At 48.1% G+C, this 267,419-nt stretch overlaps 12 protein-coding genes and 1 long non-coding RNA gene across 15 annotated transcripts; 8 read left to right on the top strand and 5 right to left on the bottom strand.

Annotated features, from left to right (window-relative positions):
• The first annotated feature begins 58,698 nt into the window (after positions 1–58,698).
• On the top strand, positions 58,699–60,395 carry LOC122368972. The gene is made up of 3 exons (XM_043343314.1): positions 58,699–58,787; positions 59,045–59,494; positions 59,878–60,395. The coding sequence occupies exons 1-3, from the start codon at positions 58,779–58,781 to the stop codon at positions 60,166–60,168; spliced, it is 750 nt and encodes a 249-aa protein (XP_043199249.1). The 5' UTR covers positions 58,699–58,778; the 3' UTR covers positions 60,169–60,395.
• A 3,082-nt stretch (positions 60,396–63,477) lies between these two features.
• LOC122368970 (cytochrome c oxidase assembly protein COX11, mitochondrial-like) lies at positions 63,478–69,932 on the bottom strand. The gene is made up of 5 exons (XM_043343312.1): positions 69,712–69,932; positions 66,178–66,453; positions 65,562–65,714; positions 65,116–65,283; positions 63,478–63,941 (listed from the first exon to the last, which is right to left on the bottom strand). Exons 1-5 carry the CDS (start codon positions 69,715–69,717, stop codon positions 63,795–63,797), a joined length of 750 nt encoding a protein of 249 aa, XP_043199247.1. The 5' UTR covers positions 69,718–69,932; the 3' UTR covers positions 63,478–63,794.
• LOC122368971 (mitochondrial import inner membrane translocase subunit TIM14-like) lies at positions 67,004–68,113 on the bottom strand. The gene has a single exon (XM_043343313.1). It carries the CDS (start codon positions 67,973–67,975, stop codon positions 67,628–67,630), a length of 348 nt encoding a protein of 115 aa, XP_043199248.1. The 5' UTR covers positions 67,976–68,113; the 3' UTR covers positions 67,004–67,627.
• Positions 69,933–70,183: 251 nt separating the features above from the next.
• Positions 70,184–73,410, top strand: LOC122368975 (translation initiation factor eIF-2B subunit gamma-like). Of its 2 annotated transcripts, XM_043343316.1 has the most exons (4): positions 70,184–70,265; positions 70,682–71,484; positions 71,830–72,168; positions 72,492–73,410. In XM_043343316.1, the coding sequence occupies exons 2-4, from the start codon at positions 70,750–70,752 to the stop codon at positions 72,804–72,806; spliced, it is 1,389 nt and encodes a 462-aa protein (XP_043199251.1). In that variant the 5' UTR covers positions 70,184–70,265; positions 70,682–70,749; the 3' UTR covers positions 72,807–73,410. The 2 variants fall into 2 exon arrangements, with proteins under 2 accessions (XP_043199251.1, XP_043199252.1); XM_043343317.1 differs by having other exon boundaries at positions 70,203–71,484.
• Positions 73,411–79,782: 6,372 nt separating this feature from the next.
• Positions 79,783–97,025, top strand: LOC122368973 (uncharacterized MFS-type transporter YhjX-like). Of its 2 annotated transcripts, XR_006254328.1 has the most exons (11): positions 79,783–80,239; positions 83,086–83,272; positions 86,184–86,310; positions 86,660–86,787; positions 87,115–87,277; positions 88,713–88,935; positions 93,318–93,418; positions 94,027–94,173; positions 95,004–95,166; positions 95,710–96,238; positions 96,358–97,025. XR_006254328.1 is itself a non-coding variant. In XM_043343315.1 (10 exons), exons 1-10 carry the CDS (start codon positions 80,116–80,118, stop codon positions 95,796–95,798), a joined length of 1,452 nt encoding a protein of 483 aa, XP_043199250.1. In that variant the 5' UTR covers positions 79,783–80,115; the 3' UTR covers positions 95,799–97,025. The 2 variants fall into 2 exon arrangements, 1 of the variants encoding a protein (XP_043199250.1); XM_043343315.1 differs by having other exon boundaries at positions 95,710–97,025.
• A 1,988-nt stretch (positions 97,026–99,013) lies between these two features.
• Positions 99,014–104,633, top strand: LOC122368967 (acid-sensing ion channel 4-A-like). Its single transcript, XM_043343309.1, has 10 exons — positions 99,014–99,269; positions 99,528–99,674; positions 99,988–100,106; positions 100,386–100,515; positions 101,212–101,302; positions 101,790–101,972; positions 102,249–102,411; positions 103,209–103,299; positions 103,700–103,840; positions 104,162–104,633. Exons 1-10 carry the CDS (start codon positions 99,207–99,209, stop codon positions 104,423–104,425), a joined length of 1,392 nt encoding a protein of 463 aa, XP_043199244.1. The 5' UTR covers positions 99,014–99,206; the 3' UTR covers positions 104,426–104,633.
• A 122-nt stretch (positions 104,634–104,755) lies between these two features.
• Positions 104,756–258,591, bottom strand: LOC122368964 (dynein axonemal heavy chain 3-like). Its single transcript, XM_043343304.1, has 86 exons — positions 258,453–258,591; positions 257,819–258,065; positions 257,226–257,450; positions 256,746–256,858; positions 256,379–256,504; positions 255,758–255,871; positions 255,190–255,333; positions 254,600–254,725; positions 254,315–254,440; positions 253,816–254,011; positions 253,313–253,544; positions 251,414–251,549; positions 244,825–244,897; positions 244,335–244,412; positions 243,658–243,770; positions 243,193–243,377; positions 242,728–242,872; positions 242,147–242,285; positions 237,662–237,806; positions 237,086–237,297; positions 236,427–236,626; positions 235,939–236,092; positions 234,370–234,453; positions 233,844–234,046; positions 233,464–233,558; positions 233,186–233,292; positions 230,680–230,779; positions 230,193–230,299; positions 229,678–229,792; positions 228,990–229,093; positions 228,620–228,714; positions 227,985–228,153; positions 227,555–227,748; positions 227,047–227,175; positions 226,544–226,617; positions 225,913–226,040; positions 225,414–225,552; positions 224,973–225,064; positions 224,441–224,597; positions 223,549–223,709; positions 222,834–222,956; positions 222,222–222,374; positions 221,802–221,903; positions 221,287–221,432; positions 220,823–220,946; positions 220,151–220,389; positions 219,364–219,547; positions 217,598–217,783; positions 217,038–217,264; positions 194,887–195,061; positions 194,270–194,417; positions 192,513–192,601; positions 170,754–170,867; positions 170,399–170,524; positions 169,894–170,054; positions 169,293–169,436; positions 146,362–146,524; positions 145,531–145,653; positions 126,326–126,517; positions 124,353–124,540; positions 123,756–123,857; positions 123,381–123,486; positions 122,918–123,038; positions 122,489–122,628; positions 121,920–122,121; positions 121,341–121,499; positions 120,932–121,080; positions 115,828–116,064; positions 115,245–115,436; positions 114,809–114,970; positions 114,290–114,426; positions 113,749–113,923; positions 113,197–113,400; positions 112,653–112,860; positions 112,193–112,305; positions 111,777–111,914; positions 110,938–111,095; positions 110,448–110,607; positions 109,612–109,803; positions 109,242–109,314; positions 108,771–108,906; positions 108,414–108,560; positions 107,922–107,985; positions 107,498–107,524; positions 106,584–106,697; positions 104,756–105,557 (listed from the first exon to the last, which is right to left on the bottom strand). The coding sequence occupies exons 2-86, from the start codon at positions 258,056–258,058 to the stop codon at positions 105,375–105,377; spliced, it is 12,381 nt and encodes a 4,126-aa protein (XP_043199239.1). The 5' UTR covers positions 258,059–258,065; positions 258,453–258,591; the 3' UTR covers positions 104,756–105,374.
• LOC122368969 (cytochrome c oxidase assembly factor 4 homolog, mitochondrial-like) lies at positions 119,350–120,297 on the top strand. The gene has a single exon (XM_043343311.1). The coding sequence runs from the start codon at positions 119,370–119,372 to the stop codon at positions 119,610–119,612; it is 243 nt and encodes an 80-aa protein (XP_043199246.1). The 5' UTR covers positions 119,350–119,369; the 3' UTR covers positions 119,613–120,297.
• Positions 133,160–136,128, bottom strand: LOC122368966 (organic cation transporter protein-like). The gene has a single exon (XM_043343306.1). It carries the CDS (start codon positions 135,662–135,664, stop codon positions 133,973–133,975), a length of 1,692 nt encoding a protein of 563 aa, XP_043199241.1. The 5' UTR covers positions 135,665–136,128; the 3' UTR covers positions 133,160–133,972.
• LOC122368968 (gamma-glutamyl hydrolase-like) lies at positions 172,333–173,772 on the bottom strand. Its single transcript, XM_043343310.1, has one exon. The coding sequence runs from the start codon at positions 173,577–173,579 to the stop codon at positions 172,638–172,640; it is 942 nt and encodes a 313-aa protein (XP_043199245.1). The 5' UTR covers positions 173,580–173,772; the 3' UTR covers positions 172,333–172,637.
• Positions 195,567–216,731, top strand: LOC122368965. The gene is made up of 2 exons (XM_043343305.1): positions 195,567–195,684; positions 209,410–216,731. Exon 2 carries the CDS (start codon positions 209,623–209,625, stop codon positions 216,481–216,483), a length of 6,861 nt encoding a protein of 2,286 aa, XP_043199240.1. The 5' UTR covers positions 195,567–195,684; positions 209,410–209,622; the 3' UTR covers positions 216,484–216,731.
• A 151-nt stretch (positions 258,592–258,742) lies between the features above and the next one.
• Positions 258,743–262,191, top strand: LOC122368976. The gene is made up of 2 exons (XR_006254329.1): positions 258,743–258,864; positions 261,013–262,191. It is a non-coding gene; the product is annotated as an uncharacterized LOC122368976 (long non-coding RNA).
• Positions 262,192–263,068: 877 nt separating this feature from the next.
• Positions 263,069–267,055, top strand: LOC122368962 (the record flags this gene model as incomplete). The annotated part of the gene is made up of 3 exons (XM_043343303.1): positions 263,069–263,256; positions 263,859–263,992; positions 266,953–267,055. Coding segments are annotated over exons 1-3 (307 nt in total), but the record flags the coding sequence as incomplete, so codon positions are not given.
• Positions 267,056–267,419: the final 364 nt, after the last annotated feature.

The following is a 267,419-nucleotide window of genomic DNA, read 5'->3' as shown; positions in this document are numbered from 1 at the left end:
ATCGGAGAGATACGATGTTAAGAAAAAAAAAAACGAGAGAGACACGGACTACCAAGGGATAATTCATGCTACAGGGCTGGCCGCTGGGCCATATGGGATGCACGGAAAGATGATCAAGGGAAGTAACATGCTAGACCTATATGTAGGTGAGGTTGGACATAAACACGAGCAATGGAAAAACACTGTTATTCCCACTTTTGCTAGGGATTTCTTTCAGCTCAACGCTTGCGAGATGCACTTTGGCAATACTATATGAGAACATGCCACATGAGAAATTGGGACTGGTCGGTTGTTGGCTGACGAATTATATTGACATGCCGGGAAAGTTTATCAAATACCTTGCTTTCGCTATAAATCATGCCAGTTCGGCCGCTATGTACACCGAACCGAAGATTTAACCTAAAACGGACCAGCCTGGGTATAAGTTGTGATTTACGATTGAACTATAAGCTGATTGACTTTCTCAGTGTGAATGTACTCGGAAGTGCAAGCTCAAAAGTTATAAGAGGATTAAGAAAAACCCTGAAGTGAAAAGGAGTCGAAACTGACGCTTATATGCTTTGTGGTTGTCATTGTTACAGCCATACTGTTTCCGTTCTTCGTGGTCTTGTCAAATTGTGGGAGCCATCTGTTTCTACCAATAAAACTGATATCTTGCTCAGTGGCGGATCCAGGATTTCGTCAAGGGGGGGGGGGGGGCATCCGGTATTGTGGTGCCCCCTGGAATTTGGTGCTTCCCCCTAAAAAATCTACGGATTTAGGCCACTTACTTTTCGGGATGGTGCCCCCTCAGACCCGGGGAGAGTGCTCCTTCAGACCTCGGATTTCGGAATGGTGCCCCTTGGAACTTGAAATGGTGCCCTCGGACACCTCGGAATGGTGCCCCCGGAGACAGACTTCGGGATGGTGCCCCCGGAGACTTCGGGATTGTACCCCTGTGCCCTCAGACCTCGGGATGGTGCCTCCAGACCTCGCGATGGTGCCACCGGAGACCTCGGGACGGTGCCCCCGGACCCTCGAGATGGCGCCCCCTACGACCTTAGGATGGTGCCCACGGAGAGCTGGGGATTGTGCCCCCGGAGAACTCGAAATGGTGCCCCCGCGGACCTCGGGATGGAAATAGCCCCATCCGAGGCGTAAATGGGCCTCCGGGAGACCCCGAAGGCGAAAACGGTACCCTATTCCAATAGACCTTCTGGATGGTGCCCCCTTAGGAAACCTCTGGGTTGAACCTCCCGTCGGTGACCTCCGTGATGAATTAAAAAAAACCTCCGTGATGGTGCCCCCGAGAGGCCCAAGGGAGAAGGCATGGCCCCCATGCCCCCCCCCCTGTATCCGCCACTGATCCGCCACTGATTCTAACCTCCTGCAGTAACTTACAAATGCACCCCTGTTTAAGATGTTTGATTTTGGTGCACACAAAAAAATATTAACACCGAGCTGGTTTATTTTACACCAAAGTATTTCATGAATATTGTACAGAGACTACAATTGCGCCGAATGCACTATTTAACGTCAGTGGTATTTTCAAAAGAATGATCGTACACTTCCATAACACATCCCTTCTTTTTTTTATCAAAGTAGAAATGAAGGTGGTTAGTTTCTCAAACACCGTTGAGGTACAAAAAGTATATCTAGACTATAAAAAGATGGGATCAGTTTATGTACACCGAAGAAGGTATTAAAACGACAGCAAAGCGGTACGTTTACACCTTGAGGCCTATAATTACCTTGTAAATACTTTTAAAAGACGCCCGTTACTTTTTAAAGGTGTAAAATATCCGTGAAGGTGTTCTCAAAGTAGCTTACGGGGGTTTCCTTTCGCGCATGCGCAAAAGGACGAATGCGCGTCCGCGTTCGCCGCCATTTTTTTCTCAGTCTGGTCGGCTGAGGCGTGGAGCGCATTGGGAGTGCTCAGACCATGAAGAATCAGTGGTGTTTATCGAATTGTGCGGTACATATTGTGGAAATGAAGTGGAGAACAGAAGTGGAATGGTGGCTGCAGACTGCAGATACAGCAGTAACAGGATGACTGAGGCGGAAACGTGGAGGAGGCTAAACTGTTTCGAAGCGTCCGGTTGCGGGAGCTTTTCCTGCGTGCGCCTGTCGCGAAGGTAAGTTATAACCCTACTCCGGACGGGCTCTGGAAGGTTCGGAATCGGGCGGGGGCTTTTTCGACCCCCTTCAGATCTCGAAAACCACTAATCGGAGTGACAAATGGGGCATTCCACGATAGATCGTACCAGGCCCGTCACCCTCATCTCTCAGATTTGAATGAAAATTGGTACCAGGGGCAATCATAGGCTCCAAAAACACCTGCCAAAATATCAGACTTCTCAGATGAAAACTTTTTGAGTTACATTGCATAATATTTTCTCAACTTCAGATTGTAAGGGTGAGTTTGATGAGCTATAACTCAAAAACGAGCTAAGCAAGCAACAAACGGTTAACAGTTTTGAACTAACGATGAAACAAAGATTAATACAGTATTTTTAAAATTGGAAAGAAAAGCTTTACATATTGAAAAAAGTCCTAATATTTTTTTAAATTGTCTATAATGGCCCTTGGGACCAAAATTTTTGCCATTTTTATTTCTTCAAAATAAACCTCAGGCCCTTCAAAATCGACATGCAAAAAATTAGAAAGGTGTTCTTTCTATAAGTTCCTCATTTAAATGTACAAAAATGGGTTTCCGGGGGATTGGTACGACCCCAGCTCGCCGTTTCGCCTCTAATGGAGCTAGAACCTTGCGGAAAAAAACGAGCATATGCGCAGTTACAAGATGTATCGAATGATAACACATTTTAAGGTCTCCGGTTCATTGGTGACCCCTGAGGTCATTTCAAGTGACCCAAATTACGAGTCCGGTTTATGATGAATAACTTCGCAACAAATGGTCGCAGAGCCGCGATTTTAGCATCTTTGTGTTTGCCTAGCTCCGGCGCGTCGAATGGTATACTGTTTGTTCTGGTGAGGTCAGCTTAAGTCGCTGACCTCGGGTCAGCACACTGCCGTGTATTTGGCTCCGCGCCCCGACCGGGCGGCCCAGCCGGCAGCCAGCCCCCGGGCATCACGTGACCGCCCGAGTCCGCGGCAAAGCCAACCAGCGCGGCGCTGGACAGCAGCGCCGCCACAGAGATGGTTAACAGTCGGGTCAGGCCACGAAGCTGGGTGAATGAGATCATATTGCACATCATTCGATTCGCAAGGTCTTCCCGAGTCCATTGGCAGCTTTCCCGTCTCTCTAGCTCAATTTCAGAATCAGAATCAGAATCAGAATGTTTATTAACGAATGATCCACTTCACGCTGTGGCTTTTCACATCCGCACGTCAAACACAAGCTAAAATAAATGACAGATGGGCTACCATTTCTACACAGTTCACACACTCACACGCGCTCACGTACGAGGCTCAAACACTCGTGTGGACGGCTGTCGCTCGAGTTTGGGCGTCACCGCTTACAAATTTCTTCACATTCGCTTTCGTTACGATGCCATTCGAATGTTGCAGTGCGCTATCGTAATCTATTACTCCACTGTAGTTCAGTCGACTGCGACCAGCCTCGGTTCGAATCTGAGGCAGCAGCCGCCGCTCAGCGCCTCGCGTGTGGTGCTGGTGCCGCTGATTGGCGGTAGGACCGATAGTGCGGGCCAGGGATACGGGCAGTTGGTACGCGATCAGACGGTGCACAGCCATCACTCTATGATACTGAATGAGATGATCTGCTCTCAGCCACCCAGCACGACATATCACGTCAGCAATATGCTCGTGTCTACGACGGCCGCTCAGCACACGTGCGGCAAAATTGATCAGCTTTTGAATGCGGTGTTTTTGAGTTTGTCCACAAATGCCATAAACCGACAAACAGTATCGGATCGTTGAGAAAACAAGAGCAGTGATGAGATATTTGAGAGTGGCGAGGGGAATGACATGCTTTGCGTGATTGAGGGCAATGAGCATACCGGTACATTTTGGCACAAGCTTGTTGACATGGCACTGAAAGGTCAGGTTTTTGTCCAGCGTCACTCCTAAATTACGCACTTGATCAGCACAGCTGATCGTAGCATCGGCAAACTTGACTTGCACGCTGGGAATGTCACGGAGCATTTGCTTCGTGCCAAACAGCATAAGCTCGGTTTTCGCAGCGTTCACTACCATTCCGTGGTCACAGAACCAATTTAATAGGCACTGGAGTGCGGTCTCGATTGTGCTGATTAAGTTAGGTAGTTCACACTTTTTGCCGGTCGTCCAGATCTGCGTGTCGTCAGCGAATTGGACAATGCGGACATTGTCTGGCACGTACAAACATAGGTCATTGGCGAAAATAGACCACAAAATGCAACTCATAGATCCTCCCTGATACACTCCTACAGAGTTTTCTCTTACATCCGATCTGGTTTCGCATCCGGAAGTACTCGCGAGTTGTACATGTTGGGTGTGACCGCTTAAGTAATCCAAAAACCAAAATGGTTCTATGCCGTAGAGACTGAGTTTGTCGATAAGTTTTTCGTGAGACACCATATCAAAACATTTCGACAGATCGACCATAGCCCAAAGTGTCACCTCACCAGCGTCCATAGCACGAAGTATATCGTCGGTAACGACGTGAAGCGCTGTTTCACACGAATGGTGTTTCCGATACCCGTGCTGTGACTCGCTGAACAGATGATGCGACTCCATGAACTCAGTTAACTGGAGCTGGACCGCGCGCTCTGTTATTTTAGTGATGGCTGGTAGCATCGATATCGGTCGTGTACTGGACGGATCACAAACAGCTGTTTTCACTTTTGGAATTGGCGTGATAACGGCATGCTTCCATGATGAAGGAACACGGCCTGTCTCTAGGCTGGCGTTGATTAAATCCAGTAGTATGTGTCCAAAACCTGTGAAAAAAGTCTGCACCATCCTGACGCTTAATCCGTCTGGTCCCTCAAATGATGACGTTTTCATGCCTTGCACAATGGTCCACAGCGTCCCCATGGTGATCGGCTGTACCTTGAGGCCGCCAGTGTTCACCCTCAGTAGGCGCGTGTAGACGGGCTCGGTCGGCGCTGGAACCGTGGCTGCCAGGCTGGGGGCTACAGAGACATAGTAGTTGTTTAGTGCGTCGGCGGTGAGGCTGATAAGTGACTGGGTCTTCTTCGAGCCGATCACGGGCCGCAAGACTCTCCACATGCTGCTTGGACCCGCTCTGGCCAGCTGCTCTTGAAGATGACGACGGCAATCGGCACGGATGGACGCTCGCGCCAGCCGGTTCAAGTCTTTGTAATCCTGGCGGCGACCGGTCAAAAGTGCAGTTCGTCGGAGTCCCTGAAGGTGGCGGGTGTGGTGTGAGGCAGGTGGGTTTCCTGGCGGCCTCTGGATGATTTTCCTGGATGGGGCTGCAGAGTCCAGGAGTGGCTTGAAGGCTTGACGGAAAGCTGCCCACTTCTGTTCCGGGCCCTCCGCTAAGTAGAAGGACGTCCAGTCAGTGTTGAGTAGGTTGATGTTGAACTGGCCGGTGTCGACACGAGCCAGCGATCGGCGCACGATCGCGGGCCCTGATCGACGTTTTGAATTCGTTAGTCGTAGGGCAACACGGGAGAAGTCGTGAGGTGTACCGTAGTGACACCGTGTCACCCCTGCTCGCGTGACGAGGTCGCTCCGGTTGGTGGCAAGAACATCCAACAGGCTCCCGGCTGGCCTGTACGTCGGCTGACGGTTGTTACGGATCTGCACTAGATCGTGTTGCGCGAGGAGGGCTCTGAGGCGGTCTCCTGGTGTGTTGTTGCCCGGTTTCAGAAGGCAGCAGTTGAAGTCACCTCCGACCAAAATTGTGAGGTCAGGGTGGGTGACAATCATGTGCTGTAGCTGAGCCTCGAAGTCGTCCAAGTCGGCGGTAACTTGTTGAATGGTATTCTTTGGTACCCGATACGCGGACCCCAGCAACAGGCGACGATGTTTACCAACACGAATTGTAATCCACAGGATTTCTAGGTTAGAATCGCGTACGCCAGTCACTGGTGTGGGTTGAACTTCAGCCTCATATGAATCGCGGACATAAATGGCGACACCTCCATGACGGCTAGCGGTACGCCCGTTAGTTGGGCGGTCCTTTCGGAAGATTTTGTAGCCAGTAATGGTTAAAAGTCTGTCTGGAATACTGGCGGACAGCCAGGTTTCACTGAGTAGCAAAACATCGAATGAATAAGTGTCATCGATGTCGGCACGGATGTCTGGAAGTTTCGGTATGAGGCTCTGAACGTTGAGTTGACCAACGATGAGATTTCGGTCACCAATGTCGCCGTGCCTCCGCCACTGCACACCGCCCCTTCTACCACGGCGCCTGGGTGCGCCCCTGCCACCGCCGGCAGACCGGCTGCGCGACCTGTCAGTCGCACGCGCGGTGTCAGTGATCGCTGGAGGCGGGGCAGCCGGTCCTCTTGCAGGCGAGGGCGGCGCCGATTGCACAGCAGCCAGCGCGCCGGGCCCGCTCCGCCATGGATCGGGAGCTGGGGCGGCCACTCGAAGCAGAAGCACAGTGTTTAGCAGTAACAGCACGGCGACCAGTAAGTCGAACATCCTCAGCCAGACACGATTCCGGATACCTCGCACATGAGCGTCTCGCGATCGACTAAGACGGTTCGTTCGGTTTATGGCACGTATCGATTAAATTAGATTGGCACTCCACAGTCATTCAATGGTTCACACACCCACACACACTCCGCAGGTAAAAGCTGATGGTTTCGGGCGAAGGAGAGCCGCAGCGCTGCGCACCGTGGCGCTGCGCGGAGCGAACTGATCGAGAGTTATTGACGAAAAACTCTTATGACCCTAGTGACGTACGAATGACGTCACGTAAGGTCAACAATGCAAAAGTGAGGCAAAAATGACTTCAATTGAACTTTCAGTAACCAGTGATGTCACTAGGCAGTTTTACCACACCATTTGTAGGCTCTCTTCCGAAATCACAATTCGAGACCATTACGGTGACGCAAAATAAGTACATTTATAGAAAGAACACCTTCCTAATTTTTTGCATACTATTTAAAAATGATCCAAAAATGTTTTTAAGTAAATAAAAATTCAAAAAAATTTGGTCCCAAAGGCATAAAAATGCAAATGAAAGGAAACTCGAGGTGTTATATATCAAAAATAGTATATATTTCAAAATTTAAAAAATGCATATTATTCTTTGTTTCAATGCAAGTTCAATGCCGTATAGCATTTGGCATTTAGATTATCCGTCTTAGAGTTACAGCCAGCCAAACTTGGGGCTGCAACGCAAGATCCAAAACATGTTATACACTATAACTCAAAAACCACTCATCTGATAAGCCTGAAATTGTTACAGGAGGATTCAGAGCCCCTGATTACCCCTTAGACCAATTATCGTTAAAATCCGAGAGATGAGGGTGTCAAATTGGAAGAAAGTGGTACGATCTATCGTGGAATGCCCCAAATGCTAAACGGCGTTTCGCGGCGGTGGCCGGCGGGTGGTCCACCGGCCGGCCGACCGGTGAGCCTGAGGCCGCCCACTGGTCACGTGACCGGGCGGTCGGGCGGACGCGTATTTACAAATTGCAACCGAGCTCCGCCGTGGGGTAAGGTGGGCAGGGGTTTTTGCACTACGGCTGCGGTTGAACTACCGTCTGTGGTAGAAACTTCAGGATGATGGCGCGTTTCATACGAAATCTGGCGCAATGTTTGTTTGCTTCTGAACTTGTATTGTTATTGCTGTGAGCTCTTGAAGTGGGAGTGTTTCAATAACAATTTGTGGATTATTTGAGTTTCTTGATATAAAAATCGAATAATATTATGAATCATTGTGTGGAAACTGCAAATACTGATATAATCAATTGCTTAGTTTGGGAATTGATACACATTTTGTAGAGGTTTGTCTGGCAAATGGTGTAACAAACTGAACCTTCAAGCCTATCATGATCTGAAGCTGTTGTAAGTTGTAACAAATCAAAATTGCTTTGATGTTCCATAGTACCTTGTTGGAAAGATTGGAGCATGGTTCAAGATGATGTGTAAAAATTCAAGATTTGTGCAAAAGCTTATGACTGAAGAGCGAAAACAGTTCTATATTATGATGGCTCAATCAAACTTGGAAATGGACGACAAAAGTAGTTTCAACATTCCAGCATGTGAGATTGTGAGAATAACTTCAGAACTTCATAGTTCTTGTAGTATTGCATTTTTCTTATGTACAGTTCTAGGTTTTGTTAGGGTATTTCAATTTCAATGTGTCAGTTGATTGAGATATAGGTGGATTGCGGACAAAATTTAGAATCATTGCATGGTAGATAGGTACTTGTTCGGTAAAAAGGTGTGTGAACTGATGAATGCCACGAGAAGGTTCTTTTATGATTTAATATATGGTCATTTACAAGCTTACTAGCACCTAATTATTGAATCAAATCGAAAGTATTTGTTATGAATGTAAATACGTACCTGCAAAATATGTCAATAAATTTGTGTGATGTTGACCAGAGAGCTGTATCATCTGGGTATTTATGTTGCTTCTTACATTAGGTGTTAAGCATAGTAATTATGGATGAACTTTGTGCCAATATCTTCAATGCACAGTGTATGTAGCATGTCTACAATCCTCACTGAACCTGCTATAGCTATAGGCATTTGGCATCAGCAAGACCAAGGGCATGAACTTCACAGTTGCAAAACCCTTTGTCATGTACCACCAGTCACTTTTTTCCCTTAAGGTGCACATGGCAGTGTACACAATACCTAATGCGCAGAGGGCCTACGCAAAAACAACAAAACAAAAACAACAAAAACAATTATGGTAATATTCCAATAAGTTGGACACCTCCCTGGGCGTAATTTTCCAGGAAGATACCTCTGGAGGTGTTGTGGTAGCTTAGGTTGAATTGGGTTAAGTTAGGTGAAGTAAGGCGGTTAGGACCAGGTCAGACCGTAAGGCCTGGTCAGGTTGATTTTAATTTAATCTTTCATTCTAATTTGACATAGATACCTATTACCTATGTTTTTGCTCCAGACTGAACTTCATTAGGTATTGAGTTAATTTTGTTTTGTTTTTTATCTGTCTTGTTTTGTGTTTTTGTCCCTTATGTTTTGCCCCATATGCAAGGGTGGAGCTTTTCCAGGGAAGGTGGTGGGGCAAAAAGCCGTCAAACCTGCAATGCTCGGTTGTTAAGTTAGATTATGTGCAACACTGAATCAATTCTTATAATTACAGAACTAACATTTTGAATTACACAGACATTTCAAAGCTCCTCAATGCGAACAACATAGTGGTTTGCTAAGCAACGAAGTTCTACAAATCAGCAAAAGTTGGAGGGGCAGAACGCTATTTTTTCTCGTGACAGCTTCGTAACATGTTACGAAGGCACCAAAATAGAGTTGCAAAATTTCCCTACCGCACTACCGGCATGCCGGTAATTTTTCACTACCGCAGGTTTTTTCGTGGTATTTGGCATATCCTGCCGGTAGCATGCCGGTATTTTTGATTTTGCACAAAAAAAATTATCAGCATATGATTCAAACTTTGGACACTAAGAGGCTATTGAATTGTAATAACTAATAACAGCAATCTTAGCCACTGCAAAATACATTTTGTGGTAGAAGTTCCATTGGTAAGGGTAATTGTACACAACACATGAACCTCAGCATTTCACAGGTTTGGCTCTAATAAGAATTGTCAAGAATCTACTTTGGTCTATCAAAGGAAGAATACTCATTCATGTTGCAAAAGCACAACCAATTAGTAAGTCTAATGGTAGGTAATAGGTATAATACAATAAAATAAATTAATGTTAATGGCAACATTCTCTAGGCAAAAGGCAGAATCAAAACAACACAAAACACATTGTTTGGAAACTGGCCTTGAGTCCTGAGATGTGGTCTGAGATACTCTACAAGGAATTTGACACTGAAAATCCAGCTGAAAAGGCAGGTGTTAGGAAGCCCTGATCCTAACTTCAGTCCCAAAATGAAATGAAAATGAATTAAACTGGCATTTTGTCTTATCTTTACAAGAAAACACAACATGCAAACCAAATGAATACAAAGTGGCGCAATATGATCAGCTGATCAAGCAACCAAGGATTGACTTTTAAGATCCTCTGTCCCCTAAAAAAAAGATGTAAGCTGATGACGTAATATTTATTCATATGCCCTTTCGGTTGAATTACTCAAGAGAAGTGGATTTTCTTGTAGTGAATAACTTTCACAGTGTTGATTTTATTGGATTTTCATATCGTGTTGGATGATTTTTATCAAAAAAATCATTCACGAGGCAGTAGTTTGCAGTCCTAAAACTTTTTTTGCAGTGTTTTAATCAGCTGGTTAAAAACTGTGTTATGGCGCATCTGTTTCGATCCTTTATAACCTTGTGTTTGTTCCCGCGTTTGAGATGGGAGAGGATATTATATCGTTTTTATACATATTATTTGGTGAGTTCTCAGGACAAGTGAGTTATTAACACATATTTTTACATGATTCGTATCTTACTCACGAGCCAAGCCATGGCGGATAGGAAAAAGCAGATGTTGATCTCGCTTCCTCAGTTAGGAACATGGCCAAATCTGTAGTTTTTTTATATTGCGATTTATGACCAGCTATAGTTCATTTTAGGGTAATGTGGAAAATAAGAACGCTTGTGGTAAATGTGATTGCTGCTCACTGTGCAGTCTTCAGGAACACATTTCAGTAATTCAAGTTCTTTTTGACCTTGCTTTTTTGATGAATGTCAGTTGGTGACATACCAGGGAAATAAGCTAAAATTAGAGCGCTCTATTTATTGCTCCTGCACCATGTTGAAGAGATACCCCTAAAAGCGTGATCTTTTATCGGCCCTTACGCAGCAAGGCAGTAATTCTCAGACCGGTGGATGGTATCAATAGAAAGAGAATGCGTCAAAGATTAACATGAATTAATTAAAATAACATTAAAATGTTAATTAAGCGTGGAAATTAGTCCCAAACATAAGCTAATTATTGCTCCTACCTCGGCGACGGCGCTCCCCGCAGTCGGCGGAGAAGCTAAAATAAAAGCCACCATCCTCCTCCGTAAGTCAATTTTAGAGCGGCCGAGTGGGCCGATGCGGGGCCACCAAACTGAGGTGAGACGTGGCTAGTAATTGCAAACCGCCATAGAAATCAATATCTTAAGACGTACAATATGGGATGATTACTCTGAAGCTGGAGTGAAAGCATGAGTAGATTGCAAGAAACGAAATGCATAGATTGGTTGAATTATGTACAATAGGCACAGCTCAGATGAAGCCATTTCTATGATGTTGACATATGACATAACCCTTCCTCTCCTCACCTATGACCTAAGTGCATTGGCAGTTACCGGCATAGTTTTTGAGCACGAGTGTAATTCGCCATCGGACCGCAATACATGTTGCTAGGCTGCTGCAATTACAACGAGCATACGAATACTGCCTTCATTTGTAGACGTTTGTTTTTTAGGCGGTCTTTGACGTGCAAGGGGGCATACCTGTCGACAACTTGAGTTTCTCCGAATTTCAAAAACTCCCAGAATTTCAATTCCTTATGCACTGTTGTAGGTACAGCTATGTTCACAAGTTTTCGTTTCTTCCTGTTCTAAAAAGGATGATATTTGTCGATTTCGTGCGTCGCTGATAGGAGGGTGCGTTTAATAATTAGGCCCAACGCTTTCTGCATCCGCGAGTACCTTCAAAAGGGAACAACAGTTTCCATTTATTACACTATGGGACATGTGACAAAATGACCACTGGAACACGCATGAAACGGAGCTCATATTCCTAAAAATGTCTACAATCACTTCTTTTCTGACACTATTAGCAAATACCATCTCAAGTTAGGTGGTTGACAGACAGTCAATGGAGATCTGGGGAGACTGAGTGATGCCAATTCACCACTTAACTGATAATGAGGGCCGAGGGAAGAGAAACATGCAACATGCACAACTGACAACTAGACAAGTGACAAAACACTACCACTATTGCGCAGTGCACAACAAATTACAGCAGCCAGCCCAAAAATGCTTTTGGTGGCTAATTGCAAAACAAGTCACTAATAAATGTCTTAGTTGCAGCTGAACACTGCACAATAATCACACTGTTCACACATTGAGTGAGATGCCACAGGTGGTTTGAATCACACTTTGGTTCAACTGCAAATCTGAAGTGTTGTCATGAGGTTCATGCCTCCATGATCACAGCACTTTGGTTGTGGTTGGCATAACACTTGTAGTCTGCAGAGTTCCACATGAACGGCAGACACCTCATCTGGTGGTCTTCATGTTGCTCAACTTCTTCAGGAGGCAAATGTCGACCACCCAGCGGAAGCATGGTCCTGCAGAAAAGAAAGGTAATGCATAAGGTACAAACATTATCTGCTGAAACAGCTCCTTCTGTTGGCTGTTATTAAACTTTTAACATAGGTAACATAACAACATGTATTCCATGTATATTACATTTGTTGAAGTAAAATACTGCCGGCTATTTCAAAACCAGAAAATGAAATTATATTGTGGCATAATTCACCTGCTCAGCTATCAGTATCAAATAATAATTAATTTAATATTTGGCATATTCTATATAACACATTCATAGTATATTCTACTTCACGTCACAAGGACTCACAATCTTTCTGTTGGGTGTTTGATTGACGCATTAACTAAGTTTGTCTTAGGTTTTATTATTGCAAAAAATTCATATTGCATTATTGTATCAAAATACTGCCAGCAATAACAAAACAAGAACATGAAATGCCAATGAGCAAGCCGCCTTTCCTTAAAAGTTAAAATGGATTACTTTGAAAGGAATTTTAGTTTCTTTTAAGGAAAAGGAGAAATGATTATCAGGTAATTATCAGAAAACCACTCAACCAGCAAGTGGCTGGGTGGTTTCACAGCAAACATCAAGCCAAAACATATGCTTACATCTATCTAACAATTGAGCCATTTGACTACTGCAAGGATATGTGAGCAAAATAAGAATCCAATTATCCAATGTTGACTTCCTTGCAAAGTTTATGCCTTATTTTATGAAAATGTGTCACTAGAATATGATACTAATCATCGAATATTATTTAATTTACGATTTATTTCGATCGGAATGCACATGGAGTCCCGCGCCATTTTCGTCGACGATGAATATGATCGTGTTTCATGAAGAGATAAGGGGTTTCAATGGTCTTTCAAAGCAATAATTTGATGCAAAAATTTGTAGGAAATAATATGAAGCTGGTTCAAATGGCCATCAACCATTTAAAACACCGAAAATACTCACAACTCCGTCCCGACGACCACGCAGCACCGCGCACGCCACACTACTGGCACAATGCCAAAACTGCTGTCACAGCGTAAATGTTTTTTTTCTCGATTGCAATTGTGGAATTATTTATTAAACAGAAGATGATCTTTCCGAAAAACCGACTGATTTCATACACAGATGCATGGAAAATAAAAAAATCCCGGTAAGTTTATTTGTATTGTTTTGTCGATTTTGACATGCTCCTAGTTTGCAGCCATATTTCGATATGTTCTACAGGGAGTTCAGAATTATTTCAGGACCAATCTTTTCCTCATTCATTTTCCCGTCGATCATGAAATTTTTAGAGCGGAACAATTGGTTTCCAGGCGGTCCGAGCGGTTTTTGTGAGAATGGTGCAAAAATCGGCCTCATTTTTAGAGCCTCGACACCAGCTCAACACAGGACCCTATGGGAGACGGTGAAGTAGCGGGAGCAATAAATAGAGTGCTCTAATTTTAGCTTATTTCCCTGGTGTGTCACCGACTGATGTGTGTAGGCTTTTTGTAGGCAATACCTCTTTGATTACAGGTGATATTTTAACAGCTGTAAACTGGAATTGAGTTTCAAAATTGTGGTATTTGTGGGGGCAACTCAGCCAAAACCGGGCTGCTGGAGTTTTGGTTGGACAATGGGTGGCTGCTGGGTGGGGCGGTAACTGAAATTGCCAAAATGTGGCATCTCATGTAGGGGTAAGCCAGAATCAAGAATGCAGGTTTTTTAGTATGCCGGTAATTTGGCGGTGTTTTTGCTTGGGGCGTGGTAGCATGCCGGTATCCCAGAAAAATTTTGTGGGGCGGGGCGGTGCCGGTAGCAGCCCATAGGGAAAACTTTGCAACTCTACACCAAAACTACTTCAGTACAGGGTGTAACGAAATTATCCGGGCATCTATTTTTTCGCCATATCTGTTTCTGCAGTTTCCTAATCCTTTCTGATGTTAGAAGTGGGAATATTGGATGAATACATGACTGCTATTGGTTTTTCAACTCAGCAGTGACCTGACCTTGTCATGTGACTGTTGCTCTGAGTAGGAGTCGATTCACAGACGGGTTCACATGGTAGTTTTCGTCCAAGGCAGTTGCGAGAAAGGGATACAATCTCTCCTTTCGTGGTAAAATTGCATGGCGGCATCCACGGCGTCATGAGCCAGGAGCTGGTCTGGCAGCAGCTGGACATCAGCAGCAGCCAATTGCACATCTGCCTGAGGCGTAATAAGCTGGGACTTCGATGGCAGAGCCAGACTCAGCCCGGTCGCGACCACAAAAGCCGCCCTTTGTCAAGTGGTGAGGAGAGTCATCAAGATAGCGGCAAGAAAACGGCACCAATCAATCCGCATATTGACTCGAATTCTTACCAAGTCAGATAATAGGAGATCCCATATCATGGTTTACTGCTACCCGCCCTTTAACTTGGTTCTAGTGCCCTTCAAACTGAAAAAATACAACGAAACTGACGGGAAAATAACCAGTTCACCACCTTTCGCCTCACGCCAGATCGCGTCCAAGTGGTTGAAGAATGATAAGGGTGAGGTGGTCTGGTTGGATGGGTAGCCGTTCGAGCTGTATTATCCTTTGAACCGTCAAATCGGCCATGTATGGGCGGCCAGCCGCTCGAACTTGCTGGCCTTCGCCGCCGTCAAACATCCGGACAATATTCAGAATTGGAGCATGATCAGCTGCCTAGCGATGCTCCAATAGGACATGGTGTCATAAAATACCGCCACCAACGTCAAGTATTACCGGAGCCACATACTGGCCAATGAATAGTTGGAGACGCTCAACCAGACGGTATAGGAGGACTCTGTTTCTGAAGTCTGAACGCGCGCTGGTGCCTGATTCAAGCCACGCTGTCTTCATGCGGGGCGGCGCGCTACTTAAAAGTCCCTAAAAGAACGGGAAGTGATGCCGATAGAACCTTCAATCATCCTGGGCTAACGCTTATGACTTGGAAAAAGTCGCGATCCCAATTCAATCGAAAACCTGTGGGCTCTTGTTCAGCAGGTGACTGAAGAGACGCCCGTCACAAGCACCGCCCAACCGCAGGCACAGGTTTAGAGGGCGTTGGTCCGCATCAAAGCCAATGTGCTGGAGAATCCAGTGGCTAAAATGCTCCAGAACATTCGCCACTGTGTTTTTATGAAAGGTGGCTACATGCTCAGTTAAAAGAAAAAGTACCAGAATGTTTTGCTTTTTAATTACAGCGGGAAGAAAGGTGTCCGGATAATTTCGTTACACCCCCTGCCCCTGTAATGTTCAAATGGTTGCTAAATTCGAAATCAGCTCCAAAAACTAGCCTAGAAACATGTAAAACTCGAAAAAGTGAACCGAGGTCATCAAAGGTCATTGAGCTGACCTGACCTTCAGGTGACCTTGATACCCACCCTAATGCATGGGACCAGCATCATATCACATGTTTCAACGCTTGAAACCACGTAAAGACTGCAAACGCGCGGCTAATGCGAGCCGACATACGCCGAATCGCGATTCGGGCCAAACATGGTCTCGAGAAATAGGTCACAGGTCAAAGGTGATTTGGGTCAGGGTCATGAAATTTTCAGGGTAGATGTAAAATCGATAAAATTAGGGGTATTGAAAGTTTCGTCGCGATCGGACTGTTTTTACGCGAGTTACTCACGAAAAACCGATGGGGTCCGTTCAACCCCTCCCCCTATACGAGCGAGGGAAAAGCGCAACCAAAAGGCAAAAATATGCACATGCAATTTGCAATAACCTATACTGCGAAAAAAGGTGCATCATTTTTTAACGTCGCCGACAAATTGCAATTACCCCAAGCTCAGGCAGATGTATGGTAGAAAACACCCCAAGTGAAATACACTACGGCGGAAATAAAATACCCTACGGCGGAGCTCGGTTGCAATTTGTAAATACGCCGGGCGGACGGGGTGCGCCGCGCGGCGGCGAATTATAGAATGAGCGGGAGCGCGGAGTCGGACGGACGCGGTCTGCGGCCGGATCGCTGCGTTAGGGCTCTTGGTTCTCTGTTTAGGGACTGTCTATTTGCTTTCGCTAAATCTCATTCTCGTTATTGTACATATATCTTGGTCTGGGTTCTTGCTTTCTTTCCCGGTGAGCACACGCTACACTTGCATGACCTTAAAGGGACTATCCCACCTTCTAAAATGTTGTTAAAACCAGTTAAATTGTGCCCGACTTTATAGATTGGATGACCAGGAACACGGTTCTGGCATTTATTTTTCATTAAACATCTTAGGCTTCCCATATTCCAAACACAAACTTTCAAATATGTGACGTCATAGGCTATGACGCTATGACTCATAGCCCAAAATTACCTCCTTCCCCAGGCCACATTACTGTCATAAAGCTGATTCTTTTTACTCTGTAGGCACCACAACAAAGTTCAGACCAAGTTTTAAGCGATTTTTCAACGAACAAACCCATTTAAATCAGAATGACTAAACGAGGTGACGTCACACTAACGGTCGCTCCATGTTGAAGATAGGGCCTTGTACAAGGCCCATTTTCAAATGAAGGGAACGAATTTCTTCAACACCTAGAGGCCGCGGGGGTTGCAACCTAGATAGATAGTGGTTTCTGAACCTCGCCGCAAACTTGGCTATCTCAACTCAAACCCCATGTTAAAGGTGGGATAGTCCCTTTAATATCAACTTCAAAATGTGTCCTAAGAAGGTCACGCTGATCGCTGGATACCAATCAACGCGTCATAACCAGGCAAACAGTTTGGTACATTTACAAGTCTTTAGCACCATTCATATCGTGATTTATTAGCTAAAAACCATTGATGACGTCACATGACCTCGGATGACCCTTCCCAATACCCTTGTCAGTAAATGGCATCTGAGTCATTACAGATCAGATAAGCTGTCATAATCCTGAAATAATCGGATGGTTTTGACTCGTTTACTCAAAGCAGGACGCATTTCAATATTTTCACATGGACTTGTAACGTAAAGATCACGACTCTGACCTTACCTCAGGTCACAGATATGCAATTTCTTATATATACCTACAAATTACACATACTGGTACTGTGATGATGACCTGAAAAGGGGGAATCGCTCCGTGAAAAACTCTAGCTCTGACGTGATTGCAAACGTTTCTGAGGTGGGGTAAAAAAAAAACGCTCTGGTTACCTGACCTGACCTGAAACGGCATTTTTTGCTGAAATTTGCGTAATGAATATTTAGGAAAAGTCACCAAGTATGAGCTGAATACCCACGCCCGGAATAGGCTTAATACCTGTCAAGACCGTGTTTTTATTTTCGGAGGGTATGAAAGTAAATTGCGAATCAAGTATCGAATAACCGATCAAAGTACCTAAATAGGCATTACATGAAGGATCGTTAAATGAGCGCGGGTCTTCTGGCTTGTTTCAGAGTCAGCCAAAGATGTGGGACAGCTTCGTGGACTTATGGGCTGTTGTGATCACGGCCAGCCAAACAGTGGCGAACTCGCAACGAGACGGCGTCGAAGTGATTGATGCAGGGCAATAATCCCATAAGGGACAATAATACGGACGCACTTGGTTAGAGTTGTGTGTGTGTGTTTTTTTTTTTTTTTTTTGCTGTTGAAAAAGCAAACCTGAATTTTCAGAAAACTTTCAAAAGATGTGCCGCACTTCTTAAAGGCCTTTGTCATGATAACAAAATCGTTGTTTACGGTAGCACCATGATGATTTCCTGTTTCGCAAAGGTTGACTACACCATGGTGCCGCAGTGCCAGTCATTATGCGCAGGAAATTACTGCATGGGATTAGCGAGTTAGGGGATCACTGAGTCAGTAGCATTTGATTTGATTATGTATCGGGTGTTGGATGTTTCCACGTCATTGTATGTGTTTCACGCGTTGCTGCTGCCTAAGTTTTTGGTGTACCCTTTGTTTAACATTCGAATACATGCATGTTCTGGGCCACTTGTCCTACGTTTTGTTCCAACTCCTACAATAGGTGACAAATTGTTTTGTGTTTATTAGCGGATGTCTTATTTGGCGAAATAATCAAACCTTGAGGTTGTGCATCGTCATCGCGAGATGCGAAAGTGCTAACTTAGCCGTAAATGGTGATTTTCGGTTTCGTTATACTTGGTTTACGACACCAGTGTTTGAAACATGCGAATATAAAACATGTTTTGTATTCGTTGAGGCACTTTGTTTGGACATTTGCAGGAATCTACGAATGTTATGTACCCTGAAATATTAAGATTAGTCAACGGTATTATTATAATATGCACGTGTTTTAATACCTATAATGTGGTTTATAAAAGTAAAAACGTTGTATTAATAGAATCGTAGAACTATATTTTTAGTAGATTAAGAGTGTTTTCGTAGATATACCATGGGTGTAAGAAAACCTTTAACTGCTCAGATATGTACTATTTGTTGAAAAGGTCTTCCAGGGTGTTTTTAACCGCGCAAATGGGGTAACTTAAGGATAATGGCATACTTTTAAAAAGAGCTTCAGGGTTTTAACACCGTTAATGTTATATCATGGTGTAGTAAAACACCCAACCCTCCTAACAATGTTCTACTACCTTCTTCTTGGTGTTCATTTAGAAGCTAATGCGTGTAATTTAAGCGGGAAAGGGACTAAATTAACCTTCCTCAAGTGCTCAGATATGTACTGTGCAATTACACCGCTAACGGTGTTAATATTTTTTTGTGTGTGCACTATTATTGGTGGCAGCCTCAGCCAAATGATCCACGATATACAAGCCTTTCGCCTTCCGTGTGCAGACATTTGCAAAAAGTTGGCAGCATTCATTGATTTGGCAGCTGGGCTGTCGCACCTCAGTGGACGAAATGATTAATGTCGGCGGCTATCTGATGGCCGGTCACATAGCGCACAGTGGGTGATTGATGCATTTAGTAACTGCTTGCCATCGGTAGCGCTTCGATTTAACTTTTTTTCTGGACACTGCAGCGCTGCAACCATGCAGAGGTTGGCCTCAAGAAGCAGTGATGCCTAAATGGACCCAATTAGAAAGAAAGCTTACGTTGGTTAAGCCGCAATGGTAGGCATAACTATCAGGTTCTTGAATTAAGTTACACCACATCGATTTTCTTCTCAAATTAACTTCAGCTGTCATATTGTATGTGCAATAAACGTTTTCCCCAGGTCGGCAGGCTGGCGCATATCTTGCACAAATTTTGTGTCGTCACTCTTCATGCTTTTTTGTTATTTTATCGCAATTTTAGTACCTAGAACAAACACCGCAAACATTTTCCACAGGTCACATTTTTCGCATGTAAGCTCATTTTTCAATGCATAAAGAGCAACGCAGAAAATATCTATTTGTTGCCTGGACATGAACAAACTGCCTGCACGCAAATAATCATTCTTCAATATGTAAATTTCACTGAAGCCTTGACGCTTTTTTTTGTCGTCTTCGCGCATCTTTTAACACCCTTCGCCCAGGTCTTCTCGGGTTTCTTGCGGTTTTCTAATTCACCAGAAGACCTTCATGCGCGTCTCCAGTTTCAGCCATCTCCTCATTGAATATTCTGCGGACATTTCTAAAAGCTGCTCACCGCCTTCTCTCAGCAATGCGGTTTTCGTTCCCGCGAAACGCAGAGTGCCTCAGGCCAGGCGGCCTCAGACCATCGATTACTGAAGTCGCGTGGGACCGCTTCCCGGAAATGTTTGTGAACGATCCGGCCCTGGGTCCGCTCGAGCCTCACACACCAGGTGTAGGGGGGAAGAGATGTAATTTTGTGTCCCGGCCAGACCCACCCAAATGTGACGCGACACGTGATTTTCATTCAAATTGCCATGCGACAGGAAATGCTTACTGACCGTTTGCTGACGCTGTTGCATTCAAGATCATAGCATTTATCACTACGAGGTGATCATGGACTTTGAATTTAATCGCACGAGTAACTTCCGTCGCATCTGCACACCTCTCTTGACCGAACCGCGGCAGGGTCGATTGAGACCCAGCTCGGGTCCAAGCACGTCCCCCGGCACCAACTGCGTCGCACGCAAACATTTCCAGGAAAGCGGAAGTGCGTAGAAAGCGGAAGCTGCGTATGGCCTCCGGAGTAGCGTAAAATCGATGGCGAGGTCTAGACTAGCGTGGAATATTCGGCTGTTTGGGCTGAGACGAGCGAAAAACAAGTCTGAAAAATATTGTATAGTGGCCCTCGGATACGGTCAACTATCGTGAGGTGTGTAACTTGTAAGCAAAAGTTAAAACTGTAGCGGTGAGGTGTTCGGGCCAAAGCGCGTATGTACTGACGTGCACATGTTTCTTGCGTGTAAAATGGAATGTTTTGGAGACGTTGGACGTACATACGTGGGTCGTTATCAGACTATCCATGGGTGTGTAGTGTACTGTGTGGATGTAACCCCATATTTACTAAAAAAAATAATGAGCGCACCACATGCCTAGCTTGATAGCAATTGTCCATTAGGTACTGACCCGAGTCTTAGTCAAATGCCATGCATGCAAGAACGGAGACATGAAAATTTTTTAAAATATTTTTCTTCCCAAATGAGCTTTTTAACCCGCGACCGCCTGGGGGGGGGTCGGATCCGACCCCCCCCCCCCCCCCTCCGTTTTTCTTGAATAACTCATGAACCGCTTACGCTATCAACTTGAAACTTGGCATACCTTTTTCCCCATCAATTTGACGTCTCCTGTGTAATTTTTGAGAAAAAATTCCAATAGTTTTTTAGATATATTGATTTTAGTGATGTAACTACATGGCGTTTTCAGTCAAAAAGTGGTAAATGTTTTTAAAAATCGCCAAAAATCAAGATTTTAAGCAAATTGCAAATTATGGACATGAATAGACGCAGCTCAACGAGTTCTTTAGAATGGCTATCTCAGATTTTCCATAAAATGCGTTTTTCACCCCTAAAAATTCAAAAAACTATATTTTTGGAAAATAGCTAATAAAATCCAAAATTTTGAGAATTTCCAAAAAAAAACGGAATATATGTTATAGAGCTCTATTAGAACATAACATGTCCCAAATTTCAACTTTTTATCTTGATTTTTGACCCCCAAATTGTAAAAAGATAGCTCCAGCATGCATAGCGCATGGTGACGTCATAAGCATTTTAATACATAAGCAATTAGAGGCACTTCTGAACATCGCATGTAAAAACAAATGGCACCACTAGATTCCTGGGACAATGCTCGTCTAAAAAAGGGCATTTTATGTCAAAAATAAAAAGTTGAAAAATTGATTTTTTTCTTAGCCCTCGTTTAGTTATGTATGGTATAAACGATTTTTTATGCTTTCAATGCACACTTATCACCAGCACAGTAACTTAGGGTCACATATAACCATTACCTTCGCAATCGGCGTGAAAAATAAGCCATAAAACATGTGTCGCACGCCCATGTAGCAGAAAGTGAAAACCGTGACCTTTCGTGACCTGACCTGACCTTGACCCGTACTTGGTATGACCCCTATACTTACATGGTACCTTCACTAGGTCTTTGAGGTCATTTTTGGTGAGTTTCGAGCAGCAGCTATCGATTCCGCTGTCCGTAAGCCTAATCATCCAAACCCCAGAATTTGACCTTTGACCTGACCTTGACCCGAAAGTTGACCTCAATCTTAAAATCTAAGAGTGCTTTGGGACCTTTCGAACGCCGCCTCGCGGGGCTCGATACGACCATTGGTTCTCGAGATAACGGGGGGAGGGGGTCGGATCCGACCCCCCCCCCTCCAGGCTGTCGTGGGTACGGAAATAGCCCAGGCGGTGCCGGGTTAACCACCAGTCATATGCCGCATTATGGGGCGATAAACGAGCGAGCGAGAGGACGACACCTGCACGTGCAGAAGTGTGAAGCAAGACACCCATCTGACTAAAGCGGGACACCCTACCAGCCCGCCCCTCATTCTCAGAAATACTTTAAAGGAAGGTTAAACGGAAATCGAACGTAAAATGAACAGAGGAAATGGTAACGAGTTACCTCATTGAAGAAATGCGCTCGCCTACTTCAAAAGGTTTGGCACCAGGGATGCGGAGCCGGAGCCGGAGCCGGAGCCGGAGCCGCCGGAGCCGGCATATTTTGCCCGGAGCCGGAGCCGGAGCCGTGAAACAATATAGCCCGGAGCCGGAGCCGGAGCCGGAGCCGTCAAAAAAGGGGCGACTCCGGCTCCTTTTCATAAGAGGAAACAATTATTTACCTAGTTCGGTTTGACAGCACAAGGCGTAAAACAATCTGGTATTCAAAATAGCCTTGTTATACAAATACAGAAGCAACGTGTACCAATCCCATCGCCTTTTTTCTTCCACCCGTATTTAATTGATCGCATAGGGAATGTACTGAGTAGAAGCCGGAGCCGAAGCCGCCGGAGCCGGAGCCGCCGGAGCCGGATCATTTAACTCGGAGCCGGAGCCGGAGCCGGAGCCGCCATGACATTTCACCCGGAGCCGGAGCCGGAGCCGGAGCCGATTTTTTTCTCCGGAGCCGGAGCCGGAGCCGGAGCCGTCAGAAATTTCCACGGCTCCGCATCCCTGTTTGGCACCGTTCTTCAACATATGATATGCGATCGGGTTATGGCACAGTTTTTCCCATTGGAGCTTTTTTCTAATACAGCAATACGAAAATCGTTACATCTTCCACTGGCGGATCCAGGGAGCGGGCATTTAAAGCAAATATTCACTCCCCCTCCCCCTGCATCGTCCGAAATAGACAAAACGTACCTTATGTTTCCTAATAATTAAAACTTTTATCAGGAATGTTTTTGCTTTATACTGTTCAGCAATATAAAGGAATCGAAATCCGAGGAGTTTTTTGATTTTAGACAGTTTTTTTTTGGGGTATGTCCCCTACAGCGTCGAAAACGCCTTTCTGGATCCGTCTATGACATCATCTCGACTGGGATCTTGCCCCCCCCCCCACGCCAAAATCGAATCCGCCGCCACTGCTTGGGGGGTTGACATCAGGTCAAAGTCAGGTAAAAGCCACTCAGGTAGTTAAATTGATCCAAGGAGGTCTTGCTACATATCATTCGATCCGACAGGTCTTTTTGAGTCCATAGTTGGCTTTCCCAACTCGCTAGCTCAATTTCACTTGGAGTTTTTGACGGAAAAACGTACATTGGGCGTATCAATGGCAACCAAATCGTTTTTTCTTGATTAAAGCTTTGCCAACACATGCGAATTTCACGGGTGGCGTCCACGATAAATGAGAAAGCAGATTATTGAGTGAGTAACGCCAGGTCGTTTGCCAATTTGAAGCCCAGGACGTTGCAGGTCGCCTTGACTAAATACCAATCCTCAGCTTTTTCGCTTTCTGGCACACGAATAGACACAGCAAACAGACACTCCAGATAAGCATCGTAGACTTGATTTTGAACACAGTCAGACTTACATTGTAGTAGATCGCATACACTCTCAGCCCATGGCACACTGCAAATACTGCGTAGTGCGGACACTCCTGTCGAGAGTTGGAACTCACGAGCGGTGACACTCCACCTCGGTATTGCCACAGTGTGATGACTTCACTCGTGAACCGTTGTTTTCAGATGATCTTCCGATCTGCCTACCTCAAACCAGGGTACCGTGAGACCAACAACACGATCTCCTTGGGCTAGTCCACTTGGGAAAGAGTTGAGATCAGACAATCGCAAGGCTTGGCGCTGCTTCACGCACACTGTACCCATGCCATCAGATTCACCGATAGGAGGCTATCATTTTTCGTCGAATTTCAGCTGGAAGTTCAAGGAGAGCATGTCCACTTTTGGTGGCAGGTCGTGGCCCCAGAATGGACAAGAAGAGCACTGTTTATGACTCTGGATTCAGGGAATCACCGCTCGGGCCATGTGGCCAATCAGAGGAAGGAGTTCCGGACGAATCCGAACCCCGGCTGTGGTCCTGGAATCAGCTGTGGAGTGGCACTCGGAAGGTCGAAGTGGCAGTCATCCGTCTATTTCCCACAAATGTTTGTCAGAGCGACGCCCGACGATTCGCGCTAAACGATCGGTGATCAAAGCTGGGACTGTGGTGAGGACAGTGACATATGGAGCTTAAAGTCGTTCGAGTTAAATTTAATGCAACACTCATGATATATAACAGGTATCACATCTAGCAAGAAATGAAGAGCATTGTGGTTAAGTTGTACCAAAGGTATAGGTAAGGGAAGAAAGTACAATTTACTTTTTCCTGACTTTGTTGCCAATTTTCGGTTTTCTTTTCATTAACTAGTCGAATACCTTCACTTGTCAAAAGGTATGGACAGAACCTGGATAATTATACGGGCAGCTAAAATCACACAAACATTTTCACTTGGCGAAATCCTCACAGCTAAGGCTCATATTCGCGGCATTTCACGGAAACTTTCTACTGCCTCCCGCGTTCCATCATTGTCTCCAAAAGTGAAGGGCACCACGTCAATGACAGGGTTCCCGGTAATTTGTAGGCACCGGTCACTAGGAGAGAGAGAGAGAGAGAGAGAGAGAGAGAGAGAGAGAGAGAGAGAGAGAGAGAGAGAGAGAGAGAGAGAGAGAGAGAGGGAGAGAGAGAGAGACCGATCGCTCTCCCCTCCTTGGACAGAGTTCGGTGACATTTGTGGTTGATCCGGGCAGCTGCGGTGCCAGTTTAATCTCCAGAGTCCGTGATGACTTCCCGGCACGGCGCGGGATGATGTCAGCACGACGGAGCGCCGCCCGTGCTCTCACTCTTTCCCTCCCTCTCTTTGTCTGTCTCACTATCACTCTCTCTGATCTCTCTCTCTCTCTCTCTCTATCTCTCTCTCTCTCTCTCTCTCTCTCTCTCTCTCTCTCTCTCTCTCTCTCTCTCTCTCTCTCTCTCTCTCTCTCTCTCTCTCTCTCTCTCTCTCTCTCTCTCTCTCTCCGACCAAATAAACCGCAAATCGAATGCTGTGGCTCAAACTTCAGTCAAAGATCAGTCGACAGTCTTGCGCAAAATTAACTTAAAATATTGTTGCTCCTTCAAGTAAATGAATCTTCAGGTAGTATACGAAGACTACTTAACCGAAGCGTGGAAATTTTATCATGCAATCGGTCTAAATTACTTTTATAACTTGTTTTGTCACGCCCCACGAGACACCGCGTCTCTGATAATGGTTAACACTAGGGTAAGCTCGGTGCCCACAGTGAGGCAGGTGTACTGTGTACTCAGAATAAGTCCAATCTAGCACGCCATCAAGCCATAATTAAGGTAACTATGCCACAAGGCAACTACTGCGAATTTGAGTGGGATACAAAGCCACCGTGACCTGCAAAACCACCGCTCCATCTCTTCAAATCATTAAAAATGTCATCAGTTTTTAAATTCATTGCATTTCGACCCAGAAATGCTTTCAGTGCGTCATGGTTAGTTGCGTGAAAGAAGTCTCTAGCTCGCGCTCATTTTTATCCACGCCGACTCGTATACGATGCACATGATCCACTGGGTGTCAAACTGCAGCACACGGTCCCTCCGCGGCCGGTAATTGTTATTTTCGTCACGCGATGCCAACTACTTACTGGGCACAGCGACACGCGAGCTGGATTTGGCCAATGAGCGTGCGGTCGGCCCTGGAAGGCTGCAAAGACACGGCGACACACTAACGATGACTTGAAACCTAGCCCATGGGATTTTGGGCATATGTGTCCTCAAGACTCAAGAGGGTGTGGTATATAGGGAGAGGAATTGTGGAAATATCGTTCGGAAAAGGAGATTGTTATAATTCTTATTTGTATAGTAAGAAAACATGCTTAGGAAACGTGTTTGACGTTTGTTGATAAGCGATAATAGTTCTAAGTTCACACACAAATAGTTCAATAACTACCATTTTTCACACATAATAAAAGGGCCACATAAACTAACCTCCGGCCACCTCCCAAAACCCCCCGTCATACCCATTACCCAGTCTTCATGATTTAGTCACTACCTCCCACCCCCTACCAGAGCAATCACTCACGGCGGGCGCCCAGTTTTCAGAAGCTCGGGCCACACGGGCGCGGCGCGGCGCGGCGATTTTTGCGCGGCGGTGGCGAGCGCGGCGCGGGCTGTCGTTTTCCGTTACCGACCGCCGCGGCGGTCAGCGACCGGTCGACGCTCAGTGGCGCTTTCACTGTCGCTTCTCGGTAGGGACCCGGTGGTAATGGCACGGGCGACAAAGCCTTTCTCGGTATCTGGTACTGTATATTGCACAGTGTTGAGTGCGCAGTGCAGTACCAGATACTGCACACCGCACCGATCCGTTGCAGGACGTTTGGGGAACTGGTGGGGAGGGGGGGGGGGGACAGCGCTGCGTGCCACATGCGTGTGTGCTCTTTTCCGAACCTGGGTGTGACCCATGTGTTCGACTCGGGCTGATTGCCACATGTGCGATGTTCGCTGATGAATGGTACATAGAACATCGGGCCGCAACGCTGAAGCGGTAGATATCCTGGTCCATTGTCGTAGGTACTGTGAGTTTCCTAATTCCGTTGCAAGCTTGCATAATGCATACCTTACCCAACAAACGATTCAGCGAAATGCTCTAGCTGTTTTCGGATATTGCATAATGACCCATGCGTGGCGCGGCCTGTATTGCGGATGTACGAAAGCCGTGTCCGACTTTGAGGGGCACGTTAAAGTTTGACTTCTAAATTATCCCGTTACCTGGTAAATATTGCGCGATCGGACGGTAGGGGTTGGGGTCCACGCAACAAGTTCTGCTTAGCGTAGACTCCGGCTCTGTCAATCCGTCCATTCAAATATTCCAGCTAAATTCATCAAAAAGAAAAAGGACCCATACCCATGTGGGAGGGCATGAGTGATTAAAACAAAAGAGCAAATAACAGAGTGAAATGCATGATTCTCACTATCAGCAACGTCTTCCCGAACGAGCTAGCTCGCGCCATCCGGGGGCAGCCCCACCAGCATGCGCGGTACTACCCCGCATGTTACTTAAAATACAAGTAACGCGCGACAAGGAAACAGGTAACGTCACTTGTCATGAAACAAATAGATAACTCCGGTCGCCTGAGTAGTTTGAAATACGCTATGAAATGCTTATCAAGTTTTAGAATTCGGTTTGATTTGAATGTATTGATCTATTCAGAATGCAAAGTGCAAATGACAGTACCTGAAATAATACAACTGAAATGCAATAAACGAAAATCATTTTTAGGCGCAAAACGTGTGTTTTCATAGTGGGAGAGCTGGAACGGAACAAATGGAAGAGATCATCAAGTCAGCCTGCATTATTTGAGATAAGTGGGTGAGGGTTCTGCGAGGCGCGATGTTCTCCCCGGTATTCTACAGAGCAAATCGATGAACGACACCCTTAACAAATGCACACAAACGGACTGGCCCGGTAACTTCATTCGCTGGTAATACTTGTATCATTCTATTCTATTGATAGCTTTTTATTATAAACAGATAAAAAGTGGATGAACCACATTTTGTCCATAACTGTGTGACATATTTCAACGATTTCTATAAACTTTCTCACGTCTATTTCCAGTAAAATCCTTTTCAGGTTGGAAATACAGACGAACCTAAGGGTATAGGCGACAAACATGAAACGGCGAATGGTCAGTTTCTGGTAACGAATGAGCAGGAAACATGGAGTACGTTAGAATTGCTGCTTTCAGACGTGGTTTGCTGCTTTATGAGCATGATTTTTACTGTTGGGCCAGCCTTTCTGGCAATGTTCAACGTTGTAGCTGCTTTTTGTAGACATGCTTTCTGGGTAATTCAGTATAAGTGATTAACCGCTGCTGGACTCCTATTATACTTACGGTAAATTCTACATTTATTGCTGCGGAATAACTATGGTACAAAGAGAAACTGATATTGATGACCGTGTCTGGATCTGGGAATATGATGTAAAATACTACAGACAGCGAAAAAACGAACACATGATCGCCGTATGCACCAAAAAAAGATCATTATGCAACATGCAATAAGCAATATACGCTTAACAAAGCAGGCGACATGGCCGTGAAATTTTACACCGAGGCTCTGGGGAAAGGAAAACTTCCATTTGCTTTGGGGTATTCCAGATTCCACGTTCGAACATTTTACGTTTATGGGAAATAAAGTTTCGGTTCATTAACGTTCGGCAATGTGCAAAAGATTGCTTCAATGTTACGTATTTTTAAAAAGCACATAGCAAATTTGCATTGTTTTTTTTTTGTGCGATCAAATGATCGGAGTGTAGCATGCCATTTACACGGAGCGGCGGTAGCACTTTTTTCTAATTTAGTCCGAACCTTTTGAATGGAAGGATTTACAAGGACAGAGCCCGCGCTAAGCAAAGCTTGTTGCGTTGACCCTGCCCTCTACCCTCCGATCGCGCAATTCCGGTTCTATGGTAGAATTTGGAGTCCAAAATTTAACGTGCGCACATAGCCGCGCACGGCCAGAGGCAGTGCAACGGCAATTCTTTCATCCGCTCGCAATAAAATGGCTTTTTGCATGCCTCCTGAGTAAAATGGACGCACTTTGTTGTATCTTTCGTGGGACCCACTCGCAAAGAAATATCCCAAGAAAAACTAAGTGTCACTGCGCTGTGACAACCTCCACCCTTTCTGCATCTGTATTGTATTGTATTGTATTGTATTACCTTCATGGACAATCTGCGTCTGCCGTCACATGCTTTGCAGCCAATATATTGACTTTGGTGCGTAATCAGCGTCGCACGACGGCACATGTTTCAGATCGGCTCGATGCACTGCCATACGTAAAATAAAATCCCAGCTCTGCCCACGCAGCATCTGTCACTTGATCCGATCAATACACACAGCTGTGCTGTCGACAACTTAATTGAGTTCTTTGTTTACCGCAACTGTGCGTTTCTAGAAAATGTTATTGGCGGCGATAAAGAGACGTTCTTCTTGGTAATGAGCTCATTTAGTTTCCCTCGCCGGCCGAGGTGTGTGTGTGTGGGGGGGGGGGGGGTCGGCCACCCACCTCAAGTTTTTTTTTTCTCCAATTACCCAGAACGCAAAGGCGATAGAGAGCAAAAAGTTGGCACACCTGACCTCTGTATCAAACAGGATCTTGCGACACCGACCGCATTTTCAGGTCAGGTGAAGCTATTGACCTATGACGTCATTAGTGAACCACTGCACAATAAAAATCGCAATATTACAACGCCCTCAATGCCAGCAGATCATTCACTGGGAGACGACACTTACAGTACTTGTTACTTCCCGAGGTCTCAGGACTTGAAGATTTTCCTAAGGGCCAACTGAGACCAGATCAATCACGTGAAGGTGTTATTTTGGCACCAAAATAATGTAGTATCTCAGGTTCATGGAATCGTGATTTCGTACACTGCTTGCAATGCTCCACGCTTAATTTTTGCATTGTTGACCTTGGGTGACGTCACTAAAGCCATCGTATTTTTCGTCAATAACTCCTAATTTAGATAAGCTAGCGAGCCTGATAGGCCACAATTGAGTCACGAAGACCTAACTAATCGAGCGTTATGTGACATGACCCCCTCCAACTAACTTCATGGCCCGAGTGACTTTAATCTGACCTTGGTCTGAAATCAACACCCAAGGTGACCACCCAAACCAAAAAGGATGTATACAGCATTTGACATGCCTGTGCATGGCGAACACGATGCTGCAGCAATTGCAGCTCCTGGACCATCTTTTGCAAAGATCTTCACCAAATACCGAGCCCCTATCTTCGGGTACTTGATCTGATCGCAGAGGTCACCGGTTGACCTGAGACCTTAAAATGGGTACCAGTCACTGGGTCTTGTAAGGGCGCACACGCTCATTTTTTCTTCGACGTTCTAGCCAAATTAGGAGCGAAAAGGCGAGGGCTTCACCCCCCTCGGCCTGGGTCCTATGTGGAAACCGATAAGTCCGGCAAGGGAAGCCAGTCAGAAGCGATGTTATTATGCATTATTCAATACATTATAACATTATAGTGCCAATGCGATTAATCAGCTGATGATATGTCATTGCGAATATGCTGTGCTGCGCTCGATGGCTGTTTTTGTGACGATGCTTACATAAACATGGAATGGCAAGATCAATAACATAGCCGTTAGCGTGGCTCCCGTTGGGCTCTCGGTCTGCCAGTCGGTTCATCTTTCGGTCTGACTGACCTTTGTGCGTACGCTTGCTGTTCTGCTCATTGTTTTCCCTCTTTCTCTCCAATACACCTCTCTCCCTAGCACGTACGATGTCGTCAGCAAGGTTTTCGGAGCTGGGAGGATCGGGTCGGGACTCCGATCCTGCTCCTCAGCAATCAGCATACATACAATCCTGTGGCCACGCGCCGCGGCTCGGAAAGACCCGATTATCCTTTCTGGATAGTGTTTCTTTAGGCTTCTTTGTCCGTTCTGCTTTTTCTACTGTCTGCATTATCGGGAAGCGGGCTGATAGGGTGGGATTTTCCGGGAAGAAAAATGCTGGTGGTGCGTTCTTGTGAAACGGTTAGTTACGTTTCCTCGCCACCCAGAAGAATAAAGTGCATTTTCGCTGCCAGGTAGGCAGGCAGCAGTATCAACATTATCGAACTTCAATGAGTTGGTTGCATCCATTAACTGGACAAAGATGCGAAATCAATTGGTGAACATGAATAGAAACTGAGGAATAAGCAATTCACTCAATGCCTTTCCATTGACCACGCACGCTCAAAACAATGCAAAAATAAATGTTTTATGAACTGTGCAATTATTTTCCACAGCAAGCTACGAAGTGACAAACGATAGTGAAGAACACATAGGTAATTAGTACGTGAATACCGCATGTAATAGGTAGCGGTCAATGAGAGAGGCATTACCCGATGCGCGGTCATCACTGAAACAAGAGCGTAAAGAGAACGTAAACGTGTGTCGAAAGCTAGGGCATTTGGTGGCTTCTACAGAGAGAAGAGTAAAACGAAGTAGCAGCGCAAGAATGTAGCAGTGAGCAGTGCAGAGATCTTGCCAACAAGCAAACTTCATACATTTCTACGTATGAGTCATTCAAAATGCATAATAAGAACTGCAAAAGAGTCATTCAAAAGCTCAAGGAAGGACTTAATAGAAGCTGCTACTGTTTAACTTCTCTAAAAACTATTTCAAAGTAGGTACACGCGAAGTTGTATACGAAACAAACACCTGGCAAAGCAACAACAACAACATAACGCATGGTCGGTCAATAAACCAATCATTTGCCCCAATTCCGGGGGCCGATCAGTCTGCCGGGTCAGTGTCAGGACAGCCACGCGAGCCCCCGAGGCGGCTGGCAGCCCAACCGGCGGTCGTGGGGCCACGCCGTGTCCTTCTGGGAAGGCTGCGGCCCGCCGTCCGCGGCCACATTCCCAGAAAGGCCGGCTGGCAGTGATTCGGGCTAGACCTGGACCGTCTGGTCGGCCCTCGTCGTCAGCGGTCATCGTTATGAAGGATAAAGGTCCAAAATTTGGGAGTTCTACCACGGCCACTGGTGGAGTCAGTAAAGGCTCTTGAGACACTTTGAAGAGGGTGGCCATACTCTCCAAAACGTTGCTCAGATCATAAAAACTCATCCGATGTACCAATCCTTATACCTAGCTGTGCATTTTAAAGCAAGTTTTTCTTGTGGGTGTTTTATGCTTTCTTCTCTCTATGCGAGAAAAACTGCGACATTTCGTTAACTATGGACCATGCAAGAGAGGAAATGTCCCAAATGTCCCCGCGCCTCGGATCCGTCAGTGACCACGGCCGGTATTGCAGGTAACTACTGTGGCCGAGCGCCTGTATTCTTACTTGAGAAGCAGGCTCTCCCCCGACCGGACTGTACGCTGTCCGATCAGCTGTCCGAACTGGCTGTTCGGTCAGCTGCCCATGGTCAGAACGTGGAGCCTGTAGGCTGTCCGGTCAGCTGTCCGAACTGGCTGTCCGGTTAGCTGCCCATGGTCAGAACGTTAGCCTGTAGGCTGTCCGGTCAGCTGTCCGAACTGGCTGTCCGGTCAGCTGCCCATGGTCAGAACGTGGAGCCTGTCGGTTGTCCGGTCAGCTGTCCGAACTGGCTGTCCGGTCAGCTGCCCATGGTCAGAACGCGGAGCCGCGCTGGTGACAAACTTGTGAAGGTCGCCTGAGCTGAGGAACCATGCATGTGAGGCGTCAACACGCCAGTTACTTAAAACGGATTTTTAAGCGAGGGACATGTTTTGCATGTGTGAAAGCATTCGCATTTTTAGGAGGTGTGTCGTGAAGGTCGTCTTAGCTTGAGGTCTGGCCAATCATACTGCGCAAGTGATGCACATGGGGACGGATGGTTTATCGATAATCTAAGGTTCAAGAATCAAGACAAATTAACCATGTCCTAATAGCACGCTGTTTTTTAAATAACATTTTCAAGTGTCTGCCGTCGCTGAAGAAAACAAAATATGAATCATGCATTGCAAATTCATTATCCAAGTAGTTATTCTTAATTATCCCTTGGCAAAAGTGTGTGTTATTCATTGAATGACGTGTCATATATCTAATGCTGCTCGTAGTTGAATAATTATTGAAAATGTATTAAAAAGTAGGGCTTTTAGGTACGGCCTATTCATTACGAGTTAAAAAAGGACACTTCTTCGACTGCCTTACAGCAAAGCGCTCACATGTTTTTTTTTTTGTATTTGAACTGTGCGAGACGCAAGTGAGTCTTTTTAATATAACGGGAAAATCTTAGAATTAACCCATTTCCACGAGGATGTAGCCAGTGGCGGATCCAGGGGGGCAAAATGGGCATTTGCCCCCCCAAACGGCATGATTTTAACATTACGCCTATGGACGATGCATGGAAAGAATCGATAAATTTTTATGGTTTGCCCCCCCCCCAAACCTCTGAGCTGGATCCGCCTCTGGATGTAGCTCTATCAATTCCCGATTTATGCGCCACTTTGTAACACAAGTGAAAAAAAGTAATTTGAGCTTTGATGACATTTTTTATGACATCTTGACATTTTGGTAACGTTTTGAGACATCGTGAAACAAACATGAAGAAATGTTTCCGTCACTGCGTGCGTTGATAAGTTCAGCACTGTTGGGCCAAAAATTCATCATCGTTTGCTTCCCGACGCGGCAGTTCTTTGGAACTGTGCAACGTAAATAATGCAACGATGCCAGCAAAAACGGATCCGGTCTCATTCTGCTGTTGCCTGGTCATCTGTGAAACACTGCAGCGCTCATATTTCCATTGTTAATATTTGACGTGCAAAGTCCGAGGTGTATTGATTCTGGCTTCTGGGAAAACCACAACGGAAGTTATTATTATAATGTGTCCTTTTATTTTGTAGCACACCGGCTATGCTATTCTCAATACTGACATCAAATGCAGCGTTAAAAACTGTATTCACGCTACCGTAATGATATCGAATTATGCACTTCACTTGGCGTGACCTGGTGACCTGACCTAAGGCGACCTGGGTCTGAAATTTTCACAACATGTGCGGAAATGATGCACGAACAGGTGCGCCAAAAACCGCAGGGGGGGGGGTGTTCAAACACCCCGGGCCCGGCGCGGGTTAATCGAGAGAATTCCTCCTACTTCTCTTATATAACCGTTACATACCTATTAGTTCTCTCATGTCATATAATCTTTTTCAAAAACAAATTATGGTTTGTGACTAACGTTTGAACTAAAAAAAAGCAATCGGGTGATCTTGTTTGTCATTTTTCTTCACAGCAAATAGAGATTCAAATGGTTTTGTCGCTGGTTATTGGATCATGATGGTGCCGTGGATTTGCACAATCCAGAAGTTGTAAGTTGTGTATGTGCATATACTGTCTATGAAGCCCCGTAGATTTGCATAAAACAGGTTCTGGTGTAAAGTGAACCAGCATCGTGCAACATGATTAAATAAGATATGAACATGACGATAACGTCAAAGCGTTTCACCACCGACTCAGTGAGGTAGCACCGCAGCACTGTATTCGGATGGACGGAGAGATGATGATATATGTAAAGACGCAGGTTTATGGACGCTCTCAACACGCAGGCAGCCGCCATAATGATCTATAAATACTTTGGCACATAATGTTTAGTATTGGGTTGATCATGGATACCTGTCCAGTGCCCAATGTACATGGAAGCAAAACATTTATCAAGTCAGTTCTGCTGGAATCGATTTGCTTCCCTAAAGTGTTGGAAGATCATTCATTAGTGCTTTATAAAGTTTTATGGTCTTAAAAATGTGTGTCGGGTGCCTACTCAGTACTTATATTTAGGAAAGTGATTGGATGAATACATTTTGTAACACCACAAATGCCTTTTGTCAATAGTTGGCCAAAGGTCACACTTATGTGTTATGCCGTTTGTAACACTTTGATACCGTCTAGAAAAGCTTTACATCAATGAGACTCGGAACAATCTAGCATATAATCCTGTCTTTAACTGCACAACTGCTAACGATTTACTACTTATTGATCTCAATAAACCCAAGGGTTCAGGCTCCACGTACCCTGCATTCATACACATCAATTACAGCTATGCATCATTAATCAAGCATCACATCAGCTGGCACCCTTATCGCGAGTAAATGTGACGCCGTCTTCATAATACACATAAATGAGTTTATTCTTGTTCGTTTAGAACACCTCATCCCTCTCTCATACGTAGGGACTTGCAGTCATGACTGAGTTGAATTCTGCTGCATCACTTGCTAAATTCAGCACTCAGCAGATTCCGCTCACCGTCTCCGTACGGATTAAGTGAAAGCTCTCACCTGGCCACAGTGGCATTATGACATCAACTGCCGGCGAGGCTCCGCAAAGTGATAAATACCACTGCTAAATCTCTAACACGGCGGCTGGAAGCGCCTCTCCATCATAAATCATGACAAGTTTGCATTTCACAGGAAAGTCGCCGCGCGACGGTCGTGACAAATTTACGGCGCCACCGCTCCAACCAACAGCACCGAGAGATAATTAAATTTTATAGATCATTCGATCGGATTACTTGGTGAGGTTTCGTGCCTTGCCGAGCATGCAATGGTATTCACTTGAAGACATCGATCCAGTATTAACACATCACAGAGCGGGTGTTCTCGGATGATAGTCACTATTTTGAAATGGGAGAAAGCATTTGAGCTTTCCAAGCCGTGGCAACGACCATACCATACTGAAGCCGGAGATCACGACTCGGCTGGAAAAGTAGGTAAATCTAGTCTCATAGCGAGCAAATACTTACAAGCGATAGATTTAAAAAGATAACTGTAGTCAAAACGTATCTGTGATAAATGAAAGACGACGCGATGGAAGCTCACTGCTCGCGTGTTTTGGCCTACCTATCGGATATGTCATGTCGTTTCAAATAGCTAATGTCGGATACCTTAAAGGGACCCTCCCACCTTAACATTAGTTTTGAGTTGAGATAGCCAAATTGGTGGCCATGGCCTGCAAATACCGGTTTGGGCACTCACAACATCGAGAAATGCTTTAATTCGAAGATATGGAATTTCAAACTTGCAGTTTTCGGATTCTAAGGGGCTAATGCATTGGTATGCCCCCTTAGAATTTGTGACGTCAGCGGAGTTCTAACGATTTTTAAATCTTAGACTAAAACCATCGTTAACACGTGGTGGTATACGCTGCTTTGCGCGCAACGTCTGCCGCACTTTAAGGCTGCCAAATTATTGCTTCCAAATAAAGTCGCTAGTAACAGGGAGATCCCAAAAAGTAAACAAAAGTAAAAGCCTAATATCTTGAAAACCAGTGAATATTTTTCGGTGAAATTTGGTAGATATTCGTTTTCGCTCTTTCTGAACCAAGGGACATCACTTTCATGCCAATTCATTAACTTTTTTGAAGGTGGGAGGGTCCCTTTAAGTACCTTATACACTTATGTTGGATATGTAGGTATATAAGTGCTAAATTGGAAAAGTCAGATAACACTGAAAAAGGCAGCGGACGTGGACCCGAAGGCAGAGAGGAATAGGAAGACATATCTGACCTGCCCCTATACCTACACCTTATGTAGACGCCATGACTTACTTGTGCGTGTGTTCATATTTCATTGGGAAGGATCCATTTCTAAATGGTCCATTTCTGGGGGAGGGAAGGGTCTAAAGGTCCATTTTTGGGAAAGAGACGCTAAACATCCCCAAAAAGCTCCCGGAAGTCACCCGAGGCCTGCCGTGGCTCCACGTGGGACCTGCAGCCGCCCTTCTGCGTCGCTGGTGCACTCCCGGCAGCCGGCGGCGCCTCGGCTGATGAGTCTCAGACAGGCGTGGCCAAACACTGCACAGTCTGGAGTGGATCATTGCCTCGTGAGGCAAGCGCTCGTGGCACAGACCCTGATATGACAGCGATGGGTTCACTTGCTCAGCCACAGCTGGGTGTAAACGAATCGTTCACTGTGACGCAGTTTTCAAAGCATAGAGAGGTTTCATTTAGTAGTGGCTTTATAAGTGGTTTCATTTAGAAGTTCATTTAGAGGGACTCGATTCAGATTGGATATCCCAGTCGCCAGTTCCATCTAATTCGATTTTTGTGGCAGAGATATCCCTCCACTCATTCCAATTTAGGCAAGATGAAGCATGCAACGAGAAGTCGTTGCGTCAATGACAAGTGCATATAGGTATATTTCTGGCAGTATTGAAAGTCCTAGCTTTCGTACCTTGTACTTACCAAAGTTGAATGGCGTTGCACGTGTCAAATAAGGTAAATATTTACACCGAACTGGTAAAAAATGAGCACTTATCCCGAACAGTCGCCCCATCAATCCACCGAAACCCAGCTCATTGATCTAAGCTAATTCCGGTTCATCTGAATAGGATAGGCTGACTGATCAATGTGATTGATCAAAACGTTCACAGAACGCAGTCCCGGGGACTGATGTTTAATGTTCGTGAGCAGAAAATCCCGCGCATATCATAGCAGGCTATGGAGGACAGCAGGCTCCAATCGGTAGCTGCTAAAGAAAAGAAAACATTGCCTCGCAACTCCCCCGATTTCGACATAAACTCTCATTGATCCAGGCATCGGGTTTTGGCATCGACCTCGTCAAACTGAGAAGTTTCAGCGATTTATGTCTCCTGCATTTGAGCAAGGAAACGTATCACCGGCATTAGCTACTGATCTTATTAGAACTCAAATTATATAAAAGAAAGCTTACATTAAAAAAAAAATCAAAGCCTCCGCTCGCACCAGATTCCGATGAAAGGTAGTTGAAAGTGGCAGTTCCAGAGAGCCGCAGAGTATGAAGGCTCTTATATCTCAGGCAGCTTTTGCAAAATTGTCCCGGAACTCAGATTTGTTTTTTAATAGAAAAACACACTTCTAACGAACAGTGGTTTATCTATTGAACACAAACTTCGGCTATTCAGCGGAAATTCGCCTAACGCGCAGCCAACATAAGGTTAACATAGTCATGTTTATGCAATAGCGCTGCATCGTACGAATTGTAAGCACTGTAACATACATTTCGCAAAGGATTGCCACGTGTTATCAAATAAGGTAGAACAGTTTATATTTTGGGCACATTGCATTATTCAATGAAGTACATCTGGCAAGCTCTCGTTCGTCTGAAGGCAGGTATACGACATTTTAGTTGCTGTAAATAAATACCTACGGCTCACTTTATTTCACAGACGATAAACTCCCTTCCACCCCACATACTCCCAACAAATCAATCCCTATCCTTAGCAATCCACATCAGTCCACCACCTCCCCTCCAAATCAAACCCTTCCCACTGGTCACTCCAACTCATCCCTTCCCCACCACCAGGGATTGATTATCCCTTCCCCACCACCAGGGATTGATTATCCATTGCCACCACCAGAGATTGATTATCCCTTCCCCACCACCAGGGATTGATTATCCCTTCCCCACCACCAGGGGTCGATTATCCCTTCCCCACCACCAGGGATTGATTATCCCTCCCCCACCACCAGGGATTGATTATCCCTTGCCACCGGTCACCCCAGCACCGCCGACCGACCATCACACAGCATCGGCTGCTGCCTGCTTCATTACCGACTTCAAAGAATGCCACGGCTCGTATTGACCGCTGACATATCCGCTCGACTCGGGTTTCGACGAACCCCCCCCCCCCCTCCCTGCGTCGTCGGCGACACGTCGAGCCGCCTGCGTCGGTCGGCAGGCCTCAGGTGATGTCTAATTCAGCCCGCGTAGCCGCCGGCGACCGGCGAGATATGTGCAGCGTTTTGTCAAAAGGGAGGAGCGGGGAAGAAAGCAAACGACAGGGATGTTCGATTCATCATTGAGTGATTGTTTGGTAGGGTGGGATCGGTTAGGGAATAACGGCTGTGCTAGTCGCAGCAGTATGTGCTGCTTTCATTTTCTCAGCGCCCATTGATCATATAACGTTAGCTTCTGATGCACATACACCAGATTGATGAGCAAGGTGAATGCGCATTACAAACGCGCTACAGTACAATATATAACACGAAATCTGTTGTAGTACGCATTAATAAATTTGCTCGGTAAATGTACATACAAATACTTCTGGTGAATGTCATTTACATATGAATCGGCTAAGAAAGGGCAAAACCAAATTAATTCTATTTCTATTCAAGGTACCTACGTTTTGGCCCGGCTACGTTTCGAATTTTCGACCTTCACATCGAGACCGTTGTCAAGAAACATAGCAACAATAGCAATATAATGCATCGTAAACACGTTTGAAAAACAAAACGATCATCAGACATCACCAACTAATAGCCAAACAAATTTTATCACTTTTGTGCCACAGGTAGGGTGCGCGTGCGCACGTGCACGGGTTGATTCCAGATCTCGAGAACGGCTGAACCAATTGCGCTGAAATTTGGTACATGGTTAGGGACCCGTTAGTACATAGGGTGCCGTGCAAAGTTAATTGGAACCCATCTTGCACGTGCGCACGTGCAGGGTGCCACCTCCAGATCTCGAGAACGGCTAGGCCGATTGCGCTCAAATTTGGCACATCGCTAGAGACTGGTTAGTAGGGTGCAGTGCACAAGTTAGTTTGAGATACCCCCTCGCAATTTCGCACGTGCAAAGCCCACCCTCTCGCTCGCTCCGTTGGTCGCCCCAAAAGGCGCTTTACTGGTTCATGGCTCCTTGTGCCGGGACACATGAGAGACCTAACCAGTTTCTCCGAAATTATTACTGTATAGCTCGCACATTGCGAGTAGAACTGTAATTGGTGCATCAAATGATTACAAAGCCTTCCGACGAAGTATATCAGATTGCTCGATCCTGAACTGCGAGCATTTAATTCATATGTGCACCATGTACCAGAATGCTTTGATTGGCAACAGCACTAAAAATATCCATGTCATGATGTCCAAATATGAAGTGACGTCAAGCACAAAGATAAAATTCATCAACAAAAAGTAGCCCATCGAAGCGATCCGCTTCAGTTATACGCACGAACCATGTCCTCGGAAAAAGGACGATGGACTTCCGAAAGTGGTCACACCGGCCGCGATACATACTTTCCTTGTCGGACGACACTTAAGGAATTCAACGCCTGCCGGATGTGGGACGAAAAATACGGAGGTAAGAATGCTTTATTAGAATGCATTCTGTGCAAAGTACCGGCTCCAAAGTGCATCCCGACCTCAATGGCGTCAATGACCGATATATTTTGCGTCCTTGCGCATCAACCAACATTCCGTCTCAATTCACAGAAAATCTTATGTTGCCTTCGGCGTGCTTATGGTAGGTATAACTCAGTCGGGGACACTTCAGAGAACAAATCAACATAGTTATAGCACACGCAAGAAGTTAAGTATGAAGTCAGGGGCGCGCAATAAGCTGAGTATGTGACGTCACACCCTTCCATAGGCTCCCATGTTGGGGATTACGGTTCGGTAGGTACATATTTACAAAAACAACGAAGAGCGCTTTTGTGGAAGAGCTGAACGCATGAGGAATAGCCCAAACGGTGTAAAAATGGTCAAAAATGAAATTTTCACGGTAAAGTAGCTAGTTTTTTTTTTTACAGATGCTCATAAACATGGTATCGCGGTAGGAGCATCTGCACTACGTATGAAATCAGGCACATACATACATAAAAAAGAATTAATGATAAACAGCTATCTGATTTCATTGTTACGCCCGCCAACACCCGTGCGGTGAAATTCTTTGCCTTCTGTCTCAAAATGTCGTTCGTATAATGCAATGCATAACATTTTCGCGTTGCGAACGGCATTTTGAAGCCGGATGGCAAACATTATTCGTTTCCCGGGTGTCGGGAAGCATAGAAATGAAACAAACTAAAGGTTTACCATTATAAAAATAGAATGTGTTATTTTTGCCAGTATCTATTTGCCTGATTTCACGCATGGCACAGCTTGCACCGCGAAACAATTTTCATAGTACCTATGCATTTGTAAAAAAAAAACTAAATGACATACAACGAACACTTTTTATTCTTGGTAATTTTTACACCGCTTGTGTTCTTCGCCAGGCGTCCAGCTCTATCAAAAAACATTTGGCGTTGTTTTTGTAAAACATGTACCAAACCGCAATCCCAAACCTGAATGACTAGGGGAGGCTCTGACGTATGGAGCTTGCTTGTATCCCCGCAGAACCTAAGACTATGGTGACATCGCCCACACCTAGTGACGCCATCGGCAGGTGACGGCAACCTCTGCTGGTATACAAGATTTGTACTCTGAGACTGGAGGAAAGGTGCCACCGCCAGACAGGGCTGATATGACCTCGGGACAGTGACAGAGATCGCGTTCCCACGTCTGGAAAAATGGCCTTGACAGTGGCCTCAGACAAATGTGTGAAAAGCCAAATACGATGGCGCTTAGCTCGGCAACACGATGGAATGAAACGGCCTGCTGTTGATGATTGTAAATGCCAAAGCTTTGCCAATACCGCACTTTGCAACACGATGGTAATCTTTGAAATAACTGACAAAAAACAGTTGCCGTTATTGCAGTGACAATTGACATACTTGATGCACTGAAATGAGAAATTACTTTGCCAACAAGAACAGTAGATACAGGCTTTCGTGTTGCGTGGTGGGTATTCCTATTTCGACAAAACCCAAAATAGTTCGAAGATCACGTTATCTGTCACTCGGAAATTATAAGCTGCGCGATATTCCACGCCCTTTATCGGATCATTGCTTGAATTCTCCGTACAGTGAAACAACAAAAAAGCATGCATGAATATGGCCAAAGGCAAATCATTGCCTGTACATATTACGGGGCGGGGAGGTAGGACAGTGACGTACTCAATCATACCTACGAAGCGTTGCATGTCTTACAGGTCATGATTTGCACGGGCTGTACATTGAGTGCACAATGTGCACATAATATGCCACATTTAGTGATCATCACTTCCCTGGCGGGGATGGAAGCCAAGATAGAAATCACTCTGGCTGAACTCCAATACCCGTCGTGTTCGGTTTCGGATTTGCCGCCGCCACGCCGCTCCAAGCCCTCGGTTCACACACGATAACCAGCGCGTGTTTCAGTGAGGACAGGGCCGCCGTCCATGCCGAGTTGACACTGTCATCGAAAACGTGTCTATGGGTGTGTCACGACAGTAAATATTCGCTTTTTACCGGTCAGCATATAGAGCTCGCTAGCCATGTCGCTAAAGGACTGTCGGGAAAACAGCACATTTTTCACGAGCGTGACGATCGGAGCAACTTTGATGGGATTAAAAGGTGTAGGAATTTCACGGGTGGGAGCCGATGTACACGAGCTTTGACACGACAGCATGGGTGCCAACATAGCTGATGCGCTGTTCCGACCGAGCAGCACGGCATGAGGGGCTGGCGACAAACGGTGACAAAACGGAATGCTGAGGCCAAAAAATGCACGGTATTTAATACAGCGCACGGTTGACAGAGCATGCTCTCTCTCTCTCTCTCTCTCTCTCTCTCTCTCTCTCTCTCTCTCTCTCTCTCTCTCTCTCTCTCTCTCTCTCTCTCTCTCTCTACCTCTACCTCTACCTCTACCTCTACCTCTACCTCTACCTCTACCTCTACCTCTACCTCTACCTCTACCTCTACCTCTACCTCCACCTCCACCTCCACCTCCACCTCCACCTCCACCTCCACCTCCACCTCCACCTCCACCTCCACCTCCACCTCCACCTCCACCTCCACCTCCACCTCCACCTCCACCTCCACCTCCACCTCCACCTCTACCTCCACCTCTACCTCTACCTCTCCCTCTCCCTCTCCCTCTCCCTCTCCCTCTCCCTCTCCCTCTCCCTCTCCCTCTCCCTCTCCCTCTCCCTCTCCCTCTCCCTCACCCTCTCTCTCTCTCTCTCTATCTGCAGATATCTTTCGTTAAAAGCATTGCTGTAATGTGTATAAGCTTTCAAGGATTTCCCCTGATATCATTTCCGCTGATATACATACACATTACACACAGGCAACTTTTCATAATGTATACGGTGAATGCCCGCTGTTCCTGACTCCGGCTGAAATGTAGGTGGGTGCTGAAGGTAAATGCCCTATAGTTATATAGGCCACCGGCGGCGAATTAACCCGGCAGTTGCTGGGGTATTTCGCCACCCACCGTTTGCTGGGGGGGGGGGGGGCGTTAACCCGCGCCCTGCTGGGGGGGGGGGTGTTTGAACACCCCCCCCCCCTTGTGGTTTTTCGCGAATATCTAAAAAACGGCGGCGCGGAGCGCCGCCGTTTTTGGTACACCTTATCATACATCAATTCTACACATGTTGTGAAAATTTCACACCAAGGTCATTCAAGGTCAGGTCACCAGGTCACTTGAAGTGACCTCACCTCATAAAAACTTTCAATGTCTGTCATAGCTACACCGAGTGACCGATCGCTTTGAAACTTTCAGCGATTCCTAAGAGCAATAGCATGTACAAAATGTATATCTCAGAATTTTGATATCGATGACCTAAGGTCAGGTCAATTTTGCGACCTCCCTATTATAAGTCAATGGGAGAAAATTGAAATGCGCCTCTTTTGGATGAAAGACATTATAAACACTCCCAAACACCGAATTACAGGTGGTTTAGACACACCGAACTTGAAAATGGTGTCCGTGACCCTTGTTTATGCCCTGAGGTCATCTTAGGTCACGAATGGTATCTAACAGTTTTTCGCAAATAACTTTTGATAGAGGCATGCTAGAGCGCTGAAAACGCCTTAGATGTGTTCAGCTCGACGATACGGATCGACTGATATGCAACATGACCCTTTCCGGTCAGGTCATGACCTTGACCTGAGGTCAAATTTTCAAGTTGACCTTTCAAGGTCAAGTCATAGTTCATTCGATGCGTCTTGACGAGAGGAACACGATGCCGGTAAAAATAAGCTCGTACAAGGCTTGGGTCAAAAGTTATTGCAGAAAAACTGTTTCCGAAAAAATCGGCTATTTTTGCAGTTTTTGCCCTCTGCAGGCAAAACCGTTGACGTTAGGTCAAATCTGAGAGGATTACTCAGAAAGGGCGTTAATAGGGCTATCGAATGCGCTTTTCCGCGGCGCTGTAGCTCTATTGGTTCCCGAGTTATGCGTTGGCTTCTTGGAAATTTTCGACATTCGACCTGGAAATCGGCGAAATTTTGCCTTCAATGACCTCTGGTGACCTGACCTTTGACCTGACCAAAAAATTGACCGAAGTGATTTCGTCATTATTTTTTACGCTCTTTCGAACGCCGCCTTCCGCGTATCGCTACGTGGCCCAGGAGCCGAGTTACAAGGGGGGGGGGGTGTTCAAACACCCCCCCAGCAGGGCGTGGAAATCCAGGACCCCCAGCAGGGCGCGGGTTAAACGCCCCCAGCCGATAACTCGAGAACCAATAGGCGCAGCGAAACGCACGAGGCGGCAAACGAAAGAACGCGACGAGACGCTTCAGATGAGTACTTTAAAGTTGAATTTTGAGGTCACAGGTCAGGTCAAGGTCAGGTCAAACACCTGAAATCGGGCTTTCAGTAGCATGGACTTCAGGACTTCGCAATGGGCGCCTCTCGTCATAAACTCTGTCAAAACGGTGCATAATCCATCATAGAAGGCCTACAAGAGTGTCAGCTCCATGCAGGGGTCAGTCAAGCATAGGTCAGGGTCAAGGTCAGGTCAACCGGGCAGGCGCATATCCCCGAAAATAAAAACTGATATTCGCAGCCTGTGACACATGTTTTATGGGTAATTTGGGGCGTAGAGCACGATGGTGACATTCATTTTATCATATGTGTACGTGTTTGGCTAAAAAAGTTCAATTTAAGAAATGCATGTACCATGGTCGTGAAGTAGTCACGAGAAATTGCCAAGATTCAGTTCAAGATTTTGGAAAATGCGGAACGATAATCAATAATCGAAGATAGCCATCTGATTGTTCATGGTATTGGCAGTCTAATGGCGTTTACGGCATGTCTGTATGTCTATTCTGTGATTTTATATGATTTTTTGAACATATGCCGTTTTTGGTCGAAAACTCAGAAATCATGACGTCACTAAAACCTCGATATCTCAAAAATTTTCCGACCGATTTTTTTGAAACTTTGTCACAATAACCTTCAATCAATTCCCTACAGGTACTCAAAATTTTGCTATGGCCCGGCGAAAAAAGTGGGGGCGTTTAACGCCCCCCCCCCCCCCCCAGCAACTCGCGGGTTAAATAGCCAGATACCGAGCGCCATATGAGACAGCTTGAAGTACTTCGTTACCTGGCTTTTTTGTCGGGATTAAATAGGCGGCATTATAGTAACGCTCAAGTATGTATTTGGCCAATTGCAAGCTAGTACGAATAGAATATAGCTTTTTTATAGCTTACCCTTTCCCTGGCTATAGCCATAGCCTGAAGGCTAGCCTGCATGCACTTAAATAGCCTGTGCCCAGCAGCACAGCCTACGCTAGCCGCACACAACTGGTGGCGCACACTTGGGTAATTGAACGCGGTCAATGGAACCGCAGATGCGTGAAATGCCGTGCAGACCCGGGAACATTGATAGCTTTCTCTTCCGACAACCAATCAGAACTGACACAAAAATATCGAATTGCCTATTATTCGCTTTCTTTTCTATCCATTTGAAAAAGAGAAAATGACATCGAACACGAAACGTTTCAGTTTTGAAATTTTAATCGAAAGTAAAGCGGGATCATATGATAGAGCAAACTTTTCAATCGTCCTAACTCAAAGATAGACCACGCAAATAAATGTATAGAATTTAGAAACACTGGCCACATCCATCATGCAGCTTTCATCCTCCCGACATCGGAAAAATCAGCCCAATCAGCGTTTTCAGCACAATCAAACATCAATTCCTTCGCCCGTTGTATGCAGAAGGTGGCCGTTCGTGCAGTGTTCCGTTTACAACGAACGGTTGGAACATCAGAGTCCGGAGGGCATCGCACTTCTGCACACAGAAAAATAATTACCCCTCTATGGGATTTTTTTACATATGAGGAGTACAGTACCCTTATTTCTCAGGTATGAAAACCTGAATAGGAATAGTTACACACCATTTATTTGGGGTTCCCGTACACCAATGGTTCTTTTTACACACATACTAGTAAATGTACCTTCAAGGTTCACAGTACCCTGCAAATTCGGGGTATCATTAACAAACAGAGTGGTATCTTTACCCGAAAAATCAGAATCGGTCGTGATAGAGCTACTCTGGCAGCATGTTTTTTTACTACTTGTCACTGAAAAGCAGGTACCTGTAACATGCATCAACTCATAAGGGTGTATAAGTACTTAAATGCGGTTTTCTGACTACTTATTTTTAGGTAGAGTTACCTTTTTGTTAGTAATTTTACATGATGCTGTCAGAAACTCAGGGGGCGTGACCTAAGTCGCGCATGCGCAGAAGGGTGTTGCTCTCCACCAATCATCGTTCCACGTTTGACTGTTTTGGCGCGCAGGCTTTCAGTTTGTGCCGCCGTGGCCGGCGTGATGGGTGTGTGTGTGAGGCTGGGAGCCGCACGGCGAGTGCTAATGGCGTTTCACGCGTTTTATTGTGCAAGTGAGCTGCGCGACTTTCTTTCCCGGTCGAGTGTGGTGGTGGATCGTGTTTTGCAAGGGCACCAAGCCGTCAAGTCAACAAGAAACAGCACTGGGATGTCAAGAAACGCCGTCAAGGAACAGTACCAGACACCAGGTGAGTGCAAACGAGTGTGGCTGAAATAAAGCCAAATGACCATGTCACATGTGACAACACATGCATGTGTTTGGAAAGTCAAGTACGATTTTTTAAAATTGCTTGCGACGCAAGAAAAAACGAAAATTTTCGATTCCATCCCCACCTCTGCTAGGATAACGAATATACCAACGTTGGTATATAACAGATGGCGCAACTAAGCGACACGAAATACAAATATTTTGTCGTGCAAGACGCCTTTATTCTCAATGAATAATTCATTTAAGCGATTCTGTAAAGGAAAATTATTTTAAAACATCATACTTTTCAATTTACAAAAATGCCTACCAGCTTCCTACCAACTAAGCGCTCGACCAAACAGATCGCTGGAAACGCCGGCCGTCCCGGCAAACGCCGGCCGGCGGCGTCCGCCGGCCGGCGTTTTCCCCGTCTTTCTACGACCATCGGTTCGGAAGTTAGACAGGGGGGGGGGGCAGAATCTGCCCCCCCCCAGCAGGGCGCGTATGGCTGAATAGCCCAGCGGGGCGCGGGATATACTGCGGTGTGCGTATTTTAGCAGATTGTTCCGGTGAACTGCGTAGCGGAATGTAGCAGAACCGACGCGTGGTGTACAAGTACCTGATGACACTGGATACGAGCACCTGGTTACGAAACCCTCAGAACCGTGGTACCCGCAAAAATGGTACAGATTTGGCACTCTGCAGAGCGATTGGCGTACATTTACACCACATTGGGTTATCCGACCCATATTTATGCGCTCATAATAGGTTACACTACCCCAAAATACGAGGTAAATGAACCTGGGGCATGGTACAAAAACCCGAAAGTAGTGTATTACTACCCGTAATAATTGCGTAGCGTTACCTCAAATAGCGGTGTACCCTGAAAAGCGTCTTCGAATGAACGGAAAATCAAGAGTAGGAAAAAGATGTAATGGAATTCGGGTACCTTGATTATGGTGGTAGCAAGACACGACTGGGATGGGATTACCTGCATTTTTAAGGTAAACATACCCGAAATAGTAGTGCAGAATCGGTACTCTGTAGTACCCTATTTTTTGGGGTGATTTTTTCTCTGCACACAGAAAAATAATTACCCCTCTATGGGATTTTTTTACATATGAGGAGTACAGTACCCTTATTTCTCAGGTATGAAAACCTGAATAGGAATAGTTACACACCATTTATTTGGGGTTCCCGTACACCAATGGTTCTTTTTACACACATACTAGTAAATGTACCTTCAAGGTTCACAGCAGGGTTGTATACCAATCAAGTCGATTGAATTGATTGATTTGTTTCAACGCGTATTTTGAGTTGATTGGATTGAGTCGATTGACTTTTCGAGATGACTGGTTGACTGACTCGTTTGACTTTAGCGACTGGTTGACTGATTTGATTCCCGAAAATTAGAGTGACTCGTATGATTGAGTCGATTGAATGGAAAGTTCAAATAAGTTTTAGTTGACAAAAAATAATGACACCAATTGATGACACCAAAGATCACAAAACTACACTGAAAACTGCTTGTCATCACAACTGCAATATGGGGTAGATGGCCAAATAAAGAACAGGGCCTAAACAACATGAACAGCCAACGTTGACTTTCAACTGCAATAACTCAGTTATTGCAACTGCAATAACTGAACTGCTCCAATCCTGGTGATAGAACCTGGCGATGCACCTACCTTCCTTTCTGCACTCAGCAGGAAACTTTTTTTAAATCCAGATGATAAAGTGCAAGGCCCTATATACTAATAAAGTGTGATTAATTAATAATTCACATCTCCACATCTCCTCAGAAACAACCCACTGAACTCTATAAATATCTGAAACCCCTACAAAAATAACTGAAACAAAAGCGCCGTTTTCGTCTCGCTGATTACGTTTACGTACAATTGATAGCTACTTTGCTGCATTGTTTAATTTGCAGCAGAAGTGTTTTTATTTCAAATGAAATAATAATTAAAACGAAATTGGTGCTGTACAACCGATTTATTTTATGATAATCTACCATACTACATGACAACCAATGACGTCATCTTACCGCAAAGTCAAAAGAAGTAGAATAAAGATTTATAAAAGCTTAGCATACGTATTCAGGGTATATTTACGTATTGGCAAAACAAAACGTTTTTGTTGTTTCGCAGTCGCGCCGTGCCGTTTTCCCAGAGTCCCTGTCCTCTCCATTTCCTTTTAAATATATTTTAATCCTCATCCCTATCCCCCAGTCCTAACAGTCTCAAATTGTATTGGAATAAAATGTTTTGAATTCTTCGCATAGGTACCTACCATTGACATGCCACGTCCAGAATCGTGGACCGCTAAATGCTTCAAATCTCTTCCTTCCCAATCTGACAACATCCCATGTCTCAAATGCACATTGTGTGGAATTATTTTTCAGGCTGCCCGTCAGTCTCTGTCTAACCGAAACCGTCACATGCATGATGCAGGTAAGATATTTATTTCTATTTCCCTATGATTAATATGTTATTGATGCATATTATCCATTAAAATAGACATGATGTAGGGTAAATGGCCAAATCACTAACACTGCCAAAATCCGAGCAGCCAACATTCAACTGCAATATCTGATATTGAGTGTAAATAGAGTTGGAATATGGCCAAAATTAAATTGACAACTTTTAGGTGAAAGGTGGTGATTTGGGTTAAGGGGCGAGTCAACTACTGGGTCATTTTGCACCCAATAAATGACACTTCTGCTCCAATTCTACCCATTGAACCTCAATATCATAATCCACCTGTCCATCACTAGGTATCCTTCCTTATTACATAGAAAGTTTGAATGGCATGACAATTTATAATTTTAAATGACAATATTTTTATGTTTCTTCTGTAGGTAGGTAGGTAGGTAGGTAGGTAGGTAGGTACACCAGACTGCTATGGACACTTTTCCAAGTTGGTGGGGCAAAAAACCTAACGTATGTCTTGGTTTGAGTCGTTTGATTGAGTTGATTGATTCCTTTCATTGTCGCGTTTGAGTCGATTGAATCAATTCCCGAAAACTGTTCTGACTTGATTGATTTGATTGGTTTCCCAAATTTGTCGTGATTGAATTGACTGCTATTGATTGAGTCGTATACAACCCTGGTTCACAGTACCCTGCAAATTCGGGGTATCATTAACAAACAGAGTGGTATCTTTACCCGAAAAATCAGAATCGGTCGTGATAGAGCTACTCTGGCAGCATGTTTTTTTACTACTTGTCACTGAAAAGCAGGTACCTGTAACATGCATCAACTCATAAGGGTGTATAAGTACTTAAATGCGGTTTTCTGACTACTTATTTTTAGGTAGAGTTACCTTTTTGTTAGTAATTTTACATGATGCTGTCAGAAACTCAGGGGGCGTGACCTAAGTCGCGCATGCGCAGAAGGGTGTTGCTCTCCACCAATCATCGTTCCACGTTTGACTGTTTTGGCGCGCAGGCTTTCAGTTTGTGCCGCCGTGGCCGGCGTGATGGGTGTGTGTGTGAGGCTGGGAGCCGCACGGCGAGTGCTAATGGCGTTTCACGCGTTTTATTGTGCAAGTGAGCTGCGCGACTTTCTTTCCCGGTCGAGTGTGGTGGTGGATCGTGTTTTGCAAGGGCACCAAGCCGTCAAGTCAACAAGAAACAGCACTGGGATGTCAAGAAACGCCGTCAAGGAACAGTACCAGACACCAGGTGAGTGCAAACGAGTGTGGCTGAAATAAAGCCAAATGACCATGTCACATGTGACAACACATGCATGTGTTTGGAAAGTCAAGTACGATTTTTTAAAATTGCTTGCGACGCAAGAAAAAACGAAAATTTTCGATTCCATCCCCACCTCTGCTAGGATAACGAATATACCAACGTTGGTATATAACAGATGGCGCAACTAAGCGACACGAAATACAAATATTTTGTCGTGCAAGACGCCTTTATTCTCAATGAATAATTCATTTAAGCGATTCTGTAAAGGAAAATTATTTTAAAACATCATACTTTTCAATTTACAAAAATGCCTACCAGCTTCCTACCAACTAAGCGCTCGACCAAACAGATCGCTGGAAACGCCGGCCGTCCCGGCAAACGCCGGCCGGCGGCGTCCGCCGGCCGGCGTTTTCCCCGTCTTTCTACGACCATCGGTTCGGAAGTTAGACAGGGGGGGGGGCAGAATCTGCCCCCCCCCCAGCAGGGCGCGTATGGCTGAATAGCCCAGCGGGGCGCGGGATATACTGCGGTGTGCGTATTTTAGCAGATTGTTCCGGTGAACTGCGTAGCGGAATGTAGCAGAACCGACGCGTGGTGTACAAGTACCTGATGACACTGGATACGAGCACCTGGTTACGAAACCCTCAGAACCGTGGTACCCGCAAAAATGGTACAGATTTGGCACTCTGCAGAGCGATTGGCGTACATTTACACCACATTGGGTTATCCGACCCATATTTATGCGCTCATAATAGGTTACACTACCCCAAAATACGAGGTAAATGAACCTGGGGCATGGTACAAAAACCCGAAAGTAGTGTATTACTACCCGTAATAATTGCGTAGCGTTACCTCAAATAGCGGTGTACCCTGAAAAGCGTCTTCGAATGAACGGAAAATCAAGAGTAGGAAAAAGATGTAATGGAATTCGGGTACCTTGATTATGGTGGTAGCAAGACACGACTGGGATGGGATTACCTGCATTTTTAAGGTAAACATACCCGAAATAGTAGTGCAGAATCGGTACTCTGTAGTACCCTATTTTTTGGGGTGATTTTTTCTCTGTGTGTGTGTGTGCGGTGGTAACCGTTGGGGCAGACCGCAGAAGAGAAACCACGGCACGTGCACGAAGAAAGATCTACATCACTCAACGGGGAAAACGGCGGCGAAGGTTTTCAGATGTGCATGCCGAAAAACTTGGTTGGCTTGAGACGCCCTGAGTGTAAGAGAGGTGAAGAAGTGGCATACGGAACAAGATTCAATAAGCCACAGCCACTATCCTAAAGCTCCACGAGAAATATCGTGAGCGTTAACATTCTGTCATTGACAGGTTTTTAAGCCTACTGCCTACTGTTTAGGTAATGCCAATACCTACACTTCACTTTATCTTTATAAATACCTTTTTGATTCGGCCTTCCCCCAACGGGAGCATATTAACGACTTCTAGTACCTAAAACGACAATTTTCAATACTATATCTATCGCTGCACTTTTCATTTTGTGGGTTAAGATAACTAAATTGCTAGAATTCGCACAGAGCCTATATACAGTTATTCTGCATGACAAATAATATACCAACTAATTGATACCCAACGAACCCGCACACGCTGGTGTAGACCCCACGTTCCCTCCTACCTTGTGATCGCTGTGGCAGTCACGTGCGTTCTTTCCACTTGCTTCACTGCACAATGCTCAAGCTCTACCAATTTCTCTCTCTCACTCTCACTCACTCTCTCTCTCTCTCTCTCTCTCTCTCTCTCTCTCTCTCTCTCTCTCTCTCTCTCTCTCTCTCTCTCTCTCTCTCTCTCTCTCTCTCCGAACCCAGCTTCTTACCCAATGAAATGCCCTTTCCACTTTCCAGGGCTTTTATATCATTATCGCAACATTCCGGTAGTCTGTCTCTGCACACCGCATGGAACAAGACCGATCTCCGGCCCGGCAATGTTTACGAGCGCGGGGGGGGGGGGGGGTGTCTGGGAGCCGTCTCGTGGGCACACTGTGGGCCAAGTTGACCTTCTCCTTCCCGGCGGCCGTTGACGTTTCAGCCTATCACTGTGGATTAGAGAAAGCAGCTTCGGAATGGTTGTCATTCCTGGAATGGTATACAGCATGAGTTGAGTGCGCTGGGATGTTCGTCGAATCGAAGAACTTAGCGCAAGCTAATTTCAATCATCGATTTAATTGTGAAGGTAATTTACGCCCAGATACTGCGACTTTACTGAGAGGGGGAAACGGAGCGCAGCTTACCGTCGCAAACCATTTTGTTACATAACAGCTAGACGGTGACATCTTTATTGGGGCTAAGCTCTATTTCTTTTCATTTCGTCTGGCTAAGTTCTATTTCTTTTCATTTCGTCATTCCTTCTTCTTGTTTCAAAAATTCCGTTGGCAATCAAAAAACGACTCATACCGTCTGCAGTGTGAAGCAGTTGTTGGATAAGAGTGTGCTTTGCATTCAATTTGCCCAATTCATTTTTTACTTGCTGTAGGTACTAGGTAATTCTTGCTGATCGTTCGTTTCTTTCACACACAGATACATTTCGGTGCACGAGAGTTCGTTTCGTAGTGAAAAGGTACGGTGTTAACACCTGGGCTCAACCTTATAAATGCCGTAGGATGGGTTTGGTAGCACGCTGGCTTCAGTTCAGTCGCAGAAAATGGTTAGTTAAAGCAAAATGGTTTTCACGCATTTCAGCCCATCTTTAGTGACGGCCCCAGAAACTCTGACTCGGTTGTACATTTACCAACACTGGAATCATTGCACATATAAGCAAATGCCGTGAATGGAATAGCACGGCACTTTCTAAAACTGGGCCCTGGTTACCAGTAACCAGTAACCGCCACCGTTATATCCTCCGCTAGCTCAGTCGGAATTTGGAATGATTAGCATCTACCGAAACGGGAGCTCTAAATCTCTCCGAAACCCCTATCAGATCAGGGACTCGTTCGTGATTTCACAGCTACCGTAAGCTTCGCAGATATAGACAAAATGATATAAATTCTCGCCAGACAACTGTTTACCAAACCACTGAGACCGCTTCTAACAGTTCGCAAGACCGCTGCTCACCATTTGCCGGACCGTTGATCACTGTTTGTCGGACCGTTGCTCACCATTCGCGGGTCTGTTCACTGTTCAGTCTTTGTTAGCCACAGACGGCCATTTCGCTCACTCCTAAGATTGAGATGTTTATCAGTAGCGCCGCGGCGGAACACCTTAACCCTATTCCTGGCGGGCTCCGCCGGGACAAGAAACTGGCGGGGGGGGGGGGGGGCCGATTCGGCCCCCCTTCAGATCTCAAAAACTACACATCGCAGCGACAAACGGTAAACGGCATCGGATACGCACGGTCAAGATCTACAATTTTTACTAAGGTCATTTTCAGGTCAGGTCAAAGATGACGTCACAGGGGTCGAAAAAGTCAAAATGGCGGCGCTAGATATGGAGAGAGTTTTTTCTCGAATAACTTTCGAATTAGTCAAGATAGGAACAAACTAAGGGCATCATCGTGATCCTCTCGTCAATCCGCATCGAATCATATATATGTTGACCTCGAAAGGTCAAGGTCAAAGGTTGACCTCAGGTCACGTGACCTCGAGGTCATCATGTATATCATTCGATGCGTCTTGACGAGCTGAACACAATGAGACCATCCACGCGTCTGTATCTTGTTCCTGTACGGAGTTATTGGCCAAAAACCTTTGGTGACCTTTGATGACGTCACACGACCTCACAGCTGCCCAACAGCAAAACAGACCTCAAGGTAGTGAAGGTTGATCGTATATGAAGTCATGTATGGTATATGGGGCCATTCCGACCCGTTTTAGTGGTAAAAACAGGGAGTTAATTTTCCCCCATTGACTTATAATGGGGAGGTCGCGAAACTGACCTGACCTTAGGTCACCGATATCAAAATTCCGAGATATACAAATTGCACATACTGGTACCCTAACTAAAGCCTGAAGAGAAGAAATTGATCGGTCAAAAACTCTAGCTCTGGCGTGATTGCAAACCTTTCTGAGGTAGGGTCACCAAACCGCCTCTGGTGACCTGACCTGAGGTCAGATCAACTCAAAATTTTCAGACATGTTGCGTAGAAGCCTTTTAGGAAAAGTCAGAAAATTTGAGCTTCCTAGCTCAACGCGTTTGGGAGAAATAACCAAAAAACCTCAGGGGGGGGGGCTCCTGAGGCCCCCCCCCGCCAGGAATAGGGTTAAATTATAGGGGGGGGCACTGCCGACTTTTGGTCCCATTCATTCCGTGCAACGCCCATATGGCTAGGTGCCCCCCTCCCCGTTCCGCCGCCTATGATGTTAATCAGTGCACCAATGCGTAATGGCCATTCGACACCAAAACTGCCATTGCTGCGACACCCGTGCTTCATCTTCGTTCGTCGACATCTCGGAAATTCCAGCCAATACCGGGCACAAAACTTTCAGTATCCCTTGCTACATCAATTTTACATGATACAAAACAGTCACGAGTTGCAACAGATCGGTCGTAAATGGCGCAAAAGTGACGTCATATTGTTTTTTATCACAAAAAGTAGGTAGGAAGAGCTGGCTCAGTCACATTTTAGATGATATAGGAAAAAAGTTAAGAAACAAGATATAGAACAGACGGCACTACAAATTGCTATTTCAAATTTGCAATTTTTATTCAACCCCTTGTGATGAAACTTGAGAATTTTCCTACAAAAGATTGCCGAGCATGAAATTTTTTCAAAGAAAGTTGACTTGTCAGTTAAAAAGTAAACTACCGAATTGAAGATCAAAAGAACAACCTGAAGGAAGGCAGAAACTACCCGAAATCGATACATTTAGCAACGCGTTACTTATCAACTCAAAGCACATCCATCACACGTCTCTGTGGCAGCACAAACTGATGATTGATCACTTTTACTACTGTATTTGCAGTAATTGATCCAATGAGAGTGGCCTGCAGCAATCTATACAGATAAGGGTAGATGTAGGTCGCTGACTTAAAGAAACCTTGTGATGTCTTCATTCACTACTTCTCTATATAATGAGAAGTCTGTGCTTCATTGCTTCAATATTCCACACGACTAGGATAGCTAAGCAGCGATTTACAAATAATTTTTTTTTTTTAATGCTCGTACAACAGCACGGAAGTGTAGATCGTGCTTCATCACATATGCACGTTGACGCAAAGCGATATCAAACATAAAAAAGAGGCTTGTGTGCTCCTTTGAGTAAAATCCCCGGGAGCCCACACTGGCACGCCATGATGACGGCTTCGTACTTAAGATGATTAATCGCACACTTTCAATTTGACGGCGCTTTTTGATCACTCCTAAAGCTCCCGTCAACGCTACTTAACTACTTTAATTTAACGGAAGAGATGAAGGAAACACGCAAAATAGCGAAAAATGTTAATAGCCAGTAGAATATTCGTGAATCCACGAAATCAGAAAATCTTCATTTCCGTCTTTACTTTAAATCTTTAGATGGCATGTAGGCCCCGACTATAATCCAGTACTAAATCCACCCACAAGAAGCCACCGGCTCCTGTGTGAAGTTTAACTTCACCTCAAAAAACGACACTGAAGGCGCCACCTTCATCAGTGGCATAGGGCTTAAGTTGAAAGATATTTCCTGATACATCAACCTAAATGGAAACATTGCGGATACTGACCGAGAATACATTAGCAGTGCAAACCCGTATTAAAAACGGATTATAATGCTGGGAGAGGTTGCTGGGCGAGGTATGCCTTATCATCGCTCAAGCTTCCTTCTACGGGCACTACGTATACCTAACACTGTAACTACTTCTCACTCTTCGGAATGCAAGAATGCTCTGACTTGATTCTAAAGGATACAAACAATCCATGATGCAAAAAATAGAGAAAGAGAGAAAAAGGAGAAAGAGAGAGAGAGAGAGAGAGAGAGAGAGAGAGAGAGAGAGAGAGAGAGAGAGAAAGAGAGAGAGAGAGAGAAAGAGAGAGAGAGAAAGAGAGAGAGAGAGAGAAAGAGAGAGAGAGAGAGAAAGAGAGAGAGAGAGAGACACAGAGAGAGAGAGAGAGAGAGAGAGAGAGAGAGAGAGAGAGAGAGAGAGAGAGAGAGAGAGAGAGAGAGAGAGAGAGAGAGAGAGAGAGAGAGAGAGAGAGAGAGAGAGAGAGAGAGAGAGAGAGAGAGAGAGAGAGAGAGAGAGAGAGAGAGAGAGAGAGAGAGAGAGAGAGAGAGAGAGAGAGAGAGAGAGAGAGAGAGAGAGAGAGAGAGAGAGAGAGAGAGAGAGAGAGAGAGAGAGAGAGAGAGAGAGAGAGAGAGAGAGATTAACAAATTAAATATAGGAAAAGCAATGGAAAAGACACATTGGACTAGCAAAATAAGGGAACTACCTCGGGGGGATAATGTGACCGGGCCCGGGCCCGGGCCATCCCAATTTGGCTGAAAACTTGCTCACAGAGCCTTCTCAGCACGCTGATTCCGAAAATCATGGTCTCTAGTGTGGGAATCTTTACTGTTATCGAGATAGAACCCTCTAAAGTTCTTACCACCCATGACCGGGCCATCCCGATTTGGTTGAAAATTTGCTCACAGAGCCTTCTCAGCACGCTGATTCCGAAAATCATAGTCTGTCAAATCGACCGGGCCATCCCAGTCAAATCGGGATGGCCCAGTCTTTGGTGTCGAAAACTTAAGAGGGTTCTATCTCGAGAACAGTAAAGATTCCCACCCTAGAGACCATGAGTTTCAGAATCAGTGTGCTGAGAAGGCTATGGAGCCAATTTTCAGCCAAATCGGGATGGCCCGGTCATGGGTGTCGAAAACTTAAAGAGGGTTCTACCTCGAGAACGGTTAAGATTCCCACCCTAGAGACAATGATTTTCGGAATCAGCGTGCTGAGAAGGCTCTGTAAGCAAATTTTCAGCCAAATCGGGATGGCCCGGCCACGGGTGGTAAGAACATTAGAGGGTTCTATCTCGAAAACGGTAAAGATCCCCACCCTAGAGACCATGATTCTCGGAATCAGCGTGCTGAGAAGGCTCTGTGAGCCAATTTTCAGCCAAATCGGGATGGCCCGGTCATGGGTGTCGAAAATTTTAGAGGGTTCTATCTCGAGAACGGTTCAGATTCCCACCCTAGAGACCATAATTTTCGGAATCAGCATGCTGAGAACTGAGAAGGCTCTGTGAGCAAATTTTCAGCCAAATCGGGATGGCCCGGTCATGGGTGGTAAGAAATTTAGAGGGTTCTATCTCGAGAACGGTAAAGATTCCCACCCTAGAGACCATGATTTTCGGAATCAGCGTGCTGAGAAGGCTCTGTGAGCAAATTTTCAGCTAAATCGGGATGGCCCGTTTCTCGCTGCTGGACTCGCTGCTCGCTGCTCGCTGCTAGCTTGACAGACGTCTTGCCCCGCGAGAATTTCTCTAGTTTCTGAAGAATTTTTCGGGACCCATGCACCACTCATACTGGATGCGAATATGCGCAAGCCGCAGGGTACAGCAACAGCAATGGCGGTCTCTAATAAAAACTCAGGAGCGACAAGCGTGACACACATATGACACCGGCACACATGCGTACAACGCAATCCTGGTCCGAGGTTGTTTGCTGTTCGGGGAAAGGTTCACGCAGGGTCCAATCTTACCAAATGCCGTGAATGCGCATTCACGGCATTTGGTAACATTCAGAACTATTCCACATTCACTTATTCATTCGTTCTGGCGACATTCATAATCATTTACGCTATCAAAATCATTGGACAAGATTACCTGGAGGTAAATAAAAAGGACATCTTGATATCGGTGCCCTCAACTCCGGCCAATGCTGCCAAATCCTATTCACGGCTTTGGTAAGATTGGGCCCTGAAATGCCTAGATTAGTGCCTAAATGAGGAGCTGCTAATGTGGCTGATAGTCCGGTTTGAGCTGGCGAGTAACATCCTGAAACGCGTAAGACATCACTTCATATTTCATGGACACTTGAAAAAAAAGAAATACGGACGATTCTTCAAATGGCCCTTGGCAATAAAATACCGAGTACAAAATGAAAACTTGCAAAGAACTCCTAAATGACAAATGTTATTTTTCAGAGTCTTTTGTCTTGGTGGTGCATTGATACCACTATAACAGCCATTGGCTTTGAGGTCACATACTAAATATGCAGGTGAGGTAGGACCGTAGAATCCCACTCATGTGCCAAACCTTTGCTATTGTGTTGCGGGCCCATATTTACGACGGTATTTGAGGATTCTGGACGTTAATGGAAAGCGCAGCCTTCAGCAAAAGTTATATTTTTGATGTGCCTACCAACATAAGATTTCGAGTAAATTTAACACGTACGCTCAAAACCTTAATAAGTTAAGAGTCAACCCAGTACAAAAATGTCATACTCAGGGAAGATGATGGAAAATAGAGAAAGAGGTGATATGGTCACAATGAGCGTCACGAACAAGTTCGAAGTTTCATCGGAGGTTAGCGCTCAATAGAGAAGACGAAACCACATCTCAGTCGGGCATGAGAAATAGAGCTGATGGACAAATCGCTCGTAAACTTTCACCGTCTTCTCCCACAGCAATCAGCAACAATGGAACCCATAACTCATAGCCCCAATGAAGTCTTAGTTACAACCATCCAACCGCTCTCTCCTATTGCAACTTGATACTTTTTGTCCGAGAAAAGCAAACATAAACGTCAAGAAGGTGCAGCCAGCACCAGCAATGTGCGAGGTGGCACAAATTTCAACAAATCAACCGGTTAGACGGGAGAGGTGATGTTGTTCCCCCGGAGAAGACGGAAGAAAGAAGAGTAACCTGCGAAATAAGGTCGTGGTACGAGACCTAAGACAAACACGAACCACTATAAAAGCCAGTGGGGTAGCCGGCAATGGCATCAGTACCTTCTCGGAGAGATTCGATAAACGACAATGCAGCTGGTATGGAGTTAACGGATCATTTGGCACATTTTAGTGATTCTACTTGCGTTAAAACTTAAACATAAAGCGTTTTGCGCCACATTAGAATATTCGAACTTGCATTCGGCTAACAGCAATAAAGTATGTCAGAATCAATAACGTTTTATCATGATCATTCCCAAAGATACACCTTGTGATTTTGTTCACCTCATTAAATGTGAATGTTCGTTCCAGCATGAAACGCCCAAAGGTTAACTTTAAACTTGTTTCATTTTCAGATTCCGTGTGTTCTTCTTTTGGCGGTCGCTGCGGCTGACCCGCAGTTTCAGCCAGAATCTCAATCAGTCGGCAGTCTGAACTACATCCCCACTATCCGTACAGGCACGAGACCTACCCAGAATATCAATCCCGCCACAGATCCCGACCAAAGCCGAGGCTCCAGCTCCCAGATCACTCTCCGATCAGCCCGGGACACCGGATCCCGCACAAACTTCGCTTCAAGCACACCTAGAATCTCCTTCGGTTCAATTCCACAGCCGTCCGGCAACCTACGCCAAAACTTTGGTCAGGTCCAGAACATCGCCGTATTTGGACGGCGACAGCAGCAGGTGAAACTGCAGCCATCGCTCAATGGCGAGCAGCCAGCTGTCATTCTGCTGCGGCAGAGTTTTGATCAGGATCTGGCAGGAAACTACCAGTACAGTTACCAACTCAGCAATGGTCAGCAGGTGAGGGTAACAACAAAGCGGCGGGGAAAACGTAAAGTAATCTTGGGGAAAACCAGGTCGCCGACCTGTCGATAACTTGGTGATTACATTGTAATCAACTTTGTGATTACATTGCAATCAAATGTACCTTAATGTTCTGTATACCGCTGGGTGACAGGTGCATGTCCCATTACACCATTTTTGTTCGTTGATTGTGTATTCATTCATTAGTTCATTAATTCTGTCCGTGAATCATTTTGTCAGTCACTAAGATAGTCAATGCGTCAGTCATTTATTTATTCCGATAATAATTTGCAGCTTCGAAGCTCCGTGGGCAGCTTAACCGTAACAGCACCTGTATGAATCGCTAAAAAAAAAAAAAACGTTTTACCCGTGACCTTTAGGTGGAGGAGGCGGGCCGCATTCAGCCGGGGACCCAGCCCGAGACCGGCACCATAGACCAGCTGGGACACTTCGAATACGTCAGCGATGACGGCAACACCTACCGCGTCGACTACCTGGCCAACGAGGGTGGCTTCCAGCCGCAGGCCGCCCACCTGCCAGTGGCGCCGGCTCAGATTCCCGAGTACGCCCAGCTGAGGCAGGAGCACCCGGAGCTCTTCTGGGCTGAGGAAGGTGGGGCCGGCGCCAACCAGCAGAAATTTGGGAAGGACGGAGGGCAGTTCTTCTTCTAGCTATGAAAGCTGTCGGATTCTAGTTGCTTACAGGTGATTAGTGAAGTATTTCTCTGTTGCTGTTGGTTTATGTTTTAATCGTGTTGTTTATGCAAGCAGTCGGTATAAACCGTGTTATTTTAATATAGCTTTACTAGAAATATGTTGTGTAGTCACATTGTGGGTAACAGCTACGCTCTCGTGTTATATTTATCTATGAGCGGAAAATAAATCCATCACCTTTCGTATGCCAGCTTTTTTTTTTTTATTCCATTCACATCTTATAATATGGGGGGGGGGGGTGGATTGTTCGCAAGCAGATTGGTCAATTGTCATTAATGTCAGACCGAGCTTTTCACCTGACTCTTTGTACTGGCTCGGGCAGTGGGCATTTTTCACTAGGAAGCACTCACAGCTCAGTCGAAGAGTCACTGTAGGTCGCAGCTAACTGGACTGGTGCCATGATATTCACAGCAAGCAGGCATTCAAAGGTCAGAAAACATTACGAAATCCCCCAAAACTTTGTTATACCGGTGGTACTGAGCAGCTGTTACGTGCAGCTTTTTTAAGAAATAAGATATCTGTCCCAGTACTCGGGCTCGCTATACGACCCCAACCCAATTAGTCTGATTATTGATTGCCTTACCTACATGAGGTGCAAAATGTAGTTGAGGTGGCACGTGCACATGCTGAGTTTTTTAGTGACAAAACGAGGGCTGCAGGATATCGAGTGCGCTCGCAGCCGCACCAAAAATGTGCCAAACACCTCACGCCAGCTAAGTAGCATTGCCGCGTATAACTTGCCAAGCAACAGCTCATCGTCGCTTTCTCTACATAAATTGTTAAACAAAACTTCATAGAGATATTGCAGGTATATGCAAGGGCGGCTACTTTTTGGGGCTAAACCTTCCAGATGACTTCTGGTAACCTGAACAAGTAACCTGAAGAGCTAAAAATGATGAGCATTTGCTTGCATCACTAATTTTTAAGACATTCGAATACTGCTCACCACTCGGTGTTACGTGGCCAACGCGACCAGTTAGGTGGGTGCTTTAAAGTTCATTTTGCCTTTAAGTTCTCACTCTACTGATTCGTTTTGATGAAGAAGCATAGCGTGGGTGCCTTGCCCCCGTGCGACCCTGTTCCCCGCCCCACCGAGACAGGTGGTGGCCATCGATCTGCGGCGCGAGGTCACTACTGGACCGGTCAATAGCCACCCACTATAATGCGGACCGGGAACGGACCGGGGCAGGGGTGGGGAGGAGGGGGGGGGGGGGGGCGAACGGATGGAGACAGGCGTGCGAACCATACGAGCAAAAATACTTGGAAAGAAACCGGCTGGCATTTGGAGCTTTAAGTCATCTAATAAGTTGTTACTTATTTTGAAATTCATGGAGCGCTTGATGATTAACGAACGATGAGATTAGGCTAAAACTCATTTATCACGCTTGAACGCCGTAGCAGAGCTAAATTGAAAAGCATTTTCATATTTGACGACTTTATTTTACCTCCTGAACTTGGCCTGAACTCGAACTGAGTTTAACCGGTTGTCAGTCCCTGGGGGTGGGGGGGGGGGGATGATGCACCCCTCGCCACCAAAAGGGTTTTCGCAGATAGCGCAAAAACCCCCGCGCATAGCACCGCCAAATTTGGCATACTTTATGGGGCATCCTTTTGGCACATTTTCTGAAAATCTGAAGTCCTAAGCATTTTAGGTCATGTCACCATGTCACAAACCCCGTTACAAAATAAGGGTAAAATTGGAATAATTTAGCGGCATCGGAATGACAGTCTTCCGGAGATAGCATAGAAAGGGTGACACGTAGCGCCACCAAATTTAGGACACTCCTTTGAGCATTTCTTCAAAAGATGTCCAGAAAATTTCCAGTCCCAGCGACCGCAGGCCAGGTCCTCCGAAAGCCGTATATCGTTAAAATAACGCTGAACTTGTAGCTGGTTTTTATCTTTACTATAAATTGCAGAGTTTTTCATCGTTTTGATTATAACTTGCAGGACATGCTAAGCTCAAAATTGATTTTATTTGCCTCGAGGTCATCGATGACGTCATAGGTCAGCTCAATGTAAAAATCACCCCGTCATAATTGTGTTAACCAAATATCACGGCATTCGTCCAGTTACAGTGACACAAAAATGACATAAAATAAGCTGCCAGTGTACAGTAAGCAATTAACCCTGTATACGATCTACGGACATTCTCTAATGCACGTCTGAACGGATGCCGTTCTTCCGATTGATAAAGCCGATGTGCCGTCTACCGAATCCCTGTCGACCGATTCGACCCGTCAGCCGCGGTTACAAGCGGTCAATATCTGACCAACCGGAAAACGATACTGTGACACTGTGACAGGAGCATTAATACAGCACCGACACTGTGCATCCTGAACAGATCTGGCTGAAAAGGTCACACAGCGAGGGCAATCAATGCAGGTTTTATGTGCGTTGTGCACGCATCACCTGCATGCCTCTCTTGTCGATAAGTCGGAGCAGTTTTTTTTTTGCCTTATTAGAATTTCGCAGAGGTCATGCTCCCGCCATGTGGATATTAACGCCCCGAGGCACACGTCAGGACGAGATATTGAGCCAACGACAAGAGGCCACTTATTGTAAGCCGAATGCGTTTTTATGTTGATGTTACGAAGACCTGGCGCTCGCAGCCAGCCGCCAGTAATTGAATGTTGGCGTATTTATTTATGTTATGGATCCGGATTCCGGATAAAACAGCCATTTGTGTGGTGCGTGAATATTGAGTATTGATCTCGCCATTGATAAGATGGTACATTTCCACTGCTTTGTATGTGTAAGGTGCAATTAGTAGCACCCCGTTTAATTTTTAGCACACAACTTCGGAATAATTTTGCGGGTCCGAATTGATAGCATAGTAGCCCACCAAACTCCGTCTAAACTGTTCATCTCAACCTCTAAAACCTCTTAACCTCTAGTCGATATTATATATCATTTTTGTTTGTCAAATGATATAGAAGTACAGTACCTTATCTTCTTGTAAAATGTGTTGAGATTAGAACACAATGATGGCTCTATATTTATCCACTCGTTACAGAGCTATGACAAAATGTGTCGGTAAAAAGTGACCAACACTATGTAATTGGAGATGCGCATTGCTTCGGTTTCCCTTGCTCGTTGGAGAGCTGAATGCTAGGTCAGAATAAAATATTTTATAGGAGAGGCTGACAAACACAAATGGGCTCTCCACGAAATTATTGAGCAGTGTGAAGTGTGGACACTTATATACGTTACGCATCAAGGTCGTCTCATTTTGGCTGGCTCCAATAAAGAAGAAAACACCAAGAGTCTCGATCACAGTTCATGTTCAATTCACCACACATGATATATTCTTGTAAACCGTCACAAAATTGACCATTCGCTTCGCCAGAGTCCCACTACTTTGTCACTTCTAGAACTGTACAAAAATGTACAGCTACAATTTGCCAACCAGGGCCCTGTTTCAGCGCATTGACGCTACCGGTATTGGCGCTCGGTTACCATGAAAACCAAATCAGAATCACCAATTTTTACTTACGTTTCCATAGAAACCGAGCGCCAATACCGGTGGCCCCAGAACACAGCACACACCTGACAGCTAGTGGAGGAGTCGTACACTGCTAGTTCTACTTGGTGGCGTAAGATGGCACTGGCATCTTTATACTGTCCTTTGCCTCGAAGAACGTGTAGCTAAGAGTTATCTCTTTCACATTTTCCATGTGGGGATCTTCGTCAAATTCTGGGTCGATATAGAAAAACACGGGCATATCCACCTGCAAAAGAATGAGATGTGTTTAAGAGTCACTGAGTTTCTTAATATCAAAGCCACGATATATTGAGGGTCATTGGACACTGGGTCCTCTCGTTCGAAGATTACAGCGAAAAAAATCACCGTTCCGTCAGTTCCATCGTCAGGACATGCAAATCTTTCTCCTCCTCGCCTCAAACCCCTGCTCCGGCTGGACAGGCAACTTTATCCGATATGGGCATCTCCACCAGGCCCGCAGGAGCAAGCCGGTAGCCGGGTGCGATTTGTGTCAGGGGAGCTGGTCGATAGTGCCCAGACCAATGTCTCCCCCTAATTCCTATCATCCTTCCGGCTCTGAAATGGTCTCGTCAGACCGAAAGGGCTAACTCAACAAAACAAACAAAACAAACAGAACAAACAAACAGCGAAAAGGCCAATTACAGAGCCACCATTTGATGCCTCAATCTACCCTCAGTATAGTCAAATCCTTCTCCACGCCCCAGACCCCTGATCGGTCTGGACGTTCACCTTCACCCGACGTGAGATAGCTCCTCAGGAGCAGACTCACGTGCGGCGGGGTGACTTTTAGCGGGGCTGGTCAGCCTGTCCATCGTGTTGGCCTTAGCCCCGCCGGCGCATCAGGATGCCCGCCCAGACCAATGTCACCACTATTTAATTTATTAATTACAATCATACAACTCCCTGATTCCTTTCATACTATCGGCTCTGAAATCGCCTCGCTATGGCGGAGGGGCGTAACCCAACCAAATAAAACAATAAACCAACATATAATCCGTCCTGTTCATCCTCCGGACCAGTCCATCGTCATCCTTCCTCACTCTTATCTGTTCAGGGAGTTCCGGACTGAAGGTCACCAGACCCAGGCGACTGGGGAGGGCAGCTCTAGACGAGGGCAGCTCTAATAGGGACTGACTCCTTCAAGGTGACCGTTAATTGAGCGGTTATGTGGCCTGTTCCAGCCGGTCTCATGTCCCATGGGTTAGCAAAAAGGACCAATTCTGGCTTAAAATAAGACGCACGACTTATGGTGAAATAGTAGGATGGGAAGGGAGAACCTCCACCCTCTTCAATAATTACCCTTCTGCGGACTCCCAGCTTGCTCCCAGCACACTCACAACCAAACCCTCCCTCATCCCCCCCCCCCCACCCACACACACACTTCTCCAGTCCTCCCTTACCTGCTCCTTGGCGTTAAGCCGCTGCTCCTCAAAGCAGAAGCACTGGATCTTGTTGAAGTAGGCGCCCGCCTCGAACGGCACCACGTTATACGTGGCGATGCCGTCAATGGGCCTATCGGTGGGGTTTGTGGCGGTGTAGAACGCCAGCGCCGTCTCGCCCGGACGGACCTGGGAGAGAGGGGGGAGGGAGTCAGCAGAGGAGGAGAAGCGACTCACACCGAGCGGAGAGGCTTTCTTTGCTCTCCAACAATGCCAAGCACGATATCATGTCCCAAATCATAATTTGCGACTTAGCTCTTGAACTTGGTCTACCATCCCTGGCCTTACGCTCTGACCTGATTCAATCCACCCCTTGAACTCAACCTCTGAGCTGATCCGTCCCATCCCTGAACCTAACATCTGACCTTAATCAACCCACCTCTGACCCCAGCCGCCCCGCCCCTGACCTTGATCTCGCGCTGCTGCGGCCGGAAGCTCCAGGTCATGCTACTGGCGGTGTCAGCGTTGAAGCGGATCGTCAGCTCGCGATCCTCCACCTTCTTCATGGTCAGCACCTTCTCAGCGTCGTGACCCTGGGTGGTGCCGCCGTACGCGTACGCCTGGAGGGGAATCAGGGTCAGGGGTCGGAGGTCACAAGGGTCACAACGTTAGGTTACGACAAGGGTTAGAACAGCCAATCGGGTCACGTGTCAGAAAGGTAAGGAGGGAGGGTCACACTTTCGACAGGTAAGGTCGTCAAATCTAGCCACCCAGGGAAACTAAAAAATATTAGGAAGACGAATCAGGATTGCATTTGAGGGACTTGGGATTCGGAAATTGGAGGACAATCAAATCCTTCTCTTACAGACGCCTCCAACCCCTTGATTTGAGCTAAACGGTCCCCTTGATTCGACGTGAGTAGCTCCTTAGGAGCTGGCTCACACGCGGTGGGCCTGCTCCTGAGACAAAAATGCATTTTACCTCTTCCACACGCTTTACTATCTCCCTCTATGGGTCCTAACACCATACACTCGTTACCCCATTCCCTTCAGGCTTCACATTTTCATTTTTCCCCACACGAACCTGACAGAATATCCTATAGAGCGGCACAGCGGCGTAGCTCAGACCTCCAACCAGCACACCCATGGCCGTCACATAGTAGAGCGTCGACCTGAGCCGGCGGCTGCGCTGCTGCTGACCCGACCCGCCGCCGGTCAGCTGACGGATGGTGACGTCACGCAGCAGCAGCTGACGCGGCGTGACGTCACCGGATCGCAGCAGCTGCCGACAGGCGGAGCAGAGCGGGGGCCGGGCGGCGGCCACCGCCAGAGGACGGAGCAGGCTGGAGACCACCATCGTCTGAGGAAGAGAGGAGCGACTCTGAGCTTAATGACACTGGCTGATGAAGACTACCCTGATGACTATGCCGAAGACCACGAACACTGTCCAGCAAGATAATCATAACCTCAAGAAGTCCGCCCAAGCCTCAGGGCAGAGGAGAAAAAGAGGGTTTGATGAAGCAGTTGTGGTAGGAAAGGTCCCCTGCGTGCTGGATGTTGAAATTTGTAATTACGCTGGTGCCACTGAATTCGACAAGTGATGATGATTTGGGGTTCAGGGCGCCCGAACTGCGGTCATTGTCGGCGCTCAAGAGTAAGTACCTCGTAGATAGTGTATGTACATACTGTGTAGTGCTCAGAGGCGCGTATAAGACATCTGTCGTTGGCTGAAGATGTCAGTGACGTGACAGTCATTAGTCAATCAGCTAAAATGATTTACACCATGTTTAGTGGCGCCTATTCGTATTTCGTCGTGCTCTCCCCATTTCCAGCAATGGCTAAATCTGAGGACTGTTTTACACGAGACTGTTTTACGACACTGTTCTGAGCTCTGTTCAGATCACGGACAGTCAGATGTGCATCATTTATTGCGCTTACTGATGCATACAAAACAGCACCAATTGCTTTTCAACACCACAAAATACATACTTCTACTGGTTTCGGTAACACCCTCCAGCTGCAGTGAATATCAGCAACACGGAGGTCAAAACCAGCACCACAGTTAGCACACTCGGGGGCAGCGTTAGAATCAACACATGGGCAGCAGTGACCGGGGCACACGTTCGATCAGAGGTTACCGTCACTTGATAACAGGATGCCGGACACAGATGCAACTACAATTTTATCGCCACGGAACGTCATCAGGTTCATCGGATCGCCCAAAAATAAATCGGAAATTGAGGCTAAATGGTGCTTCTTTTGACTGTTGTTTATAAAACGTCTGTGTGCTATACCACACTCATCACTTTTGCAGAGTACACTGACCAAATTAAGCACATCACTTTGTCACTTTACCACCATGAGCCTGGGTGGGCATCACAATTTATCAGTTCTTCCCACTTCGCAGCCACTGCCAGTAACTGCCAACACACCTCCCACCAACCGCACACTCAAGTCCCCGCAGCACCCCCACGTAGGTACTCTGCGGACCTACTCCCGTGTCTACCACCGCTCGTCGGCGCCAGATGCGCCCGTCACGCCTTTCCCGACTCGATCACATCTTTGGCCTCGTTGATTTTGGCCGCTAGGTACGGTGATCCGCCGCGATCCGGATGATTCAACAACATGATCCGCTTGTGCGCATCCTTGATACGCTTGGCGTTAGCGCTCGGAGACACCCCCAGCACGAGACTCGCCTCGCGGCGTGACATTTTCGTCTCGAAGCCGCCGCGGTAGTAGCGGCTGTTGGCGTCCATCTTGGGGAGGTTTTTGATGGCTTCGTTGAACTGTTTGGCGGCGCCCGGCATCGCGCGGAGTAGGTAGCGCCCGGCGAACCCCACTGTGGCCAGGCCGAGACCGGCTACGATCATTGAGCTGGCCATGGCCGAGGGGAGAGAGGCAGAGCGCAGTGGCGGCGGCAGACGAGCGTGCTTCGGCGACCGGTCAGCCAGGCTGAGGTGGCCGGCAGGTGGCGGCGCGGGCTCACGAATGAAACTCCTCAGCAGCTCAGCTTACTCACTCTGAAAGCAGGGTTGGAATCATTGTGATTTCTATGGTGATTTTATTTACCAATTAATTCTGGCAAAATTTGAGTTCATTGCTTCAACAATTGACATTTGTTCGGTCATGGTCAGAGCTTATCCATTAAATCAAAGGAAAAAGTCTCACAAGTGATTCCAACCCTGGAATATGTGTGGTATGTGCAAACTTTTTCTATAAAAAAAAATAACCAGTGTCTCTGCATGATGTAGCCTGGTGATATATAAAATATAGGTATTGATTGTTACATCTATTAATTATAATAACCATGTTCATTAGTAACCCATCAATATTAATGGGACTGGGAATTGGGAGAGGTCATTAAAATATAAGCAACCACACAAAAAGTCCCTTCAGAATCGATCAACAACATTACCCAGCTTGTTTTGTAACCACTGTAATTATATTCAAGTGTGTTAACTGCAAAATATTGGCAAAGATGCTATAGAATACATGGTCTGACTTAAATGTAAAAGATGAAGTCTGTCTCCATGGTTGCTCTGACTTCCTTTAAACTCACCTAACCTCCTCTCATAAAAAATGTTTCTGTCATTCACGCTTCTCTAAGCTCATCCCAATACCAATTCTCACCACCACTACTCTCCTCCCCTCTCATCCTTAAGTCTAAAACTTGGTTGGATTTCTGGATGAGACTCAAACAGACAGAAAATGGTGGTGTGCATGTAATAAAAACAAATAGTTTGTAAAATATAAGCAAACATTGTTTGTAAATAAAAGTTGAGTGGCATGGAAACATACATGAAAATTCAGGATAGTGAGGTATTTTTACATAGTTATTTCTGATTTTCCATCACTTTTTGGAGAAAAAATAACACTTATATCAAAGTCAATATTAATGCAATACTAACAGACCAGTTGGACCAATGAGAGGCCAAGAAATAACAACAGGCTTTTACTTACTTAAAAAGTATGGAATTGGGATAGGCCAACTGCCCTTGGAAACCTATCTAGTCGAGGTCCTCATGAATCTGACTATTCTTCTTTGTGAGGGGTGTCATGTGCGAAGTGTGCCCAGTTATAAGTGACATCTTTATAGACTACCTAACTTTGTAATTTTTCTGCTGAATGCAAACATCCTAGGCTAGGTTAGGTTATGCTAGCTTTGAATTTTTAAAATAAACTTAGTGCTAACTTTTGAATGGAAGGATTCACAAGGGCAGAGCTCCCACTACGAATAAGCTGAGCTTGTTGCGTTGGCCCTGCCCTCTAACTTCCAAGCTCGCAGTTTGGTGCGCCGTGCTGAGGATCTGCAGTTACAACTGGATTATTTGCCGGCTGTTGCCGTATGATGGCGCTAGCAGAACTTGTTACATATCAATGCCAGACACAAAAGATTAAATATCTAGGTAGTTGTGTCGTAAAGCAGGCGTCATACTTCCGTGTATATGGTCATGGAAGCTGGCCAGCCAGCTGACTGAATCCAGATAATGCTGAGGCCCTGTGCAGAGGTGTTAAGACACTTTTTTTAGTGTTTGATGGTAAGATGTTGCAGTCTACTGGCAGGAAATCAAATGTTGAAATGTTAGATCAACCACCCGGTCGTCAAGCGAGAACTTACCAGCATACGATGTAAATTGAGTCTCCGATCAGTTCTCAACTTAACATGTCGAAACTCAAGGACAGCGAGATTATTATCGTCGTCTTTGAGGCTCTTATTGAAAGCACAATTTAGTACTCAAAATTAATAAATAAAATATTGTATCCCTCCCGCACGTTGCATTTCATTTGTTACGCAACCGCAACAGTGAATATATGGTAGCCTGATATGAAATGGCGCACTACTTGTCCGTAATTGTATTTTTACATGCTGGTCAAAATAATATTTTACATGTACTGTGATAGTCATCATTTGCTTCATTGGATTAAATTTGCAGAAAGTTTCATGTAAATTATTTGACAGAAATGAGTAATCTAGCTTTTTATCAGTAGGAAATATCAAAACAATAATACATTGAAACGAAGGAAACCAGAAATTTCCTTAATTTGGTAGCCTTCTGAATAACATCAGTTTTGGAGTGAAAGATGCGCATGTGTTCCGATCTTGGCTCTGTCTTGGCTCTGGCTCGATGCTTGCCTGCGTGCCGGGGAGGGTGCATGTGTATTTTGATTTCTGTGAGAATCAGGCTTGTTTGCTTTATGGTTACTGTTTGCGCACTTTTTCATCTATTGGCTGATGGCTCTCGTACTTATCTTTTTTCAACACTGGAATCGGTTATGATGGACATCCGCTCATTCCAATGCCCCGTCATCTATTAATTTGAACTGTCAAAACAAGGCATGGCTTTATTGCTTCTTTGGTAATTTTCCAGCAAGCTCTGCTGTTAGCTCCCTGGATGTTAACTTCCTGTAAAGTATCTCTGCAGACGTTGGCTGTTTGTTAAGGGATGCACACTTAACACTGAGCCAACTCCAGAGGCAAAGTGAAAGCTCAGCTGGCTCTGTTTTGGACAAAGCTGCAGTAATTAAGATAAATGAGGCATCGTTTCAAAGCACTTTAATTTTGATTTGATAAGTCACCCTTTTTTCAGACGTCACTTTCTACCTCATTTAACCTCATTTACCTATACCTGTGCGTCTCTGAAGCCAGTGGCAGAAGATGGAGCCAAAGGCAGTGATTCTGGCCGCTGGGAAGGGCTCTCGCATGGTGGATCTCACCTGCCAGCTGCCCAAGTGTCTGCTGCCCGTGGGTGGCCTACCGCTGCTGTGGTACCCGCTGCGGCTGGTACAGGACGCCGGAATCCAGTCAGCCCTGGTGGTGGTGTCAGAGGCCGTTTTACGAGACCACAAGAACGACATCGCCCAGATACCAGCCAAACACGGCCTGCTGATTAATGTCGAGCTGTGCGCCGTGCCGGGTCGGGAGGACCCCGGCACGGCCGACTCTCTGCGACACCTCCGCTCCGCCGACCACCTGCGCCCCACCCAGCCGCTACTGGTGCTCAGCTGTGACCTGGTGACCGGCTGCGCGCTGCGCGAGCTGCTGAGCGCCCACCTGCTGCGCGGCGCCGCGCTAACGGCGCTGTTTGCCGCGCCCGGCGACCCGACCGTCTCGCCGGCGGCGGTGATCGCGCCCGGGCCCAAGTCGCGTCACAAACCCGAGCGGGACCTGGTGGGCCTGGCCGGACCCGAGCAGCGCCTCTGTCTGCTCGCCTCAGAGGCTGACTTTGAGGAGGAGGTGGAGCTGCGACTGGCTGTGCTGCGCCGGCACCCGAAACTGCTGGTCAGGAGGGACCTGCTGGACGCTCACCTCTACCTGTTGGCGCCGGGACTGCTCGACTTTGTGGACAAGAGTCCCCAGCTGAGCTCACTGAAAGGAGAGGTGGTGCCGCAGGTACGTAGCGCGAGCGTTTGTGGATCTCTTGCAGTCTTCAACTATTGGGAGATGTTTCAGTCAAGTTTGATTTATTACGCCTTGGGATATATTGTTTGAAGATATAACAGCAAGTATAACGATTGTTTTACATGTGTTAAGCCATCAGACGTCGTGGTAACTAAGCCACTTTTGTGAAGCCGCTGAATCATATGTGACGAGCACGTCCTTTCTTCAAGGTCTTGTGTTGTCAACATATTGTGATTACTATCCGTCGTATGTAATACTGATTGTGACCGATCTCACCGATTTATTCTATCAAAGTCCCTAATCTAACTTTTGTGACCTCTTTGTCTCTCCCTGCAGGTGATCCGGGCCCAGTATCGTCGTCCTCGCGTGCAGCCCTGCGACGACACCGCCCCCGCCCCCGCCCCCGCCCCGGCCCCGGCGGCGGTCCACTCCGCTAACACCTACCTACGTCAGCCGCGCTTCGCCTCGCTGACGGCCCGCTTCGCCGCTCCGGTCGAGGCGGAGGACGTGGGTCGCACCAGCTGCTTCGCGGTGACGACGCACGCACTGACGTGGCGTGTGAACACAACCGCGGCGTATCTGGCGGCGAACCGGGCCGTGACGCGCCTCTGGGAGACACTGCCGGGCGAGCGGCCGCCCCGGCTCCACCCCCAGGCCAACATACCGAGCGGAAAGGTAAGGCAGGGCGCTGGGTTGGGCTGAGAAACACTGCCCGGAAAATGGCCGATAGCGGCAAGGTGATTTCTTGAAATGCGAGCCGAAAGTTGGGGGTGGCTGAGCCTGGGGGGGGGAGTAATCAGCTTTTCGTTTTGGTGTTGCTGTATGTTTGGGCTGCGGGAGAGTCATTGAAGATTAAAGTAATCGCCCGTATTGCAGCGTTCCCTGCCCTCTCACACCGCCCCTGTCCGCTTCTCACTGCTCCCTGCCCGCTTACGCGCCTCTCACCGCCTCTCACTACCCTCTACCTACCTCTCACTCTGCCCCGCCCTTCTCCCCAGGTGCAGCTGAGTGACGACTCTGTAGTGGGCGAGGGCTCGTCGCTCTCTGAGCGGAGTCACATCCAGCGCTCAGTGGTCGGCCGGCACTGCTCGCTTGGACCGCGCGTCCGCCTCGTCGACTGCGTGCTCATGGATCATGTGACCGTTCACGAGGATTGTGTTCTGTCTAACTGTATCCTGATGAATAGTAGCACGGCGGAGGCGGGCGCCCAGCTGAGTGACTGTCTGGTGGGGGTGAATCAGGTGGTGGAAGCGGGTGTAAAGAAGAACAGGGAGGTTGTGTCGCAGCAGAGCGGTCATATGGAGGTCTATTGAGGGAAGACGGAGGGAGAGATGTGGTTATGGAATTGTTGTGGCTGGAGAGAGGAGGTAGGGGATGAGTTATCAGTGGAGAGCTTGTTGAGTGTGAGTGGAGTTGGCTATCTGTGACGCTGGGGTGTTCATCTTCGGCGTGGTAAATCGAGGATAGATAGCTGCGGCCTTCCCCGTGGCGAGTTTGAACACTTATACTTCCATCGTCGGACTGCAGATGGCAGCACGCGTGTCTTGTGTTTCACAAAGCGGTAATACATACTGCCATTGAAGCCGCTGGCTGGTGGCTCTGCCGGTCCACGGTCCTGGTAAAATCCTGTTTTGCTCAGGATGTAACGTGTTTCGTCAGCTCCGTGATGCCTGAAAAACCCGAGGTTATTGTCTCAGACTGCGGAGATATTTGGTGCTTGTTTGGTGGCGGCGGGTGACGGAATTTGCCACTATTCGCTGGACGTTGGACCTATCAATTGATGCAGGGCTGGTATAAACCTGTGTCTATGGTTCTTTGTGACTTCCAGACCAGAAGCTACAGGACAACATTTCAGGTAGTCTGTGAGCAATTTCAACCATGGAATGTGTTGCTAAAATACAAACTGTTTCTTATGTCGCTTTGGCTGTCTCTTTTGTCGTGTTGAAACGTTGAAACTGGTGTGGAACACATTTGCGACCTCTTAGCAATGCCTATTTTTCGCAAGAAACGCACGTTTAGTGACCATATGTATGTGTATTATCGATGCACAACCACGATTTGTCTGGACTACGTATGTCATCGTAAATAAGGTACACTACAGGGCAAAATGGTATTTTGCTTTAAGTGTTAAGTGCTGGTAAAATAAGTGATTGTGAGTGTGCGGTAGATCTCTCTCTCTCTCTCTCTCTCTCTCTCTCTCTCTCTCTCTCTCTCTCTCTCTCTCTCTCTCTCTCTCTCTCTCTCTCTCTCTCTCTCTCTCTCTCTCTCTCTCTCTCTCTCTCTCTCTCTCTCTCTCTCTCTCTCTCTCTCTCTCTCTCTCTCTCTCTCTCTCTCTCTCTCTCTCTCTCTCTCTCTCTCTCTCTCTCTCTCTCTCTCTCTCTCTCTCTCTCTCTCTCTCTCTCTCTCTCTCTCTCTCTCTCTCTCTCTCTCTCTCTCTCTCTCTCTCTCTCTCTCTCTCTCTCTCTCTCTCTCTCTCTCTCTCTCTCTCTCTCTCTCTCTCTCTCTCTCTCTCTCTCTCTCTCTCTCTCTCTCTCTCTCTCTCTCTCTCTCTCTCTCTCTCTCTCTCTCTCTCTCTCTCTCTCTCTCTCTCTCTCTCTCTCTCTCTCTCTCTCTCTCTCTCTCTCTCTCTCTCTCTCTCTCTCTCTCTCTCTCTCTCTCTCTCTCTCTCTCTCTCTCTCTCTCTCTCTCTCTCTCTCTCTCTCTCTCTCTCTCTCTCTCTCTCTCTCTCTCTCTCTCTCTCTCTCTCTCTCTCTCTCTCTCTCTCTCTCTCTCTCTCTCTCTCTCTCTCTCTCTCTCTCTCTCTCTCTCTCTCTCTCTCTCTCTCTCTCTCTCTCTCTCTCTCTCTCTCTCTCTCTCTCTCTCTCTCTCTCTCTCTCTCTCTCTCTCTCTCTCTCTCTCTCTCTCTCTCTCTCTCTCTCTCTCTCTCTCTCTCCTCCCGGAGAGGCTCTCCCACTGCCGGAGTATTTGTCGCTATGGGGTCGGATGGGTGTGAAAGGCAGGTCTTATATAAGATGCGCATTTATCCGCTTCCCGGGCTGCTTTTTATTCACTGCACGATGCACCGGTGCTGCTGAGACGTTCACTCTGCAACGCTCCACAGCTCGTGACGTGTATCGTGACTAGTATTTTCGGTATTTATGCATGCCATGCACGCAGATTGTACACTGTACAGGCATCTGAGTTCAGCACAGCCAATGTCATCCACCTCACCCTATTCCTGGCTGTGCGCCTGACACGGACAGCTGCTCTATTGTTCGGTGCCCCCTCCTGTTGACGAGTTTGCGCGGCACGGCCCCACGTCAGCTCCCCAGTTCCCTTCTATTCCTCCATCACTCCGTCCATCAATCAATCCTCTCCCCTGAGCTCTGGGGTTCATCGGTCTCTTCGTCCTCTTCTGTCCCCCCCCTCTCTCTCTCTCTCTCTCTCCCTCTCCCTCTCCCTCTCCCTCTCTCCTCTCTCCTCTCCTCCTCTCCTTCTCTCTCTCTCTCTCTCTCTCTCTCTCTCTCTCTCTCTCTCTCTCTCTCTCTCTCTCTCTCTCTCTCTCTCTCTCTCTCTCTCTCTCTCTCTCTCTCTCTCTCTCTCTCTCTCTCTCTCTCTCTCTCTCTCTCTCTCTCGGCCTAGCCCCCATCCATTCATAGATCCCTTCACCGGCGGTGTTTCGCTATAGGTAAGCGGTGGTAGCTCTCTAGGCGACTAAACACGGACGGAACGGTGGCGAGACTTACGGATGTTTTGTCACCAACGGTGTGCCTACCAGCTTTGAGCGCCATCAGCCTAATCGTTACTGAGAAGTGGAAACGGTCGCTGCTGTCCCTCCGGGTGTAGTGTGCTCCGCTCCAGCCGTCCTTCGAATGGAAATGCATTGTGAGGAGTGCCCCAACGATACGACGAATTGTAAAGCAGTCGACCCAGCCATCCATTCATTAAAGAGTCATTGTAAGTGGAACAAAATTGACACCGCTAATCTGGCACGTGGCACGTGTCGTGGCGGTCACCTAAATGATCACAAACGATACACTAAGAGCAGTATAATTCGGAGTAAAATATTAGAATTTTCCGTCATTGAAGACCGTATTTTAAACACATAGACGGCAACGGAAATCTTTACCTATGTTACAGGTAGACTGGGTAGCGCGGCGCCCGCAAGTCTCATACATTTCGATTTGTCGGTATATGCTATAAAAAGGCCCTTTTCGTGCTCACTCGTAATCGCTCGCACTCTAAATCTAAGCCATTCGACCGTGTTTGTGACCATGCATTCGATGCCGTTTCCCAGTCTATGGAAAACACCACGGCCCCGGGAGCTAGCATCTCCGCCTAACAAGAGCGCAGATGTATATAATAAAAAGCGCTGCGTTTGGCTGCGTAATTCCATATGCCGCAGTTCTTGATGCGGTCAAGGACTTTGGTCCATGCGTTCCTCCCACCATTATGCTCGACAGGCTTCGTACAAGTCGTCCAGACATCGTTTCTTGGCCGGCCCCGACCCGAAAAACTACAGACCTGAGACCTCACGCGGCCAGCGGCCAGGGCAAGTGCACGAGACCGTGCCCTCGTGCCCTCCCCTGGTAACGATGTAGGGTGTAAACATCCGGGCGATGGAAGAAGGCACAATGCGTTGGTTCTCTCCGGTGCCTCTTATTGTTCTTTTCACGTAGGATAAGCGCAATATTAGGAAAGGTTTAAAAATGGGCTTAGGTACTCCACAAAGTGCATTGGCTCATTGGAACTTTTCGATTTGTATAGGTATCTTCGTCAGCAATCGTATCGCATAAGTAATCGATGTTGAGTAGTACACGTATGGAATAAAACTCTGGCAAGATCTGGTATGAGTGGTAAGCCGGGTTCCTGATCAGAAACAGGCTTTAAAACGGTGATCAATGACTGTAAACACCAACCCGCATCTGATGCTCAAACGTGATACTTTATGTGAAGGACAATGGAAGGAAATTTTCCATCGGCGGTTTCTCACTCTCGCATTCATACTTTCACACGCACGCGTGGCTGGCACGCGTTGCAGTTGGGATCGTGGTAGACACGCGGCACGTGAGCATACACGAGATCGCGCCCTCGTTCCCTCCCCTCCGGCGGTACCGTACTGTACAGGACGACCCAGCATATTACGTAACTTCCCGGGTGCGAGCGCACGGGAGTACCGACCAGGGTAAACAAAACAGGCGGCTGGAAACACGTCGTAACCTTGTTCGAAGTATAGGAGGGGGAGGATAATGTCCCTAAACAGGTAAACCTGACTGGTGGGTCGCCGTGCGACTTCGTGGGAACGTTCGCTACTCCAGCGTAACCTGGAACCTTTAACCCTCGCCGGCACAGGCCATTTTGCGTCCTTCGACGGCACAAGGGGGGTTGGTACGACCCCCCCTCGCGTTTGGCCCCTGATCGAGATTGAGCTTCGTGGAAAAACCCTAGGTCATCGGTTGACCTTCCAGGTCAGGTCAATGACCCAAAGAAAATCGTGTTAGGAAGTCGTTAAGTGTGGCTGCTATGGGGTTTTTCGGGGTGATGATCACGAAGATCGGGTTAGTTTTGATCATAGATTATGTTTTTAAGCATTTAGACCAGGTCGGGTCAGGTCAGGTTAGGTCAACCTGTAGGGGTCGTGACGTGGGTAGTCGTAGTACGTGTCAACCGCCTCTTGACAGCTTCGTAAAATGTTACGAAGGCACCAAAACTACTTCGTAAGTGTTCAAATGGTTGCTAAATTCTAATTCAGCAAAAAAAAAAACTAACCTAGAAACATGTTAAACTCGAAAAAGTGAACCGAGGTCACCAAAGGTCAATGACCTGACCTGACCTTCAAGTGACCTTGACATTCACCCTAATGCATGGGAGCGACATCAAATCACATGTTTGAACGTTTGAAACCACGAAAAGCTTGCAAACGCGCGACTAATGCGAGCCAATAATATACGCCGAATCGCGATTCTGGCCAAACATGGTCTCGGAAAGTAGGCCACAGGTCAAAGGTCATTTGGGTCAGGGTCATTTAATTTTTAGGATAGATGTAAAATTGATCAATGCGAGGGTACTAAAAGTTTCGTCGCGATCGGTCGCTTTTTACGCATTCGCGAAAAAACCTTAGGGGGCTGTATCCAAACATGTTTAACCCCCTGTGCCGGCGAGAAACAGAAAGCATGATTGTTTTGATTTTAAATTACAAATGATGAAATGAACGATTAAAAACATGACAACTTCAATTTCATCATTATGTTAAAAGTGCATAAGAAATATAATTTGCAAAGGAATATGATTTAAAAATTGCCCAAACGGACTTAAAAAGCCGACTTAAGCATTCACAAATTACATTTATCTATGCCTTTGGCGAAAACCTATTTAGATAAAATAAATATTGCGTCTGTCACTGCTTCAATGCTGTAGAAATCGGCATAGGACAACGCTTTTTGTTTCGTTATAATGATTTCAGTCAGCCTAGTATAAGACAAAATTATCGTAAAATGTGAGTAAAAGTTTCTGAGAGTTTAAGGCAAAATCATGCCTAATTGCCTATTTATTGTGATTGGCATTTTAATCCGTATCGTGCAGGGGGAGGGGGAGTTTTTTCGCAAATACTTATAAAAAAGACCGCGCGCAGCGCCGCTGTTATTGGCACACCTTAAGGCCGACACCTTATCTACACATACAAAAAAAAAATCACACCCGGGTCTTCCCAGGTCAGGTCACTAGGTCACGTCAAGTGACTTCATCTCAAATAATTAATTCCAATCCTTGCCAAAGCTACACCGACTGAGTCTCTGACCGGGCGCTTTGAAACATTCAGCGAGTGGTGCAATGAAGTAACAGTATGCATAGAGTGTTTATCTTTTAATTTTGATGTATGCGGCCTAAGTTCAGATCAACTTTGCAACCTCTCCATTTAAGTCAATGGGAGGAAATTGAAATGCGCCTCTTTTAAACGAACGTCGTTCTAAATACTCTCGAATATCGGTTTACACTTTACAGGTAAACATACACACTGAATCGGAAAATTACACCCGTGACCCCTCTTTGTTCCCCTGATGTCATCTCAGGTTATGAAATGTTCAAGCTAGTTTTTTTACAATTACTTGGTAAAGACATGCTAGAGCGATGAAAACCCCCCAGATGTGTTCAGCTCGGCGATGTGGATCGACTGATATGCAAGATTATCTTTTTCCGGTCAGGTCATCACCCTGACTTGAGGTCAAATTTTCGAAATGATCTTCAATGTCAAATGATAATTTATTTGACGCGTCTCGACGAGAGGAACACTATGTTGCAAAATAAATGTTGTGCTTTTTCCATTCGAAAAAAAATTCCTATATAACAAAACATGTTTTCGTAAAAAAAAACGGCTTATATTTTTGGAGGTTTTTTTCCCTCTGGAGGCTACACCGGTAGTAAACTTAGGTTAAATCAAGGCCCTGGTTAAATTAAATATGAAAAGAAGCTAGCAAAAGAACGCTAGCGAGCTATCGAATGCCCTTTTCCGCGGCGCTGTACCTAGCTTGGTTCCGGAATCATGCGCGGGTTTGTAGAAAATGTTAAAGTAAGCTAAAATTGACCTTTTATGACCTCTGGTGACCTGACGTTTGACCTGACCTAAAAAATGGCTTAAGTATTTTCTTCATAATTCTTTTACGCTCTTTCGAATTCCGCTTACGCGTGTCGCTAGGTGGCTCAGCAGCCGAGTTGGACATGGAAAACTCGGATCACCAGCACGTGTCGTCAATAATCCCGTACGGCATGTAAAATGGGGATTAAACGGCAACCGTCCGCCGTCCAGCAGCCACTGTTTGCCGTTCGGCGTCCACAGTCCACCGTCCACCAACCACCGTTCGCCGTCCATCACCCTACGCCCGTCCACCGCCCAATATTTCACTATTTCACTATTTTTATTCAACCGTCTCCCGCCTAATGTCCACCGTCCACCGTCCACCGTCCACCACCTTGCACCCACCGCCCAACGTCTACTATTCACCATCCACATTCAAACTTCCTCCGTCCACCGTTCCCCGTTCACCATCCACAACCGTCCGCCGTCCACCGCCTACCGTTCACCATCCTGGTGAATGGTATCCACATTATCCACCAGGTATCCACATGGTATCCTGGTATCCACCAGGTGAGTATCCACATTCACCCTTCCGCCATCCGACGTCTATCGTCCACTGCCTACCGTTCACCATCCACATTCAACCTTCCGCCGTGCACCTTCCACCGTGCAGCCGCCCATCATACAACGCGGGCGCCTCCCGTCCCCAAGCTCGTGCCTGCCCGCGGCAAGGTCAGTTCCCAGCGGTGCCGCGCCGGGCGCCCCGCGTTCGGGCCAGTTCCGACCGGTCGGCGTTGGGGTGAGGGCTGATCGCGCTGTCGTACGCGCCTCGTCGGCTGTGTGTAACAGCTGTTGCGTAGTACACGGTACGGGTCGCGTGCGTCGATTGGGGGACTGCGTCGGCGCGCGTCGGTGGTTCGGGGGAGTGCGTGGAGTCGGGACGCGTCGGTGGCAGGCTGTGCGGCGGTGAGCGACAGTCAACGCTAGCGCGGTGTCGCTGCTCGCCTGCTGACGTGAGGAGAGCTGCAACGACCGGTTGGACGAGGCCAGCGCTGGGTTCGGAGAGGACCAGCATGGACAACATGGTGACGCGCTGGCTGGAGAAGCTGAGGGAGAACCCGCCGCCCTGGCAGGGGGTGGTCGTCTGCGTGTGCGGCTTCGTCCTGGAGCTGACTCTCGGGGCTATCTTCACATTTGGTAGGTAGACCTACAGGACTCACCGGCACTATAGATGAATAAACACGTAATTCCGCTGTCGTGATATCATGTCGTGTTTTGCGTTTTTTCTCTCCTCTTTTCCTCCCGAAATAAACTTAGGTAGGTATAAACTTTTATGTATTTGTGTCATGTCCTGTTTCATGTTTGTCTGTATTACGGTGTTTAGTTGACCATCCATGCTTTGTCTAAACGGGGATGAATTAATGTATACTCTATTGTAATGGTATTCCTAATAATAACGACATTTCTAACGCGCAACAAGAGAATCGTGTAATTTTGGAGAGAGGTCGGCGGTCAGAAATGCTCATCATAACTTTAAGGACACAAACAGACAAAGAATCTCTGTGAAACTAAGTTTGTCAGTTATATAATGCCAACCTTTTTTGAAGCACTGTAGATACTATTTTTAATTGGCAGTTGATTATTGTCGGGGCTGTTTGCAATGGGGAATGTGGTGAATTAGAGACGATGCATCTTAAATTCCCATGGCTTTTGCGCATTCCTTAATTCTTATCCAAATCACTGGATTTCCTATAACGGATATGCTTGTTATTCTCGGGTACGCTTGGTTTCGTGACCGAGTTGTGGCGATCCTGGACTATTTTATCCTTGCCCTCTGGACCAGACATTCGAGCTTAACTCCGGTATATTGCTCACTTAAGTTCTGAGCTCTGATTCTGGTGACTTTCACCAGAGTCTGAACTTTCGGAGCTGGGTGAAAATCTCTGTTAGACTGGGTTAGCACGGCCTATGCTCGATCTAGCTTGCATAATATACATACCAGCATCTGTAAACACCGTCTTTAACTTGAAACACGTCCTCTAACTATATAATAGGCGTTACCTACTACCCATAAACTCCATCATGTCAAGTTACTTGGCTGTGCTTAGTAACACAAAGCAGACAGTTGCCGTAGTGAGACCAAAGGACGAACACTTTTTAGTCATGCGCTGACAGTATAGCACAAAAACTTGTTTACGCAATACTCTGAAGACTACCTTACTCTGAGTTCAGACGATCATATGATGAAATAGGGCGTTGTAAAGCAGCGAATTGAGATGTGTCATGATTTGGCATTAAAACTGAAATTCTGTGCCAATTTGACCGGCGCGGCCCAGTGGTCCGTAAAAACAAACACCCCTGTTGTTACTCGGTTCAAGAGCCGCGTGGTAACAATGGGTAATTGAGAAGAAAAAAATCAAATGTCCCCTATTGTCTTATTGCCAATAAGAGGACATTGAAAGATCATCTGAAAAAAAAACAGCAGACGGTTAAGGTCATTGGCTGACCGGAAACATATGAAACATATCAATTAATCGGCATTGAGTAGTTGTATTGGTTACAAACTATTAAACAAAGTTCGAAAGTATTTGCTACGACTGGCGCACCAAAGGAATGCAGTTTTATTTTCTCCATTGCCTCATGCTAAATAAGACGATCACAAATTGATCTGACGTTTGGCTACCGATGTAAAAATCCCAGGTCAAAGTTCCATGTATCCTGCTGCCTTTATTTTTCATTTAATCACGTTTCAAAGCAATATTCAGTCGGCATATTATCGACTTTTATGTATTTTCAGTCGACTTTTTCTGGAAGCGAGATCACTTGACTTCAACTTGTGACCTAATCCACTGAACTATGCTAACTTTTTACAACATGTGCGGGAATGAAATTTGTTTAAAAACTGAGACGATCCCATCCGGGGAAAATGATGACCAGAAGTTACTGATTGCGTTTAATTTTCATTCCTAGTCTTGTATTTAATAGTGATCACTGAGCTCAGTACCAGAGAATATCGAGTCTGAAACCAGTATAACGCCTTTTGGGGCGACTAACGGAGCGAGCGAGAGGGTGGGCCTTGCACGTGCGAAATTTCGAGGGGGTACCTCCAACTGACTTGTGCACGGCACCTTATTAACCGGTCTCTAGCGATGTGCCAAATTTGAGCACAATCGGCCCAGCCGTTCTCGAGATCTGGAAGCGGCACCCTGCACGTGCGCACGTGCAAAATGGGTCCCAACTGACTTGTGCACGGCACCCTACTAACTGGTCTCTAAACGTGTACCAAATTTGAGCGCCATCGGTCCAGCCGTTCTCGAGATCTGGAAACGACCCCTGCACGTGCGCACGTGCAGCAGCACCCCAACTCTGGCACATGGATATGCAGTGCCTAGTGGGTGCCTACCTACATGCCAACTTTCAGCGCAATCGGCCAAGTAGTTACCGAGATATTGCAACAATTACAAAACGGACACCTCTTCGTTTTGCACGTGGCACGTGCATAAGGGGTCACCCACATGCATCAGGAATAGTCCAATACTTGGTAGAAGGAATGAAGCTACCCTACAAAAATTACCGCGTGTAAATCGGTCAAGTGGTTGCTGAGATATAAGCCTCGCAAAAGCGTGACCACGGCCGGCCGCTCATACTCAGAAATTTCCGTTAACCTAAGGAAAGACTACGCTCGCTCCGTAATGAGCAAAAAGCTACTTCTTGCTTCCGTGGTAATGCCCGTACATTGTTTAGATTACTTATCAAAGATCAACCGCAACATTGTATATGTAGGTAGTTAGCTACTAGCTACGCAATCCTTGGAAGTTCGGCTGAGTTCGTCATTTCCATTTATCACGAAGTTTTTAGAAAACCAGAAGGATCGACCATCTGGCATAAACAAAGTAAGAACACTCCAAACATATTAATCGAAGAACAACATCAAGCCAAGATATGATCGTGGTGGGGGTAACGAGTGCTCTCATTTCGTTGTATGCGATGACATGACTAGCTGCCCTCGAGAATCAGCGACCGCTTTCTTTTGTGCACCGCAGGCAACTTGACCACCTACATGACGTCCTACATGAGGGACCGCCTGGATCCCACCATCAACTACGCCCAGCTGATGTGGGTCTCGGCGAGCCTGTCTTTCTTCGAGGGTCTGACCCTCTCCCTGGGTAGCTGGCTGACCAACAGGATCGGCGCCCGATGGACAGCCTTCATCGGGTGCTCACTGGTCACGTGAGTTCCTTTGGGGTCTTCGACATTCAGTCACGTGATTTGCGAATGGTCGCAGGGCCTTGTCATGGTTTTGTCACGTGTGAGTTGGTGAGATGGCCAGGGGCGAGACACGTGATTTGATAAATGCTTTTGAGCATTGAGTCACGTGGTTAGGGAATGGCGACTACATAGAGTTCGTTCGGTTCCGTGGTTTGGGAAATTCACCAAGGTCAAGCCATATGATTTGCATGGGCTCATCAGCGTCAGTTGGGATGGTAAAATGAGCGCCGAGTGGGGAAGTGCTTGTCATGGTTCGGTGAAGTGTTCAGTCGGCTCATAAAGCCAGAGGCAATGTGAGACTGAAGGGGTGCGGAACTTCAACAAACCTGTTGAAGTTTAGCTGAAGAGTTTGCTTTGCTTTGCTAGGCTAGGCTGGGCAACGTGAGAATGAGGCTTTAGCTTCGTTAGTGACTTCATTTAGAAATTAGAATGAAAGCAATTAAAAAATAATGATAATTATAAAGCAGCAATTTAACTGATAGTGTTCTCTTTTGTCCTGTTACGGCCTCGGCACAACCGTGAAGCTGATTAAAATCTGACAACAGAAATGGTTAGCATGGGAAATGTGCTAAATCGTTGGCAAACACACGTGTTATTGATTATTTTCGCTAGCTCGCAGCACGTAGGTAACACAAACGTAATATTTGCTGTTACCTATATGTATCACCGTTTTACTTGATAGACGGCATGTTTAGGCAAACTGATTGAAGTAATGCTTTTTTCAACAGCCGTGGAATATGATCTTCATTGACGACGAAGACGGGGGAGGGGGGGGGGGGAGCCGACCTGACCGCCCTCTCCTCATCTGGTTGACAATATAAGAATGATACTTGGAGGGGGGGGGGGGAAGGGAGTCCGAAGTCGAAACTCGAAAGGACAATGGAGCAGGGCAGGCAAAAGGGACGGATACTGCCCAATGGACGCGCATGATTCCTCAGATTGGGCTAAATTTTATATTTTGTCGTTCAACAATGCTAAAATCATCGCCACTTAAAATAAACTCGTGAATGCTGGCCAGTAGTCCTCGCCACTTACTTTGTGAACTCAGTCAGCTCAATTAACAATTAAGCTAAAGCCTAAGTGGAAGTTAGGATAAGGAACTGACATCTTTCCGGATATCCCAATCCATCTCACCTTCCTATCATGAATCAATAGCTATACGCAGCTGTACGTCTTTGTGGTAATGGGAGGGTTCTAGCGCAGGGTAACGTGCGTAAAAGCCAAAGACATTTATTTTTCGTCTCAATTCAATGCATATATGTACATACCACAATGCACGTTCTGTTTGCGTTCCCTCAAGGCTTACCATGATTGAAAATAGCTACTCTGCACTACTGGTTTGGAGTAGGTACTTGCATGATATTTTCTTTGATTGATTATATCCATCATGTTCGTGACAGTTGATCGGTTGGAGTACGGCACCTCATGCTTGTGCACGTAGGTACTGGGTGCCCTCTATCGCTCTCGAATGTATTTGGTTGGCGGGAACCCGGTATTCAGTTACACTACGCTGTCCGCTCTCGCAATCAATTCCATTGGCGATTTTCTGCAAAGAATATAATATGCGACATAGCTAGCTGCACAATTCACATGCTTCTGCGTGGAAACTACATGTCTCCCCTCTCCCGGCCTTACGCCACATCTCAGAGCAGTGCGCCTGGTGGGTAGACTGTTCCGCAGTACACCCTGCCGTATAGGCTGTGCCGCAAGGCACAGCTGGGACGAACCGAGCCGGGGGAGAGGGAGGGGGGATGCAGTTTGGGACGCGTGATGATATGGATATGTCAATGTGTGGCGCCATACATTAACAAAGTAGCTCATCATAAAATGATTCTTATTAGCGGTCTTTGATGGATCGATTGCTTCCTCTTCCCTCGTCTACAGCTGTCACACTCAATGCTTTCGTCAATAAACAATAAACATAGGTGGTGATATTTTCCGTGACGGAGCAGTTGGACGCTGTCGTAAATCCTACCTAACAAACAGTTCCCTGGTTTTTATTCACGTCTGCCATTTGTCGGCTGTAAAACCCAGCAGTATGAATAAATATTTATTAGTGGGTAACAGCAGTGGGAATGATTTCATATCTTCGTCTGAGCCAGTACATGGGATACCATGGCCAGACAATCTTTTCTCGCCCTCTGTTCTGTCGCCGCCGAACAAACGAGTAAAATTTCGGTCACCAGACCAAAAATAATGACCCAGTCAGTGTCACCCACGCCTGCTGTGTGCTGGACCTCACCCAGGAAAATACGTCTATAAATAACTGTGCGTTAGGCCCCTAGCATCGAGTGCCAAACTTTCGTCTGGCCCATGACATGCCTCTGGCTGCGAACCAGATGACTAATATTTTCTCGATTTTCGTGTAAAAACGACCGGTTATTTCAACTGAGCCTTGAGGCCTACATATTGTTCAGTTTCTCAATAGTTCTGTTAGTTCATCAGTTCTCACCATTGTCTCCACTGGCGGATCCAGGGGGCAAATGCCCCCCTCCCCGTAGCGCTTGAAATCGACGAAAATTTGCGGTTTTCCGCGAATAAAACGAAAACTTAAGAAGTTTTATGGAGAAAAGTTTATTTTAAACTGCACAACAGTGCACAAGGAATCTAAATTCGATGAGTTTTTTTTTATTTAGAAACGTTTTGGGGGGATATGTCGCCCTGCAGCGTCCGAGACCGCCTTTCTGGATCCGCCAGGCCAGTGAGTTTCTCAATAGTTGTGTTTCTAGTCCTTATATTCACCCCCTCTCCGGAAGCTGCAACTACACGATCTGACACGACCCGAGGTGACCTCTGGCCTGACCTCTGACCCCAGGCCTGACCACTGACCTCAGGTCTGACCTCTGACCCCAGGCCTGACCTCTGACCTCAGGTCGGGGGTGTCGTTGTGCTACTTCGCCGTGCAGCACTCTGTCTGGTTGGTGGCTCTGCTGTTCGGCGTCATCAATGGACTCGGAGTCGGCATCGCCTACGTGGTGCCTCTCGTCTGCGGCATGTCGGTACGGTCTATTTTTGTCTCGTCTGTGGCATGTCGGCACGGTCTGTGTTGGTCTCGTCTGCTGCATGTCGGTACGGTCTATGCTGGGGTCGTTGGGGTCGTCTGCTACGTGTTGGTAAGGTCTGTGTTGTTTTCGTTTGTGACATGTTTGTAAGGTCTAGATTGGTCTCGTCTATGGCATGTCTGTATTGCGTTATGCTGATGTCTTAGAAACGTTTGTTTTCTTGTCTCATCTTTTGCTATCAATGGTGACATTACCTAAGTTAACGCTTGTTTGTGGTCAGCAAATATTGGAAGTTGGCATTGGTGTTGATAAACATGTGTGCTTACTGCTTTACATTGCTTTTCAGTGGTTTCCGAATTCAAAAGGAACATCTAACGGCTTCATTGTCGGAGGGTTTGGCCTCGGAGCTCTCGTATTCAACAGCATGCAAACGGCGTTTCTGAATCCCAACAACATCTCCCCAGCGGAAGACGGGTGAGCGTAAATGAAACAAAGTCGTCTTTCGCTCCTGTATACACATGACAATCTAGGGATTCTCACCTTCAAAATAGCAACTGACGAGTATGTTGTTATACGCACAATTGCATATTGCAAAGATTTAGTAGACTAAAAGCACACACAATTGACGGCAGAAACTCTTCGGCCCAGAAAACTGCTACAGAAACTTTTTATTCACAATTGCTCCAGAGTACAAGTACCAATTGTTACCAAACTTCAAATTATCTTTTGAGTGCCGATCTCCTTGCCCACCGAACCAACCCGCCGCCACCTCTCACTTTACCTCTCACCCGTCACCCTCAGCTACTTCAAGGACCAGCAGCTGCTGTCCCAGGTGCCGTACGTCTTTCTCCTTACCGGCGGCGTCTACATCGTCCTGCAGGCTCTGGCCATTGCCGGCATGATCAAGAAGCCGGTGCCGCTCAAAGAGAGCGATGACTGCCAGGAGCTCGGCGTGGAACTGCAGGTAAACCCAATAGGTGGACAGGTCGAGTCGGAGAGGGCGCTGGCAAAATAATGGCTGGATTTTGAACTTTGTTGACAAGAGAACGATTGGCTGAAAGGACAGTTATGCTTATACAAAAGGTCTAAAATAAGCTTTCATAAAAAGGCTCTTTTATTCAAGCCTCTATCTTATTTTATGTCAAGATTCTACATGCTTATAACCCTTTAACCCTCGCCGGCACAGGCCATTTTGCGTCCTTCGACGGCACAAGGGTTGGTACGACCCCCCTCGCGTTTGGCCCCTGATCAAGCTAGAGCTTCGCGGAAAAAACGAGCGTGTTGCCCGTCACGAGAGGAAGCCGATGATACCCAATTTTAAGGTCCTAGGTCATCGGGTGACCTTCCAGGTCAGGTCAATGACCCGAAAACCGGGAAAATCGGGACCTGTTAGAAAGTCGTAAAGTGTGGCTGCTATGTGGTTTTCCGGGGTGCTGATCACGAATATCGTGTTAGTTTTGATCAGAGATGATGTCTTTAAGCATTTAGACCAGGTCGGGTCAGGTCAGGTCAGGTCAACCGGTAGGAGTTGTGACGGGTATTCATAATACTTGTCAACCACCTCTGACAGCTTCGTAACATGTTACGATGGCACCAAAACTTCTTCGTTAATGTTCAAATGGTTGCTAAATTTGAATTCAGCACCAAAAACTAGCCTAGAAACATGCAAAACTCGAAAAAGTGAACCGAGGTCACCCGAGGTCACCAGAGGTCAATGACCTGACCTGACCTTCAGGTGACCTTGACACCCACCCTTATGTATGGGAGCAACATCAAATCACATGTTTGAACGTTTGAAACCACGAAAAGCTTGCAAACGCGCGGCTAATGCGAGCCGACATACGCCGAATCGCGATTCCGGCCAAACATGGCCTCGGAAAAGAGGTCACAGGTCAAAGGTCATTTGGGTCAGGGTCATGCAATTTTCAGAGTAGGTGTGAAATTGATCAATGCGAGGATACTGAAGTTTCGTCGCGATAGGCCGCTTTTTACGCGAGCTATTCGCGAAAAACCTTAGGGGGGGGGGGGCTGCATCAACCCCCTGTGCCGGCGAGGGTTAAAGCAATTGGTATCTATGCAATGATCGATTGGCAATATCTTCCTACGGACTTCAAAACAATATCTACACTGATTCAAGACATATTATTTTGCTTTTAACGTGTCAAGCCCGTTCAATTGATAGCTTACCTACTTTAGGCTACTTACCTACATATGTTGTGAACTAAATAACAGTTTTATTCTGGACTTTCGCGAAAAGTACCATTGCTTCGGCCAACCGACTATCACATTTTTGTATAAATATTTACATCAAACGGTGATTGTTCGTCACCTGTTCATCAATTTCCGTATTTATAATACATTCGCCCCACTCACACTGCCACCCTGTCCGGCACTGTCAGGCGACCGCCGACGGGATGAAGCCCGAGGACCCGTCCTCCGACCCCGGCGCGGCCGACCAGGAGCCAGAGGAGGGTAGCGCGGCCGACTACAGCAGCAGCATGACCATCATGCAGGCCGTGAAGACGCCGACCTTCTGGCAGCTGTTCGTCACCTATCTCTGCAACAATCTCTGCATCGGCTTCATCAACCCGCTCTGGAAGACGTTTGGACAGCAGTTTATTCGTGAGTCTCCCGCGCTCTCTACAGTTTTTTTTTATGGAAAATCTTGGCGTGCAGAACCACAAAACTTTGTAAGGCTTACCTATCACACGTCAATTTTTTATCGTGTATACATTTTTTATCCCAAATTTTGAAGCTGACCTTTTCAGCTCAAGCTGACCTTTTCAGGCTCATTCGATACATATCGACGAGAAAAACACGATGTTGGCAAAATAACTCATACAATTATTGACGCTAATGTTGTTGCAAAAATTGTTGAAAAACTGTTTCCTTTAATCCATCTATTTTGGTGGTTTTTGCCGTCTGTATAGGTCCAACCGTTAGGCTCAGGTCAAAGCTAAGGACATGTCAAGCGAAAGAGCTTTGAAAGAGCTTCGAACCGAGACTACCGAGACTCTAGCCCTTTTTGCTTCACGAGATTAAACCCCAAAATTCAAAATAATTATATTGTCAAAATTGGGAATTTCTTATCTACAGCTAAGTTCGCCATGAACAGATCGGAAAATCTCTTTAATTCTGAAAGAGCTTCCACACGGTCGATCTTTGATCGACCAGCCTCGTGACGCTTTTTACAACCTTAAAGGGACCCTCCCACCTTAACATTAGATTTGAGTTGAGATAGCCAAAATGGGGTCCCTGGCTCACAATTACCGGTTTCGGCACTCACAACATCGAGAAATGCCTTAAATCGGAAATATTGAATTTCAAAATTGCAGCATTTTGATTCAGAGGTGCTAATGCTTAGGAATACCCCTCTGAATGTGTGACGTCAGCGCAAATATCTAACGATTTTTAAATGTTTGACTAAAACGTTTTGTAGCACGCGCTGGTATATGCTATTTGCGCGCAACATCTGCCGCAAACGCCGCACTTCTAAAATAAAGTCGCTAGAAACAGCGGAGATCCCAAAAAAGTAAACAAAAGTAAAAGTCTAATATCTTGAAAACCGGTGAATATTTTTCGGTGAAATTTGGTAGATATTCGTTTTCGCTCTTTCTGAACCGAGCGACATCACTTTCATGCCAATTCATAAACTTTTTTGAAGGTGGGAGGGTCCCTTTAAGCAACCGCTCGACCGATCGACAAGCTGTTTTCTGCATCAGATAGATTCTTCAATAAAATCATGAACTCAACACTTCCGATACATATGGGTGACCAGCATGGCACGGCAAGTGCCAGGTCAGCGGTGTCAAAGCTGTTCTGCTTACGCGACTTTGTTCAGAGCTTACTTATATCCCAGAAACCGCCGCGCTAGGCCGATTGACTTGAATGATTGGTAGAGTACCCCACATACTCGTAAGTCAGTTGGGGTATTACTTTGCACTTGTACACGAGCGGTGCTGGAGCAATAGCGCTCGCTCATTTATCGCCCCCCCCCCCCCTAAATGCGTCTTGCTGATATGCATCCTATTATTATATTTAAAAAAAAAAATATGGTAGACAGTAGGAGTTTATTATATGCTAGTGTTTTTTTTAGGCTTTTATCTATCATTAGCGCATGTAATAAAAAATACTGGCAGGCGGCGATGATACAAATTTCTCGTTTTATAAATAGTTACACTAGCTTTCCTTAACGATCTACTGTGGAAATCCAATACACTTCAATTGGGCCGTGTGTCTCATTAAGCGGCGCTACGGCAGAGCTGCTCTTTAACGGCCCCAGGACATGTGCAACTTCCTCGAGTCTTACCACCCACCCCGCCCACGGCCTGGAGCCAGGCTGGGTCCGGTGGGTGGGCCTTACATAACTGGAACCACGTGCCAGCGGTGGTGACAACCAGTGCGTTGGCACGAGCCGCTCTCCAGAAATGAGTGCAGCAACAGATCGGCACGCTGCAACTTTACCCCACCCAAGGAGAGCCGACGGAGACCGGTTATATAACGCTGCCCATGAACCCCTCGGCTGGGGTTTATATAAGCCGCCCGTGGCTTATATAACGAAAGGGGTGGATAGGTGCGGCACACCTAAGAAAGAGGTGGGAGCATGCAACTGATGATAATAAAGGAGGCACCGAAAGGTACCTGGACTACAATAGTATCTGGGGCATTCCACGATAGATCGTACCAGGCCCGTCACCCTCATCTCTCAGATTTTAATGAAAATCCGTCCTAGGGGTAATCATAGACCCCAAAGACGCCTGGCAAAATATCAGACTTCTCAGATCAAAACTTTTTGAGTTATATTGCATTACATTTTTTAACTTCGGTTTGCAACGGTGAGTTTGATGGCCTATAACTCAAGAACGGGTTAAGCTACCAACAAACAGTAAACAACACTAAGCTTGCGATGAATCAAAAATTAGTATTACCATTTAAAAATTCCAAAGAAAAATTTCCATTGTTGAGCAAAAACCTTAATCTTTTTTCATTTGCCTCTAATGACCTTTGGGACCAAAATTTTTCCATTTTTTTTTCAAAATAAACTTCATGTCATTGCAAATCGACATGCAAAAAATTAGAAAGGCGTTCTTTCTATAAAATCCTCATTTTCCCGCAAACAAAATGGGTTTCGGAGGGGTTGATACGACCCCAGCACGCCGTTTCGCTTCTAATAGAGCTAGAGCCTCGCGGAAAAAACGAGCGTGTGTGCCGCAACAAGTCGCAGCGATTGGTACCCGATTTTAAGGTCTCAATTTAACCGGTATGGCGTCTGAGGTCAGGTCAAGTGACTGAAGTTACGGGTTCGGTTTTTAGTAAATAACTTCGCAAAAAAAGGCCGCAGGGCCGCGATTTTGGCATCATTGTGTTCGCCTAGCTCAGGTGCATCGAATGGTATACTTTTTGCTAGGATGAGGTCAACTTAAGCAGTTGACCTCGGATCAAGGTCAGGAGAGCCCTTCAGGTCACGAAGCTGGGCAACCCTTATCATATGGCATATCATTCGATTCGGAAGGTCTTCCCGAGTCCATTGGTGGCTTTCCCAACTCTCTAGCTTCATTTGATCGGGAGATATTGACGAAAAACTCGTACGACCCTAGTGACGTCATAAATGACGTCACGCAAGGCTACCAATGCAAAAGAAAAGCATTGGACTTTGCAAGAAGTGCATGAAATCACGATACCATGTACGTGGGGTAGTTTTAGATCATTCTCGGCGCCAAACTAACAGTTTTTATATTTCCCAATTGACTTATAACAGTGATGTCACGTGACCGACCTGACCTCACGTAACCTTAAACATTCCCAGATATACAAGTTGTGAGACCTCTGGAGGACACCATGTATGAGTCCTGTAACTTTCATCTCGGACAGCTATGGTCGTTGGCGTCTAAAACAATGTCAGAACCAAACAGCCTTTTTCACCCTCGCGCTTATAGGAAAGAGTATTGGATGAACCCTCTTTTCACTTTTTTCAGATGACTCAGACTTCAATTGAAATTTCAGTAACCCGTGATGTTACTAGGCAGCTTTACCACGCCATTTGTAAGCTCCCCTCCCGAAATCACTATTCGAAACCGTTATCGTGACGTAAAATAAATACATTTATAGAAAGAACACCTTCCTAATTTTTTTGCATATTTGTTAACAATGAGCCAAATATTTTTTTTTAAAGAAATAAAAATTCAAAAAATTGGTCCCAAAGTCCAAAAAATACAAATGAAAGAAAACTCGATACGTCATAAATAAAAAATAACGTATTTTTCGAAATTTCAAAAATACATATTAATCTCTGTTTCATTGCAAGTTCAATGTTATATAACATTTGGCATTTGAATAATCCGTCTTAGAGTTACAGCCCGCCAAACTTAGCGCTGCAAAGCAAGATAAAAAAATGTTATACACCATAACTCAAAAAATACTTATCTGATAAGCCTGAAATTGTTACAGGTGGATTCAGAGCCCCTGATTACCCCTGAGACCGATTCTCGTCAAATTCCGAGAGATGAGGGTGTCAAATTGGAAAAAAGTGGTACGATCTATCGTGGAATGCCCCATCTAACAATACCGCCACATAATATTTTAGACGGCGACAGGAAATCTTTCAAGGTACAAGTAGTTAACACATAGCAAGTGAACACACGCACAACTACACACACAAAACAAGTACCTAAGCTCAGACTTTAAATACTACATTTTTGAATATTGCCCTTTACTTTGGGCGATTTTTTCATGTTGTTTAGTTTTACCCTTGTCGAATAAAACCGGCTTTTCATAAGCACTTTGTTATCGTTTTTTATAACTAATCCAGATGATAGTTTTGAAGGGGTGCAATAGATAGGAATATGCATTATGCATGCATGCATGCTCTCGAAACCGTACATTTGGATGCAGAAATTATCCCGCTTACTCGAATGTTGTCTTTCTTCATTCCTCATATTTACAATGTGTGACCATATCGCCCTTTTCCAGGGATGACCGACGTTTCTGGCCGGTTTGTGTTTCAGAGGACGACCGTTTCCTGTCCGCCGTGGGCTCGGCAGCTTCTGTGTTTAACCTGTTGGGACGCGTCATCTGGGGCTTCGTCAACGACAGGACCAACTACCGGGTCAGTGATATGGATAAGGCATTAAAGGATTAGATATACCCCAACCTTGTCAGTGAGTACCGTCGTCATGTGTAGCCCTGCGATCTCGAACACGTTATGCAAGGGGCTCTATGTCGAACGCTTACCATAAACTAATGCTGTTTACCGATACGGCACATGAGATCGGGAATTAAACGGAAGCTACATTTTGATGCCTTGTTTGAAGCTTAACAGATAAGCAGCGGTGACAGCTTTTGCAATTTGAACTTGCAATGAGCATGTTACTCAATCAATCAATCAAGCAATCAATGTATCAATAATGTCATTTACCAATACATGAGCAATAAAAAGGTACCTAATTTTTAGACCATTTAAATCAAGCATTCTGGATTGCAGTCAATTTGTAGGTACTAACTATTTTGGAATTAGATATTATAACCTTTTTTCACCGTTTACATATTTCGATGCAAAAGCGAGGTAATTCTTATTTTCGTAAATGAACTAACGCTTTGCACGTCCTAAATAGACCCCCCTCACCATTCGACGAATGAGTGTAGTGGCTGACAGTTCCACCTCTCGCCGCCAGAGGACACTGCTGTGGCTGATATAGTTCCATCCCTCGCCGACAGGTGGCGATGCTGGGAGTGGCCGGTCTTCTCCTGACCATGTTCGCTACTCTGTACCTGACCATCCACGGCGGGAAGGCCATGTTCCTCATCTGGGTGTGCCTCGTCTACATGTCTTTCCCGGGCACCTTCTCCATCATGCCGGCTGAGGTGAGTGCTGCCATATGAAGGGTCGGCATATGAATTATTATGGGAAGAGCTGCCATATCAGATAGCTGCTCATTCAGACGTTTATTTGCTACTTCATCCTCCGTTCCGTCGTTTCCATCCTCAGGATACTGAAATCCTTCTCCTCCATACCGCAACCCCCACTCCGGGCTGGACAGGCACCTTTATCTCATGCGGGCTGCTCCCTTAGAGCGGCACCGCTGCTCCCGAGGGGGCACAGTGCACACCCCATAGCCGGGTGCAGAAAGTGCTTGGGGGGGGGGGGGGCTGGTCGGCCTGTCCTCTGGACGGGCTCAGTCCCGGCGACTCTCTAGGGTGTCTGCCCAGATCAATCTCCTCCTAATTCCTATCATCCTTCCGGCTCTGAGATGGTCTTGTCAGACTGAAAGGGCCTACCCCCAAAAAAGTTACTTGTTAGAAACGAGTAATGTGAAAAAGCGTCTTGTCACGGGTCAGCAACAAATTGCAGTTCATGTTCATTTACGTCAAACAGCAACAAGGAAGGCGTTAGATAAATAAAATAAGCGCGTGTCACTGAGGCCTTAGTTATTTCGTGGTTTGATGGTCCTTGCTTGATACTAGGGTTGAATCATATGTCTATTTTCAAGAGAGAGGCTTGAACATATCCGATCGTAAGCATTTCATATTCGTGATAATATCTAAAGACGATAAACCAGAGAAGCTTCGCGTCCCGTAACGATACTGGCAAATATCAGAACAGCGATAAACCAGGGCGTTGTCTGAACGACACTGCAGGCAGCCCGCGCCGCCGATTGACCTCACCTACCCCCTCTCACCCTCTCACCCGCCAGGTGGCCCACGTCTTCGGTCTGCAGCACGCCGGCGAGATATACGGCCTGATCTGGCTCAGCGGCGGCCTGGTGGCGCCCATCCCCGTGTTTCTCACCGACCTGCTGCTGCAGAGGTTCGGCTACCTGGCGCTCTTCCTCACATCGGCCGTCTTTCCGACACTCAGTGAGTAGGATCGACAGATTTGGTTCAGCTAGGTAAAAAAAAAGTTAATTCAAGTTGATATCGCCGTGTTTCGTTGGTTTGTTTTTACTGCTTTGCATTGACTCTTGATCATAAAAGCCATGTTATGGACTGGAGATAATACGAAATAAATGAATGGAGGAATGAATAACTATGTGCCAATGCCTACAAATGTAATAGGCAGTGACATCGGAATCAGACACATCTGAGTTAATCTTTGTCAGGATTCTTTCTCAAAGATAACCGGTAACCCACAGTAAAGAAAGAGACAGATCAGCCTTGTCATACAATTCGAAAGAATCCTGTGAATCTGACAGAGAATGAGGTATTTGCCACCCCTTTGCAATTCAACTCCTGAATAGTGAGCTTAAGCAGTGGGCACTCCTTTTACATTTCAGTAAATGGATGCCTAGGTGGGGACGGCACGGTTTCATCATGTATGCAGTGTTGTTGACGCCACACACACGGCTGTTGCTGACAATTTGCTGAAAATTTGCTGACACCCTGCCGTCTCTGTTCGCACAGGCGTGATCTGCACACTGACCTTCCGTGGAGAGTCAACGAGGCGTCAGCGACTGCAACCCAAGGCGATCAAAAACGGAAACTCGATATAAACTTTCTAAGTACGAGTACTTTTTTTGTTTATTTGCATTTAGCTTAAAAGTCTGAATGAATTGTAGTACCTAATCAAGTTTCCACTAAGGAAAACCTGTTTTGATTATTCGCTATTTAGTAGTAGGTACCCTAGTTGTTTAATTGGTGGTTTATACCTGAGCGAGCTACTCGGGCTCTTCAATCTGGCTTTCTGCTTCAGGCGTATGTTAATGGTCCGTTTGTTTCCTATGCCGCCATGTTTGGTGACAATGGTTGCGAAGTGCCTTGATGTATTCTCCCGGTTCTCTTTTTCATGTATCTCGCTCGTTTCTGTGCCTGGTGCCTTAGTTTCATCTTCTTGTCATTCAACATTATTGGGTGCTCTAGCAAGAAATATATGGAAGACAATTAAACAAACAAATGTAGTTGACTTGTTCCTCGACATGGAAAATGCTCCAACCGAATACCTATATGTTAAAAAGAAAAGGGTGAGCTTTCGGCCACTGGCCAATTTATCAAACCAACGTGATAATTAGCAACATCGTTAACTATCACGTTGGCTTGATCAAGGCCAGTGGTCGAAAGCTCACCGTTTTTACTATTCGGTTTGCCTTGTAGGTACCTTTTTGATGTCGGGAAAAATGTCAACTTCATTTATTTGTTTAATTATCTCCTTGTCATTTATTGGCCAGTTATGTTAGACACAAAGCGTGTCTGCACTCAATCGACTTAGCGGGTCCATTCACATGTAAGTGATTTGTGCGTTTTCGCTTATCGAAACTACGGTCATGTACAAATATCAAGAGAGCGATCATGCATTGATGAGATTCGGAACAGAGGCGGTCATACGCCAATGAAGTGAGCTGGGACATGGCTTAGGTGAACAGTGATGATGCTTAATTGTTTTTGGGGCTGCCTTAATCATGTAATGGAAGTATGACTGACTGTAAAAGAGTGTTTGATAATGTCATAGTGTGGTTCAGCGTCAGAGATTTGCTATACGAAATGTTTCACTGAAAAAGTCTTTGGTAGACGTTTGCGTAGCAATGCTCTTAGCATTGACACTTGATACTATGAACGGTAGTCCTTTGTGCTGCTTCGGGCTTCCTGCGAATACGCGTATGTAATCCTTGTCGAAGGCGTATTTTCTTCTCCGAGACCCGCTGACGCTGACCATGTACATGTGAATGATGTGTTGGCATTATATAAGATGTCGGGGTTCCGGGCACAATACACTGTGTGCAGCTGCCGATGGATCAGCTGTGTGAAGAAAAAAAAATGAAAAAAATGCGTTTCGTATTCTGACTGACGAGGGAACTGTGTCAACAATAAAATTAGAGGGGTAGATATTGAAGATTGGGTGTTGCGTGGCTCAATCGATTATAAGCTACCGTTCAAAATGAGATGTCCACCTTGTACCTATTATTGCATGTGTGAATGAATGGCTCTGCAGTTGGTAGCCAGCCTGTAGTTAATGTTGGATCGAATGTAGGGGAGAGTGGAGTCAAACGTAACACGGGGCAATTGTAAGTGTTTATAATTCATAAACTTAGCAATATAATCAGCTGATGTAATAATTGAATTAGGACTTAACTCCACAAGAAATCATTCGGGTCGGAGCTTTCGAATTGTATTACAAAGCTTCGTCAGCGTATCGTAATCGGGTTCGGGGGTCTCGGTCGCAAAATTGAGGGTGATTTGTTTTACAATTCGAAAGCTCCGACCCGAACGATTTCTTGTGGAGTAAAGTCCTCATTCAATTATTACGTTAGCAAACTCCACATCATGTCCTTTGGAGAATCAGCTGATGACTGGACCAGGAATGCGCCATTCTAACGCCATTTATTCGCAAAAAAAAACCGAAGGAGAAGAATTCCACCCAACCGTCTTATAAGTGCGAGGTTTAACCCTCGACGCATACGGACCTGTTGATTTTCTACATACGCGCCGGCCGAGGGGGGAGGGGGGTACGAGGAAAAATCCGAGATATACAACTTATGAGTCTCCTAATGGAAACTAGGTCCTGAAAGTTTAATCTCCCTGTGAAAGCTCCTCTGGCAGTGAGGGCGTTGCGAAGTCGCGACATCTGAAGACCGTGCAGAGGTCCACTTATGACATCATAGGTCAGTGACCTGACCTGGCACGAAAATGCAGTTCAAGTTGGTGTCAGAAGATTCGGCTTGATTAAAGGTCAGGTATGCCAAGTTTCAGCTCTCCATACGAAAATGGAAGTTTTCACTGACTGCAAGTGGATAAAAATGAAACATTATTGAGTGGTTCTTTGAGTTTAAAGGTAGACTGCCACCTCTGGGCCACAGAACGGTTTTCACAAGAGTAACCACACCCCAACACCACTGTCTAGTCCATTTTCCGAATTCAGTCCCTGTAGCATGAAATCAATCACCAAAGTCACATTTGATACCATCTTTTCCCACCCGAGAGACTTTGCTTTATTGTTTATCGTCAATATAGTTGATTAATTAGCTTTATTATCCGAAGGTTGTGACTTTTCAATTAAGACAATCACTATTCTTTAGAATTGTGATTTTCTATTGAAAATATTGCAACATTTAGGTAGATGCTCTGATATTGTAATTGACCATTATGACTGATTCGGTAAAGTAAAAAAAAAAAGAGATTTCCGTGCTACCCAATTTCAAAATTTTAAATGATTTTTTTTTTTAAGTTTACCTGATAACCATGGGAATTCTTTTTTTTAGCTTAGCATTTTATTCAAGTTGACAACCGGACATTGCAGGTTTGTCGACTTTTTGCCCCACTAACTTCCCTGGAAAAGTGGAAAGGCCGTTGACATCATGACGCAGACGTTGGCTGAGACAAAAGATTAAACGCGTGCGATTAAAGAACTTCCATTCACATTGTCCAACTACGACTACAACTACTGTAGCTTCCAACTGGCAGAGCTCTTGTCAATGCGACGGACATATTTCATTCACTACGAGTGGGCCCGAACGAGTAACCACAAAAGGTAGCTACAACCGCCTCGTTCAATGCTGAGAACTAAACACCAACGCACCGCACTGCAAGGTGGTCATTACCGCCGTGAATGGCCGCACAATGCGTCGGCCGGTTAATGGGAACCGTCCCGCGCTCACATAGCCACCTTCCACAGCGTGTCTGCTAAAGGGTCGTGAGAGAAGACCCACGGGGGGCCGGTGGTGGCGCCTGCGCCCACACAACACCAACTCATACAGCTCCCTGGATGTCGTGCGTTGTTTAGCGTTAGCGTTAGAAGGTGGTAGACGTACCGAGGATGGTGGCAGTATTCTTCTTACCGAAGTGAGAGGGCGGTCTTAAACGTCAAGGTGTACACACCCCAATATTTCGACGATAAGGCGCGGGAAGGGGGCAGTGAGCGAAGAAGCTAGGATTATGTGCTGTTCTCGAGGCTCCAAGAGGAGCTAACCATGCGCGCCTCCGCTGGATGGACTAAGAAACCGTCGCGGCACAGGCAAAGGAAAATGCTGCAGGTATGTTCGGCTTCCGCTGATATTCAGTTTTGAAACAATGCGACAGTAGGGTAGACCAGGTTCAGAATAGCGCAGGAATAGGATACATACTAGATATACCTATATTGCCGCCGTATCATTCAGTTTCTTCCCTTCTTTTATTTTACCTTTATTTGTAATGCAAACTGTCACGAGCCTCACAGTTCGGTAATTTTTCATGCTGTCTCGACTCTCATTCCCAATGCGACAGTCGGCGTCATTACCCCCTTGTCACGACAGCAGGCGGCCGACGCGTTCTCCGAGAAGGGCAGACCTCGGGTCAGTCTGGTGGGAATCAACAATGTGATGGATCGGCAGCAGCGGCTGACCAGACGACTGGTCTGGGCCGTAGTCATCGTCCTGGCGGCTACACTGATGATTCAACAGGTCAGGGCTCACTCAGAGGTCACTGAGAGGTCAATCTCAGTTTATTCAGAGGTCACACTTGGGAGTGATTCAGAGGTCAGAGGACAGAAGGCAGGGGGCAGTGGAATGTGCTTCGCGGGTGGGTACGGAGATCCGCGTTTTTCACACATGACACCAAAGATAGGTGTGCTTGTGCAGGTAGTGAACTGCATCATCCGGTACACCGGGTGATGTATGATGTACAAGGGAGCTGATGTAAACACCCGTGCATGTATCATTGCGCAGGTCGCCACCTGTCTGACCCGACACATCAAATACCCGTGTATTTGTGCAGGTAGCGAACTGTCTGAGTCGTTACACCGAACATCCAGTGACGTCCGTGATGCGAGTGACGCGAAATGACACGCTGCTTCTGCCGGCTATCACCGTCTGTGACAACACCAAATACATCCGGTGAGAAAAAAAAAAGAATTTGCCCCCAGATGTATCTGTGAGGGACAAAAGCACTATCAGCAAAAGAAGGTGAATATATACAATCATAGTGCGATACCTATAGGTAAAAGGTGAACAAGAAGAGGTTAACGACATAAAATACACGGTACTTGCACTGACTTGACTATGTGACAACCGATAATTATCTAACGAATAAAGTAATTAAATGAATTTTATCTAAATCTTCCATTTTTACGTGTTTGCCTACCCGGCGCCTGTAACCATTCTCCTTAACTCTAGGTCGCTGTACCGAAATAAAACAAACGGAACGCTGGACTTTGCTCGGCTGGCCTGGGACGAGCTGGGCTCGGAGACCATGGAAAATTTTCTGTCCGACGTCACTCCCGACCGGGGTGACGTCATCAAAGAGGTGAGAACGACGTGCAGTGACGTCATCCTACAGCGACGAGTGACAGCGGCGAAGCACGATTTTATATATATATAAATTTAGTTCGAATGACTTTGAATGGACGGATTGACAGAGCCGAAGCCCACGCTAAGCAGAGCTTGTTGCGTAGACTCCGACCCCTACCGTCCCATCGCGCAATTCCGGGTATCGGGAGAATTTAGATGCCAAACTTTAACGTAGCCGGACACGGCCTGTCCCACTCAACTGACTTCAAATGTCTGCGGCTGCTCCCACCAACCGCAGACCATCCCCGTCAGAAATCTCAAATATCGAGCGCCGGAGCGTCTCGAACCCGGGCTCTCACTACCGGGAGTCCAATGCTCTACCAACTGAGCTACGGGACAGGCAAATGAAAAGATACTCATGACAAACAATTTTAAAATGCTAACGCCTGCGGACTATGTGAATACATCTGGGCTAGACTCGGGTGGTGTCAATACTTCACATTGAGGATCTCGTCAGCTTATTATCTACCCGATAGTCGATACCACATGTGTGCGGCTGTGGCATGCTGTGCCGCAATACAATCGACTGCGCTTGTCCGCACAAAACACAAAGTTTGGCTTGAAGTGTCGCATACACATCGCACTTGTAAAGTCAATCAAGATAATTGAGCGGCATTTACATTATTTCAACGAGGTCCGCCGATTCCTGCAGTGCCTACTGGACAACCACACGTGCGAGGAAGTAGGAGAGTGGAGAATCACCATCAAATACGACCTGGGACGCTGCTTCTCCTTCTACCCAGGTCAGTTGTGGTGCTTCGTGAGACCCCTGACTGCGTCCTTGGGCATGTCGCGAGGGGGAAGGGGAAGGTAATGCCAGCCTTTATAACAGCCGGCCGGTTCGTATGTATGTGCATAGTTGAACACAGAAAGCGATCTACAAGGATGCATTTTTTGCTTTTGTCCTTGGGCATAGGCATTCAAGCTTTCTTGCATAGACTGACAACGGAGAAACGCCACACATTTCGTTCTCAGCTCTATGTATAACATGTAGCTCCAACTCTATGTCCAACTCTAAATCCATTCCGAGCTTCGCCGATAGATCCGGCCCATGGCACGACGCCCCACATCTGAACTCTATACGACCCAGCTCCAACTCCAACCCTCTACCCTCCAAGGCTCTCAATGATCCAGCTCCAGCTCCAACTCCAACTCCAACTCTCTACCCTCCAAGGCTCTCAATGATCCAGCTCCAGCTCCAGCTCCAACTCTAACCTCCTACCCCGGCAGATGCGGCTAACGGCACAACGCCCCACATCTCCGCCGGCTACCGGCTGACTCTGGACACAGTCGACACAATCCGCAACGGATTCCAGGTGGTGACGCGCACCGCCCGCGGCTGGAAGGTGTTCGTGCACGGCGTGCATGATCCACTCACGCTGAAAACGTGGATCGCCGTCAACAGACCCATTGGTAGGTGGGAGTAGTTCAGTAATCCTCGGTAGGTGGTGCGGGACATTCAGGCTTCGAAGAACTGCTGCCGAAAGAACCCATCCGTCTCGATTTCTAGAAACATATCCATTTTAGCCCGTCGTTGTAAAGGAAAATTTACAACGATATTCCTCTTTTTCTTTGCACTACCAAGGTCGTAACTCATCACAAAGTAACTACGTAAGGATTCTACGTTCACAAGCCATGTCTCTACAGACCAAGCCCTGACCTGTACTCGCCCCAACCTACACCTTACAGAGCTGTCGCCCGGTCAAATGCGTAAGGAGGCCATCTCACCCGAGCAGGTGCGCTCACTAGACCGAGCCGAGAGCCGGTGTCGGCCGGAGGAGGACTACAGCTCCGTGCGCTGTATGGAGCGCTGTCTGGCAGCCTGGGTGGTCAACACTGGATACAAGTGCCGGTTAGTGCAGTGCAGTGGTGAGAATTGGATAGGCACTAATGCAGTTCAGTGACGGGAACTGGCTGTACCAATGCACGTCGGTGTTAAGAATTGGATACAAATGCAGGTCAGGTCAGTGGTGAGAACTGGATATAAATGTAGTTCAGTACAGTGGTGAGTGAATTGGTTAGGTACTAATGCGGGTCAGTGCAGTGGTGAGAACTGGATACAAATGTAGTTCAGTACAGCGGTGAGTGAATTGGTTACTAATGCGGGTCAGTGCAGTGGTGAGAACTGGATACAAATGTAGTTCAGTACAGTGGTGAGTGAATTGGTTACTAATGCAGGTCAGTGCGAAGGTGAAGACCGGCTACAAATATAGGTCAGTGCTTCCAACAAATACAGTGCCGTGCGGGCAACATTTAACAAATAACAGGTCAGTAAGTGGTAAGCACTGGTTAAAACAGCGGGTTAATGGCGTTTGCTCGTGTTGTGCTTATGTTTAACTCTTTATTAACCGTTTTAGCCTTCTTACCGAAGGTTAAAACGGTCAAGCGGAGGATATCCAGCTTTAAGGTCCTAGGTCATTGGTTGACCTTCCGGGGCAGGTCAAAGACCCAAAAGTCGGGCAAGTTGGGAGTTGGGACCTGCTAGAACTTCGTAAAGTGAGGTTGCCATGGGGTTTTAGGGATCCTGATGGTATGTGCAATGTACATATTCTTGTGGCTGCTTATTATGGCTTCGTCAGTGCAAGGTCGCAATCAGCAATTAGCAGTCGGCAGGCGCGACCACCTACTGACGCACGTAATTCATTTCAGAACACTGGATATGGACATCGCTATACCGGTCTGCCATAACCATACCACCTACATGGGCAACCAGTACCTCTTTGACGAGGATACGACCAATGTGAGTTATTATACCGACGTTGCTTACAGTCATTAAAGAACCACATCAGGTCGAACGATCAAGCATAAGTCAGTCAGTGTACTCGTGAACTCTGATAGGTAATAAACCTTTTACCTTGGCATCACTTCATCACATGTTTACCTGGACACGGTACTCACAGAATACAATAGATAGATCACTAAATTTACTGAGTTTAATGACCAACCGCATTTTACCGCGGTTATAAATTTTAAATAAACAGCGTCAGCTGCGCGCCCCTCTCGTAAAAAGCCGCCGTTACCCACCGGACCCCGGCTCACGCGCTCCTCTCGTTAAGGCACCGTTACCCACCGGACCCCTGTTCACGCGCTCCTCTCGTTAAGCCGCCGTTAACCCACCGGACCCCCGGCTCGATTCCCAGGACACATGGCACGTGGACGAGTGTGCGCGGCGCTGTCCTCAGCGCTGTGACGTCACCATGTTCAAAACCCAGGAGATCCAGACGCGCACCAACACCTTCCGCATCAGCAAGGGGAAACTGCACCTCTTCTACGCCAGCAAAGTCAGTAGCTACTGAGGAATTTCAAGGTTAGGTGCTCATACAAAATAAGAAAGTAAGCCATATTATCGCAGGCTAGTTGCTACCGAAATATTTTTGTTGACAAATAAATGTGAGCACATACATGCAAACTTCATATTTCATATTTCTTATGTTGCGCTTACTTTCTAAAGACAAGAAAACATAAATCACCATTAAAACCATTTTGGGTTCAGGAAGGCGGCTCGGCGAGTTTCTGAATAACAGCTATACCTATGATCATATTTGAGCATACAGTATCTCCATCACACCATTCTCAACGCCTCCCCACCTCCCTGTCGTCAGGAGCTGTTTCTGCGAGAGGAGAAGTGGGCGTACGAGCTGACGGCGCTGGTCGGAGAGGTGGGCGGCTCGCTGGGGATCACCCTCGGCCTCTCGCTCCTCACTGTGGTGGAAATTATCGAGTTCCTCATCTACGGCTCGTCGCGGCTCTGTCAGGCGAGAAGAACGGCACCCGGCGAGGCGCCGACCGCCGCTGAGGCGCGGCCCGGGCGGAGAGAGAGGCGCCCGACCGAGGGTGGAGACCCAACGGCGAAATTAGGCAAATAGTGGAGACCATTTGTGATGTAATGCGTGGTAGAATGTTGTGACTAGGGTATGGTCGTAGAGCTGCATCGTGCAAAGCCACCCTTGTTGATGACACCAAGGGTCGATAACAACGGACTAGGGAAAGACAGATGTACGCTTAAAGCCATCCCACTGAATGCTTGTCGTGGTATGAACAAAGATAGTTACTTTACCGATTGCGCCTTGGTGCTATTTGTTCGTTGTGAGTCCTTTTTCTCAATAACGGCACTAAAAGTACCATTGCATGGCCCAGCCACCTCACAACTGTGTTTTTTTTTTTTGTCGAACCGATAGTCCGGTAAAACTCGGATCCATAATCGCACTGTTTGTATTTATTATTACGACTCAGTGGGAAGAGCGCGCACGATTTGAAAACACAAATTTGCAACTTCAACATGTGCATACAAAACTGGAGCTTTGGAACATGCAACCTTCTCGACAAACAATAAAAACAAAAATAAGCATCAACGGAAATACGATAAACGAGATCATGCTTGTAATATCACAACCACACATATTGCACTGAGTGACACCGTCTTTTATACATAAACGACGATTATGGACGGACAAAATTGACCGACTCGCAGTCATGATGCAAGGCATCGATTTGTAGAGAAAATGTGACATAGTGACTGCAACTGCTCCAAAAAGCTAAGAATATTGCACTTAAGATCATACTTTCGACTTTTTCGATTTAATCGAACATCGATTCTTCTTTTTCGATTTAATCGATCGTTTCACGATTCAGTTCGATGAAAAAGTTCGCTTTAGTTAGAGTTACGTCTGATCAGCTGATCAGCTTTGTTGTATCTTACAAAATGGCATCAACAGCGGTCTCTCCATTTAAAGGCTTCAACATTAATGCCCTCCTTAGTGTCGCCTCATCTTCCGCTCCCCTCCCTCTGTCTTCTCTCTCACTCTCCCGCTCTCCCTAGTCGTCAAGCTGACAAATGGCCGCCACGCCGCGGTTGATCCAGTGCGCGGGCGGCTCGCCAGACGGCAGTGTGATGTAGAACACAAAGTTTGTCGAGTGGCCGGTAGTGGAGAGGGTGCCGCGCCGTGCAGACGTGTTGTACAGGGGACACGCGTACAGGCCGTCCGTGCTGAACTCCGACTGTCGGCACCGGCGGCCGTGTTAGTGGCGGCGGTGATAGGAGCGGTGATATTAAACAGCGCCCCCCCCCCCCTCCGGTACTGACAGTGTAGCATCTTTGATGGTTCGAAATTCGAATGTATCAACTATAGACTCACGTAGCGGACTAAACCAGTATAACGCCTTATGGGGCGACTAACGGAGCGAGCGAGAGGGTGAGCCTTGCACGTGCGAAATTTCGAGGGGGTACCTCCAGCTGACTTGTGCACGGCACCCTACTAACCGGTCTCTAGCGATATGCCAAATTTGAGCACAATCGGTCCAGCCGTTCTCGAGATCTGGAAGCGGCACCCTGCACGTGCGCACGTGCAAAATGGGTCCCAACTGACTTTTGCACGGCACCCTACTAACCGGTCCTTAGCCATGTACCAAATTTGAGCGCCATCGGTCCAGCCGTTCTCGAGATCTGGAATCGACCCCTGCACGTGCGCACGTGCAGCAGCACCCCAACTCTGGCACATGGATATGCATTGCCTAGTGAGTGCCTACCTACATGCCAACTTTCAGCGCAATCGGCCCAGTAGTTACCGAGATATTGCAACAATTAAAAAAGTGACACCTCATCGTTTTGCACGTGGCACGTGCATAATGGGTCACCCATATGCATCGGGAATAGTCCAATACTTGGTAGAAGGAATGAAGCTACCCTACAAAAATTACCGCGTGTAAATCGGTCAAGTGGTTACTGAGATATAAGCCTCGCAAAAGCGTGACCACGGCCGGCCGCTCATACTCAGAAATTTCCGTTAATCTAAGGAAAGACTACGCTCGCTTCGCTCGCTCCGTAACGATCGTGCAGTCTTCTTGTCTATCTCTCTGTCATTCATCCACTCCCTCCCTTCCTCACTCACTCCCTCACTCACTCACTCATTCATTCACCCACTCACTACCTCCCTCCCTCTTTCACTGTCTCACTCACTTGCTCACTCACTCATTCACGCCTGACTCCCCAAACTCAACCTCCGTACGGTCGGTCTCCCACCATACCTTGATGTCGGGCTGTAGCCAGATGATGGGCAGGGTGTCAAACAGGATCTTGGGCAGTGACTCGGCGAGCTGACCCGCCGTCCGGTCCCAGCGAGCTCCCTCCAGGAACAGGCCCTGTGAGACGACAGCCAGGCGGGGTGTCAGGTCGGCTTAATCGGCCACGTCGGCACCAGACTGAGGCTTGACGACGCTTGAAACAGATTTTCAATATACTCGTACCTGACTAGCGAAATGCGGCAGTAAAGGTTACACACACGTTTTCAGGGTATTATTCAAAACATGCATGAACAACAAAATAATAAAACATGGGTGACGCTAAAGGAAACACAGATGCGTGTAAGTTGTATTTACTACGTTAACAATGCATGTCCGATTGAATGACCGACAACCGTGTCACTATATTGCCCGTAAAATTTACATCGGCATAATAGAGTCCGAATACTGAAGCCCGACAAGGGCCAAGCCGGTTTCACTTTCAGGTGAAACCATATGCGCCGCAAAACCATCAAAATCATACAGATGCAGAGCCCAAAAGCCTGCAGACACTCATGTAAACCTCATTACTACCGCAGCCCTTCACAGCAAATTATGCGCTCCAGCCGATGCCATGCGGGCCACACAACATAGACAATATGTACACGCGGCAAGGCGTGGGAATGTCGGTGCCTGAGGGCTGTGGACAAGCACCATTTCCTGAGCCTTCCACACAGGAAAAAGTACTTCCCACAATGCGTGTACTGGTCATGTTAACGTCGTGCACACCAGCTGTTAGAATACATGCAGAGCGCACGCATGCAACACACAAACACACGTCTTGGGGTGCTACAAACGCTAAACACTTGTGGTGCAGCGTGACAACCGCACAGACACAGCCAAAGACCATCGGGGGACCACAGACAGGCTCTGAAACATACCGAAACCGCGTAGCTGTCCTCGGTCGGCTAGACAAGAACATGACAACGTGACAGAAGTAATAGAGAGACCGTCATTACGCGTCGGGTTATAGATGACACACTATTTTTTCATAATGCTGCCCCGAGTTCCGCTAAGATCTCGGTGCAGCCTACTTTACGCAATCATGTGTCTTTTTCACAACCTCGTTTTTGATGGCCACTTGTCAGTCATACCAATATCATGCACTCGTCAATTGGTGCACTTTTACAGACATCGCCCAAGGTTACGCTTTCGATTGAGCTAAGTTGGCCACTAGGCGACTGCCTGCACGAATGCATGTATCCCATATTCAACTTCAAATTGATTCCAGCGATTGTCACAGAGAACTGACTATGTCTACGATGAAATACAGCCCTCCCACTCCAGCCACGAGTTAGTACTCACTTTTATTAGTTCGCCATCCTCTGGCTTCTCGGGCGCCTCTGACTCGTGCTCTGTGACGATGTATCTGCAGAAAACGGCTCAGTCAGCTTACACAATGCACAAACAATCCAGTATGATAGCCGACGTGTCACTGTGGGGTGCCCCACGTCCCAGCTATGATAACGAGAACAGAGTGCGGTTAAATGTGTCTAGCTGTTACGCTCTTTACCTGAACCTGAGCTGGTGGATAGAAATATGTCGCTTCCTGACGTAGTTTTGTATTCCCACCTGTACCCGAGCTGGTCAATGAAGATGTGCCGCTTCCTGGCGTACTTTTGCAGGCCCCTCTCCACTAATACCCCTACCTGAACCCGAGCTGGTCGATTGAGATGTGCCGCTTCCTGGCGTAGTTTTACACCATACCCCACTAATCCCCTACCTGAACCCGAGCTGGTCGATTGAGATGTGCCGCTTCCTGGCGTAGTTTTACACCATACCCCACTAATCCCCTACCTGAACCCGAGCTGGTCGATGGAGATGTGCCGCTTCCTGGCGTAGTTTTGCAGGACGCCCGTGAGGAAGGAGTGGATGAAGAAGAAGCCGGAGAGCCAGAAGACGGACGGCGTGCCCGTGTCTATCCAGTCTTGGAGCACCTTCAACCTGTGGATGCGACACCAGAGTCACCGGGACGAAACATGGCGGCTGTCCGCCAACGGTATGCCAGGGATGAACATAAGCAAACACAGCTGATAAGATGGACACGGTGAAAGATGTTATGGTCATGAAACTCACCTTGCTAGGAGGAATCTAAGCTAGGAAGCATTGGCTGCGTGAGGTGCTATCACCTTTCTACCTCAGAGCCTAACCCACCTGGTAATCAGATCGGAAAAGTATCCACCGAGGGGCTTCAGGCTCGGGTAGGACTTGCTGCTCCACAGGGCGGGCACCTTGCCCACCGACATGGAGTTGAAGACCTCCTCCAGTTCGGATGACATCACCACCAAACCTGTCGGGAAGCGGGACAGGGTGTTACCTCGGCAACGCAGAGACAATAGCACGTGTCTGATTTTTCCTCCCTTTGACTGACAATGCATGTGCGGAGCTTGCTTATCAGCGTCGACTTGATTTGAATGAGTCTTCGTCAGTCTACACAGCTTTTGAGTTAATAGCCCGAGTACCTCCGAAGGAGATAACTAAACATTTCAAACAGAATGAAACCTAGTATGAAATGAAGACAAAACATCTCAGTTTCGTTTAAGTAGGAACTAATCATAATAAAACAGGCCTTCCAGTGACCAGCTTGTACATTTCGGGCGGGGTTCAGCCTCCGTCCATACCCACCTTTGATGGCCTTCTGGACATTAACCAGCGTGGCTCGGATGACGGCCGTCAGACCGTTGAAACGAATCAACTCCTGTGGCAAATAAGCACATTTACGCGTTCAGACACATCCTAGCGCAAGCTGCTGAGCACGAGAAAACTATTTCCCTTCTCTATAAGTACTTCTGCTTATCCAATATCCACACAAGTTTCCCCCCCCCCACCCAACCCAGCATATTCTCTCCCTCAGACAATACCCGCATATCTCCCTCCATCTACCCCAACAGCTCTCTCCATCTCACACCTTCCTTCACCCTTCCCACATCTTTCCCTTTGTCACTTCACTTGTCTCTCCTCCCCCAGCTCTCCCTATTCTTTCCCACATACAGACCTGTTTGAGCACAGTGTTCATGCTCTCCTCGTATCGGAGCGGGAACTTCTGCTCTGCCAGCTCCAGGTCAAACTGGGGCTGCAGCCGGGACAGCAAATCGGCGGCCAGCTCTGTCACGGCGTCTGAGGCTGACGTACCGCCGGCGCCACCCGACGTCTGCTGCGGCTGCGTCTTCAGCAGGCACAGCAGCAGCTGCGGGGATGACAGCGGGTCATAGGGTTATCAGAGGCCTGCGGAGTCACAAGGCGTCTTCAGCAGGCACAGTGGCAACTGCAGGGATGACAGCGGGTCATAGGGTTACCAGAGGGCTGCGGAGTCACAAGGCGTCTTCAGCAGGCACAACAGCAACTGCAGGGATGACAACGGGTAGGTTACAGGAGGGTTAAGTAATAGTCTTCAGCAGGCACAGCAGCAGCTGCAGCGGGTAGGTTAGAGGAGGTTAGCGTTGCTCTTTAGCAGGCAGAGCAGCAACTGTAGCGGATAAGGTAGGGTTGGATGAGGATAACACTGCCCTTCAGCAGGCACAGCAGCAGCTGCAGAGATGACAGTCATGGATAGGGTTAACTGAGGATTAGCACGGCGACCTCAGCAGGTAGTGCAGCGACCATAGACAACAGGCCAGAGGAGGATTAGCATTAGCACTGCTCTTACCAGGCAGAGCAATGCACATAACAGCATATGTCAATCCTCTACTTATGTACTATTACTACTATCCATGATCCACTTAGCTCATATGCCCGTGCACCGCCGCTATTCAACTGACTCCAATCATCCTCCCACCATGGAGGAATACTTCATCCATGCTCCCACTCTCAACCTCGTCCGCGGCATCTCACCATGTTAGTTTCCTTGTTGTCTTTGGTGATGTCGGCGTTCTCGTGAAGACCAAACACCTCCGGGTGAGCCAGCATGGGCAGCGAGCGGAGGTACTCGACGTACCCGTCGTACGTCTCTGTATCCGGTACCCGGTACACACCCGACGGACTGAACTGGTACCTGAGGCAACGGCGGGCGCGGGGGTACAAATAAAAATTAAATGTCAAGTGGAAAAGTGTACGGAGTTCACGGATATGAGAGCTTGAACTTACGAACGGGGACGTGCAGACATTCGTACATATCCCGCAATAATCTCTTTGTGATACCGAACGCTGGCCCAACTATGCCTAGAAAGAACTTGCTACCGCAGTGACCACCCTTCTGTACCTTTTCTCCTACCGCAATTTTCCGTCCACTACGTCTCAGCAAGACCCCACCGGCCACCCCTACCAGCAGCTGCCCAGACGCCCTCTCCTTCCCTTCTCATCGTTCTTCCCTCCCGTTTCGCACCTGTCCTGTTCCACAATATCGGTGTTGTAGAACAGCCCCAGCAGACTGAGCAGCAGGCGCCGGTCCTTGTCGTCGGTAACGCGGCCCCCGTAGTTGCACTCGCCGGTCAGGTAGGTCAGAGCCGCCAGAGGCAGGTGGTCGTACTCGTTCAAAAACATCTGTGGAGGTCAGGTCAGGTCAGGTCAGGTCAGGTAGGTTAGGTAGGTCAGAGCCGCCAGAGGCAGGTTGTCGTACTCGTTCAGGAGCATCTGTGGGGGAGAGAGATCACGTCAGGTCAGGTCAGGTAGGTTAGGTAGGTCAGAGCCGCCAGAGGCAGGTGGTCGTACTCGTTCAAAAACATCTGGAAGGGGAAGGATTGAGGTCAGGTCAGAGCCGCTAGAGGCAAGTGGTCATACTCGTTCAGAAACATATTCTGTAGGGATATCAGGCCATGTCATGTAGGTGAGCGAATCATGATTGCCTACACTATTTTGAGTACACCAGCATTGTAAGGTTACACCAGGTTTCGCGAATATAAAAGAAACAAACCAAAAAATAACTATTAAATGCACCACGGACCCGTTAGGCAATAGGCAGCCCCCCTTCCTATCCATCCAAAACTGCCTCGCCTCCCTCACACCATCGGTCATCGCCGCCCTCCTCAATACCACCGTCCTTCAAGCCGCCTGCCCTCGTTCGTATGTACGCACATTCTGCAGCCAAGCTATGTGATGCTGATACTGTACGCAATTACCTGCAACTGTGTGATGTTGATACCTAATTTTTACCCGCAGCTGTGTGATACTGATACCGTATCTAATTACCTGCAACCATATGACACTGATACCGTACGTAATTACCTGCAGCTGTGTGATGCTGATGCTGAGGTCGGACTCGTTGAATTCGTACGGAATGTTCCAGCCCAGAGCGCCGAACTGTCTCCGCTCCTGAACCAGTCCGTGGAAGAAGCACAGGCCGAACAACAGACGCTGCCACGCCTGACGGAGTGCACCACAAAGGCACGACGTTAACTTAGAGCCTAGGTACTCGCACACATACGCAGTGTTAGCTAAACGAAAGGAAAGACAGATGACTACAAAGTCGTTCTAGCATCCCAAAAGAGACGCATTTCCTCCCACGGTAGCTCTGTTATTACCCTGTTCCCTAACTTCGCTTCCCCTGTAAAACCAACACCAATGCCATATTCCCGCCGGCACTATGTAGTATGAATCCCGGAAGTCTGAACTCCGCCTTCACGACAATACCGTTCACGTACCCGATTCTGCCTGCAGGCGCCGAAAAACTCCGGATTCGAGATCGGATCATTCAGGTAGGAGCGTAGCAGGTTAGCCCGCAGGCCCTTGGGCGGCTCGTTGGTCATCTTCACACCTGAAGGCACGGAGAGGTGGTGGGAAAGGAAACTTCATACAGTGAGCACAACACGGACATATATGAAACTGTAGCTGCATCGTGTTGCACTGCTGATTAGCTGCTTGATGGATCAGCGGATAACTTAAATGCTATACGACCATGTGTGACAATACGAGCACACAGCTAGTCCTGGGAGTTTCCTCTTTTATTTGATGCGACATTTAGTTCGCTGCTTCAAATAGCCTTGAACACCGAACAACAGTGAGGCCGACGGTTGGGGTGACGGAGCATAAATAAAATCCCTCGCTCCCTCCTCTCCCTAGCTTATCCCTCCCTCTTCCCCCATCTCCGTCTCCCCCTCTCACCATTCTGCAGCACCGACACGGGGAAGTCATCGCTGGGGTAGCTGGTCAGCCACAGCCGGAACCTCTGGTGGGTTTTCTCCGGTACGATCTGGTTCTCGCAGATCATCTCCAGCTGCGGCATCCAGCTGGTGGCCAGGTGGCAGTTCTGCAGGACCACCCAGCCGCCGTCCACCAGAGCCGACTCGATCATCTGAGCCGCGATCGGGCCCTGCGGGGTTTGGAGGGGCGTGGAGTCAGGGCTGGGGTGGGTTGGAGCAAGGAAAGGGTAGTCAGGCCGGGTCGTTGTTTTTTTATCGTACCCGTATCAATGAGATGGTCTGCTTTGTCATCCATTTTCGCCTCACATACAATCACGCTGTTCACGCGAGTTTATCAACACTTTCACAGCATCCTTGACTTTTTCAGTTATGCTTAGCTTGCTCGTCCATTTACCCATTTTCACCCCTTCTCGCGTGGACCCGTCCCAGTGAGACGGTCCATCCCTACTCACCTGCCCCAGTGAGACGGTCCGTCCGTTCTCACCCGTCTGCTCACCCCTTCTCACCTGACCCTGTCCGAGCGATATCGTCTGCACGTGTCCCGCCTGTCCCTCCTCCTCAGCAAACTTCAGTAGCGTGGCCATCGGGTCGGCGCCCGGCGACAGGACGAATATGAGAGGCGTCACGCAGGACGAGTCCCCATACGATCCGGGCAGGTCGAACGTGGGAGGTTCGATGTAGTACGCGCCCAGGTTGTCCACGATGAATTGCTGACGGCGGAACAATAGGAGTGAGAGTGGAACGCAGGAATGGATAGATGGGCTACAAGGGAGAGAGTAGTTCTGACGTGATAATGATTAGAGAGTGTAGCAATTAACCATCAGACGTTAATGCATTCTAATTTCATAAGCGAAACATTAAAACATTGCACTTCTCGGAATTATCCATAGACAAGAAACGCTTGATTTGATCAAACTTCTGCCATCTTCTGTCTGTCTGTCTGCCTTCCCTGTTATATTGTCTCGCAACAGCATGATGCCTTCATGGAAGAAAACAATGTCAATACGTTTCCTCTATACACTGCCCACATATTCAGCCGGGCTGTCCTCGTCCCGTACCTGTACAGCCGGTATGAGTTTATCGGGCCGCAGACAGCGCAGCAGCAGCATGCGCGGCAGCCCTATGAGCTCGTCCCAGCCGCCCGGGTACTGGGCCTCGTGGGGTGCCGACGAGTCGTAGATGGCCTTCCAGGCGGCCGGAGCCTTGGCCACGTCACTGAACAGAGCCGCGAACCTGCCGGCCGGGAGTAGAACTGAAATGAATGCTACTGAACCTCACGATTTGGCTTTCACTACGTGCTCCGCAATTTGGCTTTCACTTAACGTGCCTCTAACTTCTCCCCTTGAATTTTTACTGACTCGCCCACAGTCAAGAGTTCATTTATTCCGCCGTGCAATCCTTCCCTTACTGACTCTTACAGAGCAGAGAGATCTGTCAGCCCCCTACCCTGCTCACCCGCCTAGAGTCGACAGGACAGGCGCACTAAAAGCGCGGTCCGTCAGCCCCCCCCCCCCTATTCACCCGTCCAGAGCCGACAGTCGCACCATCTCTGCCCAGACATGGTTCCCTCCCCCTCCCCTCTATCTAAGGAGTACTAACCCATCCAGAGCCGAAAGCCGCACCATCTCCGCCCAGGCGCGGTCCGTGAGCCAGTCTGAGGCCGGGTTCGGGTGCGGGTTATCCAGAGCGATACCTCCAGTCAGGAAGAACCGCCACTGCTCCTCATTCAGCTCGCCCTGCGATAGAGGACAGCGTGAGGGAACGTAGGACTAGGAGGGTGGCCGGAGCGGCAGGGCTTGCCACTAAAAATTCCGTTATTTTCGAGGCGATAACTCGCACTAAACTGAGCTTGTTGTGTTTAGGTCCTTACATATTCTATCACTAGAGCAGGAAAATATCGGATGGACATAATGACCAATCAAATTTTTATTTCTTATGCAAATTTTTAAATTCAAATGACATTAGCCCAGCCAGCAAATTTTGTCCTTGTTTCTCACACAAGCAAACCTCACTTGACAGTAGACACCAAACCAACCGTCTTGTGATCTCTCCATCCCCGATTAGCTGCTGCGCTACCCCATCTTTCCAAGCCCCTACCGCGTCCCTTCCGACACTCACATGACCCTTCATGATGCCGACGCAGAGCAGACACGAGAAGAGCAGTTTGTGTCGCTCAAACAGCGACCGGCACACGTTACGGTAGATGCTGCGGGTGAAGAAATCGTTCAGCGACAGGATGCGCCGCTTCAGGTCCGCCGACTTGGGACTGGAGGCGATCGACTGGGAACAGTAAAAACAGAGGGGGAGTGTGAACGATAGGAGCTTACACTTACAGTAATTGCGCATAGCGACTTAAATAGATAGTGTCACTGGCGTTAAATCGGACTAGAAACCATGCGCAAAACACACAAAGATACTGAGCATTGGGTCTCTACTTATCATTCAGTACGGGAAAATGAAGCTGTTCGCTCTCAATCTTTTTCAATACGTCAGAAGCATCAGCTGTGATTACATACATCCCTGATCGCTATGCCCTTTGTGGTACGGTACCCACCTGCAAGTACAGACCGATGTACCACGTCAGCGAGTACTGGTACATGGGATCGATGTTAGCCAGCTCTGAGATGCAGAAGAACAGTGTACTCGAGTGTACGGCCACCGGACGGTACCCCACGCGCGCCTCGTCAATCTCCTTTTCGGTGGCCGCTGCCACGGCTTGCTTGGCGGATATCTCCTCCGACAGAACCTTACGGAAAGAGAGAAGGACGGTTAGGTAGAGGATTGCAGATGAGACAGAAAACGCGACCTCAATCTGTGATAGGAGCAGGAAATAAGCATAATGCGTTTGGAGTTAAAGGTGAAGAAGTTAAAAAATGACAAACTTCAAAAACACATAACTGAGTAAAAAGAGGAAACTAATTCACCGTAAGTCAATGACGATAGGATGGCCGAAAGGCACATCGGTGGACGGTAACGCGAAAGATGGCACAACGTAAAACGCACCTGAAAATGTCAGTATGTAAGTCCGAACCCCACGATGTGACTACTCCAGCCCGGCCGTCTATGTACTATCCACAAACCGTAACAAACCACTAACTTCCTAGATGTCCACAACCCACATCCCCAAAACATCTCACCTTTGACGAGGACAGGATCTGAATGGCCGTCTCATCCTCCAGGATGTTCCCCTTGGAGGAACTGAGCACCTCCAGGATCTGATCCTCGATCTCCTTCAGCTGACGCTGGTTGTTGGCGCCCTCCACGATCAGCTCGTTCTTCTTCTCCTCGAGGTCAGGCTTCTCCTTAGCGGCCACGATGCCCAGCAGCTGGTCCTCGAGGCCCAGCGGAGTGATCATGAAGTTCAGAAGCGTCACCTGGCGAGTAATAGGTGTCGTTGGCGGATATGGAGCGGCAGTCGGCAGTCCTCGACCTTCTCACGGCACTACGCTACTTGGTGCTACGGCTTCACCACTCAGCTATCAGCGCTTCGGTTTCCATGGAAGTATGCACAAACTTGGTAACTTTGCTTACGTTTTCATGGAAACCGAAGGAGCCTGGTAGCGAGTAGCGACTGCCGACGGGCGGCAGCGCAGTGTGCAACACCCCCACCCCCAAGTCCACACCCATGTAGACACGAAATTACACACTTCTTTACTTTTACCATGACAAACCCGTGTACTATGTACAAACAAACCCTTCCGCATCCCCATCACTTTCGGGCTGGCCGCTGGCGGTTACTCTCACGGATCCATCACACAACTGGATCCGAGGGCAACGGCAAGTCCTCAGTTTGAACTAGGTAAGTACATTTTTTCCGGGGTGACCGCTTGGCTTGAGCGACATGGCGGGCTGTCCCATTGGGACATTCCCGTCTACCGAGACGATCTCATTCACGTGATCACGGTGAGGACAAGACTGGAGCGAACACATCTGTTTCAATCACTGCTCGACTCGACCCAATAATCCATAACAAGATAAAGTACCTCTTTCAATGGATCATAAAGAAGTGTGCGTGCAGTCAGTCTTGAAAGAAGTACCGCGCATCGTTGCGGTCGGTGCAGTCATTCCACGGTTTATCTCGATGGATCCAATGCGTCGATGCGCGGTACTTTCAAGACTGACTGACTGTACATACATACCTACATCGTACATACAGTGTGTATTGCGTAACTCTATGAGTCGTGAGCGCTGAAAATATCTACATTTTTAATGGAACTATGATCAATATGAATCAAGAGTAATAATCTTTTATGATTTAGTGTAGAAGCATATATCAACCTGTGAGGTAACGTTATTTGGCGATGTAGAGATTGCACGGTACTTGAATGCCTATAATAATATAGCAGCCCCGAGCTTTTTACGTTCTGGCGCATCCCGCCCGTTTACGGCGCAGGCAAATATTCAGCAGCCGGCTTGGAGAAAACAACTCTGGAAGTGTTTCTCTCTAAAGTCACCTCAATATTTAAAAAAAAAATCAATTTATTTTCATAACAGGTAAGTCTGCGTGCTGCATGATAAGCTGCTGCATGTTCGTGCTATGTCACTGATGGATACATAATGTTCAATCAGAGGCAAGGCACCCCATCTTGATCTCAATCTCATCTCAACTCAATCCCTTGGAGTGCAGATTTTCATGTTTTTGGACCATATAACAATGTTGTTTAAATATAGAAGTTTAATTTAATTTATTTTTCTTTCTTTTGATGTGGCTGCCTCATTTTTTTCTTTTCTAATGTAATCACTATGCAGACACAAAAATAGTGACATTCGTCACAGAATGTGGATGATTTTCCATGAAATATCAAATATATGAATATATCATAACTTTGTTTTTATTACAATAAATCAATACTTAGCAGCATAAGAGGTAGCAAGCAAGGAAAATAAAATAACATTGACATCTAAACAGTAAAGGAATTTACTTAAATGCACATTATGTTACACACTACACAGGCATCGGAACAAGCTGATTCTGCGCATTTCCATCCATGCATGTTTAGTTTTTTTTTCTTCAAAGAGTCTGTGAAATCATGCAGAAATTACAAGCAATCGACTGGAAATACAGCATTGCACTCATACATTTAATAGGTGCATCACAAGGCAGTCGTGCCACAGTTGACAGCTATAACTATAATGTTATCAATGCAAAGGTTGAAGTTGTACCTACTGTTTTAAGCAATGATGCAAACAAAAGTTATTGCAAAGAAAATAATAAATAAGGTGGCACGTCCATGCTCCATTTGGAACTAAAAAGATGCATAAGAGTGTGCAAACATGTTTGACATTTCTCACCCATTTCATTGTGAGAACAAAGTCTTCACTATATTCTTAAGTGAACACAGCAAACTCATCGTATATGATCATAGGGTCATAGACTCAGTACTTCCCATCACGGGGTCACTAACCAACCAGCACTGCATAGTAGTCATGCACATAATGGTTAAATATTTCAGAGCTTGAATGAGTCTTTTCCATCATGTCTTCGCTACCGTAAAACGGGGTGTTAAGGGACAGTTTTGAGGTGTTTTGTTAGATAACTCAAGAAGGGTTGGAGATAGAAGCATCAAATTTTCAGCATTTTATGTGGAATTTGGTGCTTTACATGCCTGCCACATTAAAGTTTTTAAGATTTATATCTGCATATTATTTTTTATTATTTTTTATCACTGTCCCTTAGCACCCCAATGTGGGGTGTTAAGGGACACCCATATTATTCCAAGAAATGGTCATCAAATGCCCTCAATTGGGGTGTGGAAGGGCACACAATTTATTTATTAAAATGTTTTGCATATTCTGTCACAAAACAAGTCAGGTTCATTCACCACTAATGACCTTTTTAGCCAATTATGTGTAATGCAGTTACCGCTTCTGGAAAATGTGCTAATTATAAGGTAAACAGAACCAAAAAGTACCCTTCTGTCAACAATAAAAGCCCATGTTGAAGCTAGTCACTTGTCATTATGTTGCCTTCTTTGTTTTAGCCTTTTTATGATGACATGACATTTACCTACATCAGTCTCCATTGACCCATCATTGTAAAAGAGAGTGTTGAGATGTTTTGTTACATAACTTAAGATTTGTTAGAGATAAAAGCGTGAACTTGCCAGCATTTTATGTGGAATTTGGTGTTTTCCATGCCTACTGAAAGAAAACTTTATTTTAATATTATTTTTTATTATTTCTTCCCTGTCCTTAGCACCCCACATCCACCTCAAAATATGCATGTATCCGGAAAAGAGGAAGAGGATGATGAATGAATGGGTGGATTTGCACAAGTTTTTCAGGAAACATGTGCAATACATGTGACAATACACCTATGCATTCATTTTCCCTCTACACCTACTAGTTTATGTGGTACACAAAGAGTTTTGGAGATGTTTCAATTTTGTGAAAATATAGCATGATTTTCAAATCCATTTTTGAACCAAATCACTTGCATGAAAAACCATACCATTTTGTCCTATGGTCAAGAGCAAAACAGTGTCAACTAACACACTGAAGTTTTTATTGAACCTTCTCAAATTAGGAAGTTAATATGACTCAAAATTTTTCCCATGCAACTGTCCCTTAGCACCCCACGGTCCCTTAACACCCCATTTTACGGTACATTCCCTGAACAGCACATTCACAATAACACCCAACCCCATTCCTCCCTCAGATCTCTCCTCCCGCCGCCACCATGTCGGGTCACGACCGGAGCCGCGTGGCGCCTCCCACCGAGGACGAAGAAGAGGACCTCGTCGACACCCTGCTGAAGCGTACGGGCTGCATGGAGAAACACTACGCCGTGCAGGCGTGCATGGCAGAGAATGGCGACTGGCGGCGCTGCCAGGACCGTGTGTCAGAGTTCAGACAGTGTATGGAGCAGTACCACAAACGGGCCAGGGAGGAGACCGACGCCAAAGGGAAGAAAACTTCGTGAGGGAGTGGTTGATAGGAGTGTGGTGTGATTGTCAGGAGGGCAGTATTAGAAGGAAGAAGACTGAAAGGTTGGTGTGAATAGCGTGGTGAAAAACATGACATGGGATCAAGGTCGAAGGATGCATTAGACAAGACGTGCGTTGCTGAGTGCTGCCAGGTTTGTGTTCGTTTGGGGATGCGTTTCTGCGAGTCATGCAGCGACGGATCTGCCGCTGGCGCCATCCATGGAGATTGGAAGTCATTGGTCTGTTTGACGAACATATCCGCGTACTGGTCTAACGTGACATGCTTTCCATCGCCTCCCATACGTTCTTGAGACGTCTTTCCTTACCGACACCTTAATCGCTGCTTGAAGGACCAGTGAGCATTTTTACCGCTGAGCGTTGGCCTTTGAATGGCCCAGCTCGGTGTTCTTCTGACTCAGTTAAATTGACTCAACTATCGAGGCTCATGTGTGTGACTTCATCTCTTTGTGAGAGTTGTGTGGTGCCGTTGTGATAACATGCTCCCATTGGTTCACGAATTGTCACCATTTATTGAAGTCATGAGGTGCACCATGAATGGACACGTCCATTAGACATGCGCTCTGTGACGCGCCGATCTAAATGAACGAGACTGCTGGGATCAGGTACTAGCACCTCGGACTGATCATGTGATAATAAATAGTAAATACCATATAAAACTAAGCAATTGCTTTTCAGATTGAAACAGGTCATGGATTAGCCGTGAAGTAAGGATCTACATTGATGAGATTCGTTCAGCGTTATGTCGCACAATGACATGGACGAGCAGCTGAAAGAGAACAGCCGCGTGCGAGGTTGCATAAGAGGCCTTTGCCAGAAACCTGAGTCCGTAAAGTGGGATGCGCACTGCGTGTGGGATATGCCGGCAACAGCACTGCCGCTGACCAGTGGTGTTTACCATCACGCCTAACGTCTGTGGGTTTCACCAATCAGCATCCCGACTCTCCTTTCCAATCAGCATCCCGACTTTGTCTCCACTTCTTCCACCACGTATTCATCCGCTAATCGCTCATTTCCCTCTTTAACCCAGGCTCTACCCTCTCCATCTGTCATCAAGTATTCTCTCACCGCCCCCCCCCTCTTCCCCAGCTCTTCTATCTCGCTCATTCACTCACCCTCTCCTTTCCCTCTAACACTGACCTTAACGGCTATCTGTGGCAGCTGCTATTTCACGCTGACTGGCTGGTGCTAGCTCCCTCTGACCTTCACCGTTATCTCTGGCAGCCGGCAGGTAATGCCACCTCTCACTAGCCTCACTCACGGCTATCTCAGGCTGGTGGTGTTACCTGATACTGACCTTGACGGCTATCTCCGGCAGGTAGTGCGGGTTCCTCAGCCGGGTGGTAATGTAGAGCCGAAAATCAGGCGAGTACTCCAGCACGCTCTCACCCAGCTTGATGTAGTCGATGCCGCCCTGCTTGTAGGTCAGCTTCTGCAGTACAGGCTCTGGGGGCGCGAAATATGACGGTGGGGATGATAGCGTAGCCCGAGGTTAGACGTATGACGTAGTGACAAAGACATAGACAGCCCGAGGTGTGTGTCCGCAATATTCAACTCAATTTCAAGACCCGTGTCACTCAGGACTGGACTCTTCACAGTTCACATACCACTGGCTAACTGCCCTTACCACTTATGTAATCGCTCAAACCTCAAATTCAGCCCAGTCCGTCCCCCGCTCTCCCCTCCCATCTCTCTCCCCAGCTCACCGAGCATCGGGTCCAGCTCCTCGTAGACGTTCTCGATGAGCATGGGCTTGCCGAACTGCAGCGAGTTCTCCAGGGTGCGAACATAGTTGGGATCGGTCAGCTTCACCACCGTCAGGCCGTTCTCCCGCTCCATGTTCTTCACCCACTTACTGGCCTGGCCTGGCGGGACGGGGGGAGACGGGAGGGGTCACCGGTGGAGATGTGCTTCAGTGCAGGCCGTTTCATTCACTCCTCTGTCTACATTTTTATCTATTTATTTATTAGACATGCTCTTACCAATAAATTTACATACTCGATGTTGGTGCCCATTATTTTTTTCGCACTTCATTTAAAAATCATAGTGACATCACATTATTTTACATAATTCACCGTCCTATCACATCCTTTCTGACCACTCATCCCATCATTAACGACATTACCCAGCCTCATTCACATCATCTTACCTCACGTGCAGTGTGCCCTTCATACCAGCATGCCAGTTTACCACACCACATCCCTCTTACCCTTACCTCATGTCCCCACATACAGCAAAGCGACCGCCCCATCCCACCGATCCCCTCCCATCCCGTCGCCACTAACCCTGCGGGTCGATCATGAGCGGCCAGCGTCTGGCGTTGCTGACGATGATGCCGTTGTCGATGGAGAAGGCGTCCACGGGCAGGCCGGCGATCTGCCAGGCTCGGATTCGCACCGGCTCTCCCAGTGTGGCGATCAGGGAGAATTGCTCCGAGCAGGGGATGCCCGCCTCCTGACAGCGGGATGCCCAGTCGTCCACAGCGTCCTGGAGAGAGGAGGCGGGATGTGGGTGATACAACGGAGCATACGTGACAAAATATAGGTTGGGAGAGGTTAGGGAATCGCTCGTATTTCTAAGCTGGGGATCAAAAAGAATTGAGCTGAAATTCGAGTTTGAACGTTCTTTTCCTCGTGTTGCTACGTTGCCCATGAACAGCATTGGAAAAGGGTGTGTGTGTGTGGGGGGGGGGGGGGGGTGGGGGGGGGGGGGTGGCTGACCGGGTGAGATTTATGAAACACTGCATTCTTCTTCAGCACCGTCTCGGAGTGGGTTGCAGCAAATCGATAGGGAAAGTTCGCTAGCCTTCCAAAAATTCAGACTGAATTACAAGGCACCTCTTGGCTTTTTATACCTGTCTGTAGTCGACTGTGAACGGTCCCATGTAGGCGACCACTCCGGCCGACAGCAGCACGTCTCCCATGATGTTGTCGTAGCGTTCAGATAGGGTGGCGGCTGCCTCACTCCAGCGGGTCTTCTCGCCTCCAAGACCGCCTGGCGAGGGGGGGGGGAGTAACTGATATGATAAGCAAGAGCGGGCCTCGCATAAAAGTGGACTGGAAAAATGTATATAAGGTTTCACAATATACAGCATCCTTAGGCCAGCTGCCAGCAAAGCTTTAATGCTCATTGAAGTACCTGTTTTCTGTGACAATAATTCATTTTGTCGCATCATACCGCCTTCATTTTCAATAATCATCCCATAAAAAATATAAGCGAGCACCCTCCAGCCTTTACTTTATCACATTCCCGAAGGGCCCAACATAGCCGTCCTCCATCATACCGATGAGTTTCTCGGCCCTGTCCAGCTTCTGGGAGCAGAGTTCGATGTTGTCCTCCAGATCCCGCTTCTTCTTGGTCATGGCGGCAAACTCGTCATTGAGAGCCTGCAACTTGTCGGCTACCTGGCAACATACGGTCAGACGGTCAGTTGCCAGATAGGCACTACATAATACCCTGAGCCCTGTTTCACGACACCTCACTGCCTGACGCTACTTGAAGTCATGACGCTCGATTTCCATGGAAACGCAAGCAGAATTGTAAATTTTTTAATACACTTGCATAGAAAACGGGCGCCAATGCCTGGTACCGTCAGGTAGTGTCATGCGCTGAAACGGGGCCCTGAACGTCATGACGGATGGAAAATGGGTTCCCAGCGGAGCCAACAACTCTCCCTCTCCGCTCACAACCGTCATACTTGTGCGAGGCTAGCTACTGCCGCCCTGCTTCCTCGCGAGGGCTCCCACCTGTTGCAGCTGACGTCGCTTCTCATTTAGTTTGTCCATCTGGGTAGCTAGTTCTCCCTCAGCCTCGGCTAGCTTGGCCTTCTTCGGCGCCACGATCTTGGCTACCCTGCCGGACGGGGGATGGGGGGGGGGGCGGTGATAGTCCTCAATCCTCAATCCAGATGCCAACTGTCTCTATGACCTGACCTTTACTGACCTGTCGTATACCTCCATGGCCTGAAATGACCTGTAAGACATGGCTCTAGTGACCCGTCTACTGACTATTCTCAGCCGACCTCTTCTGACCAGTCGCATACCTCCCGGGCCTTGACCTCTACTCACCTGTTTCTATAGCTTGGTCTCTACTGACCTGTCGTGGCTCTGACCTCTACTGACCTGTCATACACCTCCATGGCTCTGACCCAGCGGCAGAGTCCCTCACACGCTGTTGAGACGTTCCGAATGATGGACGGGTCGAAGTCTGGATTGCTCGTGTACCTGAGATGGAAAGGTCAGACATTGATTCAGTCGTGTGTCCCATCTAGGGGCCATACTGATGGAGGAAAGCATCGCGTTACAAGCAGGGTGATTCAAACATGTGCTTCAGAGAACTCAACCTACAGCACAAATCGAGAATTCCGATCACTTAAATCGACACAATCCACTGCACTCCAAACTATGTTGCCTTATAACCAAACATGCAATCTAATTATCTACCGAACCACTCATAGGCGGCGGAACGGGGAGGGCACCGGGGCACCGTGCCCCCTTTGATTTTGGCATTTTAACATTAGCCCTATGGGCGTTGCATGGAAAGAATGGGACCAAAAGTTGGCAGTGCCCCCCCCCCCCTTAACTGAAGGTGTTCCGCCGCTACTGGAACCATTCCCATAATAGCGATTTCTCTTTGCCATTTCTTTTCACAAGCACAACAGTATTTCTGATTTCCTAGTCAATGGTCATATCGTCACTCCGCAATCTTTTAACTCTCACTTGTCCCTGATTTTCTTGATGATGGGCACGGGAATGTGGTCCTTGTCGTAGGCCTTGAGACTGTCCAGGAACTTGAGGTCGCTCAGCATCTTGAGACTGACGCCCCAGTACTCATCGACGGGCCGGCCGGAAGCGTCCGGTTTCCTCTCGGGTTTGACACCTTTCATCACACAGATGGCCTCCATCACCTGGTGGGAGGATATTGGGAAGGACGGCGTCATATCAAAACGTTATCGACGGTCTACAGGGTGTAACGAAATTATCCGGACATCTTTCTTCGCGCTGTAATTAAGAAGCAAGACATTCTGATATTTCCCCTTTTGAATTATTACATAGCCACCTTTCATAAGAGCGCAGGTACACATTTTTGGAGCATTCCAGCCACTGGATTTTCCAGCACAGTGGGTTTCATATAGAGTAGCGCCTTACTAACCTGTGCCCGCAGTTGGGCGGCGCTGGTGGCGGGTGTCCCCTCATTCATCTCCTGATGGACAATAGTCCATAATATATCGACGGAATTGCATGGGAACTATTTCCAAGCCATAGCCCTTTAGCCCAGAAGAACAAAAAGGTCCTCTCGGCATCACTTCTCATTCTGCTAGGGACTTGAAGGTGGTGCGCCGCCCCGTATGAAGACTGCGCGGCTTGAATCAGGTATCGGTACACGTTCAGAAACCGAGCCATCCTGTGCCGTCTGGTTGAGTGGCTCCAACCAATCGCTAGCCAGGATGTTGCGCCGGTAATACTCGTCACTGATAGTGGTTTTCTGTGTCGTCATGAGCAGCTTGAATATTACACAGCAGCTGAACATGCTCCAGGTCTGGATTTTGGCCGGATGTTTGACGCCGGCGACGGCCGGCACATTCGAGCTGCTGGCAGCCCACACATGGCCGATTTGACGGTTCAACGGGTATCGCAGCTCGAACAGCTTCCCATCCGACCAGGTCACCTCATTCGTGTCTTCCTTCGACCAGTGGACACGCCCTGGCCTGAAGCCAAAGGTGGTGGACTGGTTGTTTTCCCGTCAATTTCATTGTCTTTTCCAGTTTGAAGGGCAGTAAAACCAAGCTAAAGGGCGGGTAACGGTGAATCATGATGTGGGACCTCTTATTATCTACCTTGGTAAGAATTCGAGTCAGTATGCGGATTAATTGGTGCCGTTTCCTTGTCGCTATCTTGACAGCTCTCCTCACCACTTGGCAAAGGGCGCCTTTTGCGATCGAGGCCGGGCTGAGTCTGCCACCAAGTCCCAGCTTATTACGCCTCAGGCAGATGTGCTACTGGCTGCTGCTGATGTCCAGCTGCTGACAGACCAGCTTCTGGCTCATGCCACCATGCCACCAACACGTAGCCTTACTACGAAACGAGAGACTGTACTCCTTTCTCTCCACTGCCTTAAACGAAAACTATCAAATGAACCCGTCGGCGACTCGACTCTTACTCAGAGTAAGAGTCATTTCGCAAGGTCAGGTCACTGCTGAGTTGAGAGCAGATACCAGAGGTATGCATTCATCCAATTTTCCAGCTTCTGACATTAAAAGAGAAACTGTGCGAGCAGATATGGCGAAAAAATAGATGTCCGGATAATTTCGTTACACCCTGTATATGCAGGCAGTTTGAAATTATTTACCATAGTCGCAAGCCATAGTCGAAAATCATAATCAGACGGCTTACTTTCACAGCGTGGATACACTTACTGCATACAACATGGAGTCACAAATCACAATCAGGATTATTTGTCAGGCCTTGTAACTTCATTCGAACTCGTATCCACATACAAAACAGTTACTGCTAGTGCTGTCCCGTGCACCCTTACTTATTCTATTTCGTCCCATCCCGATTAATTATCTCATCACGTGCAATCCTTACCCTTTTCCACCCTATCTCACCCATCATATCTCATGGCCAGCCCCACCAATCTCATCTCTTTCAACTCCATCCTTTCCACGTCATCCCCCACTACCGTCACCTACCAGTCTCACTGCCGGCGGCGGGTTCTTCATGCTCTTCACCAGGGTGATGTCGGCAGGCTTTAGCGTGTCCAGAGCACTGAGAGCCGCCTCCATGGCTGGGATAGCCTCAGCCAGGTCACTCTCACAGTCATCCTTGATGGCCTGAGCCGCCGCCGCCGCTTCGTTGGCAGTCGCTTCATCGGCGCCGACAATCTGACGGAGAGAGGAAGAGGAGGGTGTGAGAGAGAGAGAGAGAGAGAGAGAGAGAGAGAGAGAGAGAGAGAGAGAGAGAGAGAGAGAGAGAGAGAGAGAGAGAGAGAGAGAGAGAGAGAGAGGAGGTGAGGAGCGGGTGGTGGATAGAGGCGTACTCGCATGGGGTAGGGGTAAGGATAAGAGCGGGAAAGAGGGGTGAGGTGAAAAATTTGCTAGACTGGGATGTATGCGAGTAAATGCGGAATGGGAAGAGTGCTGTTTCAAGAAGTCAAGTAAGCCGGTAGAGGGCGCTATTGAGAGTGGAGCCACAGTTCTTTCTGCTATGTAACGAGCAAGCACCAGCTGCTGCCTGGGTGCGGGGCAATGGCACCGGTGACGCCTCTGACGGCAATATTTGTAACTGCTTTACTCCGCTAGTCTGAACTATTGGTTCCACAAACGGCCGTTAGAGGTCCGAAAACGGTACCAAGCGATGTACACCTTATCATACATCAATTTTACACATGTTATGAAAATTTCAGACCAAGATCATTCAAGGTCAGGTCACCAGGTCACTTGAAGTGACCTCACCTCATAAAAAGTTTCAATGTCTGTCATAGCTACGCCGAGTGACCGATCGCTTTGAAACTTTCAGCGATTGCTAAGAGTAATAGCATGTACAACATGTATATCTCAGAATTTTGATATCGATGACCTAAGGTCAGGTCAATTTTGCGACCTCCCCATTATAAGTCCATGGGAGAAAATTGAAATGCGCCTCTTTTGGACGAAAGACATCATAAACACTCCCAAACACCGAATTACAAGTGGCTTAGACACACTGAACATGAAAATGGTGTCCGTGACCCTTGTTTGTGCCCTGAGTTCATCTTAGGTCACGAATGGTATCTAACAGTTTTTCGCAAATAACTTTTGATAGAGGCATGCTAGAGCGATGAAAACGCCTTATATGTGTTCGGCTCGACGTTGCGGATCGACTGATATGCAACATGACCCTTTCCGGTCAGGTCATGACCTTGACCTGAGGTCAAATTTTCAAGTTGACTTTTCAAGGTCAAGTTACAGTTCATTCGATGCGTCTTGACAAGGGGAACACGATGCCGGTGAAAGTAAGCTCGTACAAGGCTTGGGTCAAAAGTTATTGCAGAAAAACTGTTTTCGAAAAAATCGGCTATTTTTGCAGTTTTTACCCCCTGCAGGCAAAACCGTTGACGTTAGGTCAAATCTGAGAGAATTACTCAGAAAGGGCGTTAATAGAGCTATCGAATGCACTTTTCCACGGCGCTATAGCTCTATTGGTTCCCGAGTTATGCGTTGGCTTCTTGGAAATTTTCGACATTCGACCTGGAAATCGGCGAAATTTTGCCTTCAATGACCTCTGGTGACCTGACCTTTGACCTGACCAAAAAATTGACCGAAGTGATTTCGTCATTATTTTTTACGCTCTTTCGAACGCCGCCTTCCGCGTATCGCTACGTGGCCCAGGAGCCGAGTTACAAGGGGGGGTGTTCAAACACCCCCCCCCCCAGCAGGGCGTGGAAATCCAGGACCCCCAGCCGGGCGCGGGTTAAATTCATTTTCCGCATTTTTTTTAGCACACCAAGCAAACAGGCATTTTTTGTGCATTTATCGGCGACCCGTCTGGCCAGACCGGCACGGTGCCGTTCCATGGCATATGCCGTCCCGGCCCCGGGGAGAGCTGTGGGATCCCTCCCCGGCGCTCCAGACGGGCTGCCCGCCCCCCCCCCCCCTCCGGCAAATGAGTTTCCCCGGGAGGTGTCCCCTAACCGCCGACCGGGCGAGCGAAGCGTCAACCCGACCCAGTTGACAGTTGAAAGGATGTTGTTCAGTTTTGATGTCGTTGGTCATACATTTCCCTGTTGCTTTGGGAGACGTGAGAATTCGCTGATTTGGGTTTGACGGTCTGAGTCTATTACATCCGGCAATAGACCGTATTGTAGTACACCGGATGTAACTCACATCTGGGTTACATCCGGTGTGTGTAAGGAGGGAGGGGGTTAACAGACCTTCCATGGTTTCTATCTTTTACATATAGATGATAATGATGATATTTCCATCAAAGCTTTTAGCGTCTTCTCCCACTCACATTATGTACTCCTATACAAATTGACCGATGACAGTGAAAAGCCTATGATAGGTGGGCTGGAAATATCAGTAAAGTACCTATGTACAAGGCGTACACATTCATCATGCCTCATCCCATCACGTATCTGATATCCTCCCCCCGAACATTTCATTGTTGCTCATGCAGCCTACAACGCCCACCAACCGCATTCATCCGCTCAATAATTTGTGCAATTTCGGCTGACTGATGTATACCGCGGTTACAGCGGACCGCGAGTGCCACGCACACAGTATGCCGAATGGGATAACAGCAGACCTTGGATGGTATGCGTCATTACCCCCAGTAGCCGGACCGATCCTACGCGCAGCGGTTGCTTTTTATCTGGCATGATTGCGGACATTCCCGGCGCCGGAGCCGCCATCAGCAGTCGACACATCATCAACGGGCAGCCGCACACCGGATGCTGGATTCGTTTGTTTCCGGGCGGGTTGCCCCGCCCCGCCCCGCCCCGGCCACTCCCCGCTCTGCTGCCCGTTCCCGCCCCGCCCCGCCTATCGTGTCTAACCGATCTCGATTGGAGCGACGAACGACCTAGCGACAAAGCGACAAAGCGTCAGAGCACAGCGCTGGCCGTCCATGTGCGTTCATTCGCAACTCATCGTCCAACACTAGACTGGCCATAACTGGCGCGATACGCGGCAACAACACTCAGCCGAACGGCCGACGAGGCGTAACCGAGCGCCAGCCGGCCCGGCTAATGGGCAGGGAGCAAGCACGGACTGAACAGGCTGGTCATAGAACGAGCCAGGGAATACCGGACGAGTCTGGCATATACCGGTGTGGGAAACAAATAACGCATCCTTGCTCGCGTAATGCATGAAACTCAGTCACGCGATCGAAACTAAACCAGCGATAGGTCTGAAACAGTGTAAAATACGGGATGTAGTTTTTTTTTTTAAACAGAAGCCATGAGGCATTGAATTATATCCCGCGCGGGGCTGGGGGGGGGTAAATTTTACCCCCCCTCGCGAATTTTTGCGATATCTCAAAAACGGCGGCGCGCAGCGCCGCCAAACTTTCAGTGTACCTTTTCTTACATCAATTTGACACGTTCCCTGAAAATTTGAGCGAAATCCGTCGGAAATTTTTTGAGAAATTGACGTTTTAGTGACGTCATGTTCGCCATTTTCGCCTCAAAAACGGCAAAAGTTCAAACGCCGCTAACATCTTTATTTTTAAAGGAATCAAGACGTAAAAAAAAGGTTATACGTAATTTTACTTTGTCTATCAAATGGCTATCTCGGTTTTTTGAAAATTTTGGATTTTGGCCTAAATTTTTTTCAAAAAACTGATTTTTTTGGGAAAATCATTATAAAATCCAAAATTTTGAGTCTATCGAAAAAACCGGAATATATGTCAGAGAAGTGGTCTATGTGCACCTACATACCAAATTTTAGAAGAATCGGTTCAAAAATGTGGGAGTTATTCAAAATTTTATGACGTCACGCCACACAAAATTTTTGAAAAATGACTTTTTTGGAAGTTCTAGACCTCGTACGGAAACAAAAATAGCACCATTCGATTCGCCGTGAAAAACTGCATCAGATAGACACCTTTTTAGGCCTTAACAACCAACTTCAAAATTTGACCTCACTTGACCTGACCTTGACCTGACCTCGACCTGAAATTCATCCAGAGGTGGTCCATATCACTTATTGAGTGTGCCTATTGAATTCTATGAGTAAAATGGCCCATAAAACATGTGTCGCACATGCCCTTTTCTATATTTTGTTTTTTGGTGACCTGACCTGACCTGACCTGACCTTGACCTCTGAATGATATTGTATGCAACGAATATTGTCTTGGTAGCCTAAGAACACGTTTTGGGCGATCAGTCTCAGTCCATGACTCCATTCTTCGGCAACTACGGTGTGCAAGGCCGATACTGTAGAAACTTGCAATTTGTACCCTTGACCTGACCTTGACCTTGACCTCAAACTTTAAATTAAGTACATGTTTTTAGTAGTTCGTGATGAGATCTTTCGATTGGCGTTTGAATTTTCCAAATCGGACCATTAGTTCGGGAGATAACAGGGGGGGGGGTAAAATTTACCCCCCCAGCCCCGCGCGTTCGGCTGCAGAGACCCCAGCCCCGCGCGGGATATCGCTCTGAGGCTAGCTTTACGAACAAAACAAAAAAATAGCCACTTGCCGGATTTTTTTTTTGCCCAAAGGCCGCTTCACATACGAAGCGTAAACGGTAAAGCCCTATCCGCTTACGTGCCCATCCCGTTTACACTCCATACCTATGTGAAGCGGTCTTTAGGCAAAAAATTCCGGCAGGCGGCTATTTTTCTGTTGGTAAAACTGGCCTCTGCTCTATTTAGCAGTTTTACAACTAGTAGTTGAATTTATATACGCCAGTTCGAGCCATGCTTTGTCCAGCTTTGCTATAAATCAAACCAAATTCGCTTGAATACTATGCACTGGCTTTCTGTCTACTGGTAGTATCCGGATAACGCTACATTCGAAAGGTCAGAATCCTGACTTCCGAGCAAACAAGTTCACACATAGGCTGTAAACGATCGAAACAATGCCGTCTGCCACTATTTCTCAGTAGTAAAAACCGTTCTGGGTACAATGAGTGCGAATGCGAACACATCTACAGGTGAAGTGCTGGTGACGTGGTTCATGACGTGGTTGTTACTAAATACTCCGGTTCATCCCAACACGACTATAAGTCACGGGCGAGAGGTCCTGTTTCCGGATACAACAGAGTGCTTGGTGAAGTTTACAATAGCGTGAACCGTAGCGCCCTTCAGGGTGTAGCGACGTGAGTAATAAGCGCAGCGGATTGTAAACATTTATAAGACTTCTTTGTGAGCATGTGGAAATATGGAAAAGAGGGTTTCGGAGTCGGAGTCGAAGTCGCCTCGCCCGGAGTCGTGACAAGTAGCCAGGAGTCGGAGTCGGAGTCAGAGTCGGTCAAACTGCCTCGACTCCGACTCCGGAAAGTTAATTAACCCGCGCCCCGCTGGGCTATTCAGCCATATGCGCCCTGCTGGGGGGGGGGCAGATTCTGCCCCCCCCCTGTCTAACTTCCGAACCGATGGTCGTAGAAAGACGGGGAAAACGGCAATCGAAAGCTCTCAACAAGGCCGATCTTAAGAACCCCATTTTTTTTGCTTAAGTAGGTCAGAGGTCAGGTCAAGGTCAGGTCAAGGGTACAAAATGCAAGTTTCTACAGTATCGGCCTTGCACCGTAGTTGCCGAAGAATGGACTAAGACTGATTGCCCAAAACGTGTTCTTAGACTGCCAAGACAATATTCGTTGCATACAATGTCATTCAAAGGTCAAGGTCAAGGTCAGGTCAGGTCAGGTCAGGTCACCAAAAACCAAATATAGAAAAGGGCATAAGCGACACATGTTTTATGGGTCATTTTACTCATAGAATTCAATAGGCACACTCAATAAGTGATATGGACCACCTCGGGATGAATTTCAGGTCGAGGTCAGGTCAAGGTCAGGTCAAGTGGGGTCAAATTTTGAAGTTGGTTGTTAAGGCCTAAAAAGGTGTCTATCTGATGCAGTTTTTCACGGCGAATCGAATGGTGCTATTTTTGTTTCCATACGAGGTCTAGAACTTCCAAAAAAAAACATTTTTCAAAAATTTTGTGTGTCGTGACATCATAAAATTTAGAATAACTCCCACATTTTTGAACCGATTCTTCTAAAAATTGGTATGTAGGTGCACATAGACCACTTCTCTGACATATATTCCGTTTTTTCGATACACTCAAAATTTTGGATTTTATGATTATTTTCCCAAAAAAGTCAGTTAAAAAAAAAATTGGGCCAAAATCCAAGATTTTCAAAAAACTGAGATAGCCATTTGATAGACAAAGTAGAATCACGTATAACCTTTTTTGTTACGTCTTGATTGCTTTAAAAATGAAGATGTTAGCGGCTTTTGAAATTTTGCCGTTTTTGAGGCGAAAATGGCGAACATGACGTGACTAAAACGTCTCAAAAATTTTCCGACGGATTTCGCTCAAATTTTCAGGGATCGTGTCAAATTGATGTATGATATGGTACTGAAAGTTTGACGTCGCTGGCGTAACGCGTTTAGAAGTTATTGGCGAAAAACGGGAGGGGGCAGATTCTGCCCCCCCCCCTCCCCAGCGGGGCGCGGGTTAACTGGAATCCGTGATGTCACATATTGACGTGCTTTTTTACCTATTTTATGCGTTCAAGGCTGCGACGTTTCAGATGATTCTATAAATGAGTTTTACATAGGCACAAATATTGAGCTTATTGCTGAGCGGTCAACCCGCGCAATGTGTGTGGATGGTCTTTAAATCCCCTCTCGTCGGCTTCCTCTCGTCACATAAAACAGGTCGTTTTTTCGCGAAGCTCTAGCTCGATCTGGGGCCGAACAGGGGCGGGGGGGGGGAGGGGTAACAAGGGCGAGGGTTTAAACAAACAAACACTCATCCAAGCATGATATGCTAAAAAACACAAAAAGCCAAAAAACGAATTCGAGTAACAGAGAAACCCAACAATTAAATTAATGTATTCGACATTTCCTTCAAAAAGTCGCATTCAAAAATGCTGAGCCACGTCAAAAAAGAGACGAAGATGGGTCGTGGTTTGCACGACTCAACACAACTCAAGAATAACACACGCGAATTTAGACGTGCTACAAAGAGCTAGTTCATCCACAAGAGGTATATCGCAGACGGTGAGAAAGCAGCAGTGAAATGACGACCCAGGAATACGATATTCCAGAACATGTAACAATTCCCAAGTCGTACAAAACAGAAAAAACTAAAAAAAAATGAAGAGAGCCTGTTTTTTCTTGCTCAACGCATCTATTGCAAAGAAAGTAAAATAATTCAAATAATTCCGAAAAAAATTGAGTGGAACGTCGCAGAATACATGAATCTACATACATACATGAATCATACATGAATCAGAATCTATTTGCCAAAATCTGCCTATAAGCTATCTAAGGTGCATGACCGTGGAGTCACAATTCGTTGCGTCTAGGAATGATAACCATCTCTATCGCCCACACGCTCAATTATTGTCTTCACATGCTGCACACAGCCACAAATGGACGACACATGTCATGCGATCTCATCAGTTTTCAGTGCAACGCGCTCCTCGACAGTTTTCCATGACAAACGGTGGCAAAACACTTCTAAGTGAGGCGAGGTTGACACTTTGTGTCGTTTGAAAAATGCACATCCGATGTTATTGGCTGCCATTTAAGCTCATGAAGCTATATGGAGCAGCGAGCACAGTAGATTCCTTTCGTCTCCAACAAAAGAGCATCACGATGCACTGGCAGTCTCTCTGAGACCACTCACAGATTCGAAATCGTTCGCTCCTCATCATCGCCAGTCGGTCCTCCGACAAACGACTCATTGACCAGCCCACCCGGAGCGTCTGAAGACATGCCTTGGCCATCAGGATTATCCAAGCTGTCCTTCGCTCTGTCGAGACGCTCGTCCAGTACACCAGCCTCCACTTCCTCCACAGTCTCCGGGAGCGGCCTGCCAGCCGTCTCTGGCAGCAGCAGCACCGCCAGACTGGCCAGCAGACAGCCGCTGCCAAACACCACCGACGGGGCGGCACGGTGGATGTCGTGGGTCAGGTCAACCACGTACGGCGCCGTCATCGAACCGAACCGCGAGCACACGTTGGCGATCCCAAAGCCCACAGTTCGCACAGAGGTGGGAATGTACTCTGGTGTGTACACAAATATCATGGCGTACACGCACGAGATGAACAGCTTGCCGCTAAGTCCCGCCACGAGCCACAGTTTCGGTTGGTCTTCAACCAGGATCAGCATCATCGACACTCCGGCGAAGAAGAAGGTGCCAGAGGCGACTGGACGGCGTCCGAAGCGGTCCAGAAATGGCGCCATGAAGTAGGCGGGTATCTCCACCAGGCCGGAGAGCCCGCCGGCCAGGTAGGCGTTCTCACTCAGCTGGGTGACGTCGAACGACAGGCCGAAGTAGGCGCCACACACGGCAATCCAGCAGACAATGGTGGCCAGCATCCATCGTCTCAGCACCCGCGAGCTCCAGAGTTTGACCGTGTCGGCGCACAGGCCGCCACCCGCGGCGGCCTCCTCGGCAGCCAGCTCGGAGCGACGCACCTCCTTCAGCATCCGGTGCAGCTGCGCATCGTCGGGAAGTTCGTGACCGTTGACGCGTGCCGTAGTCGCCAGAACTTTCAGCGCGTCATCGTCGCGTCCGCGCAGTATCAGCCAGCGCGGCGACTCGGGAACCAGCCACCAGCTCAAGACGAAGACGAGCAGGGGCAAGGAAAGCGCCAGCTGCAGCTGCCACCAGACTCGCAGCTTGTAAGCCACTCCGGCAAGCACCACTTGGCCCAGGGCGTTCGGCAGCATGTAAAGCTGGCCGGCCCAGGCTCGCCAACGCATCCCCGTGAGCTCCACGATCAGCACAAAGCTGGTGCTGACGACGCCCATCCAGCCAACGCCGGATGCGAATCTCGTCACTAGAAACATCTCGTACAGACTCACGACCGAACCCAGTAGCGCACCCAGCACGTACACCGTCATCATGGCCAGGTAGACGGTCCTTCTGCCGAGTCGATCGCCGAGCACACCGGCGCCCAGCGAGCCAAACAGACCACCGAACTGCATCACCGACTGGATGGTGGAGAGCAGCGGGCGCCGCTCGCACACCAGGTCCCACTGGGTGACCACCGAGGAGCCGGTGAAGTTGGTGTCGTACAGCCAGCGGCGGCACGGCTGGCCGTCCGGCGCGCGGCACCGCTCGGCGGCCGCCTCCGAGAGAGACGCGAAGGTGGCGTTTTTCGGCTGGCCGTCCGCGCAGAGGTAGTCGGGTGTCTCGCCCATGAAGATCATCGAGAAGCAGGTGAAAGGGACGGTGAGGAAGAAGAGAGACATCCAGCTGATGAGAAGCAGCTGCCACCAGCCTGTGCCACCGGCCAGTGTCAGCACATCCTCGAAGTGGACTTCCTTCTCCAGTTTGGCCATGCCGATGCTGCCAGAGATAGACATGTTTACCACTTTTGACGACTATTTATTCAAGAGAAGATGTTTGCCAGGACCAATGGACTATGCAGGATGTTGAGGCCCGTGGGCAGATGTGGCTGGATTTTCACTTGGAGCTTGAGAAGAAGCACTTTTTTGCGGGAGATCCGTGATATGCGTAAAAAGTTATGAAGAACAAACGCTGATGTTACCGATTAAGTTTTAAATGAGGAGGAGGTGGACAATGATGGTCTGACGCTACGTAATTTGCCGGGCGTTTAAAAGAAGTGATCCACATCTTGCAGCTCCGCAAAAAAAGCATGTACAAGTAGAAATGTCCAAATTTCGGTTAAATACAAACTTAAAATTAGACACTTCAAATTTTTAGTAAACAAAAGATTCAATTGCCTAAGGATCAAGACATAAGGCGGCTACATTTCGTTAAATTTTGATGTAGGCAACTGCGGTAATATCTCATCACAAAACATTGACCTCTGTTTTCAATTAAAAATCATGCATCTTTTGCCAGCAGCACCCCTGAGCAATAACTTACACGTCACAACTTTTCCTCAGAAGTATTGCAGTGGGAATTCACACAGAGGAATGTGCCCATGGCAGCTTTTGTGTAAAAAGGCAAAAGTGAATGCTTGTATTAAATAAGCTTTAAGCTATAACATATCTAAATATACAGAGTTTAAAGATACAACAAAACTTTGATTTGAAAGCAAAAGGTAACTAGCAAGCTCAGCAAAACTATTCATCAAAGCAAGCTCAGCCAAACTATCCATCAAAACTGCCAACTGCCAAGCATGACCCTGAAATGTTCAGATAATGCAGCGAGATAATAGCGACATTTCGTTTTTGATATAAGATGTGACGCATATCCATTAAGCCAGCCCCCCAAGTAATTAACGGAACAATGCAAAGGATATCAGCACCTCACATTTGATACGCAGCATATGCATGCAGCATGATTTCGCACATTTCTCGAGCAGACATGCCATGAAATAGGTACTGGCTATGTGCGGATTAGATATGACTTGATTGGATATGCTCACGGGATTGGAAACGACACTTAAATTTCTCGTCGACACTTCTGTCACTCCGAAACCCGTCACGATTTCCATTCATGATACCCGGGCTCCAAACATGTTCTTGCGTACCACACAAATCTACCCGACGTCTTGTAAACATCCTGGCGTGTCCACCACTACCACCCACCGACCTGTGCACCGCCGATCCACCAGCTGAGGACGGTGTGCGCCCACAGCCCGTCTCCGGTCTCGAACCGCCGTCGGCGGCGACCCGGTAGTGAGTGAGCCTGGCCAAACACCTGTCCCCCCACACCCGCCGAGAGGAGCGCCCCCTGACACCGCCGTCCCCGGTCACGCCTGGCGAATGAACTCGCTCACGGCCCCGGACTGTGGACTGCACTTGGCACCGGCTGAACTAGTGTCAGCTCCCGAAAATAGCCCGGACGTCCGAGCGGAAAACTAGGGAGCTGCGGCGTGGTAGCGACAACATTGGAATTTGGAGGCCCCTGATGTAAAAAGACGTTCCCCGTCGGGCCTGTGGACGCTTTGACTCCATTACGATGTGCATTTTGTACGCATCTTTTATATGTTTGGACAATCATATGCATCAAAAATTTTCACAGCACTACCCTAAAACATTGCTGATCACCTGTCAAGCAGCATGACCACCGAAATGCTCAAACTTCTTAGGTAAACAGTGTGGTGATAACTTCTGCTACAACCAAGAGCCACGAAAACATTATCATCACAAGCGTGTAGTAAAGTCCAAACGTTAGAAGGTCTCTTACCAGGGGTGCATCGTACCCCCATTTACCCTACGACCCGTTTCGTTCTTAATTGAGCTTAAGTACCGCTGCAGAAAAAGGTATTTTGAAGTTACAAGATGCAGCGCATGACACCCAATTATTAGGTTAACCGGTGAACTTGTAAAGTCAGTCCATCTACTTTTTTAGCAAGTAGCTTCGGCAAAAATGGTTGCAAAGCAGCGAATTTGGCACCATCCGCGAATTTGTCGCAATTAGGCAACTCAGACAACATACATTTTTGCAAAGAAATTTTGGAAAAAGGCCACTGAGTGTTGCCCTCAAGTCAAGGCAATGTCAGGCCAAAGGCCGTGTTGCAGATCATCTGATTTGGAGTCTCACTCAAGAACTCTTTCGTGATTTTCTTGAGTTGCTGAACGATTTTCTTGATTCATGAAAAGTCAGATGACCTCAAGAAGCCTCAGTGACGTCACATACGATCTTTACCAAGATTCCTATGTCAAAAACGGCATATATTGGCAGAAAAGAAAAATAAATCATGACTTCAAGTGTCTGAGATCTGATACGAATGAACGGTTACAGAATTCCCACACTGAACTACAGGGGTCAGGTCACGTGACCAGCCTAAGCTCAGGTGACCCTAAAAAATCCGAAAGTTGGGACGTCATAGGTCAGCGATCTGACACAACCTGTAAATGTGGTCAATCTCAACAGAAATAGCTTGGATGAAAGGTCAAGCACGACTGATTTCAGTTGACAGTAGATGGCAACAACCAACCCCACCATCGCGGAGAAATGTTCATATAAGATGACCCATTATTTTTCGGCTAGCATAACATCTGATGTAAGGAGCTACAGCTCCTATTCAGCCTGAAAGTGGATCCGCTTAACCCTCGCCCGTATAGGGGGGGGGGGGTTGAACCCCCCTCGGTTTTTCGCAAATAACTCGCGTAAAAAGCGGCCGATCGCGACGAAACTTTCAGTACCCTTGCGTTAATCAATTTTACACCTACCCTGAAATTTTCATGACCCTGACCCTAATGACCTTTAACCTGTGACCTACTTATCGAGACCATGTTTGGCCGGAATCGCGATTCGGCGTATGTCGGCTTGCATTAGCCGCGCGTTTGCAGTCTTTTCGTGGTTTTAAGCGTTCAAACATAGGATATGATGTTGCTCCCATGCATAAGGGTGGGTGTCAAGGTCACCGGAAGGTCAGGTCAGGTCATTGACCTTTGATGACCTCGGTTCACTTTTTCGAGTTTTACATGTTGCTAGGCCAGTTTTTGGAGCTGAATTCGAATTTAGCAGCCTACCCTTACTGGTTGACCTGACCTGACCTGACCCGACCTGGCCTAAATGCATGAAGACATCATCTGTGATCAAAACTAACATAATATTCGTGATCAGTACCCCGAAAAACCCCATAGCGGCCACGCTTTACGACTTTCTAACAGGTCCCGATTTTCCCGAATTTTGGGTCATTGACCTGACCTGGAAGGTCAACCGATGACCTAGGACCTTAAAATTGGGTATCATCGGCTTCCTCTCGTCACGGGCAACACGCTCGTTTTTTCCGCGAAGCTCTAGCTCGATCAGGGGCGAAACGGCAAGGGGGGGGTCCAACGGACCCCCCCCCCCTTATACGTTCGCGGCTGGAAAAACACCAATACGGGCGAGGGTTAAGAACAGTTGTAAAAGAACAACTGTAAATTGTGCCAAATGTGCTATTACTGTTTTCCATTGCAGTGTGCATATCCGGTAAACAAAAACATCACTTACCGTTCGTCATCATGGGGGAAACACTACCCACAAAGTATCGCAGCATTGCAACCAGTTGGTTTATCAGATAATTTCTATCATTTCTATCAGAGGCCCCAACTAACGGCGACTCATCCGAGGCCACCCCATCCCACTGTTCACCATTCTGCAACATGAAACTGAGCTACCACCCGTAACTGCACAGAAGGGCAGGAAATAGGCGCGCCGCAAACTGCAGTAAAAAACACACAACCACGGCGACAGAGCGCCCACCGCCGGGCTAACCAGTGCTGCCAGAGTTTGGTAGGGGTCGGATTCAGTCGGCACAGTCACAGCAGAGAGGGAGAGGCAGTGGATGCTCATTACCAGTGGGAGAGGGACGTGTGTGGAGCAGGACAGTGGAGTGGAGCTGTGTGATAAACGGAACAATCGGCGGTGGCACAGAGGGACGGCGTACAGAGATGTTTTGATAATGCGTTGGCAATGTGCATGTACTGTGGTGGAGAGTGCGACTGTGCTAAGGATTCAGCGCACTTTGGCCAGTGAGAACATTTACTGCGAAAGGTGACGTGTCAAGAGAAATAACAGCATCCCGTAGAGCGCGAGCTAACGGGCATGCCAGGCAATGAGAGCGGCGGACCGAGTGCCTCAGAGAAGGACATTCACTTCGAGGATGTGCTGTCACTGGCGGGTGGCACCGGCAGGTGGCAGCTACTGCTCATCGGCTGCATGTCCCTCTTCTGTTTGTCGGTCGGCTGTAACAGCTTTTCGATGATCTTCATGGGCGAGACACCCGACCACCTCTGCGCGGACGGCCAGCCGAAAAATGCCACCTTCGTGTCTCTCTCGGAGGCGGCCGCCGAGCGGTGCCGCGCGCCGGACGGCCAGCCGTGCCGCCGCTGGCTGTACGACACCAACTTCACCGGCTCCTCGGTGGTCACCCAGTGGGACCTGGTGTGCGAGCGGCGCCCGCTGCTCTCCACTGCCCAGTCGGTGCTCCAGTTCGGAGGTCTGTTCGGTTCGGTGGCTGCAGCAGCTCTTGGCGACCGGCTCGGCAGGAGGGCCGTCACCCTCGGCATGTTGACCACATACATCGCTGGCACGTTTCTGTCAGCGATTCCTGTTTCGTACGAGCTTTTTCTCGCTGCCCGCTTCGTCCTGGGTTTCGGCTGGATGGGCAACATCAGCAGCAGCTTCGTGCTCATCATGGAGCTGACTGGACTCCGATGGCGCGCCTGGGCCGGCCAAGTCGCCACCCTTCTCACGGCCGTAGGTCAAATGGTGCTGGCCGGAGTGGCGTACAAGATCAACGTCTGGTGGCAGCTTCAGCTCATCTTATCGTCACCAGTGCTATTGTTCATACTGAGTTTCTGGCTAGTGCCCGAGTCGCCTCGCTGGCTGATCCTGCGCGGACGCGATGATGACGCGCTGAAAGTTCTGGCGACTACGGCGCGCGTCAACGGCCGCGAGCTTCCCGACGAGGCGAAGCTTCACCGGATGCTGAAGGAAGTGCGTCGCTCCGAGCTGGCTGCCGAGGAGGCCGCCGCGGGTGGCGGCCTGTGCGCCGACACGGCCAAACTCTGGAGCTCGCGACGCCTCCGGCGCTGGATGTTCGCGACATGCGCCTGCTGGACGGCCGTCGGCGGAGGCTACTTCGGCCTCTCGTTCGATGTCACTCAGCTCAGCCAGAGCCCACACCTGGCATGCACTCTGTCGGGGCTGGTCGAGGTGCCGGCTTATTTCCTCGCACCTCTGCTCGACAGGTTCGGACGCCGGCCCGTCTCCTGTGTCGCCTTTCTTCTCTCCGGCGTCTCCATGCTTCTCGTGCTCACTGGCACCAATCCAACCCTCTGGCTCGTCACTGGACTAGTCGGCAAGTTTTTCGTCACCAGCATCTACGTCATGCTCTTCGTCTACACACCCGAGTACGTCCCCACCTCCGTCCGCACGGTGGGCTTCGGAATCGCCAACGTCTGTTCACGAATCGGCGCGATGACAGCGCCGTACGTGGTTGACCTGACCCACGACATCCACCGGGCCGCCCCGTCGGTGGTGTTTGGCAGCGGCTGTCTGCTGGCCAGTCTGGCAGTGCTGCTGCTGCCAGAGACGGCCGGCAGGCCGCTCCCCGAGACCGTGGCAGAGGTGGAGGCAGGGGTGCTGGATGAGCGTGTCGACAAGGAAGACAGAACGACAGACAAGACGGAGGAGGCTGATAGGCCAGGCGACCAGCGAGGAGCGGTGAACGAGTCCTACATAGATTGAACGTCCTTTTAGACGGGTGATTTGATTCTCGCAAAAGCCAGCAGCTAGTTAAGATAGAATGGCAGTGCCAGGCATAACGCGACATCTTGCACAGAACTGTTACCGAAAGTGGTGTCAATTATCAAGCCTTGGTTTATTAATGCCGACCGTAGCTTCTGAGGTGACCATGCAACGTTGCCGTGTTCGAACATACCGCAAGGAGGTTAAAGTCCGCAGCCTGCTGCATATTAAGGTAACGAACACTAATGCGCCGCGCCTCTTCGGACTTCGGGTCATTCCGGAACCCTGCCACCCTAGGGGACAGGGTTGATGAATAGAGCATAGACCTCTGTATACCGAGGTCTATGAATAGAGCTATGTATATACAACGCCGCGGAAAAGCGCCTTTGATAGCTCTTTCTGAATAACGTTCTCAGATTTGACCTAAGGTTAACGGTTTGGCCTCAAGAGGCTAAAAGTTAAAATTCAACTTTTTTGCGGAAAACATTTTGACCTTACGTGACCTGGGGTCGAAAAGCTCACACAGGCTTTGGGGATCATTTTCATGCATATGTTATGCAGGTTATATGAAAAGAACGCACGCTAGCGGCGTTTGAACTTGCAAGTACCTGACATTCATCTTACGACAAGGAAAATGTCACGATATCTGACAATTCCACATGGGGCTGGTTTTACCAAAAACATGAAAATCGTGTTTTTTCAGACACATCAAACAGCTCCCAGACTGGCCATATTACGAGGCATTCGATTACGTAAAGTTAAGTTTTGGGCCATTGGGTACCTATTATTGGCCACTCGTGAACCCCATTTGCATCACTGTGGGGTAAGGGATAGGTGCCGTCGGCGCCCCGCCGGTAATAGACCCGTTTACAGCCGTCACAGCTGCAGAAATGCAACCCCAACGGGTCAGAGGTCGCCAAAGTGGTGCAGGTTCAACAGGCAGCTGGCACCTATTGGCTATTGGCACCATGTGCACGAGTATTTAGGAAATGAGACATCATCCTGCCACCAACTTATTTCATTGAAAACAATTTATTATGTCCTCCTCGTGGCTTAGAACAAGGTGCTCGGCTTAAGGCCAGGTGGAAAATGGCGAGAGAGCCACGCTAGACCAAGCTGAACCCTGACGTTTTCATGGACCTGACATATCAATTAGGCACTGTTCCACACAAACGAGACGATACACTGGCTTTTGAAAGCATGCGATGCTATCTGCAGTTCACGGAGGACAAAATCTGTAACATGAACTGCCCACGGCCCGCTTTGCTCTCTATCTACAGTTTGAGGTGCCACTTACATAACCCACTTAGAGTAGGTAACTAGCGAATGATCAGACATTGACCAGCGTAATATTCCATGCAGGAAATGTCTTAATTGTCTACTACACACCAACAAAAACATTTTAATCTTAAAGGTAGTGTGCCAGCTTTCTTGGACCATATGGAGTTAATGACCCGGATAAGGAGAACCGGATTTTTAGAACTTATCCATACCTTCAAAACTTATGGAAACGTCTTAAATTCTTCAAATTTTGAGTACCCCAGTGCGAAATTCGCCCCGACGGGTTGTCGGTCGTACCCCAACCACATTTCACACCACTATGAACAATAAATGCACACACTAAAATCGCTATTACCGATAGGCTCATCCAATCAAGTTTCGATAAACCCGTTCATCATCATCTCCTGCGGTTTCGAACACGCCTGTTAGGTGGCTTCTGATGCTCGTCGAGGTCGGAATTTCCAAATACGCGTGGTGCGTCGGGCCGCGCGCTCTGACTTCGGCCAAGAAAAATGCGTCAGCTGATCATTGTCATTTCTGCCACTTGCGTGTGGTGTAATGGGGTCATAACTTAAGAGACGGCTGTTTCATATAAATTATTTTACATAAAATCATATTTCAAACCACAAATTAATGTTCGACAGCCAAATTTAAGAAACAATACCAATACAGGCTTACAGTTTAAGGCTCGACATTGTGTTGTCTACGATTAGACAGCTGATAACTCATTCCCGTACGTCGTATGGTCGTAACACTATAATGACCTTTGCTCATTGTCACAAGTGCGCCGCATTCGCGATTGTTGCCCGACGCCTGTTTGCAGGTGAGCCCACTACAGTTGTTATACATATCTAAAAACCGATAAACTTTTAGGCGAAAAAGGCACTATTCCAGGCCCATTTTTGATTTTTTTTGCGATATTAGGTAAAAACAGAAGCTTCTTATCCTAGGAAAAATAAAACGGGAAATCTTTCAAAGGTGGCACACTACCTTTAATTACATAAACCGCTCACTCCCTTCCCCAGCACACACCCACGGTCCATTGTGATGCCAGCGATTGTGACAGGGCGTTTGCCGGTGGGAGCACCGGCCGTGACCATGTGATTCACCAAACCGAACTGGGTACAGACATGACACAAACCCGCCCAGCGGCGTTGTCCGAGTGCAAGCATACAATGCTAGTTATCTAATAACTCTAGCTTACGCCGCGACGGCGGAACCGCTTTCATATCACGTCCGCAGAAATAAATGCTTTCGTATTTTCTTCTCAAAAGCCCAACAGGCGTAATGCATGACGATCAAATAAGCAAGTGTAATTTCAGCAGCAATATGACATCCTTGAAGAAGGCTGCTCAATACTGACCAACAATTTTCTTTTCAAAAACACATTATTGAGACGATCTTCATGTGTGATCTATGGAACAATGGAAATGCAATAATACGATTGATTCGATCAAGCAATAGATGCAAATGATACATTCAATAAACATAGGCAGCAAGCAGATCAAATATGAAATAAACTTGATTTTCATATTTGCTTGTCTTATGGTGCTCTGTAGCCGTATATGCAACTCTCAAAACATAATATATATCGCTTTCGACATGTCAACATTTATAATTCGAAGAAAAGGTTACTTATACCTATTCTAAAATTATATGCAAGGATGTTCTTCGTGAAGCACTCCGCAATACATCTTAACTTGCCAGAACCTTTGACCCGAAATTATGGCACGACCTTCTGGTTCAAGGGGCTGAAATGTGCCCAAAGACTTAAAAAAATTGAGGTTACCAAAAATTGAGCTTGTCTGAGATCATTTGACAAGCTGAGAGTCGAACGTGTTCCTGATGCACATACTTTATCCGGAAAAATATGATAGGGTAGAGGATATCCACATTGCACAGCTCACTCCATGAAGTGTTTCCTGATTAAGAAGCTCTGCGCGGACTCAACTGTCACAGCAGACTTGTATTTTGTGGCGGCCAAAGTTCAGTATCACCGCCGTCCGTTTACACGCTTGCGTCAAAATTGACAGCGGAGTTTACCAAATCACTATCAACATGGGGACGATGCATCCCAGTTGCTGGTAACTCAATCGGGAAGCATCCGCTTAATATGACGTATACAGACCTTACTTGTCAACATCTCAGAAAGGGTCATCAGGTATGGACACGTGGCCATGCTGCGTGATTCCCGAGAAGGGTAATCACGTGAATGCTCTCACGGTGACCTACTGACCGAAGGTTATATAGGTGACAGGGGTCGACTGCCCCTCCCTCCGTACAGACATACACAGTCATCAAAGCTAGCAAACACAAGCCAATGATATAGACCGGCGTATGTCTGTGTTGGGAATCGTCTGCAGTACAATCGATTTCATGAACACCGAGAACGCGACAACTCCTAAATGAGCGGTCGACGAAGTGCGTTAGGCCGAACAGTAGGCGTAGTGTCGACCACTGTCGGTAACAGGTTCTGCAAAATAACCACGGCGGTACCCAATACCTCAGCCCTTTTCAAATCCGACCAACGCTAGAGCACCGGCCACCGCCACCCAGTCGGAGCTCGGTGAAACTCTGCGATCAAGCTGGGCGGAGACTCATACCAAACCTAGCATCTCACACATCCTCACAGCTTACATTCATTACGTGTCATTTACTGCAGGCACAATGCACGGGAGCGAAATACATAAAGGATAAATAAACAAGCAAAATAAGCCCCTTCGTGCACATTTATGCTCATGCATTTGGGGTGGTCAGAAAACCTCAGCGGGTTCATGCCACGCCGACTGACCTCCTTTTTGGCCTCGACTTCCATGGTGTCCTGCTCGATTTTGATCATGAGCTTCTCCGTCTGAGCGGAGGTCTCGATTAGCTGCGGCTGCAGGCTGGTCAGCTCGTCCTGCATCACCGACACCTGTTGGCGGAAAGGTGAAGCTTGGGTTGATGATCCTCCAACCGCGGCGCTGCAGTCACACATCGCCGTGAGTGGCGAAATGATAGAGTGCATGAGTCGCGAGTCCATACAGTATACAGATGATTTCACTATTCGGAGCGGCTATCAATCCTTATTTGATCCGCCCACTATTTAGACTACTATCGTAGAGTGCATGAGTCGCGAGTCCATACAGTATACAGATGATTTCACTATTCGGAGCGGCTATCAATCCTTATTTGATCCGCCCACTATTTAGACTACTATCGCGTCGCCTGCGTAATTTTCTATCAATCACCATCACCAAATGGCCATAGCGACCAAATCACCATCACCAGCGGCCATCACAAAGCGAGTCTTCTACCATCGACAGACAACACCGACTGAAATAGCCATTTGCATTGCCACAACGACTGCAATTAGCTAAGAAATCACATAAGTTGAAATTTCTATATTCTATCTCATATTAACAGAAAAAAAAAACAAAAATAAATCAAACCCAGTCAACCAATTCAGTAAATGGAACCAAAGCAGAACATCAGTGCAATGTATCCACTCTCATCCTTGAAGTCTCTCGCAGTCTCTGCCAAAACTAGCATCCATCTCAACTAGACTTTAATCGTCTTCCAAAGTTGTTTTCCCCACATCATCCTAACATTCTCTCGGCTCGTCCTCGCACTACTGACTGACCTGCGAGGCGGCGAACTCGAGTTTCTCCAGTCCGGTGACGTAGCGCTGCCGCAGCGTCAGGATCTCGTCCCGCTTCTTCTGCAGCAGTGCCTTGAACGCCATTATCAGCTCCAGGTAGGATGTGGGCGTCACGTAGTTGTGCCGACCCAGCTCCGCCAGGTAACTGCGGGGGCGACAGAGAAAGACGTGTAGCGACTAACAATATACCGATGCAAAATTAACCGCACGTTTCAGTGGTGCCGCGAGCCGATTCAATATTACTATTGAAAGCTAGGCAGTCATCATGATTTAACTCAAGCAACACAAAAAGGTATAAACCTGGCGATAAATTTTTCACCCATAGACACCTCAATTCAATAATCCCACCAACTACCTGTCCTGGATTCCTCTCACAATTATATTCCACTGCTGACTGCTCCGTTCTAGCGTCCCCAATCCCCTCCTTTCCACCGTCTTATAGGCCCGGGCAGCGCTTGTCGAACAGCACTGCGGATCCGAAGGTTGGGACTTTAATTGTGAAAAACCGCCCGCCCGCCCGCCACCAAACGCAAACACCGCAAAACGCGCAAAACGCACGCCTAAAACGCCAACGCAAACTTCGCAAACAAACAATCGTCCGCCCGCCGAAAACCGCAGAAAACAAAACGCACAAAATGCCGCAAAAAAACGCGCGTCCGCCGCAAAACACAAACACCGCAAAAAACGCAAACACCGCCGCCGCAAAAAAACGCCCGCATCGCCCGCCGCCAACCGCGAAACGCCGCAAAAAAACGGCCGCACGCCGCGAACCGCAAAACGCCGCAAAAACGGCCGCCCGCCGCAAACCGCTAAACGCCGCAAAAAACGACCGCCCGCCGCTAACCGCAAATAACGGCCGGCCGCCGGCAACCGCAAAATGCCGTAAAAAACGGCCGCCCGCCGCAAACCACAAAACGCCGCAAAAAACGGTCGCCCGCCGCAAACCGCAAAACGCCGCAAAAAACGGCCGCCCGCCGCAAACCGCCGCTAAAACGGCCGCCCGCCGCCAAACGCAAACAGCAAAAACACCCGCATCGCCCGCCCGCCCGCCGCCAAACACAAAAACCGCACAAAACGCAAACACCGCCGCAAAAAAACCGCCCGCAACGCACGCACGCCCGCCGCCAACCGCAAAACGCCGCAAAAAAACAGCCGCCCGCCGCCAAACGCAAACACCGCCAAAAACGCAAAAACGGCCGCCCGCCGTCAAACGCAAACCCCGAAAAAAACGCAAACACCGCCGCAAAAAACGCCCGCCGTAAGAAAAACGCTAACACTGACGCATTAAGACAAATATGGCGCCCTGCGGCAAATGTGGTGCAATCATATCTGCCGTTTAAGCAGCCATCCCTTAATTACAGCGCATCCTAATCGTCCAATGTTCGACAAAGTTACGCACATTCTGCGCTTTGCGGCAGAAATGGCGCTTTGAGACAAACGTGGCGCACTGCAACAAACATGGCGCATTCGTTCATGTCGCTTAACAATTCATCCACCCACCAAATTTGAACCCAATCGGACCATATTTGAGAAAGTTATGGACGTTTGAATATTTCACGATAAAATATCTCCGCAAAGGAGGAGCCCAGCTGAACACGTGTGCCACGTGACCACTGGTGATGAAAGCAGGACCTGTCCCCTCCCCGACTGACCCAATTTAGTGTTCTTGGCTGGTTCTGTTTCTACGCTATACGGCCACCAGTTGGACAAAACACCATTATGTGGGAGGTACTCGGCTCAAACACGTGGCCACGTGGCACGTGCCAGACCTTTGACAGCTTAACGGCTCACGCCACGTCATGACCAATATAAGTGGCCATCGGCATGTAAAAGATGACCCCGGCCGGTGTCACCGTCTCTGAACAGTGGACGGCTAAACTTGAAAAACGGGAAAATTTAGGGAAATTTTACCTTTCGAATATATAATTTCCCCAGAATTTTAAATTTTTCATTTTGCAAAAAATCCGAGATAGCAGTTTTTTAGGCCTTTTCATTTTGTGCCTATACCCGTTTTCAGATCGACCCTATCATAAAAACTGACGGCCTGACGGCCATTTCCCCCATTCCTTGCATTTAACAACGTTGGTGTATTTAAGCACACAAATTGACCTCGTGCCACGGCACGTGCAATAGCACGTGCGCCACGTGACCACTAGTGGGACAAGCTGGACTCATCTGCTCACCGGCTGCACTTATTTGGTGTCGCTAGGTGGAGTGGTTTCCACGCCATAGGACCCCCAGTTGGCCAATGTCGGATTTTCCCGGAGGTTACCCCATCAAACACGTTTGCACGTGGCACGTGCTTTTCAATCGCCCCATATCTGACCCATACCATGTGGTAGCCGACACCCCGGGGCACAACATATTGGGATATTTTCAAAATCTAACGTGGAAATTTTTTGCAAAATCGATTTGAAAATAATTTTTCGAATTCACCATAGGCTCAACATGGGGTAACTGTCTGTGCCAATTACCCGAAAGTTCTCTAATTATATTTTAAGCGGTTACCACCGACGGGAGGGGTGCCAGCCCGAGAGCCGACCCTAAAAATGTGGACAAATATTACTGAACAGATTTTCCGTAAATCGCATTTTTAATTTTTCCCCATGTTAACCCTATGGGAAAATGCACGTGCCGCTTACCCCAAAACGTGTCAATTATATTTTTTGTAACTTTGCCAGCCGGTAGCTCCCCCACACGGGACCAAACGGTGAAAATGGCAAGAAAATCTAACTATCCGTTTTCGAGGGATTCAAAATGTCCTAAATCGCGGCAGAAACGCTAAACACCCCCCTAGAGAGGTAGCTCAGGTTGGGATTTTCAATAGAAAATCACAATTCTAAAGAATAGTGATTGTCTCATTGAAAAGTCCCAACCTTCGGATAGGCCCGGGCAGCGCTTGTCGAACAGCACTGCGGATCCGAAGGTTGGGACTTTAATTGTGAAAAACCGCCCGCCCGCCCGCCGCCAAACGCAAACACCGCAAAACGCGCAAAACGCACGCCTAAAACGCCAACGCAAACTTCGCAAAAAACAATCGCCCGCCCGCCGAAAACCGCAGAAAAACGCACAAAATGCCGCAAAAAAACGCGCGTCCGCCGCAAAACACAAACACCGCAAAAAACGCAAACACCGCCACCGCAAAAAACGCCCGCATCGCCCGCCGCCAACCGCGTAACGCCGCAAAAAACGGCCGCACGCCGCGAACCGCAAAACGCCGCAAAAACGGCCGCCCGCCGCAAACCGCTAAACGACGCAAAAAACGACCGCCCGCCGCTAACCGCAAATAAAGGCCGGCCGCCGGCAACCGCAAAACGCCGTAAAAAAACGGCCGCCCGCCGCAAACCACAAAACGCCGCAAAAAACGGCCGCCCGCCGCAAACCGCAAAAAGCCGCAAAAAACGGCCGCAAGCCGCCGCTAAAACGTCCGCCCGCCGCCAAACGCAAACAGCAAAAACACCCGCATCGTCCGCCCGCCCGCCGCCAAACACAAAACCGTAAAAAACGCAAAAACGGCCGCCCGCCGTCAAACGCAAACCCCGAAAAAACGCAAACACCGCCGCAAAAAACGCCCGCCGTAAGAAAAACGCTAACACTGACGCATTAAGACAAATATGGCGCCCTGCGGCAAGTGTGGTGCATTCATATCTGCCGTTTAAGCAGCCATTCCTTAATTACAGCGCATCCTAATCGTCCAATGTTCGACAAAGTTACGCACATTCTGCGCTTTGCGGCAAAAATGGCGCTTTGAGACAAACGTGGCGCACTGCAACAAACATGGCGCATTCGTTCATGTCGCTTAACAATTCATCCACCCACCAAATTCTAGCCCAATCGGACTTAAACTGAAAAAGTTATGTACATTTGAATATTTCACTATAAAATATCTCCGCAACGGAGGTGCCCAGATTTGCACGTGTGCCACGTGACCACCGGTGGTGCAAGCAAGACTTGTCCCCTCACTGATTGCACCATTTCAGTGTTCCTGGCTTGTGCTGTTTTGGTGTTATATCGGCAAACACACGATAATCTGGGAGGCACGCGACTCAAACACGTGGCCACGTGGCACGTGCCGGACCTTTGATAGCTTCACCGTTCACGCCACGTGATGACCCATCGACGTGGCCATCAGCATGTAAAAGATGATCCCGGCCGGTGTCACCGTCTCTGAATAGTGGACGGCTAAACTTGAAAAACGGGAAAATCTAGGGAAATTTCACCTTTCGAATATATAATTTCCCAAGAATTTTAAATTCTTCATTTTACAAAAAATCCAAGATAGCAGTTTTTTAGCCCCTATCATTCTGTGTCTATACCCGTTTTCAGATTGACCCTATCATAAAAACTGACGGCCTGACGGCTATTTCCCCCATTCCTTGCATTTCACAATGTTGGTGTATTTAAGAACAAAAATTGACCCCGTGCCACGGCACGTGCAATAGCACGTGCGCCACATGACCACCAGTGCTACAAGCTGGACTCATCTGCTCACCGGCTGCCTTGATTTGGTGTCGCTAGATAAAGTCATTTCCGCGCCATAGGACCCCCAGTTGGCCAATGTCGGATTTTCCCGGAGGTTACCCCATCAAACACGTTTGCACGTGGCACGTGCTTTTCAATCGCCCCATATCTGACCCATACCACGTGGTAGCCGACACCCCGGGGCACAACATATTGGAACATTTTCAAAATCTAACGTGGAAATTTTTGGCAAAATCGAGTTGAAAATAATTTTTCGAATTCGCCATAGGCTCAACATGGGGTAACTGTCCGTCACGATTACCCGAAATTGTATCCTATGATTTTTAAATAATTAACCCCAAATGTTGAGGTGCCAGCCCTAGATCCGACCCTAAAAATATCAGCAAATATAATTGACGAAATTTTTCGCAAATCGAATTTTAAATTTTTCCCCATGTTAACCCTATGGGAAAATGCACGTGCCGATTACCCCAAAACGGGCCCATTATAGGCCCGGGCAGCGCTTGTCGAACAGCACTGCGGATCCGAAGGTTGGGACTTTAATTGTGAAAAACCGCCCGCCCGCCGCAAAACGCAAAACCGCAAAAAAACACGCCCAAAACGCCAACGCAAACTTCTAAAAAAAAAACAATCGCCCGCCCGCCGAAAACCGCAGAAAAAAACGCAAAAAACGCCGCAAAAACGCCCGTCCGCCGCAAAACGCAAGCACCGCAAAAAACGCAAACACCGCCGCCACAAAAAAACGCCCGCATCGCCCGCCGCCAACGGCGAAGCGCCGCAAAAAACGGCTGTCTGTCGCAAACCGCAACACCGCAATTAACGCCCGGCCGCCAGCAACCGCAAAACGCCGCAAAAAAACGGCCGCCCGCCGCAAACCACAAAAAAACGCCGCAAAAAAAACGGCCGCCCGCCGCAAACCGCCGCTAAAACAGCCGCCCGCCGCCAAACGCAAGCACCGCAAAAACACCCGCATCGTCCGCCCGCCCGCCGCCAAATACAAAAACCGCAAAAAAAACGCAAACACCGCCGAAAAAACGCCCGCAAAGCACGCACGCCCGCCGCCAACCGCAAAACGCCGCAAAAAAACGGCCGCCCGCCGCCAAACGCAAACGCCGCCAAAAACGCAAAAACGGCCGCTCGCCGTCAAACGCAAACACCGAAAAAAACGCAAACACCGACGCAAAAAACGCCCGCCGTAGGCAAAACACAAACACTGACGCATTAAGACAAATATGGCGCCCTGCGGCAAATGTGGTGCATTTATATCTGCCGTTTAAGCAGCCATCTCTTAATTACAGCGCATCCTAATTGTCCAATGTTCGACAAAGTTACGCACATTCTGCGCTTTGCGGCGAAAATGGCGCTTTGAGACAAACGTGGCGCTCTGCAACAAACATGGCGCATTTGTTCATGTCGCTTAACAATTCATCCACCCACCAAATTCTAGCCCAATCGGACTGAAACTGACAAAGTTATGTACATTTGAATATTTCACTATAAAATATCTCCGCAACGGAGGTGCCCAAATTTGCACGTGTGCCACGTGACCACCGGTGGTGCAAGCAGGACTTGTCCCCTCACTGATTGCACAATTTCATTGTTCCTGGCTTGTGTTGTTTTCGTGCTATAAGGCCACAAATCGGCAAACACACGATAATCTGGGAGGTACGCGACTCAAACACGTGGCCACGTGACACGTGCCGGACCATTGATAGCTTCACCGTTCACGCCACGTGATGACCCATCGACGTGGCCATCAGCATATAAAAGATGACCCCGGCCGGTGTCACCGTCCCTGAACAGTGGACGGCTAAACTCGAAAAACGGAAAAATTTAGGGAAATTTCACCTTTCGAATATATAATTTCCCCAGAATTTTGAATTTTTCATTTTACAAAAAATCCGAGATAGCAGTGTTTTAGACCTCTTCATTTTGTGTCTATACCCGTTTTCAGATCGACCCTATCATAAAAACTGACAGCCTGACGGTCATTTCCCCCATTCCTTGCATTTAACAATGTTGGTGTATTTAAGCACAAAAATTGACCTCGTGCCACGGCACGTGCAATAGCACGTGCGCCACGTGACCACTGGTGCGACAAGCTGGACTCATCTGCTCACCGGCTGCACTTATTTGGTGTCACTAGGGGGAGTGGTTTTTGAGCCATAGGACCCCAAGTTGGTCAATGTCGGATTTTCCACGAGGTTCCCCCATCAAACACGTTTGCACGTGGCACGTGCTTTTCAATCGCCCCATATCTGACCCATACCATGTGGTAGCCGACACCCCGGGGCACAACATATTGGAAAATTTTCCAAATCTAACGTGGAAATTTTTTGCAAAATCGATTTGAAAATAATTTTTCGAAATCGCCATAGGCTCAACATGGGGTAACTGTCCGTCACGATTACCCGAAACTGTACCCTATGATTTTTAAATAATTACCCCCAGAAGGTGAGGTGCAAGCCCAAGAACTGACCCTAAAAAAGTGGACAAATATTACTGAACAGATTTTCCGTAAATCGCATTTTAAATTTTTCCCCATGTTAACCCTATGGGAAAATGCACGTGCCGATTACCCCAAAACGGGTTAATTATATTTCAAGCGACCGGTGCCAGCCGGTAGCTCCCCCACACGGGACCAAACGCTGAAAATGGCAAGAAAATCTACCGAGCCGTTTCGGCGGCGATCAAAATGTCCAAAATCGCGGCAGAAACGCTAAACACCCCCCTAGAGAGGTAGCTCAGGTTGGGATTTTCAATAGAAAATCACAATTCTAAAGAATAGTGATTGTCTAATTGAAAAGTCCCAACCTTCGGATAGGCCCGGGCAGCGCTTGTCGAACAGCACTGCGGATCCGAAGGTTGGGACTTTAATTGTGAAAAACCGCCCGCCCGCCGCAAAACCGCAAAACGCGCAAAACGCACGCCCAAAACGCCAACGCAAACTCCGCAAAAAAATCGCCCGCCCGCCGAAAACCGCAGAAAAAAACGCAAAAAAAACGCCGCCAAAAACCGTCCGTCCGCCGCAAAACGCAAACGCCGCAGAAACGCAAACACCGCCGCCGCAAAAAGAAACCGCATCGCCCGCCTCCAACGGCGAAACGCCGCAAAAAACGGCCGCCCGCCGCAAACCGCAACACCGCAAATAACGCCCGGCCGCCGGCAACCGCAAAACGCTGCAAAAAAAACGGCCGCCCGCCGCAAACCACAAAAACGCCGCAAAAAACCGCCGCCCGCCGCAAACCGCAATATGCCGCAAAAAACGGCCGCCCGCCGCAAATCGCAAAACGCCGCAAAAAAAACGGCCGCCCGCCGCAAACCGCCGCTAAAACGCCTGCCCGCCGTCAAACGCAAACACCGCAAAAAAACCCGCATCGCCCGCCCGCCCGCCGCCAAACACAAAAACCGCAAAAACGCAAACACCGCCGCAAAAAAAACGCCCGCAACGCACGCACGCCCGCCGCCAACCGCAAAACGCCGCAAAAAACGTCCGCCCGCCGCCAAACGCAAACACCGCCGCAAAAAACGCCCGCCGTAGGCAAAACGCAAACACTGACGCATTAAGACAAATATGGCGCCCTGAGGCAAATGTGGTGCATTCATATCTGCCGTTTAAGCAGCCATTCCTTAATTACAGCGCATCCTAATCGTCCAATGTTCGACAAATTTACGCACATTCTGCGCTTTGCGGCAAAAATGGCGCTTTTAGACAAACGTGGCGCACTGCAACAAACATGGCGCATTCGTTTCTGTCGCTTAACAATTCGTCCACCCACCAAATTCTAGTCCAATCGGACATAAACTGACAAAGTTATGTTTATTTGAATATTTCATCATAAAATATCTCCGCAACGGAGGTGCCCGGAATTGCACGTGTGCCACGTGACCACCGGTGGTGTAAGCAGGACTTGTCCCCTCACTGATTGCACCGTTTCAGGCTTCTTAACTGGTGCAGTTTACGTGCTATAAGGCCACAAATCGGACAACACACGATAATCTGGGAGGTACGCGACTCAAACACGTGGCCACGTGGCACGTGCCGGACCTTTGATAGCTTCACCGTTCACGCCACGTGATGACCCATCGACGTGGCCATCAGCATGTAAAAGATGACCCCGGCCGGTGTCAACGTCCCTGAACAGTGGACGGCTAAAGTCGAAAAACGGGAAAATTGAGGGAAATTTCACCTTTCGAATATATAATTTCCCAAGAATTTTAAATTTTTCATTTTACAAAAAATCCGAGATAGCAGTTTTTAAGACCCTTTCATTTGGTGTCTATACCCGTTTTCAGATCGACCCTATCATAAAACCTGACGGCCTGACGGCTATTTCCCCCATTCCTTGCATTTCACATTGTTGGTGTATTTAAGCACAAAAATTGACCCCGTGCCACGGCACGTGCAATAGCACGTGCACCACGTTACCACTAGTGCGACAAGCTGGACTCATCTGCTCACCGGCTGCGTTGATTTGGTGTCGCTAGGTGGAGTGGTTTCGGAGCCATAGGACCCCCAGTTGGCCAATGTCAGATTTTCCCGGAGGTTACCCCATCAAACACGTTTGCACGTGGCACGTGCTTTTCAATCGCCCCATATCTGACCCATACCATGTGGTAGCCGACACCCCGGGGCACAACATATTGGAACTTTTTCAAAATCTAACGTGGAAATTTTTTGCAAAATTGATTTGAAAATAATTTTTCGAAATTGCCATAGGCTCAACATGGGGTAACTGTCCGTCACGATTACCCGAAACTGTACCCTATGATTTTTAAATAATTACCCCCAGAAGGTGAGGTGCCAGCCCAAGAACTGACCCTAAAAAAGTGGACAAATATTACTGAAGAGATTTTGCGCAAATCGCATTTTTTAATTTTTCCCCATGTTAACCCTATGGGAAAATGCACGTGCCGATTACCCCAAAACGTGTCAATTATATTTTTTGTAACTTTGCCAGCAGGTAGCTCCCCCACACGGGACCAAACGCTGAAAATGGCAAGAAAATCTAACGAGCCGTTTTCTTCCCTATCAAAATGACCAAAATCGCGGCAGAAACGCTAAACACCCCCCTAGAGAGGTAGCTCAGGTTGGGATTTTCAATAGAAAATCACAATTCTAAAGAATAGTGATTGTCTAATTGAAAAGTCCCAACCTTCGGATAGGCCCGGGCAGCGCTTGTCGAACAGCACTGCGGATCCGAAGGTTGGGACTTTAATTGTGAAAAACCGCCCGCCCGCCGCAAAACCGCAAAACGCGCAAAACGCACGCCCAAAACGCCAACGCAAACTCCGCAAAAAAATCGCCCGCCCGCCGAAAACCGCAGAAAAAACGCAAAAAAAACGCCGCCAAAAACCGCCCGTCCGCCGCAAAACGCAAACGCCGCAAAAACGCAAACACCGCCGCCGCAAAAAGAAACCGCATCGCCCGCCTCCAACGGCGAAACGCCGCAAAAACGGCCGCCCGCCGCAAACCGCAACAACGCAAATAACGCCCGGCCGCCGGCAACCGCAAAACGCCGCAAAAACGGCCGACCGCCGCAAAAAACGGCCGCCCGCCGCAAACCGCAAAACTCCGCAAAAAACGACCGCCCGCCGCAAACCGCAAAACGCTGCAAAAAACGGCCGCCCACCGCAAACCGCCGCTAAAACGGCCGCCCGCCGCCAAACGCAAACACCGCAAAAACACCTGCATCGCCCGCCCGCCCGCCGCCAAACACAAAAACCGCAAAAAACGCAAACACCGCAGCAAAAAAAACGCCCGCAACGCACGCACGCCCGCCGCTAACCGCAAAACGCCGCGAAAAAACGGCCGCCCGCCGCCAAACGCAAACAACACCAAGAAACGCAAAAACGGCCGCTTGCCGTCAAACGCAAACGCCGAAAAAACGCAACACCGCCGCAAAAAACGCCCGCCGTAGGCAAAACGCAAACACTGACGCATTAAGACCGATATGGCGCCCTGCGGCAAATGTGGTGCATTCATATCTGCCGTTTAAGCAGCCATCCCTTAATTACAGCGCATCCTAATCGTCCAATGTTCGACAAAGTTACGCACATTCTGCGCTTTGCGGCAAAAATGGTGCTTTGAGACAAACGTGGCGCACTGCAACAGACATGGCGCATTCGTTCATGTCGCTTAACAATTCATCCACCCACCAAATTCTAGCCCAATCGGACTTAACCCTATTAGTGGCAGGGGGGGGGGGTTGTTTTTATCCACCCCTCAGGTTTTTCGGAAATATCTCCGAAACCGCTGAAGCTACGATGCTGAAATTTTCTGACTTTTCCTAAAACTAAATTGGGCTTATTCCCTGAAAATTTCAAGTTCATAACTTTACCAGGGGCGGCTCCAGAGCACTGGGAATTGGGGGTCCTATTCGTGAAGCGAGTCATTTGGGCGAAGATCACGATGCTGCACCAGTTTTACGAACAGTGCATGAAAGGTATACATGTGATAACATATACAGTTATTGTGCATCCTCTTTTGACACGTTTTTGCTATAATAGGCGGATCCAGGCGTCCAAAAAGGGGGGTTATGTTTTACCTCCCAACATAGGTGCCCTGACACCGCCTATGCATGACCAATACAATTGTAGTCGTTCTCTCATAAGAAAATTGTAACATAACAAGACCATTACCACCCTTTTTAGAAACAGTACCAACAAAAACCTTATTTACTATACTTTTTGTGTACCCCCAATCTCAATGATCTGTATCCGCCTATGATTTTTGAAAATGCATATTTTTAGGATCTATGTGAATTCCTGGTTCATTCTCTATCGATCGGCAAAAGTTGCGTTAGGATTGGTTCAGAAACCTGGCCGTGATAAACAGTCAAAAATGTATCTGCAATTTGCCCGTTTTTACCCCCCTCTACCCCCCCCTGTTGACATATTTTAATTTTTATTTTTTAGAAATGTTGATCACGTTGAGCGAAATCGAATGCCGTTTGAATTTTGAAAATCGGCCCGTTAGATCTCGAGATATCAAGGGGGGGTCGTAAACAGCCCCCCCTGCCACTAATAGGGGTATACCAGGAGCCTGCCACTAATAGGGTTAAACTTACAAAGTTATGTACATTTGAATATTTCACTATAAAATATCTCCGCAACGGAGGTGCCCAGATTTGCGCGTGTGCCACGGGACCACCGGTGGTGCAAGCAGGGCTTGTCCCCTCACCGATTGTTCCATTTCAGGCTTCCTGACTGGTGCTGTTTCCACGCTATACGGCCACCAGTTGGCCAAAACACCATTATGTGGGAGGTACTCGGCTCAAACACGTGGCCACGTGGCACGTGTCGGACCTTTGGCAGCTTAGCGACTCACGCCACGTCATGACCAATATAAGTGGCCATCGGCATGTAAAAGATGACCCCGGCCGGTGTCACCGTCTCTGAACAGTGGACGGCTAAACTTGGAAAACGGGGAAATTTAGGAAAATTTCACCTTTCGAATATATAATTTCCCCAGAATTTCGAAATTTTCAAAATATAAAAAATCCGAGATAGCAGTTTTATCGCCCCCTTCATTCTGTGCCTATACCCGTTTTCAGATTGACCCTATCATAAAAACTGACGGCCTCACGGCTATTTCCCCCATTCCTTGCATTTCACAATGCTAGTATATTTAAGCACCGCAATTGACCCCGTGCCACGGCACGTGCAATAGCACGTGCGCCACGTGACCACTAGTGTGACAAGCTGGACTCATCTGCTCACCGGCTGCACTGATTTGGTGTCGCTAGATGAAGTCGTTTCCACGCCATAGGACCCCCAGTTGGCCAATGTCGGATTTTCCCGGAGGTTACCCCATCAAACACGTTTGCACGTGGCACGTGCTTTTCAATCGCCCCATATCTGACCCATACCATGTGGTAGCCGACACCCCGGGGCACAACATATTGGAACATTTTCAAAATCTAACGTGGAAATTTTTGGCAAAATCGATTTGAAAATAATTTTTCGAAATTGCCATAGGCTCAACATGGGGTAACTGTCGGCGTCGATTACCCGAAATTTTGTCATTTATATTTTAAATAATTACCCCCAGAAGGTGAGGTGCCAGCCCAAGAACTGACCCTAAAAATGTGGACAAATATTACTGAACAGATTTTGCACAAATCGCATTTTCAATTTTTCCCCATGTTAACCCTATGGGAAAATGCACGTGCCGATTACCCCAAAACGGGTTAATTATATTTCAAGCGACCGGTACCAGCCGGTAGCTCCCCCACACGGGACCAAACGCTGAAAATGGCAAGAAAATCTAACGAGCCGTTTTCTTCCCTATCAAAATGACCCAAATCGCGGCAGAAACGCTAAACACCCCCCTAGAGAGGTAGCTCAGGTTGGGATTTTCAATAGAAAATCACAATTCTAAAGAATAGTGATTGTTCTTTATTGAAAAGTCCCAACCTTCGGATATTTTATGCAACTTTGCCACAAGGTAGCTCCCCCATAGGGGACTAAACGCTGAAAATGGCAAGAAAGTTGACCGTGCCGTTTTTGTGGGAGTCAAAATGACCAAAATCGCGGCCGAAACGCTAAACACCCGCCTAGAGAGGTAGCTCAGGTTGGGATTTTCAATAGAAAATCACAATTCTAAAGAAAAGTGATTGTTCTTAATTGAAAAGTCCCAACCTTCGGATAGGCCCGGGCAGCGCTTGTCGAACAGCTCTGCGGATCCGAAGGTTGGGACTTTAATTGTGAAAAACCGCCCGCTCGCCGCCAAACGCAAACACCGCAAAACGCACGCCCAAAACGCAAACGCAAACTTCGCAAAAAAAAAAAACAATCGCCCGCCCGCCGAAAACCGCAGAAAAAAACGCAAAAAACGCCCGTCCGCCGCAAAACGCACACACCGCCGCCACAAAAAAACGCCCGCATCGCCCGCCGCCAACGGCGAAACGCCGCAAAAAACGGCCGCCCGCCGCAAATCGCAACAACGCAAATAACGCCCGGCCGCCGGCAACCGCAAAACGCCGCAAAAAAACGGCCGCCCGCCGAAAACCACAAAAAAAACGCAAAAAAACGGCCGCCCGCCGCAAACCGCAAAACGCCGCAAAAAACGGCCGCCCGCCGCAAAACGCAAAATGCCGCAAAAAAACGCCCGCCCACCGCAAATCGCCGCTTAAACGGCCGCCCCCCGCCAAACGCAAACACCGCAAAAACACCCGCATCGCCCGCCCGCCCGCCGCCAAACACAAAAAACGCAAAAAAAACGCAAACACCGCCGCAAAAAACGCCCGCAACGCACGCACGCCCGCCGCCAACCGCAAAACGCCGCAAAAAACGGCCGCCCGCCGCCAAACGCAAACACCGCCAAAAACGCAAAAACGGCCGCCCGCCGTCAAACGCAAACCCCGAAAAAACGCAAACGCCGCCGCAAAAACGCCCGCTGTAGGCAAAACGCAAACACTGACGCATTAAGACAAATATGGCGCCCTGCGGCAAATGTGGTGCATTCATATCTGCCGTTTAAGCAGCCATCCCTTAATTACAGCGCATCCTAATCGTCCAATGTTCGACAAAGTTACGCACATTCTGCGCTTTGCGGCAAAAATGGCGCTTTGAGACAAACGTGGCGCACTGCAACAAACGTGGCGCATTCGTTCCTGTCGCTTAACAATTCATCCAACCACCAAATTCTAGCCCAATCGGACTTAAACTGACAAAGTTATGTACATTTGAATATTTCACTATAAAATATCTCCGCAACGGAGGTGCCCAGATTTGCACGTGTGCCACGTGACCACCGGTGGTGCAAGCAGGACTTGTCCCCTGACTGATTGCACCATTTCAGTGTTCCTGGCTTTTGCTGTTTTGGTGCTATAAGGCCACAAATCGGCAAACACACGGTAATCTGGGAGGTAAGCGACTCAAACACGTGGCCACGTGGCACGTGCCGGACCTCTGATAGCTTCACCGTTCACGCCACGTGATGACCCATCGACGTGGCCATCAGCATGTAAAAGATGACCCCGGCCGGTGTCACCGTCTCTGAACAGTGGACGGCTAAACTCGAAAAACGGGAAAATTTAGGGAAATTTCACCTTTCGAATATATAATTTCCCCAGAATTTTAAATTTTTCATTTTACAAAAAATCCGAGATAGCAGTTTTCTAGCCCCCTTCATTCTGTGCCTATACCCGTTTTCAGATTGACCCTATCATAAAAACTGACGGCCTGACGGGTATTTCCCCCATTCCTTGCATTTCACAATGCTAGTATATTTAAGCACCAAAATTGACCCCGTGCCACAGCACGTGCAATAGCACGTGCGCCACGTGACCACCAGTGCTACAAGCTGGACTCATCTGCTCACCGGCTGCACTGATTTGGTGTCGCTAGTTGAAGTCGTTTCCACGCCATAGGACCCCCAGTTACCCAATGTCGGATTTTCCCGGAGGTTACCCCATCAAACACGTTTGCACGTGGCACGTGCTTTTCAATCGCCCCATATCTGACCCATACCATGCGGTAGCCGACACCCTGGGGCACAACATATTGGAACATTTTCAAAATCTAACGTGGAAATTTTTGGCAAAATCGATTTGAAAATAATTTTTCGAAATTGCCATAGGCTTAGCATGGGGTAACTGTCCGTCCCGATTACCCGAAATTGTATCCTATGATTTTTAAATAATTAACACCAAAAGTTGAGGTGCCAGCCCTAGATCCGACCCTAAAAATATCAGGAAATATAATTGACGAAATTTTTCGCAAATCGAATTTTAAATTTTTCCCCATGTTAACCCTATGGGAAAATGCACGTGCCGATTACCCCAAAACGGGTTAATTATATTTCAAGCGACCGATGCCAGCCGGTAGCTCCCCCATACAGGACCAAACGCTGAAAATGGCAAGAAATTCTACCGTGCCGTTTTCGCGGGGATCAAAATGTCCAAAATCGCGGCAGAAACGCTAAACACCCCCCTAGAGAGGTAGCTCAGGTTGGGATTTTCAATAGAAAATCACAATTCTAAAGAATAGTGATTGTTCTTAATTGAAAAGTCCCAACCTTCGGATAGGCCCGGGCAGCGCTTGTCGAACAGCACTGCGGATCCGAAGGTTGGGACTTTAATTGTGAAAAACCGCCCGCCCGCCGCCAAACGCAAACACCGCAAAACGCACAAAACGCACGCCTAAAACGCCAACGCAAACTTCGCAAAAAAAACAATCGCCCGCCCGCCGAAAACCGCAGAAAAAACGCACAAAATGCCACAAAAAAACGCGCGTCCGCCGCAAAACACAAACACCGCAAAAAACGCAAACACCGCCGCCGCAAAAAAAACGCCCGCATCGCCCGCCGCCAACCGCGAAACGCCGCAAAAAAACGGCCGCACGCCGCGAACCGCAAAACGCCGCAAAAACGGCCGCCCGCCGCAAACCGCTAAACGCCGCAAAAAACGACCGCCCGCCGCCCGCCGCTAACCGCAAATAACGGCCGGCCGCCGGCAACCGCAAAACGCCGTAAAAACCGGCCGCAAACCACAAAACGCCGCAAAAAAACGGCCGCCCGCCGCAAACCGCAAAACGCCGCAAAAAACGGTCGCCCGCCGCAAACCGCCGCTAAAACGGCCGCCCGCCGCCGAACGCAAACAGCAAAAACACCCGCATCGCCCGCCCGCCCGCCGCCAAACACAAAAACCGCAAACACTGCCGCAAAAAACTCCCGCAACGCCCGCACGCACGCCGCCAACCGCAAAACGCCGCAAAAAACGGCCGCCCGCCGCCAAACGCAACCACCGCCAAAAACGCAAAAACGGCCGCCCGCCGTCAAACGCAAACCCCGAAAAAAACGCAAACACCGCCGCAAAAAAAGCCCGCCGTAGGCAAAACGCAAACACTGACGCATTAAGACAAATATGGCGCCCTGCGGCTAATGTGGTGCATTCATATCTGCCGTTTAAGCAGCCATCCCTTAATTACAGCGCATCCTAATCGTCCAATGTTCGACAAAGTTACGCACATTTTGCGCTTTGCGGCAAAAATGGCGCTTTGAGACAAACGTGGCGCACTGCAACAAACATGGCGCATTCGTTCATGTCGCTTAACAATTCATCCACCCACCAAATTCTAGCCCAATCGGACTTAAACTTACAAAGTTATGTACACTTGAACATTTCACTATAAAATATCTCCGCAACGGAGGTGCCCAGATTTGCACGTGTGCCACGTGACCACTGGTGGTGCAAGCAGGACTTGTCCCCTCACTGATTGCACCATTTCAGTGTTCCTGGCTTGTGCTGTTTTCGTGCTATAAGGCCACAAGTCGGCAAACACACGATAATCTGGGAGGTACGCGACTCAAACACGTGGCCACGTGGCACGTGCCGGACCTGTGACAGCTTCACCGTTCACGCCACGTGATGACCCATCGACGTGGCCATCAGCATTTAAAAGATGACCCCGGCCGGTGTCACCGTCCCTGAACAGTGGACGGCTTAAGTCCAAAAACGGGAAAATTTAAGGAAATTTCACCTTTCGAATATATAGTTTCCCCAGAATTTTGAATTTTTCATTTTACAAAAAATCCGAGATAGCAGTTTTTTAGCCCCCTTCATTCTGTGCCTACACCCGTTTTCAGATCGACCCTATAATAAAATCTGTCGGCCTGGCGGCTATTTCCCCCATTCCTTGCATTTTACAGTGCTAGTATATTTAAGCACCAAAATTGGCCCCGTGCCAAGGCACGTGCAATAGCACGTGCGCCACGTGACCACTAGTGCGACAAGCTGGACTCATCTGCTCACCGGCTGCGTTGATTTGGTGTCGCTAAGTGGAGTGGTTTTCACGCCATAGGACCCCCAGTTGGCCAATGTCGGATTTTCCCGGAGGTTACCCCATCAAACACGTTTGCACATGGCACGTGCTTTTCAATCGCCCCATATCTGACCCATACCACGTGGTAGCCGACACCCCGGTGCACAACATATTGGAAATTTTTCAAAATCTAACGTGGAAATTTTTGGCAAAATTGATTTGAAAATAATTTTTTGAAATCGCCATAGGCTCAGCATGGGGTAACTATCCGTTCCAATTACCCGAAATTGTATCCTATGATTTTTAAATAATTAACACCAAAAGTTGAGGTGCCAGCCCTAGATCCGACCCTAAAAATATCAGCAAATATAATTGACGAAATTTTTCGCAAATCAAATTTCCAATTTTTCCCCATGTTAACCTATGGGAAAATGCACGTGCCGATTACCCCAAAACGGGTTAATTATATTTCAAGCGACCGATGCCAGCCGGTAGCTCCCCGATACGGGACCAAACGCTGAAAATGGCAACAAATTCTACCGTGCCGTTTCGGCGGCGATCAAAATGACCAAAATCGCGGCAGAAACGCTAAATACCCCCCTAGAGAGGTAGCTCAGGTTGGGATTTTCAATAGAAAATCACAATTCTAAAGAATAGTGATTGTCTAATTGAAAAGTCCCAACCTTCGGATAGGCCCGGGCAGCGCTTGTCGAACAGCACTGCGGATCCGAAGGTTGGGACTTTAATCGTGAAAAACCGCCCGCCCGCCGCAAAACGCAAACACCGCAAAACGCGCAAAACGCACGCCCAAAACGCCAACGCAAACTTCGCAAAAAAAAAACAATCGCCCGCCCGCCGAAAACCGCAGAAAAAACGCACAAAATGCCTCAAAAAAAAAAACGCGCGTCCGCCGCAAAACACAAACACCGCAAAAACGCAAACACCGCCACCGCAAAAAAACGCCCGCATCGCCCGCCGCCAACCGCGAAACGCTGCAAAAAACGGCCGCACGCCGCGAACCGCAAAACGCCGCAAAAACGGCCGCCCGCCGCAAACCGCTAAACGCCGCAAAAAACGACCGCCCGCCGCTAACCGCAAATAACGGCCGGTCGCCGGCAACCGCAAAACGCCGTAAAAAACGGCCGACCGCCGCAAACCACACAACGCCGCAAAAAACGGCCGCCCGCCGCAAACCGCAAAACGCCCCAAAAAACGGCCGCCCGCCGCAAACCGCCGCTAAAACGGCCGCCCGCCGCCAAACGCAAACAGCAAAAACACCCGCATCGCCCGCCCGCCCGCCGCCAAACACAAAAACCACAAAAAACGCAAACACCGCCGCAAAAAACGCCCGTAACGCACGCACGCCCGCCGCCAACCGCAAACCGCCGCAAAAAACGGCCGCCCGCCGCCAAACGCAAACACCGCCAAAACGCAAAAACGGCCGCCCGCCGTCAAACGCAAACCCCGAAAAAAACGCAAACACCGCCGAAAAAAAACGCCCGCCGTAGGCAAAACGCCAACACTGACGCATTAAGACAAATATGGCGCCCTGCGGCATATGTGGTGCATTCATATCTGCCGTGTAAGCAGCCATTGCTGAATTACAGCGCATCGTAATCGTCCAATGTTCGACAAAGTTGCGCACATTCTGCGCTTTGCGGCAAAAATGGCGCTTTGAGACAAATGTGGCGCACTGCAACAAACATGGCGCATTCGTTCATGTCGCTTAACAATTCATCCACCCACCAAATTCTAGCCCAATCGGACTTAAACTGAAAAAGTTATGTACATTTGAATATTTCACTATAAAATATCTCCGCAACGGAGGTGCCCAGATTTGCACGTGTGCCACGTGACCACTGGTGGTGCAAGCAGGACTTCTCCCCTCACTGATTGCACCATTTCAGTGTTCCTGGTTTGTGCTGTTTTCGTGCTATAAGGCCACAAATCGGCAAACACACGATAATCTGGGAGGTACGCGACTCAAACAAGTGGCCACGTGGCACGTGCCGGACCTTTGATAGCTTCACCGTTCACGCCACGTGATGACCCATCGACGTGGCCATCAGCAGGTAGAAGATGACCCCGACCGGTGTCACCGTCTCTGAACAGTGGACGGCTAAACTCGAAAAACGGGAAAATTTAGGGAAATTTCACCTTTCGAATATATAATTTCCCCAGAATTTTTATTTTGTCATTTTACAAAAAATCAGAGATAGCAGTTTTCTAACCCCCTTCATTCTGTGTCCATACCCGTTTTCAGATCGACCCTATCATAAAAACTGACGGCCTGACGGCTATTTCCCCCATTCCTTGCATTTCACAATGCTAGTATATTTAAGCACCAAAATTGACCCCGTGCCACGGCACGTGCAATAGCACGTGCGCCACGTGACCACTAGTGCGATAAGCTGGACTCATCTGCTCACCGGCTGCACTGATTTGGTGTCGCTAGTTGAAGTCGTTTCCACGCCATAGGACCCCCAGTTGGCCAGTGTCGGATTTTCCCGGAGGTTACCCCATCAAACACGTTTGCACGTGGCACGTGCTTTTCAATCGCCCCATATCTGACCCATACCATGTGGTAGCCGACACCCCGGTGCACAACATATTGGAACATTTTCAAAATCTAACGTGGAAATTTTTGGCAAAATCGATTTGAAAATAATATTTCGAAATCGCCATAGGCTCAACATGGGGTAACTGTCCCTGCCGATTACCCTAAGGAAGTATAATTATATTTTAAACGGCCACCACCGGCAGGTGGAGTCCCGACCCGAGAACCCACCCTAAAAAAACAATCCATTTCTAACGTGGAGTTTTTGCGCAAATCGCATTTGAAATTTTCCCCCATGTTAACCCTATGGGAAAATGCACGTGCCGATTACCCCAAAACGGGTTAATTATATTTCAAGCGACCGATGCCAGCCGGTAGCTCCCCCCTAGGGGACCAAACGCTGAAAATGGCAAGAAATTTTACCGTGCCGTTTTTGCGGGAGTCAAAATGTCCCAAATCGCGGCAGAAACGCTAAACACCCCCCTAGAGAGGTAGCTCAGGTTGGGATTTTCAATAGAAAATCACAATTCTAAAGAATAGTGATTGTTCTTAATAGAAAATCACAATTCTAAAGAATAGTGATTGTCTAATTGAAAAGTCCCAACCTTCGGATAGGCCCGGGCAGCGCTTATCGAACAGCACTGCGGATCCGAAGGTTGGGACTTTAATTGTGAAAAACCGCCCGCCCGCCGCAAAACGCAAACACCGCAAAACGCGCAAAACGCACGCCCAAAACGCCAACGCAAATGTCGCAAAAAAAACCAAAAAAATCGCCCGCCCGCCGAAAACCGCAGAAAAAAACGCACAAAATGCCGCAAAAAACGCGCGTCCGCCGCAGAACGCAAACACCGCCGCCGCAAAAAAACGCCCGCATCGCCTGCCGCCAACCGCGAAACGCCGCAAAAAACGGCCGCACGCCGCGAACCGCAAAACGCCGCAAAAAACGGCCGCCCGCCGCAAACCGCCAAACGCCACAAAAAAAAACGACCGCCCGCCGCCCGCCGCTAACCGCAAATAACGAACGCCGTAAAAAAAACGGCCGCCCGCCGCAAACCACAAAACGGCCGCCCGCCGCAAACCGCAAAATGCCGCAAAAAAACGGCCGCCCGCCTCAAACCGCCGCTAAAACGGCCGCCCGCCGCCAAACGCAAACAGCAAAAATACCCGCATCGCCCGCCCGCCCGCCGTCAAACACAAAAACCGCAAAAAACGCAAACACCGCCGCAAAAAACGCCCGCAACGCACGCACGCCCGCCGCCAACCGCAAAACGCCGCAAAAAACGGCCGCCCGCCGCCAAACGCAAACACCGCCAAAAACGCAAAAACGGCCGCCCGCCGTCAAATGCAAACACCGAAAAAACGCAAACACAGCCGCAAAAAAAACGCCCGCCGTAGGCAAAACGCAAACACTGACGCATTAAGACAAATATGGCGCCTTGCGGCAAGTGTGGTGCATTCATATCTGCCGTTTAAGCAGCAATCCCTCAATCAAAGCGCACCCTAATCGTCCCATGTTCGACAAAGTTACGCACATTCTGCGATTTGCGGCAAAAATGGCGCTTTGAGACAAACGTGGCGCACTGCAACAAACATGGCGCATTCGTTCATGTCGGTTAACAATTCATCCACCCACCAAATTTTAGCCCAATCGGACTTAAACTTACAAAGTTATGTACATTTGAATATTTCACTATAAAATATCTCCGCAGCGGAGGTGCCCAGATTTGCACGTGTGCCACGTGACCACCGGTCGTGCAAGCAGGGCTTGTCCCCTCACCGATTGTTCCATTTCAGGCTTCCTGACTGCTGCTGTTTTCGTGCTATAAGGCCACAAGTTGGCTTATACACGATAATCTGGGAGGTACTCGACTCAAACACGTGGCCACGTGGCACGTGCCGGACCTGTGACAGCTTCACCGTTCACGCCACGTAATGACCCATCGACGTAGCCATCAGCATGTAAAAGATTATCCCGGCCGGTGTCACCGTTGATGAACAGTGGACGGCTAAACTCGAAAAACGAGAAAATTTAGGGAAATTTCACCTTTCTAATATATAATTTCCCTAGAATTTTTAATTTCTCATTTTACAAAAAATCCGAGATAGCAGTTTTCTAGCACCGTTCATTCTGTGTCTATACCCGTATTCAGATCGACTCTATCATAAAAACTGACGGCCTGACGGCTATTTCCCCCATTCCTTGCATTTCACAATGTTGGTGTATTTAAGAACAAAAATTGACCCCGTGCCACGGCACGTGCAATAGCACGTGCGCCACGTGACCACTGGTGCGACAAGCTGGACTCATCTGCTCACCGGCTGCACTGATTTGGTGTCGCTAGGTGGAGTGGTTTCGGAGCCATAGGACCCCCAGTTGGCCAATGTCGGATTTTCCCGGAGGTTACCCCATCAAACACGTTTGCACGTGGCACGTGCTTTTCAATCGCCCCATATCTGACCCATACCATGTGGTAGCCGACACCCCGGGGCAGAACATATTGGAACTTTTTCAAAATCTAACGTGGAATTTTTTTGCAAAATCGATTTGAAAATAATTTTTTGAAATCGCCATAGGCTCAGCATGGGGTAACTGTCCTTAACGATTACCCAAAATTTTGTTAATTATATTTTAAAAAATTACCATCATGAGGTGGGGTCCCGGCCCGAGATTCGACCCTAAAAATATAATTCATTTCTAACGTGGAGTTTTTGCGCAAATCGCATTTTAAATTTTTCCCCATGTTAACCCTATGGGAAAATGCACGTGCCGATTACCCCAAAACGGGTTAATTATATTTCAAGCGACCGATGCCAGCTGGTAGCTCCCCGATACGGGACCAAACGCTGAAAATGGCAAGAAAATCTATCGAGCCGTTTTCGCGGGGATCAAAATGACCAAAATCGCGGCAGAAACGCTAAACACCCCCCTAGAGAGGTAGCTCAGGTTGGGATTTTCAATAGAAAATCACAATTCTAAAGAATAGTGATTGTCTAATTGAAAAGTCCCAACCTTCGGATACTATTAGTGTCCTCTCGCTCTTCCCCAGCCCTATTCCCGAGTACACTACCAATTCCTCCGCAGTGCCCTGGAGAGCACCCGACGTACCGTTGCGACATGAGTCGCACACTCTCGTGGAAGTGCTGGCAGACGAACACACATCCGAGCCGCAGCTGGTCCTCCATGTCGGGTACGTCTCGCAGGAAGTGGTGGGCCACTCGCTCCAGGGCGTCCTCCGGCCAGGCCGTGAACCTGAGATGTCATAGTGGAGGGAGATAGGGTGAGGGCTAGTGCAGACAAAGTCAAAGTAACACTGGCACCAGAAAATACAGACAGGCAGGGGCCTACACCACTATAAAAAATAGATACTCTAGCTACCAAGGATGAGAGAGTACTGCCTCGAACTTGAGCACGATAACCGAGATATAGGCCAGGGTTAGCACCCATGACCCAGAGCCGATACAAAATATCGCAAGACACGTGTATCAACAGTTACGTGTATCAACGGTATTTTGCAGGCTATTGAGTTTTTTTCCTCTAATAATTCGTCTTACTTTGGATAAAACCTGTCAACAGCTATTTCCACCGATCATTATTTCTTCCATTCCTCAAAACCCCTCTGCCACACCACATGCCCCGACCCCACTAACACCCTCTCAAACATTTATTTTACCTCCCTCCCTCTCCCCGCGCCCCCACCACCACCCACCAGTCGATGGTGCAGCAGTTGATGAGCGAGGGGAACATCCTCAGACGGTTGCGGAAGGCGTCCCCGATCGGTGACATGGCGATCACCACGTGCAGGTTGGCGCGCACCAGCTCGATGAAGAAGTTGTACAGCGCCAGCGGCGCCGAGTCCACCTTACGGCCCTGCGGAGACGCGGAGGACCAGGGAGGTGGAGACGGAGGTAGGGCGGAGTTTTAATTGACTTATGGCAGAGTCAAGTTTGATATCGCTTGACGATATGGGCGTGGAGAAATTTAAAGGCAAGGACATGAACAGAATGACCCGACCACACACAAAAAGCACAAAAACTGCACATTATACACAAAAATACACATAACTACATTAGACTGTAGTTTAGCAATAGCCATAAATTGTCGTACGTTTATCCAGATTTCCAACAAACGCATAGCCACTTAAGAACATTCATTACCTAGCGCACATAAGCAGTGAAGCACCCAATGAACACACTAGGATGTGAGGTGCTTACCATATCTTTGGCGATGCCCTGCATCTTCTCGAGGATCTCGGCCTTTTCGTCGGCGGCGTACAGGTTGGGGACGTCCCCCAGGTTGAGGATCATGTTCAGATCCTCCACCATCGCCTCGTCCTTCACCTGAACATGACGAAAAAGCCGCATGAGAAGAGCACGACGGAAACGTCTAACTTGTTTTCAGGTGCACGAACATAGAGCTTTTATTTGATGCCTATCATTCAAGTGAGGGACAAAAAATCAAGAATGTATCTAGTAGAAAAGGGTTTACCACTGTTCTCCTGCATCTTATTGACACCACTATCAGCCCGCTGGCCTGACGTCTGTCTGAGCCCCAACCCTCCCATCTGACCTGATTGTCGGCGAACAGGAAGACGAGGTGCTTGCCCTCTGCGCCGGTGCGCCGCAGAATCAGCTTCAGGTCCTCCCTCCACTCCGTCATGCCGTAGCCCTTGGTTATCTCGATCTGCCAGGCACAGCAGAGGCGAGATATAGTGTTTATTAGGCGGCCCACCAGGCATCGGTTGAGAAGCAACAAATACTTCCAAACATTATGCGAAAAAGCTCAATCTACGAAACGGTAATTTTACGTCCGCATGAGGATATTCAAAGCGGATTTTGAAACACGTTGTGTACCATAGCAAGCATTTAGTGGTTGATTTAAAAATAAAATTATGTGTGGTCTCTTTGGGCAGATTTCCAAGCGAGGACCACACGCTAAGAAGAGCGAAAACACTTCAGTCTCGTTTTTGGCTATGTCAAAGGTCAGGTCACCAGAAGTCATTGAAGGTAAAATTTCGCCGATTTTCAGGTCGAATGCAGACTATTTCCAAGAAGCAAACGCTTAACTCGGGAACCAAAAGAGCTACAGCGCCGCGGAAAAGCGCATTCGATAGCCCTATTAACGCTCTTTTTGAGTTCTTAGATTTGACCTAGCGTCAACGGTTTTGCCTGCAGGGTGCAAAAACTGGAAAGTTTTTCTGCACTAACTTTTGACTCAAGCCTTCCGCGAGCTTGCCTTTACCGGCATCGTATCCCTCTCGTCAAGACGCATCGAATGAACTATAATTTGACCTTAAAAGGTCAATTTGAAAATTTGACCTCAGGTCAAGGTCATGACCTGACCCGAAAGGGTCATGTTGCAATCAGTCGATCCGTATCGTCAAGCTGAACACATCGCAGGCGTTTTCGTCGCTCTAGCGTGCCTCTAGCAAAATTTATTCGCGAAAAACTGTTAGATACCATTCGTGACCTGATATGAACTCAGGGGCATAAGCACTAAGCACTGCAGGGGGTTACGAGTGCCATTTTCATGTTCAGTGTGTCAAAGTTATTTCAGTGTTTGAGAGTGTTTATAACGGCTTTCGTCCAAAATAGGCGCCTTTCGATTTCCTCCCATTGACCTATAATGGGGAGGTCGCAAAATTGACCTGACCTTAGGTCACCGATATCAAAATTCTAAGACAAACATTTTGCACATACTATTGCTCTTATCAATCGCTGAAAGTTTCAAAGCAATCAGTCATTCATTGTAGCTATAGCAGACATTGAAATTTTTTATGAGGTGAGGTCACTTGAAGTGACCTAGTGACCTGACCTTGAATGACCTTGGTCTGAAATTTTTACTACATGTGTAGAACTGATGCGTGATAAGATGTGCCAAAAACGACGGCTATTCGCGAAAAAGCACGGGTGGTGGTGTTCAAACACCCCCCAGCAGGGCGCGGGTTTATTAATGCAGAGCGGCAATGCAGAAAGCTCCGCATGTTGTAATTCATAGCTTCTCGTGTTGTATCTAAGTTCAAGTTGCATTAACACGACCCAGTTCGCCCACATCCCAGAAAGTCAGAGTATGTTTTTGGCCAAGCTCATCTGCAAAAATCAACATTCATTTTCACTTGTATTATGTACATACATCGATGTGTGGCGTTGCGATGTAAATCCCGGGTAGTCAACTATGCGTCTGTATAGAGCGGGACGCAACATAGACAATACCCACGTCACCGGAGTTCATGCCACGCATAAGGAACATTGGTTTCACACATATATCCTTATTGCGAATAGACTTCTAAACTATCGTCCCAAGCATAATGACATGTAAGAAGGGCAAAACCTGCTAAAAATGTTTAGCCGTTACAGCAACCCAACACGCTTAAACTAAAATTAAGATCTGCTCCAATCAGCCCACAAACCATCAAAATAGAGATCGGGGTGACAAAACTTCCATTCCGGGTAATTACATGAAGTCGGAGTCGTCGAAGAAGTAGCACATCTGGAAGGAGGAGCCGCGGGAGCCCGTGAAGTACGGCTGGTGGTTGTAGATGAGGGCCGCCTCCTCCTCCGCCCCGCTGGTGAACACGTTCTCACTGCGGCGCGCCTCCGAGACGAGGAACTCACCCAGGTACTGGGAGGCGGACACCGCCGACGGCGCGTGCGAGATCTGGTCGACGCGCTCCAGCGTGGACCACTCGAAGGCCGCCTTCTCCGGGTGGAACTGGGTGCCGTAGATGGGCAGATCACGGTGCTCCAGGATGGCCACATACTCGAGGCCGTGCCGGTCCACGGCTGTGGCCACCGACCGGTACTCGGGAGCCAGACGTGCAAACGCCCCCGGCCGCACGCACTTGGAGTGGAACATCACCACGTTGGGCTCGTCAGTGAACAGCGCCACCTGCTCCGGGGTGGCGTTAGCGAACATCCTGCTCTCGAGCAGCGTCGAGTCGGACTGGACGGCCACCAGCTGGTTCTGGGCATCACACAGCTCCAGGACCCCGTGCCCACCCGCCAGGTAAGCCAGCTCCTCGTGGCCCAGACACGTACCCCACATGGGGAAGTAGACCTCCGGGTGGTCGTGCGCCAGCTCCCAGAACGCTCTGGCGGCCGAGCCGAACCCAGACGACCCGAGCAGACTGTTCCCTCCGGGCAGCAGCAGGCCGTTCAGCTGGCGGAACATGTCCTCGTAGTACTGCTGCGAGCGATGGATGAAGACGGGCGCGGCGCGAGCGCCGGCCGCCTCCACGAACTGTACGTAGGACGCCTGCACGTAGCTAGTGTAGTTGAGCTCCGGGAAGAAGCCGTCGATGTCGGGAGTCGTCTCCTGCGCCAGGATGCCGATGATGGGACGGTCGTGCCCGGCCACCAGCGAGCCGAGTGAGAGAAGAACTAGAGCGGACAGCATCGCGACGGGAGGGAGAACAAGTGGGGATCTAGTCACTGAGCTGGGTCTCTGGGTCTCGGAGCTGTGCCTCGGGGCTGAGTCTCTTGGTCTCGGGGCTTGGTCTCTGGGTTTCGGGATGGGATCTGTGTTTGTAAGTTAGACAGCAAATGACGTTTCAGAGGCAGGAGCAGAGCTCTGAGGTCGGTTCAGTAACTCGGCGAGCAGTGACGTTCGTCGCACTAGGTGGCGCGTTTTATAAGTCGCTGCATATCTTGGGCAGGCCGGTGGGAAGGCAGAACTTGTGGGCCGATAGCAGGATTTCCGGCACCCCACGAAGTGTGGCACCGACAATGCTCCGTCATCACATGATCAGCAGTACATAGATGTCCATCTAATGCCAACTTTTTGGTATAACAATGCAATGACGATATTAGCCTAGTACTTGGTAGGTGCTTTCAAATCCAATTTTTACATGTTTGTTTTATAAGGCTTCACTTGTGAATAGGTGGGATGAAGTTGAAAAAAGTTGTGTCTGTCTCAGTTTCCTATTTTAGCTCGTTTTTTAGTATCGTAGTTCCCGATGGCATTTAGTTTAGTATCGGTTTCCAACATATCATTCTGCTATATCCTGAGACCCGCTGAGGCTCTTGGATTCCCTCGCCCTGCTGGAGGGTGTTTGAATCCCCCCCCCCCTTCTAACTCTGCTCCAGGGCCACGTGGCGACACGCGGTAAGGCAGCGTTCGCAAGAGCGTCAAAAACCCTGACGAAAGTACTTCAGTCATGTTTTTAGGACAGGCACTGGTCAGGTCACCAATACCAACAAAGGCAAAATAGCGCCTATTTCGACAATTTTGACAAAGCAACACACACCTCGGAAACGAATAGAGCTACAGCACCACGGAAAAGCGCATTGGATGGCCCTTCCAACGCTCTATCTGACACATATCCTCAAATTTGAACTTGAGACAACGGTTTAGCCTACATAGTACAGAGAGCAAAACCTGTTAAAATTGACATTTTCTGAAAATAATTTTTCTGCAATAAACTTTGACTAAAACTTTGCGTGAAATTTCTTTTACCGGCATCACGTCCCTCTTGTTAAGATGCGTCGAATGAACTATTATTTGACCTGCGGAGGTCAACATAAAAAGTTGGCAAGGTCAAGGTCATGAATTGACCGGCAGAGGCCATTTGCATATCAATCTATCCGTATCGTGGAGCTGAACACATTTCTGTTTTCATCACCCCAAGAGGTCTCTATAAACCCGGCAGGCGGTGGGCCTCCCGGCCACCTTCCCCGCGGTGGGGGGGGGATTTTTTGCCCCCCCCCCCCCGTATCTCCGAAACTACTGGACGGATCCGGAAAATTCAAACGGCGTTCGATAGCCCTGTCAAATTTGTGAAGGGCAACCAAATTTCATTGACCTCGGGGTCACCGATGACGTCACAGGTCAGGTCAAAGATAAAATATTTCACCGTTCACTTGTCGCACTAGGTGGGAAAACGCTATAACACCGAGGAAAACGCATTTTGTCGAAAATCAGCGATAAGGCGTCAGTTGTCTAGTAAATATGTTGCTATCAGAGTTCACTGGTCATACCAGGTCAGGTCACAGGTCAGGTCACCAAGGGTCACCAAGGGTCACCACATGAACCCAACTTTACTAAGGTTGTGCGATGCATGTTTTATGGCCAATTTTTCATTTCCAACTCAATGTTGTTGGTTATGAGACCATCAGGTATGGTTTAGGTCACTTTCTGGTGGAGGTCAGGTCAAGGTCAGGTAAAAAAGGTCAAATTTCAAAATTGATAGTTTTGCATAAAATGGGTATTGATTCGATGTAGCTCGTCACGGGGAGTCTAATGGTGGTCTTTGTTTTGCGCTACGAGGTCTAGAATTGCAACAAAAAAATTGAGTTCAAAAATTTGAAGTCATAAATTTTGAAGTTTTTTTCGCTATAACTTGGTAAAAAAAGATATATCGATCTCAAATTTGGTATGTAGATAGAAGACGGTAGGGACTATCACATACTTATATTCCATTTTTTTTTCGAAATTCAAAAAACTTTTTGGATTTTTCGGTTATTATATTCAAAAATCTAGTTTTTGATTTTAAGGGGTTAAAATCCAAAAGTTTCAAAAAATCCGAGATGGCAGTTTTGAAGCCCTTTAAATTCTACACCTTTTATGTTTAACACATTTTTCTGTATCACTAAAGCTGTAGGCCTGGCAGCTCTTCCCGCGAAACATTTTTTTTTGGGCCGAAAATGGCAGAAATGACGTCACTCTGACGTCATTAGTGGCCAACCTATCGTAATTCGCAGCCTTTGGATTTTTTTTGTCATAATGTGCAATAGCTGTTCACGGGAGGGTACTGAAAGTTTGGTGACGATTGGCGCAGCGGTTCTGGAGATATATCGAAAAAAAATAAAGAGGGGCAAAAAATCCCCCCCCCCACCGCCTAGAAGGTAAAAAGTTCTAGCCGAAAAACTGTTTGGGACCTTTTGTGACCTGATTGACGTGGCTACAAATATGGGCCACAGGTACAATTTTTCGATTCAGTACTTTGTTTTCATCTATTACCGGGCGTTTGAGAGTGCTAAGTATGATTTTCCTAAAAAAAAGCACAGCTCAATTGATGTGTGCTTATAACAAAGAGGCCGCAGAGTTGACCTGACCGCAGTCACCGATATTTTATTCTGAGATTAACGTTTTATACATAATGTTGCCTTTATAAAGTTAATGTTTATGTTTTTTTCGGAGTTGTTCAAGAGGATAGGTACAAATATTACATACAAATATTACACCTATCCTCTTGAACAACTCCGAAAAAACATAAACATTAATTACATATAGTCCTGAGGAAAAGTTTTTTAATCATGACACTCAAGTCATATTTATAAAGTTATAAAAGTTTCAAAGCGATTAACCAGTCGGCGTAGGTGTGGCAAACATTGGAACTTTATCTGAGAAACGTCACTTGACTTGACCTGGTGACCTGACCCTAAAAGACCTGGACTGAAATTTTTTCAACACAAGAAGAGAAAATGTATGACAAGGTGTACCAAAAGGGGAGGCGCGTAGCGCTGTCGCTTTTAAGACTTTCGCAAAAAAATGCCAGATCCGTGTTCAAACACTTCTCTCCAGCAGGGCCTGAGCTAAAATAGTGGTATATTTGCAATACAAATAGAAAAGGCAATTGCTTTACAATGGCGGATACAGAAAGGCGGTCTTGGACGCTGCGTGGGGCATACCCCAAAAATAATTTCTCCAAATTCCAAACACTCATCGAATTTTGATTTGTTGCGCACTGATGAGCAGTGGAAAATTAACTTTTCCTAATAAAACTTCTTACGTTTTCGTTTTATTCTCGAAAAACGCACAATTTCGTCGATTTCGGGCGCTGCGCGAGGGCAGAAGACATTTGCCCCAAATGTCCTACCCCCACCCCCTCCTGGATCCGCCAGTGTTGCTTAACCCTAGAACGCCTAGGGGGGGGGGGTTGTATCAACCCCCCCCCCCCTGAGGTTTTTTCGAAGTGCACGCTAAACGGCTTGTCGTAGCGGGCTGAAATTTTCAATACCTTCTGGGGCAACCTTTGCGCATCTTTTGCCGAAAAAAATTGATCGGGTCATGTCAGGTCACGGAGTTATGACGTCATAAGAGGTACAGCCTCCGGCCGGATTTTCACAAACTGAGTGCCAACGCCCGAGGTTTCCTGCCGGTGGTACGGACATCGGTTGATGGATCGTGATGAAACTTCCCATGCATGTTGGGGCAAGTATTGGCTATCATATGGTATAAGAAATTTGACCGGGTCAGGTCAGGTCACGGAGCTATGACGTCACAAGAGGAACAGCGTCCGGTACTATTTTTGAAAAGCGCCCGAACCACTATTTTGCTAATTCTTGTCACCTCAATGGGAATATGCAGCAATATTAGCTTCTATAGGGAGCAAATGGACCTCCCAAATCCAAAAATACAATCAGATTTCAAAAATTTAAATTTTGATTTTTCGAATTTCTGCCGCCGACTGTGACCTTGCCGACCTCCCAACGCGCCATTTTTAGAGCTAGGGAAACGAAATACATACCAAACGATAGAGAATTAATCAAGGAACACGATAGTGAAGGTTTCAAGTCGATATCTCCCACCGTTTTGCCGCAATCGCCGCCGAAAGTTGAAAAAAGTCTATTTTTCCGAAAATTTGACCTTTGACCGGTCAAAAGTAGGTCAAATGTTGACCTAGGACCAAAAAATATACCACCAATCGCGAGATCTCGTTGAGAGCAATCCGTTGGTTTTTTCCGCTAAGCTCTACGACCTTCCGTTTCGAAACGCCAGGGGGGGGGGTCGTAACAACCCCCCCCCTGGTCGTTCGTGTTATGAGAAATGGCCTGGTCGTGCGAGGGTTAACTCGCGCCGTGCTGGTGGTCTAAGTTTTCCGTGGTGTCTGGGGGGGGGGGAGGGGTCACGCCACCCGCTCCTGGGCAAAGTAGCGACATGCGGTAAGCGGTAATCGAAAGAGCGTCAACAATAATGAAGGAAATACTTCAGTTAATTTTTTGGTCAGGTCAAAGGTCAGATCGCCAGAGGTCATCAAAGCTCCAACTTTGTCTATTTAAACAATTTTCGAAACACAAGCCGTAACTGGCGGCAACCAAAAGAGCTACAGCGCCGGAGTAAAGCGCATTTCGGTAGCTCTTTCAAAGGATTTTCTTAATATTGGTCTAAGATTTGACTTCAGGTCAACAGTGTGACCTCCAGAGCGCAAAAAGTCGAAAAATAGCCACAGCTTTTACGAAACGTTTTTCTTTAATAACATTTGATTCAAGAGAGTCACGACATTCATTTTGCCAGCATCGCGTTTCTCTCGTCGAGACGCGTCGAATAAACTATACGTTGACATTGAAAGGTCATTTTGAAAATTTGACCTCAGGTCAAAGTCATGACCTGACCGGAAATGGGGATGTTGTAGATCAGTCGATACGTATTGCGTATCGTCGAGCTGAATACATCTGACGTGTTTTCACCGCTCTAGCACGTCTCTATCAAAAGTTATAGTAAAAAAAACTGCTGGTGACCTTTCATGACCTGAGATGACCTCAGGAGAGAGGGGTCAAGGGTGCAATTTTCCGAGTCACTGTGTCATTTTCACCAATAAAATGATGTTTGTAGTGTTTAGAACGACATAATTCCAAAAGAGGTGCATTTCAGTTTTCTTCCATTGACTGATAATGGAGAGGTCGCCAAACTGACCTGACCTAAGGTCACAAATATCAATATTCAGAGATATGCACTTTATATATAAAGGGTGTCTCTTATACATCTGACACTTCTTAATCCGCCATAACTTTTGAGCCATTCGAGAAATGGTTAAGTGCAAGACGGCATAATGTAGCAAAAAGTTTTATTTTAAGTGAGACGTGTCACGATCATCACACGGACATCGTTTGTTCATAAGAGCACGTGCTCAATGTGCTCCCCTATTTGTGCGAGTCACAGCGCACTTATTTCAAAACAGGCCTGATGGCTTTTCCGCACGTCTCCTCGCTGATCTCGTTAACAGCTCAGGTGATTGCCAGCCGTATCATGGAGATTTTCAACAATTCCTTCATTCCTAAAGATATCAGCTAGCCGCGATATTTTGCTACTTGAAGGACCCTTGAGTCGACTTAAAGTGACGCTTGAAATTACGCTACGTTACAATAACGAACTGAGAATCAAAAAAAAATATATATAAATGGTGTTGGTTTTATGTTCCTTTTCGTAAAACGTGCTGACTACCAGTGAATCAAATGGCATGGATAAAAATAAAAATAAAAATTCCCGTGCTTTAGTTTCGTGTGCGTAAAAAAACATTTTTCATTGAGTTGTTCGATAACTAGAAACATTTAGAAAGTGTCTATACTGCTACTGCTATACTGTACGTACAACTGCTAGATGTATAACAGACACCCTAGTCTTATCAATCGCTGAAAGTTTCAAGACCATGATCGTTCAGGCGGTGTAGCTACAGCGAGCATTGAAACTTTTTCTGAGGTAAGGTCACGTGACGTGACCTGGTGACCGAAATTTGAACGACCCGGGTCTAAAACTTTTACGTCCTGTGCGGAAAGGATTTATAAACAGGTGAGCCAAAAACGGCGGTACTACGCGCCACCGATTGAGATATTCGCGAGAAAAAAAAAACTGAGGGGGGGGGGGGGGGGTAACACGCCGTAGATTCAGTGCAGGGATATGTTCAAGGCCGAAAACGATAGTCCACGTTGCTAAAAGCTCTGAAATCCCAGTTTCACATATTACGTGATATATTCATAGTTTTTGCTGTTTGTACGCTCCGCAGCAACGCTGTAGATTAAAGAGAGACTGACACTTTCTGGAAAAATGAGGTAGTTTTCACAAGAAGGTCCACTTAATTCCTGCCCACCATATCACTTTAACCTTCATAATCAGGAGACTGCGCAGATACGCTCCAACGTTTTACTTTTTGCGACATTATATAATAAAGATATGTGATTCCAACTTATGTAAGGCGTGATATAACTGATAGCGAGTTTATGCAAACATGGTAAAAATATACACGTGACGTAAGGTTTGGTAAACATGTCCTTGTACTTCCCACCACAGATTATGACATACCTTGGCAACCGTCTCGGGTAGGCTCAGACGCATCTAACACGTGGCACGTGAGTCCGTGACACATCCCAGGGTCACCGTTCGTCAATGCCATGACTGTAAACAATGCGTGTCTGAAAAATGAAACCGGCTGCAATTTCCATAAAGGCGATTTACGGTCTCAGGTTAACTCGACACCACATCAGCAAAAGTAATGGCGTAAAAATCGGCTGTTGGTTTATATCGAAATACGTTTGCCCTCGGAGAACAAATCGCATGGTGCACTTTTGTTGGATAAAGTCAAGGTGATGGTTGACCTCTGAAGAAAAAAAAAATCGGAGAGAGAGAGAGAGAGAGAGAGAGAGAGAGAGAGAGAGAGAGAGAGAGAGAGAGAGAGAGAGAGAGAGAGAGAGAGAGAGAGAGAGAGAGAGCTGCATCCCAAAAATGCAGATCTAGAATGCAAATGGAAACTCACAATTGGCCAAATGTTATAGTTACGTGTACCGAAACACATAATCATGATTAGCTTTCCGCTGTTTCGTTTCAAAATGATGGCATCGTTGGGAAATAACCTGCTAAATCACGCCTGCTTGCTGACAAACAATGATCTGCGTAAAATAGCTACTACTTCGTGTGACATTAATTTCACACGGCTATCAGAGGAGTGCAGCCGGCAGCGCACGCCCCACGGCGTGCACGTACGGCCCGCGTGCCCCCCGCCCTTGGTCAGCATGATGAGTGGCGAAATTTTGGCAGTCACGGATCATGTACCGGATGCGTGACACCATGGGACAGGTGCGGTAAACTGGCCGCTGTGTACATACACGGGACGTGATGAAAGTCAAGGCAATGCTTACATCAAAGCGAAATTTCCCTCGATTAATACGAGTAGATAGGTACACTTGTTTCAGTAGCACGAATTTCGAATGCTTGATCCAACGTTTCAATTCAGATGAGAATAAGCCGGTATAAACCTTCACCCGTATTGGCGTTTTCCCAGTAGCTAACGCATGGGATGGGGGTGGGGCGGGGAAGGGGGTGGTCCGATGAGCGTGCTGCACATGACGAAAAGAAGTCGATGATGACAAATTTTAAGGTCATTGGTTGAGCTTTAAAATCACGACCATGACCCAACAGTCGGGAAAATCGGAACCTGCTAGAACCAGTTAGTGAGGCTGTTAGGCGGTGCATTCGCTGCATGTCGTGACTGTGAACACGATCGCTTTTTCCGCGAAGCTCTAGCTCATAAGGAGGAAAAAGGCCAGTGGACGGTATTCCCTCTACCGTGTTCGCGAACAGTTCGTGAACGTTCAAGAACTGCCTGCTGTTTGTGTATCAAAATTTGACCGATGACCTTACTCGTTCGTGAAAACGTCTGCTCATGAACTGCCTGCTTCTGTTTGATTGTTTGAAGAAAAAATCACACAAACGGCAAACCTGTGATATCCTAGGATATTCCGCGATGTGCTGGGGTAGGGGATTTTACCCCCCCCCCCCCTAGGTTTTTCGCGAACTTCAAAAATGGCGGCGTGCAGCGCCGCCATTTTTGGCACACCTGTTCATACATCTTTTCCGCACATGTGGTGAAAATTTCAGACCCGGATCGTTCAAGGTCAGGTCACCAGGTCACATCAAGTGACCTTACCTCAAAAAGTTCAAAGGCTCGCTGTAGCTACACCGACTTAACGATCACTTTGAAATTTTCAGCGATGGATAAGAGAACCTATCAGTATGAATAACATAAATATCTCAGAATTTCGATACCTGTGGCCTAAGGTCAGATCGATTTTGCGACCTCTCCATTATACCTAAGTCAACTGGAGAAATTGAAATGCGCCTCTTTTGGACGAATGCCATTTTTAAAACTCTCAAACATCGGTTCATAGGTAAACATGACACACTGGATCGGAAAATTGTACCCGTGACCCTTCTGTGTGTTCCTGAGGTCATCTCAGGTCATAAAAAGTCACCAGCAGTTTTGTTTACTATAACTTTTGATGTAGACGTGCTAGCTAGAGCGATGAAATCACGTCAGATGTGTTTACCTCGACAATACGGATCAATTGGTATGCAACACGACCCCTTCCACATCAGGTCATGACCTTGACCTTTGGTCAAAATTTCAAATTGACCTTTCAATGTCAACGTATTGTTCATTCGACGCGAGTCGACGAGAGGGACACGATGCTGGCATAAGTTATGTCGTGGCTCTCTTGAGTCAAAAGGTATAACCGAAAACATATTCGTAAAAACGACTATTTTTAGAGTTTTTGTCCTCTGGAAGCTAAACATTTGACCTGAGGTCAAATCTGAGGACAATATCCAGAAAGGCCTGTGAAAGAGCTATCGAATGCAGTCTTCCGCTACGCTGTACCTCCATTGGTTCCCGAGTTATGCGTTGGACGTTTCAAAAAATGTTGAAGTAGACCGAATTTGACCTTTGATTGCCTCTGGTGGCCTGAACTTTAACCCTCGCCGGACCTATTGGTTTTCTACATACGCGCCGGCCGAGGGGGGGGGGGGCGGGTACGACCCCCCCCCTCGCCGTTTCGCCCCTGGTAGAGCTAGCGCGTCGCGGAAAAAACGAGCGTGTGCGCCGTTACGAGACGCAGAGATTGGTACCCGATTTTAAGGTCCTAGGTCAACCGGTGACCTCTGAGGTCAGGTCAAGTGCCCAAAGGTACGGCTCAGTTTTTGGTGAATAACTTCGCAAAAAACGGCCGCAGAGCGCCGATTTTGGCAGCATCGTGTTCGTCTCGCTCAGGCGCGTCGAATGATATACTTTTTGTCCGGGTCAGGTCAACTTGGGGTGTTGACCTCAGGTCAAGGTCAGGTCAGCACCTCCAGGTCATGAAGTTGGTCGAAAGAGGTCATGTCGCATATCATTCGATTCGGCAGGTCTTCCTGAGTCCATTGGTGGCTTTCCCGACTCGCTAGCTCAATTTGATCAAGAGTTATTGACGAAAAACTAATATGACCTTGATGACGTCATAAATGACGTCACGCAAGGTCAACATTGCAAAAGTGACGCATCTAACCTTGCAAGGAGTGCATCAAATCACGATTCTGTGTGCTTGAGATAGTTGGAGATCGTTCCCGGCGCCAGAATAGCAGTTTGAATTTTTCCCCATTGACTTATAATGGTGAGGTCACGAAAATGACCTGACCTCATATGACCTTTAGGAAAAATCCGAGATATACAAGTTGTGAGACTCATAATGGATACTAGATCCTGCAAGTTTCATTTCCCTGTGACATCTCCTCTGGCAGTGAGGGCGTTGCGAAGTTGCGACATCTGAAGACCGTGCAGAGGTTCACTTATGACGTCATAGGTCAGTGACCTGACCTGACCCAAAAATGCGGTTGGTGTCAAAAGATCCGGCTTGGATCAAAGGTCAGGTATGCCAAGTTTCAGCTCTCTATCGCCAGCGTGTTCGGAGCTATCGCGAAAAAACCCTATGGGGGGGCGGCACCCGCCCCCCCCCCCCCCTCGGCCGGCGAGGGTTAACCTTACCTAAAAAAGACCGGAAATATTTCCCTCATTATTTTTCACGCTCTTTCGAATGCCGCTTACTGCGTGTCGCTACGTGGCCCAGGAGCCGAGTTAGACGGGGGCCCCCTCTCCCCCAGCACAACACGGAAAGCTCAGACCACATGCACGGTGCGGAATATCCTCAATCCTCATCATATATTCAATTCCAACCATGTATGCATTCACTGCATTCACCAGAGGTAGGTCAATTGTCTCAGGCTCAACAATTCTGTCTGTGACAGCAAAGTGGTCATGGAATGGCCGTCCGCCGTCACGGGTTTTCCAAAGCAGATTACCATGCAAGTGCATGCATGTGCATTGCAAAGCAAGAGTGTGCATTGTGCAATGGTTCGCTCGATTACTGAGATAAGACTTCGATCGGGATTTTGTAATCACAATAGAAGCTGTAGTGTACGGACACAGCTTTGAAGACAGACAAGCTGCACATTGCACAATGAATATACAACACCCACTCAAATAGTGAAATGAGAGTATGACACCGTCAATAAAGAACGAACTTCTTTACACGGAGGGAAAAACAGCAGGAAACGGGGATATCCAGATCTTAGTTTGGTCGGTTTCTGAATATTTTGTCGACTAACTGCAAAAGGAAATTAATTTAATTATCAACTAAAAGTATAATAACCGTTTTCACAACGGCTATCAGGTACATATTTGGCTCATATTTGGTCAAATTAGGTTTACTGTGTTTCAGGTTATCGGCTTGCGTTGCGCAGTAACTTTATACTTGCTTTTTCACATTGCACATTATTTTCGATTAAAATACTAAATTAAATACATCATAAGAAGATTTTGTTGTAAAATAGATTTGCCGCTGATTTGGTCAGATTTGGTGCATTTGCCGGATCACTAGTCGTGAAAACGGCCATTGTCTTATTCACGCACATTGGACATGTGACACAGCATACTCGTAGCAGGCATATGATCGAGCGAACATGTAACAGCGCGTAAATCAGGATCACAAACATCACCTGAGCAGCAGCTGAGCTCACTCCCACTGACCTTGACGTTCCGTCTCGTCCTTACCCCACGGCGGAGCTCGGTTGCAATTTGTAAATACGCGTCTCGTCCGCAGCTCCTCCCCCCCTCCCCCCCCCCCCTTCCGCGTCGTCGGCGCACCCTCTAGCCAGCCGAGCACCGGTTCTGCGGCGACTGGAAAACCAAGCCACTGCAGTCTGCACCGCGCTGGGATGGACAGTCCTTAGCCAGGCGCCGGGTAGTGAGCAGTGGGCAACGCACCCTGCATCGAAAGCGCTAGGGATGGGCGGCAGAGCATGGGTCAACTGGGGCTGCTCGTGTGAGGTGTGAGCTTCTGCGCCCCCGCGATGAAGTGTGATGAGCATTGAGTGGAGCGTGCGGAAGTTCGCAGTGTATCATTAAGCGACAGTGGTGAAGGTGCGCTTATAGATATCCATGAATGTCTAAGAAATCAAACAATTTGGCAGGCATCTCTACGCACTGACTGGGCTGAAAACCATCGAGCGGAAGTCCTGGATAACTGCAGCCATAATGAAGGATTGTGAGCTGGCGGCGGCTCGGACCTTACCAGAGGAAATGAAGGACGTTCTCTGTGGAGATAGCGACCACAGCGTTCGGCAGCGACCAACATATCTGAGGCCTTTCACCGAGCAGCAATTCGCATCCTCCACCGTAACCAGTTCTTCAGATGCCACCTTCACGTCATCACAGAACCTCGCCGCAGACTCGGCAAATGTCCGTACAGGTCTCGCGGGTTTTAAGCGTAGGTTTTGCCTTTCCAGCCATATCTTTTCGTCTTCAGCTTTGTAGGCTTGAAGATGTGGCCGATTTATTCGTATAGCTCCCTTTCATGATAATGGAAAAGGGTTTGATCGTATGCCGGCTAGTTTCGGAGAAATTAAAAGAAAACCTCAAAATTCGCCGTTTGGGGCATTCTGACCGCGGCTTCCCTGCAGTCGCCTATGACTACAGTGGCGCCACCCGACGAGTAGGACGCTGAAACACAGAGGCATGAATGAATCGAGCGCGTGGTGAACGGTGGATAGAGGCGGGACCCGGCAGAGGCTATCACTGCGGCCCGCGCAGGGCGTCCTTGGACAGCGGGCGAGCCTTCGGGCGGTGAGGCCAGAGGTCACGACAGCCAGGCTCTGTTTGGCATGAAGGGAGGGGAGGCGCTCGCCTCAGCCAACTCAGCCGGTTTGGTGTAGTGCTGGTGGTGTGGGGGGGGGGGGGGGGCAGGCGAGAGGGGCTAGAACGAACGGGATAAAATAGAATGAAAATGTCGTGCCATGGTCAACTTACAACATTGTTTACCTTATAAGCATTTATTAACATTACGAAAGAACCCACCATATTACCCCCGCGCCCCGCTGGGGTCTGCGGAGCAACGCGCCTTGCTGGGGGGGGGGGAATCCCCCCTAAGATCTCGAAAACCACGCAACATAGCGACAAGCGGCAAACGGTGTTGGATGGCCCCATCAGGGAACTACCTTGTGACCCGATTTCGTTGACCTAGGTCAAACCGATGACGTCACAGGTCAGGTCAAATGTCGAATTTTCACCATTTACAGGCATTTCAAGAAATGCGTTGTTAAATCGAGTAAAATGCATTTCATTGAAAATCATCGATGGGGAAATGTTCGTCAAACACATATTTTGCTACTTGAAGTCACTGATACCAGGTCAGGTCACAGAGGTCAGGTCACTGAGGGTCACAATATGAAAATATCATGTGATGCATGTTTTATGGTCCATTTTATATGCCAAATACGATTATGTATGTCAGGCAGCCTTTGGGGTCAGTTAAGATTATGTTCCGGTGAAGGTCAGGTCAAGGTCAGGTCAAGGTCAGGTCAAGGTCAGGTCAAGGTCAGGTCAAGGTCAGGTCAAATTAGGTCAAATTTTAAAGTTGATATTTTTGAATTAAATGGGTATCGATTCGATGCAGCTCGTCACGAGGAGTTCAATGGTGATTTTTTTTTGCGCTACGTGATCTAGAATTGCTAAAAATGGAGTTTAAAATATGACATCAATTTTGAACAGTTTTTTCGCTATAACTTGGCCAAAAAAGGAAGTATCAATTTAAAATTTGGTATGTATATAGAAAAGCGCAGGGACTATCACATATATTCCGTTTTTTTTTAAATTCGGAAAAAAGGATTTTTTCTTTTTAAAAAATCAGTTTTTTTTATTTTTTGGGGTCAAAATCCCAGAATTTTGAAAATCTGAGATAGCAGTTTTGTAGCGCTACCTTTTGTCTACATGACCATGTAAAGAACGTTGAAATTGCTTGGTAACTGTAGCTTTTGTGAGCGTTTCAAGATTTCATGTTTTTTGCTCATTTTTGCTGGAACATGACCTCAGTTTGACCTCAATAACTCCTGACCTAATGTGACCTAAGACTTGAAATTTGGTGTGAAGGTGTAAAATTGATGCCCCGAAAGGTACTGAAAATTTGGCGGCGCCGCGCGCCACCGTTTTCTTGCTATTCAGGAAAAACCAAGGCTAAATTGCAGGGCAAAGGCTAAATTGAGAAACATACCTACAGGAAATGTTAATTTTCGATGTTACCGCTTACTTTGGAAACCCTACTTCTTATTAGGGGTGATAAAATGAGCCCCTTCCTCGTTTTTTCCTGAATAACTCGCGTAAATAGTGGCGGATAGCAGCGAAGCTTTCACGTTTTGGAAATGTAGTGCAGCAGAAAAGAAAACTTTGTTGTGAAACGACCTCCAGCCTCAGCAGGTCACGGTTAACCCTCACCCCGTTCGAGGGTGGGCAATATAGCGCCCCTGTGTATTTTCCTGAATAGCAAGAAAACGGCGACGCGCAGCCCCGCCAAATTTTCAGTAGCTTGCTGGTAATCAATTTGACACCTTCACATAAAATCTCAAGTCTTAGGTTACCTTAGGTCAGGAGTTATTGAGGTCAAACTGAGGTCATGTTCGAGCAAAAATGAGCAAAAAAAAAACATGAAATCTTGAAACGCGGCTCATAAAAGCTACAGTTAACAAGGAATTTCAAAAGCTCTCTACCTAGTCGTGTAAAGGAAAGACGGCGCTACAAAACTGCAATATGGAATTTTCAAACTTTTGAGATTTAGACCCCCAAATAAAAAATTGGTCTGGTATAAAATAGCAAAAACAAAAACAAAAGTTCTTCGAATTAAAAAATGGAATATATATATATATTAGTCCCTGCTTTCTTCGATCTACATAACAAATTGTAGATCAATATCTCCTTTATTGACCAAGTTTTAGCGAAAAAAAAACAGTTCAAAATTGATGACGTCAATTTTAACTCAATTTTTAGCAATTCTAGACCACGTAGCGCAAAACAAAGACCACTATTAGCCTTCCCGTGACGAGCTGCATCGAATCGATACCCATTTCAAGCCAAAAGGTATTTCCTCGTTGGGGCAATCCAACACCGCTTGCTGCTTGTCGCTATTTTGCGTGGTTCTCGAAATCTTGGGGGGGGGGCAAAATAATCCTCCCTCCCCCCCCCCAATGGGACCGATGCTTGGTAGACCCTGACGGGGCGCGGGTTAAATGACAGAACTGTTCCCAAGAAATAGCATTACAGTCGTCTCCCGGCCTCAATGGTAAGCGGCTAAAACTTTGAACGACTACCTATGGATCGGCACGCTGCCGGCTCACTCCGCCCGCTGGCTACGGGTGGCCTTGACCGTCCAATGCCGATTGGCCAACGGCCGAGGTCGTGGGCTGGTCAGCACGCAGAGAGGACGGGACGCGGTACTGCACATTGTGAGTGACCTCTGACCTTTCCCCGTCCCCTGACCGCATGCCGTGTCGCCGGCCCAGACGATAGAAACCGGTTCTAGCCTCTACGCAGGCTGCCACTCTGACCCTTCCCTCCCCACTTTACTATGTGTCGTAGTACGCACTCGCGAGTAACTGGGCGGAGCAAATGGTCACCGATACAGAGGCGGAACTGGTTGCCCTCCCGCTCGCCGAGCGACCTACCGCTAAAACCCGCGAGACCTGTACACCCGACTCGGCGTATTTCTCTTTAGTGGAGCCTTTCGCCGAGGTGACGCCGGACGTCGTGTCATGTCAAATACCGGACCCGGCGAATCATTCTTCATACGAGTCCGCTGCCGCTGTAGGTGGTGCCTCTGAGCCATCACCGCGGCATGCATCATCGCAGTCCCTAGCTTCGTCTTCCTCACTGTCACCAACGCCTCCATCACCATCACCACCATCAGAACTGCCAACCACCTCTCTACTTCCACCATCACCATGTCCTCCAACATCATCACCCTCATCACAACGATCACCGTCACCAATATCACCAGCAGCAGCCTCTCGACTTTTATCCTCTCCATGTCCTCCAACATCATCCATCTCTTCACCACCCTCGCCGTCACCAGGAGTCTTCGACTGCGCCTGTGAGCTTCATCGTCACATCACCACCGCGGCTGCCTGGCTGGGGCAGCATCCACACCTCGACCCCGCCGCAGTGCTGGAAACCTTTCTCGCCATGCCGCATGTCCGTGAGCTGACCGACCAGCAACATAGTCGGATCGTCGAAAACGGCGAAAAACTGCTGCGGGTGGCGTTCGGAGCGGTACGAAGACGGTGCGGAGGCGAAAGAAGGAACGGAGTCGGTGGTAGGCAGCGAGGAGAGAAGGGATGCATGGTGGTAGACAAAAGGAGAGTGAATGACGAGGAGCGGAGAGGCAAGAGAACTGAACGCGAGCATGGTGGAAAGGAAGACGGAGCAGGTTGTTCACCAGAACCAAGGACTGGCGAACAAACAAAAGTCAGCCACACGCCTCACGACACATACAAGAGGCCCAAGAGCAAAACTAGCCAAACAGAAGCACCGAACAGAACACGCGGCTGCCAGGAGCCCTCCGGCAGCAAAACGCCTCAGCCTAGAACGTCACCACCTCCTCTGCGGCTGCCCCTGCCGACGGACCAGCCCGAGTGCACCTGTGCCGACCTCAGTGCCCTGTCTGTGACGCATGTGTGGCTCTCCGGGAGCACTCGAGAAGCCTCCGACGTGCGACTAGTAGGCTGTGGCGAGAAGGCTGACTTGGACGTGATGCTGGCACTTGGGCCAGTCGAAGCGAAAATGGAGGGAGAGAGATTTGCGTCGGTGAATCCAGCAGAGGAGATGGAGGAGGGAGCGAGAGCCGGGACTGGGAGAGCGAAGGGCAAGACAGGGAAGACGAATACTCTACAAGAGGCTGTCAGGTCAAATATCGTCGAAGATAAACCGCGACAGTCCCAGCCAAATACAGCACAGAAACATTGTGGCCAGCAAACGTTTGATGCATTCCCCGCAAACGTCCCCAAATCGAGTCGATGCATTGACCCCCTCTCGACGCCGGCGGAGCCATCGCTACGGCTGATTGCAGAGCCCTCCAGCCGGCCTGGGTTTCTACTGCTGCGGCACCCTCTGCTACCTTCCTGCAGACACCGAGAGCCTCTATGCCTACCCAGCAGCCGCGTGCGACGTCTCATGGACGCGTTCGGCGCTGGCGTCAGCCGAGGTCGGCGCGACCAGGTCGGGCCGGCCGTCTCAGGCACAGTGAAGAACCTGAGTTCGAGTGTCGCGAGACTGGCCATTGACGTGGTGGGCTGTATGCCGCTCATCGGCGGCTGGGACTGGACCGAGTACGCCGCGCGGCACAGACCCTCTGGCCGGCCGTGTGCGGGGACGGTGAGACGTCTGTGTCGGACCCCCGTGATGGCGGTGCCGGTGGGGTTCCCAGGAAGTGGTCTTGAGGACGAGGAGTGGCGTCTCTCCTTCTCGCAACACGAGTACGCTGTGTACCGCGCTATGTCCTGGCGGCAACGTCGCTGTCTGATCGCGCTCAAGTACTGCCGTGCGGCGTGCGGCGGCCCGGCCAGCACCGTCAAGAGCTATTACCTGAAGACAGCGCTGCTGTGGCGCTGGGAGACGGCCATTGCCGACACTTGGGAGCTCTCTGCACTCTATGACACCCTGCTCGCCCTGCTGGAGTTCCTCCAATCGGCTGTTTCGCGCGGACACCTCCCCTGCTACTTCCTCGTCGAGATCAACCTGCTGGCCAGTCGTTCCCCTCCCGAGCTCCACCAGCTCTCCGAAGGACTCCGCGTCATGCGTCAACATCTGCTGAGCTCTCTCCTCGCCATAACCAGCGTCTGGAGCCGCTGTGACATCTCCCACCTCGGCGAGTGCTGTCTCTCCGGCGAAGGCCCGACTGAGGTCGCCAGCGTGGCGCAACAGTTCGCCCTCTCCGCGTCACCCCAGCCGCTGGTGCGCAAACCGTTCGACACCCTCCTCGCAGGTCTTCTGGGCGCGCAGACCGGCTCTGCACCCGTGTGGTCACTCCTCACGCCGCTGTTCCAAGTGGTGCGTCTCTCGTGGCTGGGTCCGTCTCTGGCAGCCGAGGCGGAGCGGCAGCGGCAGCCGGCGACGCAGAGGAAGCAAGGCTGCGATTCCGTGGCGTCACTCAGTCTGCCCAAGGAGGCGTGTGGGTGGGTGGAGTCGATGTTGCTGATTGCACAGCATAGCGGCGAGGCGGCGAACGCAGAGGGAGTCGACAGTTGGCTACTGGATGACGTGGAAGGATGGGAGCAATGATAGTGGTGGTCCTGGTCCATGGTAATCCTCTGATAAATGAAGCTAGGGTCACACAAAACAGAGACGGCGACAGTAAAACCGATATGTTGCGACGTGACTGTTAGCACAAGTGAATCAAAGCCGGAGATTTGATGTCAGTGTTCCATTATGAAGGCAAAGTGTTGCCACATGATGCTGCCATATGCTGCGAACAGAATAGTCAGTAGCATACAACCGTGTCCAACTAACTCACGCCATCCGCTGCAGTTCATGAAAGAACGTGATGCCATCATAGGACTAAGGCCAGGCACTACGAGGCCCGTGCGTTTTATGTTTTGGGGCTAGTGAGTAGTGATTTACCAGCCACTTTATGAAGCCATTGACGTTGCGTTTCTCCATAGTGCCCTGTTTAGTTTGTATATACTCGTATGTAATATTCCATACAGTTCAAACTTCGTGCCATTCATGATACGAACGAAATCGAGCTTTCATTCATACCAAATGCGTGAACAATTGTGAAAACTTCTCGCTTTTCCAAGTGTTATCAATTACCATGACGAAAAATGATGCACCATTTACTCTAAATACCTACGTATGTTGTATACCCTTTGTGCCATGTAGGTACTCGTTATAAAATCTACCAAAAAGCTTTGACACAGATATGCGTGGGTCTTACAGAAAATCTTAATTATTTCAAGAATCGTATAATCCGCGCCCGCGTTCATGTGCCATATGGTTGTGAGGTGTGACGCAGTTGTCAGCTGTCGGCTGCAGACAGTTGCGATTTCTGACGCCCGACTATTTTAGGGTTAAAATGAATACTCGTATAGCCACATGGCCATAACTCAACCCACCGATGTCATGAAGACGACGTGGCGAATACCTTAATGCCCCTGGATGACAAAAAAAAAAAATCGGCAAAATCACTAGGACCGAGCACTGCAGTCACGCCTTTACTACAGACCGAGGGCTGTCCAAATAACTAATAAGGCTTGCTCCACGACATCAGCTGTTGCTGGTTTATCAAAGTGTACACAGTGTACAATGTACATAGGTGTAAAAGTGAACAACAAAGCCGTACACGAAAAAATGAATACGCACCGGAAGAGACCTGTTTGCTACGTCCTACATGCTTTCATACTCGTATATCATTACCAACCACAGCCTGCTGCATTACCGCATTTATGTGCTACTGTTGCAAGCCAGTCTATGATTATGCAGAAACTGACCTGGTACAGCTCAAAGTTGTCCATGAACGCAGCCAGTTTGGTGGCGCTTTGCCGTCCGCTGCCACCGATCCCAACCAAAAGGGCGTGACCTGGACAAAGGCCGCGGGTCAGATTGGAGGGTCACCTGACCTGACTTACCACAATGAAATGGTGCTTCGCATGTCTACCACGGACCTGGGTTTAACGTTTACCTCCTAGGTTATGTGCACACTTAGCAATCAGACAGCACACCTTTCTCATTCTTAAAACAAGCTTATGCATTGACAGGCAAACACCTGGAAAGCTGCATCTCTATACTCGTACACCATCGCATCCAAATGAAATGAAACAAACGGAGAGATTGGCCTCACCTTCAACCGCAAGTGCATGAGATCATTTCCGCCTACTGAGTGCCTCACTGTGTCAGTTATAGAGGAAATGAGTCCAGTTCCGACCAAGGGAGAGATATGTCACAAGTCGGAAAGGACGTGTGACGTCAATACTTTCCTGGCTGGCGGGCCGGAATGTTTACCACAAGGATGACTCATTCAGTTGGGTAGACAGGCAAACAGAGAAGACACGGTGGTATTGGCACCATCGGTTATCAGCATTCTGAACGAGCGATTTGTGACTTTAACCCTCGCCGGCACAGGGGGGTTGATGCACCCCCCCCCCGCTAAGGTGTTTCGCGAATAACTCGCGTAAAAAGCGGCCGATCCGCGACGAAACTTTCAGTACCCTCGCATTGATCAATTTTACACCTACGCTGAAAATTTCATGACCCTGACCCAAATGACCTTTGACCTGTGACCTCTTTTCCGAGACCATGTTTGGCCGGAATCGCGATTCGGCGTATGTCGGCTCGCATTAGCCGCGCGTTTGCAAGCTTTTCGTGGTTTCAAACGTTCAAACATGTGATTTGATGTTGCTCCCATACATTAGGGTGGGTGTCAAGGTCACCTGAAGGTCAGGTCAGGTCATTGACCTTTGGTGACCTCGGGTGACCTCGGTTCACTTCTTCGAATTTTACACGTTTCTAGGCTAGTTTTTGGAGCTGAATTCGAATTTAGCAGCCATTTGAACATTTTGGTGCCTTCGTAACATGTTACGAAGCTGTGAGAGGCGGTTGACACGTACCTATTACGAATACCCTCACAACCCCTACCGGTTGACCTGACCTGACCTGACCCGACCTGGTCTAAATGCCTAAAGACATCATCTCTGATCAAAACTAGCACGATATTCGTGATCAGCACCCCGGAAAACCACATAGCAGCCACACTTTACGACTTTCTAACAGGTCACGATTTTCCAGGTTTTCGGGTCATTGACCTGACCTGAAAGGTCACCCGATGACCTAGGACCTTAAAATTGGGTATCATCGGCTTCCTCTCGTGACGGGCAACACGCTCGTTTTTTCCGCGAACATCTAGCTCGTTCAGGGGCCAAACGCGAGGGGGGTCGTACCCCCCCCCCCCCTGTGCCGTCGAAGGACGCAAAATGGCCTGTGCCGGCGAGGGTTAAGTATGATAAGCCCTGTAGACGGCAGTTGAACCAAAGACAAAGGCAATGGAGAACAGGAAAATAATGACGTGAAAAAATTACTCCGCCCTTTTCCCTCTCAACCCGCCCAACCTCATGCCATTCCTGTCAAATCCCGTACCACTGTCATCACATTTCGCTTCAATCCAATCGCCGCTCGCCACCCTATGCTAATTTCAATCGCGTTTCTTCGCCATTCTATCTTTACTCGCTTATCGTCCCTCACCCCTACTCACCGGAATCCTGCTTGAGCACGCGACTGATCCGACTAATGTGCTCGATGATGAACTTGAACATGACCAGGTTCATGGGGGTCTTGCTAACCATATTGTACTCGGCTAGGTAGCCCTCCATGACCTCCGTCAGTGCCTCCAGATCCGTCACCTGGTGGAGAGGAAAGGAAGAGTGTTGAATCTAGCGTGACCTAGACTGTGGGAAGGGATGAGTGAGGGTGGAAGTGCGTCAACACTGAACACAGACGCCAAATATTTATCATGTGTGAATACTGAGCATACCAGCTACGGGACAGGGGACAGATAGGCTGAGATGGATTGAAACGTTAGAACGACATAAAATAAGATGGGTCGGTTCTAAAACAACAATGCGTTTATGTAAAGAAAACGATACTTTTGCTCGAACTTGAGGTAACAAACAATTTAGCTTCAATTCAATTATACAACTGCATTTTATCGGAGCTTGTCGTAGTGACAACAAACAGGTATCGCGATCTGCTCTACCCCAGCCTATCCGGTATCACAACTCTATGTCAGCACGAAGCAGCAGAACTCTAAGTCCAAGAAACCAAACGACATTGCCTTCAATTGCAAGAAACCAAACAATATTTCCTTCTCACCTCATCATATATTTTGGGGTCGTTGTCCGGGTAGAGGTAGTCGCCGAAGAAGAGGTTGCGCACGTGGTCCTCAGTGAGTCGGCGCCCCTCGGGGGCCAGGTGACCGAGCACCTTGTCCACGGGCTGGTGGAAGCAGGCGTCACACGTGGCCGCGATCAGCGTGAAGAATGCAGACCTGGGGACGGATAATGGGGGTCCCAGAGGTGGGGTCGGTACTGACTGTGGTAGACTGTTGGAAGACACACTTAGGGAACATTGAAAAGATGTGAGATAGAAGCAGTGCAGGTTGAATGTATGAACGCATGCATGAATGTTGAATGCATGTGTGAGCTGATTAACATGCAACGATACAGTTGGGATGAAAGGTATACGATAAAATTACTCATGCCAGAAAACATGCGCACAGCACCATGAGGCGATTGAAATAATGGGGCAGACTTCCTAACCACTAATATTGCTGTCAGTTCAATCAAATGAGAAATAACAGCAGAGGAATATTAAAAAAATAAACCCTATAGAAAAGAGTGAGAGCCGCCAGTTTATCCCGACCATGATCTTCGATAGATAGTCCCAGCCCCCCCCTGGCTCTCAGCCCCACCGCCACCCCCCCCACGCGGCCGTTCCTGGATCCGCCTCTGCCAGTTAACCGTGACGTCACGCGACCTTGCCCTGAGGGCCAGCCGCCCCAGCAGCTGATCGCGGTCGCTCGGCGGCAGTGCGCGTCGGCGGCAGGCGGCGCGGACGCGCGGTGGTCGCTCGCGCTTTGATTGTGTGCTGTGGTGATGAACTGGAGATCGGGTAAGTTTGATACATGAAGCCTGATCTTCTTATTGTATATGCATTTGTGAGGTAATAGTGATAAGTTGATATAATTTAAACATCCATGCTGCGATAGGAAACGGTTTTATTGTAACGAATCAAAATGCATCTTCTTGGCACTTTTCAACAACTGAGTGATATTTGAGAAGAATATGGGGTCGTACAAATTGATAGTGCATTATGTGTGTAATCAATTTTACTATCCCGCGAGTTGCTGGGGGGGGGGGGCGTTAAACGCCCCCACTTTTTTCGCCGGGTCATAGCATAAAAACGGCGCGCCGCAGGCGCGCCAAATTTTGGGTACCTGTAGAGAATTGATTGAAGTTTATTGTGACAAAGTTTCAAAAAAATCGGTCGGAAAATTTTTGAGATATCGAGGTTTTAGTGACGTCATGATTTCTGGGTTTTCGACCAAAAACGGCATATGTTCAAAAAATCATATAAAATCACAGAATAGACATACAGACATGCCGTAAACGCCATTAGACTGCCAATACCATGACCAATCAAATGGCTATCTTCAATTATTGATTATCGTTCCGCATTTTCCAAAATCTTGAACTGAATCTTGGCAATTTTTCGTGACCATGATACATGAATTTCTTAAATTGAACTTTTTGAGCCAAACACGTACACATATGATAAAATGAATGTCACCATCGTGTTCTACGCCCCAAATTACCTATAAAACATGTGTCACAGGCCGCGAATATCAGTTTTGATTTTCGGGGATATGTGCCTACCCGGTTGACCTCAGTAGGCGGAACTATGGTCAAGCGTACCCATTTTCGGGAACGCATTTTCGTTCCCATGTTTGGGAACGATAAACCCAAATATGGGAACGCCATGTAGGCATTATTTAAAACAAGAAAAAGAACCGTTAAATGACGTCCAAAAAATATAAAACGATTGTGAACCGCCTGATATTTGTCTCAATATTGTTGGGAAAGAGTTTGATATTGTAAGGCCCATCGTAGTTTCAAATCGTTCCCCTATTTATAAAGCAGTCCATCATCCGGGCCGCGAGCCCAAATTTGGGAACGCTCTCGTACACTGGCGCTGCAAGCGTTCCTTATTATGGGAACGGCGTACCCAAAATTGGGAACGATTTCACCGACGCCTTTCAGGGGCTCTTTTCATTAAAAGCATCACGTCCAACGTCGCAAATTATTGTTAACGCAACAATCATGAGATGACCTTTCCGGCAAGACCGTCGCATGTTTCGCCCGGTCTTCCGTGCTTTTATTCCCGTCGATCTCGCAGCGGGTACGCCCCCCTCTGCAGGATTACGTAATTCACAACGCTCAGCGATGTTCAAGGTCTTCCATACCTATATCCACCGTCCGCGCCGAGGGTGGAGACATGTCAAGCACCTGTCTGTTTATCACCGATAGTTGACGAGCACAAGGAAGTATCCAAAAATGGGAACGCTGAATATGTTACACCCTCAAAACACCTAGTCCCAATGAAAATCTAGTTTTTTCCTTTCTTGATGAGTGTAAGTGGCAAAAGGCCTGGTAGGATGGGCACGAGGAATGATCGAAATCAGCATAGAAATTATAAATAAGCCACACAGAGCGACCTATATAAGAGAAATTCCCCCAAAACGATCACGCTTAGAAACACGGAAGACAAAAACCACGCTCATGACGCTCCTTATAAAACAACTCTAAACAGCTAGCATCCAAATAAAATATGTCTTTCTGGGATGATAAAATACAGCTGAATAATTTTAAACCACTGAAACTGAGTTTACAACAGTAGTTCGGTAAAATCACTGACGTTCCATGCGGTCGTGCGCCCCGACACCAAATGTCACCAATATTACCCCCGGACTGTCCGCGTGTTCGCTTGCATATGTCAGCATCTGGTGTTGCTAGTATGAAACTTCATAACCAGGCGAAAATTATTATACTTGACCTCAAAATGTAAAAAACGCTTCATTTTCCTTAAAATTGCAAGTTAACCCTCGCATGTGTGCGGCGTTTGCCAGCTTCTAATGTGTAGGGGGGGGGGGGGTCGGTTGGACCCCCCCCCTTGCCGTTTGGCCCCTGATCGAGCTAGAGCTTCGCGGAAAAAACGAGCGTGTTGCCCGTGACGAGAGGAAGCCGATGATACCCAATTTTAAGGTCCTAGGTCATTGGTTGACCTTCCAGGTCAGGTCAATGACCCAAAGTCGGGAAAATCGGGACCTGTTAGAAAGTCGTAAAGTGTGGCTGCTAAGGGGTTTTTCGGGGTGCTGATCACGAATATCGTGTTAGTTTTGATCACAGATGATGTCTTGAAGCATTTAGACCAGGTCGGGTCAGGTCAGGTCAGGTCAACCAGTAGGCGTCGTGACGGGTATTCGTAGTACGTGTCAACCGCCTCTGACAGCTTCGTAACATGTTACGAAGTCACCAAAACTACTTCGTAAATGTTCAAATGGTTGCTAAATTCGAATTCAGCTCCAAAAACTAGCCTAGAAACATGTAAAACTCGAAAAAGTGACCCGAGGTCACCCGAGGTCACCAAAGGTCAATGACCTGACCTGACCTTCAGGTGACCTTGACACACACGGGAGTAACATCAAATCACATGTTGGAACGTTTGAAACCACGAAAAGCTTGCAAACACGCGGCTAGTGCGAGCCGACGTACGCGAAATCGCGATTCCGGCCAAACATGGTCTCGGAAAAGAGGTCACGGGTCAAAGGTCATTTGGGTCAGGATCATGAAATTTTCAGGGTAGGTGTAAAATTGATCAATGCGAGGGTACTGAAAGTTTCGTCGCGATCGGCCGCTTTTTACGCGAGTTATTCGCGAAAAACCATGGGGGGGGGGCTCCATCCGACCCCCCCTACACATGCGAGGGTTAAATGTAGTATAACCCATGTTTTCACCATTCCGTCATTTCAAAAAATCATCAAAAATATCATTCGACGGTCAATTTCCTTGTGCAACGGTCAGATTAAAGATAATTTTATAGAGACTTAGTAGATACTTAAATTAGCGTGCACTTTTTTGAGACGTGATGCACTAATGAGTTTTAGTGGGCGAACGGCCGAAAAATTACCTTCCGTTCCCATAAATGGGAACGCCCGTTCCCATATTTGGGAATTCCGTTCCCAAAAATGGGAACGTTCCTATATTTGGGTACTCATGACCATAGTTCCACCTACTGACCTGACCTTGACCCTGACCTATGCTTGACTGAACCCTGTATGGAGCTGACACTCTTGTAGGTCTTATAAGATGGATTGTGCACCGTTTTGACAGAGTTTATGGCGAGAGGCGCCCATTACGAAGTCCTGAAGTCCATGCTACTGAAAGCCCGATTTCAGGTGTTTGACCTGACCTTGACCCGACCTGTGACCTCAAAATTCAACTTTGAAGTACTCATCTGAAGCGTCTCGTCGCGCTCTTTCGTTTGCCGCCTCGTGCGTTTCGCTGCGCCTATTGGTTCTCGAGTTATCGGCTGGGGGCGTTTAACGCCCCCCCCCCCAGCAAACGGTGGGTGGCGAAATACCCCAGCAACTGCCGGGCTATATTTGTTACCATAATTGACCAGCTATGTCAGAAATTATTGGTCCGGTATTCAAAATTTCAACAGCGTTCAATAGCAACGGAGAAGCTGTCCAGAAAACACAACTTTTCAACCTTCCAGGCGGGGGGGGGGCAATCCCCCCTTTAGATTTTTTCAATATATCTCCAGAACCGCTGCGCCGATCGTCACCAAACTTTCAGTACCCTCCCGTGAATTGCTACTGCACATTGTGACCAAAAATTTTCCAAAGGCTATGATAGGTTGGCCGCTAATGACGTCAGAGTGACGTCATTTCTGCCATTTTCGACCCAAAAAAAGTTTGGCGGGAAGAGCTGTCAGGCCTACAGCTTTAGAGATACAGAAAAATATTACAACATAAAAGGTGTAGAATTAACAGGGCTACAAAACTGCCATCTCGGATTTCTGAAACTTTTGGATTTTGACCCCCAAAAATAAAAAATATATTTTTTTTAGCATAATAGCCGGAAATGCAAAAAAAAAATTGAATTTCGAAACCAAAAACGGAAAAAATGTGATAGTTCATACCGCCTTATATCCACATACCAAATTTGATATCGATGCCTCTTTTTTGGCCAAGTTATAGCGAAAAAACTTCAAAATTGATGACGTCAAAATTTAAACTCAATTTTTAGCAATTCTAGACCTCGTAGCACAAAAAAAGACCACCATTAACCCGCGCCCCACTGGGGTCTGCGTATAAAACGCCCTACTGGGGGGGCTATTCATAGCCCCCCCCCCCCTCCTAACTCCGAAACTACTGGGCCGATCGTCAAAATTCAAACGGCGTCTGATAGCCCCGGAAAAACTGTCGAGCGGAACCTAATTTCATTGACTTCGAGGTCACCGATGACGTCACAGGTTAGGTCAAAGTAAAAATTATTAGCATTTTGGCTTGTTCACGTTTTGGGATCTGGCCGCCGTCTTACAAGTCAGATCAGGCTCATTTTCGGATCACACACTCGGGAACAGATGCTCTACAGGGTGGCGCCGGTAAATAACCACAAATGTCAAACCTGTGTTACGAGGAAACTGTTTTGTGAAGAGCAATAATTTTTTGCATTCATGTTCCATTCTTTATGTAAATTGTTGTCCATAGCAAAAGGGAACGTTGCAGCTGAAGATAATAACGGAAGAAATGAAAAGGCACGCGGTCATTGTGGCGCTTCACGCCGGCAGCTAGGCATCCGAGGTCGCCAACTTCCTCAAGGTCGACAGAAGCCATGATTATAAAGTCAAGCGGAGCTTGGATGAGTCTGTGGGCGACATCCCGTCTGTGGCAAAGCGGAAGAAACATCCCCGACGATCTGATGCCGTCAGAGACGACGATTTCATTGCCAAAGTCGAGAACGTCGTCGACGATGACCCGACGTCGACGTCACCGTCGATGACGGTGACGTCGTGAAGCCCTGGATCGACCGAGTGGCTGAGGAAGGCCCTATGTGTTCCAACAAGACTCTGTAACCGCCCACAAGGCCAGGGTGACGCAGGAGTGGATGAGCGCCAACCTGCACAGCCACATCACGCCCGAGTTCTGGCCGCCAAAATCCCCGGACCTGAACCCGCTCGACTAAAACGTCTGGGGCGTAGTCGAGAGGGACACTAACAAACACCCACACAACAATATTGACTCTCTGAAGTCAGCCATCAAGCAGATGATGGTCAAGACGGACAAGACCATGCTGACCAAGGCCCGCGCCCGGTTCAGGCCGCGCATCGAGGCCGTCATCGACGCGGAGGGGGATTCATCGAGTGAAGTGTGCTCGACAGGTTGCCATCAGTCACCCCAGTTCCAAACTTTCATCCAAAGTACTGACTTTGGTCAAAAAATTGATGTTTTGCGGGGAGCACATATTGTCTTCATTTATCGGCGCCACCCTGTAGTTACCCTGAGGGTACCAACCTTGTACTTTGATTTTCAGGTCAAGGTCAGGTCATCACAGGTCACGAAAATATTATATCATGCGTCGGTCACGTGACACATGTTTTATGGTCCATAGAGGTCAGAGATTTCGAATTTGATGTCGTCTGTGTCATTCGAGGTCATTTTGAGTCGAATTTAGCTTAGGTCAGGTCACTTTCAGGTCAAAAAAGGTCAAATTTTGAAGTTAAAATTTTTCAACAACAAAAGGTGTCTATTGGATGCAGTTTGAGCTCAGGAACACGATGGTGCTATTTATATTGGCGTACGATGTCAAATACGTGCTGAAAAATTGATTTGAAAAATTAATAATTGTGAATTTTTTGCAATAATGCGTAAAACTTGGCCATTTTTGAAGATATTTAGCTAAAACTTGCTAGAGTTAGTCATAATAATGCGTTCTATCACATATATTCCGGTTTTTTCGAAGTCAAAAACTTTTTGAAAAAAAATGTAAAAATATAAATTTTGGATTTTATTATATTAAATTTTCCAAATTTTCAAAAAATTCGAAAATCCGAGATAGCAGTTTGATAGCGCAGTCTATTCTGAGTCCTCTCATACAAATAAATTGGATCTAGCTTAAAAACTGAGCTCTTGGAAGCGATTGCCGTGGTTCAATGTTTTGCGTCGAAATCGGCCGAACATGACGTCACTCTGACGTGTTTTCCGGCCGACCTATAGAAGTTACGAAGTTCAAATTTTAACACAAGGTGTCAAATCGATGCAGCCTAAGGTACTGAAAGTTTGGCGTCGATACGTCAAGCAGTTTGGAAGCTATTGCAAAAAACGGGAAGGGGGCTATGAATAGCCCCCCCCCGTGGTTAAAGACTCCCCGTGACGGGCTGCATCGAATCAATACCCATTTTATGCAAAACTGTCAACTTTGAAATTTGACCTTGACCTGATGTGCCGGAAGCGGTACTCGCACATTCGTGCGTGCGGAAGTTCGCGTGAGAACCAAATTGTATGTCAAAATAATTACTGGGGTTTCGGGGACAGAAGGTGTGGACTAATGGACTATTAATAAAACTGGGTTTTGGTGGCATTTGATAATTATCACTTTTCTATATTAGGTATTTCTATTACACCTGACCTTGACCTGACCTCCACCAGAAAGTGACCTAAACCGTACCTGATGGTCTTATTTATAACCAACACCATTGAGTTGGAAATGAAAAAAATTGCCATAAATCATGCATCCCATAATCTTAGTAAAGTTGGGTTCATGTGGTGACCCTTGGTGACCTGACCTGTGACCTGACCTGGTATTGTCAGTGACCTCTAATAGCAACATATGTACTAGGCAACTGACGCCCTATCGCTGAGTTTCGACAAAATGCGTTTTCCTCGGTGCGCATTCCCTAGAAGACCTGTGAACGGTTAAACATTATATCTTTGACCTGACCTGTGATGTCATTGGTGACCCTGAGGTCAATGAAATTTGGTTTCCTTCAACAAATTTGACAGGGCTATCGAGCGCCGTTTGAATTTTACGGATCCGTCCAGTAGTTTCGGAGATACGGGGGGCGGCAAAAAAGCCCCCTCCCCCACCGCGCGGAAGGTGGCCGGGAGGCTCATCGCCTGCCGGGTTAACCTATATGTCACTGATGATTAGTGTGTCATATCTAATATTTTTCTCTCAGATCAAGCGCTTCCGCGGATATTCCTTGTCCCTGGGCTGGGGAGGGGGTCCGTTGAGCCCCCCTTGCCGTTTGGCCCCTGATCGAGGTAGAGGTTCGCAGAAAAATGAGCGTGTTGCCCATGACGAGAGGAAGCCGAAGATACCCAATTTTAAGGTCCTAGGTCATTTGTTGACCTTCCAGGTCCGGTCAATAACAAAAAAGTCGGGAAAATCGGGACCTGTTAGAACGTCGTAAAGTAAGGCTGCTTAGGGGTTTTTCGGGGTACTGATTACGAATATCATATTAGTTTTGATCACAGATCATGTCTTCATGCATTTACGTCAGGTCGGGTCAGGTCAGGTCAGGTCAACCAGTAGGCGTGCTGCCGGGTATTCATAGTAGGTGTCAACCGCCTCTGACAGCTTCGTTAACATGTTATAAAGGCACCAAAACTACTTCGTAAATGTCCAAATGGATGCTAAATTCGAAATCAGCTCCAAAAACTAGCCTAGAAATATGCAAAGCTCGAAAAAGTGAACCGATGTCATCAAAGGTCAATGACCTGACCTAACCTTCAGGTGACCTTGACACCCACCATTAGGCATTGGACCAACATCATATCACGTGTTTGACAGCGTGAAACCACGAAGACTGCAAACGCGCGGCTAATGCGAGCCGACATACGCCGAATCGCGATTCCGGCCAAATATGGTCTCGAGAAATAGGTCACAGGTCAAAGGTCACTTGGGGCAGGGTCATGAAATTTAAAGCATAGGTGTAAAATTGATTGACTCGAAAGCACTGATAGTTTCGTCGCGATCGGACGCTTTTTACGCGACTTATTAGTTGCGAAAAACAGAGGGGGTACGTTCGCACCCCCCCCCCCCTATACGGGCGAGGGCTAAATAGGTCACAAGTCAGGTCAAGGTTCAGAACTGAAGGTTTTTCATTATTAGGTTTAGAGCTTAGACGGCGAAGAGTTGACGGAGACTGATCACCCAAAACAAGGTGCCATTTTTTCCTGTACAGGGTCTAAAACTACATTTTTTAAAGAATTTTGTTCGACGTAACGCCATAAAACTTCATTCACTCTTATATTTCTTTTATACGACCTGTCAGAAAAAATGGACTATTGAGTGTAGCTGCTTTAGGCACGTGTACTAATTTGACAAGCTAATCGTGTTAAATAAGAATGATAAAATAAAAAGAACAATTGGCTATATAGCTTATACCAAAAATAAGTTTTCTTGAAAAATGTAGGCAAAAATAATAGCTTGGTGACGTTAATCATGATTGGAAATAGCTTGCTGGAACAGCGCATAACTGAGGAGGCTAACAAGAGTCTTCAGCTCCTTTTTGCAATTTCTTCTAAATCACTGGGCGGATCAACACGAACTTCTAGCATTTAGTACCTACCTTTAAGCTGCATCAAATTGACACCGCTCCAAAGCAAAATTTCGTTGCTTACATATATAGGTTAAAAATGACGTTTAAGTGACGTTATCCCCGGCTAATTTTGCCATGCCAAACACGGTTCTATGACAATCGCTCTCAAGAGCTTAGTTTTAACCCGCAACTGGTCAGGCATGTCCCCCCCCCCCCATGCGGTTTCCACAGATATTTCAACCGTTCAAGCATTTTTTCTGTACGTGCTGTGATAATTTCAGACACCGGTCGCTCAAGGTCAGGTCACTTTGTCACGTCAAAAGACCTTACCCCAGAAAAGGTTATAATGCTCGCCATAGCTACGCTGGTTGAACGATCGCTTTTAAACTTTCAGCTATTAACCCGCGCCCTGCTAGGGAGGGGGGTGTTTGAACACCCCCTTGATTGTATGATTGTATGATGTATTGATCACCAACAGGTAAAAACCCAATGACAGGTGAAGTCAGCGCATGCACATAAATACCTACGACATGAACACGCAGTCATCACAGGATACACATGGATACAGATGCAGACTTCCAAAGTTGACGAAAATTTTGCTGCTTCCCTCTTCAACTTTCCCATTGGGTCTGTAAATATGTCCACTGAGGGATTCCAGGCGATAAGTTCGTTTACGACACGCGGTACACGTACAAAAAGACTAGTCAGTGTAGCATTTACACGACTATGAGGCATACTCAACAGAGTAAAAGATGCAGCTCTAGTGTGTCTTGGTGGAACATGCACATTAAAACATTCTAATAAGCAAGATGATGAGATGAGTCCTCTAAAAAGTTTCGCTAAAAACAGCACATCACACTGGACTCGTCTAGCACTCAGCGGCCGGACTTCGTAAAAAAGTTAGCAACTGATTGTACTCGAGAGACGGACAGCGGGGGTTCGTGTGGTTAGCTAGCCAGATCAGAAACTTGTGCTGAACTCTCTCAACGCGTACCAGATGAGTTTTTGCTGCTCCAGCCCAGATAACCGACCAATATTCTAAAATTGGCCGAACGTTAGCGTTAAAGGTAGCTAGGGCAGAATGCCTGTTGAAGTTGCAGCGCTGTGACGCTGACTGGAGAGTGCGTATGAGTAGCCCAAGAGCCTGATTTGCCTTTGACACAGTGGTATTGACATGAGTCTTAAATGTGAGTTTCTGGTCCAATGTGACTCCTAGGTCCTTGATTGAAGTCACATTTTCGAGTGCTACTCCGTTAATGTTATATTCTGTGCAAATGACTTCTTTTCAGAGTAATTTTGAAAGATTTGCATTTCGAAGCATTTAGCTGAAGTCTCCAGTCAGCAGCCCAGCGCGCAACAACATCAATGTCTTTTTGCAAAGTGATGGCGTCTTTTGAGGAGGCAATCCTGTGAAAAAAAAAAATCACGTCATCACAGAACATCAAACATTTGTTGAAACTACACAGGGCAGGTCGTTTACGAAAAGAGCAAAAAGCAAAGGCGAAAGGTGTCCTCCCTCCGGTGTTCTCGATGTCACGGGAACCCAGCCGGACACCCTTCCGTTCAGCACAACCCTTTGCTTCCGTCTCCCGAGGTATGATGCAAGCCAAGCCATCCAAGCCCTTGTGGTTTTTCGCGAATATCTCAAAAACGGCGGCGCGGAGCGCCGCCGTATTTTAATGCATCTTATCATACATCAATTCTACACATGTTGTGAAAATTTCAGACCAAGGTCATTCAAGATCAGGTCACCAGGTCACTTGAAGTGACCTCACCTCATAAAAAGTTTCAATGTCTGCCATTGCTACACCGAGTGACCGATCGCTTTGAAACTTTTAGCGATTGATAAGGGTAACAGTATCTATAAAATGTATTTATCAGAATTTTGATATTGGTGACCTAAGGTCAGGTCAATTTTGCGACCTCTTCATTATAAGTCAATGGGAAAAATTGAAATGCGCCCCTTTTGGACGAAAGACATTATAAACAGTGGCGGCGGAAGCGGGGGGGCAGCGGGGGCACGGCGCCCCCCCATCTTCCAGGGTGGGGGTGCAAACATATCTTTTTGCCCCCCCCCCCAAATTGTTATCGACGAAGTACCACAATACTTCCATACTACGTCATGAACATATGCCAGTTTGGCTGAGTACCTTTTTAAGTTAATAGAGCGAGTAATTTGGAATGGATTGATATTGTTGTCAATGTCGTCGTACATATTTTGATCACATTGGCTAGCATTTTGCAGTGCGAGTGTTACCAACCAAAAAGGTTTGCAATAGCCAATAATTGGCTAACTTTAATGACGTCATTGGTTTAAAGGAAGCAAGTTGTTCAACGCAAACAACAGTCACGGTGACAGCCACAGCGTGCTACACGTATTTGAACTGGACTTGCCGCAGTGGCGCGGGAACCAGAGGGGCGGTTCCCGGGAACCGGCTGGAGGGGCTAGCGGGGGCTGAGCCCCTCCAACTTTTCGGCGGGGGGAGGGCTCGTAATGTAGGTATTTGAGACCCTCCAACCGGAGGAATCGAAATCGGAAATCTACCAACATAATTTCATAGATTTATTACCTTTTCGAAATGTTAACCAGAAACAACCTTCATTATGGAGCGTTCTAACGCAGAAGACTGTGACAACATGTAAGCACATATTCATTCTCTAAATATCATACATTTCCACCAAACGCCCTCCACACATAATGCTCAGAAATCAAGCAGCTATCTACGAGCTACCGGTAACCGGAAGAGTAGGACGGAACGCGAGTGGCCCGGCATGCGGACGTCACAGAAGCGCGTCTGAGCGTGCCACAGGCCTTTCCCCGCGACTCTGCCAGACGCCAGCCGGCATAGACTCGTGAGCCGGGGGGCAGCATGGGGGTAGCCTGCCCCCACAACTCTGGGGCCGTGGGGGGCGCAGGCGCTGCCCCCACAAAGTTTCATAGGGCCAGGAACCGTCGGGGCAGCTTGTCCTCCCTATATTAGCGGCCGTGGGCCTCAAAGAAAAGCTGAATGGAAGACAATACCTATTTAAGTAAAAAAATCCCCCTCTATACCTGATTTGACAGCTCATGTGTGAAAGCTTTAAACGTTTATTCCAAGTTACCAAAAAGGTAGTTCCTTGACTCAGATGAGACGGGATATCTCACTTTTTGCAAATGTTTTCGTTTCGATTTTTCGTTGTAAAGGCCAAGGGGTGAAAAATAAGTGGCCTAAAACCGGTGAGAAAACTAGATTTGGGGGTACCCTAGGTTCCGGGAAGGATCAGGTGTGCCCCCCCATCCCAAAATACCTTCCGCCGCCCCTGATTATAAACACTCCCAAACACTGAATTACAAGTAGTTTTAACACCTTGAACATGACAATGGTGTCCGTGACCCCTATTTATGCCCATGAGGTCATCTCAGGTCACGAATGGTGTCTAACAGTTTTTCGCAAATAACTTTTGATAGAGGCATGCTGGAGCGGTGAAAACGCCTTAGATGTGTTCAGCTCGACGATACGGATCGACTGATATGCAACATGACCTTTTCCGGTCAGGTCATGACCTTGACCTGAGGTCAAATTTTCAAGTTGACCTTTCAAGGTCAAGTTATAGTTAATTCGATGCGTCTTGACGAGAGGAACACGATGCCGGTAAAAGTAAGCTCGTACAAGGCTTGGGTCAAAAATTATTGCAGAAAAACTTTCCGAAAAAGAAAATGCTATTTTTGCGGTTTTTGCCCCCTGCAGGCAAAACCGTTGACGTTAGGTCAAATCTGAGAGGATTACTTAGAAAGGGCGTTAAAAGGGCTATCAAATGCGCTTTTCCGCGGCGCTTTAGCTCTATTGGTTCCCGAGTTATGCGTTGGCTTCCTGGAAACTGTGGACAGTCGACCTGAAAATCGGCGAAATTTTGCCTTCAATGACCTCTAGTGACCTGACCTTTGACCTGACCAAAAAAGTAACCGCAGTGATTTCGTCATTATTTTTGGCGCTCTTTCAAACGCCGCCTACCGCGTATCGCTACGTGGCCCAGGAGCCGAGTTAGAAGGGGGGTGTTCAACCCCCCCCCCCCCCCAGCAGGGCGTGGAAATCCAGGAACCCCAGCCGGGCGCGGGTTAATAAGCGCAGCAGCAGCATGTACAAAATTTATCTCTCGGATTTCTGAGATCGGTGACCTCCGGTTAGGTAAATTTTGCAACCTCTTGTAACGTTGTCAGACACTGTACCGTACGTAATGTCAGGTTGTATCATGTGACGGCCGCCCGACCGAGGCAACCTCTACTTGAGTTTACGATTGCGCCGGTCCGCCGCCGGACGGGCAGTCTCAGTCTCAGTCTAGTCTCAGTCTCAGTCTCAGTCTCAGTCTCAGTCTCGTCTCAGCCTTCGTCGAGTCTGAGTCTAGTCTCACTCTCGTCTCAGTCGTGGTCAGTTCACAGGCAGTCTCGGCCGAGTCTCGGCAGACCTCCGACAATTACCGTTCACAGAATACAGTCAATTTTCCGAGCTGAACTCTTTTGACTGGAAGGCTCGCCGCGAATACTGCTACACCTCTCAAGTCAATGAGAGGGAATTGAAATGCACCTCTTTTGGACGATATCATATCATGTACTCTGAAACATCGGGTTAAAGATGAACGTGACAAAATGAAACGGAAAATGCATCAGCGACCACTCTTTATGATGTCCCTGAGGTAGTGAGGTAATCTCAGGTCATGAAAGGCATCCAGCAGCTACTTTTTTAACAATAACCCGCGCCGTGCTGGTGGTCTGAGTTTTCCGTGTCGTGCTGGGGGAGGGGTCGTTTTCATGCCCCTCCCCCCGTCTAACTAGGAAAGTTAAATTTTTAACACAAGGTGTCAAATCGATGTCGCTGAGGGTACTGCACGTTTCGTGTTGATCCGTCAAGCGGTTTAGAAGATATTGCCGAAAAACGGGAGGGGGGCTCTGTAGAGCCCCCCCCCCCTCCCCAGTCATGCGCGGGTTAATACCCCTCCCCCAATAGCGTTATGGAATATGGCTCTTACTACAGTCGGGTCAACGTAGGATAGTTTTTTTTTTGTCGATCAATACTGGGGAAAATGTTCAATCAAAGTCATTTTTATATCAAATAGGTACATCAGGTTTTAGGAACCAAGCTCCCTTCATCAGCCGCTCTGAAATTCATTCAGGTGTTTATTGTTTAAATCAATGACTAATAATTGCGGTTCACAATATGATAATCGTTCCATCTATTTGTCCCGCTCCGGCAGGTGCGAGGATGTAGTGCAGTCGGTAATCGGTATCAGCCGGTGGTTCCAACCGCTGAGACATCGCAGACTTCTGGTGTCTGCTGAGAGCGGAAAACCAGCGACCACGGCAGCCTCTTCGTCTACTGTGGGGTGGAAGAAGGCGCCAACAACAGCATCGAGATCTCCAACGCTTGCTCCGTCTTTTCCGTCACGGATCGGCAGAGCGGAGGTGGGATGAATCGCCCCCAGCGATCCGCCAGTCACCCTCGGTACGAGGGCAGGGATGGAACAGCGACTGCAGCGACACCTGCAGTGGCAGTGGTGGCGCCCTCTGTGCACGCCGAGCCAGCCCTGCCGCCAGCAGCCAGGAGAGACAGCGGAGGGAGCCGCGGAGCGATGGAAAGGCTCCATCGCACGATGCCGATGCCGCTACCGATACAACCAGCAACACAACTACGACAGCCACCAGAACAGTGGCATCAGCTCCGCGAACCGCCGCCTGCCCACCTCCAGTCCACACTACGGAACACCGCCCGCCCGCTGGAGCCATCGTATATTCCTCGTCACTCCGCTCAACCACCTCCTGCGCACATGTCCCATCCACCTCTGCTTCGCCGTCACTCCGTCCCAACCTTGCCTCCTCCTCCGGCACATCGCTTTGACCTGTCTCAAGGGCCACACCAACGCGAGACGGAACCCGCCAGTGACGGAGCTCTGCAAGCGCGCAGCATGTCACTGTCAGTGTCGGAGACGCCACTTGCCAGAACGATGCCTCCGCTCTGGGTGAGCCGAGGATCTCAGATGCCACCGTCAGTTCCGAGGCAGGAACCAGCGCCCCTTCAACCACGTACTTCCAATGACGTAGGACCACTGCCAACACCACTGAATTTATTGCTTGGAGCGGAGCATCGCAGCACTGCTCCTATGGTCTTCCCACAGTCAAACCTTGCAACTTCAGAGCTAGATAAGCTCGAGCAGATGATCCGCACCTATATGGACAAGTGGCGAGCTCCTGAGCTGCATGATGATCGATATTCGAGTTTGACTAATCAGCAGATGTCTGAGCTTGTCATGGCGCAATGTGAGACACCTGAATGTCTTGACGCACCACGTCAAGCACGTCAAGCTCCTGAGCTACCACCCCTACAACGTCCAGGTGCTGGAGGACCCCAACTTCATGGGCCGGAACATTCACGCCTGCAGAGCCAGGTTGCAGGATACCGACAATCGGATCACCGAAACAGCGAACACCCGAAACCGTTACCAACAGCGTCGAAGAGACCAACGTATCAGCATTCTTTAACATCAGAAAGTCCGGCTGTGCTGCGTCCTTATCAAGGTCATCCGATTCCACAGCGTCCGATCCTGTTCTCCGATCCGGCTTCCGCTGTTCCGTGCTCAGCTCCTCCGAATGCCCATCAGGCGCACCTTGTGGCACGGCACAGGTCGCAAGCTCAGAACGCTACTGCTCTCTACCCAAGTACAGAGACTGGGCACGATCAGCATCTCTCTCAAACATGGCCTACGCCTCGCCCTCCAAAATCCATGGACAATCACCTCACCGACACGGGAGTTGGGCCTGCTATCAAAGAGGCATGTCAGACATTGAAGAATTCATCGCTTCCAGTGGAAGTGCTATCCTCTCTGAACAGGTTCAGGGCTCCTTCGAGCTCCACTACTCACCAGAAGACGCCAGCGGCAGGCAGTCGACGGATGTCGAACACACACAACCTGAAGCCGTTTGTTTTGGACAAGATGCATGCATTCTACGAGCACGCTGCGATCAGCCAAAGGGCAGAGATGGGAGCAGAAGGAAGATCCAAAGCTCTGACTCCACCAACAAATCAGCAGGCGGCCCAGGCAAAGTTCCAGCTTCAAGTAAAGCATGAGGCCTCATCCACCCAGGTTCAATGTTCAACGACTCGAGGCCAGCCACTGACGCTGAAGAATGCACCGGTGACAACGACTACAACTCACCTACCAGCGGCACAAGCACGGAAACCAGCTCTTGCCCCGCGACTTCCTCCGCCAGATCCATATCCACATGCAGGAGACACGACACTCGACACGCTGGATCGCCGTAACCGCTCAGCTCTCCCACCGCCGTTGCTGCCCCTTCCACCACTATCGCCATTAGATCCCGTCCTCGCGTCAACAGACGAGCCTCACACTCCGCCGCTCACCATGCCACCGCCACCAGCGCCAGGGCTGTATGTCACACCGGAGAACGGGGCGGGCCAGCGAAAGGGAGGGTTCGTCGACACACCAAGACCGACCTGGCCGCCGCCCGGGGAGAGGTTCCGCGCGAATGGAGGGCACAGAGAGATCATGTCAGATCGAGATGGGGCGGCAGACGTTGGGTCGCAGCATGGTCGCTTGCATGGAAAAGAGTGCACTGAAGAAGAAAAACAGGGTGGAAAAATGAGCTCAGCAAAGGTTCTCTTGAAAGGGGGGCTACAGCGAAAGAAAAGAGAGGGTGGTCGATTCGAAGAAAAACATTCAATGAAGAAGGAAGATCAACCGAAAACGGGCAAGAGGAATGATGATCTTCCAACACTTCAGGCAGACGGTGTTTCGATTAGGAAGACACAGTTGGAAGAAACTTCTAAGACGAGGTTGGAAATGCTCAGAAGAAAACAATTCCCGATCCAAGAACACGAGCAGCATTCATCGTTGAAGGAGGTTCAAGAAAGAGGCTCTAAGCAATGTTTCAAGGACATGAAACTAAAAGATACGTGTCCTTATCTACTGCAAGACAGTGAAGCAAAGCTGGTAATTCAACAGCCCACGCACGTATACTGTGTATCTCTCCCAGATACACAACCACCGGAACCAAGACCAGTCGCTGACGGAGATCAGTCGAGACAAGCTTCTGCTTCATCCCTTGCTGGACAAGGCCCAATGGAAGTCGAACCTTCAGACAGCCGACAGCAGACGACCCAGCATCCTGATGAAGATACTCTTTCTCCAGCTAATATGACGTCGGACAGTCGAAGAGATGAACTGGCATCACCCAGTCACACACATCAAGCACCAACGGTGCCCGGAAGAGACCAGGCCAGCTCAAGAGAGGCAAGACCATTCGCTGATCAGTATCGCGACAGCCTTTCAGCACTAGCGTCTGAGAGCACGCCACCAACAAGTTTGGACACGGTCGTGTCTGGTGTACTCAGTCCCAGAGCATCGGCGCCCGGTGGGATCACCCATGGCACCACCAATGCTGTTCACAGAAGTGACAGAACCAATGGACAAACTCAGAGGGAAATGGCTGAAGTGAAGGATGATGCGTACATTGCCTCCCTCACTACTACGGATGGCGTCGTGATGGAGGCTGGGCCACATGATCTCCGAGTGACGTGTTCCGACGTCCCTCAGGCAGGACCTGCTGAAACGGTTAGGTGTGGCAACGAAGCAGATAAGTGCCGCTCTTCCACGGAGAAGCAAAGTATTGCCGACTCCAAGAGTGGCATCAGGAACGACCGACCGGAACAGAGTGACACACCTACTGTAATATCGGATAGCACAGGGCAAAACACAGCTGCCACAGTCGAGATCGTCACCATCAAAGACGACAGCAGCAGCATGAGTGATTCCGCCAATGGCACCACCGCTGCCACCTCAACGAATCATCATATGTGCACAGCTTCATTCGTTCAGCGTTCCACCAAAGCCTCCAAGAAGAGCGTCATCACCAGGCCTCGCGATAGAGTCTGCAACGCCGCTGTCGACGCCGTTCTGGACCGTATCGCAGCAACCCCGACTTCTTCTCTCGAAGATACTGGGGAGGACCAGACGGGCATCACTGCACTGGAACTGGCCTTTGGTGCCTTCGATGTCATGGAAATTGCCAGTAGCGCGGACTTCATTGAGCGATTTCACCTGTACCACTTCCTGGCCGTGTACCGCAATGAAAGGCTCGGACAGCAGGGAGGTCATGTTCACGGTAGCAGCGGAGTCAGAGGTGCGGCTGTCAACGGCCGGAGCTGCAACAGGAACCAGGACAGGGCGCTAGACTTATCTAGAGGAAGCTCTCGGTGGCTCTCAGGAGAAACGCCGGATGAAGAACCACAGGTGGTAGGCACTGCAGACTCAAAAAGCTCCCCTACAACAGAGAAAGCACAGGTGGATAAGACGGGTACTGCAGAGCAGGCTTCCGTAGCCACACAGATGGCTGCGGCGGAAGGGAGAGAGAAGCGACGTCGACAGCTCAGCGGTGCCCTGAATCTGACCACCCGGCCGGCCGTCAGGTCTAATACATTTGAAGGACCAGAATCGGCGCAACAGAATCAACTGGAAACCCACCAGGGGCGACAGATGGAGAACCTTCTGATGAACGGCCAGCAACGAGGAGCAAACATGAACGGATGGAGCAGTGGCTGGCAACAAGGAGCCACACGCGTGGCACCCAATCTCGATCTCCGCCCTTCGGAAGCCCGAACTAATCTTCGAGGAAGCATGAGCAATACGGAAAGCAGATGGTCTTCGAGCGGCCGACATGCAGAGGACAGGGACTTCCGAAATGGCGGAACAGGACCTGTCGAACAGGCAAATGACCCGTCACAGACGTCGCAGCTCGATCCCAGCGGACCTTGGATTGACGGCATCGATGCTTACCGCCGCGATGGAGCATCAAAGTCGTCTACGAACCAAGACCTCATTCGGAGATTTGCCGACGCCGGGACTACCAGAACGAGCGAGAGGCATCCAACCGATCAGTCACCGACATCAGGAACGCCACTCAAGGACAAATCCCGACCGAAACCACTGCACATTCCTCCAGAGATATCTTCATATGAGCATGGAGGGACATCAGTGCCATCAAGTGACCAGCTGGAGCTTCTGAATGGGCGCAAGAACTGTCCCAGCCCTCCGGCTCAACCAGGAAGGGAGCGAACGGCAACGCTTCATCCACGTCACTGCAATGCTGCTAACCAGGAAACACCGGCAGCAACGATGGCAAACATAACCTGGCGACAGCCACCATCCAGAGATGAAGCCAACGCAACGATTCAGGTCAGAAACGGGGCAGTGAACGAGACGACGACCCAGACCAGAAACGGCCCCAGGCGGGAGCCGACCACGACAGTGCAAAGCGATGGAAGAAGCGATGCCCGAAGCGTGACTCCGATTACCCCAATTACACCATTCAGCGAGAGCTCTTTGTCTGTTTGGATGAGCGAAGATAGCCTCCCGGAAGAGGAGGTGACTGTGGTCGCAGAGAAGAGAGCCCGGGCAGAGTCAGACGACATCGCTGTTCAGTCACAACTGCTGCGGGCATCCACGCCGGAGCGTGAAGGCGACGCAGCTGAAAGGGACTCGAGAACCATCCAGATAGTGTGGCAAAACGGCAGAAACGAAGAGAGTGTCAATGCTGGGCGTACTGGAGATTCAGACAGGCTCCATGATGATAGACGCCATCAACAAAACGAAGCCAGTAAGGTAACTCAAAACGGCGATGAGCACAGTGCTGTAGGCAACAATGGTTGTGGAACCCACGAAGAATGCGACATCGAGCCAATGCTCGAGACGTCCAGTGCTGCCCAGACCTCTCAAGATGATCCCCTCGAGCGTATTACCCACGCAGATCAGGCGGCAGTAGCAAGTCCATTAGCAATCTCTTCTCCAAAGGAACTGACTCCACGAGCTTCTCCAACAGGGGACCCCGTGGAGCCAGCGACACTACCTACCGACCGCGCCGAGGCCAGGGAGGCCGACAAGCGCCGGCGACGTCTGATGGCCGCTGAGATTCAGGACCAGAACGAATGGCTGACGATGGCTGACGAATTTGCGGAGAGAGGGCAGATGAGGGAACGACGCACCTCACTGATTGGGCGCGTTCTGAGAGCGATGGACAGGCAGAGACCAGACGATCGGGAGGAAGATACTGGGGAAGATGCAGGACGCAATCCGGATGATAACTTCATTGGGGAGCAGCGAGATGTACTGAATCTGCAGATGGTTTCTGAAAGCCATTCTGACGATGATGTTGATTCTGTACAAAGTGTTCGCCCGTCCAGCGAGCATCACCAGATCCGTGCCAGCCACGCCAAACCCAAGCCTTGCTCAAATAAAGGTTCCAAGAAAGACGGCTCTCCCGCCACCGGCGATCACCTTATGGAAAACAAATCAACAGCCTCCCGTTCCTCAGCTGACGAGCTTGGTCGCACACCCTCTCCCTCTCTCGCCACAGACGCGATCCCACCCCGTCGAGCGCACTCGGGTCGCGCTCCATCTCGCGACTTCCCACTTCCCTCCCTCCCTCCACAAGACCTTCCCACGCCGAGACCCCTCTTCCCGACGCCCAGAGTTCCACGCTACGTCGACCTGCCGCCGCCAGAGGAGGACCCGATACTGAGGAGAAGATCTCGCCAGTTCTGGAGGGCCGTTCAGGGAAGACCGGGAAGGGCGCTGCGTGCACATCTGATGGGTGGTTCAGTAGCCGATATGAGGGCAGAAGTGTTGCGGATTCATTTAAGATCAACTGGAGAAATCTCCGGATCGCCTGAGTTTCCAAGAGATGTGCCAAGGGAGATGCTAGTGCAGGTTGAAGAGGAAGTAGATGGCACTGTGACGGAAAGCAAGCCTGCTCGACTGGAAAGGAATCAGACACAATCGGATTTCAAATCTTATCTTGGAGAAGGCTCGACTTCGCGAGCACAATCTACGTCCGAAAATGGATCGGCCAAACCACTGGTATCTTCCTCCCTCAAAACACATTCGTCTAGGTCGCAGGTCTCAGAGGAGATGCCGACACCTCACACTACACCATCGTCGTCACATCAGCGGACTCCAACACCGCAGCCGATCCTTCCTGTCCCCACACGGTCAGCATTCCGACGTCGGTTCTACGGACAGCTGCACCGTGTACTGTGGCCGAGCAGTCTACCGGAGAGCCCGCTTGACCTCCGCTGCACGCAGCGTCAGCAGTCTCAGGAAAGTGAACCACAGGGAGAAAACCTGCAGGAGGCTAGGAAGAGGACATCAGCGGACAGTCCACCAATCGTGGTGCTTCATCCGCGACCTACGTCCACCCCAGGACAAGAGGTGGAAGACGATGGACCGATGGATCTCAGCTGCAGGGAACGAGGCCGTTGATGGCAGCGCTGCCAACGGGAGACAGCTCACTGCTTCAGACCGCGGTTCGTGTGGCGAACAAAACCCGACTGGGGAAGTGTGTAAGGCCCATGAAATACGAATGAGGATTAGGATAAAGTGGAGGAGGTAGTGTCTTTGATTGGGGACATGTTTTCGCCCCCAGCTGTGAGACGCTGTGTTGTTCATCTTGTTGTTGTTCGTTTCGTTCTTTGTTCGTTCCAGTTAAATACATTTCATCAATTATTGAACATTCTCATTCTTTCGTGCTCAAATTTTAATGCTCATTTCACTCAGCATTTTAAGTAGTCATCAACACCAGCAAGTCGAAGCACACAGTAAAAACAAAGTTACAAAGAAGAACCGAATCGCCGATCCATGCATTTTATTATCGACACTCGAGCACTACACAACCATGCCAGCATGCAGCGCTCAATCCACTTGCACCGCCACAGACCTTCCCAAGGTCGGTCCGTAAGGTCGTTACTTCCCAACTCATCGACCTAATCTGCCCGAAACCTCGACCAGGCCGTCCCTGAACACCTCGCCGAACTGACCTGTCGCGATCCTCCACGAGTCTGTCGCAGAACACGCGGTACACCTCGTGTACCCAGAGGCGCACCAGTTTGGCGGCGTCCGGCAGCTGGGCGGCCGGTACCAGTAGCACCCCGCGCACCACGCGTGCCAGGTCCCGCAGGTTGAACACGTAGTGGGACTTGGCCGGTGTTGGCAGGAAGGTGGTGACGGCCGCTGCGTACACGGTGCGAGTGGCTTCCACCAGCGTCTGAAAGAACGGGGTCAGAGTGTAAGTGATGGGTAAAATCACAGCTTCAGCGTACATCGGACCCGCGTACCGTAAAATATGCAATGAAGACAGCTTAAATACTCGGCACCAGTAGGTATAGCCAGCTTGGTTCTTGAAGTCGTGGCGTTGTTTCAGAAATATCTTCCTGAGTACCGCTTATCCATTCCCGTATATATATTATCCATTCCCGACATATATACATACACAAGCAAAACTTATCTTAAACATTGCCGTCATTTCTCTTTTTCTTTAACGTCCCATACCTTACTACAATCGGCTTTGTAATCTCTCCCACCCTGACCAGGCACTCACCCGTCCGAAGCGCGCCACAGCCGTGTCGAAGCCCTTAGCGAAGTGCCAGTCGACGATAGCGCCAAAGATCTTGTTGAGCACTTCGTCCTGGAACTCGTCTATGCCGATGACGTTCAGGTGACGTATAAAGCGACTGGTGACGTCGTTTCGACCGCCACCGGGAGGACCCATCGCGGAGATGAACAGCTGGCGGCGACAGGCGGGAGGGAGAGGGTAGGGAGTGAAGTGAGCAGCGTCTCACGTTACCCACAACAAAGAAATCGGAAAACGGGATAAGGTTGCACCTTTCGATGTCTTTATATTGATCGATTTGAACGCTGGCATTATCCCGCGCCCCGCTGGGGGGGGGGGGCAGAATCTGCCCCCCCTCCCGTTTTTCGCCAATAACTTCTAAACGCGTTACGCCAGCGACGTCAAACTTTCAGTACCTTATCATACATCAATTTGACACGTTCCCTGAAAATTTGAGCGAAATCCGTCGGAAAATTTTTGAGAAATTGACGTTTTAGTGACGTCATGTTCGCCATTTTCGCCTCAAAAACGGCAAAATTTCAAACGCCGCTAACATCTTCATTTTTAAAGGAATCAAGACGTAACAAAAAAGGTTATACGTGATTCTACTTTGTCTATCAAATGGCTATCTCGGTTTTTTGAAAATTTTGGATTTTGGCCAAAATTTTTCCAAAAAACTGACTTTTTTGGGAAAATATTTATAAAATCCAAAATTTTGAGTTTATCGAAAAAACCGGAATGTATGTCAAAGAAGTGGTCTATGTGCACCCACATACCAATTTTTAGAAGAATCGGTTCAAAAATGTGGGAGTTATTCAAAATTGTATGACGTCACGACACACAAAAATTTTGAAAAATGATTTTTTTGGAAGTTCTAGACCTCGTACGGAAACAAAAATAGCACCATTCGATTTGCCGTGAAAAACTGCATCGGATAGACACCTTTTTAGGCCTTAACAACCAACTTCAAAATTTGACCTTACTTGACCTGACCTTGACCTGACCTCGACCTGAAATTCATCCAGAGGTGGTCCATATCACTTATTGAGTGTGCCTATTGAATTCCATGAGTAAAATGACCCATAAAACATGTGCCGCACATGCCCTTTTCTATATTTTGTTTTTGGTGACCTGACCTGACCTGACCTGACCTTGACCTTGACCTTTGAATGACATTGTGTGCAACGAATATTGTCTTGGTAGTCTAAGAACACGTTTTGGGCAATCAGTCTCAGTCCATTCTTCGGCAACTACGGTGCAAGGCCGATACTGTGCAAACTTGCATTTTGTACCCTTGACCTGACCTTGACCTGACCTCTGACCTACTTAAGCAAAAAAATTTGGGCTCTTAAGATCCGCCTTGTTGAGAGCTTTCGATTGCCGTTTTCCCCGTCTTTCTACGACCATCGGTTCGGAAGTTAGACAGGGGGGGCAGAATCTGCCCCCCCCCCCAGCAGGGCGCGTATGGCTGAATAGCCCAGCGGGGCGCGGGTTATCAGTCGATCAACGTATTGCTAAGGTGGCACATAATTTTACGCCTGTACAGCATCTCATTAGCAGGACTGAAGCCGCGGGGGTGTCTCTAATCTGATCTAAATCTATCTTTTTGTTCAGCTGCGCCTATCTTCTGATACAGCCAGCAGCCTTACTCCTTCACAATAGGAGGAGTTCATATCGTTCCTTGTCGCTCTAAATGCCCTGTGCTCGCTTCCCTTTCCTCCCCCCCCCCCCCCCTCTTCGCCTCCCACACGTACCACATCGATGAGCTGCAGTTTGGAGGTGTCCTTCTTGTCGTACCAGTGGCCGTGGTCGACCCACTGACGGAGCAGCTCGATCGGCGGCTGGGCGCCGTATTTCTCCTTCTGCGGCATGTTCAGGTCGTCGACGAACACAACGCACTTGCGGCCCATCTGTGGACCGTAGACACCCTTCCGGCGCCTGCGGTTGGTAGGAAGAGAAGGGAGATGGGGATGAGTTAGTGCACCGGCTAGGAAACGAACCACTCTGGATCTTGATTTATCAATTATCAGTTGAACGTCTTACGGGACAACAAACGAGCGATGGCAACAACCGAGTCTCTAAAATGTGAAGTGAGACCTCTAAAAGACTTGTGAGAGTCACTTATCCTACCGTTACCTCAATGGACCTTAGATTTGGTTGCAAACAGTCCAGCACGTTCATTAGATGTAGAAGCTGTCTCCTGCACAGGCACACGTCAATCGGGACCACAGCTGACTTGTGCGGGCCACTCTTTCAACCGATGGCTAATTGCGCACCAGCTTTAATTATGTGTTTATCAATCCAAGCACAGGTTTTACGCCCACTGCAAAGATCTGTTACATCCCAATCCCCATAGTTAAGCAGGTCGGACAACGTCACCAACCTGTCCAGCTTGGACTTGGCGATCTTGTGTTTGTTCGATTAAGAACATGTCGGATAGTCTATATCAGCGAATAGATCACGCCGGGTACACGTCCAATTTGAACATGATTATACCCCATGTCTGTCAACTGTCCAATTCAGACATCCCACGCCCCTCACCTGTCCAGTTTGGACATGACTATATCCTGCGTCTGGCCGGCGGTGGTGCGCGCAGAGAAGCTGATCGTGTTCAGCACATATCTGTCCCGCGGCAGGCCGACCAGGAAACTGTTTGTAATGGCTGACTTCCCTGTGCCGGTGGGGCCGACCATCAGAAGCGGTACGTCGTGTGACAGGTAGGTGTTGAGGAGGAACGTCTGACGGGCCGTCTCGTCCGTGGCCACCGTCAGCTCGCTCACCTGGGTGGCGAAGAAGAGAGAGAGAGAGAGAGGGAGGCGAAGACGGGACAGTTGGTGTCTTTGTTCTGGTACAGAGGATAGTGTAAGGTTCGACATTAGTACTGTCATGAGATTGACTTTTTTATTATGCATCACATTACGCTTTCAAATGACAATCCTAGTCACAGTCACTCGAGATAGAATTATCTACGTAACAAGCAGCCACAAGCAAACAGGTGAAATGGGTGATTGAATGGCGTGACAAGAAAGCCGGACTTCAACTGTTTAAGGCGTGATTGAAAAGCGACGATTAACCAGCTTCTTATCAGCGCTATACACAGATTCCATCACCAAACATGACTTCAGAGAGCCAAAAATCCCAGAATAATGACACACGCTAACCTTCCGTCCCATGCGTACCCTTGCAATCATTTGTAGGTAGCTCATTTCCTACCTTGGCATTGGCCGGTATCTGCAGGAGCGCCTTGTCCACCGTGTCAATCCAGCGGACCCAGCGGCCCGTGTCGCGCTTCTCGTACATAAAGTCATACACCAGGCCCGACTCGGGCGGCAGCTGGCTGAAAACCGATGACGGGGTGAGGTGGAAGAAAGGTATCGGAAATGAGTGAAAGATTGACGACGATTAAAGAAAGATCATGATCTAATCAGCAGCTTGCAGTCGGCAGGTCAATCAGATCATAAACGTGATTATTGCATTCATAATATGCCGCACACAGCTCACAGCCGTTCGAAATACGCATATTTACTTTCCTCGTTCATCCTGAGGAAAGCGATTATCACCCGTCCAGTGATGCCTCTGAATTTATCGCGCTTGCACGCTTATCTCTAAATTTCATCTCTGAATCACGTCAGCACTGGCCACTGAGCCACTGAGCCACTATCACAGTCCTCACTCACCCCTTGCCAAGTTTGAACGACTTGGGTTTGGTGTAGGTCTTGTTGGTGCCCAGCAGAATATCTCGGAGCAGGGCGTCGAAGGCTCGGCGGCTCTCGGCAGTCATCAGGGAGCCGACTGACCACGGTAGACAGAACACAAACAGACCCTGCCGGCGTGAACAGATTTTTATATTAAATCCCTGGAACACTCACCACTGAGTCACTGACATTATCATATTCTTGTCATACTCCAAGCAACGATAGGTCCTGTTCCTAAAACTTTTTTTCGTCAGTGGGTTTGAATAATCACTTGGTATCTAGATAGCCAGGCTATCTGCCAGAGCCACAGCTGGAGCCTGTTGGTGAGGTCGCATTAGTCTAGGCATTAGGACCAAGTGGATGAGGTCGCACTGTAACTACCCTGGACCCAGTCGGTAAGACAGAGGTAGCACTATAACTGACCTGAACCCAGTTGGTGACGTCGCCGTGGACTGACCTGGACCCAGTTGGTAACACAGAGGTAGCGCTGGACTGACCTGGACCCAGTTGGTGAGGTTGTTGGGGTGGATGGCGTCCTTCCCCGGCTGGGTCGACTCGGCAATCTCGTCCAACATACACGTGTACAGCTTGGTAAAACACTGCCGGAACGGACGGGAGTCACGACATTTGCAACAGCCAACAGGATAGAAAAAGGCCCAATCCACTCAATCATTTGATGAATGATTCTAGCACAATGGTCACAATATCACATTGAAAGATTGATAATAGTGTCATCGACAAGCAGCCCCATGACCAGTAATTTACGCTTCATAAAATAGCAACTGATGATATGTAACTCGAGGGAGCCCTTTCATCCTAGCAAATATTAAATCCGCTCCGGAGGAAATTTTCCATAAAAGCACACGTCAAAAACGACGACAGATCGAAGCAATGCCGAGTCACAACGCTACACTCACCCAGACCAGATGCAGCTCGGACGTTCGCATGAACACCTTAGCCTGGTGTTTGAGGAAGTCGAACAGCGGGTCCATGAGCCACTCGAACATGTCGTCAATACTGGCCTTCAGCTCGTCAGTGATGGCAGCCGGTAGCGTGGTCAGGTAAGAGTCCTGAGGAGCGAGGGGAGGGAGAGGGGAGGGAGGCGAACGGTCAGCGCAGGAGGGTATGGTATTTTCTTCTTAATTAATATTTACTAGGCAGGAACCTAACTAGCATTCACCTAAGTTTTCAGTCTTGACGTTCTAGCTAGTCTATCACCCACAGGATTTTCTGTCTAATAAAAAGTATGATCTCCTTAGCCTCTGTCCTCTATCTCGCTGCACCAGACCTTCACTATTTAGTTGTTTCTTCCTAAGTATCAGGGCATTTTCCCTCGTGTCTTCTCCTACAACTCGTATGTTTTCTATGTATACTCGTGATATACCCCACTTCCTTTGCATCTATGAGCCTTCCTTATCTCGGCAGCTCACTGAAAACCAAGCAATCTTTCTCTGCATATGTCTTCATTTTCTCTGTCCGATGCACCTTTTCATAGTCTTTCCCACCACTCCTACGCTCATCCATCGTACCTTGATGGGCCTCCATCCGAGCTGGTGCGGCTCCATGTAGATCATACCGCACCGGGACACGGTGGCAGGGGAGGCCTGCTCCAGATCAGCCGGCTCGAATATCAGGTTCATCGAGCTGCTCATCTGTACAGAGGGAGAGATGGTGGCAGTTATAATATAGATGCCAGAAGCGATACGGATACGGCCGGCTCCTATGGCTTGCCGTTCACTCCATTTACACAAGCTTAGTGATAATGAAAACAAAATTCATTGTCAATAAATACGCTTGCCTTTCGGACAGTCTTCCTGGGGCGTACCTAAACTTTTTTATCCCCCTATGATTATCGAAACCTTCTCCTGACATGATATATCGCCCCCCCTTTGCCCGATCTGTTAAAGCCGCGATAGTGGACGGGGCATCAACTGATCGTCGCTGACCAACGGGTTGGTGGGTGGGTGAGTTGTACCTGTGGAACTACGAAAGTGTCTCTGTCCGTGCTTTGACGTGAGTGAATGTGTGAATGCTGTGAATGTTTAGATTAGTAACCGCGGATACGGATTCTGAGCAGTACCTAATCGCCACGCACTTTCAGAATGTGGATCGCTCATGATTGTTCAATACAATACAATACAATATATAATTTATCTGACAAGAAAGACCTCGTGCTTGAATGAATCGTGTTCAATGAGTCATCCTGACGCTATTTCCTCCCGTACACGAGGCTTCCTCCCGTACCTGAATGATCTCTCCGGACATGAGGCAGAGCTTCTTGTTGTCGTCGAGCACGGTGTTCATGTTCTCGATCCAAACGGCATCCACGGGTCCGTCGAACAGGATCCACTTTCGGTCGGAGCTCACCGACTGGGCAAATTCGCGGAAACTGTTGGCCAGCACGCCTGTGATGGAGAGGAAAAGACTGGGTGGTCAGTAGGAGGGAGAAAAAGCTGCTAAAGGGAGAACAGTAGGCTTGGATGTTAGTATCACAGGCGCGTTGCTAAGAAAACAGACGATAAAGGCCGCCCCACACCAGGAACTCGCATGCGGGTTGCGAGTTTTTGGGTTTTCGGGTTTCTTCTAAATCAAATGATACAATCTAAGCTAAGTGACCCACACGACCCTCTAACAAGCGAGTCTGCATGTTTTTAGCTTGCGAGCGACCTTGCATCGCATTCCAAAAGTTGATTTTGAGTCAACTTTCGATTCTCCTCGCTGCGAGGTCTGCGAGTTCTGCGAGGTTTGCGGGTTTTTCGTTGGAGTCGAATTTTGGTTTGTTGCGCTGGTATTGCGACTATATGTAATTTTCTGAAGGTGCGGCTGCATTGCATTCATAAAGTTACCATAAGGGAACGGTCTAATCACTCTATGAATTAGTATTATGCCCGCCAAACTCAAAACCCGCAAACTCGCAACCCGCATACGAGGCCCAGTGTGGGGCGGCCTTAAATGCGAACGAGAACTTCCCTTATAGTTGTTATTATAAACTTCCCTTATTTATAGAAATCGATTTGTATAAATATGGAACGATAAACCAAAACGACATTCAAACAACCATCAATTACTAGCAGTATGAAAACATTTGCCCCAAATCCACCGCTCCAGTCACCAAACCACCCATCCCCGGTCTTACCGTCGGACCACTCGTGTGACACGGGGTCGAAGCAGCCGTACAGCTGGCCCATGGTGATGGCCTTGGGGTTGATGATCTTGTACTGAACCGCGTTCTCCGGCATGGCTGCCGACGCCTCGGCCGACTCGTTGATCAAAGTGAGAGCGTCCGCCAGCACCTGAGGTGATAATGTGGCAAGGGGTAAGCAAGAAAAGGAATTAGTCAGAGGGAGGAAGGACTCGAAAAACATAACATAATTAGTGTAACATCGAATCCCACGATACACATCAAGGCAAGCTCTGGGTAGGCAGCGTGATCGTTATGCAACCGATGCCAGAAGTTACCGGACAAATAATTTATCGATTCGACTCGACTACTTCGTAAATTCATTGCTTCAAGTTCTTCAAGAAGTGTATGCACTATCTAATACTTACAAATGGACCGTCGGAGCCACGAATGCGTCACCAAAAACAACATAACATAACAAACAGTCAATACGACGCATGAAAGCTGCAGCAGGGCGGGTGGGGACACGTAGTAGCACACGGCTTACCTGGTAGGCGCAGGTTTTGCCTCCCATCGGCTCTCCGACAACCATCAGCCCGTGACGGACCAGAATCATCTCGTACACCTGGATTATCTTATCTGGAACACCGCACAAAGCAATACAGCAGTGGACAACGGTCAGCGGAAGAAATTGGTGAGGGTCGTGAATATCACAGGTAGTAAACAAAGTGGTGATATGTATGTCGTTTAGGTTGTGGAGCTTCTTCACGTATAACCTATATAACCAGTACCACGTACGATTATAAACTACATACACAATACATACGCAAACTACGTATGCAAACTACAGGCCTCGCGAAGAGGCCTCACTTCATGAAATCCTCCAAAGTCAAAGTCAAAGAAAGTCAATCATTCTTCACGTGCAAAAATTCAGATAAAGAATTAAGAGCGGGTTCCGAATTCTTACGATGGAACGATACGCACTCACCGATAAACCAGGGCACCGGCTGCAGGTTTCTCTTGGCGATGGCGCGGTGGAGCGCCTCCAGTAGCACCTGGTAGTCGGGTTTGGGCAGCACCACGCCAGGGAACAGGTCGCTGATGATGCCGGCGAACAGCGGCACGTCCTGCGGGGGATACAGCGTCAGTGTCCGTGTCAGGGTGCCAGACTGGGGAAGTCAAATGCGCAGGAGGACATTGGCTAAGCCAGATTGTAAGCCGAAGCAACTGAGCTACCAGAAGCGCATTGTCCAATAATGTTCACTGACGACCGCTGGCAGCTAGAAGACCAAAGCCTAGGCTTTCTTCTCTCAGCCATCATGAGAGCTCTCTGCTCAGCTGTATGCATTTATTTTTTTTTTTTTAAGATTTTTTTATATCCAATCTACTATAAGCATCTGCTGCACAATGCACATCCCACAATTAGTATAACCTCCCGTTCACCGCATAACTTTTGGCCTTATCGTCCCTTCTCACGAGCAGCTCACCTGCGACAGGAACTTGGGCAGGTTGACGTCCTGGATGGCCCTCAGCACCAGCACCGATTCGTCCACGTCGGGCAGCTTCAGCTTCAGGTTGCCGGCGGCGGTCAGTACCGCCTTCACCGCGCGCATGCCTGGAGCAGCGAGGGGAAGGAAGGGTGACATGATCGAATACCTTTGGAGAAGGAGATTCAATTTTCTGAGAAAGTGGGTTGATGGTCGTGTAAGACATGCGACTTTCTTGTCTGCTGAAGGTTCCATAGGCTGTTTTGTAATGCGCGTACGTAGACTCCGTTTGGGACGATGCCAATGCGGGTCTTTTAACTTTATTTGGGTGCAGCTTGAGATAAAAATACGCGCTTTGTTGAATCGACAAACATTCCAATGTTCGTAGTGTCATAATAAATATGTCATGTCTACAGCAGCTGGCCGAATACACGTAAAGCTCCGAACAAAACGCTTAGCTCCGATACAAAAGCAAGTCAGAGAATCCCTTTAATAAAATCCCACCGAAGATCCATTTAATAAAATCACGTCAGAATAGTGAGATATACAAAAAAAAGAGACACGCCGCTCAGCTAAGCCTCTCACATGGGAGGGAAAGACGGGAAAATATCAGAATGTCACGACCACTGACCGTAGTCGTAGTGATGCTGCGACGACAGCTGCTCGGAGCACAGACGGTACGTGTCCACAATCTTACCGGCCAGTCTGTGGCAGACGAACAGAGTCAGAACGGCTGCGGTTATACGCCACAAGACAGTCAGAAGTATAGACAAGGAATGTGAAAGAAGGAAAGGAGGCTAAGGCTAACAATGTTTGAAACTTCAATCAATACCTTCTTACACAACGAAAACTAATCGTAAGTGACGAAAGGAATTATTAGTTGAGGAGCCGAATATGTGCTCCATTTGTCAACTTGTTGCACGTCAAATACTCCATTAGATCAGAATTCCGGATATACTACTCGGACAACAAATTGTCTAACAAAAGCTACTCGCTGGATTAATAACTTTCCGTACCTTGAAGAACAACAAATTGACAAATGTATGATTCTACACCCCACACCCTTCCATGCTCCTTCGCCCTACACCCTCTGCGACTTGAGTTCTTCAGATCGGCCCATTTGCGAGATCTCACCCTCTGGCGGTCATGAAGCCGAACGAGTAGAGCGAGATCTCTCCGATCATGGCGTAGTCGGGTACCATCATGGCCACCGTGCGGAACAGCACCTTCAGGTTGTCGGGCAGCTCCTGACGGCCGGCGTAGCTGCAGGTGATATAGAACGGTCAGACCTGCGTCAAACTCTTAAACACCCCTTCCCCGTCCCATCAGCAGAGAGACACGTGACCTTATAAAATCAGAGCGATACTTAACTCTAGCACTGGATTACTGCGCACATGACTAGCGAAGGACAAGGTAGGTAGCTTAAGGAGGCGATTTCCAGAAAATCGGTCCTGGCCTTGATGATAATGTGCTAAATTCCTGATTGCCTAAATAGGAGGCAAAAATGTGATGTTAGATACGGGACTTAGAAAATCGAGGAAAGGCAACGGCTATTTGACACCTACGGCTATTTGTGATACAACAGCTCCCGGCACAAATAGCCTATGACACATGCTAAGCTTCCCTCCGCCCACCGACTGACCCGGGGTTCATGGTGATGAAGATGCAGCAGGTGGGGTCGAGCACCAGCTCGGTGCCCTCGAAGTTGAACGTCTTGACGTGTGCCACGATGGCCTGTTGGATGCAGTGGATCTGCTGGGCTACCACCGACAGCACCTCCAGCTCGATACGGTTGAACTCGTCGAAACAGGCCCACGCACCGGCCTGCGCCAGGCCCTGAGGACAGAGGGGAGAGGTGGGGAGGGGAGATAAAGAGAGGAAGGTGATACGGTAAATTATGCAAATTTAATGACCCTATCTCATCTCATTGAAGAAAAAACGATGCGTTTGTAATGCTACGACGTTGCATAGAATGTCGTGTAAAAGTTGACACATGATGCAGAACTCAGCTAAGCAATTAATCATTTATACCCGAGAAAATGATCTTTAGCGAGATAAGTAATTTTCCGTACCTTGAAGAACTTGCCCATGGCTCGGTAGTCGAGTCCGTCGGAGCAGTTGAAGACCACACACTGTTTCGCCATAGCCTTGGCCAGGTCCTTGGTGGTCTCCGTTTTACCTGTGCCGGCCGGCCCCTCCGGCGCGCCGCCCAGGTGCAGCTTCAGGGCGCCCATCAGGGTGCTGGGGGAAGGAAGGGGTGAAGGCGATGAGAGGGATGCGGGAGGTGGCTTAACAGAACTTCACAGCACAGCGTCCATTAGGATTCCAGAACGGAGGGAGCATCATTGTATTGCGGTACAGCATCGAATCAGGCGCTGACAACTAGCGACATCTATTGGCGGGAGTGTCAGTGTAGTGCGGTACAGCATACATTCAGGTGGACAGCTCGCGCCATCAGCTGTTGGCGGGAATATCGGTGTATTGCGGTGCAGCATATACGTCATATTCAGCGCTGAATATTACGGCCCTATATTGCTAAGAGTATGGAGCAGAAGTTGTCCAGATAACACCGGCAGTTCATGCTAAGTAAGTTATGAGCACTTACCGGTAACAATTGTCTGTATGTAAGTGTTGTGATGACCAGACGAGCTGCAGAGTTACCCAGGTAACACGGACATTATTTACTCGCTAATATCCCGGTACTTACCGGTAACACCTGTCTGTGAGCGGCGTGATGACCAGCCGGGCAGAGTTACCCAGGTACTCGAACCCGTACGGAAGGTCCGTCGTCATCATACGGACCTGTGAAACAAACGGGAAAATCTGTTTAAAAATACAATGAATTAAGCACATTTATAATTGATAAGTGGCGGGATAAGAAACTTCCGTAGCTTGAAAAACTTTTTCTACGCGCAACACGTACACGTATCCAGAAAACGTACCAGCAACATAAGAATTTCGATAACACAACAAAAACCAGCAGATAGAGTAGACTTTATGACGTATGGACCCAGCTGTTACACGCCAAACCCTTGGCATCCCACTGACATCTCTAATCAGCCGCGCCCTTCGCTAACCTGCACAGTGTCCTGTTCCCAGTAGTAGCGCAGCTGGGCGATCCAGTTGAAGTCCAGAGGCGACGTCACATTCTCTTCTGTGAGCTGTTTAACCACGTCCCGTGCTGCAAAGCGGACAACGGTCATCCGGGGGTAGGGGAAGGCGTCACAAACCAGAAGGGAAGGCGGAATGGGAATGATGAATGGGACCAGGCTATGGCAAGGGGTGCCGAGACAAGTAAGGGGTAGAGAGGGACAAGGAGAGGTGGGAAGTAGCGGGATGTCATTCAACCACTCTACGGATGATGGAGTGGGAGTCGCATTTCATTCCGTCGGAAATGAAGGAGTTGGAGCTAGAAGGGAACGCTAAAAGGAGCGGTTGTGGTAAAAGCAAGGACAAAAAATTAATAAGGGTAATGCAGGCCGGAACAGGATACTAGTCGAAAAAAACTTACACCATAAAAAGTCGGCGATTTCTTCTAGACTATTGTCAATCCTACTTATTGCACCATCCCATATTTCAACCACAGTGATAACAGTTAACACACAGCTTCTTTCCGAAACCATTGACCATCACTCAATGCTCCTGACTACCATGCATTCACCTCCACCGCCCATCACACCTTGTCAGTAGGGCGTCGACCCACTCCGACTACCCCCCCCCCCCCCCCACACACACACACCCCATCCCCACCCCTCCCGCTCCTACCGTGTACGTCGATGACAATGAGAGCTCCCAGCGAGATGCGGTGTCCCGGCTGTAGTTTTCCCCGCACCAGGGCCACGGTGCGGTCAATCTGGCCGTTACACTTGGACAAGTACTTCTGTGGCGGAGAACGGATATGTGCAACAGTGTTAGTAGTTAAAAGCGTCCTGTTCCTTATAACTAACAACTTAAAGATGCAGGTATAATTTTCATAGTTGAGTGCTTACTTAATATAGGTTTACTAATTTTAGGACAATGTCTATTATCAAGGCTCCAGTAGAGGCCAACAGTCAGTTACTTTGTGCTTGCAATGACATGAAAAAACATGTGATGCAGCAATCGGGATACGTTAGTCATTTCTGCCTTTCATCACCGGGCACACTTTGTTCAAATAGTGAGGTGCTTTGACTAAATAATTCACTGCCTTTCCAACCTTAAGTCCTCCGTCTGTCTCTATGGCCTGGGTGACCTCTGTGGTCCATGCTACTTTAACACTCATTCCTGTCAATAGTTCCCACCTTGAGTCCTCCGTCTGTCTCTATGGCCTGGGTGACCTCTGTAGTCCAGTGGATCTGGCTGCCACAGAGCACTATCTGTCCCGGCCACTCCAGTACCCATTTCTCACCTGCGGTCAGACAATGGAGGGTGCGGATCAGTCAGCTATAATACATACCTGCTGAATTTAGAGCCTCATGTAAAAAGTATTAGGATGTAAAATAAAAACATGGCATTCGAAGTTAAAGGTACCAAAGTTGATTTTGGATTAACATCTTTTATTTTGGCCCTAATTTGAAGCTTATACTTAAGCCTCAAGCCTGCTAATTAGTGGGTGGTAGGTTCGAGTAAGCTACATCTCAAAAACTGAATGACGAACACAGTCTTGCAGCTACTATCAGCGAATATACCAGTAACACCGAACGTAGTATCGACCACCATTCCCTTTCCTACTCCTCCGTAGCACCCCGATGACTTTAATACCACTCTATGTACGTAGTCACGACTCACGGGAGGTTTTCACGTAGGAGATGACGGCCCTCTCGGCGACGTCTCTCAGTGATGCCATCATCTGCGACTCTACCTGGGAGAGCCACTTTTCCACCATGCCCTGTCCCGGCGGCACAGAGCAGGAGTCAGATGAGACCCGACACGGGTGGAGGCGGGCGATTGGCTCGGCGTGGTACTTACTTGAACGGGCTCGGCTTAGTACAATACAATACGGAGTTCAAGGGGAGAGTGAACACTGTAAAAAAAGTTTAGCACCCATGTTAAAAACCAGCACCCTATACCTGCTTATTTTAAGCAGGCTAAATGGGTACTAAATTTTAGCACCCTTTTCGAAAAATAGCTCCCTGTGCCGGCTTATTTTAAGCACCCTAAATGGCTGCAACCATTTAGGGTGCTTAAAATAAGCCGGCACAGGGAGCTATTTTTCGAAAAGGGTGCTAAAATTTAGCACCCAGTTAGCCTGCTTAAAATAAGCAGGTATAAGGTGCTGGTTTTTGACATGGGTTTTTACAGTGGGGTTTTTACAGTGTAAGAACAATACCGTGCGTCAAAGTGGGAACTCGTCGTTTCAGGGTATCCTTATGGTAGACCGGTAGTTATTCAACTACGACATCTGTACACTGACTGCCGAGGCAGCCTGGCGCCGTGGCGGCGGTTACCGAAGTCAGAAGACCTATGCACAATACCATAGCAAACCGATGGTCAAAGCCACTGCAACGTCACGTACAGTTTTCAAGTCGTAAAACAATAATCGCTTAACGTAAAACTATATGTTACCTGCAACCTTTATTAGTTCTTACTTCTCGTCTGTGGCTGGTATATCATGCGTTTTTGTGTCAGCACTTTAGAGGCTTATTCATTTAATGTGGAGTTCAGAAACAATCGGCATATCAAGCGTTACATAGTGTTCATTTATTAAAGAGTGTTTTTAATTGTTGTCGGAAAGCATGAACACCGATGTAGGTATGACATCGATTTGCAAAGCACAGAAAGCGAAGGATGAAAAGCGAAAGAGCAATTGGAAGAAAGTTAGCGTCTGTTGAATCGCAGATATAGGCATAGTTTTGTGTATAGAAAAACAATCCATGGGTTTTGTGTTCCAGGACCTTTATACGTATGTCAGTTCAAACATGGTCATGTTATATGGCAATTGATCAGCGCAGGAGCATAAAGTCAATGTTTCCAATACAAGCATTTGTTCACCCCCATGTCCACACATCACTTTTCAGAATTAATGGCACGCGCACACACCATGCAGTTTTATTGCATCTGAGGAATTCGCTTAGATTGGATTGGTTAGATGTTACCTCTCTGGACATTTTCCCCGACTGAAAATTGCGGTTGGTCAGAGGCAGGTGAATATACATAGATGAATGTACGAGGTCAGACTCTCAACGTGTGGCTTAAAAAAGGTCCAAATTAACGACTTTCAATGCTTACTGCATAATTCACGCAACATACGTTACGAAGCAACAGCGAATTATCTAGCAGATTTAGCATAAGAAAATAAGTAAAGTTAAACGCAAGTTAAAAAGCTATATAGTGTCTTTATACCAAACCACAAATTTGCTACACATAAAGTTACACATCATACAGGCACGGAATATATAGTCTACGACATATATTCCGTGATACAGGTTTGCGAGAAAAAAAAAAACAGTTCAACATGATCGATCAAATCTCACACAGCCCGATAGGCATCTTTTTGAAAATATCGCTAATGAGATCCAAGGCCATTATAGTGAAGTTAGTGAGGACAAGCCAGATACCTTTACGGCACAAAAAGCGTAAGAAAAAGCGATTATTTACCATCAAAGCTTATCAAGTACGAAACAAAACCATCCACAATCAGCGCATTGCCGTCTTCCGAGCATTAGATACATAGAGTCCTTTCATCTATTTGATAAAGAACCACCTCAAAATGGCGAAAATAATTATTCGGCGAAACACACGGCCGAGCGGTCTGAGGTTGTATGTTCCACAAGTTGAATATTACAGGCCTATCCATTTATCCAGTTTTCACATCCTTACCTGCATCTGTTAGCATTAACGTGAGAGCGGGGGCAAAACAAAAGAGCGTCAGCAATCAGACACGAGACGGTCATAGAAGTTTTCGATGACCTAGCTCGATGACCTTCGATGACCTCACGATAAGTTATAGCTGTTTGATTTGGGTTCGGTCATCTCTTACAATAATGAAAGTATCGTTTTCCTTCTACACTCTACACTCATTTATCCGCCTTCTTTACTCGTCTATAGAGCATTCAAAAGTCAAACGCTTCGTTTTGTGGGAGGTGGGAAGGTCTAAATGACCATCTTCGGAGACTCACTCTAGGTTCATAGTAAAACAATGGACCGGTAGACTGCACAAAAGGTAACATTACGTTAGTCCAGCTGTTAGTGTTCGGTATTCCCTTGGTCAGTCCCTTTCTGACTCAGCCTGGCGTCTGACGGCAGTTTGCCGTTAACCCATCCGTGGTGTTTGCTTTATTCCCCTGTGACTCACCCTGGCGTCTGCCGGTTTGATGGGCGTGCTCAGCGGAACCTCCTCCTTCTCCGTGGAGATCATGGCCACAATCTGCATATCGTCCGTAAAGCGCAGACGGTGGATGCCTGCCGGACGTCGGGTCACACGGTGATAACTCCAGACGACTTTTTAGTGCCCTGCTCCAGACTAAGGTACGGCGTTAAAATAAACTATTTCATACACTTCAACGGTAAATGACTGCGAATTTATGGCAATACGATATACAAACGAACTTGCGGCAGCCATCATATTCTCACCTTCGAAGCACTTTTTGAGGTGGGGCTGGACGCGCAGCGGGTCCTTGGTCTCTGCCAGGATCTCCAGCAGTTCGTCGTTGGAGAGGAAGAAGAACCTGCCGTCGATTGTGGCATCATCACCAGCTTTGTCACTACAATTTACTCATGGCACACTGTCATGCTACTAAGTGTTCCTCGACTGCAGCTATAATTGGTTACGATATTGAAATGAGACAGGACAAAGTTTCCAGATAACGCCTCCCTCACGTCCACGATTCCACTGAATGGTCTCCAAATCCCACATCACCTCCCCTTCCCCGGCATCTCCGATACCTCCCCAGCACCACACCACAATTCCCCGTGCGTCACACGACACACAACTCCGACAGAGACACCCTTACCTGGGGAAGAACAGCCGCTTCTTCTCCAGGTAGTCGTTGAGGCCCTTCTGGATCTCCTCCAGCAGTCGGTTGGCGTCGTTCAGTCGCTCCAGCATCTGATCCTGAGCGGTAGCCACCAGTGCGTGCGTGTCCACCACCGCCTTACCCATGATGTCGCGCCAGATGCGGTCCACGCGCACAAACTTCTTACCCTCGGCTGGCATCTGGGAGAGAAAAGAGCGAGCGTGGTGAGTCGAACCAAACATTTCTCGGTCATCAGCATATCAATAATAGGCAATATAATATTGCACGATACTTTACAGATTATCGTCTGTTGATCGCATATTTATTCCCCAAACTTTCGCAAGGTTGAATGCTAGGTTCTTCTTTTTAAATTTCTTTGAACAGCTCGACAACAAATTATTTCCCTAAAGATACGACTTACACATTCATTACAGATTAGGTACGCACAGCGATGCGTTTAAATCAGACTAGCTGATACACTTACGGTAGCATGTGACTATCGCTGAGAGGAGCAAGCTCGTACCTGTTTGACGATGTCCTCAGAGCCAAAGATGGGCTCCAGGTATAGCCACGTGGCTTGCACCTTCAGCCAGGCGTCCAAAATGTCCTGCACCGCACGGGGCACACCGTTATCATTAACCCGCGCCCCGTTGGGCTCTGCCGAGCAACGCGCCCGGTTGGGGGGGGGCCATTTTGGCCCCCCCCCCCCCCCTAAGATCTCGAGAACCACGCAACATAGCGACAAGCGGTAAACGGCGTTGGATAGCCCCAACGGGGAACTACCTTGTGACCCAATTTTATTGACCTAGGTCAAACCGATGACGTCACAGGTCAGGTCAAAGGTCCAATTTTCACCGTTTACAGGCACTTCAAGAAATGCGTTGTAAAATCGAGTAAAATGCATTTCATTGAAAATCATCGATGGGGAAATGTTCTTCAAACACATATTTTGCTATTTGAGGTCACTGATACCAGGTCAGGTCACAGAGGTCAGGTCACGGGGGGTCACAATATTAAAGTGTCGTGAGATACATGTAATATGGTCCATTTTACATGACAAATGCGATTATATGGGTCAGGCAGCCTTTGGGGCCAGCTTAAATCACGTTTTGGTCAAGGTCAGGTCAAGGTCAGGTCAAGGTCAGGTCAAATTAGGTCAAATTTCAAAGTTAATATTTTTGCATAAAATGGGTATCGAATCGATGCAGCTCGTCACGGGGAGTTCAATGGTGGTCTTTGTTTTGCCGTACGTGGTCTAGCATTGCTAAAAATTGAGTTCAAAAATTTGACGTCATCATTTTTGAACAGTTTTTTCGCTATAACTTGGCCAAAAAAACGAGATATCGATCTGAAATTTGGTATGTATATAGAAGAGCGCTGGGACTATCACATATATTCCGGTTTTTTCGAAATTCGGAAAAATTTGGATTTTTTCAAAGTTTTTCAAAAAAATCAATTTTTTGAATTTTTTTTGGTCAAAAACCAAAAATTTTGAAAATCCGAGATAGCAGTTTTGTAGCGCCGCTTTTTGTCTACTAGACCATATAAAGAACTTTGAAATTGCTTGATAACTGTAGATTTGGTGAGCGTTTCAAGATTGCATGTTTTTTGCTCATTTTTGCTCGAACATGACCTCAGTTTGACCTCAATAACTCCTGACCTAAGGTGACCTAAGACTTGAAATTTGGTGTGAAGGTGTCAAATTGATGCCCGGGAAGGTACTGAAAATTTGGCGGCGCTGCGCGCCGCCGTTTTCTTGCTATTCAGGAAAAACCACAGGGGGGGGGGCCAAAATGGCCCCCCCCCAACGGGGCGAGGGTTAAGCACTATCGATAAATGACGTTCAGAACGTTCTCTCTCGCAAACTTTAAGATCATTCGGGTTCCCACGAACGCCAAGGTAACTGCGTATTCAGGCGAACATTAGGTGGGTACATCACACAATCGTTCTAAATCGAAAACAAAACTTACTCATACTGACCCACCGTCATCTGACGGGCTATGTGCTATATCCCGGGCTACTCAGCACTACTATTCATGAGTTCCCCACTCTCGCTTATAAGTATCTGAGGCCGCGCCTCGCTCTCTCAGACCTGCATCCGGACGAGTTTCTCCTCCCATGACCGCATTTCTGCCTCGAACGGTTTGACGTAGGGCGAGCCGCGCATCGTCTGTGCCTTGACGATGTGGTCGTCCAGCAGTGCCTGGATGTCGTCCACCGCAGACAGAATGCTGACGCCCGTGTCCCTGTGACGACGGGGGAGACGGTGTGGTAAGGGCTGGTGGTAAGGGAGCCCAGGAATGGTGGCGTTCTAGCGGTGAAAGCGACATCGGGAAGAAAAAAGTAGGCATGTGAGCTTCAAGTTTTGGACCTAACTAAAATTAAAAGAGATAACTAATGTTAGGTAAGAGGTGTCTTCCCTTTTTAAGCTCTGTACACGTAGTAAAAAAAAAATGTAAAAAAGCACTGGCTAAGAAAAAGTGCAATGCATATCCAATATCCATGCATCATTGCTGGATAAAAATGTTTACGCTATCAAGCGCCGCACTGTCCCATACCAAACTTCATCCCCGCTCTCACCTGTACGGTATAAACTCAAACATGACATCCTTCCAGTCGTCCGTCATCTTCTTCAGCGCCCGCTCGAGGCCGTACTCCTTGCTGGCAGAGACTCCGATCTCCTCCAGTACTTTGACGTGCTTCTGGACGCCGAGCTCGATCATTTGCGCCAGAGACGCCTCCTCCGGCGGGTGGATGGCGAAACCCAGCGCCTCAGACATCTGAAAGAAAGCGGAGGTTTGATACTGAGCTCGGTAACAAAGCCTGGAAGCAGCAGGCGTCTTTTGGAATGCTCCAAGAATCGGCATCGAGTATATCATCAGGCGGCGAGGCGTCAGCGAAAATGCTAAAAGAGCGTGCGTCAATAGAAGTACCAGGAGCATTGCAAAGTGCACTACACATGTTATCACTATAATGAATTAATGATCTCTATCTATATCTCCTTTACAACAAAATCCTTCGTTGAAAAAAACATGTTATTTATCAGACGGGTTAAATGCATGCTAGCAAGGCCGATCAAAGCTATAATCATCTCCTCCCCGCCTGTACCCGTCCTGGCTTAGCCTCGTGACCATTATTAATTTTTGTCATTTTCAAAACATCCCCTTCCTCAGAACTCTTTCTACCTCTCGTGTCCCTTCTAACCCTTCCTTTCACCCCTTCCTCTATATCTCACCCACCTGTTCCCAGTGCCGATCTCGTATACCCGGGTTGCAGATACAGTGCATGACCGGTATAAACTGTTTGAATCGCTCCACCTTGCCGCGCACAGTCTCGGCCACACGACGCGGGCCGGGGGTGTCGATAAACGCCTTGCCCAATTTGTACAGCGTGCGCCACATGGCTTCGACGTCCTCCTCCGCTGCCAGGGAGTCGATCCCGCGGAACGGACCTAAGGGGGGGGGGTCAGAAGATCAACGACTGTCGCATGGGGGAGGGGGCTATACGTCGAAAGGAGCGGTCACTAATGGATGTGAGGTTTGTCGGTGATAATCCTAGAACGTAATAAGCAAAGGCAAAAACGACATGTGTAAAAGGAAGGAAATCCAGCGGGTAAATTTTAAGTAAAAAGCACCACAACTCATTATGATAAAGCGGATTAAAGTAAGTACAGCCAGCGCTTATCATGCAACGACAAACGATCATCCGGCAAAAACAGCTGGCACTGCACACATCAAAGTCAGGACACCGGCTCATCCTCCTCCCACCACACATAACCCACATAACCCGATTTAGTGTGGCGCCAAAGTACTCACCATTATACCAGCGTTCATATTTGACGTGGAAGTCGTAAGCGGTCCTCCAGAGCTTGTCATACGGATCTTTGAACGAGATCATGTGCGCTACCAGCGGGAAAGGAGAGATCTCCCACTCCAGTAGTCGCTCCTCTTCGTTTATATCCTGTATAAAGCGTGGTCAGGTGAGTAAGCTCCGTACTTGGTAACGATAGACAGTGGCGCAGCCAGGATTTCGTTTCGGGGGGGTCATCGCCTCCAAAGCGGGCCCCCTAGTGTGCGGGCCCCCCACCCATTTTCAGAATCTTTCCATATTACATACGCATTCTGCTGAGCGGGCCCCCTTTACCTGTACGATAACCCTGAGCGAGTTTGAATCGGAAAATTTTGATAGAACAATAGCTCGGTAATCACCCAGTGTTCAATTTCTACGCGAATTGACCATGACAGAAATATGTTACTATGACGTATGAATTCGTATCTTTCGAGGGCGAAATGTGCCCCTTCCGCAATATGCATAGCATATATGCAAACGGAACTGTTGCCTGCTTCTGTCGGACAAGATTTAAAGTCCCATGTGCCTGTCCTAACTCCTAAGTCATCTATTGGCTGCTGTAGTAGATTGTGATTTATTCTTCTTCATTACGTGAATTCGCTCACAAGAAGTTTTAACCCTCGCCGGCACAGGGGAGGGGATGATGCAACCCCCTAAGGGTTTTCGCAAATAACTCGCGTAAAAAGCAGCCGATCACGACCAAACTTTCAGTACCCTCGCGTTGATCAGTTCTACCCTACCCTAGAAATTTCATGACCCTGACCCAAATGACCTTTGACCTGTGACCTACTTTCCGAGACCATGTATGGCCAGAATCGCGATTCGGCGTATGCCGGCTCGCATTAGCCGCGCGTTTGCAGTCTTTCGTGGTTTCAAGCATTCAAACAACATGTGAGTTGATGCTGCTCCCATGCATTAGGGTGGATGTCAAGGTCACCTGAAGGTCAGGTCAGGTCATTCATTACCTATGATGACCTCGATACTTTTTTCGAATTATACATGTTTCCAGGCTAGTTTTTGGAGCTGAATCCGAATTTAACAACCATTTGAACATTTACGAAGTAGTTTTGGTGCCTTCGTAACATGTTACGAAGCTGCCAGAGGCGGCTGACACGTAGGTACTACGAATACCCGGCAGGACTCCTATTGGTTGACCTGACCTGACCTGACCCGACCTGGCCTAAATGCATACTCTTGCCTTGGGCCGGGTTTGTTGTGGCGTGGTGATGTGGTGACGTAGATTCTGTCTGCTATCGTGGTCCCGGCATGGTGTTACTTAGCGTGGGGTACGGGCCCGACCGTTGCGCCAAGTGCGCTGAAATTTGCGCAACTTATAGATCAAGGATGGGCAACGTGCCTTTGAGGGTCTCAGCTCGATCGGATCGATAGCGAGCACATTGCGCGTGATCAAAAAGTGCAAATTCGCGTCATGGACTTTACATGTATTAATCGGCTTGCAAAATCGGGCGAAAATGGCTAAATATGCCAGACACTGGTCCGGTACCCATGCAGTATCTCGGTAACCGTGGGCCCAATCGGCACGGGGGACACAGTATCGTGTAGAGAATCGAAAGGGCTATCGAATGGTGTGCGGTGCAGGGATGGCACGCGCCACGTGCACCCGTGAGGGCACTTATGCTGGAAAATTTACGTTTCGGACAGATTTGGGACTTAATGCTATTTTCGGGTGACTGTTTGACGGAGCGGGTTCAAACAACGCCTGTTGGCAAAAGAAAGGTACCGCCTCCCATGGAAAAATTGTGAAAAGCTAATTGATCAAAAACAAGGTGCAGAACAAATCGCTGGAGAGAATGGTATTTGTTAATGACTTACTTAATTACATGGGTTTTAAGGTGAGATGTGAGATGATGTTTTTCGTACTCCAGCGTAGATGGGTAGCCATACGGCCGCCACGGTTGACAGTGATGACATCAGTCATCTTTTCATAAAAAACAACACCTAAGAATTATATGGGTTTTTCTGCATAACCTGGTACGTTTGACAGTTAAAAATGGCATAGTTGGAAAGAACATTTAATTTTGTCCAAAATCCAATCATCGCTTTTGCATGACGAGCAACAGTATTCTTAAAAATATAAATGTTGCAAACCTCTACAAAGTATTTCATCGATCGCTATCATTTTTCAATAACCTACGTCAACCTTTGTTATAAACTACACATGTCATGTTCTATAGTAGAACGCATGCTTATTGCTTATCAGACACGAGCACCTCGATGCAATGGATATTTTTTCCCAAACCAAAATGCTAAGCCGTCAAAAAGCAATCAACTGAAATGGATACATAACCCACGGACACAATGTTGAAGTTTTATTTGAGGCAATTGTTAATAAAGCGTACGAAAGGCCATATTTACTTTAATGCGAAATATTACATTAAACTAAATGAAATTAAAGATAAGCTACCCGACGTTTCGCTTAGGTATATTTGCTTAGTCATGGGCGATCTTAGTCATGGGATCTTAGTCATGGGCTTAGTCATGGGCGATCTAGATCGCCCATGACTAAGCAAATATAAGCGAAACGTCGGGTAGCTTATCTTTAATTTCATTTAGTTTAATGTAATATTTCGCATTAAAGTAAATATGGCCTTTCGTACGCTTTATTAACAACCACGGACACAAGACCAGCCCAACGCCCACCGATCGAAAATACCCCTTATTCGCTTTGGGGAGCAAGCGAGTCACCCCAGCGGGCCCCATTCAACCAGGGGCCCGGGCCCTATCCACACGGGGGCCCGAGCCACGTCCACCTGGGGCTCCGGGCCCCGTCCACCAGGGGGCCCGGACCCCGTCCACTAGGGGGTCCGGGCCCCATTCATCCGGGGGCCGGGCCCCATTCACCCGGGGTCCGGCGTCCACCTGGGGCCCGGGGCCCGTTCTCCCGGGGGCCCGGGCCACATCCACCCGGGGGCCCGGACCCATCCACGGGGGGCCCGGGCCCTACCCACCAAGGAGGCCCGGGCCCGTTCTCCCAGGGGCCCGGGCCCGTTCTCCCAGGGGCCCGGGCCCGTTCTCCCGGGGGCCCGGGCCCCGTCCACCTGGGGCCCAGGCCGACCCCACACCCGTGGTGTCCCAGTAGGAATTTCTCGAAGCGGGCTCGTCCGATTAGATTAGGGTCTCTCTCCTCCCTCTCTCTCTCTCTCTCTCTCTCTCTCTCTCTCTCTCTCTCTCTCTCTCTCTCTCTCTCTCTCTCTCTCTCTCCTCTCTCTCTCTCTCTCTCTCTCTCTCTCTCTCTCTCTCTCTCTCTCTCTCTCTCTCTCTCTCTCTCTCTCTCTCTCTCTCTCTCTCTCTCTCTCTCTCTCTCTCTCTCTCTCTCTCTCCTCTCTCTCTCTCTCTCTCTCTCTCTCTCTCTCTCTCTCTCCTCTCTCTCCTCTCTCTCTCTCTCTCTCTCTCTCTCTCTCTCTCCTCTCTCTCTCTCTCTCTCTCTCTCTCTCCTCTCTCTCTCTCTCTCTCTCTCTCTCTCTCTCTCTCTCTCTCTCTCTCTCTCTCTCTCTCTCTCTCTCTCTCTCTCTCTCTCTCTCTCTCTCTCTCTCTCTCTCTCTCTCTCTCTCTCTCTCTCTCTCTCTCTCTCTCTCTCTCTCTCTCTCTCTCTCTCTCTCTCTCTCTCTCTCTCTCTCTCTCTCTCTCTCTCTCTCTCTCTCTCTCCTCTCTCTCTCTCTCTCTCTCTCTCTCTCTCTCTCTCTCTCTCTCTCTCTCTCTCTCTCTCTCTCTCTCTCTCTCTCTCTCTCTCTCTCTCTCTCTCTCTCTCTCTCTCTCTCTCTCTCTCTCTCTCTCTCTCTCTCTCTCTCTCTCTCTCTCTCTCTCTCTCTCTCTCTCTCTCTCTCTCTCTCTCTCTCTCTCTCTCTCTCTCTCTCTCTCTCTCTCTCTCTCTCTCTCTCTCTCTCTCTCTCTCTCTCTCTCTCTCTCTCTCTCTCTCTCTCTCTCTCTCTCTCTCTCTCTCTCTCTCTCTCTCTCTCTCTCTCTCTCTCTCTCTCTCTCTCTCTCTCTCTCTCTCTCTCTCTCTCTCTCTCTCTCTCTCTCTCTCTCTCCTTCTCTCGAGCGGGCCCCTGACAGAAATTTCGGGGGGGTCAGCTGACCCTCTGACCCCCCCCTGGCTGCGCCACTGACGATAGACAAGGGAGAGGAGAGGGAGAGAAAGAGAATAAACGAGAGGAGAGAGTGAGAGGAGAGAGAGAGAGAGAGGAGAAAGAACAAACCACCGCTGTTCTGCTCCCGTGAAGAGGACACGTTACCGCAGCTACTACTACTACTACTACTACTACGTTACGTTACACGTTATATAGCTGCTGCAGCATACGCCACTGCTAACCGACTGGAATGTTCAATGTTCATCGTTATCGAACTTAACTTAGTTATTCAGATGACGTTAACAATCAACGCTCCGATGCACCGCCTGCACATTTAGACCCGAATTTCCCGGTTCCACTTACGAACAGCTCCTGTTTGGCAGCGGCCAGCTCGTCCCCCAGCCATGTGAGTGTCTCCACATTGGTACGCATCTCGTCCATGTTGAGCACCGGAGAGTCCTTCTTCCGGAACGCCTCCAGCGCCTTGTTATACTCGTCCAGTCTGGTGGTAGACGAGAAAGGGTCGTGGGAAAATCATCAGAGTGCAAAATATGTAGAAGGAACAAAGCATTTTCGCGGGCGTTATATTAGACTGAGCGAAGCATTTCAGCGCGTTTCGTACAACATTACGTGACCGAGACCCGAAAAGCACGATCATGCTTCAATCGAATTGGCCATATGATGGCCTAGTCAGAATTAACCACGACCTTCATTTATCAGTCGTAAAAAACGATAAAAAATCCTCACGACTCAGACGGCCGCTAGAATAATTTTTTTTTTTTCGTCAAGACTGGAATATCAATCATGATTTCCTTGGCATATCTGCATGCAGAGCAGCTCTGGATGTAACTCTCGGTTCCTCGTAAAACGCTGAGGCACGGTCTAAGCTCCCCCGCAACCTGCCCTTTTACCAACCCTAACCTTCCCTCTCCCCTTTTGCTGACCTTTCAGTGAATGCCTCGACCCGTGTGCCGAGTGCCTCCTCGGCTGCCGCCCGCCGGTGCCGGAGCCGGGAGTGGGACAGGTCGAACACACCCTCAATGTTCTCCGGCCAGTGGAACACGCGCGCGTTCAGAGTCAGGTCATCCGCTGAAAACGGTGAGACAAAGAGACCAGATTACAGATACTTGTAGAGAAGACGATGTCGATTGTCGGCTGAAGTGCGAAAAGCATGAACGTTCAATAAACAATGCTTAACTTTTACCGACAGACCGACGGAGAAAGAGAAGCAACGAGAAGTAATTGATATAGCACGCATTAATCAATGACTTCCTCATCATTATTCTTACCCTCCACTATCCTAGTATATGGTACATATATATTCAGACCAGCGCGCTCTCGACGTCTTCCCTTTCACTCAAATCATCTAGAACTACAGCTACAGTCGTCCCCATCCCCATCCTTCCTACCTGGCAGCACAGCGTAATCCATGAGGAACAGAATGCGCAGCGCCGTCTGTCGAATCCTCATCCTGATCTCGGCCATTGTGTCGGACATGCAGACCTGCAGGTAGCTGTGCTGGTCGACCAGCTCGGCAGTGCTCTCGGGCATCTGACTCAGACGGTCCGACATGGTATCGAACACGCCGCAGATGCTGACGGAGACGGGGGAGGGTGGGGGTCTGTGTTCCGCAAGTTTGGTAGAGAGTGGGTGGGGGGGGGGGGGTGGAACTTCCGTACCGTATAGACGGACAGAAGCGACATTATTGACGGTACGTGTATGTATATTTCGTTACGGGTGAAAACAACGTCTTTGCAGCCCCATAAAGTCAGAAATAAAAAAGACATGACGGGGTTCAAAGCCTCGATGTAGGAAACACGCTTATGTGTGCTTACATCTTCAAAAGCAGCTGCCAGTGCAGTGTCCGAACTTACTCTGTATTTTCCTCCCTGTTGATGGTCGCCTGCCGCTGTACCACACGATCGCTGAGTTCGGCCGACTTCTGAACGATGGTGGTGTTCACCCGGTCACAGCTCATCAGAAACAGCTGGGAAGTGCGCGGGAAACGACCGTGGCATTGTCAGAAATGTCACGGTTACGTTGTTAGAAGTGCCGTCCTGTCAACAATGTACCTATCACGCTATCGACCAAGTCAATGTTTGGAATGATATTAGCGGCCGTTTTCACGACGGCCATCTGATACACATTTGGTGCACATCTGGTGCAGATCAGGTGCAGATTTGGTCAAAAAATCAGGTTCAGTGGTCTCTTAGTAGCTATCAGCTAGAATTGCACTAACTGCTTATATGCCTGCTTTGTCATATCATCAGAGAGTATCATCGATTAAAACACTGAAATAAATTCATAAAATTGAAGATATTTGCTGTAAGAGAGATTAGGTGCAGATTTGGTCAAATCAGGTGCACTCGCCGGAAAGCCCGTCGTGAAAACGGCTATTGTGCAAACAGACTCACCGCTGAAAAGGTATATCTCCCGTGACAGGACTACTGCAAAGATATTAATCGGACTACAAAGGTTATCAACCGGACTAAAGATATCACCCGTGACAACTCTCGTAATTGAACCATAAGTGCCATCCGATCCCACAGACCTGCAGCGGTATGATAGTGGGCAGCAGCTGAACCTCCCGGTGTCGGATCGCCAAAGAGTCCAGCTTCCTCCTGAATACCTGTGCAGACGCAGGGCGGCTCAGGTCGGTGAAACGAAACAGGGGACGGACGCCACTCAAAGCGATCATAGTGTGAGACGAAAAAGAGCAGGCGGCCACTAACGCATGGTTACATACGCTAAATAATGCTTGAAAGTGCTGCGTTTCAAGCACTGTAGAAAGGTCAACGATAAATATGCCTCCAGGACTGCAGTTACCAACTAAAAGCAGCGTTATTCACAACTCATCCGCGTTTAGCGCCATTTAAACCTACTGACTATCGATTCGACCGCTACTTTTTCTTCCAGTACCGGTCAGTGGCTCAGACTCTGACCACTATGTCCTCCTCTTTGTTGATGAACTCGGTCGTCACCGTGTAAAATCACTCAGTACCGACCCGGTCTCCTAGTACTGGTTAGTGTCCCCCACTCACCACTAGGTCTTCCTCTTTGTTGATGAACTCAGTCACCTCTGCTGCCGCCGTACCGTCCAGAAGATCAGCGTACCTGCCATAAACCGGACGAGGTGTCAGTCCAGGTTGGCGTGTAGGCGTGGCACATGCCAAAGGTTACCGCCAGTTATGAAGGTTGGTGTAAGTCTGTTGCTAGACGAGAAGTTACTATGAGTTACTAACACCAGAACGACTCTAAGGCAGGAGTTTATAACGAGTCACGGATGATCTGCAACTTATCTATCACATACGAAGGAGGTCACTTTTCGACCACGTGTTAGGATGTGTCAGTGCACTGTCTGCCCGGTGCCACCTCTCGGCGCGCTGCTGGGCGCGCCACTGCGGACCGCCTCCCGCTGGGCGCGCCGCTGCCACCGGCGGCGCGGGGTCACGGCCGCAGCCGGGGGCGGCGGTCATTCTGGACCTGGGAGCCGCCGCGCGCGGGCGCTGCCGCTGGTGCTGCTGCTGCTGGTGCAATGCCTGTATTGAGCACCAATACACGACTGATGGATACGCTGCCTGTGGCCTAACATTGGCGCGGTCAAGGTAAGCTCATTTACGCTCCCTACATTTAAGTGATGTTCGGTTAAACGGTAACCGTTTTAGCAGCTCCTATGTTATCGATTCACGATACATGAGCCTTAAACCTACGACCTGAAATTTGGGAAAGTTGCAGTCGTTTTTGACACGGCTTTTGCTGATTTCCGGTCGATTATAGTTGGTGTATATCAAATCACGCTGAGGCACTGGCAGCGTTTGCAACTCATTCGGCACAGATAGCGTGGTCGTTTACGACACGTTTTTTCAAATTATCTGGTTTTGTTATTGCATAACGTATCGTTGGTCGATACGATGATAGGGCATATATAGCGTAGTCGTTTTACGACACGATTTTCAAATTACCGGTTTGATCATTGCATACCGTATCGTTGGACGATACGATCATATTTATTAGTCGTCGTTCATACACTGCCCAAAATGTCGAATGAACTGTACTCAAAAATTCACAGCACAACAAAATTTAGCGGTCGCGAGGAGGAAAATTGGGAAACGTGGATTTTCCGTTTTGAGACGCGTTTTGGTGACTTGGAGAAGACAAAACTAGCAACTGCCCTGCTCGACTTGCTGGATGGTGCTGCTTTGGACGTTTGTGGGAACTTGGACAAGGGAGCCAGGAGCGACTACAAGGAACTTAAGGGGGCCCTACAAAATAAATTTGGATCTAGCTGCGACACGCGACGGGCTCGGGCAAAGTTGCGTTTTATCCGTCAACTGCCTGAAGAGAATATAGAATCATTCGCTGATCGCGTCCGAAAACTCACAAGCCTGGCACACCCGGGGTTATCCAGTGAACAGGTGGATCATATAGCGTTAGATCACTTCCTGTGTGGTCTGAGCGATCTTAAGCTTCAAGAGAAGCTGCACAATGACCACACTGTGCTGTCGCTTCAAAAAGCGGAGGAAGTCGTCCAAAGACTTTGGGAAAAGGACCTCACTCTCGCCGTTATGCGGGCGTCCGTTGGTCATGACACGACGGTGGCAATTTCGGCTAAAGAAACGCAACCCATTGAGGGTGGACAGGCACCAGATATTCTGACCATCCTTGGAGAACTCCGGAGTGAGTTGAATGAAATGAAAGTCCAGGTGACCGAGCACTGCAAACCAACCGACAGTAAACGAGGCGTTTGTTACCTGTGTGGCGATACCGCCCATTTCAAACGCGATTGTCCGCGGTTTTCAAACCGACAGAAACGGACAACACGGTCCGTTGCCCCGAGGGCAGCACCGAGCGCGATTCCGCCCGGTATTCCCTGCCAGGGTTGCGGAAGGCACGGCCACGCGCTTCACGAATGCTGGAGAACGCCAGTCGCAGCAGGGGGCATCGCTCCCTCGAGCCCCGCACGCGATAATTCTGGCGCTGTTGGGAACACTGCAGTAGTACCTGGTCAGGAAGAAAGCCCCAAACGCGCTTCAGTGATCAAAATCGAAGTCGAAGGACGCAGTGTATGGGCCCTCGTAGATTCCGGAGCCGATGCGTCAATGATCGGACAAGAATTCGCTCAAGCAGCTGTACCGAAAGAAGTGTCACACAAAGGATATTTTGGAACAATAACGCAGGCGGGTGGACAGAAAATACAGGTCAACACACAAGCAGAAGTGTCCTTTTCAATACAGACTCTGCAGTTCATCCAGCCCATGTTGGTCATTCCAGGCTTGATTTATCAGGTCGTTCTCGGCCGAGACTTCTGCTGCCAACACAAAACAGTGCTGGATGACAAGGCAGGGGTCTTCAGGGTGAGCAGCCTTGAGATTCCCCTCCCAACATACGCTGAGCTGCGACCCCAGCGTGCCAGGGTGCTAACATGCTCGCCCGTTACAATACCGGCAAAGTCTCAGACGCTCGTTCAGGTCGACGTCGAGATTCCTGACGGTGGTGTCAAAGTCACCAGGGAAGTCAGTTGGCAAGGCGTGCTCGAGCCACAGCCCGTGGGGAACGAGCAGGAATGGAGAATCCCCCGCGTGGTTACTGCGGTGACGAGCGAAGCCAAGGTCCCGGTTCAAATCGCAAACATCGGTAGCCAGGCAGTCACGATCCCTCCAGGTACAGAGATAGGACTTCTGTACTCAATCCAAGAGAATGGGAGAGGTATGTACGACGTTCCCGACACATCGGCTGCTTCAGCCGCAGTCGACGAGGGGACGATCGATGAACTCGTGAAGGAGCTCAAGCTAGAGTCGGCAGTCCTCTCAAAAACGGGAAAGACCTCATTAAGACAGCTAGTGATGGAATTCAGTGATGTTTTTAGCAAAGGCGAGGCAGACATCGGAAAAACGACTCTCATTCAACACCAGATCGAAACTGGCGGCGCACCGCCAGTACGTCAACGGCCACGACGAATCCCAGTAAAGCTGAGAGACGAGGTGGAAAGACAAAAAGAAAAGATGCTGAAAGAAGGGATCATTGAGGAGAGTTCCAGCCCTTGGTGCTCACCAATTGTCCTTGCAAAAAAGAAAGACGGCAGTTTCAGATTCTGCGTCGATCTCCGAGCAGTAAACGCCGTCACACAGAGCTTGCCAGTCCCTCTGCCGAGGGTGGACGAGAGCCTCGACAGCCTCGCCGGAGCAAAGTTTTTCTCAACCCTCGACATGGCGTCAGGTTACTGGCAGGTTGACGTCGCTGAGAAGGACAGGGAGAAGACTGCCTTCAGCACAGGAAAAGGTCTCCACCACTTCCGAGCGATGCCGTTCGGTCTGAAGAACGCAGGAGCCACGTTCCAGCGGCTGATGGAGCTGGTGCTGGCTGGAATGGACTCCAAGAGCTGCCTCGTCTATATCGACGACATAATTGTGTTTGGCGGGACCGAACGAGAACACCTGAAAAACCTGGAGGAAGTATTTCACAGGATCAGAACAGCGGGAATGAAGCTGAAACCAAAGAAGTGCTGCTTGGCCCGAGACGAAGTGGTGTTCCTCGGACACAAGGTGGGGAGGAGAGGCGTGGAACCCGACCCAGCCAACGTGGAAAAAGTGCGTAATTGGACAAGACCGCGGACAGCCGACGAGCTGAAGAGCTTTCTGGGACTCGCCGGCTACTACTCCAGGTTCGTTTTAAACTACTCCGACCTGGTTCGGCCAATCCGAGAAGCCGCAGAAAAGAAGGGAGAACTGGAATGGACAGACGAGCTGATCAAAAGTTTCGAAAACGTCAAGACCAAGCTGACATCCCCTCCGATCCTGGCTCTACCGACATGCAAAGGGGAGTTTAGGCTTGCAACCGACGCCTCGAACACTGCGGTGGGAGCGGTGCTCTCAGAGACGCTCGATGGCGAGGAGAGGGTAATTGCATACGCCAGCAAAGTCCTCAGCAAAGCTGAACGACGGTGGCCCGCATACGACAAAGAGCTGTGGGCCATCGTGTGGGCTGTCAGACATTTCCGGCAATACCTCGCGGCCACCAAGTTCACAGTCCTGACAGACCACAAACCACTCAAAAACGTCCCAAAATCTATCAACGTCGACGGCGATGCCACCGGTCGGAGAGGTCGGTGGGCCATTGAGCTCAGTACTTACGATTTTGTCGTTGAGTACCGCAAGGGCAGCGACAATGGTAATGCTGACGCTCTGTCGAGGCCCGTCCTTGACGTCACTGACTCCACAGCTGAGACGGAGACCAAAGAGCTGCTGGCCGCCAACCACAAGGGCGGTCGAGAAGACATCCCCCTCGAAAAGCTACAATTGGAGCAGGAGCTCGACCCCTTACTGGGTGAGGTCAGAAACTGGCTGGAAGCAAAGAAGCTCCCTCCTAAAAAAGAACTGCAGAAGAAGAACAGCTCACTACGTAGCATGGCTCGATTTTTCGACCAGCTCACGATGGAAAACGGGATTTTGAAGCTAAGGCGACATAGCAACAGCTCAGTCATTGTCCTTCCAAAAATCTATCATGAGACAGTCCTGAACATGCTACACGACGATGAGGCTGCTGGTCATCTGGGAACCGACAGAACTCTCGAGAGAGCAGCAACCAGGTTTTTCTGGCTGGGGATGAGCGGGGACATCGCCCGCTACTGCGAAACTTGCGAGACCTGTCAACGACGCAGTCGCCCAGCACCGCAGATGCAAGCAACTCTCCGAACCGAATCCTATTCGAGGCCATTTGAAAGAGTGGCTATCGATATCACCGAGATGCCGATGTCGGCTCGCGGTAATAGGTACGCTTTAGTAGCAATGGACTACTTTACCAAATACGTCTTTGCCTACCCCATGCAGAACCAGACAGCTGAAACTGTATCTGACTGTCTTCTGGACATGGTATTGCGGCAAGGGGTGCCAGAACGCCTTCACAGCGATCAAGGTCGCCAGTTTGAGTCTGCGGTCTTCCAGTCCCTGTGCAAACGACTAGGAATCGAAAAAAACTCGGACATCACCCTATCGGCCTGAGAGCGATGGCATGGTGGAGCGCTTTAACCGCACGCTCAAGGACATGTGCTCGAAATTTATCAAACCTTGCGGATCTGATTGGGACGAACATTTGGCTTTCCTCACCTTCGCATACAACACGTCCAAACACTCGGTGACCGGATTTACCCCATTTTTTCTGGCGCATGGGTATGAGGCACGCCTGCCAGTCGATGAGCTTTTCAACCAGAGGCGCGAGGTGTCGATGGTCGACACGCATGTCGAAAACAGGCTGCGCCAACTCAGAGACGCATACACCAAGGTTCACGAAAACATCAACAAAGCCTCCAACGACATGACAAAAACACAAAACGAGTCGGCGCGAGAGGTTGAATATGTGCCAGGTCAAAAAGTGTGGGTGAGGGACCATACGGCTCACGTCGGAGGTAAACGTAAGCTGGCCCTTCATTACAAAGGCCCTGCGACCATTTTAAGAAGGCACGGTCCGGAAGGAGACGGAGTCACCTACAAGGTCAGCATGCCCGGTGGTAAGGAGACCAACGTTCATCACAATCATCTGAAACCTATGAAACTTCGGAGGAAAGACTATCCAGCCGAACGGCCAGCTGCACCCGAGCAACACGGACAGCGGACCACTGACGAGACTACGCCTGACGAACACAAACAAGGGACCGACGAGCGCGTATCTCAGGACTCTAACATCATTACGAAGAGTAGTCCATTCATACACTTTTTGCAGGTGCCCAGTGACACGGCTGTGGGACAAACGCCACAACCGACGAGCACATACGTCACACGATACGGGAGAGTATCCCGGCCTCCGGTAAGATACCCCGATCTGTAAATAGGTACGCTTGTTGAAACGACTGCATTAAAAACCGTTGTCAAACTCTCTGCATCCCTGTGTACTCCGGCACGGTACCTACTTTTTATAAGCATACACACGTCAGACTTGTTCGATTGTGTGTGACCAAAGTGTACGACATGTTCTGAGCCAATGTATCATCGGCAGGCCTGAACCTCGAGGGGGTGAAGCGCGAGGTGGCGTCCCACCGCTGAGACGCAGGTGCGGCGCTCGATTTTCGACGCCATCACCAGCGCAGACGTCAGCAGCGCCAGATGTCGCCAGCGCAGCCGTCACCAGGCGGACGTCACCGGAGCGGACGTCACCGACTGCAGCGCCGCAGACCGAGCAGCTGATGCCACTGCTGCAGCTGATCGCGGCCGATCGCGGTCGAAGCAGCAGTTTCGTCGCGTTTTGTTTTGTTTTATAGTGCAAAGAATAAGAGACTTTTTATTTAGGGGGGAGGTGTGTTAGGATGTGTCAGTGCACTGTCTGCCCGGTGCCACCTCTCGGCGCGCTGCTGGGCGCGCCACTGCGGACCGCCTCCCGCTGGGCGCGCCGCTGCCACCGGCGGCGCGGGGTCACGGCCGCAGCCGGGGGCGGCGGTCATTCTGGACCTGGGAGCCGCCGCGCGCGGGCGCTGCCGCTGGTGCTGCTGCTGCTGGTGCAATGCCTGTATTGAGCACCAATATACGACTGATGGATACGCTGCCTGTGGCCTAACACACGCATCAGCTGATCAAATAAGCACTCCTGTCGTAACTTTTTCACCTCCCCTCCCCCCCCCCCCCCACACCTGACTAGTCTCACTTGTCGTAGAAGAGGCTGTACTGATGTGGACCGGGCACATTGGCCTGGAACACGGCGTCCACCTTTGCCAGGAGACGTACCACCACGTCCTCGTCATGGCGAACGGTGCGAACCACCAGGCCGGCGTTCTTCATCTCTGGAGAGAGGGAGGGAGAGGGATAGAGAGAGAGAGGGGGGAGAGAGAGGGGAGAGAGAGAGAGAGAGAGAGAGAGAGAGAGAGAGAGAGAGAGAGAGAGAGAGAGAGAGAGAGAGAGAGAGAGAGAGAGTCATCGAGGACCCAACAGACATCTTTCAGCAAACAAACACTTACAATACTAAAACTAGTATCACATATGTACAGGGTGTCTCAAAAGTTCGTTCACACATTTCCCATGCCAATAAAGCATATAAGAACCGGCCAAAAGTATAAGGTTTTGGTGTCTGTGTGTACACTAGACAAATATGCATGCTTTGACAACTGATTAAGAAGGTTGGAAACCAACCCCTTTGTTGTATCTCCAAAAATATTTGCCCATACCGATTTTTGTTGCTCCGTCAGCTACCGGAGGCTGATAAAAGGTTACCAGCTTTCAAGCTCTTGCAGGGGAATCCCCTGCAGTTTCTGCGTCGGATTTAGTTTTGACTAGCTCCCCGGCAACATCTGATTTTCCCTGAAAGCCGACAGCTTGCATCGACACCATTCTTGAGTATTTTGTAGGCATTCTCTGGCGCTAACTCCTTCATGAAAGACTGGCGCCGACATCCCAAGCGCCATTTTCCTTTTCAAAACGACCCCAGTCCTGAACAAACGGGAAGTGCCAGGAGTACATTTTTCGCATCATATGGTAGAAGAATGTGTCGGACATCTGTTTCTCAGACACATTGTGCAAATTTTGCAAATTCCAAGCGCTCGTCATCCCCCATGCCAAGACCTTCGCTCGGTTGCGGAGTGTTTTCCTCGGGAGATGTTCTGCTTTGTAAACGGCCCAGACCTGTCCATCGTGTGGTTTTATCGGGATTTTGTGTTTAAAAGAAAATTATTCGCTGCAGATATGCCTCTTGAAACTTCGTTAGATAAAATTTTACAATAACTGACACTTTTGGAGGGTCAGGTGTCCTTGGCATTGACGATTTTTGTGTTATTGTCCCCAAAAATTAGCGTTATAGATATTATAAACAATTTTAAATTTTAATTTGCCTTTATTTTACGATGACCTGCACTTTTTGAAAATGGGTAACCTCTGTCTGTGACCTTCTTGCCAGTTTTCAATAGTTATGACCGCATTTTCAGCTGCTTTCCGGAACACGAGTCTGCTGTCGTGCGAGGGTCGTTCAAAACGCCGTTAGTCTCGCATGGTTTCGTCCTTCAGAAATTTTAGCCACCGTTTTTATGAGATGATCATCATGTTGCACTCATCCTCGCCGACACTTAGCCATGTGTCATTTCCGACTTAACCATTCCCATTACTCCTGAAATAGAGAGTTTCACAACATACCCGACTTTGCAACCTACATTTTCGTGCCTGACCCATGGTCAGAGGTGAACCCTTTTTGTGAGCTCATGAAGGGTCGAATGCACTTGAAAACAATGAGACTGCTTGAGGAAGGTTGTCACCAATGCCCATGCAAAATTTCGACTGTTAATTTCTTGTTGATTCAGAATTATTGACAAAAAAGCATGGCTGGTACCTGTGAACGAACTTTTGAGACACCCTGTAGTAATGAACCACCAAAGACAGCATAGGTTCGTTATTCAAACACCACACCGGAATAACGCGACTCCGCAGCCTGCAGCATCTATCGATCACCCATCACTGTATAACTTATCGGTACATCCCAGATGCCCGCCTCTTACCGTTACTGCGATTACAGTCACCAATCCGAAAATACGAGACGTTTCACCCAACACTCTCCACTCACCGGGGAACATGAGGTACTCGACTCGCGGCACGTTCTGACTGGCCTCTAGAATAGCGTCCACCACACTGAGCAGCAGCTGACGGAGCTCGGGCAGCTCGGGCCGCAGCTCGAGCTGGGGCCGCGTGCCGACCGGGGTGCCCGGGGGCGGGGGAACCACCTCCAGGTGAACCAGTAGAACGGACGGCAGCAGCATCGAGTAGTCGGAGTACGAGCCGCTGAACGCGTTACCCGGCTGGAGGGGAGGGGAGGGTCGACATGAGACTCGCTTTGGTAGACGGGTTGAAGAAGCGGAGTTTAAATACTTTGCAACAAAATAACTCGTGGTACAGATAAACGTGAACCACTACGAGTAAATAGGGTGCATTGAGTCATCGATGTAGCTGCATAGTGCATTTACCAACATAACCAAACATAAAGTGGAGATAATAACACGACATGTAAGATAGTTTGACACACTCCCACACAAGTACGACCGTATGTCGCGTCTCCCCACTCTTGCTCACCGCGTGCACATCAAGGAAAGCCTCGTAGTCGGCCAGTGAGTTGAGCACGGCCCGACGCAGATGGGAGCTCATCAGTGCCGCAGCGCAGCCAAACAGTCTCTCGACTCTCTCCAGGCCGGAGCTGCCGCGTCCCGGCACCAGGCGGCACCAGCGGCTCACCAACTCGGCAAATACGTTGGCGCAGTGGGGCAGCCACCTGATACAGGGGAGGGGAGGGAGGGGAGAAAGACACAAGGGGAGTGATTAGGAGTGCGTGAACGCGAGTGGTGTTTGGAACGAACACTGTCACAACAGTCTGCTATTCGACCGTTTGTGTGATTGTATTTGTATTCGCACGTTCGGTGTCCAAAATAAAATAAGCGGAAAATAAGTTTACAAATTATTGGATGATTTCTCGTCAAAACTTTGAAGATCTTGAAAGAGCAGACCTGTCACCTTCGCGCATGTCAAGCCCAACCTCCTGATCCCCTTTACCGACATCGGCACCCTGACAACTCACTGGTTCATCAGAATATCCCTGGAGGCCTTTATCTGTTCGTGGACCGTCTCCATAAAGGCGGCTGGCTCCAGCGGCAGCGACTCCACGTACAGCGACGGGAAGTCGACGAAACGCAGCTTCTCGTAACTGCCGATAGAGGGTAGCACAGAACAAACATGACATTTTCCGGTTCTGTGGTAAATACTGCAATATCGTACGATTATTGTCTCGTTAAAGTGCGATAAGTATGTGGGGATAACCCTGCGTTGCTGTATCAAATGCCCCGTAGCCCGCGTTGACACTGACCTGCGGTACCAGAGGGTGTTCAGCTGCTGGGTGACGGCATCCGTCGTGAACAGGTTGCGTTCGCAGAACTGCCGTGACAGCAGTGCAGCCTGGTGCCACGGTACCGGGGCGCGAATCACACGGGGACTGACGGGAACAGAGAGCGGTAGTTCAAACGGGTCATACAAGGGTTAGTCTGGGGTCAGACGGATCACAGGAGGGTTAGACTGGGGCTAGATGGAGTCAGACTGGATCCGACGGGCCAGGCAAGGGTCATACTGATGCTAAATACCAGTAAGATAGTTCGTGATACCGTAGATTTTCAGTTGTAAGAAAACGTGTGCGATACTGTCACCGGAAAGAAGGTACCACACCGTTAGCAATAGCTATCACCGTTGAGAGTGTGCCATGCCGTCTATTTTCACTGTAATAGGGCACTGCCGTCAATTCTAATCGTAAGAGGGAACAATGCCGTAGATTTTCGACAGTTAGAGCACAATACTGTAAATTATCACTGGTATATTGCCATACGTTCTCACTTCTCGCCGGTAAGATATAATAAAATAACCGTCGCGTATCACCAATAATAGTGCAGGGCGATACAATCTCACCGATAAGAGGGCACGATGCCGTAGATTCTCAGCCGGTCCCGCTCGGCAGGGTCCCGGAGCACGTAATTCAGTACGGCGGTCCTCAGACTGATCCGGTAATCGTGTTCGATCTCAGCCTCCATAATGTCCCGGACCGCCAGCAGCCTGAGTTGGAGCACGGTAAGACGGGTTGGTGGTGGGCGGTATGAAACGGGGATGGTTGGTACTTGGTAAACGGTGGATGGTGGATGGTGGATGGTGGATGGTGGACGGTAGGCGATGGGCGATGGGCGGTAGGCGATGGGCGATGGACGATGGACGGTGTACATTGGAGTTCGGACGGTGGACGGTAGAAAGTGGATGATAGACCATTGAAGGTTGATGGTGGTCACAAGCGTTTCGTCGCCTTTCGTACCAGAAACAGGATATACTGGATCTCAGAGCAAATACTTGTTAAAATTAGGTTCGATAAGGCATCACCACACAACATAGACTTACAATGCGATTTGAGCCTATCTCAGCGAACATAGCCGTCTAATTACACAGCCGGGGCTCCATGTAACTCTCTGTATGTCAGAGATCGACTCACTTTTTGTTGGCCACCAGCGGCTCGGCTATGCGGCTGCGGACGTGCTGTTTGTTCTGCTCCTGCGGAGGAGCCAGCTGCGAGTCGTCCACCAGGTGGGCCAGGTAGTGTTTGTACCTGACGACATTACACATACAGCGGCGACATTACACAGCTGAGTCGTCCACCAGGTGGGCCAGGTAGTGTTTGTATCTGTCGACATTGCGGTTACATTCGGGGACGGGATGCAAGGTCCGATTAGGCACAGGACCCGCGGCGGATAAGAGGCTGAAAGGTTAATATCCGGTAGCTTTAACCTTATCTGACCTCTTGGGGGCCTATACTGACCTCCCTGTGACCTGTAACCCGTACTGACCTCCCTGTGACCTGTACCCGTACTGACCTGTGACCTGTGACCCGTACTGACCTCTGGACATCCTGCTTTCTGGGCGGCAGCTGCAGTGACTCCCTTGCCTCCCTGTCACCTCCGTGTGACCTGTGACCTGCACTGACCTCTACACATCTTGCACGCTGGGCGGCTGCGGTGCCTCCCTGACCTCCCTGCGACCTGTCCTGACCTCCCTATGACCTCTGTCTCCTACTGACCTCCCAGTGACCTGTCTGACCCCTGTAACCCCCACTGACCTCTGCACGTCCTGTACACTCGGCGGCTGGGGCGCCTCCCTGACCTCCCTATCCGCTATGATGAGTCGCTGTCTGACCGGACTGCACGGTGGACTGGCCTGGCCGCGACGGGCCTCCAGCGGCTCGCTGACGGTACAGAGGCGGGAACGGGATTTAGCAACCACATACAAGTGTTGAGCAGTGCGTGATAAGCACCCAGACCGTGCGATGCATCAAAATTATTGATACATGCAAACGCTAAGTACCTACATATGTATAGTTTTTAACTGAGCGATAGACGTCATAGATGCATAACAGATGCAAATACGATAGTCGATAGAAATTATGATGCATTTTTTTGCGTTTGTGATAGCAGTGGGATATATACCTGCTTTTCTTCTTTTCCGCTCGTATCGCATTGATGTTCATGTTTTTGGCGACACGCTTCTTTTTCTTCGGTTTTGGAACATCAAAGTTGTATAGGACACTTTGTTCATGGAGCTGAAAGCAAGAAAACATGACATTGCTGAATGGTCGTTGGCGTAAATAGCAATGCAACTAATGCGTAATACGATTCGTATGGGCATAAATAAAACATGAGCTCGATGGCGGAGCGATCATTCGTGCCAAGAGGGCGAGGCCAATTACCACCAACGCAGGTAAATAAATGGGCTCAATTATGTACCGCTAACGCTGTTATAGATTCGGGTCATCTCATGACCATATTACTTCATTTTCCCAATTTTAATAAACGGTCGTATCGTCACAATTTCTACAAGCCCCATGCCATGCCATGAATGTATGGCGGCCCTGCTTTCTCCCCATCCCTCCCCCTCCCCAGCTCTCCCCTTCTCATATTGCACAGTACCTTGGCCTGTTCGGCCGCCTTGCGTTTCGCTCCGGCCGCCCTGACCAGCTGCAGTGGCGGCCTCACGCTGAGGTCAATCTTGGCCGACGGACAGCGCCGGGGGCCGCCCTTGGTGCCCGCTCGGAACCGTTCGCTACTGGGCATCGTGCTCAGACGGAGGTCGGCCACGCCGGGGGTGTACGTGTTGGCGATCGACTCACTGGGGGTTCGACGGTGATATACCTCCTGGGGAGGGACACGGGGCGGGGGAGGGGGAGAGGTTACGAGCGGCGGGGAGGGGGGCAGGTGGAGACGTCGAGACTCGAGGAGTGGTAGTGTCGTTGTCGAAAGTTTGCCGAAGAAGAAAGAGCGAGGTGAAGGGTCGCTTGTAGCCAAAAGCGTCAACGTTGAGAGGTCTAGAGCATGAAGGGCTGCTCGATGTTCGCCGAAAACTAGCTCGAATTATCAAGCCGAGGAAAGTTTCAAGTTGTTTTGAATCGAGTGGTCTACGACTTTGCACTTAATTTTTACTTCGAGGAATGGCATGCAAACTCCATAGTCAATGTAGTATTTTGTGTCATCGACCCGTTCACCGTTCACGGCACGGCACCCACCTTGAACGGTACGGCCTGTGTCCAGGTGGGCGCCTCCTGTAGCACGGGCGGGTAGAGGTCGGCGTGCGCCACCCGCCGGTACAGCTGCGAGCGACGCTGGTTGATGGGGTGCGGCGCCAGGCGCGGTACCGAGGCGTGCTCAGAGAACGCCGCCGGCCGCCGCAGCAGGTCGCCCCGGCCGCAGCCGCCCCCGCCCCCGCTCCCAGCACGGCCGCCGCCGCCGCCGCCAACGGGCGGCATTCTGAATCTGAGACAGATAGGAGGATCAGGGATGGAAACCACGGTATTTATTTTGGAAATGGAGAACAATGGAGCGCCGGGTGCCTAGAAACGAATATGTGACAGGTACCTAAGCTCGAGTTGTTTGCATCAAGTTTGCATAGCCTTGGCCCGAGTTTAGGTAGGTAATTCACTGTGGTCGGGTCTTCCTCGCCCATTCCTAGCATAAATGGGCGTTTCACAAAATGCGTGATGATTCTTTTTTACCTGGCAACTTACCTTATAAATTACCAAAGGAGAATATGAGCATCCACGGGTTACAGCTGCCGCTGCGCACGACACTACGGAAAACGGCGGCGGTTGCCGGTTGCACGTTGAACGATCAGCGACGACAGAAACAAATTGTTGCACTTACCAGTTGGGCAGGCTAGTCAGGATGGATACCCAAATCGTCTCAGAGCTCAGCCTTATTTGCTCAGCCCAACAACGCTTCTCCAATCCCACGAAACCAGGCGCAAATAAACACGCGTTTTCCGTGGTTCTCTACCGCAAAATGCAAAGCCGGTGTGGTTGTCATGACAACAGGAATTTGGAAGCACTCAAAAGATATGGAAGCAACTTTTGAAACATATTTGGCGCAGTAATTTCAATTGTAAATGTTCTATTGTGATAATTTGCCTTACCGCTTGCACAGATAGCAAATCACAGTTGTGATTGTAGTTTGAGCCACCCGCACGCAGCACTTTTTTTTTGAATATTGAACAGGTCTCGGATGAAAGCCACGAGTTCTATGGGCAGCTCACTGTTGCTGTTGAATGTCGCGGATGGTAGGTGCATATTTTATTAATTTCTGATTCTGTCTCTGATCGGTGGATTGCTCAGCTAACTTTAACACTATTGCCAATATTTTTAAGCACCTCAGTTGCACTTATTTAGGTACCTACCTACTTGTTCAAATTTAACAACTAATCTGTCGTTTTGAGCTTATAATTTGCACGTTCATTTGCGATAACCACCTATGAATCCATGGTTTCCATGACAAATTTTTGTAAGACTGTTTCAACTGGAAGGAATGAAATGAGCATAACATGACCTGACCTAACCGTACTTAACCTAACACATAACAGTGTTCATTTGAACTTAAACCCAACACGTAAGTTGTTAAACAACTTACGAACACGAGACAAGATAAGTGATATTTAAGATGTTTAACTCCCGAAGACATTTAATCCTCTCCGGCCGAGGGGGGGTTGGTGCCACCCCCCTGACGGTTTTTTTCGCGATTTACGCCGAAGTACGCCGAAAATTTCGGCGCAAGCCGTCGATTTACACCAAAGTACGCCAAAAATTTTCGGCGCAAACGCCCAACTACGCTCGAGTTCTCAACGAAAGCGTGCATTTTTTCCAGTCGGGAGTTGTTTGTACCAAAAATAAAAATATAACTTGCAAACTTACTGTTGGCGGGACTTTGGGTTTGGGAGGCCAGTATAATGGTGAAAACTTGTCAATACAGGGAATCCATGTGTCAGAAAAGTATGTCTTTGAGATTATGAAAGTTCTAATTTGCTATAGTTAAGCATAGTCTTATATAGACACTTGGGCAAACAATGCTTCTGGATTCAAAATATGGAGGCATCAGTAATTTGGTTCTTCTGGGTTAAGTCATGACCATATATCGGCATTGAATAAAAATGGAAAATTTTGATTTGTTTTGGTTTGCTCTTGCCTTCAAATGGTAGAATCTGAAAAGAGGGCACTGGAGGGCAGATAAGTCACGTGATTACTGTGAAATTCTCCACCTTTAAATGCCTTGAAGCTTAGGGTTATCACGTGACTATTTCAAGAGCCTTGATCAAATCGCTCCAGGCACCCTATTTTCAGATTCCACCCTTCAAATGACTACCTACTACGGACGACGGTGAAAACAGGGCGCCTGGGGCGATTTGATCAAGGCTCTTGAAATTCACTTGCACAGGTCATGTGACAACCAGTGTGTGTGTGTGGAGGGCATACAAAGGGGGAGAACTTCTAAATAGTCATGTGACTGCATATGCCTTGCGGCGCCCTGTTTTCACCGGCATCCCCTACTACAGGTTGAAAATGAACAACCAGGTGACTGGTGAGTTGAAAAAGGTCCATATTAGTGATATCTTTTATAAATGGACAGAAAAGAGAAAAATGTTGCATACTTGCAAACCAATACAAGCAAAACCCAATGAGCTTGCAAACCTTGTGATTCTTCTCTGTGTGTGCTAGTGGGTGGTCAGTAGTCAGCACAGCTAATAGGTGCTAGGGAGTTCTATAGCCTTGAGTGCTACCACACACAATTGCATTAATCATTGTGTAGAAGTATGTTACACATCACTTTTTTTCTTGTTTCCATTAGTTGATGACACTGTTGTGAAATTGGAATTTATTTAAGAACTCCATGTAGGTACTAGTAATTGCAGATAACTGGTATTTGTTAAAGGTTTAGAGCAAAAGGTTCTTGGGCATATAGTAAGTTACACATGCAGGCATGTGCAATATGCATCAATGACTGTTGCTCTTTAAATCCATTCTTACATTTGCTATACCGCAATATACAAGTTTTGGACACCATATATGTCATCTATATGTCATTACAGTGAGAAAGGGCGATTGGCACTAGTTGTGGCTTTGAGGATAATTCGCGTTATCAGTGACTCAGTCACTGTGAGTTTAAGGTCAGGAGAGTACACTCATTTGACCTAGGTTGTTGTTCAGTCCAGCTGGCAGCTGAGGAGAGATAGGATAATCTACATCTGATATCTAAATGTCTCCTTTTTGCTATCTGTCTATGTGTTTTGTTTTCCATTGAAGCTAGAAATCAAATATGTCATTATTTGATTCTTTCATTACATGTATCCAAATCTCTATTTGTATTTTTCATCAGTCAATGCCCACTTATGTAGTCAATAGCTAGTATTGACCCTATTCTAACATCTGTGTTGCAGTATTTCTGGCTTCATCTGGGAACGTGGAAGTCGCCATCACTACTGGACGCTGCGCTGTGTTGAAGAAATCTCCTGTAATTTGGACATCTATATTGTGCCTTAACTGTTCATAAGTGACTACTGAGCGTGCTCCCGCCACTGCCTGCGAGTCGACTGCCATCGTCCCGGTGGGAGGCAGTCATGCCGCAGTGATCGTCTAGCCTACACCTGGCCCTCCATGTCAGTCCAATGGCGCTCTTCGGGAACGGTGCAGAGGACGCTGACTTTCTCCCTCCTGACGACCCCGCGGCGGTCACCCTCGAGCCCCAGCCGGAGAATGTGCCCAAGCCAAACTCGAAGTCAAAGCCGCCATCGAAAAGACGGCCGTTTAAGAAGCGTGCGCAACTGTTCACCTGTCCGGTGTGCAACGCGATCGTCAAGTACAAATCCAATTTCAAACGACATATGGAGCGTGTGCACGGACCTAAAGTCAAACGGGCCGCATGTACTGTGTGTCGAAAGCGCTTCAGTGACGTGTACGAGCTACGCAGGCACAAAAAGACTGTTACGCATTTGAAGCTGATGAAGGATGCTGCGACAAAGACTGTTCGTACCGTCAATGGTCCTTATGAGTGTTCCGTTTGCCGGTGCAGTTTTACATCCAAGCGCGCGCTGGAACGACACAAGCACGATGAGAAGCCGCGAGTGCTGCCCTGCGACCTCTGCGGACGAAAGTTTCAAACGTCGGTGGTGTGCGCGGCTCACAGACGGCGCCACTTTTGGCGCGGGCTGCCCCGGTGTCGCGCCTGCGGCGCCACTTTCGCCTCCGAGGTGCATTTGTCGCGCCACATTGGGAACCACAAGAGCGAAACGACAGAGGTGGTCAGGTATTAGATAGATAGCCTGTGCTGTTGGTGGACGTCGACGAGTCAATGAGTGGTATTGCTTGGTTATGTGCGTTTTGTGAGATCATCGCTTCATGGGGATGGGCGCTGTTTCGAGCACACTGAAAAGCTACACGCCAACGGGGATTTCATTCGTGTGACTCTCTGTGTGTTCATAGTTTCGGTTGTTGATCAATTGTTTCATGTGACAATTTTTGATGTGTTACTGTGTGGTACTCTGCTTAGCCTTGTATGTGTGATCGCTTTTGAATATGTTAGGGTGTCCTGGGTGCCCTGTAGGCAATTTAATCACCGGTCTTCTTGTTCACGCTTTTTTTGCCGAACTAATTCATCTTTATTTGTATCATTTGAAGTATCTTAAATTATAGCATCTAAATGCGAATTTTGTAAGCCTGTAACATAATTTTCTTTCGTTCTCATATCAGCTAGGTACACTCGGGGGCAGATTGATGTTCCAACACTCCCTACCCATCGGGCTCCCATTCAGCACTGGCTGCCAGTGGCAGCACTGTTAGCTGCCACTGCCAGTGCTGCCAGTGGCAGCACTGGCAGCACTAGCACTGGCAGCCAGTGCTGAGCCATGGGAGCCCGATGGGTAGGGAGTGGTGGAACATCAATCTGCCCCCGAGTGTACTACATTCGTGGCATGGACAGCCCTTAACGTACATGACCCGCTTAGCTATTGATTTGCTTGTAAGCTCTTCAAAACAAACGGAAAGTTGCGTTAGTTATTTGATGAGGTCTGAGGGACGTACGCTAGCTTTTTTTAGTCTGATAACTTGATTGATACCCACGTATGTGTAAATCGATTTCAGTGCGTCGTATATGTGTTTTCATTCCACCGTTAAATCATAAATGTGCCTCAGAGCATCACAGCGTGAATGTTTTTCAGTAGCACAAAAGTGCAGTTGCATGCACTTGAGTGTATGCATCGGGATTTTCATACTATTGCTGAAGTGTACAAAGTCCGGCATCGTCATTGCAGTTTTCTTAATAAATCGTATCACGTTTTTCAGCGCGAGTGTTTTAAAGAAGTGTTCACTGTCGCGTTGCGCTGAACATTTAGTAGATACACGCATCTCTGATCTTCTCCCAAGGAGGATTGGTTATATTGTAAGTGCGTGATCGTGCGAAATGTTATAATGTTAGTTTTTTGTGGGGCTCTCCAGAAGACGATCAGACCTAGATGAAACAACACATAAACTTTATCTCGCTCTGGAAGCGCCGTATCCGAAGGCGCTTGTCTCTGTAGGTAATTTACTTTGAATCCATTCTGTGCCGAGAGAAGATATGTGCAGAGCTTTGTTGGATGCCGCTTTAGCGGCAGCTCTGATATTGTGCCTTCAGTTCCGCTACACGGGTAAGCCGGTAGAGTCGTGGGTGTTTGATCTAAGTCCGTCTTCTCTCCACCCGTTATCTCACTTGAGTAGGATCCCGGCTGAGGTCTATCTACATAAACATCTGGCGTTTGCTAATTTTGGTAGGTGCTTATACGATTTACAGGTAACAAGGTATGACTTATCTAGCTACTCGCCCCACAGCGCAAGTTCAGGACCATGCTTCCGTCATTTCTGCCTCTGTATTGTCCCTTCTCATTTATTCGTCGCCTCTCCCCCTCCCTCCCTCCTTCTTTCCGCCTGCTGTCTTCTCTCTCCCTCTCTCTCTCTCTCTCTCTCTCTCTCTCTCTCTCTCTCTCTCTCTCTCTCTCTCTCTCTCTCTCTCTCTTTCTCTCTCTCTCTCTCTCTCTCTCTCTCTCTCTCTCTCTCTCTCTCTCTCTCTTTCTCTCTCTCTCTCTCTCTCTCTCTCTCTCTCTCTCTCTCTCTCTCCCTCTCTCTTTCTCTTTCTCCTCAACCCCACTCCTCTTCCTCACTCTTCCACCTCCGTCCTCCCTGTCCTCTATCAGCACAGTCCTCCCTCTCCTCCGTTAGCTCATTCCTCCATCCCTCGGTCTCCTCTCGTCAGTGTCTCAGGTTCCGAGTCTGGTGAAGCGCGACTGCATGATGGACTACTGGGGCTGGCTCTATGCGGGAGACGAGTCGGTCACCTATTTTGATCGCGAGTGCCAAAACTGGATCACCCGGCGTGGAAATCATAAGGTCAGCGTCGAGGAACGGCCGGGAGGTGTGTGATCACTGATCTGAGCGATGAGATTCAGATTGGGGATATTATAACTCTTGCCTTAGCTCAAATATGAGCACGATTAGAACGACTAGTTAGAACGGTTCATACTTCATAACACGATCGAGAGTGGGTTGGTCATCAAAAGAAGATTGAATATCGGAAGCGAAATGGGACAATTTGGTAAATATGGTCAAGGAAGACTATCTAACCCTCCTCTGCGCCTGTGGGCTGCCCCTCCCCCTCCCCCGTAGGCCGTAGTTTTGTGCCGTGTGTTGCATTTTAACCCGGCACCGCCTGGGCTATTTCCGTACCCACATCAGCCTGGGGGGGGTCGGATCCGACCCCCTCCCCCCCCTGTTATCTCGAGAACCAATGGTCGTATCGAGCCCCGCGAGGCGGCGTTCGAAAGGTCTCTACAAGACCTTCCCAAAGCGCTCTTAAGATTTTAAGATTGAGGTCAACTTTCGGGTCAAGGTCAGGTCAAAGGTCAAATTCAGGGGTTTTGCATGATTAGGCTTACGGACAGCGGAATCGATAGCTGCTGCTCGAAACTCACCACAAATGACCTCAAAGACCTAGTGAAGGTACCATGTGCGTATAGGGGTCATACTAAGTACGGGTCAAGGTCAGGTCAGGTCACGAAAGGTCACGGTTTTCACTTTCTGATACTCATACATGGGCGTGCGACACATGTTTTATGGCTTATTTTTCACGCCAAATCCGATGGTAATGGTTATATGTGACCCCAAGTCACTGTGCTGGTGATAAGTGTGCATTGAAAGCATAAAAAATCGTTTATTCCATACATAACTAAACGAGGGCTAAGAAAAAAGGTCAATTTTTCAACTTTTTATTTTTGACATAAAAATGCACTTTTCTAGACGAGCTTTGTCCCAGGAATCTAGTGGTGCCATTTGTTTTTACATGCGATGTTCAGAAGTGCCTCTAATTCGCGAAAATGCTTATGACGTCACCATGCCCTATGCATGTTGGAGCTATTTTTACAATTTGGGGGTCAAAAATCAAGATAGAAAGTTGAAATTTGGGACATCTAATGTTCTAATAGAGCTCTATAACATATATTCCGGTTTTTTGGAAATTCTCAAAATTTTGGATTTTATTAGCTGTTTTCCAAAAAATACAGTTTTTTGAATTTTTAGGGGTGAAAAACGCATTTTATGGAAGATCCGAGATAGCCATTTTAAAGAACTCGTTGAGCTGCGTCTTTTCGTGTCCTTAATTTGCAATTTGCTTAAAATCTCGATTTTTGGCGATTTTTTAAACATTTACCATTTTTTGACTGAAAACGCCATGTAGTTACATCACTAAAATCGATATATCTCAAAAATTGTTGAGAATTTTTTCTTAAAAATTGCACAGGAGACGTCAAATTGATGGGGGAGAAGGTATGCGAAGTTTCAAGTTGATAGCGCAAGCGGTTCATGATTTATTCAAGAAAAACGGAGGGGGGGGGGGTCGGATCCGACCCCCCCCCAGGCGGTCGCGGGTTAAACGTGGAAGTGGTCAGTTTTTTTTTGTGCCGGTATGCTCCTTTTTAACCCTCGCATGTGTAGGGGGGTCGGATGGACCCCCCATGGTTTTTCGCGAATAACTCGCGTAAAAAGCGGCCGATCGCGACGAAACTTTCAGTACCCTCGCATTTATCAATTTTACACCTACCCTGAAAATTTCATGACCCTGACCCCAATGACCTTTGACCTGTGACCTCTTTTCCGAGACCATGTTTGGCCGGAATCGCGATTCCGCGTATGTCGGCTCGCATTAGCCGCGCGTTTACAAGCTTTTCGTGGTTTCAAACGTTCAAACATGTGATTTGATGTTGCTCCCATGCATTAGGGTGGGTGTCAAGGTCACCTGAAGGTCAGGTCAGGTCATTGACCTTTGGTGACCTCGGTTCACTTTTTCGAGTTTTACATGTTTCTAGGCTAGTTTTTGGAGCTGAATTCGAATTTGGCAACCATTTGAACATTTACGAAGTAGTTTTGGTGACTTCGTAACATGTTACGAAGCTGTCAGAGGCGGTTGACACGTAATACTAATACCCGTCACGACGCCTACTGGTTGACCTGACCTGACCTGACCCGACCTGGTCTAAATGCTTAAAGACATCATCTGTGATCAAAACTAACACGATATTCGTGATCAGCACCCCGAAAAACCCCTTAGCAGCCACACTTTACGACTTTCTAACAGGTCCCGATTTTCCCGACCTTGGGTCATTGACCTAACCTGGAAGGTCAACCAATGACCTAGGACCTTAAAATTGGGTATCATCGGCTTCCTCTCGTCACGGGCAACACGCTCGTTTTTTCCGCGAAGCTCTAGCTCGATCAGGGGCCAAACGGCAAGGGGGGGGGTCCAACCGACCCCCCCCCCCCTACACATTAGAAGCTGGAAAACGCCGCACACATGCGAGGGTTAACATTTATTGAATAATTAAAGGTTCTGTGATTTTTGGTTTTGGATATATGACCTTGTTATTCAGGTCATGCCCCCAATGTCAAAGTTCCGATACTTTGCATGGATGCTGGTCTTGTAATTTGTCAGCTATTTACCTACGCCTTTACTGCTTTTTAAAGAGGTTTGTCGTATCGTAAGCATAACTCGAAGATGCCTGAGCTCCGCTTTTACATTTTACCCACTCGAAGAATTAAACTATACGCTAATGGTCAGTCAGTTGTCTTGTCACAATGTCATTCCTCATTGCACTCCAAGAAGCAGCATCGAACTTCAGCCAGACAATATATGTACGTCGTGCACGTCACAGTGTATATAAATAGTGCACGTTACGGTGTTACCTGAAGCGGCCCTGTCTGGGTAGACTGTGCCGCCGCGCTGCCGTGTCCTGCGGCACAGTAGGTATGTATATTACGGCCCGGGTCGACCGGTAAACGGATCGTGTGTCTTCGGCCAGGTGGACCCGAAACTGGAGTTTTACGATCCCGGCGCAAAGGCAAGGCCGGTAACAAGTGCAGACAGGCCTTCAAAAACGGCCTGCCTCTTCGACCGCGACCCTGGTGAGTATAATAGTCATCGGTAGGTAGGTGAATTACGAACGTGAAAAGTCGGGATTAAACACTGGCCTTGATTGCCGCGTTAATTGCTTCTGCAGTGCAATGTAGGTATGAAGGGATGTGGTCCTGACCCCGACAGTTTCATCACACCTTTCCTAGCCTTCTGTCCTATCCTTCATCTCCTTTCATCCAGGCTATGCAGTCTACTTTCGAAACTCCAGTCTCTCGTTACCTTTCATTTCCCTCCAGTCAAACGTTATAGACTTAACTCCCATTAGCTTTATACAGGTGATCTCTTCAGGTGTCACACGTCTTACACCAATCCAGGTCTCAGGCGAACCCTTGTTATGCATACAGTAACAGTCGA

Source organism: Amphibalanus amphitrite, unplaced genomic scaffold, assembly GCF_019059575.1.
Source record: "Amphibalanus amphitrite isolate SeventyFive unplaced genomic scaffold, NRLGWU_Aamphi_draft 000993F_arrow, whole genome shotgun sequence".
NCBI classification, from domain to species: Eukaryota; Metazoa; Arthropoda; class Thecostraca; order Balanomorpha; family Balanidae; genus Amphibalanus; species Amphibalanus amphitrite.
This window is presented reverse-complemented; position numbering and strand designations above follow the sequence as displayed.

What these genes read in the sequence shown, in the direction of transcription:
- LOC122368972 (XM_043343314.1), top strand. An exon ending in AACTCAGCAATGGTCAGCAG is followed by an intron (nt 59,495 to 59,877) that starts GTGAGGGTAACA and finishes CGTGACCTTTAG; the next exon opens with GTGGAGGAGGCGGGCCGCAT.
- LOC122368971 (XM_043343313.1), bottom strand. Translation starts at nt 67,975, where the DNA reads ATGGCCAGCTCAATGATCGTAGCCGGTCTCGGCCTGGCCACAGTGGGG.
- LOC122368970 (XM_043343312.1), bottom strand. An exon ending in CGCAGCAGCGCGAGATCAAG is followed by an intron (nt 65,284 to 65,561) that starts GTCAGGGGCGGG and finishes CCTCTCTCCCAG; the next exon opens with GTCCGTCCGGGCGAGACGGC. An exon ending in GGCTTAACGCCAAGGAGCAG is followed by an intron (nt 63,942 to 65,115) that starts GTAAGGGAGGAC and finishes ATTCTTTTGCAG; the next exon opens with GTGGATATGCCCGTGTTTTT.
- LOC122368975 (XM_043343316.1), top strand. Translation starts at nt 70,750, where the DNA reads ATGGAGCCAAAGGCAGTGATTCTGGCCGCTGGGAAGGGCTCTCGCATG. An exon ending in AAGGAGAGGTGGTGCCGCAG is followed by an intron (nt 71,485 to 71,829) that starts GTACGTAGCGCG and finishes CTCTCCCTGCAG; the next exon opens with GTGATCCGGGCCCAGTATCG. An exon ending in CCAACATACCGAGCGGAAAG is followed by an intron (nt 72,169 to 72,491) that starts GTAAGGCAGGGC and finishes CCTTCTCCCCAG; the next exon opens with GTGCAGCTGAGTGACGACTC.
- LOC122368973 (XM_043343315.1), top strand. Translation starts at nt 80,116, where the DNA reads ATGGACAACATGGTGACGCGCTGGCTGGAGAAGCTGAGGGAGAACCCG. An exon ending in ACGACAGGACCAACTACCGG is followed by an intron (nt 93,419 to 94,026) that starts GTCAGTGATATG and finishes CCTCGCCGACAG; the next exon opens with GTGGCGATGCTGGGAGTGGC. An exon ending in GGCCGTCTTTCCGACACTCA is followed by an intron (nt 95,167 to 95,709) that starts GTGAGTAGGATC and finishes CTGTTCGCACAG; the next exon opens with GCGTGATCTGCACACTGACC.
- LOC122368967 (XM_043343309.1), top strand. Translation starts at nt 99,207, where the DNA reads ATGCGCGCCTCCGCTGGATGGACTAAGAAACCGTCGCGGCACAGGCAA. An exon ending in GACAACACCAAATACATCCG is followed by an intron (nt 100,107 to 100,385) that starts GTGAGAAAAAAA and finishes CCTTAACTCTAG; the next exon opens with GTCGCTGTACCGAAATAAAA. An exon ending in TTGACGAGGATACGACCAAT is followed by an intron (nt 103,300 to 103,699) that starts GTGAGTTATTAT and finishes CTCGATTCCCAG; the next exon opens with GACACATGGCACGTGGACGA.
- LOC122368969 (XM_043343311.1), top strand. Translation starts at nt 119,370, where the DNA reads ATGTCGGGTCACGACCGGAGCCGCGTGGCGCCTCCCACCGAGGACGAA.
- LOC122368966 (XM_043343306.1), bottom strand. Translation starts at nt 135,664, where the DNA reads ATGTCTATCTCTGGCAGCATCGGCATGGCCAAACTGGAGAAGGAAGTC.
- LOC122368968 (XM_043343310.1), bottom strand. Translation starts at nt 173,579, where the DNA reads ATGCTGTCCGCTCTAGTTCTTCTCTCACTCGGCTCGCTGGTGGCCGGG.
- LOC122368965 (XM_043343305.1), top strand. Translation starts at nt 209,623, where the DNA reads ATGAATCGCCCCCAGCGATCCGCCAGTCACCCTCGGTACGAGGGCAGG.
- LOC122368964 (XM_043343304.1), bottom strand. Translation starts at nt 258,058, where the DNA reads ATGCCGCCCGTTGGCGGCGGCGGCGGCGGCCGTGCTGGGAGCGGGGGC. An exon ending in GGCATCGTGCCCTCTTATCG is followed by an intron (nt 254,726 to 255,189) that starts GTGAGATTGTAT and finishes TGTTCCCGTCAG; the next exon opens with TCCCCGTGTGATTCGCGCCC. An exon ending in TTTGAGTTTATACCGTACAG is followed by an intron (nt 236,093 to 236,426) that starts GTGAGAGCGGGG and finishes CCGTCGTCACAG; the next exon opens with GGACACGGGCGTCAGCATTC.